At 65.1% G+C, this 234,192-nt stretch overlaps 18 protein-coding genes across 52 annotated transcripts; 10 read left to right on the top strand and 8 right to left on the bottom strand.

Moving 5' to 3' along the window:
* The first annotated feature begins 7,163 nt into the window (after positions 1 to 7,163).
* Matk (megakaryocyte-associated tyrosine kinase) lies at positions 7,164 to 14,178 on the top strand. Of its 8 annotated transcripts, none has more exons than XM_047530937.1 (14): positions 7,164 to 7,337; positions 9,143 to 9,358; positions 9,548 to 9,607; positions 9,932 to 10,045; positions 10,129 to 10,244; positions 10,328 to 10,547; positions 10,974 to 11,067; positions 11,872 to 11,937; positions 12,615 to 12,714; positions 12,782 to 12,857; positions 12,930 to 13,003; positions 13,108 to 13,303; positions 13,618 to 13,704; positions 13,772 to 14,178. In XM_047530937.1, the coding sequence occupies exons 1-14, from the start codon at positions 7,275 to 7,277 to the stop codon at positions 14,009 to 14,011; spliced, it is 1,722 nt and encodes a 573-aa protein (XP_047386893.1). In that variant the 5' UTR covers positions 7,164 to 7,274; the 3' UTR covers positions 14,012 to 14,178. The 8 variants fall into 8 exon arrangements, with proteins under 8 accessions (XP_047386893.1, XP_047386892.1, XP_047386894.1 ...); XM_047530936.1 differs by having other exon boundaries at positions 12,782 to 12,866; positions 13,772 to 14,177; XM_047530938.1 differs by lacking the exon at positions 9,143 to 9,358 and having other exon boundaries at positions 12,782 to 12,866; positions 13,772 to 14,176.
* Positions 14,179 to 14,342: 164 nt separating this feature from the next.
* Positions 14,343 to 18,809, top strand: Rax2 (retina and anterior neural fold homeobox 2). Its single transcript, XM_047530958.1, has 2 exons — positions 14,343 to 17,232; positions 17,658 to 18,809. Exons 1-2 carry the CDS (start codon positions 17,020 to 17,022, stop codon positions 17,994 to 17,996), a joined length of 552 nt encoding a protein of 183 aa, XP_047386914.1. The 5' UTR covers positions 14,343 to 17,019; the 3' UTR covers positions 17,997 to 18,809.
* A 28-nt stretch (positions 18,810 to 18,837) lies between these two features.
* On the bottom strand, positions 18,838 to 21,335 carry Mrpl54 (mitochondrial ribosomal protein L54). 3 transcript variants are annotated; one of them, XM_047530959.1, is made up of 3 exons: positions 21,176 to 21,335; positions 20,323 to 20,488; positions 18,838 to 20,212 (listed from the first exon to the last, which is right to left on the bottom strand). In XM_047530959.1, the coding sequence occupies exons 1-3, from the start codon at positions 21,291 to 21,293 to the stop codon at positions 20,080 to 20,082; spliced, it is 417 nt and encodes a 138-aa protein (XP_047386915.1). In that variant the 5' UTR covers positions 21,294 to 21,335; the 3' UTR covers positions 18,838 to 20,079. The 3 variants fall into 3 exon arrangements, with proteins under 3 accessions (XP_047386915.1, XP_047386917.1, XP_047386916.1); XM_047530961.1 differs by lacking the exon at positions 21,176 to 21,335 and adding an exon at positions 20,812 to 20,948; XM_047530960.1 differs by lacking the exon at positions 21,176 to 21,335 and adding an exon at positions 20,797 to 20,927.
* A 697-nt stretch (positions 21,336 to 22,032) lies between these two features.
* On the top strand, positions 22,033 to 27,750 carry Apba3 (amyloid beta precursor protein binding family A member 3). 3 transcript variants are annotated; one of them, XM_047530934.1, is made up of 11 exons: positions 22,033 to 22,171; positions 22,308 to 23,008; positions 23,097 to 23,136; positions 25,435 to 25,580; positions 25,657 to 25,743; positions 25,821 to 25,979; positions 26,501 to 26,680; positions 26,764 to 26,976; positions 27,164 to 27,248; positions 27,350 to 27,490; positions 27,565 to 27,750. In XM_047530934.1, exons 2-11 carry the CDS (start codon positions 22,433 to 22,435, stop codon positions 27,732 to 27,734), a joined length of 1,797 nt encoding a protein of 598 aa, XP_047386890.1. In that variant the 5' UTR covers positions 22,033 to 22,171; positions 22,308 to 22,432; the 3' UTR covers positions 27,735 to 27,750. The 3 variants fall into 3 exon arrangements, with proteins under 3 accessions (XP_047386890.1, XP_047386891.1, XP_047386889.1); XM_047530935.1 differs by having other exon boundaries at positions 27,164 to 27,283; XM_047530933.1 differs by having other exon boundaries at positions 26,764 to 27,248.
* Tjp3 (tight junction protein 3) lies at positions 27,720 to 43,253 on the bottom strand. 3 transcript variants are annotated; one of them, XM_047530918.1, is made up of 21 exons: positions 42,263 to 42,540; positions 38,880 to 38,936; positions 38,657 to 38,775; positions 38,203 to 38,305; positions 37,685 to 38,018; positions 37,410 to 37,513; positions 36,204 to 36,363; positions 35,875 to 35,989; positions 35,335 to 35,393; positions 35,069 to 35,135; positions 34,756 to 34,912; positions 34,022 to 34,130; positions 33,701 to 33,935; positions 33,155 to 33,366; positions 31,358 to 31,453; positions 30,670 to 30,740; positions 30,131 to 30,341; positions 29,921 to 30,049; positions 29,371 to 29,600; positions 28,333 to 28,379; positions 27,720 to 28,025 (listed from the first exon to the last, which is right to left on the bottom strand). In XM_047530918.1, the coding sequence occupies exons 1-21, from the start codon at positions 42,527 to 42,529 to the stop codon at positions 27,923 to 27,925; spliced, it is 2,985 nt and encodes a 994-aa protein (XP_047386874.1). In that variant the 5' UTR covers positions 42,530 to 42,540; the 3' UTR covers positions 27,720 to 27,922. The 3 variants fall into 3 exon arrangements, with proteins under 3 accessions (XP_047386874.1, XP_047386873.1, XP_047386872.1); XM_047530917.1 differs by lacking the exons at positions 27,720 to 28,025; positions 28,333 to 28,379; positions 42,263 to 42,540 and adding exons at positions 42,598 to 43,105; positions 43,191 to 43,253 and having other exon boundaries at positions 29,392 to 29,620; positions 29,949 to 30,049; XM_047530916.1 differs by lacking the exons at positions 27,720 to 28,025; positions 28,333 to 28,379 and having other exon boundaries at positions 29,392 to 29,620; positions 29,949 to 30,049; positions 42,263 to 42,539.
* Positions 43,254 to 53,681: 10,428 nt separating this feature from the next.
* On the top strand, positions 53,682 to 85,668 carry Pip5k1c (phosphatidylinositol-4-phosphate 5-kinase type 1 gamma). Of its 11 annotated transcripts, none has more exons than XM_047530925.1 (19): positions 53,682 to 53,856; positions 67,756 to 67,787; positions 69,105 to 69,197; positions 70,109 to 70,239; positions 70,990 to 71,107; positions 72,462 to 72,614; positions 73,392 to 73,691; positions 74,008 to 74,213; positions 75,122 to 75,205; positions 75,291 to 75,339; positions 76,644 to 76,728; positions 77,275 to 77,436; positions 77,882 to 78,020; positions 78,166 to 78,198; positions 78,499 to 78,600; positions 79,668 to 79,791; positions 80,701 to 80,778; positions 82,655 to 82,738; positions 83,003 to 85,668. In XM_047530925.1, the coding sequence occupies exons 1-19, from the start codon at positions 53,763 to 53,765 to the stop codon at positions 83,003 to 83,005; spliced, it is 2,070 nt and encodes a 689-aa protein (XP_047386881.1). In that variant the 5' UTR covers positions 53,682 to 53,762; the 3' UTR covers positions 83,006 to 85,668. The 11 variants fall into 11 exon arrangements, 9 of the variants coding, with proteins under 9 accessions (XP_047386881.1, XP_047386877.1, XP_047386883.1 ...); XM_047530921.1 differs by having other exon boundaries at positions 72,279 to 72,614; XM_047530927.1 differs by lacking the exon at positions 80,701 to 80,778.
* Positions 85,669 to 87,315: 1,647 nt separating this feature from the next.
* Cactin (cactin, spliceosome C complex subunit) lies at positions 87,316 to 98,113 on the top strand. The gene is made up of 10 exons (XM_047530928.1): positions 87,316 to 87,519; positions 89,746 to 90,217; positions 91,967 to 92,062; positions 92,423 to 92,568; positions 93,139 to 93,301; positions 93,373 to 93,487; positions 94,707 to 94,899; positions 95,529 to 95,651; positions 95,734 to 96,017; positions 96,142 to 98,113. Exons 1-10 carry the CDS (start codon positions 87,341 to 87,343, stop codon positions 96,630 to 96,632), a joined length of 2,262 nt encoding a protein of 753 aa, XP_047386884.1. The 5' UTR covers positions 87,316 to 87,340; the 3' UTR covers positions 96,633 to 98,113.
* Positions 98,114 to 101,285: 3,172 nt separating this feature from the next.
* On the top strand, positions 101,286 to 108,972 carry Tbxa2r (thromboxane A2 receptor). 2 transcript variants are annotated; one of them, XM_047530951.1, is made up of 4 exons: positions 101,286 to 101,503; positions 104,625 to 104,698; positions 104,802 to 105,654; positions 107,700 to 108,972. In XM_047530951.1, the coding sequence occupies exons 3-4, from the start codon at positions 104,869 to 104,871 to the stop codon at positions 107,943 to 107,945; spliced, it is 1,032 nt and encodes a 343-aa protein (XP_047386907.1). In that variant the 5' UTR covers positions 101,286 to 101,503; positions 104,625 to 104,698; positions 104,802 to 104,868; the 3' UTR covers positions 107,946 to 108,972. The 2 variants fall into 2 exon arrangements, with proteins under 2 accessions (XP_047386907.1, XP_047386908.1); XM_047530952.1 differs by lacking the exon at positions 101,286 to 101,503 and adding an exon at positions 102,557 to 102,898.
* A 2,451-nt stretch (positions 108,973 to 111,423) lies between these two features.
* On the bottom strand, positions 111,424 to 114,656 carry Gipc3 (GIPC PDZ domain containing family member 3). 3 transcript variants are annotated; one of them, XM_047530949.1, is made up of 6 exons: positions 114,416 to 114,656; positions 113,552 to 113,737; positions 113,235 to 113,415; positions 111,970 to 112,082; positions 111,691 to 111,772; positions 111,424 to 111,576 (listed from the first exon to the last, which is right to left on the bottom strand). In XM_047530949.1, the coding sequence occupies exons 1-6, from the start codon at positions 114,638 to 114,640 to the stop codon at positions 111,425 to 111,427; spliced, it is 939 nt and encodes a 312-aa protein (XP_047386905.1). In that variant the 5' UTR covers positions 114,641 to 114,656; the 3' UTR covers position 111,424. The 3 variants fall into 3 exon arrangements, with proteins under 3 accessions (XP_047386905.1, XP_047386904.1, XP_047386903.1); XM_047530948.1 differs by having other exon boundaries at positions 111,691 to 112,082; XM_047530947.1 differs by having other exon boundaries at positions 111,424 to 112,082.
* Positions 114,657 to 116,420: 1,764 nt separating this feature from the next.
* Positions 116,421 to 121,359, bottom strand: Hmg20b (high mobility group 20B). Of its 2 annotated transcripts, none has more exons than XM_047530953.1 (10): positions 121,285 to 121,359; positions 120,942 to 120,997; positions 120,528 to 120,636; positions 119,793 to 119,996; positions 119,079 to 119,199; positions 118,763 to 118,809; positions 118,527 to 118,599; positions 118,115 to 118,330; positions 117,277 to 117,409; positions 116,421 to 116,973 (listed from the first exon to the last, which is right to left on the bottom strand). In XM_047530953.1, the coding sequence occupies exons 2-10, from the start codon at positions 120,977 to 120,979 to the stop codon at positions 116,961 to 116,963; spliced, it is 954 nt and encodes a 317-aa protein (XP_047386909.1). In that variant the 5' UTR covers positions 120,980 to 120,997; positions 121,285 to 121,359; the 3' UTR covers positions 116,421 to 116,960. The 2 variants fall into 2 exon arrangements, with proteins under 2 accessions (XP_047386909.1, XP_047386910.1); XM_047530954.1 differs by having other exon boundaries at positions 121,307 to 121,352.
* A 7,765-nt stretch (positions 121,360 to 129,124) lies between these two features.
* Positions 129,125 to 137,478, top strand: Mfsd12 (major facilitator superfamily domain containing 12). Of its 4 annotated transcripts, none has more exons than XM_047530929.1 (10): positions 129,125 to 129,618; positions 133,271 to 133,481; positions 134,636 to 134,780; positions 134,854 to 135,036; positions 135,126 to 135,218; positions 135,293 to 135,385; positions 135,559 to 135,729; positions 135,806 to 135,895; positions 136,606 to 136,736; positions 136,845 to 137,478. In XM_047530929.1, exons 1-10 carry the CDS (start codon positions 129,321 to 129,323, stop codon positions 137,461 to 137,463), a joined length of 2,034 nt encoding a protein of 677 aa, XP_047386885.1. In that variant the 5' UTR covers positions 129,125 to 129,320; the 3' UTR covers positions 137,464 to 137,478. The 4 variants fall into 4 exon arrangements, with proteins under 4 accessions (XP_047386885.1, XP_047386887.1, XP_047386886.1 ...); XM_047530931.1 differs by having other exon boundaries at positions 135,801 to 135,895; positions 136,845 to 137,019; XM_047530930.1 differs by lacking the exon at positions 135,126 to 135,218.
* On the bottom strand, positions 136,040 to 140,233 carry Tektip1 (tektin bundle interacting protein 1). 2 transcript variants are annotated; one of them, XR_007105733.1, is made up of 5 exons: positions 139,654 to 140,233; positions 137,994 to 138,232; positions 137,780 to 137,905; positions 137,409 to 137,682; positions 136,040 to 136,508 (listed from the first exon to the last, which is right to left on the bottom strand). XR_007105733.1 is itself a non-coding variant. In XM_047530955.1 (4 exons), exons 1-4 carry the CDS (start codon positions 139,785 to 139,787, stop codon positions 137,504 to 137,506), a joined length of 678 nt encoding a protein of 225 aa, XP_047386911.1. In that variant the 5' UTR covers positions 139,788 to 140,233; the 3' UTR covers positions 136,040 to 137,503. The 2 variants fall into 2 exon arrangements, 1 of the variants encoding a protein (XP_047386911.1); XM_047530955.1 differs by having other exon boundaries at positions 136,040 to 137,682.
* A 1,269-nt stretch (positions 140,234 to 141,502) lies between these two features.
* Positions 141,503 to 159,377, bottom strand: Fzr1 (fizzy and cell division cycle 20 related 1). Of its 3 annotated transcripts, XM_047530945.1 has the most exons (15): positions 159,195 to 159,377; positions 156,808 to 156,887; positions 147,900 to 148,003; positions 147,410 to 147,535; positions 147,235 to 147,298; positions 147,021 to 147,148; positions 146,527 to 146,609; positions 145,979 to 146,162; positions 145,386 to 145,451; positions 144,570 to 144,672; positions 144,306 to 144,490; positions 143,865 to 144,098; positions 143,581 to 143,685; positions 142,633 to 142,725; positions 141,503 to 142,558 (listed from the first exon to the last, which is right to left on the bottom strand). In XM_047530945.1, the coding sequence occupies exons 3-15, from the start codon at positions 147,966 to 147,968 to the stop codon at positions 142,517 to 142,519; spliced, it is 1,482 nt and encodes a 493-aa protein (XP_047386901.1). In that variant the 5' UTR covers positions 147,969 to 148,003; positions 156,808 to 156,887; positions 159,195 to 159,377; the 3' UTR covers positions 141,503 to 142,516. The 3 variants fall into 3 exon arrangements, with proteins under 3 accessions (XP_047386901.1, XP_047386900.1, XP_047386902.1); XM_047530944.1 differs by lacking the exon at positions 156,808 to 156,887 and having other exon boundaries at positions 141,504 to 142,558; XM_047530946.1 differs by lacking the exons at positions 141,503 to 142,558; positions 142,633 to 142,725; positions 156,808 to 156,887 and adding an exon at positions 142,732 to 143,209.
* A 5,934-nt stretch (positions 159,378 to 165,311) lies between these two features.
* Positions 165,312 to 171,932, top strand: Dohh (deoxyhypusine hydroxylase). 2 transcript variants are annotated; one of them, XM_047532194.1, is made up of 5 exons: positions 165,312 to 165,401; positions 168,369 to 168,688; positions 169,396 to 169,472; positions 170,922 to 171,162; positions 171,354 to 171,932. In XM_047532194.1, exons 1-5 carry the CDS (start codon positions 165,346 to 165,348, stop codon positions 171,668 to 171,670), a joined length of 1,011 nt encoding a protein of 336 aa, XP_047388150.1. In that variant the 5' UTR covers positions 165,312 to 165,345; the 3' UTR covers positions 171,671 to 171,932. The 2 variants fall into 2 exon arrangements, with proteins under 2 accessions (XP_047388150.1, XP_047388151.1); XM_047532195.1 differs by lacking the exon at positions 165,312 to 165,401 and adding an exon at positions 165,522 to 165,652 and having other exon boundaries at positions 171,354 to 171,930.
* LOC124969302 (uncharacterized) lies at positions 169,173 to 176,737 on the bottom strand. Its single transcript, XM_047532196.1, has 3 exons — positions 176,304 to 176,737; positions 174,812 to 174,993; positions 169,173 to 169,993 (listed from the first exon to the last, which is right to left on the bottom strand). The coding sequence occupies exons 1-3, from the start codon at positions 176,633 to 176,635 to the stop codon at positions 169,875 to 169,877; spliced, it is 633 nt and encodes a 210-aa protein (XP_047388152.1). The 5' UTR covers positions 176,636 to 176,737; the 3' UTR covers positions 169,173 to 169,874.
* Smim44 (small integral membrane protein 44) lies at positions 172,121 to 178,539 on the top strand. Its single transcript, XM_047532197.1, has 7 exons — positions 172,121 to 172,495; positions 175,125 to 175,332; positions 175,463 to 176,921; positions 177,028 to 177,143; positions 177,485 to 177,596; positions 177,778 to 177,840; positions 178,094 to 178,539. The coding sequence occupies exons 1-3, from the start codon at positions 172,415 to 172,417 to the stop codon at positions 175,699 to 175,701; spliced, it is 528 nt and encodes a 175-aa protein (XP_047388153.1). The 5' UTR covers positions 172,121 to 172,414; the 3' UTR covers positions 175,702 to 176,921; positions 177,028 to 177,143; positions 177,485 to 177,596; positions 177,778 to 177,840; positions 178,094 to 178,539.
* Positions 177,080 to 178,211, top strand: Smim24 (small integral membrane protein 24). Its single transcript, XM_047531761.1, has 4 exons — positions 177,080 to 177,143; positions 177,485 to 177,596; positions 177,778 to 177,840; positions 178,094 to 178,211. Exons 1-4 carry the CDS (start codon positions 177,080 to 177,082, stop codon positions 178,209 to 178,211), a joined length of 357 nt encoding a protein of 118 aa, XP_047387717.1.
* Positions 178,540 to 181,357: 2,818 nt separating the features above from the next.
* On the bottom strand, positions 181,358 to 232,202 carry Nfic (nuclear factor I C). The gene is given in 13 exon segments (XM_047531970.1): positions 181,358 to 186,091; positions 189,131 to 189,216; positions 191,158 to 191,220; positions 191,223 to 191,310; positions 191,756 to 191,940; positions 193,600 to 193,725; positions 197,201 to 197,325; positions 197,706 to 197,829; positions 198,373 to 198,447; positions 201,253 to 201,324; positions 218,254 to 218,431; positions 218,433 to 218,786; positions 231,826 to 232,202. Coding segments are annotated over 13 exon segments (1,497 nt in total). The 5' UTR covers positions 231,829 to 232,202; the 3' UTR covers positions 181,358 to 186,073.
* Between the last annotated feature and the right edge of the window lie 1,990 nt (positions 232,203 to 234,192).

The following is a 234,192-nucleotide window of genomic DNA, read 5'->3' as shown; positions in this document are numbered from 1 at the left end:
CGCGGCGGCGGGCGTTGCTAGGAGACGCGGGTGAGTGTGGGCGGGGTGACGCCGGCGAGTGGGCGGGGCCGCGGCGCGACCCCGCGGGCGGCGGGGACCGTGGGGACGGCGGCCGGTGGGCTCCCTGCGCGAGGTCCCTGCAGAAAGGCGCGGCGCGCCCGGCCCCACAACGAGGCCCCAGGGGGGTCCTGAACCCACCCCCAGGACTGGGCCACTTGTGCCTGTGTGAGGGTGCTTGTGAGAGGCAGGGGCGGCAGGGCAGAGAGAGTGGCCTGGCCTGCCTTCCCGGGAGATCCCAGTCAGCCCACGCGGGGCGCGGGGCGCATCTCCGCGCGGCCTCGGGGGACGCGGGACCGCTCCTGCTCCCGGGTCGCCTCCTGGGTTCCATTCCTGCGGCCGAGCGGCCGCCTCGGGGAAGCAAGGGAAGCTTCCGCTGGGCAGGGAGCCAGAGGACCCCGGGAAGCGGTCCGGGACGCAGCTCCTGCTGGAGCGCGTCGCCCGCGTCTTGGAAACACGTGCTGGGAAGGAGACCCTGCACTCCTGCGCTCGCAGCAGCCGGGGAGGCAGCGCCGCGCCGCGCTGCGCACCGGCCGGCCACACTGGAGTGCTACGCAGCCTCAGGCCGGCGGCCTGCGCGCAGTGGGTGAGCCGGGCACCAGCAGACACACTGCAGGATCCACTCACAGGAGGCCCCTGGCCTCGCCAGGCCCTGGAGACAGGAAGCGCGTGGCAGGAGCCAGCCCCTGGGGAGAGGATGCAGCAGTGTTCAGCGGGGACAGTTTCAGTTTGGGAAGGTGAGGAAGCTCTGGAGTTGGACGCTGGGGACAGCCGCACAGCCCCGTGACTGTGCTTAAGGCCATTGAGCTGTGACTTAGGCATGGATAAGATGGCCCATTTTATATGTATTTTACCACAATTAAATTGTGCTTAAGATGTTGGGTTTTTCCTACATTAAAAAATTCGGGAAAATGGAAAAAGGAAACACATCAATCAATTGCTGAGAAACTCTCCTTCCCAGAGGCTTTCCTTCCTAAGTGCACCAGTGGTGACAGGCGGATCATCTTCCTCACTGGACCTGGTGACAGCTTTGAATTCTTGCCCAATTATCCTGCACTTGACGGGTCTACTGCATCTAACTTAATTCTTCTGATGACCTTATGAGAGGTCTCTTCTCCTAAGTGTGGTAAAAAACAAAATCCACCCATTCAACCATTTCAAAGTGTGCAACTTGGTGGCATTTGGGGCATTCACAATGTGGTGCAGCCGTCACCACTGTCTAGTTCTGGAACATTCCACCAACCCAAAAGGAAGCCTCATCCCCATGAGCACTCCAGCCCTCCCCGCCCTGCACCCATGATCCACTTCTTGTTCCTGGGTCCCCCTGTTCTGGACATCTCCTTTCACTGGATTGTGCACTGTGTCCTGTGTGTCTGGCTCTCACTGAGCACGAGGTCCTCAGGTCCATCCACGCTGCAGCTATGTCACCTCGCTCCTGACCTGGCCAAGGACACTCCAGGTGGATAAACCGAGCTGTGTCCACTGGTCCACTCATGGACACTGATAGGCTGGTTCCACCTTTGGGCTGCTGTGAGATGTGACTGGGGCGGCTTGGCACAGCACTGGACGAAGGTACCCTCACGTGCCCAGCTATCCCCTATGTCGGACATCCACATTGTTTTCAGGGTGTAAGTTACGCTGGACCAAACTCTGCTAGATTCCCAAGAAAAGGTCTGGGTGGACAGGCAGGGGTGTGTCGAGGGTTGGACCGTGTGCACGAAGCTGTTCCCGGAGAACCTTGCCAGCTCACTCCCTTCCTGGCTGAGGGCCTCTTTCCCGATCCTGGCCCTCCTGCACTTTCCCTCCCTGTTTAGCTGCCCAGGCTGGCCCCAAACTCCTGGGCTCCAGCAGTCCTCCTGCCTCAGCCTCCAGAGTAGCTGGGATGCCAGGCACGTGCACGCTGCTTGGTGTCTTCCATTTTAGAGATTCCTTGCCATGTCTGCGCACGAGTGTCCCAGGGGGTTTCCATCTTGATGTTTCCTGCCCTCAGCCCTCCGTCCCCACCTGTCCCCAGCACCAACTCGTGTCCTGGGTCAGCCCGTGCTGCCTCCCCATCCTTTAACCATCCCAAACACTACCCTCCCTGGGAATGCCAAAGATGAGCCAGCAAACGTCTCTGCACCCAGGGAGGACGGTTGCACCTCCGGGAAGCTCCCACCTTCCATCCTCCTGTAAAACCAGAGGAAGGCTGGCAGCTGCAGCCTCGCAGGCTGCTGGGAACTCAGCAGTGCCACGCACTTCCTAGTGCTGAGCGGAAAAGGTCAGGCGTAGAGACCCAGGCAGGCTGAAGGCGGGGAGGAGGGCCAGGAGCAAAAACAGGTGATCCGGTTGGAGGCCAGAGCTGGTCACAGCACCGGGCCATCATCCCTGCAGCTCGGGAGGCTGAGGCAGGAGGATGGCAAGTTCAAGGCCAGTCTTAGCTACTTAGCAAGGCCCTAAGCCACTCAGTGAGACCCTGTCTCTAAGTAAAATACAAAATAGGGCTGAGGTTGTGGCTCAGTGGTCGAGTGTCCCTGAGTTCAATCCCTAGTACCAAAAATAATTATAAAAAGAAATAAAGAGGAATAATTGAAAACCCTGAAAGAAGTCTTGGAAATGTAAAAGATCTGACACTCCAAATGTCAATAGGAGGCTGTGACTCGGCGGCTGAGCAGTGCCCCTCAGCACCACATACAAATAAAGGTGCTGTGTCCATCTACAACCAAAAATGTCTTTAAAAAAGGAAAAGGAAAAGGAATTGTCACTAGAAGTAGAATGAAAGAGGAAGAAGAGGTGGCAAGGTGTGAGGACGGGGACAGAAGTGCGGCCCTGGTCCCGGAAGGGCTCCAGGAAGAGGGCAGGCGCCTCGAGGAGACTCAGCCCAGGCGGCACCGTCTGCCAGTGCCCTGCACCAGCGACAGACTCACCAGGTGCAGCTCGCAGAGGTGCCAGGGAGGGAAAGAGACCCGCAGGTCCAGCAGGCCATATGCCTGCCCCCCGGCAGAAGCTGGAGGACACTGGGCAGGGGAGCAACACTGCCCATTGGCTGGAACCCTATCCTCTACGGCCATTCATCAGCCTTCTGGAAAACCAAAAGGTTACATGCTCCCAAGACAAAGGAGCCAACCAAGATGGGGAAGCTGGACCTGGGAAAGAGAGCTCCCGGGTGCCCAGGAAGACAGGGGCCAGGACTACAGCTGCAGGTGCAGAATGTCATTCTGCTGGGGAGGCCAGAAACCAGAGCAAGTCAGACACACAAAACCAAAGCAATGACTAACTCCAGGAAAATCGAAAAGCACGTCCTAGAAAGCGAGCGTTCCTAGTGTGTGGCTGCAGGGCGGTGTTTACACATGGTAGGATAAGCACAGAAAATTTGCTTAATGGGAGTGTGGTGGGTAACTCCCTGGGAAGCAGAGTGTCCCATAGAGCTAAATCTTGACCTTCAGGAACAGGGAATTAGTGGACAACACTCAGCTGATAAAAGACACATAAAAGACACTGTTTGGAAATGTGGGGGAAATGCCAGAGAAACACGGGTGACGAGGGCCCGATCCCTTGACCTCTCTTCCGTGAAGAGTCACTGCATGGCAGGACACATGACAAGTACCCCAAATTCAGACAGTGTCCACGAACAAGGTGCATTGGAACGCAGCCTCCCCGCTGGTCTCTGCTGGCTTCTGCCTGTAACAGCACTGCAGAGTGTGCTGACCCCGTTCGAGGCTGAGACTTGGGGACAGGGGCGGGGGTGAGACATCCTGGATAGGGCCTTCGGTGATGGCGGCTCCCTGCGCTTCCTCCTGAACCTTCAATCTTAGGTTCCCTGAGGGCCTGGACATGGCAGGCTCCAGGGAGAAGCCCAAGACTCCCCGAGCAGTGGGGTGTCCAGGGGGGCCATTCCGGCTTGGACAACAGGATGAGAAGACGAGCGGCTGAGAAGTAGCTGGCCCTGGGCAGAGCCACCAAGGACACAGGAGGCAGCTGAACCACACGTGCTAAGTCTCTGGGGCTGGGCGTGTGCAGCCGAGGGCCGAGGGTGCTGTGGGGTGTGCAGTGGGAAGCGGCTTCCTATGCCCCTGAGCAGTGGCTCCGGCTCCCACGCGTGGTTGGTGGAAACAATGCGTCCAGCTCCGTCTTCACCATGAGGAGGATGGGGCTCCGGGCGGAGAGCACCTTCCCCACCAGGGCACCCAAAGTGGTCACCCCAAAGGCCCTCAGTGAGCACCTGGAGAAAGGCCCGGCAGGCCTGGCGGGAAAGCAGACCAGGGGAGGCAAGTTCTTCCTGGAAAGCACCCGCACGCTTCCCTGGACCCGAGTCCCCGGGCGGGAGGAGAGCTAAATTTAAAGGCCTGCTAATTGGGGCAGTCTGATCTGGCTGCTCCGTTGACAGCGGCCGTGCGGCGGCTAGTGTGTGGTTCCGCGCCACCTCCCCTGTCCTGGGCTCCGTCTTCACACTGGGCACAAGGAGGCTGGCCTCGCTGGAGCTGGCACCCCTGCAGCACTTATGGGCTTAAAAAGTGATGCTCCGAGCGCCCGCCACCAGCTGCCCGCCCTGAGTTCACGACTGTACACGCCCTGCCCACCCCGCACTCGCCCTCGGGGAAGCACAGGGGGCCAGACAAGGAAGGAGAGCAGAGTGGGATGCCACGCTCAGGGCCACCGCTGCAGGGGACGTGAGGATGTCCCACAGGGCCTCAGAGCTTGGGTCTGGTCCTGAGGTGGGAGTGGGCAGCCTAACAGCTTGGCAGAAGAGGCGGCCAGAGTGCCTGCCTCCCTCCTCCTTAGCCTCTGGTGTTAAGACTACATTTCCCAACTTTCCATTCTCCAGGATGTGTGGCCTTGTTCCACCAGCTGGGATAAAGCAACAGATGGGTGATTTTCCAGGAGGAGTCCTTAAAAGGGAGGAAGTACTCCCTTCTCTACCCCTTCCTGCTTCCTGTTGACTGGGATGTAGATTTGATGACTGGAACTTGAGCAGCTATGTTAGATCAAGTGGCTGGAATTTGGGGTGGTCAGTCATACCTGTCATCCTAGCAACTCTGGAGGCTGAGGCAGGAGGATCCCAAGTTTGAGGCCAGCCTGGGCAACTAAGCAAGACCCTGCCTCCAAATGCAAAATAAAAAGAACCAGGGTGTAGCTCAATGGTAGAGCACTCCTGGGCTCAAGCCCCAGTGCCAAAAAAAAAAAAAGGAAAAGTGAAAATACGTGTGCGGACAACACACACAATCACAAGACGGCAGTAGTCCACGTCCCCGACACTGCCCAGAGTCACCTCCCTCCATAGTGATTATTTCTTTTTTTTTTTTTTTTTTTTTTTGGTGCTGGGGATCGAACACAGGGCCTTGTGCATGCAAGGCAAGCACTCTACCAACTGAGCTATCTCCCCAGCCCCATAGTGATTATTTCTGATTCAAGCAGCTATCGGACTGGGTCTCCATCCCGCAGCCAGCCCTGACCCGAGCGATGCTTCGGTGACCTGCCTGCCGCGGGGCTCCTGGGTTCGCGGCCACTGGTGGTTCCTGCCGCACAAGCAGAGCAGATTTGAATACAACCTGTGCCTGGCCTCCGGGAGGCCTGGAGTCCCACCAGGGGCGTCCACAGGACTGTTCTGGCCCCGGCCAGCTGCGTCCCACCTCTCTGGCACCACATCCTAAGGTGAGCTCAGGAGCCTGGAGAGTAGCAGGCTGCACCTGCGGGGGACACTCTGGGCAGCAGCCATGCGCAGAAGGGGGTGGAGGGTCGGGCTGCCTGGCAAGTGGCAGAAGCCCAGACCCCCGACTGAATGAGGGTAGATCTGCCGCCTTGCGGAGGGGAGGCCAAGGCACCCCTCTTTCTACCTGGTTGGACACTCACTGGACGCACATGACAGGCCATTCATCTTGACACCCCACTTCTGGTACCGGGTTTGGAACGAGGGACCCTTTGGCTGTAAGTGGCAGAAACATCCTGCTGAAGGGATAGAATGGAAACATCAGCTTCCTAAGCCAGGCGTGGCCTGCGCCCCAGGCCTGCCCCTCCTTCACAGGCCAGCTGACAGCCTGACCCCAAGGCCAGGGAGACACAGCCATGTCCAAGCCCCTGCCACTGGCAGAGGGACCAGGCATGTCCAGCCAGGGCCCTTCCTGAGCAGGCCCTCTCTGAGAAGGCTTCACAGAAACAGTGCCACGTGAGTTGGGCGCAGAGCACAGGCTCAGAGCTGCCACTGGGCAGGCAGGAAGGGCATTCCGAGCAGAGGGAACAGCCAGGGCAACGGTGGCCAGAGCGCAGCTGCTCAGTGGGAGGGGCAGATTGGGTGGTCCTCTCCTGGTGTCCCTCCTGGCTCCCCTCCACGCACCGCCAGGGATGCAGTGCACGTGGCCCTGGCTGCCCCCAGTCCTTCAGGGCTCTCCGGTGCCGCTGGCCACCAGGTATGGACTGCAGGGTCACCTGCCTGCACCAGGGCTCAGAATGTCTGACAGGGGCCAAGAGACCGTCACCAAGGATGCGAGTGGAGGACTGATAGACGGGAAGGCCAAGTCCCTCGAGTCCCTCAAGTCCCTCGACAGGGGCAGGAGGTGGTGTCCTGGGCTCTGGGGGCTGGAAGAGTCCATTCCTGGGCACCTCCCGGGGTGGGCAGCTCCCTCCCGGCTGAAGCTCCCTGTCCTGTGGTTCCGACCCGGGTCAACCAGGAGCGCTACTCTTGGGAGTCAGGCGCAGCTCGGGGCTGTGCCCACGCGGCCAGGGAGCTCTTGGAGATTTGGAGCTGAGCACCTTGATTCTTCGGACCATCGTCGCCACAAGGTTGCCTGGGGTCCTGGGAGGACTGCTGGTGCTTCTCCAACCCCGGGGTTGCTGGCTCCCAGCCGAAGACAGCCGTCCCTTCTCACCCTCTTCCTGTGTCCCTGGCATGTCACGGAGATTGTCACCACAGGGGCCTAGGGCATCTCCGCTGCCCCTCAAACAGCAGGTGCCCTGTGGGGCAGAAGGGAGGCCACCCTTGGCGTGGCGCGTGGTCGTGGCCAGCAGCAGAAGTGCGATTTCCTGGCACGGTTGGGTTTCCGCTGTGGTTATTGACAGTTCCATTTCAGGCCAGTGATGGGGGTTGCCATGTAGAGTGCTCTAGCCCTGTGGCCCTAGAATGACAGCAGCGGGGTGCCCAGCCCTTCACAGGACCCCACCCTGGGCCATCCCACAGCAGCCCCAAGAGCCATGGGTGCTAAGCCAGTGGATGCTGGGAGCCCAGTGTGGAGGCCCCTCTGCAGATGCCACTGCTGATAACTCAGGGCCACCAGAGAGCCGTGGCCCTCACCCTCCATGGTGCCTGGGTGAGTCTCACCAGAAGGAGCCTTCCGACCCATCCTGTGACTGGAGTCCACCGAGGTGGGTGGCAGGGGCGGGGGCCTCCATGCCGGGAGACTCTGCACTGAGCAGTTTCCTAGTCTCGCCACATGGCACCCCACGCCTGGGCCTCCTCACCTCTGGGCAAGGAGGTCAGACATGAGCAGAGTATGGGGAGCCTGGACACAGGCCTGTCCACAATGAGAGCAAACAGACCTGTGGCCCAGCCTGCCTGCAGGGGCAGAGCAGGGAGGCCCTGCAGGCGCCCCATCGGGCGCCCTCCCTTACAGAGTCTCCCAGTGCTTTCTCTGCTCGCCCCGATTTCCCCTGCATGATGCCGATGATGATGGCATTGCCCAAGCAGGTGGCGATTTTTAGGGCTTTTGTTTTTGTTTTCTGGCACCAGGCACAACAGCCCTCTGCTGTGGGTGCTTAAGTGAGACCGAGAGAGCTGAAACCGCAGGCTGGGAAGGGTCCTGGCGTCCTCTGGGCTCTGCGGCTTGCTTACCTCCCCAGATGGGCAGCTCATTATTCCCCCAACCCCTGAGCGCGTGCACGCGCGTGTAGCACCTGCTCTGCGCTCTGCGACCCCACTTCCCGGGGTGGGTGATGGCGCGTGCTCTTGGGCGCCAGGTCAGGACTCTTTGTGGATCCAGAGTGCGTCCTGGGACCCCGCTCTGTCCGCGCGGGAGGCGCAGGGGACCTGGAGGGCGCGGCGGGGAGGGGCCGGCGGCGGCGGCGGCGGCGGCGGCGCGCGAGCAGACCGCAGTGCGGCCGGCGCTAGGACCCGCGGGGGCTCCCGGGCCGCGGCGCCTCCCGCTACCCCCACTCCCTGGCCGTCCTTCCCCCCCAAAAAATGAGGAAACCGAATAACTTGCTCCAAGTCGTGCTGCCCGAGCCGCCCCGGGGTGCGCAGCGGGCTTGCGGGGGCCCTCCTGGCGGCGGGCGCGGGGCGCAGCCCGGGGACGCCCCCTGAGCAGGTGAGCGCGTCCGCGGTAATGGGCAGGAGATACCCCGCGGCGGGTGGGGACCCCACGGGCTCTGGGAGGGGGGCCCGGACTGCACAGGAGGGGCCGGTGTGCGCGCGAGTGCGCGCGTCCCGGCGCGAAGCGAGTACGTGGCTGGGGCGGAGGGTGGGCAGAGCGATCCCGGCGGGGCGCGGCGGGGCAGGTTTCTGGGTGCGGTGTGCGCAGCTACGAGCCCCGGGTGTGTATCGGCGCGTCCACGTGGAGGGCTGTGCGCGTGTGGCCGGGATGCGTGTGCCCGGCCCTGCGTGGAGCTCTGCGCGCCCGGGTGGCCCAGCGTCTGGCGCCCAGGTGTTGGTTGTGTGTGTGAGTTGGGGGCGGGGGACAGGTGCACAGTTCCCGGGGTCCGGTGTCTGTCCGTGGATACACACTCGTGCGCGAGTGTGCGCACCTGTCTCTATGCGGAGGGCCCGGTTCATTGGTCCCTGGGTCGGAGCCTGGGGCTGTCTGTGTGCCTGTTCATCAGTGTGCGCGGGAGCGGGGGCTGGAGGGCTTGGGAGGTGTGCTGGAGGAGCGGAATCCCCCACCCTCGACCTCCCTGATGCTCGACCACCTGCAGCAGGGGACATGGGAGAGGCAGCCGGCCCTCCAGCCTAGCCAGCAAGGAGGGGCTTTGGTGTGTCTGTCCTGGACTTGGGCAGGAGATCCAGCTTCTCCAGCAGGGCTGCAATGCCTGCCTCCGGCCCTGCTCCACCTCAGGGTCAAAGGTTCTTGGTAATGACCTTGACTCATCCCTGTTCCCCCTCCCTGCCCCTGCCCACTGCCAGAAAAGAGGAAGAACCAGGCGTGGTCAGGTGGCACCAAGCTCCCTACACATTGTGCTGGCTGCCGTCCTGAGACAGGCGGGTCCTCCCACACGGCCTGTGACCACGAGCTCTGCCTTTCCTGTGCCTCAGTTTCCCTTTGGGGAGATGGCAGGACGAGGCTCCATGGTCTCCAGGCTGGCATTTTATGGCTGTGACTCAACTAAGGAACCTCCCCGGGTAAAGATCACCTCCCCAAAGGGGACTGAGGGGCCAGCACCTGGGCCTGACCCCAGATGCCTGGAGGGGCTCTCTCTGCCTCCTGGCTGTCGCCCCCACCTGGCCTGGACTGCAAGTGACAGGGACAGGACCCTGGGGCCCCAGCCTGCCTGGAATCAGGACTCTGCCTTGACTCTGCCCCCTCCCCAGGTGAGCCCTCGCCTTCTTGGAGCCTGGCGCCCCCCACCCATCACAGTCAGGATGCCGACCGTGAGTATCCCAGCGTGGGTGCCTCTGTCCCCAGTCCTTCCTCAGCTGGTCCACACCCCTGCAGGAGGCCAGCACAGACCACAGCCACTGACCCCAGCTCCAGCATGCCTTCCCTGCCTTCTGTCCAGAGTCCCCTCTGTTGACTCCCAACATTTCTTAGCCCTCTCGCCCGCCCTCTCCTCCTCTGTCCCCGCCACCCTCTGGTTGTTTCCCTTGTCTGTCTCCCTGTCCCTCCCAATTTTCGTCTTCTCCCCTCCCCGTCCTCACTCTCTGGCTTCCCCATGCGCCCTCACGTCCTCCCCGCGCGCTCCGCCCCCTCCCCAGAGGCGCTGGGCCCCCGGCACTCAGTGTATCACCAAGTGCGAGCACACGCGCCCCAAGCCGGGGGAGCTGGCCTTCCGCAAGGGCGACGTGGTCACCATCCTGGAGGCCTGCCAGGTGAGTGCGGCGGGGGCCGTGTGCGCACGCGGGGCTTGGGGGTCCCTCGAGACCCAGCGCCCACCCTCGCCCCTCCCCCGCAGAACAAGAGCTGGTACCGCGCCAAGCACCACGCCAGCGGGCAGGAGGGGCTGCTGGCGGCCGGCGCGCTGCGGGAGCGCGAGGCCCTCTCGGCGGACCCCAAGCTCAGCCTCATGCCGTGAGTGCGCCGGCGGGCGGGCGGGCGGGCGGGGCGGATCCCGGCCGGCTGGGCCCCAGCGCGCTGCTCGGTCGCCTCCGCAGGTGGTTCCACGGGAAGATCTCGGGCCAGGAGGCGGTGCAGCAGCTGCAGCCGCCGGAGGACGGGCTGTTCCTGGTGCGCGAGTCGGCGCGGCACCCCGGCGACTACGTGCTGTGCGTGAGCTTCGGCCGCGACGTCATTCACTACCGCGTGCTGCACCGCGACGGCCACCTCACCATCGACGAGGCCGTGTGCTTCTGCAACCTCATGGACATGGTGGAGGTGCCTTGCCCCCAGAGGGCCCAGAGGGACCCAAGGGCCCCTCCCAGGTCTTGGCAGCTGGACAGACAAGGGACCTCCAAAGTGCCATCATCCCACATCCCCAGGAAGCTCCAAGGCCCCCATCCCATCCCTGGCGACTGGGATCCTCCTCAGTGCAGAGGTGGAGGGCTTATCCCCAAGGACCACCCACCCCATGGGTGGCGAGTCCCTGAGGACTGGGTGGCCTCTCTGGGGAGCCCGGGAACTTCCAAACGGAGATGTCAGTCCAGAGGATCTTCCAGAATCCACCGGACATCTTTTCCGGTTCTCATGCAATTGGCCAACTTTGGCATGGGACCCGAGCCCCTCCGGCCCCCGGCCCGGAGACCACCCCAGAAGGGGGCAGGACGCAGGGCCAGGCTCACGGCCCTCCCTGTGTTCCTGCAGCACTACAGCAAGGACAAGGGCGCCATCTGCACGAAGCTGGTGAGGCCCAAGCGGAAGCAGGGCACCAGGTCTGCGGAGGAGGAGCTGGCCAAGGGTAGGTGGGCACGGGCCTCCCCCTCTCTAGCCCCGGCGCAGGTCCGGGTGCCTCCCGGCATGTGCTCGAGCTGGTCGCTATGGCACTGAAGGTTCTTGGGTTGCCTGGGGCAGGCGTAGTGTGCCCACAGGGACAGATCAGCCCCACATGCAGTGGATTCCTGCGCCTGCTCATGCCACGTCACCTGAGCCAGACACCTGGCCTGAGCTCGTTCCCTCTGAGGCCGTTCCCTCCCGGCCCTGGCCACCCTCCACCCTGGAGCCTGAGTATCCTGTCTGCCCCTGGAAGCACTTGACTCTCCCAGGCTAAGGATGGACCCAGTACCGACCGGGAAGCGCCAGGGGTTGGGAGGAAGAGGAGGAGGCTGCAGCCCAGCTGCAGGGCAGGGCGCAAAGCAAAGGAGTCTTGGGAAGCCAGAGTCCTGGAAGATTCCAGAACGTTTATGGGTCTCCATGTTTATTGTATGTTTTGCCTTTATGTGTTCCTGGGTGGTCAGAGATAAAGGAAGGTGACGGGAAGCCCATGGGCATTTGGAGGGACAGAAAGGGTGGCCCCAGTCCCAAGACCGGAGGGTTTCCTGGCACTGCCTCTAAGCTCCAGGGCGAGTCCCGGCCAAGGCTGGGCGTACAGGTCCGAGCCTGATGGCTTTGCCAGCCACCCAGCTTAGGTCACTGGTCCCGAGCGTGGGGTTTCTTGGGCACTGTTGGGGAAGGTGGCTGCGGGAGTGTGTGTCCACGGCAGGGTGCTATGTGGACCCCACGGGAGGGTCCCGCCGAGCACCCCTGACCAGGCCTTCCCCTGCAGCTGGCTGGCTCCTGGAACTGCAGCACCTGACGCTGGGGGCGCAGATCGGAGAGGGAGAGTTTGGAGGTGAGTGGCCAGAGCTGGCAGTGGCGGGTGGGGTGAACCCAGGATGGGCACGTGCCTGAGCCTCCGCTTCCATCTGCCCTGCAGTAATGAACTCTGGCCGGGGAGCCCCAGGCCCCGCATCCTCCAGGCTGGCCTCGGGATGGAATGCCATGCCTGGAGGCCCTCTGGCCCAGGGCAGGGGTTCCCACCTCCTCTGAAAGGGTCCAGAGCCTGAGCATTTTTGGCTCTGTGGCCCGGTGGCCGCTGTCTAGGTCACCGAGCCCATGCTGTGGAACCCTGAGAGTCCACTGGACGGGGTGACGAGCCCATGCTGTCCGACAGTCTGCACCTTTGGTTGCGCGTTTTTGCTTGTTTTGTTTTTGGGGTTGTCTTCTGGTGCTGGGATGGAACCGGGGTCTCGCCCTGGCCAAGCGTGCCCTCTGCCACCGAGCCACCAGCCCTGTCCTCTTGGCATTTTTGAGCCCTTTGCAAACAAACATCCCTGAGCTTCGGGCCTCCAGCAGTCCAGAGGCCGGGCTTTGGCCCCAGGCGGTGCGTCTGAGATCCCGGCCTCCCTGGGTCCCTGGCCTGGGGTCTGGGCCTGCAGGGCGTGGGACTGGTTCCTGCAGCTGTGTCAGTGTGCCTGGGGGTCCCCATCGCTGGTGCTGTCCTGATCTCTGTCCCCACCCACGCCCCAGCCGTCCTGCAGGGTGAGTACCTGGGGCAGAAGGTGGCCGTGAAGAACATCAAGTGCGATGTGACAGCGCAGGCCTTCCTGGACGAGACCGCCGTCATGACGTGAGTCCCGGGCTGGGGCGGGCCCTGGGCGGGTCCGGCCGGCTCTCACGCCCCCACCCGCCCCCAGGAAGCTGCAGCACAAGAACCTGGTGCGGCTCCTGGGGGTGATCCTGCACCAGGGGCTCTACATCGTCATGGAGCACGTGAGCAAGGTGCGGCCCGGGCGCAGGGTGGGCGGGGCCGCGCGGCCGGAGCCGACCTCTCTCCACCCACAGGGCAACCTGGTGAACTTCCTGCGCACGCGCGGCCGGGCCCTGGTGCACGCCGCCCAGCTCCTGCAGTTCTCCCTGTGCGTGGGGCTCCTGGGGGGAGGTGGGCTCCAGGGTCCCGGGGAAACCGAGGCAGTGAGCTGGGAGGGCCCGGCCTTCTGAGGCTCTCGGGGTCCCTTCCCAGGCACGTGGCGGAGGGCATGGAGTACCTGGAGAGCAAGAAGCTGGTGCACCGAGATCTGGCTGCGCGCAACATCCTTGTTTCCGAGGACCTGGTGGCCAAGGTCAGTGACTTCGGCCTGGCCAAAGCCGAGCGGAAGGGGCTGGACTCCAGTCGGCTGCCTGTCAAGTGGACGGCGCCCGAGGCTCTCAAACATGGGGTGAGCCCCCTTCGGCACTGAGGGCTGCAGGTTCCTACAGAGTAGACTTGGCATCCCAGCTCTGCTGTGTGACCCTGGGCACAGCATGAGACCTCTCTGAACCTCCAGGGGAATGGCCTTCCAGTAAGCACCAGCTCGTAACCCTTCCTTTTAGCCCTGCCCTCTGCACAGTTTGCCCGCCTTTGAAGTGGGCATGGGCTCTGGGCTGAGGGGAGGAGTGTCAGGGCTCACCTGGATGGGGACCCTGCCGGAGGACTTCGAAGCGAGGCCGCGGCAGGAGCGCTGGCCTCCTCATTCTGCTTTTGGGCCCACAGAAGTTCTCCAGCAAGTCGGACGTCTGGAGTTTTGGGGTGCTGCTGTGGGAGGTCTTCTCATACGGACGGGCTCCATACCCCAAGATGGTGAGCAGGGCCTCCTGAGGACCGGGCACGGCCCCGCCGCCCGCGCTGATGTGCCCTTTGTCCTCAGTCGCTGAAGGAGGTGTCGGAGGCCGTGGAGAAGGGCTACCGCATGGAGCCCCCAGAGGGCTGCCCGGCGCCCGTGCACACCCTCATGGGCAGCTGCTGGGAGGCCGAGCCCGCCCGCCGGCCGCCCTTCCGCAAGGTGGCTGAGAAGCTGGCTCGGGAGCTGCGCAGTGCGGGCGCCTCAGCCACCGTGGGGGCACAGGACGCTGACGTGTCCACTCCACCCCGAAGCCAGGAGCCCTGACCCCAGCCAAGGGCCCCAGAGGACCGATGGAGCAGGGGTGCAGGGCAGGACACGGGCCAGGCCCAGGGAAGGCCAGGCCGGCGTGGGCAGGGCAGTGTGGACGCGCAGACCTGGGAAGCAGAGGACGGTGGCCTTCATAAAGACCAGATCCAAGGCCTGTGGCTGTCCGTGTGTCTGTGGCCCCGGCACCCTCCCCCCGGGGCCTCTCCTGGAGGCCTGGCCCGGGGACCCGCGTGGACCTCCCTGGTAGCCTTCGTGCCCCACTGAACCCACTGTCCCCCGCGTGGTGCCCCACTGATGGGGACCCGTGGATGCCACCTGGAGCACGCAGGGGCCCACTGCTGCCCATCCAGGTTCTCCTGCTGGGACCCACCTGCAGACCTCCGTGGGGACAGTGCCCCGGGACCTCGCGGCCTGGGGGCCACGGAGGTCCGCACGGGACGCAGCTCTCCCTGAGGGAGAGCCCAGCTCTAGGGTTCCTGGGAGAAGGCCGACAGCCTTCAGTCTCCTGTCCCCGGCCGCCGCCCACCCCAGTCCCAGCCCAGAAGAGGCTCTGCTGTGGCCTCACCCTCCTCTGAGAGGCTCGGGGAAGCCACCTTGCCCTTCTCCGTGTCTCCGGTTCCCGGGTGGGCACCGTGCTGGGAGCCCATCAGCCCCAGGGCACCAGGGCCCACAGTGCCGGCAGCTGGGCAGGTGCCAGAGCCGAGGCACACCGGCCTCTGCGTCCAGAGCCAGCCTCCCCACCCCGCCAGCAGCTCAGGCCTCTCCCAGTTCTGCCCCCACGACCACCAGACCCGTCACGAGGATGCCATTCATGTGAGCAAGAGGGACACGTCTGCCCCCCGCCCCCTCCCCCAGAGCACCCAGGGTGTGCAGGCCTCCTGGGCACAGGGCCCACAGCCCTGGTGTGACACTACCCTTGTGCAGGGCCTAGCCCCGTGCCTGGGCATGCACCTCTGAGGACCCTCCTGTTGCAGCCCGGCTGTGTGCCTGGGACAGTGGACCTCCAGGGTGCCAACTTGGGTGCTCACCTGGGGGGGCCTGGGCACACAGGCTAGTTGACCCCTGCTGGCTGTGCTGTCCCTCCCAGGGCCTCAGCAGCCTCTGCCATAAGCCAGGCTTTTCCCCAGAAGGTGTGAGGACCCTGAAGGCTCACACCAGTGAAGGAACAGTCGCCACAGGGCTGGCAAACAGCTGGTGCTCAATGTTGGCGCTCAGCTTTCTCAGTTGACTTTCCCATTCGCCAGTGATGAGGATTCTGCAGAGGTGGGGCAGGGCCGGCCCAGTTTCAGTTGCTATCATGGAATGCCTGAGACCAGGCCAGGTGTAAAGGAAAGAGGTTCATTGGGCTCTGGCCAGGACGTCCAAGGGCCCTCACCAGGGCCTTGGGCTGTGTGGAAGGCCCAGGGGGCACGTGCCCCACCTCTCCAGAGCAGAACCAGGTTCCAGCACAGGAGCTGCCGGGGGACACAGGACCACACAGGCTTGCCCCAGGACCCCAGCTGGCAGCGGCCAGAGGCTGCAGCCCGCCTCCCGTGCTCACCCAGCCCTGCCCCAGCTGAGTCCCACGTGGAGCTGTCCCAAGGTCAGGCTGGGCTCCTGCATGGCCCCTGAAGCCCTCCCCGCTCTGTGGCCACCAGCACCTGAGTAGTTTAGTGGGGAAATGGAAGGGCAGGAGGCTGGGAGGGCTGCCTAGCCAGCTGGAGGGCCCCGTCCCTTGCCGCCAGCCCCTAATCCGCCCTCTAAGCTGACAGTGTCCCCGCAGGCCCCTGGCCTTCCGGGCCACCCAGAGCAATGAGTCCACTGGGCCTGAGGACAGGCTGCCTGGGGCGCGGAGGTGCAGGGCAGCGACCCTTGTGCCCACTGCAGCTTTCCGATGGGGCAGCCCTGGCTCAGGCCCGGCCTCCCGCCCCTCGCCTCTGCAGCTGGACCCGTCGCCGCCGACTCCCGGTGTCCCTGTGGGCCCTTCCCCGCTCCCGCGCCCCCCTCCCTTGGAAGCCTGCGTGCCTCCCCTGGCACCTGCCCCTCACGGTGCTGGATCGGCCTCCCACCTCCCCCGTGTCCTGCTCCTCGTCCCTCCCAGGCCCCGCCAGGCCTCCAGGCTCTCCCTGCTGGGGCCGCACCGGCCTCCTGGTCTGCTGCCGTGCTCGCGTGGACGCCCCTTTGCTGTGGCCTCCTGTGGTGCCCAGCACTCTCCCTCGCCCGGCTCGCCTTCCTTCCCACGGGGCCTCCCTGGGGAGTTCTCTCCAGCCGCCACACTGACGGTCTGTTTCCACCACAACGCCACTTGTATGACATTCCTGTGTGTTCCTGGGACACAGTACGTGCTCAGGAAATGCTTCTCGCAGGAGTCAATGAGCATGAGGAATGGCGAACTTCTATTCATACCTCAAGACCTGGCCAAAATGCCCCTTAGTGCTGCCTGTCCAGAGGAGCCCACCACACCCCGCCCCCAGCTCGATTCCGCTCAGCTGACACCGGGACTCTGAAAGCCACCCTTGCTGGCCCCACCTGATAAAAATGGTGACAGCGGACACTCCCTGAGCAAAGCTGTCTGCTCTCTCCACCGAGACTCCATGGTGTGGGCCTTGGGTCCCCATTTTGCAGCCAGGGAAACTGAGCCTGGATGGGGAGCCAGGCCTGCAGGCTCAGGGCAACTGCGCCTGCAGGTGGGGCCGCCTCAGTTAATCGGCTCCAACTAATCCTCCCCTCCCCTGGGCTCAGCAGACGCCTGGGCCCGCTGGGCCGGTGGAGGGCGGCCAGGCCGTCAGGCGGCACAGGTGGAGGCCTGAGGCCAGTCTCCTCGAGGGTCCTCACACACAGAGACAGGGACAGAACTGGCACCAGGGAGAGGGCGCCAGGGAGGAGGCGCAGGAGCCAGACGCACCGCGAGGAGTGGGAGAGAAGCTGCGGAGAGAGGCCGGCCGGAGAAGACCCCGGCGGGCAGAGGCTCCCCTGCCTCTCCCTGGGGCAGGCCCTCCCACTGTCCTCCCCGCCAGGCGAGAAGCATGTTCCTGAGCCCGGGAGAGGGGCCGGGGACTGAGGGTGGGGGCCTGGGGCCAGGCGAGGAGGCCCCCAAGAAGCACCGGAGGAACCGCACGACCTTCACCACGTACCAGCTGCACCAGCTGGAGCGGGCCTTCGAGGCCTCGCACTACCCGGACGTGTACAGCCGCGAGGAGCTGGCGGCCAAGGTGCACCTGCCCGAGGTGCGCGTGCAGGTGAGGCCCCAGCCCAGCCGGGGGGCCGAGGGGAGAGGGGCTTCCTGCTCCTGGAGGCGGCCCGCGCCTCAAGGCGGGAGCAGGAATTTGCGGCTGGGAGGAGTGCGTGGAGGGAGGGGCCGCGGGAGCCTGCGAGCTGGGGGGCAGGGGCAGCACCCCAAAGGCCTCCAGTGCCAAGAGATGAGCCCGGACTCCCGGAGGCCAGGGGGGCACTGTGGCAAGGACCAGTGGAGGCAGGGTGGACTTGGGGCCGACCCCTGGGGCCGGGGGCAGGGACCCATCAACCCGGAATCCGGGGCCAGCACAGCACGGCCACGGGCGTCCTGGCGGGTGGTCGTGGGTCAGAGGGCTGCGAGTCCGCGAGGCGGGAGGGGGCCCGGGAGTGGGAGGCAGGGTCCGAGCTCACGCAGCCCCTCAACCTCCAGGTGTGGTTCCAGAACCGCAGGGCCAAGTGGCGCCGCCAGGAGCGCGTGGAGTCGGGCTCAGGAGCTGTGGCAGCCCCAAGGCTCCCTGAGGCCCCCGCACTGCCCCTCGCCCGCCCCCCTGCCCTGCCACTGCCCCTGGAGCCCTGGCTGGGCCCCGGGCCCCCGGCCGTGCCAGGCCTCCCCCGCATGCTGAGCTCAGCCCCGGGGCTGCAGGCCGCCCTGGGGCCCCACGCCTTCGCTCCCACCTTCGCTGATGGCCTCACGCTGGAGGAGGCGTCCCTGCGGCTGCTGGCCAAGGAGCACGCGCAGGCTCTGGACAGAGCCTGGCCACCTGCCTGAGACATGCCCGGTGACAGCAGCCAGTCAAGCCAGGCTGTCACCAGGGAGTAAGACCCACATGGACTGTGGGAACCCCTGCCCCGTCCTCCCTGTCCCCTCCCCACCTTGCAGCGAGGGCGGTACCCTCCTGCCCAGCCAGGGGCCCTGACCTGCCCCGTGGGCGTCCTGGGCCCTCTGTCCATGCGTCAGTGGGGCGGGGCTGAGCGCCAGGTTCCTGGGCCAGGGATCCTGGAGTGTTCGAGTCTGCACCCCTCAGCTGCCCAGCCCCCCAGAAATGACAAGTGACAGCACCAGCCTCTCCTGCGTGGCCCTGTCCCCTTTCGCCACATGCCCACCAATTGCTCTTCCCGCCACCAGTCCTGGGAGGCGGGCTCCACGGTCAGTCCCTCAACCGAGGAGGCCTGTAGACGGAGGCCCGCTGCCTGAGGTGCACGGCCAGCAGGGGTGGAGCTGGCGCTGGGGGGCAGCGGCCATGTCAGGGACACGCACGGCAAGGATGGCCGGTGCCCAGCTCCATGCAGGGGTAGTGGACATGCTGTGGCCCACACCACCCCCCAGAGCAGGTGGGGCTGCAGCACAGGGCAGCCAGGGAGCAGAGGCCCCAGGGTCGCAGCAGGGCTGGCTGCTGGTGCCCTGACCTGGCACACCCACCCCAACCCAGCCCCCCACTGGAGCCCGTGCCTCGTCCCGGACCCCCAGGCCAGCCCATGCAACCTGCTGGCCCTGCCCACCCACTCTCCGCCCCAGCGCTTCACCGTGTCCCAGCAGTGAAGCAGACATGGAATATTTTACAAAATAACAATAAAAACAAAACACAGCAGAGAACATTAGACAGCGTAAGTGCTGGAGAGAAACCAGGTGACTGTGGCATACGGCAACTTTAATGGGGTGATCTGGGCAGGAGGGGAGGAGCAGCCATGGAGTAATCCGGGAGAAAAGCACTCTGGGCATCGGGCAGACCTGTGCAAAGGCCCTGGGACAGGTGTCCTGGTGTCCTGAAGGCTCAGCAGGGGGCCCCTGTGGCTGGAGCAGTGGAAGGAGGGGTACGGGAAGTGGCCAGGCAGGCAGGCAGGGCCTGGTGTCCACTGTAACTTTGGCTTTTACTTAGAACCACCATAGGCTTGGACACAGGGCAGGCACAACCCTGAGAACCTGGGCACCGTCTGCCCAGCAGGGGCAGCGCCTGGTAATCTGCTCTGCAGTCTGCTAAGAGGATGAGGGCTCCCGCCTCCCTGGGACAGGGCAGTTAGTCGGAGGAGCTCTTGCAGGGTCAGCAACCAGAGGGACCTGGAGGGGACAGGCCCAGCCCAATGCACCCCCACCCACATACACACAGCGAGCACCTGAGGCCGGGCCCATGGTCCTGACCATCAATGGTTCTGGGTGGGGCAGGTTCTCCAAGAGGCCCCCACTGGCCCTAACTGGACACTGCCCCTACACCCCTGCAATCTGATGTGCTTGGGTCTGGCTCCTGGGTCCCCCCTCACAGCTGGGCTGGGTAACAGGATGCAGGAGCTGGGTTCCCCCCTGGGCTGCATATCAGGCTCATGATGCAGCTGGGGAGGGCCGAGAGGGAGGCTGAGCCCTGGGCTCCAGCAGGACAGAGCAGTGGAGGACCTGGAGCTAGAAGGGAGGACCAGGTCTCTGAGCCTAGCTGACTGGCCCTGGAAGTCCACCCCCAGTTCCACTCGATGAGTGGCGGTGTTGGCCGGGAAGCCTGGGGCTAGGCTGCCCTGAGTGCCACCCACTGGGAGGATAAAGAACGGGGACAGACAGAGCCACACATCTGGACCCCAAAGCCAGACAGCGAGCCTTGGACCTTTCTGTTCCTGACGCTCACTAAGGCTCTTCTGCCTCCAGAGGCTCAGGTCGAGGCTCAGTCGGGACCACCTCCCTGTCCACGTCCGGAGTTGAGACCGCTAGGCCAAGGTTAGGAAATCCAGCAGCCCGCTGAGGCTGGGGAAGCGGGAGGAGAAGCCCAGTTGGGGTGTGGGGGTGCTCCCGCCTGCCGGTGTCAGAGCGCACCGGGGGCCTGGGGCCTGGAGAAGCCTTCCTCCTGGAGCCTGGAGCCCCCAGCGCCCAGCTAGAACTTCCTGCTCCTGCTCAGTCGGTTGTGGCGCCAAATGTTGAGCTTCCGCAGCAGCCGCCAGTACTCCGGGGTCTCGGGGTCCAGCTCATCCAGCTTCTTTGGGGGGCCCACGTTCATCTGGAACAGCCTGGAGGGGGGGCGGGAATCAGGGCTGGCCCAGTCCCCAGGTGGTGACCATCAGGGCCCCGGGCTGGCCCCCCTGCACAGATGTCCTCAGCCTCGGCTGGGTCCACTCACCACTCAGGGTACTCGGCGTCCGGCTTCAGGGCCACATCCTGGCCTTCCTTGTAGATGTTGACGCCCATGGCGTGCGTGGTGAGCCGGACCGGGTCGGTACACACTTCCGGGTCCTTCAGGGCCTCGCTGACCACGCTGCCTTTCCCGCCTTTAACCCCCTTCATGACTGGGGGCGGAGGGGGAGTCATGTCAGCCCAGCTCCGCCCTCCAAGGCCCGCCTTCACTTCCTGTCCCCTCTTCGGGAGCTTCTAGCCCTGGCAGGACTCTTCTACCTCCAAATCATGGGGACCCAGCTAGCTGAGAACTCCCTCTGAGTTGTTCTGATTCCTGTTCATCTCACGGAGAAGGCCTCCCTCCACCGGCCTGACGCGTCTGTAATTCCTAACATTTGCCTACTTCCTCCTTTCAACACAGGAGATCAGGCAAGGCTACATCCAGGTAAAATTTAATAACTAAAGTAATAAAATTTAGTACTTAGAGGGGGCGCACATCGTTCTCGGATTCCCGGGGGCGGCTCGTCCAAGATCACACAGCTACTTGGAAGCATAAATAGAATGAGAACCTTAGCTCCCCGCTTCCTTCCAGCCTACCCGCGCCTGCGCATTGAAACACACCCGCTCCCGCACAAAATATTCTCGCGCTCCGCAGAGGTTCACGCCGACGCCTGCGCACTGGGCGCAGTCGCGCCCTGAGGCGTCCGCCGAGCGGCCAAACTGCGCCTGCGCACCCAGCCTGGCATCTGTTTTTGCACCTGCGCAGGAACTCTAGGCCCGCCTTCTCAACCAGCGCCTGCGCGCTACCGATTCCCCGTGTGTCCACCGTCTCCCTCTTGGTCCCTGTTACCCCGGCTCACTCGGTTTTTTGGCATAATCCCGAACCAAGAGTCTTCCAGGAGAGGCAGAGTCTAGGATCTCCCGGGTTTTCCAGCGGGCCCACGCACGAGAAGCCCCGAAGAGGCGTCGAGCCGCCATGACGTGTGACGAATGCTTGCACGTTTCCGGGAGACGTCAGCCGGCCTGCCCGAGGGGTACTTGGGAGTCGTAGGCCCCGGGTACTCCTGGGAAGTGTAGTCTTCCCAGCCTTGGGCATTACGTTTATTATTGTAGACGGTTCCAGTACGAGATGATATTCAGAGGACCTTTTACTAATTTCTTGCCGTTCTTCAGATACTTATTTATTTTAAATATCTCACCTTACATATTCCTGATTCAGTTCAATGAGCAATTATTTGAAAACCTAAAAGAAAGAAAAGTCAACGCTTTAAATATATTATTACTATATTCTAGACCTACTGCTAAATCCTTAACCTGCAATTAGGAGGTGGGTCCCACTATCGTGCTCGGGTAGGTAAAGTTCCTAGGCCGACCCCAAAGCCCGGGAGTGCCACGGTCTTCTTGCTGTGAGCCAAACCAGAAATGCTTCTTCAACAAGATTCTTCGCTGCGCCCAAAGTTCCAGAGACCACCTGTCACTCTTCTTCAGTATTTCCCAGCCCCACTTCTTGCCACGTGCCATCACAGCCATAAGAACCAAGCAGTGATGAGTAATCCCATTTTGCGGAAAAAGGGCCCGTGCTGGCTCTCTAAGAGCCTCGAGTCCGGAATTCGAACCCGTGACTCTACACCGCCGCAGCTCCAGCGCCTCCTTGTGGCGAGATGGGCCGGAAGGACTACATTTCCCAGCAGGCCCTTCGAGGTCGCGCATGCCCGGTGGGCGGGGCGTCGGCGGACAGATGAGCGAGCGTCCGGGCTGGGAGTCGGCGAGCGGCGGCTGGCAGGGTCATCCGGACATGTCGCGGCGGGCGCGGGGGCCCGGTGGCCGCGCGGGCGGGCTCGGCCTGGGTTCGGCAGGTGAGCGGGACGGGTGCTGGGTCCGAGTCCGCTGGGCCGGGGAGGCGCGGGCCGGGAGGAGCCCCGCGGCCTGCGGGCAGCGCTGGGCAGCCGGGGCGGCTGGCTGGTCGGTGAGAGCGGGGCGCGGCCCTTGCAGGCGCGGCGAGGACCACGTCGCGCGCGCGGTGGGAGCAGCACCCGTAGGAGCAGGCGCCCAGGAAGCCCCAGCTTCGAGTCCCTCTCTGAGCCGCAAGAAGACGCCGGCCTGAGCCCCAGTCGGCCATGGAGTACCTGGCGCCCCCGGGGCCCGGCTCAGAGCCTCCCGCCATGGACTTGGAGGAGCCCAAGGACACGCTGGTGCCCTCGGAGGACCTCACCCCTGAGGGGCAGTGGCACGCGGTGCCGGAAGCGCCCGGCAGCCTGAGTCGGATGGAACTCGAGGGGTCGAGCGTTCAGGACCTGGTGCAACAGTTTGAGGCTCTGCCCGGAGATCTGGCGGGCCTGCCCCGGGACAGCGCGCCCTGCCCTCTGCACATTGCCACTGGCCAGGGCCTGGCCCCGCAGGAGTCGGCCGACGCCCATGGACTCTTGTCGGCTGAGGCCGGCCGGGAAGACCTCCTCAGCCTTCTGCAGTGTGAGGGGCACTCGCCTTCTGAGCCGGGTCCCCAGGAGCCTCCAGAGCCTGCCCATCACCTGTTGCCGCCCCCTGAGGATGCAGATGGAGAGTCAGGGCCCCCCGAATGGGCAGAGGGCGCCTCTGCCGAGCAGGGCGGTAGTAGGAGCTCCAGCAGCTCCCCCGAGCCTTGGCTGGAGACCTCACCTCTGGTCACAGCTGAAGAGCCACCTGCCGGTGCCCAGGTAGTGCCTGCTCTGCCCTCCAGGTGTCCTCTACAGCCTGGACCCAAGCAGGGAGAATCAGCCCTGTTCCTCTTCTGTCTCCTTCCAGAGCCCCAAGACCCTGGCTTCATACCCTGCCCTCCAGGAGGGTGAGTGCCCTTCCCACCCTGTCCAGGGATTAGGGCTCCCGAGGTGGCATTGAGGTTTACCCGTAAGAATGAGGTTCTGCCGAAGCTCTTGGCATTTGGATTAGGTTCTGGATGGCCAGGGAACAGAGTCCAGAGAATGTTCTGGAGCGAGTAGGGGGTGGCAGGACAGGTGTTCTGGAGCGAGTAGGGGGTGGTAGGACAGGTGTGGCCTTGGTGGCAGAGAGTTCCAGAGTGAAGGCTGGCAAATGACCATCTGCAGGCTAATCTAGCCTGCTCTGTTCTCACAGGCCTCTCTCTTAGTATTTTGTTTTAGTTGTAGGTGGACACAATACCTTGATTTGATTTTTCTGTGGTGCTGAGATGGAACTCAGGCCGTTACGCATGCTAGGCAAGCGCTTCGCCGCTGAGCCCAGCCCAGCCTCACAGGTCTCTTGAGCCAGGATGGCGCTTGCATTTTTTTCTCCAATTCCTTTATTTTTCTTTGCTTATTTTTATGTGGTGCTGAGGATCAAACTCAGTGCCTCACACGTGTGAGGCGCGTGCTCCACCACTGAACCCCTACCCCAGCCTGGCTTTTGCATCTTTACATGGTTAAAAATTTGAAAGGAAATTGGTATTTCTCACAGGAAACTGACGTGTGATTCGGGTTTCAATGTTAATAAAGTTTTATTGAAACCTTGTCACACCTACTCACTCATCATCTGTGGCTGAGGTGGATGAGGACAAAGCCCAGGACAGTCATGTTCTGGGCAAGGACAGGTCAGTTTCTGGACAGACCATGTGGTGGTCCCAAGGACTGCCTTGCCTGGGGACAGCACAGTCACCCTGATGTGAATCCCCGAAGTCCTGTGGGTGTTTCTCAGCGAGCCCATCATTAAGCAGCATACGACTGTGGGTGCAAAAGATCTTCTGGCCCACAAAATGAAAATACTGTTTGATCCTTCACAGAAGAAACTTGCCAGTTTTATGTCCTAAAGGTGTGAGAAGAATCTGGCCATTTGGATGTTCTAGTGTTTTCCCCAAACCACCTTAAGATAGAAATCAAGTAGCAAGTTCTGTGGCAGAGGGGAGCTGGTTTGAGCCTGTTACTCTGAGAAGGTTCTAGGTTCTTGGGTGGGGCTTGCACTTGCCTAGGGGGTTCCAGGGCTTGGCATTCTGCCTCTGGTCCTAAACTCAAGGAGCCTGGGCTGGTGCAGGTGTTCTGGGTCAATGAGCAGAGCTGTCTGGTGCTGCTGGACTAGGAAGGTCCAGCACCCTGGAGGGAGCGACTTTATCTTCCCTCCTCTAGAACCCGGGCAGAGCTGCCCCCACGTGGGCCTGGGCCTGGGCCTGGGCTTCCAAAGAGCAGAGTCAGTGCTCCTAGAATCAGTGGCAGAGCTGTCAGGGTCTGGGCAGCTCCAAGAAATCTAGGACCGTGCAGGGCAGGGCTCTGTGGCTCTGGGCTGGGCTGGTTCTAGAACTGTCCACAATGCTCCTAGAGCAGGATTGTTTGTGGACTATTCATTCAATTCTGAGAACAGTGGTTCAGTGAGGTTGCAGACTCAAAGGGGCTTCCAGAGCCATAGGAAGACCTGCTCGACAGCCACGGTGGAGACTTCTAGAACCAGGGTCAGGACCTGGCTCAGTAGGGTGCTTGCCTGGCAGGAAGGAGCCCTGGGTGTGAGCCCAGTGCCACAAACAAAAGTTTCTGGAATCTTGGAGTGGGGCGATCTGACTCTGGAGTGCTGTTGGTTCGTGGAACCCCTGCTGCAATGAGGTCACCTAAACCTGCCAGGGAGTTCTGGAATTGTGGTTCAGGGCCTTCTGTCCCACACGGGCCCGTGTGAGTTCAGACGTGGACCGTCATCTCTGCCCCACCAAGGAGCAGAGTTGTCATGTGTCCTGGGCTGGCTGGAGGGGTCCTGAGCAATGGGGCAGAGAAGGCTCTGGCATTGGTTGGGAACTTCCCAACCAGAGCCGTGTTGGAAACGGGAGGAGGGCCATCAGGTCCAGGCTGAGAACAGGGTCCTGGACACAGTGTCCCAGAGTACTGTCTGGGTTGGATCTGGCTGCGGGCCTGGATCCACATGGGAGTGCTGGAGGGGTGGAGGACTGCTCTGGACTGAGCAGGTACTGGACCTGTGAGGGCCCAGCCTTCTGGAGGGTTTGGGGACTGTGGACGGGGCTTCCTGACTAGCAGGTGAGCCAGGGCAGAGGTCTGCTTGCAGACACTCAGGAACTGAGCCTGCCGAGAGCCCCAGGGGCAGGCAGGCCCCGGGCACTCCTGAGGGCCGACCCTGTCCCCACTGTTGCCCCCAGTACCTGGTCCCTGTGACCACGAGGACCTCATGGATGGTGTCATATTTGGGGCCAAATACTTGGGCTCCACCCAGCTGGTGTCGGAGCGGAACCCGCCCCCCAGCACGCGCATGGCCCAGGCCCAGGAGGCGATGGACCGTGTCAAGGTGAGGCCAGGCGGGTGCGCAGGGGCCCGGGCCTGTGGGTGGGTCCTGGGGGCCTCCATTCCTGCACTCCCCACAGGCCCCCGACGGGGAGACCCAGCCCATGGCGGAGGTGGACCTCTTCGTCTCCACCAAGAGGATCAAGGTCCTGGCTGCGGATTCCCAGGTACCGCGCAGGGCGGGCTGGGCCACGCGGGGTCAGGCCGCGAGCCGGTCCGCACTCCCCGCCCTCTGCCTCCGCAGGAGGCCCTGATGGACCACGCCCTGCAGACCATCTCCTACATCGCCGACATCGGCCAGGTGCTGGTGCTCATGGCGCGGCGGCGGCTGGCTCGGAGGTCGCCCCAGGACCGAGGCCGCCGCCTGTGCAAGATGACCTGCCACGTCTTCCACGCAGAGGACGTGAGCCCACACCGCGCCCCGGAGCAGGGACACAGGCCTCCCACGGCCCCGCCTACACAGCTGCCCCTGCGTCCCACGGCCCCGCCCTCCCGGGAAGCTTGGGACTCAGCCGACTGCTGCCTTCCGGCCTGGGCTCTGGAAGTGCAGGATTCAGCCTGAGAGCCACTGGCCCCTGGTCAGGGACCAGGGCTTAGCATCTTCCCTGGAGGACTGGGGAGGCTTCTTGAAGGAGTGGGGTTGGAGGGGGCTCTGTAGGTGACAGGTGTGTGTTGACCAAGCCCTGCCACGTGTGCCCACAGGTCTCCCTGCTGCCTCCACAGCTGAGGGCGGCTGGCTGTCCCCTTTCTCCCCTAGTTTCCCCAGGGTAGTGGCTGTCCCCAGCTCCTAAAGTCCCAGGGTGGTTGGCCATCTCCTGAGGATCCTGTCCTAGGGAGGGCCTGAAAGGCCTAGCTCTGAGGGTGTCAGGGACTTGGGCACTGAAGGGGACGGTGGGGCGCCCTGGGACACAGCACCTCCCGCAGGCCCAGCTCATCGCACGAGCCATCGGCCAGGCCTTCACTGTGGCCTACAGCCAGTTCCTGCAGGAGAGCGGCATTGACCCCAGCCAGGTGGGCACCGGGCCCAGCCAGGGGGCCAGCAGCCCCGGCCACCTCCACAACGGAGACCTGGACCACTTCTCCAACAGCGACAACTGCAGGGAGGTGAGCCCGCGCCGGCCGATGCCCGCTCCCTGCCCGCGGCAGCACGCCAAGCCGCCCTCCCCTTGCCGCCCTGTCCCCTCCAGGTGTGCATCGAGAAGCGCAGGGGCGAGGGCCTGGGCGTGGCGCTGGTGGAGTCGGGCTGGGGCTCCCTGCTGCCCACGGCCGTCATCGCCAACCTGCTGCACGGGGGCCCCGCCGAGCGCTCGGGCGCCCTCAGCATCGGCGACCGCCTCACCGCCATCAACGGGACCAGCCTGGTGGGGCTGCCCCTGGCCGCGTGCCAGGCGGCCGTGCGCGTGAGTTCCGGGGAGGCAGCGCCCCTGCATGGCAGGCCGCCCCCGCGGCCCAAGGGCCCCTCAGAACTGAGCCCGACCCTGCCCCTGCCCGTGCTCCCCACTTCACCGGCGGGCGGGCGGGCGAGGTCCCGGTACTGCGGCCGGCTGAGGGGCCCAGCCCCCGGTGAGGCCCACCCCCGCCCCGCAGGAGGTGAGGCCGCAGCCGTCGGTGAGGCTCAGCATCGTGCACTGCCCGCCCGTCACCACTGCCATCATCCGGAGGCCCCACGCGCGTGAGCAGCTGGGCTTCTGCGTGGAGGACGGCATTGTGAGGCCCGGCGCGGCGGGTGGGGGGCGGCCCGGTGGGCGTGGCCTGAGCGCCCTCTGCCCGCAGGTCTGCAGCCTCCTGCGCGGCGGCATCGCGGAGCGCGGGGGCGTGCGCGTCGGGCACCGCATCATCGAGATCAACGGGCAGAGCGTGGTGGCCACGCGGCACGAGCGCATCATCGAGCTGCTCACCGAGGCCCACAGCGAGGTGCGCGGCGGCAGGGCGGGACCCCGGCGGGGCCTGCGGCAAGGACCTGCCGTCAGCGTGTCCTGTCCCCCCAGGTGCACATCAAGACCATGCCGGCCGCCACCTACCGCCTGCTTACAGGCCAGGAGCAGCCGGTATACCTGTGAAGGTGACCCCCTCCGTGCCTTCGCCCTGGTGGCCCTCTGCAGCTGCCTGGGACCCCAAAGGATTTGTAGCTACGTTATTTTCTAATGTAAAAAATTAAAGGTTTATTGAATGGGCAGAGTTTTGGATCAGGATCTGTGGGGCCGAGAGAGGAAGGTGTGGCCCACCCTCTCACCCCCCGTCCTTCCCAGAAGTCACTAGGAACCAGAAAAATCCTGTTCGCCAGCTCCCGGGAGCCGGTTCCAGGTGCTGCAGGGGATCGGCTGTAGGGAGGAGGCGCCTGGGCGGTCACAGGTCTGTGGCCGGGCCCCAGTCGTAGCCGTCCTCGTCGGAGGAGTCCACATCTCGGGCTCTAGTGAACTTTTTCCGTAGGGCTTCCCGTTCGTATGTCCTGGGGACCAGGAAATGAGAGCAGGGACCTTGGGTGCCGAGGTGGCACACGCTTACCGGGGTTGCCGCTGCCTGGCACGTGCGTGCACGCTGGTCAGCACAGCTGCCGTTCCTGGGTAGGGCCTCCCAAACCCCGGCCCCCTCAGCCTCGGCCAGCTGACAGGGCTTGGGAAGACTCGGGCTCTGTCGTAGCCCCTAGGCCAGGTGCACCAAGATGCCAGAGCCTGGTGCGGGGTCTCCCTCAGCCCCCAAGGTTGGGTTGCAGGAGAAAGGTCGAGGGCCCCAGTCTGCAGCAAGGGGCCCCTTACCTCATGCTATCCTGTCGCCACTGGCCCTGGGGGCGACTGCTGTCCACCTTGAGGGAGAGAGAGAAAGCAGGGTTCAGACTAGTTCACAGAACGGGCTGACCTCTGCCCGGGCACCACAGTCCACCCTGATTCTAAGTGGGAAAATGTGTGGGGAGAGCCAAGGTCTGAGGGCCAGAGGAGAGCTGGGTTCCTCTGTCCAGCTGTGGGGGGGAGAGTGGTCATGGCTCAGAGGCGTTCATGTGTGAGGTGCTGGCCACAGCAGCAGCCCCTGAGCAGCTGCACAGGTTGGGCACTGCAAGACCCAGAGAGCACCTGCATAGTCTGACAGTTTTTCAGATTATGCAGCTGGAGGGTTGGAGGATGTGGCCCTGCTGAGAGGGAGTGCAGTAACATCCGTGGTGTTAGACATTGGGCCACCATGTGCCGAGGCTCGGACAGGGTCGCCACAGCCACCCTGCAGCCTCAGGAGCTGGTCTGTGCCCAGAGCTCCCATCAGCAGGGCTGTGAGCTTCAGAAACGGCTTCCTACCAACCAAGGTGGCTCTCGCGCTCCTCGCCCTCGCTGCCAAGCGACAACAGCGTAACAGCTGTTGACAGCATCTATCGAGTCACAGTCACGCAGCTCGGGAGGCGGAAGCAGGACCGCCCCAGGTTCAAAGCCAGCCTCGGCCACTGAGCAAGGCTGTCAGCAACCTAGCGAGACCCCGTCTCAAATTAGAAATAGAGAGGGTTGGGCATGACTCCAAGGTAGAGCCACCCGGGTTCGACCCCAGCACTGCAAAACAAAACGTTCACGCAGCCTAGGGGGCACCTGTAGCCCCGGCCCCTGGGGAGCTGAGGCCGGAGGATGGCTGAGCAGGACGAGACCCGCCTGGGCCACACGGGGCCCGCGGGCCGTGCTCAGATCCTGTGCACACCCACCCACACGGGGCCTGCGCGTCGTGGCTCCGTGTCCCCGAGTCCTGCGGCCACTCCTGTCCTTGCTCTAGAGAGTCACTAAGTGGCTTGACTACGCCTGGCCAGGACCGGCCCTGCTCACCTGGGAGCCCTGGTGAGCTGGGAGCCCCCCACAGTCCCTGGGGCTCAGGGGCTCGTCCAGCTGCACAGGCTCTGAGGACCGGGCCAGGGCCAGGGCCTGGGGCCCCTCGTCCAGGTCCGTGAGGGGCCCGCCCTCCCCGTCCGTGTCCTCGTAGTCGCTGTTTGCTCGGCTGTCACAGCTGAGGTCGGCGGCACTGTCGGCCAGGCTGAGGCCAGGCAGGTCCAGGTGGTCTTTCCGAGGGGCTGTCCAGCTGCAGGGGAGACAAGACCCCCACCCGGGCACAGCCTGAACCCAACCAGACCCCGCCCGGGCTGCCGCGCTGCGATTCCCGTCCCAAGCCAGGCGCAGCCGGACCCCCAACCTCCACTGACCTCAGGCGGAGGCCCGTGACGGCCGACCTCCGGCCCTCGGCCCACGCACGGGCCCCAGACCTGCGCCCGGACCCCGCCCAGCGGAGCCCCAGCTCGCTGCAGTCCAGGCACTAAGCCCAGGCCCTCCTGACCCCGCCACACCCTGACCCTGCGCCCCCGCACGGGACAGCGCCCGTGACCCTGCGCCTGCTGGGCTCGCCCCGGCACCTGGTCCTCGGCCGTCCAAATGGGCCGGGTCTGCTGCTCCTGGACGATGGCCTTGAGCTCCTGGTACCAGGAGTCACTTGTGCCATTCAGGGCGACGGTGGCTGTGGGCACAGGGTGTCGCTGTGGCTGCCATGCTCGGGTGGGGACCAGTGCCCCCCCTGGGCCCCCGGCGGCCCACCCACCCGTGAAGAGGTGGCCACTGTGCTTCCGCAGCTTCTGCGCCTGTGTGTACAGGCGGCGGGAACTGCGGCGGGAGGCAGGTGCCAGCCACTCGCGCAGGGCCTTGAGGGCCGCCCGGCTCTCCGGGGAGCAGAAGATCACGATGGGGTAGTACTGCACGTAGTTGAGGCGCTCGATGGCCGAGGGCGTCACATCCAGGAGCGCGTGCTTGTCCTGGGCAGGCTCACGGGGGTGGGCAGTGTGCAGAGAGAAGGACGCCCCAGAGAGAACAGAGATGAGGAGAGGAAAGCGGAGGGAGTCTGAGGTCAGAGTGGACCACGGCTCCTCACTCACAGCCCACAGTCCGGGTGGGGTTTGCACAGCTTGGTGGGCATCCAGAGCTCCTATCCGGCCTCTGCCCCAGGCTTGCTGCCATGGGACTCTGGCAGGTTTTCTCTCTCAGCCCCCACCTCAGTCTCCAAGATGGCGTGGTGACAGTGGCCCAGCCAGGTCTCCCTCCCCGGTCCATCCGCAGAAGGGCCTGGAGCAGGGCAGAACTCACTTTCTCGGCGATCACCCGCACGGTGTCCAGTTTGATGATCTTGCTGGGACTGTCGGTCCTGGACATGCTCTCTGGGGAGGGCAGGGCTGGCTGGCAGCTTCAGGAGTGACCCCTTGCCCCTGAGACCATCCTGCCCAGCGCCCCCTACTCAAAAAGCCATCATGGCCCCCACTACCCTTCAGGGAAAGCCAGTGCTGCACCAGGGGACCCCCGGCCTCCTGGCCTCCTGAGCAGGGCACTGGCCCTGGGCCCCTGCAGACGCAGACCTGGGCCTCGGGGACGAACATCCCACAAAACCTCGACCACTCTCAGTGCGTAAGTATTCCTGGCTCCTGGGTGGCGTGGGGTGAACTCAGTGGTTAGCGCTTGCCTCGCCTGAGCCCTGGTTCACCCCGGCACCGGCACGGGGCAAAGTCGTGGGCCAGACCCACCCCAAGAACGCAGGCAAGAACTGCCAACCCCAGGGCAGTGCGTGAAGGAGGGTTCGGAGGTCTACCTGGACAAACAGCCCCCCACCCGCCGCGCCGGGCCTCACAATGCCGTCCTCCACACAGAAGCCCAGCTGCTCACGTGCGTGGGCCTCCGGATGATGGCAGTGGTGACGTGGGCCTTGGAGGCACTGAGGGTCCGTTTGTCTAGTGTCCCCAGTGTTGTCCTGCCTCTCCCCCCTCAGGACCTGGCTTCTCACCTGCGATTTCAAACTGATCAGGCATGTCCGCTGTCAATTTCTGCATAGCTATGTCTGCCACGGGTCCCAGGATCACCACTGGGCGCTTGAAACTCGCTAAGGGGCAGAGACCAAAGACAATCAGGGTGCCATGTGTGGAAAGCCTCCCCTGCCCTGCACCACATCCAGCTGGGTCCCTGCTGCCCGGCTCGGACAACGTCTCCCAGTCTCCCTTGCCGCTAGGGATGACCAGGTGGTGAACTCTGACCAATGGGGTGCATGCAGAGCTGATGGGGGGCACAGGCCCCCTTCCTGGACCACATGGGGTGGAAAGCAAGATGGAGGCTGGGTGCAGCTTGCCAGTGCAGCGCTTGCCTAGCACGCACAAGTTCCTGGGTTCAGAGAAATCTGTCTTCTGTTTCTGCTGCTATTCTCTGATGTGTTACAGCTGCAGAGCATACCTAACCCAGGGGTCAGCAAACTAGGACCCAAGGGCCGCATCTGGCCCACTACTTGCTTTTGTAAATAAAGTTTTATTGGAATACAGCCATGTTCACTTGCTTATGCCCTGTCTGCACCTACCTCTGAGCAGGGTTCAACGTAATAGTTTCAGCAGAGACCATTGGGCCCAGAGAGCCTGAAATGGTGAACTAGCCCTCTTGCCACAGGAAACATCTGCCAGTCCCTGGCCTAACGGATGAGCCATTCACATGAAGAGAAGAGGTACGGAATTCGTCCTGGGGGAGAAGGGTGGCCTTCCCCTTGTCCTCCAGGATGATCTGCCTTATAAAGCTTGGTACAGGGGCTGGGGCTGAGTGGGCAGCCCCAGTGGGCATGTGGGAGGCCCTGGGTTCCATCCACAGCAATGCCAAAAAAAAAAAAAAAAAAGCTCACTACGTCCAGATTTCCACAGGATCAAGAGCTGGGAGAGCGGGAGGTGTGGCCTCGTGGTGGCCTCCTGTCTGGATGGCCACTGTGCCGGCCGAGGTCGCACTCGGGTGTCTCCAGAGGCCCACCCACACCGCCCAGAGCCAGCGCCATTCCTGTCTATGGCCTCACGCGGGGCAGCTGCACCCGACTTCTAATAAGCTCTCCTGAGCCTCGGGGAGCTCAGCCTTCTGCCTCCCCTGGGTCTCGGCGGGCAACCATTGTGCAGAGCTGCGTGGCCCCTGTTGCTTAAGATCGTGGTAAAACACCAAGGACATAAACACCACAGTTCCAACCTAAACGCAGGCTAACTGAGTACAATGCCCAACCACTCTCAGTTCCTCCACAGGGCCGTGGGGCCCTCACCTCCACCCAGTCTAGAGCATTCCATCCCCAAGGGACGCAGCTGGGCAGTGGGCACAGGGCCCTGGCTCCATCCCAGCACCTTGAAGAACCGCCTGTGTCCCTGTGTCGGTGCTGATGGGAAAGATACTTTGCATACAACACATTAAGTAAGTTGTTAGAATGATCTGCGACTCCTTCTTCCTTTTTAAGGCCACAGTGGTCCCTGGGTGCCCTTGCGGCTTTGGTTCCAGGACCCCACAGACACAGAGATCCGAGCCGCGAGTCCCTTCTATAAAATGCAGTGCTGTTTGCTTAGAGCTGCTGGGGCCTTTAGATCTCCTCCGGACCGTGGTTCCCCTAATGACAAGAGGCCCCGCGTCCAGGAGACGCGATGACCCGGGACCCTTTCCTGGGCGCATGCCCGGTTCTGCTGCCTTCAGAAACAGGTCCCACTCACTTTAAGGAACGCCCGCCCTGTTCCCTGGCCCTGCAGTGACCCCTGCGGCCTGCTCCGCGAGGGGCGGGGTCCCTACTCGCCCCGCCCACCTTCTCGCAGCGCCACGCGCTCGTAGGGCGGGTAGCGGCCCTGCCTGGTCAGGGCGGACAGGTCCTCGCGGCTGCGCTGAGTCGTCCTCTTGGCTCCTCGACGGAGACCCCGCAGCCGCCAGAACTCAGCGCGCGCGTTGGAGCCCCCGGAGGAGCCGGGCCCCAGGCCCACCGCCCGCTGCGCGGCCTCCAGGCTGGCCAGCTGCTCCGCCCTGGGGAGAGGGGACAGCCCTGAGCTGGACAGAGCCGGGCCCTGAGTCACCACGCCCTGATCCTCAGGACGGAGGCCACGGCCCCTCCCCGGACGTAAGGAGCTCTGAGGCGGGGCCAGGGGAGGCCCTGAGCTGGGGTCGCCCAGGGTCACCACAGGGTCTTCTTGAGGGGCTGGCTCTGGAGCTGGAGGAGGGACTGGGTGGCTGAGCCGCTCTGGCCCTGTCCCGGGAGGTGGGTTTCCTGGCCCAGCGACTCCGGGGTCCACCCTGGTTGCCAGGCAGTGGGGCCGCCCTCTCCAGCGGGAGGCAGGCTGGGCGGCGGGCGCGGACGCACCTGCTCTGGCTGGGGATGAGTCCCCGCTCCTGCTCCCGAAGGTCGCGGCCCATGCGCGCCGCCAGCCAGTGGCCTCCCCGGTGACCGGGCCCGGGGCCCGGGTAGAGCGTGTCCACCACGTGGAAGACGTCGCCCCGCGTGAAGCCCAGGCCCGAGGGCGGGCTGGGCTCCAGCTCGAAGTGCGTGCGGACATAGAAGGAGTCGCCCAGGCGGGACTGCACCATCTTCTGGAAGACTGGGGGCGGGGCGGGCGTCGGCAGCCGCGCAGGGCCAGGGACTCGCCGCCCCAGGGACCGGCCCGAGGGGCCCCGGTGGACTCACTGTCCTGCTTCCGCTGCATCAGCAGCTCCACGTCCTCGCCCGGTGGCAGCCCCAACAGAAACCCCACAGCCTCCTCGCGCGTCAGGCTCCGGAACGACGTGCCGTTCACCTGCCGGGAACGGGTGAGCCAGAACGAGGCCCCCAGCTGCCCTCGGGGACAGCGAGACCCACAGCCTCCAGTGCCCCTCCCCGGGGCTGGCCACCATGGAGACCGGGGACCTCAGCGCAGACAGCTGGGACAGGACCTGTGCTCAGTGCATGGAAAACCAGGTGACGGAGACACAGGTACAGGGCTCAAGGGAGTAGGGACGGCCGGACAGTGACCACACCTGTCAGCCCAGCCTCTTGGGAGGCTGAGGCAAGAGGATTTCAAGTTGGAAGCCAGCCTCAGCAACTTAGTGAGACCCTGGGCTGCCGTGGCACAGCAGTCAGCGCTGGCCCGGTGAGTGCAAGGCCCTGGGCTCCGCCATGGACGAGGACACAGTCAAGGACTTTGAGACAGGGCTGCCAACACGAGGCAGGTTCTGATGCCCACAGCCAGCATTGTGGCAGAGGTGGCAACTCGTGTGGGGCGGAGGTGCCACGGTGGAGACAGAGGGTCAGAGGGCACAGACGTGGCTCCCAGGTCAAGACGTGGATATGAGGGTGGCCCGGGCCACAGAGCAGGAGGCCTCCGGGCGCCTGGGGTGGACTAGGAGGATGCCTGGCGCCACCTGCAGGGAGGCCCCGGTCACCTGCAGGATCTGGTCTCCCTCCTGGATGTCCTGCCCGTCAGCGGGGCTGCCCGCCTGCACCCCCGACACAAAGATGCCCACGTCGTTGCCCCCGGCCAGCCTCAGCCCAATGCTCGCGCCCTTGGGGAAGCGGACCACCCGCGTGTCCGGGCTGTACCTGCAGGAGGCAGAGGGGTCGGGCCAGGGCGGACCGGAGGGACCCCCGCCCCCCGCCCCCTTCAGCCACTCGGGAGGAGGGGGCGGCGCCCTGGGCGGGGCAGTGGGCCGGGCAGTGGGCGGGGCAGTGGGCCGGGCTTGCCTCTGGGGCACACACCCGCGGTCCTCCAGGCTCTGGCCACTGGGCGCCCTGTGAACGTCACAGCTGCTCTCCCTGGGCGAGTCTGAAAGGGAACAGCCGGCCTCTGACCCCGCTGCCCAGATGGCCTCCTGGGTTGCCCCTGGGCGCCCACCTCTCGGGCACCAAACCCCCCTTCAGCTCGTGCCCACCTCCTCCTGCTCTGCCTGGCACAGCATCACTGGCTGGATCAGAAAATCCAGGGGAAGGTGCTCAGAGCCGCCAGCCGCCCGCCCTTCACTCACCTCCTTCTGAAAAGGTTCTGGAGTCCACCGACCTTTCCCGCCCAAGCTGGGGGCTCTCCCTGGAGGGGACCAGACTCGGGGTGAGTGGGGAAGAGGTAGGGGGCAATTTTATCTGTTATTTTTAAAAGGTTTTAGAGATGGGTGTGGCTCGTTGTATCATCAGCAGTGCCTGCTAGGTGCTGCGGACACCTGTGCGTCCCTGCAGCGCCAGCCGGCACTCGAGGCCCACAGGCCGGGGCTCTGGTTCAGCACGAGGCTACCACAGGACCAGGTCCCGAGGAGGAGACCACACCACCACGGCCCCGTGAGGGCCAGCGAGGGCGTCTGCAAGCGAGCACGGGACCACCACCCCCTCCACCGACCACGGCCTCGGGACCCTGAGCGGGGGACTCCGGCTGCCGCAGCCCCAGCAGCCGGTGGATGGCGGCCCGTGGCCCGCGCCCGTGCCACAGCAGGGCTGGACGCTCGGGACCCGCCCGCTCGGCTGCCCTCCTGGGAAATGCCGCGCCAGCGCCCCTCTCCTCCCGCCCAGGTACGCACACGGGGGAGGCGGCTGCGCTGGCCTCCGGGCTCTGCTGCCTGGGCCCCTGACGCGGTGGCGGTGGGACGTGAGATGGTGGCGCCTGTGACAACTCTGAGGTGAGGTCCGAGATGTCTGTGGGCGAGGAGCACCGTCAGCCAGGGTCACACCTGCCTGGCCAGCTTCCCCGGGGGACGCCGAGGCCCCAGACCAATGGGAGCCTCAGTTAGAAGACCCGTGTCCAGAGGCTGGAGCCTCCATGTGCTGTGTGGCCTCGGGCAGAATCCTGGCACTCTCTGAGCCGGCACCGGCGCCGGGCCCTGCCTGGGGCTGCCTGCTAGCTCCTCACCCTCCAGGACGGAGCTGTCGCTGTCACTGACGGCAGGAGGGATGTTCACCAGGAACTGCCCCTGATCCCTGAGCACCAGCAGAGTTAGCTTCCCTTCCGACTTCTCGATCAGCCGCCTGGTGTCGCTCAGGGACAGATTCTCACTGGACACTCCATTAATCTGAAAGGGACCAAGAAGGAAGAGCAGAAATGAGGAATTGAGAGGTGGGGACCCTAGTAAACAGAGCGTTTGGTGGGAAGGGGAGACTAGAAACACTCTCCAGGGGTTACTAGAAACAGACACTCCCTGGGACAAATGTTAGATTGAATTCTTTTTTTTTTGGTGCGGGGGGATTGAACCCAGGAACGCTCAACCACTGAGCCCCATCCCCAGCCCCAGCCTCCAGAGTCTCTGAGAGGACCGGTGTGTGCCACCATGCCTGGCTGAGAATTGGATTCTTGCTGCGGACGGAGCCGATGCAAAGAACAGACTGGCCGCAGAACTCTAGGAACGATTTCCTCTGAAGGGTGAGGAATACGAGGGGGAGACAAATAAATGGACCCTCCCCTCCTCCGCCTCGAGGAGCAGGTCTGACGTGATACGAGAAACATCTCAAACGGAAGCGGGAGTGGGACCTAATGATAGTAGAGCAGCCGTCCGAGGTGCTTGGACACAGTTCCTAGGAAGGGCCATGCGTTCCCGCCCTCACCAGGAACCCATCTGTCACCTTTTCCCTGGGGAGCATCTGTTTTCAGCCATCCTGGGGATTGTGAGTTTCTAGTGCCCCCATCAAGTTATCTACTGTCTGCCCCAAACCACTAGAAACAGACAACTCTAAGGAGACATCAGAAACAACCAGGGGAAGTGTTCGGACGTCCCACAGCCGGACCCGCTGGAAACAGCGAGGTGGGGCCGTTCTAAGTCCTGTCTCTGGGCCACTAGGCCCCCACCAGCTAGGGTGGTCCGAATTCAGCACTGCAGCCAGCTGGCCGCAGGATTCAGAGGCGCAGCACAGCTCCAGGGAACTGAATGTCCACCCCAAGGGGACACTAGAAACCACCTTTGGCTGTGCCTCTCACTAGCTGGGGGAGCAGTGCTTGATGCCCACCACCTCCAGCGACACAGAGGAAAATGGTGTGGGGACTGTCCGGGCCACCCCCCGAGTCACTCAGGGACACCGCCAACCCAGGCCCCGGTCTCGGCCCGCGAGGCAAGCCCAGGCTCACCTGTAAGACCAGGTCTCCTTCCTGTAGCCCGCGGTGCCGGGCGGCCAGGCCGGACTCCGCGATGTGCTTGATGAAGATCCGGCTGCCCAGCCGGACCCCGAACTCTGCGGGGAGGAGGGAGCTCAGGGCCCTGGACCGGCCCCCAGGCCCCAGCTGACCAGGCGTCCCCATGGGATGGCCTCAGGTCCTGGCGGTCAGGACGAGGATGCCCTGGGACAGTTGGGTGGCCCGCGCGGTGCGGTCCTTCCTGGGGACGCCGGGCGGCTGGTGCTCACCCTCGCCGCTCTTCCTCTTCACCAGGACGGATTTCAGGGGCCTCATCAGCACGTCCTGCCGTGGCAGCCGCTTAAAGCCGGACACCAGGGCCAGCCCGTGGGCCTCGGAGCCCCCACCCGGGCTCCTGTGCCCGCGGCGGCCAGCCCTGGCCCGGCGGGAACGCTCGCCCCCGGAGCGGCCAGAGCCACTGGACGAGTCGCCCTCATAGCCCTGGCCGTGGTCAGCCTCCTCCAGCCGCGGAGGCCCGTTCTCCTCATCCGAGCCCTGGTGCCCTGGGCCGAGGGCGCTGGACTTGGTGGCCGGCAGCTGGACTCTCCGGGGACGTTTCACCGTCTGTTAGGGTGTGGACAGGAGGGGTCAGCCGGTGTTGGGCCTCGAGGTGCTGGGGCACAGGGGCGTGGCTGGGTGTGGCCCTCGCCCACAGCTGCCCCGGCCGGGGCCACGAAGGACCCCAGAGGACGAAGAGCAGACAGTGCCTGCGGGCAGCCGGCACCCCGCCGCTGGCCAGGCCGCTCACCACGTTGGCCACCTTGGCGCAGGTCCTGAGGATCTGGATGACGAAGGTGGACGAGACGCTTTCCACGGAGACGCCGTTCACCATCACAATGTGGTCCCCCGTCCTGCGGGGACGCGACTCAGGGAAGGGCCTCCCGGGGACACCTGCCCTCCTGGCCCCAGCGACCTCCTCTGGCCACAGGCCAGGCGGAACCCAGGAGGGGCGCAGCGGCTGTCCGTCCTTCCTGCTCCCCTCCGGCCCTCCCTCCCTCCCCTCCGGCCTGGTCCCCACTTGGGCCCTGGCCTCTAGCAACACAGTGCCAGGAGCCTCCGGCCCCCGAAAGGTTCCCAGGACTCTGGTCCAGCAGGGCCTGGGGGCCACTGTGACCCCAAGAACCGCAGGAAGAGGACCGTGAGGCGGCTCTGCCTGGGCCACGCGGCCCCCTCGCCGCCCCTGCAGGTGCCCCGGTCCTCACAGCAGCCTGCCCTCGGCCGGCCCGCCAGGGACCACGTCAGACACGACCACAGCTCCCCCAGGCCCGCGGGGACGGTCCCGGCCTCCAGAGATGGCGATGCCGAAGCCTCGGTGGGGGTCCTGGAGGAGGAGGAGACCAGAAGGGCTTTGCCCTCGCCCAGGACGGGCTCCCACGTGGAGCTGGACAGAGCCGCCGGGCCTGGGCGCGGGCAGGGAGGGCTCACCTTGCAGAGTGTGGCCGTGTGCTGTTCCCAGATGGTCAGCTCCTCCATGCCTGCCACCTGGACAGAGGGGACAGGGAGGGTGGCGTCAGGCTCCTGTTCCGGCCTCCAGCTACCTCTCACAGGACCTCAGTTTTCCTACCTGGAAAATGGGTTTGCCTCGGTGGCCCTCCCTGGGGCTGCTTCTGGCCCCAGGGGACACCACGCCCCCATCATGGCCCACTGGCCACAGAGACCGACAGAGAGAGCCGCCTCCTCCAGGTCCCCAGCTCAGGCCTCACCTCCCCTTCCTGACTTCCCTGCAGCCCAAGTCCTCCCTGTGGTCCAGGAGGCCCTGCTGGACCTGGCCCGTCCCCTCCGCTCCTCCTGCCCCGGGGCCTCCCAGGGCTGTGCCTCCTCCTGGCGCCCCTCCTGAGTCCCTCACCTTCCGTCAGGGACAAGGTCTCTGCTCCCCTGGCCCTGACCACACTGTTGGGAACTGCGACCTTCGCCCGGGACACACCCCTGGTCACCGGGGGCGCTCCCCAGACTTCCGTCTCTGTTCGCGTCCACCTCTCGCTCTAGAATATCAGCCCGCAGGACAGAGCTGCCCATCTGTCCTGTTACGGCCAGCCCCGTCCTTCCTCACCCAGGCCGTGGCCGTCCCAGCAGCACTTGCTGATGGAGGAGCGAGTGAGGGCGGTGCTTCCCCGTGCCGTTAACGCCCTCCCCCAAGGGCCCCGCACCGTCTGCGCCCCGGGCGAGGAGACTGAGGCACAGAGAGGCAAGCTTGCTTGCCAAGACAACAGAGCAGGAGGACGAGTCAGGAGGTGTGTGGTCCCCACAGTGACAGGGGTTCACTGTGTTTGTACCAGGCCTGGAACCCGAGGCCTTGGCCACGGAGCCACATCCCAGCCCTGTTTTGTATTTTATTTAGAGATGGGGTCTCACTGATTCGCTTAGTGCCTCGCTGTTGCTGAGGCTGGCTTTGCACTTGAGATCCTCCTGCCTCAGCCTCCCCAGCCACTGGGATTACAGGTGTGCACCACTGCCCGGCTCCGACTGGGTCTCCCTAAATTGCTAAGGGCCTAAGTTGCTGAGGCAACTGGCCCTGAACCTGCGATCCTCCCGCCTCAGCCTCGCAACCGTATGCGCCACGGTGGTGTCGGTAGATTCTGTGATTTCCATGCCCTGAGCAGCTGGCAGTGGAAGCCGCCTGGCCTGCTCCGTGCAAACTCCTACGCACCCTTCACAACCCCACGCTGCCGCCTCTGCCCCGTAACGAGTCCTCCCCCCACACTGGACCGGCCTGATTGTGGCTCTGCGATGTCAGAATCTGGCCTTGTCTCCTCTGGGGGCTCTGGGACCGGGCGTTGTCCCCGCAGGACTGGCCCTGGGGAAGAAGTCTGGGAGGAAGCGGTGATGGATGGCGCAGGTGAGAGCCCAGCCTCCAGGCCCAGCCTCCCTGCTTGGCCTCAGAGTCCTCCAGGGAGGCCTGTTGCTGACTCCCCAAGGAGCCAGGCTGACACCACGCTGGCTCTGCCTCTGCAGGCTCTGCCCCTCCCACCTGAGCCCCCGTCTCAGGGCTGCTGTGCGGAGGAATGCACCCGGCCTCCAGCCACAGCACTGCATGCTTCCCTTGGACCGGTCATTTAACCCCCAGAGTGACCGCAGGAAGCCACCTGGCTACTATTCTATTTCACACAGAAAAAAAAGGTGGCCCAGAGAAGCTCAGGAACTTGCCCAGGATCGCACAGCACATGGGAACCCTGGCACCCTACCCTGGGTCCTTGCTTCTAACCAGCCCAGTGTGGCTGTCAGGGCTTTTTTTTTTTTTTTGGCTTCTGAACTTATTTTTCAAACACAGCCTCTCGGATGGGGGTGGAGCTCAGGGGCGGGGCCTGGGTAAGGTGCTCCAGGCCCTGGGTTCACCCGCTCTGCTAAACAACGGAACACACACAGATTCTATTTCCTGGCTTTACTTAAAAACAGCCCCAGGGAGCCAGGCCTTTGGGGGGCAGGTGGCCCAGGCTTGTCCCTGCTTGCTGGTGTGGCTGTCTCCCTGGACACCAGGCTTAGTCTAAACCCACCGGGCTCCCGTGCACCAGCCAAGCCCTGTGAGGCCCACCTCAGCTTGGCTCCGCTCCAGACCTGTGGCGGCTGTCCCCTGTGCCGAGGACACCCAGGACTTGAGGAGTCCCCTTGATCACCCAGCTGACTGCTCTCAGGGGGCCCCTGACCTGCCTCCCTGCTTCCGAATCGATTCCTATTCATGGCATCTAAACCCACCTGTCACTTGATCACCTGGTGGTAAGTTCTGTGAAGATAAGCACAAATCACTCCAGATGTGTAGTACCCAGGTGACCAGCCACCAGCTCCTCCCCTGACCCCTCCAATCAGCCCCCTGGCCTGATCCCGCAAACTCCTATTCACCCTTCACAACCCCACGCTGCTGCCTCTTCCCAGGAAATGAGTCCTCCACCTCTCCACACCCCCACCCGGCCCTCCCGACCAGCCTGATTGTGCAGCTCTGGGATGTCAGAATCTGGCCCTGTCTCCCCTACACGTTCCCCAGCCTGGGGACTCCAGGTGGGCAGGGCTGGGGGCTCTGGGACCAGCGTTGTCCCCACAGGAACCGGTGAAGGGTGGAAGGCCTCAGCAGGTGTGTGCTGAGTGCTGAGTGCCAAGCCCCTGCGCCCCGCCCCTCAAGGTGAGCTGCAGAGAGCGGTCCCGCCCCACGGGACAAACACCGGGAGGAGAGGCCCCGGCGCGCTCTCCCCCTCCCCGCCCCTCCGGGAACAATGGCAGGGGAGGGAGGCTGGGAGGCCGATGCCCCAGCTGCAGAGGGGACTGGGGCAGTTCCTCGCAGCCGGGAGGAGGTGGCGGCGGGAACTAGACCCGCCCGCGCCGGAGCCCGGCGCCTGGCGCTGCGCTGGGTTCACCCTGCAGGCGGGTGGACAGGAGCCGGGGCTGGGGCTCCGCTCGGGGGGAAGCCCCCGGGGCACGAGGCCTCCCCGCCGGCCGCTTTGCTGGTGCGCCCGCGGCTCGGCGCACAGTGGGCGCCCTGTGAGCGGCGGCGCGCTGGCCCGCAGCCCGGCCCCGCGCCAACGGCTCGCCGGGCACCTGCGGCCGCGGCGCGCTTGAAACACCTTCCCCGACCCTCCCCGTCCCCGCGCGCGTCCCCTTCCCAGACAGGCGCGGGGAGGGCGGGCGCTGACCGCCCCGAGGTTAGCAGCGCGGTGGGCCGGCAAGGCGGAACTCGAACCCAGACCGGCACCGCCAGCCTCGGGGCCTCCGTTCCCCCTGCCCTAGGTAGGTAGAGTGCTGGGGTCCTGGGTCCGACTCCAGAGCCCCCTCACCCGCACCCCAGCGATCGCCTCCCCCTCCGGTCCTCGCGGGCTACTCGCCTGGAATCTCACCGCCATGGTCCACCCTGGGGCTCGCCAGCACCCCGGCCCGCGGGGGGCCTGGAAACAGACAATCAGACCCCACGCCGGGGTAGGGGAGGAGGTTGGGCAGGGTCGCGGCGGAGTGGGGACCCCGCTGTCGCCCTCCTCGGCCCGCTCGGCGGCTCCCGGCTGCACCTGCCCCTCTTCCTCCTCCAGGTCCCAGGCCGGCCCCGCCCCGACCTGACACGCCTCCGGGAAGCCGCGAGGCGGTCTTGGCGCTCGCATCCCCCATCCCAGGTTCCAGGCCCAGGCGGAAGATCCGCGCCGGACTTTCCGCGCAGCCGAACACTCGCCTGCGGCTGGGGCTCGAGACCGGCCGGGCCAGGCTGAGAGAAAGAGCCGGCAGGGAGTGCGGCGCGCTCGGAACGGAGCCGGAATTTGGACGGTTTTTCCATCCGCGAAAGGGGCACTTTTAGAGGTTCATCTGGGAGACCTCCTGGATCAGGAGCTTGTGGAGGTCCAGAAACTCCTTGTTCTTCCGGGTCACCCCATCGCCAGGAGGCCGATCTCCAGGAGGTCTATGCCATTTCACGGGGGGAAACTGAGGCCCCAGAGGCCAGGTGCATGGCCTTCCTCCAGGGGCGCACGGCGGTCGCGGCCTCGCGGGTCCCCGCACACCCGCTGCTGGCCGCCCGCAGCGGCAGAGGGGCGCAGAGGAGGGGCGGGGGCGGCGCGGCAGGGAATTCAACAGGCTCGGGGAGTAAAGGTCGGTCTTCGCCAGCCCAGGCCGGGATTCGGAAGGTAGGAACGAGGAAGGACAGCGCGGCGCGGGAAAGCCTTCACCTGGAGGAAAGCGTCTACCTGCGGCGGAGGAAGGAAGTCACCCGGTGGGCGGAGCGGGCGGCGGCTGCGCCCACACGTTCCTGCTCCTTAAAAAGAAACGCACCTGAGCCCAGCTGTGCCCGTGCCCCGCCGCCCGCAAGGTCGCGGGAGCAGCTCTGCAGAAACCCTGCTTCGGGGTTGGGCGGTCCGACGCCAGGCCAGGCCGTGCGGAGGGCGGCAGAGCTGACTGCGGCCGCGGGAGGGCGCCGCAGCGAGGGTTTTGAAGGCTGGGCAAGAGTGCCCCACGGGGCAGAGCGCTTGCCCTGCCTGTAAGTCCAGCCACTCATGAGAATCGCGAGTTCAAGGCCAGCCCCAGGGAATTCAGTGAGACCAGTCTCGAAATATAATTTCAAAAGCGCTGGGGTGGCGGGGGTGTAGCTGAGTGGTAGATGTCTTGCCCAAACGTGCAAGGCCCAGTACCACGAACGAAAAACTTTGAAGGTCCCCAAAATGACTTCTCACCCTTTCCCTGAAAGTCTATCCAAAACACTAGTCCAAGGATCCTCAAGGACCCCCGCCCCCTACAATAAACCTTTCCCAAAGTGCCTTCTGAAGGCCCTCTTGGAACTTCAGGTCTGGGAGGGTTCAAATTCCGGCCTTTTCACCTGTTCGCTGGGTGACCTCAGTGAAGCACTGTCCCCTCTCTGTGCATCAGTTTTCACTTCTGTAATTGGGAGAAATAATGACTCCTACATCCGACATTTAGCAAATGTTACCAGTAAGGCCCAGAGATGGCTCACAGCTCCCTGGGTGCACAGCAAATGTCCTGCAGGCCCAAGCCCCACACTCGCTCAATGCAAAAAGCCCTTCGCCTGGGCTGGGGTGCAGCTCAGTGGCAGAGCACTTGCCTTGCATGTGGGCAGCACGGGGTTTGAGCCTCAGTATCACATAAAAATAAATAAACAAAATCGAGGCATTGTGTCCATCAACAATCAAAAATATGTTTTAAAGAAAAACACCTTCAACCAAAACTAGGGCTTGCTGAGCACCTACTGTATACCCATGGGCATCTCAGTCTTTCTCCCACGAAATCCAACCACTGGGGGCAGCACGACCAGGCAGAGGGAGCCCCAGGGCCCCTTAGCAGCTGGGTGAGTCTTAATGAGTCAGGGAAAGACATCAATTCCCGGCCACCCACGCGGGGCTCCAGGCTACAACTGCCCAGGAGTCACCATTTGGGTCTAGCAACATCCAGTTGGCAACAGACACTGGTGACAAGTCCTGTGTTCCCACCCCAGATGCCTCTGGACCTTAGCGCGGAGGCTGGGGAGTGGTGGCTGGCCTCCGCCTGCCCTCCCTGTGGGCGGCCGTGTGGCCAGCTGGTGGAGGGGCGATCCCGGTGGGCAGCGTGGGATGCAGTCCCGGCCCTGTGGCCCCAGAACCAGTGCCTCTTGCCAGGGAGGAGAGATTTGGTGCCTCAGGTTCTGGCGGAAAGGCGCTCCTGGCCGCGGGGGGACAGGCAGGGCTCTGCTCACTGCCCTGCAGTGCTGAGAAACAGTCCCATGTGTCCCTGCCCGAGGTACCGAGGTCCCACTCCAGCCCCTGACCGAGGAGGGTGACCGTCCAGGGCCAACGTCCTGCCACCAGAGGCGAGGCAGGGGCAGGGGGCCCCTGGGGACTGCTCGGATCACCTGTGAGGTCCCAGGTGAACGGCAGCTGGTGGGCTGGGGTCTGCTGGCGGAGGGAGGCTGTCCTGCCCCCATGCCGGGAGGTTGGGGCCACACCTGTGACCTACCCGGTCAGCTGGAAACCCAGGAAGGCCCTGAAGAGACAGCAGCCCCACAGGCACTGGCTCATGGCTGTAGCATTTATGAAGCCCCTGCTGTGTACACAGTGGCCAGCCACAGGGCTGCTGAGGGGGTCAAGCCTATGGTCCTCGGGGAGACAGACGCTGCGGAGAGTCTCAGGGGAAGGAAAGGCCCAGAATGGCGCTCTCGGCCATGCTGAGGAGGCCGTGCGGGAGACGCAGGGTGGCGGGAGGGACAGGGAGAGGATCCAGCCCCAGGCACCCTGGGGAGGGGGAGGCGCTCCCGGCAGAGGGCAAAGGCCCTGGCGTGTTGGGGGCACGGCGGGGCGCCCGTGGCTGGAGCAGAGGAGGGAGGCAGGGAGGGCGAGAGGCTGGGAGCCTCGGCAGGCGGCGGGCAGCGGGCTGCGGGCAGAGGGAGGGCCCAGGCGCTCACCCGCGCCCTCTGGTGGCGGCACGCAGCGCAGGCCGTGGGTGGGGGCGGCGCGGGGCCAGGGACCGCCTGACCGTCGCAGCCGACCAGGGACTCGGGGCCGCGGGAAGGCGGAGGTAACTGTCCTGTGTGGGACCCTTTGGGGGCAGGGACACAGCCAGGCTGGAGGGCGGCGTCCCTGAGGGACGTCCACCAGAGGGACCCACCGCCCGCCCGCAGCCCTCGCCCCAGGGTTGCACCGCAGGGCCCCGCAGGCCAGGTGGGCCGCACTGGTCATTTGGGTCTAGTGATCATTCTGCTGGGGGGCACTTTAAAATCAGGGAGCAAACGTTCCGGGGTCCCCCGCCCTGGCTCGCACTGCCGGCCACTCCCAGGGACGGGACGCCGTGAAGACCCAGGAGCGGGCTTCCCACACCACACCCCACCCCGGCCGTGGGCCCGCCTGTCCTTAGTGTCTGCCCTTCCCGAGACCCCAGTCCCACCCGGGCGGGATTTTATAGACTGTCCCTGGGGGGTGAGGGTCCCCGAGTCAGCCAGGGTCTCGAGGAAGGGCAGGTCCGGGAGCAGCGGGACCTGCCACCATGCTCAGGGGGACACCTGAGGGCCTGGGGCACCCTAGGGAGGAGGCGGGGGGTGGGGTGGGCAGAGCCTTCTAGAAGGCTGCCCGGGTCGCGCTGGGCTTCCTCTCCTGGGCCCCAGCAGGAAAAGGAGGTGAGGTAAGGCGCCCTGCGGCTGGAGGGGCGTCCCCACCCGGGAACGGTCCGCGCCGAGCCCCCGACCTGGGCAGCAGCTGGTGGAGGACCCCGAGCACTGGCCTCTGTCTTCCAGTCCCTACTCTCAGCCCCCGGGCTCCAACCAGCAGGTTCCCCAGGGCCTGCCTCGTCCTTATGTACCTCGGGGCCAAGCCTGACTCTGTCCCTAAAGGGCACTGCTCAGAATCTTAGATGGCTCTCCTACGGCTATGTGTTCAATTATGGAGCACCGACTGCATACCAAACCCCGTCCTGGCGCCAGGAATCCCCCAGGGGTGATGAGCACAGCCCTGCTGAGAGATGTTGAACAGAGGCCCCGGGGATGCACAGCCCTCAGAGGGCGCCAGCTCTGGGCCCCTCGAAGGTGACCTGTGCTTCTCCTTGCCTCCAAACTACTTTAGAACCTGGAAAATGGCCGCAAACCCCCGGCCAGTGGCACGTGATTTTTGGAGGTTCAAATGCAAATGACTTGCTGGACGCGGTGGCCACGCCTGTCGTGCCAGCAGCTCGGGAGACTGAGGCAGGAGGATCGCAAGTTCAAAGCCAGCCTCAGCACAAGCGAGGCACCGAGCGACTCAGTGGGGCCCCGTCTCTAAATGCAATACAAAACAGGGCTGGGAGGGGGCTCAGTGGCCCAGTCGCCTGGGTTCGATCCCGGTACCAAACAAACAAACAAAACCAGATGACTGTGTCCTGGGGAGACCTGATTATCACTGACGGCTCTTAACCAGGTTTGCTGTGCGTGGGCCCAGGTCACCCCTACTGGCAGCGTGTGTGCCATTCTCCTGGGATCAGTCTGGACACCTCGCTGGCTCCCTGTGGGTGAGAGACCCCATGCGCTCGAAGCCCCTGCCCGCTGCTGATCTGCCGAGGACCAGGACTTCAGCTTCCTGTGGACTGACGTCTTGATTCTGGAGCTGGGGCTGAACCCAGGGCCCCACGCCCCGAAGCTGCACCCAGCCCAACCCTGGACCTTCCAGAAAGGAAGCTGTCCCCTACGATCATGAGGTCAACGGCTTCGTGCTGGCGCTTGAGGGTGCCCCTCAGCCCACTAACCCTAACGCTAACCCTAACCCTAACCCTAACCCTGCGCGTCCATGCACTCCCATCTTAACCCTAACCCTTCCTTCCTCGTCCGTCTGATCAGCAGGAGGCACTGGTTCTACCAAAATCTTCCAGAATCTGCCGGCTTCTCCTGCCCTTCTGCCTCCACCTGGTCCCAGCTGTGGCCTCACTCAGAGCCTGTCCTCCCCATAGCAGCCACCAGAGGGCACTCAGGAGCACCTGACTCAGGTCCCTCCTCAGCCCTCATGGCCCCCACCTCCCTCTAGGTCAAAGCCAAGTCCTCCCTGTGGTCCCCAAGACCCTGCACCGCCTGTCCTGTACCCCCCTCTTGCCTCACCTCCCCTCTGCTCCAGCTGCAGGGGCTTCTCACTGTACCAACAAGATGCCAGGCTTCATCCTGCCCCAGGGCCTTTGCACAGCTGTGCCCTCTGCCTGAAGCACCCTCCCCAGGCATCAGTTTGGCCAACTCTTCAGGTTCTCCAAGTCTTTGCTCAAATGCCAGCTGTTCAGTGAGCACCCTCGTCTTTCTATTTGAAATTGCCGGGTGTGGTCAGCACTGGGGTGCTTGCTGAGCATGAGTGAAGACCTGGGTTCTAATTCCAGCTCCGCAAAAAAGGCAATAGAAGCCCCCTAACCCCTGACACAGTCTGTGGTGGGACTTATTTACTTGTTTTTCTTTCTGTCTTCTCCCCAAGTCAGGAGCCCCACGGAGCAGGGTCTTGGACCACTCACTGCTGCACCCAAAGAGCTGCCAACTATGCAGCTGGCATACAGTACGTGCTCAGTAAATGCCAGTTCACTCCCAGGCAGCCTGCCCTGCTGTGCCTCCACTGGCCTCAGCCATTCCAGAGGGTGTCGGGCTGCACCCTGAGCAAACACTGCTCCCTGGAGCCCTGCCAGACCGAGCAGCAGGACGGCAGCCCCACTCCCTGCCTGGACTTTCCCCGGACTCAGGGCCACGCGGAAGCACTGGGCCCGGCAGGCAGGACCTTTTCAAGATGTTGAGCATGGGGTGTTGGTTAGAGGACAGGGTCAGCCTCCAGACCATCCCCCTCTTCTGCATTTGGACTCTTGTCTACCTGACAATCCTACTTTACTGTGCAGCCTTGGGTTGGTGGCTGCCCTCTCTGAGCCTGGATTCATCTGTAAAATGGGGTATGGGATGGGGTAGTGGGACTGGCTTGGTGCTCTGCGTTTCGGTTGGGGTGGGAGGGTGCACTCTGAAGCCTGCGTGACCTGGCACCTACAACTCCTCGTTTGCTGCTCCAGGCAGCCACCATGAACTCGTCACCTGCAGGCAGGCCAACCAAGGCCCAGGGAGGAGAGGGGCTGAAACTGGAGCTCTGGAGCCCAGCGTGGGGCCCGGTGGCAGAGGTCCACAGGCCGGGGCTCCAGGCTCCCTGCAGCCCCTGGCCACAGTGCCCCAGGCGACCACCAGTGCCCAGCCGGCCCTGTGTCCCCGGCCGCAGTCGCGGCTCCTCCCAGCCCCAGAGGCCTCCTTGGGCCTGGACAGAGCCTGGGCTGCAATCGGACACTGGCCTCCCCGGGAAGCTATCTTTGTTCTCCCGTTTGGGAGCAAATGACCCAGAAAACACATCCCTGTCCCCTCCCACCTGGGGTCCTTCGCCTTCCCTCTCCCGGCTGCCCATCCATCCTGCGCTGTGCAGTGGGAGGTTTTGCCAGCAGTGAAGATCAGCGCCGGGTCCCTCAAAGTCCCCACCGTGGTCCCCAGGCAGGGTGGGGGCCGCCAGGTCCGGGCCTCTGGGCCTCCTAGGGAGTTCTGGGAGGGCCCGACCTGGTGGCCGCAGTGCTGCCCGGGGGCGGGCTCTGGGTCTGGGCAGGGGAGGGTCCCCTCACCGCCCCTGCCCCAGCACCACCCGGCCAACGACGACCCTTTCAAGGTCCCAGTGTCCTGGGCGGGCTGCCAGGGCGGGACGATCCTCAGGAACCGGTGTCGCGCCCTGGGGAGGGGAACCCACCTGGGCCGGTGGGCCTGTCGGCACAGTGTCGGGTCCGGCAGAGCAGAGTTGGGGCTGACCTGTCCGGCAGGCTGGGCAGACCCCGGAGGCGGCACGGCCGGGAGGGGACTCGAGCCTGGCTGCTCCGCCCGACCTGTCGCCGGACTGGTCCTCCCTGGTGGCGGCAGCCGGCGGGCAGGTCCCTCGCCAGGTGAGCCGCACAGCGTGTGGGCGAGGGAGGACCCAGCGGGCTGACTGGGCGTGTGCCTCTGTCGCAAGGGGCTCTCACGTGGGAGCCGCCGGCCTTAACCCCTGCTGGCCCGGGCGGCGACGTGGGCCGCGCGCGGCAGGAGTCGGAGAGCGGGGGACCCCGGCTCCCCGCGCGGGTCTGCGCTCTGCTCCCTGGGGCGCGGGTCCCGTGCGCCCCGCTTCCCGGGGCTTTAGGGAGAGCCGGCAGCGACGGCCACCCAGGCCAGACCTGCGCGGCGGCTCGTCTGAGAGCTGGGGAGAGGCCTGGGAGGAACTTGGGCAGCCCGACCGGAGCTCCGGAGCCCACGACGAGTCAACGTCTGCCTCTTGTCGCTTCGTTAAGAGGCGGTTTAGCCACTTGAGGTCGGTTTTCCTCGTAGTTCTTGCAGACGGCGCCAGAACAGGGCTTTACACAGAGCTTGGGAAGCGGGCGCGGGGGCCACGGCGCTGATCCCAGCGACTCGGGAGGCTGAGGCAGGAGGATCGCGAGTTCAAGGTCAGCCTCAGCAACTTAGCGAGACCCTGTCTCAAAATAAAAGAAGCTGGGCATGTAGCTCAGTGGTTAAGCACCCCTGGGTTCAATCCCCAGTACAGGAAACAAACACCATGAGCTTGGAGCCCAGCCTTCTGTCCTAATTGTTATTATTACTTGGTGTTTCAAATTTCTTCCACTACTTGTATTTATATAAAATATTATATACGTACTTATATAAAATATTATATATATTATATAATTGGCCCTGGGGGATGGAACCCAGGGCGCTCTACCACTGAGCTACATCCTCAGCTCTTTTTTTTTTTTTTTTTATTTTGAGACACGGCCTCAGTAAGTTGCTGAGGACTGGCCTGGAACTCGCCATCCTCCCTCCTGAGCCTCCTCAGCTGCTGGGTTGAGGACAGATGTGCACCACGTGCCTATGGAGATTATATATACACACATGTAAACATACCTCTCTATATCTATATGTATTCACCTGCTGTTTTACCAGTTTTTTTTTTTTTTTTTTTTCTTTTTTTTTTTTTTTGCGAGCTGGGGTGGAGCCCAGGGCCGCATGCGCGCTAGGCAAGCGCGGTTTCCTGTGCCGGCACGCAGGTCAGCCCGGTGTGCGTCACTCCGTAGGCGGCAGCCTTTGAACTTGCCTCCTGTCTCCTCGTCCGCTTGCTGGCCATCTTCAAGGCGGGCATTTTGTCTTGCTGAATCCTGGCATCCCCTGTGGTCCAGACAGTGCAGGGTACACAGTAGGTGCTTGATAAATTTGGGGGGCCGGATGGCGGATGGTCTGCAGGCATGTGGTGCGGGGCGGGGACTCACCTGTGCTGACGTCAGAGCCACCTGGCCACCAGGGGGCGCTGGAAACCAGGCCACCGGTTGCCGCCCGGCAGCCTCAGTTTTCCAACACCGCAAAATGGGACCGTGGGGCGGGGAGTGGAAATGAATGGCCGGGACCAAGAGCGCTGTCGCACAGGACCCCGCCCCCGCTCCCTGCCTGCCCCCGCTGTCCCTCCGCCCCGGCCAATTTCCTTCAAGTTCATTATTTTTATCAAAGGCACACACACGCATTTAAGGAGCGGAGCCGTCCCTGTGGTGGAGAATGTGGGGAGCTGACCCTGCCTCCCCGCAGCTCTCCCCCGGGGCCGCCTCAGCCTCTTGGACAGATTATTTTGACTTTTACTTCCGTGTCTCTAAATCATGCCTTTGATGCCACTTGTTGATTTTCCAGTTTTGCTTTTTTTTAAAAAGTTGCTTCCTTTTTATTATTGGCATCGAATCCACCCGCTGCCCTTCCTGAACTGCCAAGGCCAGCGGTCTCAAATCGCCCTGGCACATGCGTGGCCACGCGGCCTCATGGACTCAGACTGTCCCACCCCCCACCCACCGGCCTTGGGCTGCAGGTCTGGGGCGACCCTGGGGACCTGCGCCTGTGGCAGGCTCCAGGGGAGGCCAGGCTGCCTCCAGGGCCCACACTTAGGAGGCTGGACTAAGTATTCTCTCCCCACAGTTTGAAGGCAGGTCACTTGTATTCACGGCAGGTGGCCAAGGAACACTTCCTTCAGAAAACACTGGTGAGCGCGCACGCAGGATGCCAAGCGCACGGCTCCCCACTGCTAAGGGTGCGACTCGGGCCACCAGCTGTCACAGGGCAGTGTGGTGTCCCCATCACCCTCTCCAAAACTCTGTCCCTTCAACACTAACCCTGTCCCCTCCCAGCCCCTGGCTCCCACCAGGCTGATTCCTGTCTCGGTGGACCTGAGGACTCCAGGGGCCTCCTGAGGGTGGGCCCTGCATGTGTCCCTCTGGGCCTGACTGTTGTCACTGAGCACCTCCCAGTAGGTGTGAGGACGTCTTCCCTTTGCATGGCTGAGTGTGCAGGAGGCCCGCACCCTGTGGGCCCCTGACACCTGTGCCTGTCCCCTCTGGGTGGGCTCCCCTCTAGCTGGGCACAGCTAATGGGGAGTCCCTGGCCCTCCCGGGCCTGTTGGCCATCTCACCTCTCCCTCCTTTCTTGGTCTGCCTCCCTGTTCCCACAGACAGCTCTGCCCAGGGCTGAGGCCTAACGGCCACCTGCCCATCAGTCCATCCCTGGGCCCCACACAGTCCATCCTTATGGGCTTCCCACCGGCCCCTCCAGCTGCGGCGACAGAGCAGGCCCAGGCTTCTGGAATCGGGCCCCTGGGAGCAAATATCCCGGCTCCATTCCTCACCAGCAGGAGCCGCACCCGGCCCGCAGGGAGACGGGCGAAGAGTACAGCTTCTCACAGCAATGCTTACTGACCGCCGGACCTCAAGCTCGGCTCAGGGCTGCCCAGCAGAGCCACCAGGTGCTTCGGCAGCAAGACCTTGTCCCTGGTGCCAAGTGTGGGACCCCCCGGAGCACCATTCGCCTTGCCATTCTGAGCCTCTGGCAGGAACCTTTTCTCTCGAGTGGTGCTGAGATGGAACGAGGGCCTCGGGTGGGTGAGTAAGCCTCACCAGGAGTCCTGTCCCCGTCCCTGCGCAGGTGGCTAAACAGAAATGGAACCACAAAGAAACAACCCCTGGCTTTGGGAGACCTCCCACGCAGGCCCCCGAGCCTGGTTTTCGACGTCGCCACTCATGACTTACTATCCTCAACTAGAACATGGAGTTGGGGCACGTGGCATGCACCTGTGATCTCAGCCCCTCAGGAGGCCGTGGCAGGAGGACGTCAAGTTCCAGGCTGGCCTCAGCAGCTTAGCAAGACCCGGTCTCAAAATGAAGCATAAAAATGGCTGGGATGTGGCTCAGTGGTGGAGCACTTGCCCAGCAGGCGTGAGGCCTTGGGTTCCGACCCCAGGACCCAAAAAAAACCCAGAAAAAATGGTAGAATAGTCATACATATTAACATTCATGTCATGGCAACACACACTTTCGTTTCCTAAAGTTGATATTTACCATATTGTCTAATTTATATATTATACTTAATAAAATATAAGATTCTTAGCACATGACATTTATTGTTGATATTCATATGAATAATTAAAATTTATTATTTAGATATAGACATGGATCTAAACATTCAAGTATATATTCATATAGGTACACTGGTTTATATGTGCATATACTTCCATAACCCATGTAAATTCATATAAATATAAGTGAGTACCATTACATGAATAATGTACGTGTATTTATATGATATACAAATGTAATTATGTTTCCTTACATTTATATTACTCATATAGATACAATTATATAGTGTAAATGCATTATATGTCACATGTAAACATAATATATAAATATAAATATGCAAGTACTTTATATTTGTATCACTCATAAACATAAATCAAGCATGATATGAATAACGTAAATTCATTCCTTAATATGCAAATATAAACATAGGTAATTTATACTTCCATATTATTTTTATATTATTTATCCAATTACCAGCACTTATTCGTGTTCACAGTATGTAATTTATAGACTATCTCATGTACTTTACGAAATAGGAATATGACGTAATATAACTTCTTATTTATGTTCAGAGAAATAACATAAGACATTTACCATTGTTTCTCGTAACAGTACAATACGTGCTAATAAGAAGCAGAATGAAACGCCTGCAGGAACGGTGCGAAACGTAAGCGGCGGAACAATAACGCTGCTATCGGTTGCGAATGTTACCTGCGGCTCCGTGCACAGCGCTATCCGTGACCTACCCTGAAGACAACGCGCGGTTCTTCCAGCCCTGGGCGCGCGGGGGCGCTCGCGGCGCTTCCGGCCGGGGCCGCACGAGGCCCGCCTCCGAGCCCCGATTGGCGGTGCGCGCCATACGTCAGCTCCTGGCCCCGCCCCGGCTCCGCCCCCGCGCGCAGCGGCCCCTCCCTCCGCCCTGGGCCGGCGGCGCTTGTTGTTTAGCGGCGGCGGCCGAGCTCGGCTGCTGCCTCGGGCCTCGCCGCCGCCGGTCCGCACGCGGCCATGGAGCTGGAGGTGCCGGACGAGGCGGAGAGCGCCGAGGCGGGGGCCGTGCCCTCGGAGGCGGCCTGGTCGTCGGAGAGCGGGGCGGCGGCAGGTAACGGTGCGGCCGGCGGCGCCCCCCTCAGCGCGAATGGGCCAACCGGGTCCCCCCCGCCGCGGTGCAGTGGGCCCGCCCGGGCGCGGAGGGGCGCGGGGACCCGCGGCCGGCGCGCCGGAGCGTTCCACTCGCGGGCGCGCGCGGGGGGCGCCGGGACACCCCACGCCCTGCCCGGGGGATGCGCCGCGCGGGCCGCGAGGCTGCAGCGCCCCGCCCGTTCCGGGGTCCCTGGAGGGGACAGCCGGTGTAGGGGCGGGAGTGGGTGCGGGGCCCCGTCTGGGAGCCTGTGGGTGGAAGGAGCTCCCTTTGGAGGCGTGCGGGGAAGAGGGGTCCTCGCGCCTGGGGGGACCCGGGTCTGGGAAGCAGGGTGGGCGAGCTGCCTCCTGCTGTGTGCACGGGGTGGTCGACCTCCTCCGTCTTGTTGGGAGGGGCCGCTCTGGGTGTGTGGGATACTGGAGTACCCCCATTCTAGTGGGCGCCCTACCTCCAAGGCGCTTCAGGGCTGGGGGATGACATTGCCCCAGATGCAGCTTCTGGCCTGGAGCCACCAGTTTGGGCTGCCCACCTTGTGATTGTCACCTTTTGAGCCTTCCCCCTCAAGCAGTCACCCCTAGGGTCTTGAAGTGCTGTGACTGTTGGGGTGAGGGTGGGGTTTCTGCTTTGGGGCAGTCTCCTAGCTCTATGTCATCCCTCCTTCTGGAAGTCTCCAGACCTGGGTGCTGGTACAATGACTGTCCCTTCCCTTTCTGGGCCTCAGTTTACTTCCCTGTGAAACATGGGGTCTAAAGGGATTGTGTTTTAAGGTGTCTTCCGTGTCAGAGCAAGTGTAGTGGAGGAGACCTTGCTGCCCTGTCCCTGTCTCCCCCTGCCCCCAGGCCTGCTGCCCGCCAGTGGCCGCACCTGCTGTGCAGGGCATGGCTTCCTTGTCCTGTTCCCATATGCCTCCTGGCCTGCGTCTCGCTGGGTGGTGTGCAGAGCCCAGAGAACGGAAGGGTTCCTTCTCTGGCGAGGTCACAAGCTCCCAAATAGGAAGTCACCGGATTTGCAAAACCCTGCGCTTCCCGCAGGCAGCCCTTGCCGACAGCGGTGGTGGTGTCTGCAGACACCCACACGGTATCCGTCCTCCTGCTTCCACCGGCCTCCCGAAGCTTCCTTGGCAGGAAGGCGAGGTGATGCCGTGCTGCCTGGGAATTGGAAGCAGCTTCTAGAGACGGGAGAGCCAGGGAGAGGGCGAAACAGCCCCCACTGTGGGTCTGGAGGCTGCTGCCTGCTTCCTTCCCCACGGCCATCTGGAGCCGCCTGGTAGCTGACCCCATTTAGCCCCGTGAGCCACTCGCCTGCCTTCTTTGCTGTCACCTGGTGGCCCGGCCAGCACCAGGCGTGGTGGAGGCAGCGGGCCCCAGCGGGTCCCTTCTCAGCCCTCCCAACTTCTGCTGTCAGCCCTCTGCTTGGGCAGTTCAGGGACACGGTAGCCCCAGACCCAGTGGCCACGAGAAAGCCACACGGCAAATATTTGCCTTCTCAGCGTCTCCGTGATCCGACTGGGGACAGAGGGTCTAGATATGGGCAGGGGACTGGAAGATAAGGGAGTGGTGGCCTGCCCTCCCTGTCCGACCGGCCAGCCGGCTGGGGACGGATCTGCGCTGCTGCCCTGGGAACCACTTCTCCCACCTCGGTGTGGTGGAGTTTGGCCCGAGACTGCCCTCGTGCCTTCGCTGCTGCCCCTGAGCACACACAGCGAGCTCACCCACGAGCAGTCACCAGCAGCGGCTCTGCTCGCCCTCCGCCGGCTGCCTCCCGAGCAGGGCCTCTACCTCGGCACCGTGGCCTTTGGGGCTGGAAGAGTCCTCATTTTAAGGGCTGAACGGCGTCCCTGGCCTCCTCTGTGCTGGGGCGCCCTAGCCATGATGGCCAGGCGTGCAGACGCGGTGCAGCCTGCCCGGGCAGGGTCCCCCGTGAGGACCTCGTCGTGCTGTGTGACTCGGTACCGGTCCTGGGGGGAAGCCCAGAGCGGTCCTGCTGGGCACTGCTTCCAGCCCTGCCACTCTGCTGCTGTGTGACTGACCTGCGCCTGGGTCTCGGGGCGGGAAGTGGGGCGGCGCTGGGTCGGTCAGCATCCATTGCCGCCTGCCAAGGCCTCTGCCTGGGGGGCTTCATCCAGCCCCTGCCAGGCCTGTCCTAGTGGGTGGGCTGTGGGAAGCAGGGTCGCCAGCCTGTGCCTGGTGCTTGGTGTCTGGCGCTTGGTGTCCCAGCCGTGCACCGTCTGGGTCAAGGGCAGGCAGACTGAAGCGGCATTCCGAGGCTTCCCAGAAAGGCTGGGCACCCTGTCGCCTGCAGCACCTGGCTGGGGTGCCACCAGCAGGGTGATCCTGGCCAGTCTGATGGCAGGTGGAACGGTTCTCGCTGGTGCTTGGTCTGGTCAGTCTGGGGGCTCCTTGTTCCTGCGGCCTCGCCTGCGAAGGCCGCCGGGCTGGCCTGCGGCAGTGTCTGTGGCTGCCGGGCCCGTGGGGTTGTTGGGGGCACCTGGTTCATGGCAGGGCTCCCGGGAGGCTGGAGGCTTGGGGACACCCGCAGGGCCCACTGGGGGGCCTGAGCCGGGGTCTGGGTGTTCCTGAGCCCGTCTCCTGAGGCTGCAGAACAGTGGCCTCATTCCTTCCCCTGCCCCCGCCCACATCTAATCTGGAGGCAAATTATGTCAGCTGCGCCTTCAGAATCAAGCCCGAGCTACCCGCGTGCCCTGCGCCTCGGCCTCCCCCTGCCGCCCAGCATCTCTGCCTGTCTGGACCAGCGCTCGCTCCACTCCTGCCTCCCTGCCTCTTCCTCTGCTCCCACAGCTCATTCCAGAAGACCCGTTAAGAACTGGCTCAGGCCCTGCCCCCTCTGCCCACAGCCCTGCATGCTCCCACTCACTCAGGGTCAAAGGCCACGTCCTCCCCTCGACCCACAGAGCCCTGACGCCTCCCTGCTCCCACCACTGCAGCTCCTCACTGCTCCAACAACTCACCAGCTGGATCCTGCCCCAGGGCCTTCGCACAGGCTGCATCCTCTCCCTGGAATGTTCTTTTTCAGATCTGTCATTTGCATCCTTACATCCTTCAAGGTTCTGCTCACATCTCTCAGGCCTCCCGAGCCCTCCAGCCCCTCCCTGTGCCCCTTGTCACGCCCCTCCCACCCTGGCACTTGTCACCTCCCGACACAGTTGGCTTTGCAGCCGTTTTCTGACTGGCTCCTCTCCCTCTGGAGAGCTCCAGGGAGCTGGCTAGTGTGTCTGGCTCCCACGGTGTCCCTGGTTCTGGAGCAGACCAGCACCCACAGGTGGACTGTGACCAGGTGCACCAGGGCGGCCACTGGGAGGGTGGCAGGTGGGGAGGCCTGGCGGCCTGCGTGCGGCTCCCTCGGTACCTCCTCTGGGCCAGGGGAGGTTGGCGACCTGCCAGCGGCAGAGCCCAGGGTCCTGGCTGGCCTTGGGGGCAGAGGGCTTGCTGGCGGCCTTGGCCTCCCCTGGGAGTGTCCCCGGTGCTCACGCAGCGTCCTGTGCCAGCTGGTAGCGTGGGCTGGCGCCCTCGCCCAGCACCACCCCCTCGCACCGTGGTCGGGGAAGAGGAAGGCAGAGCGGCCGCTGTGGTGACGGTGGAGGTGGGTGGGCAGGGCAGGAGGCCGGGGCGTGAAGGAGAAGCGGCTGCCATGGCGTGCGTGTTGGCAGAGGGAGCAGCTATGCAAAGGCCCTGTGGTGGAACGAGTGCCACCGTGGGAGGGGAAGTCGGGGTGGCAGCAGCTAGCGGGCCCCGTGTGTGGACCAGCTCTGTTCTGGGGACAGTGAGTGGCCCTGGCAGAAGGCGCCACCTTGTGTCTTAGGTGCCTTCTCTGGTCACCTGGCAGGAAGGGGCTGCACTGGGCAGCAGGGCCCCAGGAGGGTTTGGGGCTGGGGCTGGGCTGTGGGGACTGAGGCCAGGGTGGGTGGGGCAGCTTTGTGGCGCCCTCTGGGCTGCACGCCTTGGGCTGTGGCCAGCCCCGTGCCTCTGAGCTGGCGACTTCCCTTTTTTCCTCTTAAAATGAGGTCAGGGGAGCCCTGAGGATCCCCGGGTGGGTTGGCTTGCAGTCAGCCCTCCAGAAGCTGCAGGACCTGGGCGTGCCCAGGTGGGGAGACCAGAGCTCTGGGCGGACTGGAGAGGCCAGGGAAGTGGCCCGAGTGGCTGGTAGTCAGATACACGAGGGCAGGATCTGAAGGAGACCAGGGCGCACGTCCCATGGAGGCACGGGGGGGTGCTCCAGGCAGAGCGTGGGCTGTGCAAAGGCCCTGGGGCAGGATGAGCAGCCGGAGCAGAGGGAGGATGGACGAGAGGAGGTGGGAAGCAGAGAGAGGGCAGGCAGGTCCTGCAGGGCCCTGTGGGCTGCCGGGAGGACTTGACTTTGACCCCGAGGAAGGCAGGAGACGTGGAGGGCTGTGGGCAGAGAGGGGGCCTGACTCAGGTGTCCTCTGGCTGCTGTAGGAGGACAGGCTGTGGGAGTGAGAACAGGAGAGGGCACTGGGGTGGAGGCCCCTACTGCTGGGGACAGCTTGGTGGTGGCCCATCCCTGGCCACCTGCAGCACCGTCTCCACGGCTGACCCTTGGGAAGCCAGCCCCGTATTGAAACAGGCCGGGCTTGGTTTTACTGGCCAGCAGGGTGGAGGCCTGAGACCTCCCGGGGCTCCGGGCAGGGCGGGCCAGGCCTGGCAGCCTTGCCCCGTGGGGTTGTTTCCCAGGCTCGGGCCGCTGGCCGGGGTGGGCCGGGTGCTGTGCGGGCTGTGGGATGGGTCCCCAGCCGTGGTCCTGCGCTGAGCTGCCCGCCCCGCCTGCTGTGCTGCTGCCGTTACTGCTGGTGACTCCTGCTGGCCTGAGTCAGCCTGGGCGGCTTCTGGCTCTGGTGCTGCCCATCTCCTGGGCTCGCGGCTGCGGGACGGCACCAGGGCTGCACTGTCCGATCTGGGGAGGACGGTCACCCGCGGGTCAGGGCCGGTGCCCCCTGCTTGTGGCTGAGCCGCTGGTCTTGTTTTAGGAGCTCTTTGGGTGCCACGGGCCTCTTATTCCCTGTGACGTCTCTGTGGCCATCGTCGGGGCCACGCGTGGCTGGCCGGAGCGGTCAGCCCTCCCTCTCACGGTTTCCCAGGGTTCTTCCCGGCCTGGAGTCGTGGCTCGAATTCTAGGAATCTGAGGTCTCCCTTCTACCCAGTGACACCTGTCCCTGGGGTGGCCCTGGGTCAGGTGCGGGGGCCGCACTGGCCAGGCTGCTGCGGAGGCTCTTGGCGTCTGGACTGGGTTCTGGACCGTTGGCCATGTGTCCCCTGGCTGCGTCCTCCTCCTTGGGTGGACGCCCTTCAGGTGTCGCGCTGCAGGGGACTCCGTGTGCGTGCCTGTGCGGAGTTCTTCTCTCCACGGCTGCGGTGGGGGCGGAGCCCTGAGCCTGACCCTTCACGCGGCGGGAGCAGTGGGCAGCTCCTGTGCACATGGCCACCTGGACTCGCCACAGCCAGTCACTCGAGGCTTTGTCCCGCCTGCGTGGGACTCCACGAGGCCCCTGGAGAGTCGGCCGCGCCTGACGGACGAGGGCCCTTCGGTTTCTTTTTTTGTTTTTTGGGGGGGTTTTGGTACCAGGGATTGAACTCGGGCGCTCGGCCACTGAGCCGCATCCTCAGCCTATTTGGCATTTTATTTAGAGACAGGGTCTCACTGAGCTGCTTAGCACCTCACTCTTGCTGAGGCTGGCTTTGCACTGGAGATCCTCCTGCCTCAGCCTCCCGAGCTGGGGTGAGAGGCGTGGCTGCCACACCCACGCAGCCACACCCTGCTCCTGGTGGTGCCGTTCTGCGGAGCTGGACGCTGAGTTAGGGTCGCTCCCCCTCACCCTGCCCAGGACACAGACCGCGGAGCTCGGGCTGCCTCAACATCGGGGTCACAGACGCAGAGTCCTCCCCTAGTGGGAAGGAGGCCGAGCCTCTGCCCTGGAGCCACCGTGCACCACCCGAGTGTGCACTGTAGTTGGGTTGTGCCCGGCTCCCGGCTTGGAGCCTGGAGTCCTGGACAGGCGGCCCTGCCTTTTTGTCCCTGGGGCAGGACCTCATGGCGATGGCCTCCTGTGGCCTGATGGCAGAACTGTGAGCCAGAGGGAGGGACCGCAGGGTGGGGCGGAGCCTGAGGGTCTGGGGCCAAGCCAGGATTTTGTGTGTGCGCTGGAGATTGAGCACAGGGACGCCTCTCCCCGGGCCACATCCCAGCCCTTTTTTATTTAGAGACAGGGCCTCACTGAGCTGCTGAGGCTGGCCTAGAGTTTGTGATCCTCCTGCCTCAGCCTCCTGAGAGGCTCTGGGTCGCCTCTGGGGAGCTGGCTCGTCCCCGCGGGAACGACACTGGCCCCTGTGAAGGGGGCTCCCAGACTAGTCCCTGCCCCTGCAGGCCGCACCTCTTCCGTCTCGAGCTCCTTCTCCGCGCTGGGGACGGAAGCGGGGCGCACGGAGCTCCACCCCTGAGCCGCAGCCCCAGGCCCCACTGCTGACGGGGGTGCATGGACCCTGGGGACACACTCAGCCTGTCCACACCGGGCACTGTCCAGGCTCGGGGTGAGGCAGTGAGCTCTCTGGGGACCTGCTCAGGTCACCTGGGAACAGGCTGCCGGCTCCCTGGGGCTCTGCGGGCCGTCCCTGTGGCCACCATGCTGCTCAGGAGCCTGGTGGCCTTCTGCCTGCCAGGCACTGCTGGACGGCCGCTGAGCCCCAGTGAGGACTGCTGGGAGTGCCCCATCCCACGGCCTACTCGAGGGGCACCTGCCTCTGCCCTGCCGAGGACAGAGGGCACGAGGGTGGCCATGTGCCAGGACCGGGGACCCCGTTCAGTTGTGCCTTTCCTGGGCCTGAGCCTCCCGCCTGGGCTTGGGTGGAGAGGCCAGGCTGGGAATGTACAGGTCCCCCAAGGCCCCAGAGTCTTCCTTTGCTCTCCGTTGACCATGAGGCTTCAGAAAGCAGTCCCGCGGCGTCGGGGTGCCTGGGCAGGGAGACACGTCTGTCCATCCGTCCTGCACGGGGGACGGGAGGGAGGTGCGACCCCGGCTGTCCCGTGACCGTCCCCCACGCTCCCCCGTCCCAGGCCACCGCCGTGGTCCTTCTGCCTCTGTTCCCGGGAGGGCAGCTGAGGCACAGGGAGGCATGGCCGCCCCGGCCTCGTCCCCGTCACGGCGTCCGGCCACCTGCACGCCCGTCCTGCTGGGCCTCTCCAGGCGCTGGAGGAGCACGGCGTCTGAGGGGCACCCAGGAAGCTGCCTCACGCCTGCCAGGAGCCCCCTGCAGGCCCCCGCTTGCCGCAGTGATGCCCAGGCACTGCCCTCCCAGGGCGCCTCCTGTGCCTGACAGCCTCCGGGTGGCCAGTGCTGGCGGGGCTCCCCCGTGGGCTGCTGGCTTTGGGTCGGAGCCCCCACTGCAGCCGCCCCGGGGGACCCGGCCTCCTTCCTTCACTCGCGGCCTCTCCTGCCTGTCGCCGCGTGGCTCCGCGGTGCAGCCTGGAGGCCAGCGGCTCTCCTGGGAGACCCGTCCCCCAGCGTCACCGGGTCCTGCTGGATCCCGAGCTTGTCCTATGCCCGTGGTGAGGGCCAGTCTGCTGCCCGGCAGGTGGAGACCCAGCCCCCACACTGCTTGCGGAGGACGCCGTCCTGCCCGGAGCCGGCTGGCCGCCGATGGGGAGGACCGGGCGGGGTCCTCTGCCCACTTTGCCGTCCCTCCTGTGTCGTCCCTGCTCAGCCAGGGCTGGCCACATGGTGGGTTCCTGAGCCAGGTGCTCCGCAGGACGCGGGTGGCCAGGCTCCCACGGGTCCTACGCAGCGAGCGGCGGACAGAGGCGGAACCCGGCCAGGTGCCCGTGTGACCGCTGAGCTAATGGTGGCCCCTTTCCGGGCATGTTTGCAGGGCAGGTTGGTCACCGCTGCCCAGTCGAGAGGCTCTGCCCGGTTCCGCGGCTGGCTGGCCGGTGGCTGTGCTTCAGTTGTGGGCCCCGCCTGCTGGCGTTGGGCAGCTCAGGTGGCCTCGACCTCTAGGTGGGGGGCACTCGCTGACAGCGTCCCTTCTGCCTCGTCTGATTGGCCGAGCGCCGGAGGCCACCCTGGGCAGCGGGGGTGGCAGGCGCTGCTTCCGCCCAGGCCTGGCTGGGGTGCCGGGGGCTGCGTCTCTGTCCCTCTGCTCCTGACGACCTCGCCGCAGTCCCCGGGCTGGCCCTCTTCCTCTTGAGGACACCGAGGCCTGGAGGGAGAAGTTCAGCCACTTGGTGGCCCGGTGGCCGCAGGCAGAGCCGCAGCTCCAGAGTGCCCAGCCTGTGTCCTTGGGGCCTCCCCTGGGTGGGGACGGGCCAGGACAGGCAGGGCAGCCTGGGCGCTGCAGAGCCTGGTCCCACAGACGTCCGTAGCAGCCCCAGCCCGGCCTCCGGGAGCTCCCAGGTGTGGGAGGGCAGCCCCACAGGTGGCCAGCAGAGGAGGTGGACTGCAGGCCCCACGGCCCAGACCAGGAGGGAGCTGGGATGGCCGAGGACCCAGAGAAGACGGCGGGGCAGGGGCCTGGGCTCTGCAGGCGCGAAGCCTTGAGGGGGGCTTGGAGTTGGGAGGTGCCTGGGCCCCTGCACGGTGGGCAGCAGTGGGCGGGGTGCAGGCAGCCAGGCGTCACAGTGATGTGGGGAGCCCTGGGGGCCACTGCTCCCCAGGCCCAGCAGCAGAGCAGGAGCAGTGGGCCGGAGCCCCTGCGTGTAGCCAGGAGGGAGCCACATCCAGGCTGAGCTGGCCTTTGGCTGAGGCTTCTTCCTCGAGGAGCCCCGCCTAGGGAGGGGGACAGGTGGCCAGGGACAGCGGGACCTCGAGGCCAACATGTGGGAGCACGTGGGCCTGGTCCATCTGGACGCTGGGCTCCCTCTGTGATGTGGGGGCAGCGGGCAGGCGTCCACCGCTTGCCAGACCCAGCAACACCAGGAGCAGCCGTTCTAGGGTCCAGAGGCCTCCTCTGTGTGCAGTGTCCCATGCGCCCAGTCCTGAGTGTCCAGCCGTGTCCAGGATCCCTCAGGCCCCAAGCAGCCATCTTGGTGGTGGACCCACTGTGCGCCTGAGCAGGTGCCAGCCCACCTCCTGGGAAGACCCCGCGCTCCCTGGCTGCAGACTGCCCGCCTCACCCTTCCCCTCCGCTCCGTCCCAGGCGTCTGCCTGGGTCCCCTCGCCTGCCGTCAGTGCGCTCCTACTGTGTGCCTGGCATGGGGCCGGGTTGTGGGGGCATAGCCACAGCAGGGCATCCCAAGTCTCTGGTCTCGTGGGAAAGAGCAAGACGCGAAACGGAGCCACCCCAGATGGTGCCGCACCCGCCACGAGGAAACAAGTGGCGCGGGGCGGCTGCCGCGGCCAGTGTGGCCACCATGGTGAGCATCGGGCAGAGGCCTGAGGCAGGAATGCCCCTCTCAGAGGCAGCGGCGGGCACCAGGGCCCCAGCCAGGTGGTGTCCGGTCTCCTGGGGCAGAACGAGTCCCCACAGCGCTGCAGAGCGTGGGGAGCGCCTGGCGTGGAGGTGGGAGGGCAGCGTCACCTGGGGAAGGACTCTTAGGGGACTCAGAACACGACGCGTCCACGCGCTGGACGTGGGCACCGCCTGGGGCACCTGCCCGTCTGGCTTTACCGTGCCCTCACTCCAGCGGTGTGCCGATGCCTCCCCAGGCGCCCCCGCCCTCCTTCACAGCACGGGCAGCGGCGGGCGCGCCGTCCTTACCGTGTTCCAGGAGTCAGCTGCCCCCGGAGGCCAGAGTCCAAGAGGCAGCAGAAATCAGACCCCGTCCTGCTCAGTGTCCCCAGGTGGGGACAGCAGCTGCTGGGGTCTTGGTGCCCCTCAAGCCTGGGGAATCTGACGGGTCCTCACTGATTGGAGAGGACCGTCCCAACTGGACAGATAAAAGCCAGCTAGAGTGACGCCAGCCGGGCCAGCGTGGACACGGCAGGTGTGGGTGCCAGGCGGCTGCCTGCCCTGGTCCTCCTGGCACCGTGGCACAGCCTCGGCGTGTCCCCTGTGCCACTTCAGGCCACCTTCTCCACTTCCTTCCGTGGCGATGCCTGGTCAGTGGGCTCCGTGGGCCTCCGGGGCCCGTCTCCTGCTTCCCCGTCCTCACTCCTCCTGCTCCTCTTACTGTCCGGCCAGCGCCTCCACCGCAGAGCCTCGTGGGCGCTCACCCGGGGTGGACGCTCCGCCTCCCCCGCCCTTTCCTCTTAGCTGTGGCCAGTTTTGTGGGTGGTGCTGGGGGCTGGACCTCGGGCGCCTAGACCAGCTCCTGCAGGAGGGCTGCGTCCCCGCCCTCCCGCGGTTCCTTGACTGCTCCTCAGCGCGGCGCGTGCTCCCGGGTGGCACCTGGGCCTTCTGTGTGCTGGGAGACCTCGGCCCGGGGCCGTGCCCCGCCTGGCTTTGTACCCGGGGTGCCTCCTGCGCTTAGGGCTGCTCTGGATCTGGAGGTCTCACCCGGGGCTCTGGGAAGCCCAGGTATTTCCAAAGTGGCCACGGTGAGAAGAGGCGATCAGGCCGGCCGTGACTGGACTGGGGGCCGCAGTGCCAGGCCAGCAGGCCGTGGTGGCGCCATCTCCAGGACTCGCGCTGAACCGCGGGGCCAGGGGCAGAGCCCGCTGGGCTGCCACCGCTGTGCGCCAGGATGGAGGCCGCCGGCGAGAGCGGGCCGTGGGAGGCGGGGACGTGAGGCCTCTCTGCCGGACTCCGGAGCCCGTCTGTGAGCAGGGAGGCAGGCCTGCCGGGGCTCCAGGCAGAGGGCGCAGCTGCCCAGAGGCCCGGGGAAGGACGGCCTGGCCTGCGGAGGCAGGGAGGAGCCTGGGGCTGGAGCAGAGGTGGCGGGGGTGGCGGAGCAGAGCCGCGGCCGTGCCCGAGGCACAGGGTCCTTCGGGGCAGAGGGCAGCGCTGGAGTGAGGCTGGCCGAGCGCTGGCCCCGGGCGGCAGGGCGTCCCCTTCTGCTCCCTTGCCCACCTCGCAGCCGCTCCATGTCGGCGCATCCCTGCCGCGCGATTGGAACACCCTCCCCGCAGCAGGGCCCTGGGGACCCGTGGCCCAGGGGTCAGCCCCCCACAGCGCCCAGCGACCCGGGTCAGCAGGCGCCCAGGGCCCAGCCCGCTGCTGTGCCTCCCGCGCGCGCCGCCTAGCTCTGCTCCCGCCTCTGCCTTCCCTCGGGCCCGGCCCCTCCACCCATCTGGACTCCGGTCCACCTGCCCAACTCACCCTGGCCCTGCTGACTCGGCAGCACCGCAGCCCCGGGGGCTGTGGTGGCCCCAGTTCAGCTGAGGCCCGTTGTGCCAAGAGGAAGGGACATGTGTCCGTCAGTCCATCAGCAAACACAGATGGGGCCACACCCAGCCAGGGGACCAGGAAGGGGCGGTGGGTCAGGCTGCTGGCGAGGGCAGAGCATGAACAGAGGGACTGGCAGGGACGAGGGCCAGGGCCAGGGCCAGGCAGTGGGTGCCCGGGAGGGTCAGGAACGCTGAGGCGGGAGGGCTCACGCTGCAGGCCCGTCAGCTCTGGGCCCGTGGGAGGGGCAGGCCCGTCCCCCTGGAGTGCGGGATGTCTCCTGCTGGACCCAAGGACACAGAGTGGGGGTGGCAGGGGTCCCCGCTGGACCCTGGTGGGAGCCGGGAGGAAGGGGACTGGGGCTCACCCAGGCCCTGGCCGCCGGGTGGCCACCCACAGCACAGCCCCGAGGTGGGCACCCGGCACAGCCGCCTCTGCTTCCCCTACGGCTATTTTTAGAACTTCATTTCCTCGAGCGCGTCGGTGCCGACTCAGGCTGGGTGGAGCCCCTCGGGATGGCGGCCACTCACCGGCGCCTGCCCAGGCCCTCGGCGCTCCTGCCCTGCCTTCCTGGGCGTGCCGCGCAGGGGCCAGAGCAGGGCCAGCAGCTCAGGAGGCAGCGACTGCTGGCCTGCCCTGGGGGTGCCCTCGTGGGCCGAGCTCCCGCCCAGGCCCCCAGCCTGGACTCTGCGCCCAGGACGCGCCCCCCGCGGGGCCTGCCGGCTCCCTCTCCTCCAGCCGGCCCGAGTGGCCCCACTCCTGGCTCTGGCCTGCCTGACAGTGCCCGGGGTGCCAGGGAGGTGCCCAGGCAGGAGTGGGCTCCCGGGGCCGCTGGGCCAGCTGACCGCAGCCTGGGGCTCAGGACAGCGGAAGCTCGTTCTCTTGGTTCCGGAGCCCAGAAGGCTGGCCCCACGGTGCTGCTGGAGCCGGGACCTGCCCAGGTCCCTCCCAGGGTCTGGCGGAGGCTTCGCGCCTGCTCCTTGGTGGCCGAGCGTCACCGTCCCTGCTCCGCCTTCTCGTGGCACCCGTCGCTTCCCCGTGGGGACGGTCATCCTGGGGGGCCAGGCCCATGCCACCGCACAGCCTCAGCCCGCGGGTCAGCCTCAGAGCCCGCTCCCAGACGGTCAGGTCCCGGGGCTCCCTGGGGACAGGCACTCAGGAGCCCTGGGTGCAGCCAGCTCTGCCCCCAGTGTCCCCCTCAGACCGTGCACACTGCGCTGGGTGGGTCTCTGTGCACCGACTGGCCGGGGACCCGCGCGTGCCGGAGCCGGAGGCTCTGCGGGGCCAGGCCCACCCATGAGGACCAGCAGGGCGGCCCTGGCCGCCTGCAGCCCCGGGCCTCTCCTCCTCCAGCGACCCTGGGAGGGCCAGTCCCTCCCGGCCTGCTTTAGAGGGGGGCCTCCTCGCCGGCGCTGCCCCTGCCCCCTCAGGCTGGACGGCTCCGTCCTCGCAGCCCCACCCAGAGCAGGGAGGGCCTGGGCCAAGCCACTCCTGGCGCCTGCAGCTCCTGGGCGGGCAGGCGGCGTGGCACCTGGGTCCAGCCGCCTCCTCAGATTCGTTGTCACCTCAGTGGGGCGAGCATGTGCTTGGTCCCCCGTGGCACCTGGGAGGGGCCGTGCCCACTTGGGACCCTGTCGGACGCCCTGGCCCCCCTGACCCCCAGTCTTCTCGTCTCTGAAGGCGAGTGAGGAGCCCACTCCCACGTCCTCAGGAGAGGCCAGGCTGGGCTGGGCTTGGGTGGCGCCTGCACACGCCAGGCCCTGGGTCCACCCACGGCGCTGCAGCACCCTGCTGGTGCCCAGGACGATGGCCACCTCCACCCTGGCTCTGGCAGGACGCTGCCCGTGGTTGGCACCAGTGGCCTCTCCTGCCCGAGGCCCCTCCCTGAGGCGCAGAGCTAGCCGGTGTCACCTCCTCGGAAGCGCCTCTCATCCGTCAGGCCCTCGGGCCAGGGGCTGCCAGGAGCCGGGCAGAGCTGGAGTCCCCTGGCCCCTCCTGTGCCCACCTGTCCCCACAGGGCAGAGGGCCATGGGTGCTCAGCCCGGGGTGCTGGCCAGTTCCCACTGACCACAGTCCCCAGCTGCTGCCGGCCCTGCCTGGCAGGGACGGTGCTCCTGTCTCCCGTCATTGGCTTCCCTGTGACGCTGGGCCTGGCGGGTGGGGTTTGACCCCGGGCCCCCCACACCCAGAGCCGCGTCCGGCCCACTCCTGGGTCCTGGGGCAGCCCCGAGGCCTGCGGTCTCCCGGCCTCTGCCACCTCTCGCTGCTCTGGGGCCCCGGCCAGGGCGGTGGTGGCGGGCGCCCCGGGCCCACCCCTCTCCCCAGTGCCACCCAGGCCGTGAGCGCTGGGCTGCTCAGGGCTGCTGGAGGCTGCGGGTGGTGATGGCGGGTAACCAGCGGGGCACCTGGGCTCCTGGCGACCGTGCGGGACGTCCGGGGAGGGCTCCTGGTGACCGTGTGGGACGTCCGGGGAGGGGTCCTGGCGACCGTGTGGGGCGTCCGGGGAGGGGTCCTGGCGACCGTGCGGGACGGGGGGGCCTCTGCAGGCTGAACCGTGTCCTTCTCCCCTCAGGCCTGACCCAGAAGAAGTCGGCCCCGTCAGAGGTGAGTCTCCAGAGGGGCGGGAGGACAGGGGGGCCGGCTGCTGTGGGTCCTGGGACAGCTTGCTGCCCCTCTCTGGACCCAAGTGCCATTGAGGGTTGGTGGGCAGAGCGAGCCCCGTGTGCCCCGCAGCCAGGAGTTGGGTCACATTTTACCGCGGGGTCGATAGGTGTCCCGGGGTCAGGAACAGGCGAGGGGAGGACCGTGTCCCCGCAGCTGGCCAGGCGGGGCTGCCAGGCTGGGCGGGGGCCGTGACAGGGCCTTGGGTCCACCTGAGCTGGGAGCTCGGGTCCAGGTGCTGCCAGTCCTCGGAGTCCTCCCCAGGCGGGCAGTGCTCCCCCCACCTGCCAACCCCTCGTCCCTCTGGGAGTCTCCCCAGGGTTCCTGGGCCACAGCCATCGTCCATCCAGCCCCCTTCATCCACGCTGCCTGTCCTAGCCTGGTGGCGGCACGTGGGGGGGTTGGTGCGGGTCAGTGTCCAGCGGGAGCGGAGCTCCTGGGCGGCTGTGAGGGGCGGGAGGCCCGGACCACTGGGGAGCAGCCTGCGTGGCCAGCCGCGTGAGCCCCCTGCCTCCAGCAAACCCAGGAGAGCGGGAAGGGCTTTTCCACCTGGCAGGGACCACAGCTGTGTGTCCACCTGGGTGCAGCCCTGGGCACCTCAGGACGGGGGCCACTAGGGAGGAGTGTCTCGCTGCAGCCCCAGCGCCCGGGGACTGGGTATCCGTCCCACAGCGCCCCCTGGTGGCCAGCAGGGGGCGTGCGCTGCTGCTTGCCGGGTCGAGGCCCAGGTCCTGAGGCCCAAGTCAGCTGGGCTCCCTGAGTGGCCAGGGTGGGTGCTGGTCCAAGGTCAGTGGCGGCCAGAGGGGCCAGGACCCAGCTCTGCCCATCATCCGGCCGGCTGTGTCTCAGGCCTCTCTGGGGTCCCCAAGGGGTCCGTAGCTCACGCCACCTGTCCTCCAGCCTGCAGCAGCCTGGTCCACTCCCCACCCAGGGCCTTCTCAAGAGGCACTGCCCCCGGACAGCAGCCGTCATGACGGGGCAGCTCCTGGCCTGCACGGTGGAGGCCGGGCAGTGTGGCCCAGGGCCCTCTCCCAGCCCACGAGGGTGGGCTGCCTGGCCTGGCAGCTCTCTGGAGTGAGCGCTGTGGCTGTCTGTGCTGGACACTGGCCCGGACAGCCGCCTGCCCTGCCTGCGGCCCACCACCTCCCCAGGCCCCAGCTGGCCTGGGCAGGGCCCCGCAGGTGCCGCCACTGGCCCTCTCCCAGGTTCCCAGGGCCCAGGCTCCTGGTCCTCTCGACTCCTCCTGTTTCTTCGTCCCAGGCCCTGTCAACGATGGGACAGCCCGGCCCTGGCCACGGGAAGAAGTTGGGTCATCGCGGCGTGGACGCGTCTGGAGAGACCACCTATAAGAAGGTTCCCTTTCTGCCCTCGGCGGCGGGCGGCTCGGGGCATGGGGTCAGGCGTGGACTGTGGCCTGAAGGCTGGAGGCTCGGGCAGGGTCCTGTGCGCGGTCCTGTCGGGTGACCTGCGGGCCCCAGGACGGGAGCGCTGGGACCAGTCGGGGCGCCAGGTCTGTGCCAGGGCTGCCCTGGGCTTGGAGTGCGGGTGAGCAGCAGGGAGGGGCGTGCCTTGGGCTGGCACGGGTGGCCCAGGGGACCCAGGCCTGCGGGCAGTGCTGCCCCTGCCGTCACGGAGCCCCAGAGGACAGGTGGCAGAGCCCAGGTCTGCAGATGGTGCAGCCGCCTCACTGTGGACCACGCCCCAGAAGCCGCCCCCGTGAGCGCAGTGGCTCATGCTGCCATCCCAGCGACTTGGGAGGCTGGGTCAGGAGGAGGATGGCAGGCCAGAGGCCAGCCTCGGCAGCTTCCAAGACCCTGTTTCAGAATCACAGGCCTGAGCCGGCTCCGTGGTGGAGCCCGCTGGTTCAAGTCCCAGCACTGCAGGAGAGCGGGGAGGGTGGGCTGGGCGTACCGCTGGGGGGCAGTGGTCAGCACCTGCCCCGCCACACGGGCCCCATCCCCATCCAGCACTGTAAAAGCAACAGGACCTCCTGGCAGTGGACTGAGCCCTGCGGGGCAGGGCAGCTGGGGCTCGGGCACTGGGGCTTCCAGGACCCAGCCAGAAACAGACTCTGGGGCTGTGGAGCCGGGCCGGGCCCTGCTGGCTGCGAGGCTGGTCCCCTCCCCTGCAGGGCCGTGGCTGGATGGACCCCACGCTGGGGGGCAGTTGTGCCAGGGGCTGGCCGCAGGCTGAGCCATGGAGCGTCCCGGGCTCGGGCTGTGGCCAGAAGCCCCTACCGGGGCCTGATGCCTGTGTCCCTGCAGACCACCTCGTCCACCCTGAAGGGGGCCATCCAGCTGGGCATCGGCTACACTGTGGGCAACCTCAGCTCCAAGCCGGAGCGCGACGTGCTCATGCAGGACTTCTACGTGGTGGAGAGCATCTTCTTCCCCAGGTGGGCGGCTGGACTCTCCTGCACGCGGTGCAGCCCCCCCCCCCAAGGACAGCAGCAGGCCTCTCCTGGCATCCAGGGCTCTGAGTCCCAGCCCTCCAGGAGTCAGCACTGGCTGTGCTGGGTCACTGGTCTAGACCGATTCTAAGAGAGGAGAAGCAGTGGTCAGGGGTGGCTCGGGTGGAGCCCTTGCCTGGCTCACCTGAGGCCCTGGGTCCATTCCCAGCACCACAAAAAGATCCAAGAAAAGGTGGAAGCTTGTTTCTCTCTCACCTAAAGATACCCATAGGCAATCCCTGGGGCTGGTCAGGTGGGTTCGTGGTGTTGGTTCCTTCTAGTTACTGTGCTTTGTCATCCTCCATGTGTGGCTTCTGTAACCAGCAGTCCCTTGGTGGCTGCCCAAGCTCCTGCCATCACGTCTGCATTCCGGCAGCAGGAGGGATGAGAGGAAAAGGGTCCACCAGTAAATAGTGTGTTCCCCTCATGTCTCATTGGCCGAGTAGAGTCACGTGGCCATGCCTCGCTGCAAGAGAGGGTGGGCAGTGTCGTCTTACCCTAGCAGCCACATACTCAGGAACGTGGTGGGCTCTGTGGCTAATGAGAGGAGGGGCGGGGCTGCCGGGAACGCCCGGGACTGGCCACAGTGCCTCTGTCCCAGCAGGAGCCCTGTGGACGGGTGGGACTGGGCGCTGGGACCAGGGGGAGGCACCCAGGAGCCGCCGTCCTCATGGAGCCCCGCGTCCTCCTCCACAGCGAAGGCAGCAACCTCACCCCCGCCCACCACTTCCAGGACTTCCGGTTCAAGACCTACGCGCCCGTCGCCTTCCGCTACTTCCGGGAGCTCTTCGGGATCCGGCCCGACGACTACTTGGTGAGTGAGCGGCAGCCTTGGGGCAGTGGGGTCAGGGCCCCGAGTCCACCCCCGGGAGCGTGCGCTCCTCGGCCCGCCTGGCGGCCCGGTCTCGTGGCCATGCCTGCGCCTCGTCAGCTGGCCGCAGGGTCGCAGGCCACGGACTCGGGCGGCGGGCAGAAGGCAGAGGGCCTGGGTGGCTCGTTCCCACCGCCCACCCTGCTCCGGCGCCCCGCTGGGTCCCACCCGTGGCAGAGCCTGTGGCTGGCCATTGGCTGGCCATCGGGTGGCCCTCTGCAGTCCTCCCCTGCGCTCCCGGGGTCTGGCTGAGGGGCTGCCGTGTGGCCCGCGGGCACTGCTGCCCTGGACCTGCTGAGGCCACGTGGGGCGCGTGGCCCACACAGCCGCTGGCCTCCCTCTGGTCAGGGAGCAGAGGCCGAGAGAGACCAGGGTCCCCAGGTCCATCCCACGGCTCCACGGCCCCCTGCAGCACATGGGGCCAGCCTTCCACTGGGCTCTGGGCTCTGGGCAGTGGTCAGGTGGCCCGGCAGCCCGTCCTGTGCCCCGCCCACCGCCCCGCCCACCAGCCTTCCCCTCCCCTGGACTCCGCCCAGCGCCCCTGCAAGCTCAGGAGTGCGGTGCGGAGAACCCAGCTGCGGAGCCTGGTCCCGGAGGCCGGGGTGTCGGGCTGTGGAGGGGCTCCAGCTCCCCTGTCGCCAGGGGCCAGCACAGACGGAGACGGGGGCACCGAGGCTCTGCTGGCACTCGGTAGAAGCAAGTTCCCTCAGCGCCAGGCGGCTGGGAGGGCCCTTCCTCGCCCGCCTCTGTCCAGGGGAGGCTACGGGGCCTGCACTGGGGGCCCTGGGCCCAGTGTGGCCTCTGCTTTCCGGGGGTTTTTGTGGCTCGTAGCTGTGGGTGAGGAGAGGACAGACAGATGGCCAAAGCCTCTCCCAGCCCTCCACACCCTCCCCTGTGTGTGGGGAAGGTGGACCGAGGACAGGAAGGTGCAGCAAGCGTCCGTGGGGTGCAGGGAGGGACGGGCCACACGGCTCCTGCTGTGGTACAGCTTCCGTCCCAGAGTTGCCTCGTGGCCCATTGTGGCTGCTGGGGCTGCAGCTCTCACCTCAGCGTCCCAGCGGGGAGGTAGGTAGGAGAGGACAGCAGCTGTGCCAGCCCTCTGTCCCCGTTTCAGCCCTCCCCGAAGCCCACGCCAGCTTCCGCTCGCGCCCCCTCGGGCAGCGCCGATGACCCCCCAGCCATAGGGGCACCCGGGAACGGGTCTCAGCCCCTGCCCCTCAGCCGCCTCCCTCGCCGCGAGGCGCGCGTCCCGGGCCGCCGGCGGTTTCGGCGAGGCCGGCGCTGCCCTGTCTTCCAGTACTCGCTGTGCAACGAGCCGCTCATCGAGCTGTCCAACCCGGGGGCCAGCGGCTCCCTGTTCTACGTCACCAGCGACGACGAGTTCATCATCAAGACCGTCATGCACAAGGAGGCCGAGTTCCTGCAGAAGCTGCTGCCCGGCTACTACATGGTGCGCCTGCCGCGTGCCCCGGTGGCGCCTGGCCAGGGGAGGGGGGACACTGGCAGCCCCGCCCGACCCCACGAGTCCTGTGCCCGGGCAGCAGCGTCGCTGGGCGACCCCCAGGGCTGAGCGGTGGTGACTCAGGCGGGGGGCGGGGACGGGCCGCCAGCTGGTGCCTCACAGCAGACCGGCTGCTTGGGTGGGCGCGGGTGGGCTCTGTCCACCTCTGGGCCCCGGGGAGGACGGGTGGGAGCAGAGCCCCACTGCTGGCTGCAGGCTGGCGGCCCCTCCCCTGCGGAGCCGGGAGGGAACCGGGGTCTGCGACTCAGTGTCCCTGCTGTACGCCGAGGGCGGAGCCTGGGCTCCCTCGCGGGGCCGCGGCGTGGTCTATAAAGGACCAGAGGACTTTACCTCCTGAGCCAGGCCTGGGAAGATGCGGGCAGCGGGAGGTGGTGGGCGCAGACCTGGCCCCGAGGTGGGAGGTGGGGCAGCGGGAGGCACCGGGCCGCAGACCCGGCCCCGAGGCGGGAGGCGGGGGCAGCGGGAGGCGGTGGGCCGCAGACCTGGCCCCGAGGCGGGAGGCGGGGGCAGCGGGAGGCGGTGGGCCGCAGACCTGGCCCCGAGGCGGGAGGCGGGGGCAGCGGGAGGCGGTGGGCCGCAGACCTGGCCCCGAGGTGGGAGGCGGGGCAGCGGGAGGCGGTGGGCCGCAGACCTGGCCCCGAGGCGGGAGGCGGGGCAGCGGGAGGCGGCAGGCCACGTGGTTCTGAGGCCGCCCTCGCCCCATAGAACCTGAACCAGAACCCGCGGACGCTGCTGCCCAAGTTCTACGGGCTGTACTGCGTGCAGTCGGGCGGCAAGAACATCCGCGTGGTGGTCATGAACAACGTGCTGCCGCGCGTGGTCAAGATGCACCTCAAGTTCGACCTCAAGGGCTCCACGCACAAGCGGCGGGCCAGCAGGAAGGAGAAGGAGAAGAGCGCGCCCACCTACAAGGACCTGGACTTCATGCAGGACATGCCTGAGGGGCTGCTGCTGGACGCCGACACCTTCAGCGCCCTGGTCAAGACGCTGCAGCGCGACTGCCTGGTGAGGCGCCCGTCCCCGCAGAGCCCGGGCCCCGTGTCGGGCAGTGGGCCCCCCACCAGGCAGGCGAGGCCCCTGGGGAGCCCGCGCTGCTGCCAGTGGAGAGCAGGGCCCTGCCCAGTCCTGGCGGCCTCACGGAGGCCGTGGCCTCGCTGACTCCCGGGCCCCCTCAGATGCAGCCTGGCCCTCGACCTGTCGGCGACCCTGCTCCGTAGGGGGGGCGCTCGCCCTGGGCCACGGGCAGGCTGCCACCTGGGCCCCGGGCACCCTCCAGGGCGGGCACAGGCGGGGCCAGCCACGTGCCGCGCGCCGTCCCCAGGTGCTGGAGAGCTTCAAGATCATGGACTACAGCCTGCTGCTGGGCGTGCACAACATCGACCAGCACGAGCGCGAGCGGCAGGCCCAGGGCGCACAGAGCGCCTCGGGCGAGAAGCGGCCCGTGGGCCAGAAGGCGCTCTACTCCACCGCCATGGAGTCCATCCAGGGCGGGGCCGCCCGCGGCGAGGCCATCGAGACCGACGACACGTAGGTGGCCGGTCCTCCCCGCGCCCCTCACGGGAGGGTGACCGTGGCACCGCACGTGGGCAGAGCGTCCCCAGACGCCTCCCAGTGCCATGGAACGTGGCGCCCGCCCCCCGCCCTGAGGGAGGTGACGCTCGGGCCCGGTAGTGGGTGGGCCGGGTGCCCCCTGGAGGGCGTGCCAGGCCCTGCAGGTGCCGCGCAGCCGCCCTGCCTCCGTCTCTGCACGCGAGGGTGGCTGCACACGTCCCAGACGCCACCCCAGGAGCGAGGTAGACCAGTCTGTGACCGCGTCGGGGGGAGCCTCGTCCCAGCAGCACCTGGGACTTTGCCTGACCACGGGAGGCCAGCCAGAGTGGCCACGTGTGCCCGGGTCCGCCCTGGGGCCCTGGAGGACACTGGTGCCCACTTCCTGCTCAGGAGAGGGCTGGGGCCAGGACCAGGGTGCCCCCCTGGCGGGCGCAGATGCCCTAGGTCCCCGGCTGTACCAGGGCATTGGAGGAACAGCCCTCCAGTGGAGGGGCCCCGTGGCGTAGGGGGCGCGGGCCTGGCACGGCCGTGCCCTGAGACGGTGGTCTTGGCATCCGTAGGGTCCTCGGGGCCAGCAGGGAGCAGGTGAGCTCAGCCCTGCCTGGTGTGCGCGACAGCCTGGGTCGGCCTGGGGCCTGGCTAACGGTGGCTCTGGGACAGCTCGCCCGCAGGACCTCACTAACTGCACCGCGTGGGCGTGGGCGTGGCCGCCTGTGACTAACGCGGGTGCGGGTGCGGGTGCCAGCCTGTGCCGGCTGGGCCCCGGGCAGCCCCGGCCTGGAGGAGGGGCAGGACTCGGGTCACCCAGTGGCCACAGGCTGGGTGCCGGGACCCTAGCTGCCCCCCGAAGCGGGTGGCCCCCCTGACTGCGCCCCTCCCCGCAGGATGGGCGGCATCCCGGCCGTGAACGGCCGCGGGGAGCGGCTGCTGCTGCACGTGGGCATCATCGACATCCTGCAGTCCTACAGGTGCGCCCGCCCGCGGGGCCCTGGGCGCCTGGGCGGCCCGGGCCTGGGCCTGGCCGGGCGCTGACCCACGGCCCCTGTCCCGCAGGTTCATCAAGAAGCTGGAGCACACCTGGAAGGCCCTGGTGCACGACGGGGTGCGTGCTCTGCCCGTCCCCCAGGCCCAGGCAGGGGCGGAGCCCCGGGGAGGGACCCTGGGCTCAGGCTGAGCGGGAAGGGCTCCTTGGGACAGCTGATCTGTAAGTCAGTGTCCACCTGTGAGGCGTGCGGCCACCCGTGAGCACCGTGGGTGAGGTGGCCAGATTCCCTTAATGCGAAGACTACGAGGACCACACGCCCGGGCCTGGGCCCCCCGGTCTGCCCCTCGGGCGCCGCTCCAGTCTCCTCTGAGGACTGAGGCCCACCACGGTCTTGGCTGGGTGGTGGGCTCTCCTTCCACAGCCCCGACACGGGCCAGTTCTGACCAGCGTGGCCATAGCCTGCGCAGGCAGCAGAAGCCTCCAGAATGTGTACCAAGAAGGTCAAGGTGGCAGGAGACCCTAGGGTTTCCGTGAGCCTCGTCCAGCTGGGCCCCCTGCCCATGGCAGGTCAAGCCTCCCCTCTGCTGCTGCTCCACACCCCTGGCACTGTCCTTGTACCAGGTCCGGGTGGACCACATCCTCACTGCAACCAGAGGAAGGGACGGGGCTGCGAGGGGCAGGTGTCACAGCGCTGGTCGTGCCGGGGGCCAGGATGTGACCCCATGCCACAGCTCAGCCAGGGAGGCTGGGAGGCCAGGTCGCATCACACCTCGGGGATCCTGGCCTTGACTGGGGAGCTGCTGGCCCGGGTGGGTGGAGGCAGGGGTGCTGCTTGTCACCCTGCAGGCCGCAGGATGGCCCCTGTCCAACCTAGACTCCTCAGACCCCCGAGTTTGAGAATGGTGCTGTGGCCGGGTGGAGGCAGGGCCTCTGCTGTAGGGCGCAGGCTCCCTGCCTGCTGGAAATCTACCACCTTGCTCTGGCCGTGGCCGCCTGGGGCCGGGACCCCCCGTCTGCCCAGAACCAAGGAGCTGTGCCATCTGCTGCTGGTCACGAGAGTGGCCAGAGACCCCGTGCGAGGAGGTCTGCCAGGAAAGCCTACGGGCAGAGCCGGCTGCAGGCGGAGCTCCGCCCGTGCCTGTCGTAGGTCTGCTGGTTTCCTGGATGTTCACTCGCGCCCTGGTGCACAAAGCGAAGACGCAGGTGTCCGTAGCGGGAAGACTTCCTTCCCGTTCCCTGCCACCCGGTGTCCAGCGGGAGCTGCTGCTGCCTGTCCCACGTCCCCTCTCTAGAAGCCACAGCACCATTTAAGCAGAAGGCGCCTCTGCCCCAACGTGGCGCCTGTCCAGGGCTGCCCTCACAGGGAGTGTCCACAGCAGCTCACCCAAACCCTAACCCCTTGGGCGCCCCTTCCCTTACAGGACACGGTGTCCGTCCACCGCCCCAGCTTCTATGCAGAACGCTTTTTCAAGTTCATGAGCAATACAGTCTTTCGGAAGAATTCCTGTGAGTTGCCTGAGCCCTGCTGGGTAGGAGGGACTCCAGAGGAGAAAAGAAGGCAGAGCACTGGGCTGGGTAGGGGGACAGGGAATCCAAGGCCCAGAGCACAGGGGCTGAGTCCCTTAACTGTGTTGCTGCTGTCCAGGTCACTGACCCAGAGAGGCTGAGAAACCCACCTAGGTCACACAGCGGGCAAGGGTGGAGAGCTGAGTTGCAGCGCCCCCGAGGCCCGTGGAGTCCACCTGACGGTGGGGGCTGCCGTAAAGTCCTGCTATCACTAGGTTGATCGCAGAAGCTGCTTCTGCTCTTTCTGGCCCCCACCCCAGGGGACAAACCTGGTACTGGGTCCCCAGGAGTGCGAGGGAAGCAGAGTGGGGTCAAGCAGGAGGTACCCAGCCTCCCTGGCACCTGTGGTGACCCTTCCCTGACCTGGAGGGACAGGCAGACAGGGGCAGGACAGTGGTGTGGCGTGGGCAGCTGATGCATACCGGGTGGACCTGGAGGGCGCTGCGCAGCGGGGCTCCCAGCACAGATGCCCGCCCTCCCTCGCAGCCCTGAAGTCCTCACCGTCCAAGAAGGGCCGAGGTGCCTTGCTGGCCGCCAAGCCCCTGGGGCCCACTGCTGCCTTCTCCGCCAGCCAGATCCCCAGCGAGCGCGAGGATGCCCAGTACGACCTGCGGGGCGCCCGCAGCTACCCCACGCTGGAGGACGAAGGTGACTGCCAGGGGAGCAGGGCCTCAGTTCAGCCAGCCCATGCTGGGGGTCGGGGGGCCTGGGAGCAAGAGCCGCATGGAGCACGGAGCGCAGAAGACGGGTCCCTGTCACCGGAAGGGACCAGGGATGTTGCCGGAGAAAGCACTGCATGGGTCGGCGCCTGATACTCCGGAGGGTCCTCCCCGCGGCCCCCACCCCAAGGGTTCCAGGCAGGACCGCGCTGGTGTGCGCAGGCGCGAGGGAGGCCCAGGGCCCCGCTGCCGCCGCCTGCCTCCCGCCTCCTGCCTCCTGCCTCCTGCGGGCGTATTCAGCACACTTGCCTCCACGGGCCAGGGCGGGACGGGAGGTGGGAGGTCGGAGGTCGGAGGTCGGGCGGGACGTGTGGCCTCATGGCCGCAGGGGTGTGGCAGCAGCTCCTTGAGGTGTCTAACGCCCCTCCATGCAGGCCGGCCCGACCTCCTGCCCTGCACGCCACCCTCATTTGAGGAGGCCACCACCGCCTCCATCGCCACAACCCTGTCGTCCACCTCCCTCTCCATCCCCGAGCGGTCCCCCTCGGAGTCCTCGGAGCAGCCTCGGTACAGGTGGGAGGGGCTTGTCGCCGTGGGGGCGGGGCAGTGGGCTGGTGGGAGGAGCATCCGGCGGGCTGGCGGGCTGCGCTGTGGTCTCCATCCTGGGCTCTCCTGGGCGGGACTTAGGCTCCCTTCACCTGCTGCGCTCTCTCCGCAGGCGGCGCACGCAGTCCTCCGGACAGGATGGCCGGTGAGACCCCAGCCCCTCCGTGGTGCCCCAGCTACCCCCTCCGACGCCAGCGATCTTTGCCCTCTGGTCTTGGCGCAGAGATTGAGTGCTCACACCTGCTGCCAGTGTGCTGATCCTCCACAGGAGCAGGGACTGCTGTGCCCCACACCTGCTGTGCCAAGGGCCCTGCTGGGCACCAGGGTCAGAGAGGAGCCAGGCTCAAGTCGGGACTCCCCATGGGCCAGCTCTTGGGTCCCTGGACCTGGAGTGACAGGGGTGCTCCTGGGTGGGGGGCCTGCCTCAGCTCCCCATTGCCTGCAGGCCCCAGCAGGAACCACACGTGGAAGAGGACCTGCAGGTCACGGTGCAGGCAGAGCCCACGTGCAGCGTGGAGGTGATGGTCCCCAAGGAGGAGGACACAGGGTGAGTGCAGGCCTCCCGCGGGAGGAGGGGCCAGTGGCCTGGCGTTTGTTTTCTTACTGGTTTAAGGAGAGTGACTTTATTTTAATTTTAATTTCTTCTTGGATGAGACACTCAGTCGCATGACTGTCCCCCCAGGGTACCCTCGGCGATGCCCAAGGGTGCCTGTGGTGCCCTGGCCTGCAGTGGTGGAGGCCAGGGAAACTGCTTGGCACCATGCAGGACCAGGACCCACCAGCGAGCAGTCTGGCCTCGGGTTCCACGCACCCAGAGTGCCCTGGATGAGAGCCTCTGAATATCTGAGGAGCTGAGGCTCTTTGTTTCCCTCTTATTGGCGTTTGTTTCTTCATTTATTGAGGGTCTTGGTTTTAGTCGCCTGGGGCAGGGCTGGGACGGCGCCCAGAGCCTCCCTTGCTGGACAGCTCTGCCCCAGCCGCCTGGCCTTGCTGTTCCGTCTCGAGACAGGCCTTGCGGGGTTGCTGAGGCCGGCCTCCTCCTGCCTTGGCTTTGCCGGCGCTACAGCAGCGCGGGCTCCTGGGTGCGTCCACACCCAGGTTTGCTCACACGCGAGTCTCTGCCACTCAGCCCTGGTGGGTTCCTGAACCTGGCGTGTGTGGTTGCAGGGACATCCTCACCGCAGACACAGAGAGTTCTTGGCGCTGTGGCTCCCAACACAGATGCCCAGTCATGGAGCCTCAGTGGGCACGGCCTTGCTGTCTCCCATCTGTGACTGGGGGCGGCAGTGGCACCACCGCACTGTGGGCCGACTCACCGGGGCTCCTGCCTGGGCCTGGCATGTGGCAAGAGGAGACAGCGGTCCCTGCCCTGCGGGGAGAGAGACTGAGGCTCAGAGAGGGCATGTGAACTCCCAGGGTGGCCAGGGGTGACTCCTGGCCAGCAGATCACCAGGCTCAGCAGCATCGCTGGGCATCTTGTGCTGCCCACGGGAGACGGAAGTGCCGGCAGTGTCGGTCGCCAGGGCCTTTTGCTCCTGAGGTCAGGGAGGGAGCGGGAGGACCTGGCTTAGGGCCAGGAGTGCGGGTGCGACCCAGGGCCGCCCGTGTCCCCAGGGTGGAGACCTCCTTGACCGGTGCATCTGCCACCACCGTGGAGGTGGAAACTGCCAGCCAGGCCTCGGAGCCCGCGAGCCAGGCCTCGGACGAGGAGGACACGCCCGCCACAGATATCTACTTCGTAAGTGCCCTGTAGGCGCAGCCCCAGCTCCTGGCGTCCCTCACTGCACACGCCCGTGTGTACGCGCTCTCACACTCTGAAGTGCACACGGCACTGTGCACCTCGCCCGGCACACTCGGTGCCCTCCTTCACGGGCACTGTCCTGCTACACACTGCTGCGGTCACGTCCACGTCTGCCTCCCTTCCTGCCTCACCTTCCGGGGGCGGCCCCGCCCAGGCTCGGCTCCATGGCTCTGGGCTGACCCCAGGCCCTGCTGGCCTCGTCCCCCTCCCCCAGCTGCGCGGTGATCTCTGGCCTCCTTGGACTCTCAACTTCGCTGGGCAGCCAGGGCAGCCCCGAGCCTTTTCCTCTGGGTGGTGGGCTAGGCCAGGTGGACTCTGGGGAGGCAGGAGAGCCCTGTGCGGCCCTCCAGGGCCAGGGGCCGGGCTGCCTGCCCTGGGAAGCTGAAACTTCCCTCCCCAAGCCAGGGGTTGCCCCCACCCCCACAGGTGGACACAGGTAGCGGGGCTGCAGTCCAGACCCCCCAGGTCCTGGGTTCTGGGGTCGCTGGCTCTAGCCCCACTTGGGGTCAGATGGCCCCAGCTGCAACAGGAAGGGCCAGAGACCCCCACCGCACCTCTCCCATCCGCTGGGGGACCGTCACCCGGGAGCCGGCTTCCTCGCTAGCACGCCTGCCTTACCTCTGTGCTGCGCCTGCTAGGGCCCGAGAATCCCCCATGGCCCTGGAAAAGGACGCGGGCTGGTCCGTGCGTGTCCTGGCCTGCTGGGGTCCTCCGGGGCGGCGTGCTGCCCACAGGGCCCGCCTCCCGCTTTGGCCGCTGCTTGCCCCGCCCCTCCGCCCGCCTGGCCTGCGGCCCCGCCTCACCTGTCCTCTCTTCCTCCTCCGCCCCGGCCAACGGCCCGAGCAGTTCACCGATGGGAGGTACTGGATTTACTCCCCCCGCCATCGCCGACTGCGGGCCGTGACGCCGAGCCCCTCGGGGACTGTAAGTGACCGCAGCCAGCCCCTGGGGAGAGGGGCCTCGCCCACCTTTGGGCAGCGGGGAGCTGCAGGTCCCTGGCCAGAAACACGGTGCCCAGCGGCCTTTTTTCCTCAGGACTTAGGAAAGTGACAAGGGGTTGAGCCAGCCAGGCTTGTCCCACAGGGCACTGAGCTGCGTGGCTCTTGACAGTGTTACTTAGTCCCAGATCAAGGCGGGCACTAAAGAGGACCACCCGTCCCTGGGCCTGTCCTACAGGTGGCAGCAGGGTCCACTTCAACCCCAGCCTGCTGCCACCCCACCCTAGCCCTCCTGGCACGTGGTGGGTGGAAACCTGTCACCACCCAGCCTCACCGGTCAGGGCCAGCCAGGGCAGACCCACCGAGGCGGCAGCCGGCCCCCGTGTGCCATCTCAGAGGTGCAGAGGCCAGCGCGCCCCAGAGGCCCGCCACAGCTCGAGGCTGTCAGGCCCCAGCCTCCACTGCGCGCTCTTGGCGAGACTGCCCGCCCCACGGCCCCCGGCCCAGCGGGCTGCACGGCCCCTCACGGCCGCAGGTGCAGACCCCAAGCGAGAGCGTCTGCTCTCCAGGCGGAGCCCTCTGGGCACTTGCCCTGCTCTCCAGTCCTGGGGTGCAGCCGAGCCAGCAGGCGTGCCGGGGACGTCACACCCCGAGTCAGCTGTGGGCCCCCGTCTCTGGAGGACAGGAGGCTGGCTGTGCTGCCTTTCCTGGAGCGTCCAGTTCTCAGCGTCCCTGTCCCAGGAGCAGCGTGGCCTGCAGGCCCCAGGGGCTGCCGCCTTTGGGACTTAGGTGGAGCCCCTCCCCCATCCCCCTGTGGCAGAACCCCAGCGGGTGCTGGTAGGGCCGTGGGCTCTGTGGCCAGCTCCTACCGTGACCACTGTGTGGGTCCCTGTGCCAGCTCCCCGGCCTTTGTGTTGCCACTCGAATTCCCCTGAGGCCGGAGGGCTCCTGCGCCCCCGGCCAGGCCGTCGTGTAGGGCTTGCTGCCCACAGTGCCCAGCAGCCTGGGCAGCTCACGTGGGAACGGATCTGGCAGCAACTGGAAATGAGTGGGCAGAGGTGCGGGGGCTTTCTTGGTGGAGGGTGCCTGGCAAGGCCCGGAGTGGTGGATGCCCCAGGGGCAGAGTGGGGCAGCACCAGAGTGCTGGGGCAGGGAGCAAGGACAGCTTGCTGCTGGCCTGTGCAGCCCAAGGGCAGCCCTGTGGGGCCCAGCTGAGGGACAGGGTGGGCGTGTGTTCCGGCCTGGGAGTCTGCCCAGGGAGGCCGGAGGAAGAAGAGGAGGCCCAAGAGCCCCTGGGGGCCAGAAGGCTTCTCAAGCAGGGAGCAGACCCAGGAGGGACAGGGATGGGCATCTCCCTCCTCCAGACCCCTCCCCAGACATAGCTGGGACAGGTGCAGTTGGGCCTGGCTCGCCGGGCCCTGGAAAGGCGCCCCTGGGCCTGGGACCACCAGCCTCCTAGGTGCTGCCACTGTCCAGGTCCCGACAGGCCTCTGGACGGTCCAGAGATAGGTCGGGCGCCCACACCACCCGGGACCGTCCATGAGGATGCCCTGGGGACCTGCTCCCTGGTGCCTGTGGCAGTGGGTGGGAGGCTGGAGAAGCCTCCTGGAGGACAGGCCAGCCGCACCTGGCACTCCCTGCTGTCCCCTGCCGCCTTGCACCGCTTCCTGCTGTCTGCGCTCTGTGCCCAGGGCCGCGGTGGGGCAGAAGCGCCGTCAGAGAGGGCAAGGGCCTCACCCTGTTGGCCCGGGGCCCGCCTCTTTTATTTTCTCCTGTTTCTTCTTCCTCGCCGCCTGTCTCGCGCCTCCTCGCACCCTGCTCTTCTTCTGCGCCCCTCCTGCACGCGCACCCGCCACCTGCAGCCCACGGACGAGAGGAGCTGGGTGTATTCCCCGCTTCACTATAGCGCGCAGGCGCACCCCGCCCCCGACGGCGGCAGCAACACAGTAAGTGGCCAGGCGGCCGCTGGCCCAGGCCCAGCCCAGAGGCTGAGAGGACGGCCGGCCAGGGAAGCAGGCGGGGCGGGAGGGTGCAGGCAGCCACTCTGCCTGGGTAAGTACCGGCCTGTCGGCCCGCAGCGGGCACCGCACCAGGCTGGCTCCTGGCACCAGGTGTGGTCAGGTGGGGTCAGGCTGCACAGGTGGCCCTTGGACGGGCTGGGGTCCGGGCCCAGCCCACAGCGCGCCTTCACCGCCGCCCCACTTTTGCAGTAATCTCTATGCAGCCCCCAACCTGGAGCCCAGCGCCCGCCGCCCCCAGAGGCGTCGTCTGCCCCCAAGGCCTGGAGCCCGGAGACCTGGCCCAACCTCATCCTCCTTCGTCCTCCCCCGGACGCTGATGGCCAAGCCCCTCCCTGCCCCATGGGGGCCTGGCGTCCACCACCGACCTGCACCCACGGGCCGGTGACCCTCCAGAGCGTCAAATCGTGTAGTATTTACTTTGCACAGAGAAGGAAGCACCTGTGCGCTTTTTTAGGAAAAAACAAAAAAGAAACAAAAAGCAGGAAGAGAAGAGACTCCACCCGCTACTCTGCGGCCCTCGCCCACCGCGCCCGCCTGTCTGCCAGGGACAGGCCTCCGCCACCCGGGACCTGGCCCAGCTGCCCGCAGAGCCCACACTCCCATCTCAGCCTGGCAGCCTGTGGAGGAGACTAATGGCTGAGAGTGCAAGGGCCACTGTCCAGAGGGTCCTGAGGCCGCCCCCTCCTCACCTGGGAGCAGGACCCCTTCCTCGGCATCACGCGCATCCTCAGCAGTGGCCTTGCACCTGTTTCCTGCCGCTAAGAGGGACAGCGGAGACCAGGCACCCAGCGCCAACGTCAGAGGCTGCAATTCAGACCTCGCACTCGGGTCCCCTACAGCTGCCCTGGTGGAGCCTGGGGCCGGGGACCTAGCTGTCCCTTCCTAGCACACTGTGCCAGAGGAGAGGACCCCCCGGGGAGACACCCCTTTCAAAGCCAAATGTCCGGCTTTGGGAGGAAAGGCGTCCAGGCCTCGGGCCACAGGTCCCAGAGCGGGAGTCCCGGTGAGGGGCCAGGCCGCAGTCAGGCCTGCTCGGCGGGTCAGGGCACGTCCACCCCAGCCGGGGGCTTCCCTCTTTCAGGGATGGCCGTGCATGCTTGCACTTGTCTCCTCCATCAGTGACAGCTGCTCCTAGCCACCATGGCCCCAGACCCTTCTGTGTCTGGACGGGTGGGTTGGAGCCGTCACTGTCCCCCGCAGGACCACTGGAGGGGTGTGTTGGGGTGGCAGGGCCTCAGTGGTGGAGGCAGAGGTGGGCCTGTGGCAAAAGCCACTCTGGCCTTTGTGGGGCAGGACATACAGGGACCAGTCCACCCAGGAACGTGGAAGGCCATCAAGCCCCATGCCACCTCACGCCGCCCTATCGGCCACTCAGGCCCTCCCGGTCTCCAGCCCACAGCAGTGGCAGGGGCCAGCCATCTCCCCACCTCCACCTAGAAGGCCCCTGGAGTCTCTTCGCCCAGGAAAGGGACCTCATGACCTCACAGGGGGCTGCTGCAGGGGCTCAGGCCCATCAGGAGGAGCTCATCTGGGGTCCCCAGCACCCTCCCTCCCTCCCTCTGGCCAAGAAGCGTCGGTTTAGATGCAGAAGCCTTGGCTGTTCACACACTTCCCCGTCTGCTGGCTCCGGTCAGTCCCTGCCCATTCTGTGGAAAGACACCCAGCAGGCACCTTGGGGACACAGGGCAGAGGTCAGAAGGGGCACCTAGCATCTGGATGACCAGCAGGCACAGCTGTGTTGTCACTGCACCTGGGTCCCCAGGGGCCTGGCACCAGGAACACGAATCTGCAGAGGTGGCCTGGAGCGGTGGGCACCACCCCTCATGCAGCCAGAACCGTCCAGGGCGGCTTGGCAAGGCAGGGAGTGGCCGGCGTAGCCCCTCCGGCCTGGGTGGTCACAGCCGGCCTATGCTGGTGGGGCCATGGCAGGAGAGACTCGGGATCTCGTGGACGCCACAGCAGTCACGTTTTTGTGCTAAGTGTCACAAAGAACCCTTGGAGACCCACGTTGTGTTGTGTTTTTTATGCCTTTTGGGGACTGTGAAGCAGATGTCAAAGTTCTCCTGACCTTGTCAAGAGACCATGTTTGCTTGTGATGTGGGGAATCGGGGTGAGGAAAGATCTGTTTATGTCGGGCAAACTCCTGGCCGTCCTCAGACCCCCACAAGGAAGGCGCTGGGCTCGCCCGCCATCTCTCCTCCCGTGGAAATCTGTAAATACTGTCATGATCCACTGCCCTCCCGGCCTGGCTCTCTGATGGCTGCTATTGCTCAGACCGTGGACAGTGTCCACATTACAACTGTATAAACTGTACTGTAAAAACCAAGAGGCATTTTCTCTGAGACTGACGAGGTGGAAACTCCCAGAGTCCCCTTGCGGCCTGTGTCCCTCCTAAGCCATCCCACCACATCCCGCCCCCCGCACCTGGCTCAGTGCAATACTCCTGTCCCCATGGGGTCCCACGCCATGGTACTCTCGCCACAGCCCCTCGGTCCCACCCCGGGATGAACATCCCCCACCTTTTCTCTGGTGGAGAAAACTGCGTCCCCTGTGCCCACCCCATCTCATTATTATGGCCAAGCCAATTCCAAAACGACGGCAAACCTTGTGTGTCTTAAGTATCACCGGGGGTTCCTCGTCCTCAGCCCCTGTGGTCTGGTGTGTGACAATCCAGAGCATGGCTTCCCACGGCACTGACGAGGAGGCCGTGTCCCTCCAACCCAGAGTGGTGGGCACCCCTGACAGTGCGACCACTGCTGGCCCCAGATAGCACTTGTATGAGCCCGGGCCCCCCACCCGGCCACTTCCCCTCTTTTTACGTTGAGGAGATCTCTAATAAATCGGGTATAAACATCGACTTGCCTCTGCCTGCTACTCTGGTTTCCCGTGATCTGGTTGGGAGTTGGAGGACTGCTGAACTGCAGTGGAAAGAAACCTTTGTGAAATTTGTAACAACAGTAAGACCCACCTGTTGTCCCACTGACTCCCGAGGCAGAGGCAGGAGGATCACTAGAGCCCAGGCGTTTGAGGCCAGCCTGGGCAACACAGTAAGACCCAGATACCTGAATGGGTATGACCTCTGCACTACAGTTCAGCTCAGAAAACATTTCAAAGCCTTCCCTCATCATTCACGAGTCCCAGCTCAAAGGACAGACCCCATCCCCAAAATCTTCATTCCTACCAGAGTTGATCCAAGGAAGTGAAGTAGGGACCTCTTTAGGAGGACAATATTTCTCTAAGTTAGAAACTGCACTGAAGGCAGACCCTGCCTGTAAGCAAGCCCTGGGAATGATGGACTTGGAAAGAGATGGACACTTGGGTCTCTAGCTGTCTTCCTTACTTCCAGTAATAGCATATAGTGCACAGGAGGCAGCTTGGGGTAGAATGTCTGCCCCATATGTAAGGCTGGTTCTGCAAACAACAAGAAGGCTGGCTCTCAGGAACCCATCTACGTGTCTTCAAAACAAGGTCAGGCCATCCTGACTTCCTCCACCCCATGGCCAGCAGGATCATTATCAGGAGCAAGAGGAGTGGCTTCTGGGTTTCCTTTGGAGGAGCAGAGCACACACAGCCAGCATTTATGGCCTGTCATGTTGTATCTGGAGATAGGCGTTTAAGAACAGTTAGCTTAAAACACTAAGTATCGGCGCCCTCCAAACAGGCACCCTGGCCAGCTGTGGGCAGACTGCTGGTGGGCAGCAGCCATGGGCTGAGGGAGCTGGGGCCTCCAGACCTGCCCCCTGCTGTCCCACACTCCCCGCTGACCCATGGAACTCCACCTAGGAGCTAGTCCTGGGCTTATCTCTCCCCAGGATCCAAACGACAGATCCCAATTCCACTCTACCTCACTGGGGTGAGGAGGGGTGTTAAATGCCTTTCCCTCTCCAAACCTGTTTCCCCATCTATAAAATGGGTTGATGGGCATTTCAGGAAGTCATTCAAGTTTTCAAGAAGCTTAACCTGAGAAATGCACAGCTGTTCACCGCCAGGTGGTGGAGCACGGTGGCAGACCGGCATCTAAGACTTGCTGCCTCCGGTTCTTCTGGAGCAATCTGGACTCCAACTGTCCGTCTTCCCTGTTCCCCGCCTTCCCGAAACCGTGCTCCCGGACACACCTTCTCCTGTGGCCACGCCCTCTCCTGTTCCACCTCCTAGGCTCCGCCCAACAGGCTCCACTTCCCCCTTGGACCCACCTCCCAAGACCTCGCTCCGTTCCTGGTTCGTCTTGGCTCCGCCCACAGTTCCCCAGGTCCCCTAAGGCGCGAGGACCCGCCCGGGACAGCCTACAGTACTGCCTGAAGGAGGAGTGCTCCGGCTCTGGAGACGACGGTCCAATCGGAGTCCGTCACGCGGACCGCATCCGCGGACAGGGAGGAGGCTCTGGGGTATGGGGTCCTTGCCGGCTGGAGACACCGGAGGGGCTGTTCTCTAAGCTCAGGCGCGACCTGGGCAGCCCCGCGCGCGACGAGGCCGAGGAAGGCCCCCGGAGGGGGCCGGCTCTTTGCGTCTGCGCCGCCGCCGCCGCCAATGGGTCGAGATACACGCTCGCGCTCGCGGTCCGTGGGGCGCAGGAGCCGAAGGCAGCGGAACCAGAGCGGAAGTCGGAGCCGGAGCAGAAGTCGGAGTGGGAGCCATGAGCGGCGAAGCCGGCGGCGCCGGGAGGACGAGCGACGGCGCAGGCGGAGGCGGCGGAGTCGGGAGCGCAGGTGGGACGGCCGTGGGCGGCGCAGGGGAGGCCAGTGTCCTCCACTTCGGGAGCTGGGAGACCCTCGACGTGTCAGGGCGGGCTTCCCGGAGAAGGGGCTGTCGGCACCCGGCAGGGCGGCCGCTGGTTAGAGGGGCCGCAGGGAGCGAGGCGCCGGGCAGCAGGAGGTGAGGCGGCGCGGTAGCAGGAGGCCGGGCGGTGCAGAGCCCGAGTGCGTGGAAGCTGGCCATTGTCGGGAGGGAGCCGGGGAGCCGGGGGAGGATATCGAGCGGGAAAGTGACAGCTACCTTTGGCTTTCGCAGGCAAGGACTGGGGACTTGGCAGGAGTGGCACCAGGGTGGGTGGTGCAGTTGTCCCCGGTAGACGGCCGTCCTGCTGGGAGGCATGGTGGAAAAGTGCGTGGAGTTGAGAGGGACTTTGGAAGTAGAGGTGGCAGCCCTTGCAAGTGCCAAGGGAGAAGGGCGATGGCAGGTAGTGGATCTCGGCTGACTCCCAGAGCCTAGTCTCAGCTTCCCCGGAGTCCACAGCCCTTTTCTCCTGGAGATGGGGCATTTGACCAGGCTCGCCTGAGTCCACCAGGCACAAGGAAAACAGGACAGTGACCCCCAGACCTGGGTCCCAGTACTGACTCAGTCCTAGGTGGCTGTGATGCTCAGGCCAGTCCTGCCCCTCTGTGGTCCCAGTTTGCCCATCTGTGTGCTCGAGTCTCCACAGGGTTTCTCCAGCTGTTGTCCATACCATAGCCAGAATGGTGTAGTAAAACACGCTTTCCCTTTGAGTCTGATAAATGGATTGTCACCCAGGAATTCTGGGAAGATACAAGTGGCAGGATAAAGAGAGAGATGACCTGGGGGTCAGCAAACTATAGCCTATGCACCAAGAATAGCTTCTACTTTTTTAAACGCCAAGAGAGGGAAAATCAAAAGTAGATGTGTAGTTCGTGACCCCTGAGGATCATATAAAGTTCACATCTTCGTGTCAAGAAGTAAAGCTTTGGGCTGGGGTTGTGGCTCAGTGAAAGAGTGCTTGCCTGGCATGTGTGAGTTCCTGGTCCAAGCCTCAGCACCGCATACAAATAAATAAAATAAAGGTCTGTTGACAAAAAATTATATACACTTAAAAAAAAGAAGTAGAGCTTTGATGGAACACAGCCATGTTGTGCCCTGTCCACAGCTGGGTCTGCGCCACAACAGCAGAGTTGAGTGCTCGTTCACAGTCTGTGTGGCAATCAAAACTGAAAACATTTACCATCCTGTCCCTTGCACTAAAAGTTTGCTGAGTCTGGTTGAAGTCCCAGGGTTTAAGTAAGACCCTGGTTTAAATGAACTTGAATTTAGCATTGGGTTAAGCATGGCAGTAAGTCTCGTCATCATCAGCTTGGTCTTTTTCTGTGTACTCTTTTCTGGTATCAGTCATTCACAGTGATTATCCGTCAGATATGTAATTAGAGTTGGTATCATTCATGATAACAAATCTGAATTTGCAGTCAGTATTCGAAATCCCCAAAATGGTTGGTTTTCAGAGTTTAGGTGTTTTGACATGAGCCGAAAAGGTAAAGTCTTTAAACAAAAAAGTGCTTGGTTGTGGTTTTCTGCCTTCAAAGACCCAGGACATTAAAGAAGTCACTCCAGTGACCTGTGCCTGGTGGACCCCTGATGTCCTTTAAATCAGTTTAAGCGTTGCTTACACCTGGAGGCCTACCCTGACACTTTGAACGAGGTCAGGGCCTCTGGTTCCTGCTCTTGCAGTCCAGCTCACGTCCCGCTGCCCTGACTGCCCCTCCTCAGCCACCCTGGCCTCCCGGCAGAGGACAGAACCTCCTTGCCGGTCTTTGAATATGCCAGACTTGTTCCTTCCTCAGGGCCTTTGCTTCTGCTGTTCTTCCTTCCTGGAATACCCTCCCCCCCATCCCCACATGTCCCCTTAGCTCCTCTCCACTTCCTGGAGGCCTCTGCTCCATGTCACCACCTCAGAGCGGCCCCCTGACTTGTCTGACCTGCAGCACCCCCAGTCACTAGTCTTTGTGACTTACCACAGCGGTGTGTGGAGTGTAGGGGTATGTGGTTTTCAGGGGGGCCCCGGGTAGCGAGCCCAAGAAGGCAGGAGTGTCAGGGTTTTGTTCCCTGCCGTGTCCTCAGAACTGGGGACAGTACCTCGCAGTCAGCATGCGCTTGATAAACATCTGAGCAGTAGGCACTAAGTGGGCCTTGACGGGCGCTCTCCTTAGGTCGGATTCAGAGGAAGAACGGTGGCCGCGACCGGGCAGGCAAAGCCGGAGCCCCGCTGCACCCCAGTGGTGCTCTCGGGATCGGTCCTCGCAGTCTGACTCTGGGGAGGAGCAGCTGCGGGGCTCATGGGCCCGCCGCAGGCGCCGGCGCTCTTGGTCCCCCAGCTCCTTAGCATCCAGTGCAGCGTCCCCGGGGCGTCCCCAGAGCCCTGGGGCGGCAGCGGCAGCGCTGAGCCAGCAGCAGAGCCTGCAGGAGCGGCTTCGGCTGCGGGAAGAGCGGAAGCAGCAGGAGGAACTGCTGAAGGCCTTTGAGACCCCCGAGGAGAAGCGCGCACGGCGGCTTGCCAAGAAGGAGGCCAAGGAGCGCAAGAAACGCGAGAAGATGGGCTGGGGCGAGGAGTACATGGGCTACACCAACACCGACAACCCTTTCGGCGACAACAACCTGCTGGGCACCTTCATCTGGAACAAGGTGAGCGACGCGGCTCGTGCCCCGCATGCTCCAGGCGCCTCCGCCTGCGCTCGGACAGAGCTGGAAGCTGGATTTGCTTTTTTGGTGCTTAGGATTGAAGCCACATGCCGAGTTGTGCTGTCCCACCGAGGTCCACTCAGCCCCCAAAAGACATTCTGTTTTAAGTGATCCGGTGCTGGTGTGGCGCTCAGGGCCTCGAATGCACTGAGCGTGCCTCAGCGTGACGAAGGTGGCACACACGTGCACCACGTACTCCTGCTTCCACCATGGAGACTGCAGCTGCTTCCACAGCCATGGGTGCTGTGGTTTGTCATTTTGTCCGCTGACCAGTTAGCCCTCAGCCCTGGGCACGAGGCCGACACCTGCAGCCGCTTTCTCACTGTGTGCTGCCAAAGGTGACTCCAGCAAGGGTCCCCCCTGCCTCTTTGGCCTCACATGCTCACCGGCAGACCCTTGGTGGCCCTTGGCCTGTGGCATCCCTCCAGCTGCTGCTCAGCTGTCACATGACGTCCCCATACCTGTGTCTTCACATGACCTTCTCTTTGCGTGCCTTTGTCCCGGGCATCTCTCCTGGGAAGACAGTCTCAGGGCCCAGCACGCCAGGCGGCCTTGGCTCAGCTCCCCAGTTCCTGTGCCATCTTCCACTGAGGCATGCCCACGGTCCCAGCACCCAGAGCAGCTCCCACCAGTGCAGAGACAGCGTACAGGGTACCGTCCCCGCCCAGGCCGAGCGTGGGGAGCAGCTGCGGCACACAGCTCGGGGCACCCCAGCCACTGGCACCGCCGCCCCTCTGCCATGTCTGCTGCCCCTCTGCTCTTCAGACCTCAGCTGACGCGTTCCCTCTCCAGAGAGGACGCGTTGGCCCTGCCCCTGTGCCTTTATCAGTATCAAGGAAGTGCTTCCAAACCCACCCGCCAGGTCCTGCCGCAGGCGCTGGGTGCGCAGCCGTGTCCCCACTGGCAGCTATGGAGGCAGGAGTGCTGTCACTGCCACCAGGGCTGCAGAGGGCCTGGAGTGACGTGGCCACTGAGGGCTCCAGAGCCGGACAGCCCCAGGGCATCTGGAAGCACGTTTTTCTGGGTCCCAGGGGGATTGAGCACCCTCACAGGTGTTGGGATCCTGGGTCGGGGGCAGTCACAACTGCTAGATGATGTCAGAGGGTTCAAGGTCATTGGACCAGAGCCAATTGTGTGCTAAGCCTGCACCCTCACGCCCTCTGTCAAAGGAGAGGGACATAAAGGAGAGGAGAACACTTGCTACGCACTGGTGCCCCTTGGGGTTTGAGTTGGAGAACCATTTACCTCCTTCTCCATGGTGACCCTGGCAAGGTCGCAGACTAAGTACCCTCGGTCCCTGTGCCACTGCCTCTGCCCTTGCCACATGTGGTCAGGAATCTTGACACACTGAGGCCTGGCCTCCATGGGGTCTCTGCAGCAGACTCTGTGAACCTGGTGAGGCCCCAGGACTGCCTGGGAGAGCTGCTTGCAGGGCCTCCTGCAGGGTGGGGTGGGGTCAGGACAGCACTTCAGTTCTGCTGCTGGTGGTGGCCCTGCTACTGTGTGCCACGTTGTATGGGTTGGCTTTGGGGACACACTGGGCATCAGATGCGCAGCCACAGGCAGGCACTCTTCTCTACAAAGGAGAGGCTTCAGCCAGTTAGTGCTCTTGAGGAGGTCAGGGCTCACCGGGAAGCTGAACAGCTCAGTGCAGGTGGCGACTGTGCTCAGTGGGTGTGAATGTTGTTCTAGGCTCTGGAGAAGAAGGGGATCAGCCACCTGGAGGAAAAGGAGCTGAAGGAGCGGAACAAGAGGATCCAGGAGGACAATCGGCTGGAGCTACAGAAGGTATGGGCACTCAGGGTTCGCCCCACCCAGTGTCAGGAGGGCTTCACTCTGCAGAGCCTGGAGGCTGACTCACCAGGTGTAAGACCCACAGGACTTGGTTAGTTTGTATGCGGAGTCCAGGGGCCTGGCTTCAGGCACAGCTGGATCCAGGTTTCTACTCTCCTCTGGACTTTACTTCCAGATGCTCTTTTGAGGTGGCCCTGATCACTCCCAGTTGCTAGGTATCCTGTAAAAAGGGGGGACATCTTGCCCCAGGGTCTTTCCAGCACCTCAGGACTCTGGAGCCATCTCCGTGTGCAGGGCAGGGGCCCATTGCGCAGCCACCCACGGCGGGCCTCTCACCTGGCATGCTGCCTGCAGGTGAAGCAGCTGCGACTGGAGCGGGAGCGAGAGAAGGCCATGCGCGAGCAGGAGCTGGAGCTGCTGCAGCGGGAGAAGGAGGCAGAGCACTTCAAGACCTGGGAGGAGCAGGAGGACAACTTCCACCTGCAGCAGGCCAAGCTGCGGTAGGCTGCTGTGCCCCACGCCACTGTCACAGGCTACACGCCTGCTTCCACCCGCACTCTCACACTGAGCCCACGAGGGCCGTTCCTCATCAGCATGACGGACATGGACAGCCGGGCTATGGCGGCGTGTCCAGGCCCAGGCCCGGCCCCTCCTTGCCATGCCGGTTGCTGGCAGCACTGGCCCCAGCGAGGGACTCCCTCCTGGTGACCTCAAGCTCTCCCCCCCTCCACTGGGGCTAGACCAAGTTCAGCTCCTGGAACATGTCCCTGTGGGTGCAGAGCTAAAGCCCAGTGGGAGGTGGTGCCCTCTGGTCCCCTGACCCGCCTTCACTTCAGGGCCACACAAGAGCCAGGTCCAGGGCAGCCCCAGAGGCCCTCGAGGCCTCCCTCCATCCGGCCTCTCGTCAGGGCATGCTCCCCGCCCTGCCTTGGCCAGCCTCTGCCTCCTGGCTGCTCCTGCTCCCCCTCCTCCGGGAAGCCTTCCCGGGAGTTCATCTCCTGCCCTGCACAGAGCAGGGCCTTCAGCAAGGAGAGGGCACCTGGCTCCAGTTCACGTCGCATACCCCACAGCTCCAAGATCCGCATCCGGGATGGGCGGGCGAAGCCCATCGACCTGCTGGCCAAGTACATCAGCGCCGAGGATGACGACCTGGCCGTGGAGATGCACGAACCCTACACCTTCCTCAATGGCCTCACGGTGGCCGACATGGAAGACCTGCTGGAGGACATCCAGGTACCGGGCCGCGCCCTGCCTGGCCGCCCCCTGCCCCGCCCTCCTGCCCTGACCACCCCCCTGCCCCCCAGGTGTACATGGAGCTGGAGCAAGGCAAGAACGCGGACTTCTGGCGGGACATGACCGTCATCACCGAGGACGAGATCGCCAAACTCCGCAAGCTGGAGGCCTCGGGCAAGGGCCCAGGTAACTGTGGGGCCAGTACTGCCCCAACGGGAGACCTGAGGGCCGGCCGGGCAGCTGCTGGAGTAGGTGGGAGCCACTCCAGGGCCTGGTACCCTGTGCAGCCTGCGCGGCCTTGTAGCCACTGGGGGGCAGAGGAGCTGCAGGCCCTGGTTCAGCTGCCTCTGCCTGACGCAGGCTGCCCGGGAGCCCAGGGCTGTCCAGACCAGTCCCGATCGTGCCTCCAGAGCCCCAGCCGTTGGCCTAGAGCCTCAGGCCCTCCTTAGCCTGTCCAGTCCCATGTGGCTCCTTGACCCTCTGCCACCAGCAGGGCTTGGAGAAGCCAGCCTTTCAGGCCGGGGTGGTCCTGTCCCGCCTCCCCCACCATGTGCCCACAGCAGCGGTGCACTGGCTCCCCAGCCCGGCACAGTGCCAGGCAAGCAATGCAGAGAGCCTGGCGGTGGTGCTGTTGCAGAGGTACCTTTGTCCTGGTGGGTGGGGCGGCCCTCATGAGGGGGTTCTCACGAGCACGAGTGGGGGTGGGTAGGCAGGTGGAGTGCGCAGATGCAGACAGCAGAGCCAGCCTGAGCCCAGGACCAAAGGAGGCTGGCTGTGAGGCCACTCTGCCCGGGGCTGCAGCGAGCGGCCTGATGGGCAGGTGGGGCCAGGCATGGGGCTTGGTCTTGGCAGCACCTTGCTTCTTTCTGGGACCTTAATCTGGCAAGGAGGGCCTTGTACCGGGCCCCATCCTGTGGTGATGGTCTCCAGACTCCATGCAGAAGAGGGGGCTTATTGGTCATGGGTGGCTCTCCCTGCCAGGGTGCATTGCCTTTCATAAGCCTGTTCGGGGGAACAAGGCACAGAGAGAATGAGCCACTTGCCCAGGGCCACACAGCTGGAACTGGCAAAGCCAAAGTGTGGCGTCTGGCTGCTGGGCCCCTCCTCCCAGCCTCCATGTGGTCCTGCAGGGTATGTTGGAGAAAGTCTATAAGCGGGGCCGTAGAGTACTCACTGAGGACCGGGACGCTGAGGTCCCCAAACCCAGTGTCACTCACCTGGGCAGGACCAGGAGCCACGGTCCAGCCTCCCCTACTAGCACTCAGAGGTCTCAGGGCCAGGCCCTCAACATCTCCCAACCCAGGTCCCTGTCTCTCTCCAGCCTTGTGCGGGGGCAGGGGGTGCTGCTGGGCCAAGGGCAGGGGGAGGGCTGGCCTGCTGAGCAGCGCAACCCCACCCTCCGCAGGGGAGCGCCGCGAGGGGGTCAACGCCTCGGTCAGCTCTGACGTGCAGTCGGTGTTCAAGGGGAAGACGTACAGCCAGCTGCAGGTCATCTTCCAGGGCATCGAGGGCAAGATCCGCGCCGGTGGCCCCAACCTGGACATGGGCTACTGGGAGAGCCTGCTGCAGCAGCTGCGAGCCCACATGGCCAGGGCCAGGTGAGCCTCGGCCTTTGCTTTCCTCTCAGGACCTTGCTGGGAACCCCTGCAGACCAGGGCCATGCAGGAAGGTGATACTGGGGCCACCAGCCTAGTGTCAGCTCCCCCCCACCCGGCCCAGATCTCCCTCTGCCCTTTAACAAGTACCTGAGTGGCTCCAGCCACCAGGCCTCACTGCCTGGAGTCAGGCGTCACAGGAAGCCCTGGGCTGCTGTCCCCGCCTGCCTGCACGGGCCCTGTCTCCCAGCCTCCGCAGCTGTGCACGAATTCCCCGCGTGCTTGGCTCGGTCTTGTAAACACAGCGTCTGGTCCCCGTGCCGCCTGCCACTGTTATTGTATAAATGCCTCCAAATTTGTCCTGATCAGTGTCCTGCTGGGCCCCCACTTTTGATCCGTCCCAGCCTTGGCCGTTTGGGTCATGTCCCCTTGTGCATGCCCTAGGATGTGGACTGTGTCCCCTGCCACCGGCTCCCATGGTTCACACGGTCCTGGTGGCCAAAAGCCTTGACTTGGGTTTGCTGTCCCTGGCTGGCCCCTCAGCTCCAGTTTCCTGGGGAAGGCAGGGTCGGAGTGGGTTTGAGGGCACAAGGGCAGGGCATGCCCTCAGCCCGGCTGCCGCCCTGTTGCAGGCTGCGGGAGCGCCACCAGGACGTGCTGCGGCAGAAGCTGTACAAGCTGAAGCAGGAGCAGGGCGTGGAGAGCGGGCCGCTGTTCCCCATTCTGAAGCAGGAGCCCCCGTCCCCCAGCCACAGGTAGGCGGCGGGCAGTGTGGCGGGCGGGCGGGTGCTGCGGGCAGCGCGGCGACTGCCTGGCCCACCGTTCCCTCCTGTGCAGCCTGGAGCCTGAGGAGCCGGACCCCACGCCGCCGGGGCCTTCTGTAGAGGCCGGGCCCGCCGAGTCGGAGGGCGACGCCGCAGCCCCGGCGGAGGGCGAGGCCGAGGGCGAGGCGGTGCTCATGGAGGAGGACCTGATCCAGCAGAGCCTGGACGACTACGACGCGGGCAGGTACAGCCCGCGCCTGCTCACAGCGCACGAGCTGCCGCTGGACGCGCACGTGCTGGAGCCCGATGAGGACCTGCAGCGCCTGCAGCTGTCGCGCCAGCAGCTTCAGGTCACAGGTGGGAGGCGGAAGCCGGGGGGGGCGGGGCCGGGGGCGGGGCCGCGGCCGCTGGGGCAGGGTGGGAGCCAGGGCGGGGCCGGGGGCGGGGCCGGGGGCGGGGCGCTGACGCAGCCCGCTCGCAGGAGACGCCAGCGAGAGCGCGGAGGACATCTTCTTCCGGCGGGCCAAGGAGGGCATGGGCCAGGACGAGGCGCAGTTCAGCGTGGAGATGCCGCTGACCGGCAGGGCCTACCTGTGGGCCGACAAGTACCGGCCGCGCAAGCCGCGCTTCTTCAACCGCGTGCACACGGGCTTCGAGTGGAACAAGTACAACCAGACGCACTACGACTTCGACAACCCGCCGCCCAAGATCGTGCAGGGCTACAAGTTCAACATCTTCTACCCCGACCTCATCGACAAGCGCTCCACGCCCGAGTACTTCCTGGAGGCCTGCGCCGACAACCGCGACTTCGCCATCCTGCGCTTCCACGCCGGGCCGCCCTACGAGGACATCGCCTTCAAGATCGTCAACCGCGAGTGGGAGTACTCCCACCGCCACGGCTTCCGCTGCCAGTTCGCCAACGGCATCTTCCAGCTCTGGTTCCACTTCAAGCGCTACCGCTACCGGCGGTGATGGCGGAGGCGGCCTGAGCAGCGGGCGCCATCTGGGGACCACCGCCGGCCCACATCTGCCTCAGGCTGGACCTTCCACCGGGCCTCCCTTCCCCCTTTGTGAAGTGGGGGTGGCCACAAAATCTGCCTCGGCTGAGGGGACAACAGGACAGGATGGCCAGCTGGTGTCCCCCCATGTCCAGAATCTACAGGAGCCCAGCAGCTGTCACTGAGCCTCCCTGGCCTGCAGGCTGAATGAGGCCCAGGCCGGCCTCCACCCTGGCAAGGTGCAGAGGGAACCAGCCTGCACCCAGCCACCTGCCTCCACCAGGAAACCATCCCTTGCCAGGGTCTCAGATGACTGCAGGGCAGGGCAGGGCAGGAGGAGAGGGGCCCAGATGTGGGGTGCCAGTGGTGGGAAGTGTGGGCCCAGGTCCAGCCCCCAGACTGTCACAGCACGTGATCAGCCCCGGGACAGGTTCCAGGGCCCGCCCAGATGGCAGCAGCGGAAGCTGGACCCTCACACACGTTCCAGAAGAGACCAGGCTCTGCAGCCAGGGCCCCAGCTCACCCTGTGAGCCACAGGGTCAGTTCCCCTACCCTAAGGACAGACGCATCGCCCACCAGTGTCCGTCTCAGCCAGGACCGCAGGCGGGTCAGGGGTGGCGAGGGCTTCCCCGGGTGCGCCCCAGGCCTGGTCCTCAGCCACGCAACCCCTCTTCTCAGGTGGCCACCTGGAGGGCCAGACGGGGTGGTGTGTCAGGCAGCCCAGAGGACCCATTCCAGCCCAGGACCTGCCCACCACCTGTTTGATCTGGAGATGATTTTTTGTTTTCTAAAAAGGTTTTTTTAGGTGGGGAAAAAAAATGTAGTTTGGTTTCTCTTGACACGGCCGGCTCCCGAGGGCACGAGCGGGTGAGCCAGCTCTGGGCTGGCAGAAGTGCGGCAGGTGGCATGGCCCTGCCCAGCATGTGCCATGGTGCAGCATCTCAACAGTCACAACCAAGGCCTTTCACACAGCCACAGCACACGAGGTAGCCGGCAGCCGCCCCGGGTGGAGTCACGTGGTCCCCAGGCCTCCTAACCCGCTTCCCAAGGTGGCGCACTGCCACTCTGCCACCAGGAAAGGAGTCAGGCTGCTCTCCCGGGCCAGGCTTCTCAGGAGGGGGAGAGGGAGGCCAGGCGGTGTCGAGGAGCTCCTGGCGTGGAAAGGCAGAGGCCAGGGATGCTGCCCTACACCTGGCGGCACCCAGGCCTGCCCTGGCATCCAGCTGCCCAGGCTGTGGAGCTGCAGTGCCTGTGGGCATCAGGGCCTGCTTCCCTCAGGACAGGGTACCTCCCCTAGCTTCAGCCTCGACTAGGAGCCTCTGATGGGTGGAGGGTGGCAAGTGCATCTGACCAGGGCAGATTAGACTTTCTTTTTTTTGTGGGGGTGGGGATTGAACTGGGGGACACTCAGCTACTGAGCTACATTCCAGCCCTATTTTGTATTTTATTTAGAAATGCGTTCTCCCTGAGTTGCTTAGGACTTCATTAAATTCCTGAGGCTGGCTTTGAACTCGAGATTCTCCTGCCTCAGCCTCCCGAGCACTGGAATGACAGATGTGGCCACCGAGCCCGCTTAGACCATGTTTCGTTAAAGGCTGGGGGTGGCTCGGCCTGGCCTGTGGCTGGAGCTCTGTGCCAGTGCTGCGCACACACCAAGGGCACCCTCTCCACACCAGACCTCGGATCTGACTGTCCCATGTGGGACTCGTGGCAGACGTCACTGGCGATCACAGTGGATCCCCAGCCTGAGAACTTGTGGGGAGCCTGGCGTGAAGGTGGCACTGGTGTCGTGGCCAGGCTGTTGGGCTCTGTGCCCGCCAGGGGCTGCGTGATGGTGCGCATGCCTCTTGTAGGGCCTGGCTTCTCTTGGTCATGCCTGTCTGCAGTCCAGGCAGGGCTTGGCCCCAGGACGTGGACATCTGCAGGCAGAGTGACCATGCAGTGCCGAGGAGGGAGCCCCTGGAGGGATGGGCTCCCGGGAGGATCGACCAAGGGAGAGGGTGGGGCCTGCCATGAGGGGCAGGGAGTAGGTGGGCTGCAGGCCAAGGAAGGAACTGGACCCTCCTGGGGCACTCGGAGCCATGGGAGGTGTGGCCCTCGTGGAGCGTTGGGAGACTTGGTGGCTGGAGGCCCTGCACCCACCCGGCCTCTTCCTTCCCTTGCTGTGTTGGAAGCTAAGAATAGCTGCCCCCTGCACGGCCCCCACCGGAAGCCTCGACCACAGGGGCACATCCTGAGTCCAGCCTCCGTTCCCACCACCAGGCCCCAGGCCACCTTGCCTCCTCCCACCCATGTCTCCTGTGTGCCTTCATATGGGTGGGGACCAAGCAAGGCTGAAAGGTTTCAGGAGGAGGACGCCCAGACAGCCAGGAAGTCAGGGCCCACGCAGCCAGGCATCCCCTCCCTCTGGCCTGCTCCCCGACCCCGTAGGCCACACACACCCTTACTCCCACCTGGCAGAGGCAGCAGGAGAAGAAAGTCAAAGCTGGGTGCTGTGGCCATGCCTGTCAGCCCAGCACTCAGGAGGCTGAGACAGGAGGATGGCAAATTGGAGGCCAGCCTGGGCAACTTAGTGAGACCCTGCCTCAAAATTCTAAGGAAAGGCTGGGTGCCTGCCTATCAAAGTGAGGCTGTGGGTTCAGCCCCAGCACTGAAAAAAATGTAGAAAGTCAAGTGTCCTCCGGCCCCTGTCCAGGCTGTTCCAGAAGGGACACTGGCCTTGTTATCTCAGAGCTGAGGACAGAGGAAGAGTGTGGAATGGCCTCGGTCCACCCTTCCTCAGCACTGCCTGAGCTCCGGCCCTCACCACCTCTTCTTTTTCTGGTACTGGGGGTTGGGTCCAAGGGTGCTTGACCACTGAACCACCTCCCCAGCCCTTTCTGGTTTTTATTTTGAGAGAGCTCGCCAAGTAGCTTAGGCTAAGTAGCTGAGGCTGGCTGGCCTCACACTTGTGCTCTGCCTCAGCCTCCCGAGGTGTGGGGGCTGCAGGTGAGCCCACGCCTGCGCATACCCACCTCCCTGTTGACCTGTTCCCTGAGGCTCCTGCTCCCTCCCCTTCAGAGTCACAGATCCCAAACCTGAGAGACGCCAGCCAGCCCACAAAGGCCCAGTCTCCCATGTCCTTTCCCCAGTGTCTGCCTGGCTCACCCCTCGGTTGCCCCAAGCCATGTCACTTCTTTGGCCCAGCCTTGTGTAGGGCTGGAGGGTCTGTGTCCAGCTCTTGGTTCAGCCTTGGGGATCCTGAAGGGCAGGCCCAGCTGGAGATCAGCATTGTCCCCTTGTAGTGAGGGAACCAGGGAGTGAGAGTGCGTGGGCAGTCGGGGCTGTACAGAGGAGGGGGCCTTGGAGCCAGGGCTTTGCCAGATGCATAGGAGTTGGCGGGAGAAGTTAGGGTTAAGTGACCCCGAGACTCGGACATCTGGAGGGATGCAGAGTGCGGCCGATCTGCAGGCCGGAAGAGCAGTGGGTGGGGAAGCAGGGAAGGGGCTTCCGGACCCTGAGGGAAGGGCAGGACTGGGCCAGGCGGGAGCCCATCCTAGGGGACGGGCGGAGCAGGGTCAAGGCCCGGCCAGCCATCCAGATCACGCCAGACCCTAACTCAGGGCCAAACTTTGTGTGTGCAAACTAAGGCCAAAGGGGCCCAAGTGCCCCTCCGGCCCCAGTCCTGCCCCTCACATGGCCTCAAAAGGTGATCCAGGCTGTGGAGCCCACCAGAGGCGCCCAGCACCTGGGCACGCTGGGCAGGGAGGACATGTAAAAGGCTGCCTCCCTCTGCCGGGAAGTCCCAGCACTGCTCCAGACTCCGCCCTCTCCAGTGCCACGCCCGCCCGGGCCTCCCCGCCTTCACATCCTGAGGGGGCTGGTGACAAGCCATCTGCCTGGGGAGTCCACCCCAGCCCCGTCTCGGCCTCCTGGCCTCTGCTTCTGGATCATTTCTACAGCGACAGCCTCCTTCCATCCTCCCCACCCTACCCTGGAGTCGGCCGGAAACAGCACCTCTCCCCCGCCGCAAGCGCTGGTTTCAGGCCACTCCCGCTGTCACCCAGCCCCCCGCGAAGGCCAGCACCCACCCTCGGGTCTCTTCTGCTCCTCTTCCCAACCTTCCTTAGCCAGCCTCTAGTTGGAGGGACAGGTCACCCTCCCCCAAGTGACTCTGCATCTTCCACATGCACCTCCACAGGGGCCTCGAACAGATCCTGCATTTTTTTTTTTTTTTTGGGTGCTGGGGATCGAACCCATGGCCTTGTGCTTCCAAGGCAAGCACTCTACCAACTGAGCTATCTCCCCAGCCCCTGATCCTGCATTTAGTAGGCACCGACCGTGCGTCAGATGCGAGCCCACCTGGTTAGCCAGCTTGGGACCCCCGTGCACCAGGTCTGAACCTCCAGGGGGCCAACCGGGCCCGCCCCGCCCCTTTCGGGCTCAGGGGCCACCCAGACCGCGAAAACCGTGGGAGCCCCGGGAGGGCCCCCAGAGAGGCCGGGGACCGGGTCCAGGTCCGAGGGGCACCCCTGCCCCTGCAGCCTGGGGTCCCACAGGAGCCCTGCCCCCGGGTGTCCCGGGCAGCGTGGAGGCCCCCAGCAACCCCTAGCCAGGGCCTGGGGGCGTGGCCACCGCAGGGCCGGGGCGGGGCTGGTGAGTCCCGAAGGGCAGACACAGACTGGGAGGCAGGACGCGAGAGCCGGAGCAGAGGCTGCGCAGCGGGGCTTGCACCCACCCGCCAGGGCCACCCGCATCCCCTCCTGGTCTGGACCGCCCAGGGCCTGCGCTGCGCGAGGCCGCCCTCACCCTGACTTGATCTCCCCGGGTTCCCAGGATCCCGCGCCGCCCACCCGCCCAAGTGAGGTCTGCGCTGGGCTGCGGGTTGGGGGTCTGCTGCGCCCGCCCAGCTGCAGGGGTGCCGGCCATGCCGGCGTGGAGGGACCTGGCGCCCCGGTGGGCGGGGAGCACTGCCGTGGTCCTGTCTCGGCCTGGGCTGGGAGGCAGGCATCCCAAGGCCACCGGCGCCAGCAGGACCGCCCAGCCTGGGGAGGGTGCCGGAGCTGCATGTGGCCCCCTGTGCATCTGTGTCCGCCTGTCCCTGTCAGGCGGCTGCTTGCCTTTGTGTTGTCCGTGTGTCTGCCTGTGAGCATGTCTGTCTGCCGAGCTGTGTGCCCTGCTGTGTGCTGTCCCCGCGGGGCCACCTGGGCACATGTGCCTTGGGGTGGTCACGGTGGCCCTCCCCTCCACCATGATCCATCAACCTGGAGGCTCCAGGAGCCCTGGCCTCCACCGGCCCCTCCTGCTGCGATGGGAACCCCACTGGGCAGGCGAAGTGACCCAGGCTCAGAGGAGGCCACGTGAGGGGGACCCAGCGAGGCACCCCCAAGCGTAACTGCTCTGGAAACACCGAGGGCCTCCATCCGGGCGGGGGGCCTCCTGCGGCACAAACAGGAAAGGTTCCCGGAAGCTGCTCTGTGGTGAGGGGAGGCGGGCAGGCTGGGGCTGGCAGGTGCCCTGGTGGGCGGTGTGCTGGGTCACACTGTGGGCACTCCATCAGAGTCCACATGGGGAGCTGGGCCGGGCCGGCCAGGTCTGCAGTTCCAAGCTACGTCCTGAGAGGTCAAGGTCACCACTCCTGCCTGGTGGCCCCGGGGCAGGAAGGGCATCAGGCTGGGCATCCAGCTGAGCCCTGGCGGTGATGGCGACAGGATGGGGCAGGGCAGCAGGCGCCAGCAGGCCTGTGCTGCCCCTCTGTCTCACAGGGGCAGAGCCCCGCGCTCGGCGTGGCAGGGAGGGGACCGAGGCTGGCCTGGCCCCTCTGGGAGCATCAGGGCTGGTCCAGGACTCAGGGCCAGGCCGAGGGCTGGGTGTGGACAGGGAGAGGGACGGACTGGGAGGTGGCGCTGGGGGGATGGGGCCGAGAGATGAGCCCCCGCCAGAGGAGGGGCCTGTGCTGGGAGCCAAACGCCGCATTCCTCAGGCTCGGCTCAGAGCCCAGCGGGAGCCAGGGCGCAGCGCCCGGCCTCGGGCCACCGAGGGAGCCCCCTTGCACCATGCGACCCTCGGGCCTGGCACCCCAAGGCGTGTCCGGACCGAGGACTCTGGGTCCGCCCTCCAGGGGGAGAAGGAGGCTGGCTCGATGGTGATTCCAGGAACCCGGGACCCTCTGGATCCCGGAGCTGGGGGCCCACTGGAATCCCAGAAGCCCGGATCCTGCGAGGCCCAACCTCCCTGCTCCGCATCCACGCCTCCCGCCAGGTACAGGGAGGGTGTTCCTCCAGGGCCGCTCAGTACGGCGGGTCCTCCACGGGATGGGCGCCCCCTGCTGCGCTTCCTGGCTGACGCAAGAGGCTATGGCAGGTGCCCCTGCTGGTCCACCCACCTGGGGGACTTGAGCACCTGAACCCAGGGCGGGACAGGGCGGGGGAACTAGAAACCACCATCTGCGGCCAGGGGACTTGCAACAGCTCTCAACCTCCCCAGGCCAAGGGCTTGGGGTCAGGGCTCTGCTCCCAGCCGCCCGCAGTGTGAGCCGGCTGGGGTGGCCGAGGGGCCCGGGAGGCACAGGAGGACTGGCACCACCCCAGGCTGGTGGAGGCTGACCCGGGCAGTGGTCGAGTCCTGGAACATTTGGAAACAGCCCTTGACAGCTGGAGGGGGCCGTCCCTGGGGACCCCAGCCCAGGAGTCCAAATCCGAGAGGCAGGAGCTTGTCCTGTGTGCAGCCCAGGGCTGCCTCTCTGTGGCCTCAGGGAGTCCTCCAGTTCTCGGCCTCCACTTCCCTCTGGGCAGAGGCCCTGGCTCTTGGCAGAGGGACATCCAGGGTGGCCGTCAGGAAGCTGGGTGATTTATGAGGCTCTGTAGGGAGGAGCCGAGCGGAGGCTGTGCTGTGGGGCCAGGAACGACCTCAGTTTGCAGGAAACCTGGCCCGGCGGCCCTCCCAGCCTGCAGGGGCGCCCTTCACAGGAAGGGAAACTGAGGCCCAAGCAGGATGGGAGGCCCAGGCAGGGAGAGGGCACTCGGGCTGGCCAGGGCTTGAGACGACTCTGCCGCCCACCCCATGAGTCTCAGGTCAGCTCCGGGCGCTGTGGCCTTGGAGGCGACGGGCCCGCGCAGCAGCTCCGCAGCCCACCAGTCGCCGTGCCCCTCACAGCTCCGCCCCGGGCAGTCCAGCCCTGGCTTCTCGGGGTGGTGGGCCAGTTGGTGCCTCTCTGAACTTTCTCGTCCTCTGTGGTATGTCCTCAGCAATCCGCTGAGTTTTTCTTTTTCTTTTCTCTCTCTCTCTCTCTTTATTTTTTGGTACCAGGGATTGAACCCCCAGGGTGCTTAACTGCTGAGCCACATCCCCAGCCCTTTTTTTTAAATTTGGAAACAGTCTCGCTAAGTTGCTGAGGCCGCCCTGGAATTTGCAATCCTCCTGCCTTGGCCTCCCAGCCACTGGCCTGCAGGGAGCTGACTTTTTAGCGCCTCGCTTCATGATCATCCACATCTGGCCTGATTTTGCTGTGCGGTGTCTGAGCGGCTGTGTGCTGGGCTCTCCCCTGGGCCCACCAGTGCCTGCTGCCCGCAGAGCCCATCCCTACAAAGGCGCTGGCTTTATTTCCCAAAATGGAATTGGAACTTCTGGGTTATTTTTTTATTATAAAAGTGAAGCCACGAAAATGGAAAAAAGCAATCACAGCATCCCGGGAGGGGCAGGACGTCAGCACGCCCTGTTCTCCAGGCTGGCCAGAGAGTGCCCGCGGGCCTCACCAGGAGCAGGACCTGCGGGGCGGAGCGGAGCCGCGCCCTGGCCCACGGCCAGCCGTCCTGAGCCTGGCGCGCTGGAGGCCGGTCGGAGCCGGCGGCTGGAGTCTGTGCTGGTCCCCTCAGGGCTCAGCCGTGGGAAGGATGTGAAGCTGAGGCTCCGGAACAGGAGCCACCAGCCTGGGGCTGCGGTGAGACCAGGGCTGGCCTTCCAACCCCGGCTCCTTGTCTTTCTCTAGGACCCAGAAAATCTCTCCCGGTGTCCCCTGAGGACAGGCCCCTGGTCTTCGCCCTCGAAGCCCCTGAGACTGCGGTAAGGGAGCTGGACCGTGGGCAGCCATAGCGCCCGTGGCGCAGAGCGGCGGGAGGGCAGGCTGGGCGCAGCGGCGGGCGAACGCAGCCTCTCTCCACCCCAGGTGCCCCTGCGCCGGTGCCAGCCCAGCCGCCACGCCTCGCCGGATGGGGTGGTGACCGTCCCGCACCATGTGGTCCAACAGCAGCGCCCTGGGGCCCTGCTTCCGGCCCACCAACACCACGCAGGAGGAGCGGCGTCTGGTGGCCTCGCCCTGGTTCGCTGCCTCCTTCTGTGTGGTGGGCCTGGCCTCCAACCTGCTGGCGCTGAGCGTGCTGGCCGGTGCCCGGCAGGGCAGCCCCTGCCCGCGGTCCTCCTTCCTGGCCCTCGTGGGCGGCCTGGTGCTCACGGACCTCCTGGGGCTGCTGATCACCGGCACCGTGGTGGTGGCCCAGCACGCCGCGCTCTTCGACTGGCGCGCCGTGGACCCCGGCTGCCGCCTCTGCCACTTCATGGGCGTGGCCATGGTCTTCTTCGGCCTGTGCCCGCTGCTGCTGGGCGCCGCCATGGCCTCCGAGCGCTACCTGGGCATCACCCGGCCCTTCTCGCGCCCAGCAGCCGCCTCGCAGCGCCGCGCCTGGGCCACGGTGGGCCTGGTGTGGGCGGCGGCACTGGCGCTGGGGCTGCTGCCCCTGCTGGGCCTGGGCCGCTACACCGTGCAGTACCCGGGCTCCTGGTGCTTCCTCACACTGGGCGCCCAGCCAGGGGACGTGGCCTTCGGCCTGCTGTTCGCGCTGCTGGGCGGCCTGTCGGTCGGACTGTCCTTCCTGCTCAACACCATCAGCGTGGCCACCCTGTGCCACGTCTACCATGGGCAGGAGCCCGCCCAGCAGCGCCCGCGGGACTGCGAGGTGGAGATGATGGTCCAGCTCCTGGGCATCATGGTGGTGGCCAGTATCTGCTGGACGCCACTGCTGGTGAGTGGGGGCCGGGCGGTGGGAGAGGCGCCCCTGGTAACTGGGCAGGGGGGCTCTTGGGCCCGAGACCAGGAGGGTTTCCAGGCTCCGGCTCAGGGCCTCCCAGAGGAAGGGCACCGGAGCCCCGGCCGGGAAGGAGGAGCAGGAGCTCCGCCAGGCAAACCCTGGAAGGCGTTCTAGGCAGAATCGTGCAAGACCCCTGTCCGGGTGCGACTTTGTGCCCGTGCCCGGGGCTGGCGGGGAGCCTGGCTGGTGTCAGGAGCTGCACAGGCTGCTCTTTGCTGAGCCGAGATCGGAGTCCTCTGGCTTCGCAGGGTAGCCAGCACCATTTCATTTCCACTGGAGTCAGAACAGGGTGAGCCAGCCACCCCGGGCCAGGGGCTCCATGGTGGACGCTTACCAGGTGCCTGTGAGCCTGAGGCCCTGGGGTCCACCCAGCACCACACAAGGCAGAGGACAGGAGGCCCACCTGTCGGTGTGTCTGCAAAGAAATCCGAGCATTTATTCACCTATTCCCTCAACAAACACCTGCCCGGCCCCTCGAGCCAGTGAGAGCACTGCAGACCCCGCAGAGAACAGAGCAAGGGACCCGGTGCTTCCCGGGTCTGCCCAGCAGGTGGACTCCTATACATCCTTTAGAACCTGCCTCCTGTGGCCGAGAATTCAATGCTTCCAGAGCCCGAAGACAGCTGGGCATGGAGGCCGAGGCAGGAGGATCTTCTGGGCAGCATCCAAAGGTCTGAGGATGTAGCTCAGTGTCAGAGCATCACGGAGTTCAATCCCAGTACCAGCAAAGGAAAGGGAAGAGGAGGAAGGGTGGGCCTGGAGACTGGGAGGCGGAGAGCAGGAGACCAGCAGACCGCAGGAGTGTGGGGCAGGAGCTCTCCAGGCGGAGGGTGCAGCCGGGCACAGGCCCGGGCACAGGAGCCTGGCGAGTTGGAGGCACAGTGAGGAGCCCATGTGGGGGAGCAGGGAAGGAGAGAGTGGGGGTGGAGCAGGTCCTGTAGGCTTGACCCCGGGGGAGGTGGGAGCCACGGAGGGCTCTAGGCAGCGGGGGAACCTGAGTCAGGTGCTTGCAGGCACCCTCTGGCTGCTGCGGGGAGGACAGGCTGGAGGGGCCCTGGTCTCAGACCCACCAGGGTCTGCTCTGTCCCCAGCTTCACCCAGCACACAGTAGGTACTTAGGAAATAATTCTAATGTAGCAATACATTTTAATAAAATACAAATTATTTTGACATACTATAAATTTTTTAGTTATAATTAATTGTAATTATACAAGACAATTATATTTATTTTCTTATTATAACTAATAGTTGCATTATTATGCAAGATCGTGATTACATAGTGCATGATACCTAATGTTAGGTAACTATATACCTAACAAATTATTATCATTAATAATTAAATTAATTAAATAATTATTATGTTACTTTAAAAAATCATGCTATATAATAACATTAAAACAGTCCTTATGTTTTTATAAGTGTAAACTTTATATTGAATGAAATGTGTTAAAATAATCAAGTATAAACTATTTAGCATGTAGAAATTCAACACATGTAAAATAATTTTTTCCTTTTTGGTGGGTGTGGTGGCTACACACCTGTAATCCTAGAGACTCAGGAGGCTGAGTCAGGAGGACTGCAAGTTCGAGGCCAGCCTCAGCTACTTAGCAAGAACCCAAGCAGTTTAGTGAGATCCTGACTCAAAAACTAAAATGGTCTGAGGGCATGGCTCCGCGGTTCAGTGCCTCTGGGTTCCATCCCCAGCACCACAAAAAAGCATGTGAAAGGTAAATGTTAATAAAATAGTGCCTGAAACCGGACAGGCAAGGTTGAGGCGGCAGCAGACTCCGCTGGGCTCTGCCTTTTGGCGGAGTTCAGTTGTGCCCAGAAGAGGGGCAGAAGCAGGTGCTCCTTGTGGACTCAGCAGCAGCAGCTCAGAGAGGTTGGGCAGTTCTCCCCAGGTGGCACAGCCAGGGGGCATTTCAGGGCCAAAGGGCCGCCTGGAGGCTTGCCGCCCGCTAATGCCCTGGCCCTCGCAGGTCTTCATCGCCCAGACGGTGCTGCAGGACCCGCCTGCCATGAACCCGGCGGGGCAGCTGTCCCGGGCCACCGAGCAGCGGCTGCTCATCTACCTGCGCGTGGCCACCTGGAACCAGATCCTGGACCCCTGGGTCTACATCCTGTTCCGCCGCGCCGTGCTGCGGCGCCTGCACCCGCGCCTCAGCGCCCGGCCCAGGTCGCTGTCCCTGCGGCCGCAGCCCGCCCGGGGGTCCAGGCTGCAGTAGGGCCTGCGCAGACCCGGGCCTGGCCCCCCGCGGACCCGTCCTCTCTCACCTGGAGCCGCCTCCCCGGAGCCCCACTCCCAGCCCCGACGAGGGAGGCGCGGGACGCTGCGCCCAGGACCTGCCGCGGCCGGGCGCTCCGGGGAACCCGCCCGCCAGGCTCTGCCTGGAAGCCGCCAGCGCCGTCGCCCCTTCTTGCCCAAATACACCTGCGGCCCCGCTCTAGTCCCTTCGCTTCCGGAAGCAGCGGCCTGGGCAGGGGAGGGTACGGGGTCCCGCCTCGCAGGGCGAGGGATGGAGGACCGGCTGCGCGCGCCTCATGGACGGAGCGTGCGTGCGCCCAGCCCTTTAAACCCAGCTGGCGGCTGGGGAGAAGGGAGGGAGGGGCGTCGGCGGGACGCTGACCGAAGCAGGCCCGCAGGTGCTCCGCAACCAGGCAGGGCGGCCTCCCGCCCAGGAAGAGCCCAGGAGCGCGCGGCACACAGCGGGCGCGCCGCAGGCCTCGGCCTGATGTCCGTCCATTCCCAGCCCCACAGTGACACAGGCGGCTGCAGGGCGCCAGGGGCCTTTATTGCCAGGAGCCCTGAGGTACCGAGGAGAGAGCGCCCGCCTTCCCGCCCCGCCTGGATCTGCTTACACCTCCCCGAAACCAGGGCCCTGAAACCCAAGCCCCTGTTTCCATCCTCCGCACCTGCTGGGAAATGAGGTCACCTGCCTCATCTGGGGGCCAGCTGGGAGGGACAGGAGCCAGGAAGATGTCATGGGCAAGCTACCAGTGGTGCGGGAGGGGCCCTGACTCCCTGAGCTTGGGGGAGGGGCACAGGGTGCCGGGACCCCAGGAGGTACCCCGGGGACAGGACTAGGAGTGGCAGATATGGTGGGTCGGGTCCCAACTGGGGCTTGGGGAAAAGGGCTGACTTCTAGGGGGCGAGGGAACTGGCGGCGGGCGGCAGGTGGGAGGTGGTGGCGCCCTGCTTGGGGCCAGGGCTGGCCTAGGTCCCTGTCCCAGATGGCGGGGCTGAGGTGCAAGCCCAAGGGCCTTGCAGGGGCTGGGGTTGGGGTTCTAGGGGATGGACCTGGGGGCTGGGCTGGGTCCGAGAGACCAGGCTGAGCACGGTTCACAGCCAGGGGCCTGTGGGTGGAGCCCGTTGCTGGAGCTCAGCTGGATGCTTGAGCTGGGCTGGGTTTTGGAGCAGCGCTGGCTCTCTGCGCTGGATCGGGGTCTGGAGCGGAGATGGCTCCGGAGGTGCTCTGGGTTTGCGAGCTGAACTGCATTCAGGGCCTGCACTGGGCTCCAGGGCTGGACAGAGGCTCCCAGCTGAGCTGAGTTCCAGAGCTGGGTGGAGTTCTGGTGCCAAGTTGAGTTCTGGAAACAGGCTGGGTTCTGGAACTGGAGTGGGGCTCAGAGCTGGACTGCATACTGGAACTTGTCTGTGTCCCTACGTCCAGCTGAGTGCCGGAGGTGGCCTGGGATGTCACCTTGAGCTGGGATCTGGCACGTGGCAGGGGTTCAGAACTGAGTGGAGGGCTGGGGGTGGGTGGAGCTTCCGGGCAGTGCTGTGGCCTAGAGCGAGGCCAGTCCCCAGAACAAGGCAGGGTCCTAGGGCCTGGCCCCAGGGCTGCACTGGACTGTGTCCCAGAACGGGACTGGACTCCAGCACTTAGCTGGGTTCTGGAACTCAGCTGGGTCTCAGCAGCTGACTGCATTTCAGAGTGGGCTGCGTTTTCAGAACCGGGTTGTGCTCCGGAGCTGAGCTGAGTTCTGGGGCTGGGCAGGTGGACTTCTGAGCTGGCTTGAGCTCTGGAGCTGGGCCAGGCCGTGCAGTCTGTCTGGGTCCCAGAGCTGGACTGTGCTTTGCAGGGAGAGCGGGGCTCGGCACATGGCCGAGTCCCAGAGCTGGCTTCAGGGGTGGGTGGCATTCCAGCACTGGAGATCGGCCTCATCAAAGCCAGCTGGGCTCCAGAGCCGGGCTCAGTCTCGGAGCTGGACTCATCGCCATAGCTGGACGTGGACTCAGGAGGGGGGCAGGTGCTCGGAAGCAAATGGGTTTTAGAGCAGAGTTGAGGTTGGGTTCTGGATTGGGCAACGGTGTGGACCTGGCTTTCTGAGCTGGTCTGAGTTCTTGGATGGGGTTTGGTCTGAGAGCTGACCTTGAACTCTGAGCTGACTTGAATTCTATGACTGGGTTTATTCTGGAGTCTTGCCTGGGTTCCAAAACTAAGTGGTGCTCCCAAGCTGGCCTGAGTGTCCAGGTAGGGCCGGGCCACAGAGACAGGTCGAGTTTTACAGCCAGGCTCAGTCTGAGAGCTCGACTGGGTTTCAGAACTGGGATTGATCTCCAAACTGAGCAGAATCTTAAAATCTGTCTGGGTTCCAGAACTTGGTCTGATGTCAGGGCTTGGCTGAATTCTAGAATTGGGCTCAATCTCAGAACTGGCCTGAGTTCTAGAACAGGGCTTGGTCTTGGAAATGAGCTGAGTTCTAGAGACAGGCTTGGTCTCAGAGCTGGCCTGAGTTCTAGAGCAGGGCTTGGTCTCAGAGTTCGACAGGGTTCTAGAATGGAGCTTGGCCTTGGTGCTGCTCTGAGTTCTAGAAAATGGTTTGTTTTCAGAGCTGAGCTGGGTTCTGGAGTCGGGCTTGATCTCAGAGCTGAGTTTGGTCTCAGAGCCTGTCTGGTATCTAGAGATGGATTCTAGCTCAGAACTGGCCTGAGGTCTAGGGCAAGATTTGGTCTCAGAGCTGAGCTGGGTTCTGGAGTCAGACTTGGTCTTGGTGCTGCTCTGAGTTCTAGGACATGGTTTGGTCTCAGAGTTGAGCTGGATTCTGGAGTCGGGCCTGGTCTCAGAGCTGAGTTTGGTCTCAGAGCCTGCCTGGTATCTAGAGGTGGATTCTAGCTCAAAGCTGGCCTGAGTTCTAGAGCAAGATTTGGTCTCAGAGCTGAGCCGGGTTCTGGAGCCAGGTTTGGTCTCAGAGCTGAGCTGGGTTCTGGAGTCGGGCTTGGTCTCAGAGCCTGTCTGGTATCTAGAGGTGGATTCTAGCTCAGAGCTGGCCTGAGTTCTAGAGCAAGATTTGGTCTCAGAGCTGAGCCGGGTTCTGGAGCCAGGTTTGGTCTCAGAGCTGAGCTGGGTTCTGGAGCCAGGTTTGGTCTCAGAGCTGAGCTGGGTTCTGGAGCCAGGTTTGGTCTCAGAGCTGAGCTGGGTTTTGGAGTTGGGCTTGGTCTCGGAGCCTGGCTGGTCACTAGAGGTGGATTCTAGCTCAGAGCTGGCCTGGGTTCTGGAGCACAGTTTGGCTTCAGAACTGGGTTGCATTCTAATGTGGGACTGGGTTGTGGAGCCGGGTTGGGACTCTGAGATGGACTGGGTTCTGGAGACGAACCTGGCCTCTGAGCTCTGTTGGGGTCTGGAGCAGGGCTGGACTGTGGGCACTGGCTGGGGCAGTGGGCTGGGCTCTGGGCTGGGGCTGCGTCCAGCCCTGGGGCAGACTAGCCACAAGCCTCCCTGGCCTCGCCGATGGCGGCCCACACCTCCACCACAAACTCGTCCGGGAAGGCAAACTCGCCCAAGACGGAGTCTAAGCAGCGCGCAAACTCCTGGACGCTGCCTGTCTTCTTGGACGTCTCCACCATGGTGGATGCTGTGGGCAACGTGGAGGGACGCGGGTGAGGGCGCTCCGGCCTGGCCTCTCCTGGGGCCCCACCTCCTCCCAGGGGCGCCCGCCCCCAGGCCCCCGCTTACCCTGGCCCCTTACCCAGCTCTGGGTCGCGAATGCCCATGTAGCTCTCCAGCAGGTCGTCCACCTTCCGAGAGGCCTCCTCCTCAAACTCGCTGGGCTGGGGCACAGGAGGGGAGGCGGGGGTGAGAACCGCCACCCAGCGACCCCCAGGGGCGAGCAGGCGGGACGCCCAGCACGGTGCCCCGGCTCTGGAACCGCCGCCCCTCCATCAGGACCTGCTTCACGGGCTGGAAACCGACGCCGGGAGGTGGACGGTGCTGGGCCCACAGCCCCGGAAGACCCTCCCACGCTCACCGCCTCCTCCACCGTGGCGGCACCCCCAGAGCGGAGCCGCAGGGTCTCCCTCCCGCTGGCCACTCGCGCTTCCACAGGACATTTGCTGCTCCTGCTCCTCTGGCCGATCATATCTGGAGGGGACACAGTGGGGGACAGGCCTGTGTTCCGGATGTGCAGAGCCCTGGGAGGCCACAGGCTGAGCCTCCCTAGAACCTTCTGGTCCCCCACCTTCCACGGGTGAGTCTTCAGAGACCCCATTCAAGGTTCCACTCTTCCTGCCTAAGACACGAAGCCACCAGGCCTCCGGGGCGAGCCACGTAGCAGACTGGACGGAGAACCACGTGCTCCTGCCTCGGCGGTTCCCCGAATCCCCCACTTCAAGTGACTCACTACAGGGGACCCTCCTGTGGCTGGCGGCTCCGTCTGCAAAAGCCCCCTCGGGGAGACTCGCTCTTCCTCGCAGGCCTGGCTCCCAGAGTTCAAGGCCCGAAACAAGACACTCTAAAACCTCGTGCGCCTGTCTCCTGGGTCCCTTGTGTGCGCCAAGGCACTTCTGGAGTCTCGCTCTAGAGCGGTGCTACCCAAGGGGCCCCCACGATGGGCCACGGGCAGCCCGTGTCCGTCCCCATCACTCCCTCCCTCCAGAGGTCCCGCCCTGAAAAGGAAGAGGCCAGCTGTGGAGGCCCCGGGGGAGATCCCGTCCCCAGGCACCCTGGCAAGGTCCAGGACACCTGTGACGGTCACCTGCTCCTGGCATGGCTCCTGGTCTGGAGCAGGTGGAGGTCAGGGATGTTGCTCAGCACCCTGCAGTGCCCGGGATGCCCCTCCAGAGAAGGGTCCAGCCCAGTGTCCACAGTGCCCAGGCTGAGAAGCCACATCCAGAGCAAGCTCGTCTCCTCCAGGGGCCAGTCACAGACTTCCCTGTCTAAAGTGCCATTCTAGGACATGCCACAGTGTCATGGGGCCACCTTCCAAGCTCCCGACTGGCCACAAGGTGGACCGAGACGCCTCCCTATCCGACCCCTCTGCCCAAGCTTTCCCCCACAACCCAGCCTCTGACCATCTAGAAAACCCCTACCCGTTGGGATGCAGGGCCAGGGGCTCTGCCACGTACAAGAGGCATCTAGAAACGTCCTTTGTGCCTATGGTGCTGGCGTGGCGCCAGGGCCCTGCACAACGCTGGGCAGGTGCTCGGCCACTGACCGTGTCCAGCCTACCCCCCACACTGCGCGGTCGCCAAGTGGCCCCTTTCCGGAGCCCCCGCCAGCCCAGGTGGCTCTCACCAAAGGCTCTCCTGGGCTGCACCAGGCGCAGGGTGAAGGGCTGGGACTTGGGCAGCTCCCGGAGCATCTTGGCCACCTCGTAGTGGCGGCAGCCGACAATGGAGTGGTCATTGATGGCCTCGATGCTGTCGCCCACACACACTGCCTCGATCCGGTTGATGATGCTGCCCTCCTTGATCCTCTGTGGGGACCCAAAGTCACTCTCAGGCAACCCGGCCACCTGCCTTGGGTCCCCAGAACCCACTTGGATCCAGAGGGGCAGTCACTCAAGTCAGATCCCCAAGCACCCAGGAAGTGACCGGCCCACCCCAGGGCACCTTGATGAAGGCATAGCCAGCCCCGTTGTCTGTGATGGTCAGTCCCAGGGCATCCTCTGTCTTGGTGACCTCGACCTCCTTGGTCTCACCCCGCACATGGGCAAAGATAAAGTCCTCCAGCCCTATCTGTCCACCCAGGAGCTTCTGCATGTCCACCTTGTGGCTGTTGAGGGTGCAGAATAAGATCTGTGGGAGAAGAGGGGACCCGAGTTCACCTCAGCCCATTCCCTCTGCACCACCCAGACGGTGCAAATCAACCACTCCGTGAGCGCAGAGCCAGAAGGGGAAAACCCAGGTCCAGAGGTGCAGAGCCCGCCTGTGGGAAGTGGCAGGGGCTGGGACCTGGGAATGGGGAGGCGGGGGAGAGGGAAGCTGCGGGGATCCCTCTCCCCCACCTCCCCCACCCCGACTACCATGTTATACCCTGTGGAGGTTTTTTAGGAGGATGGGAATTTCCTGGCGCCCTCTTGGGGCTTCAAAGTGCATGAACCTGGCTGGAAAGCACCCGCTCTGCACTTCCCACCTGTGAGAGGTCTGCCCAAAACCCAGGGCCACGGCGCCCAGGGACCACCCCCGGCGCCGCCCAGAAGGCAGGAATCCACTCCTAGCTGGCCCGCACGCAGAGCGGGTCCCTGGAGGACGTAGGAATTCCCAGTCCCAAGACCTACTAATCTTTTGCGCAGGAGTGCCAAGGGGTCCCTTGTGGCATGGTGGCATGGCACGCCCCGACCTCTGCCAGCTCCCACCATCCGGGGGGCCTGGGATCTAAGATTTCCTAGGAATCTGGGATCCGCGGTCTCCCGTCTAAGGTCCAGGCTCCCCTCTCGGCACGAGCACCTCGGGAGTGGGAACCGGGGCGCTCACCTCGGTGGGCGCGATTCCGAAGGCCTCTGCGATCTTGGCGTAGAGCTCGCGGACGTTGGTGAAGCCTTCGATCTTGCCGGTGGGGCTGCCGTGCGCCAGCTGCGTGCGGAAGACGAGGCGCGGGCGCACGCGGGGCGCGGCTGGGTGCTCTGCGGGCGAGGGCGGGGGCACAGGGGCGCGCGGGGTCTCAGCCCGCGGGGCCTCGCGGGCAGCAGCGCTCTCCATGGCCCGAGGAGCTCCTCCACCCACCCTGGCTGCCGCTGCAGCCTCCGGATCCACCGCTTCCTGCAGCCTCCCCTCCCCCTGTCCAGGGCGCGACAGCCGAGTCGCCCTGGTAAGGCGATCCGGGAACCAGAGCCTCCCGGGAAGGCGACACCGTGGGGTGGGGAGGGGAGCACGGGCCCCAGGTGTCCGGGCCCTGCCAGGGCCAGCAGCACCCTCCCTGGGGACATCTGGCGGTCCTCAGGGGCCTGAGCTGTGGACAAAGAAATAACAAGGATCACAAATAAGGTCCGGGACACTTGAGGTCCCCTAGCACTCATTCTCTGCTATGTGTGTTCATTTAATTCTTGCAACAACCTTAAGAGATGGGGAGGGACGTTATGCTGCTTTGCCCACAGCCCTCCATGACTCCTTTTGGGTCAAAGCTCAAGTCCTCCTGGGACCCAGGAGGCTCTGAAGGGCTCTCCGTCCCATCCCTGCCTCCTCCCTTTTCCTTCTCTCCACACCAGCTCCTGACTATGCCCCCAAAGTCAGGCTCATTCCTGCCCCAGGGCCTTTGCACAGCTGTGCCTTCTGCCTGGATGAACTTCCCCAGAGTTCTGCATGGTTCACTTCGGCACCTCTTTGTCTTTGACCAAAGGCTACCTGCTATTACCACCTCTGAATCTATCTTCCCTAACGTTGTCTCCTTAGCATTTAAAGGTAGCATTTGACACATTAGCTACTTCACTTTCTCACCTTGTGTCCTGTCTGTGTCCCTGTCTACAGGGTCAGCTCCAGGAGGGCATGACTTGGGTGTCCTTTATTCCCTTACTGCCTTGCTACACACAGTGGGTGCTCAGGCAGCCTTGGTGAGGGAGCTGCAAGGGACAAGGACACTAGCCCCAGAAGTCTGTAAAACCCCTGGGTTGTGGCACTGGAACCACCTGGGTGTCCATCAAAATTCGACAGGAGTGTTGGTTCATTAAACTGCTCCTGTCCTGTGGGTGGCATCCAGCCACGTGAACCAGGCGTTGGTGGGAAGAGGCAAGTTCCGGGAGGCTTTGGGCAGGGAGAGTTGCTGTAACTTAGAAAGCTGCCAAATGAAGCCAGGGAGGTGTCCTCGCCTACCATCCCAGTTACTCCAGAGGCCGAACCAGGAGGATCACACGTTGGAGGCCAGCCTGGGCCTCTCCCCCGAACCCCCACAGTGCTGGGGGTTGAATCCAGAGCCTCATGCAGGCTGGGCAGGCACCTGTCTCAGAACAAATTCAACAGGGCTGGGAATGTAACTCAGGGATAGAGTGCCCTGGCTGCCTCCCCAGGACCATGGCCACGCGATGCCAGCTGCGGGCGGGAGGGCCTGAGGACCTGGCTCAGTGTGGGGATCAGACAAAAGGGCAGTGTGGCTCCACTGACAGGAAATGCCTGAACCGAGACAGGAAGTCAGTCTGGCTGTCAGGCGCTGGGGGACTGGGGAGTGGCCGCTCACAGGGATGGGACTGCTTTCAGGTGGTAAGAACGTTCTGGAACTCAGTAGAAATGATGGTGGCCTAACACCGTGAATGTGCTCAACGCCAGGGAAGTGTCACTTTCAAGGGCTGAAACGGTAGCTGCTGTAGGGCAGCACACAGGAGCAGCTCACGACCCAGCCAGTGCCCGGGAGCCGCCTCTAAGTGCTGCACCCACACGCTGCCCTCAGGAGTGGAGGCGGGTGCATGATGTCCCCCGCTGGTGTCACGGGGGGCCCGTGTGTATCTCCTGGCTCAACCACACCCCAAAAAACTGCACACTCACAAGCCGGGAACGCAAACTCCCTGTGTTTATTTTAGAAGTCAGGACTGAGCCGTGGGAAAGGTCTGGCTCCACACGGGTCCCTCGACCAGACAAGGGGTCTGCACAGCCTTCCCCTGGGGTGCAGCAGGGATTCTGGGGTCCACCCATGTGCCTCCCTGCCTGTGGGGCACATCATGCCGCCCTTCAGGTGAGCAATTCTGGGGGTCCCACATTGTGCAGTGGGCGACTGTGCGGCCTCCAGCCGGGCGTGCAGCAGAGTCCTCCTGTGGTCCTGCAGTGTGACCTGCCCCAAGAGGCGACAGGCTCTCTAGGCCCTGCGCCCACGGGATTCTGGCTGCACCTACAGTGGCCGGTGCTTCCTCTGGGTTCAAGAAGCTGCAGATTGAAAGCTAAAGGGATACCGTAGAAATTTAATTTTAGGGGGGCTGGAGCCCCCAAGGTGCAGAATGGGGCCTAGCCCCTCAGGGTGGACCCCAGCCTCTCCTTCACTGGGGTGGGGAGAGAGTGGAGCCAGAGCTGCTGCTCTGCATTGGTGACGGCTGAGTCCTCACAGGTGCTCGCTGTAGGGAGAGAGGGGGGAGGCCGGCATCAGGCTGGGCGCCCACGTGGTCCAGCTCCTCCAAGCAGACACCAGTGCGGGTCCCAGCGTGCAGTCCAACTAACCTGTGCAGCTGGGACCTGTCCTGACGTTTGGGGGAAGCTGTGGACCCAAGTGGATCCCACCAGCAGCACTGACAAGGCACAGGCCACTCGGTGTCCCCAGGAGTGGACAATAGTGGACTACCCTACCAGCCCTCTGGTAGTCCCCAGGGACCTCACTGGCGGCTAAGTTGGGGACCAGGCCCCAGTACCCGGGCACACACCTGGCGACCTGGGCCAGGATCTCCTTGATGCGGACGATGAGCCTCTCGTGCTGGGCCGGGTCGCGTTCAATGGCACCATGTAGCCGGGCCATGTAGAAGTCCAGCGTGCCCAGTGTCGGCGTCTCGCCAGTGCCTGCAGAAGACCGGCAGGTGGTCAGCAGCCCCAGGGACTCATGAGGACTAGCTCCTTGGGGCCGAGGTTCCGGGGGTCTGCAGGAAGGGGTCACCAGCCATAACAGTGGGTCGGGTCGGGGTTGGGTCCTCAGGATATGGGCGGGGCCGGAGGCTGTCAAGGTCAGCTGTGGGCCGGAAGTTGGGCCGGCGGGGTCTTGGTGGGGATAGGGACCCGCGGTGGTGGGGGTCTGTAAGAGCCGAGGAGAGCCGAAGAGCGGGGTGCGGGGCTAGGGCAGGTGGGCACGGGGGACCTGCGGGAGGGCCAGTGGGACTAAGGAGTTGGGGTTTAGCGGGGACTGGAGGGATGGACGGGGTGGGCCTCAGGGTACGGGCTCACGGCTCAGTGGGGGAAGGGCTTGTGGTCAGAGGCGAAGAGCGACTGGGGTGGTCTAAGGGAGTGAGGGAAGGCCAAAGGCGCGGGGCTCCGTAGTCGGGGGCGGAGAGGGCGGAAGGGCTTTGGGTGACCAGGAAAGGAGGATGCGGTCAGAAGGGAAGAGGCAGGGAGGGTCAGCGGCCTGGGGGTCAGGCAGGGAGGCGGGTTCAGCGCAAACCCAGCTCAGGGCGTCGGGAGGGGGTCGGTCCGCGCTCCGGAGGTCAGGGGCGGGCGGGGCCAGCGGGGCGGGGCCCAGGAGGGGGCGGGCCCGGGGTCCGCGGCGCTCCGCACCCGGCACCGGCAGCGAGGCGAAGCTGGCGGTGAGCGCCTGGCGCACGGCCTGGAGCTGCTGCTGCAGCGCCAGCGTCCGCCTCTCCTCCAGCGCCAGCTCCTGCTCCAGGCGCTCGCGCGCGCTGCTCATGCTCTGCGTGTGTCTCTGCAGCACAGCATTCTGCTCCTCGAAGGCCACGTTCATCTTCCGCAGACGCCGCAGCTCCGCCTCCCGCGCTGCAGCCGGGAGCCGCGTTAGAGCCCCGCGCTTGCCCCGCACGCCCCGCTGCCCCGCCGCCGCTTGTCTCTGCCCCAGCTGTGCTACCCGCCCCACCTCAGCACCCAGGTTAGAGAAGGTGCCTAGACTTTTGAGGCGATCCCCCCGCTTCCCCTTTCTCCCACATCTACTGCGCTGGGACTCTTCAACGTTCACCTTTGTTTTGGTCCAAGAACTCTTCAGTGAAAATGGGAACATCGAAGGTGGAGAAGCCGTCACAGTCTCCACCCTGGGACAAAGGGCCAAGGTGGCAATTTGGAGGGAAGGGAGCCACACACCCTGGATGTTCCCTGAGACCGGGTGGGGCAGTCCGTTTAACATCCACCCGAGGGTCTAAAAACCTCCAGCGCTCTCCCCCGCCCCGTGCCTTGCTTTCCCAGGAGGAACATTACCTTGTGTCCATTCAAGAGTGTGTTCATGAGCCCGGAGCCAGAGTCCTCTGGTGGGGCAGGGAGGAGGGCAAGGTCAGCCTCCCAGCTCTCCGCCACTGGCTCTGCACATGCTGTCCGCCGCCTACTTGCCCCTCCCCTCCCCTCAGCCCTCTTTCATCCCGGTCAGGCTCCCCACGTGGGCCCCTTTGCAGCGCTGAGTGAACCCCATGCATGTGTAACCAGTTATGTCTCTTCTCTGCACGGAGGGGACCTTTGCCTGGACAGGGTCAGCACTACACAGAGCAGGCACCACACAACTGGACTCCAGCAGGCTCACCTTTCTTGATCTTCTTTTCTTGGATCTTCTCGGCGCACATCTTATAGGCCTCCGACTGCTGGTAGGCCCGCAGCTCCTTCATATACTGCTGCTTCTCCCGCTCAGCCTCATCCAGGTAACGCTGCAGGGTAGGGCAGCGTCCAAAGGCTCAGCCCAGCCCAGATGAGAGGCCTCCATGGCCAGGACTCTGCCTCCATCATCCAGATCTGTGGCCCTGACCCCCGCAACCTTCCAGAGTTCCCTATGCTACAGAAGGCTGCTGCCCAGGGCACCATAAGAGCCCCCACCTTGATGCCTCCCTCTCTCTGCATACCCCCTCCTCTAGGCTGCTAACGCCTGGACTGCGTCCAACTCTACGCCACACCGTGTCTGCCTGTTGAAATACCACTTTCAACAGGTGCAAACGGAATGTGGATTTGTTACATTTCTTCAATATTTTTGCAATTTTGAAATTAATTACCAGAATTTGAGACTTGCAAGATTTCGCCAAAAAATTTGGCCCCCATCTCAACATCTTTGGATATAACATTAAGTTTTAGATCTATTCTCCCCTGTTGCTAACTATTGCCAACTTGGGGGTGGGGTGGTCATGGATGCTCATTTTTCCAAGCGGGATATGAACCCTCCCACAACGCGATGCTTTGGGGGACGTGGTTGCAGAGGTTTCCGAGTGGGCTGGGGGATCAGCAGACGTAGCGCCCCTGCCGTCCCCACCTGCTTTTCTGCAGGCTGCAGCTTGCTCCATTCTGCGCCCAGCATCTTGGTGATCTCAGGAAAGGGCAGATCCGGGTGGCGCGTGCGGATCTGCTCCCTCCGCTCATTCAGGAAGCGCACGTAGCCTGTCACCGGTGCCTTGGGCCCATTCGGCAGAATCTTCTTTCGCTTCTTGCCCTTGGGCCAGCCCCGCTTTTTCACTGGCTGCAAAACCCGGCTGCGTTGTTGGGTGGGGCCCGGAGGACTGGGGCGGGACTCAGAGAGGGGGCGGAGACTGTGCGGGCGGGGCTAAATGATGGCAGGGCCTAGTAGTCCGAAAACTGGGAAGGGCTGGAGGCATGACCCGGTCAAGGATCAGGACCCGGGCGATTAGAGGAGTTCCCTGGCCAGATGAGGGTATCCGACTTACTAGGGAGGGGGCTGAGCCCAGGGATGTGCTTAGCTTGGGCCGTGGGCGTGGCTTCTTGGTGGGGAAGGCGAGGCCCAGAAAGAGGCGGGAAGTGGGCGGGGCCGTAAGCGTGGGCGGAGCTACCACTGGGCAGTGGGCGAGATCTGGGCTTAGAGCGGCACAGAGTCTGTTGGGGGCGTGGCATCTAACACCGGTGGGGTCTCTGCTTCCAGAAGAAATCGGGGCTGTGGGCGGAGGCACCAGGAATTCGAATCTGGTCTTGGGCGGGGCTTCAAGGCGGGGGCGGAGCCCGGAGGCCTCCGGGTTTTAGGGGGAAGGAGTCTCACCTCCTCCTCGTGGGACCCCTTCTCGCCGGCCCGCTGGCCCTCGCCGCGCTCCTGCTTGACGGCCACCACGAAGCCCCCGTGCTGGCCCGGAGCCTTGCCGCCCGCCGGCCTGGGACGAGAGGACAACAGGGTTACCCCCACCCAGGAGCCTTCTCTACCCGCCACGCTCACCCCGAGCGTTTTGAGACCACGGCGCCCGCGGAGTTGGCCAAGAGGGAGTCAGGATCAGGGGGTCGAGACTGCATCAACAGCGGGGAGAACCGGCAGTCCTGGGAGGAACTGGAGCCCAGGAGCGGGGTCACAGGCTGGAGTCTAGGGAGAAGCACGTGGGGATATTCGACCCGGGTGGGGGAGTCACGACCCTATGGGGCGGGAGTCCAGGAGCTCGCACGGGGCGGGGGGCGGCGCACTCACGCGGCGGCCGCGCTGGGCTGCTTGGGACCGTGGGACATGGCCGCTCCGGGCCGGACCTAGAACACAAGCAGGCAGAGGTGAGGGCCCTCGAGCCCCGGATGGCGGGGTCCCGCCCCCACCCAGACCAGGAGCCGCGAATGCCGGGCCCGGTGCGCCTGGGGGGGGCCGGATCCGGGGGCGGGGAAGTCCTCGAGGGCGGGCGCCCCAGGAATCCTTTGTTGGGCGATCGCCCCCCGGGAGGCCGGACCGGCTTCCCTCCAGCCCGGAAAGGGCCCCGCCCCGGCTCCGGGACCCCCGCGCCCCCGCCCCCTCTTAGGACCCCGAGTTCCGCGGCTGTTTTCACCTCCAAAGAAACTTTCCCGGACCTTTCGACTGCGGCGACGCTCCAACCAACCGCCCCGAGCCCGCCCCTGCCGGCTGCCCCGCCCCGCTCCGCCCTCGGCATGCTAATGACAGTAGTGGCGAGTGGCCCGATTGGGTGCTACATCCATCTGGGGCGTGACTATGCAGATGAAGGTCAGCGCGCCCGTGAGTGATTGGCCGAGTAGGCTGCGGAGCCGCGTGGGAGGTGGGGCGGGAAGACTGCGGGCGGTGCGTCAAGTTCGGCTGCGCTCGGCTGCGCTCGGGACCAATCGAGGGCTCCTGGAGGCCTCGCTGGGCGGAGCTTCTTAAAGGGCCAGTAGGCGCGGCACGGACTGCTCCTCCCAGCTTGAAGCGGAGACTCCCCGCCCCTGCCGGATCTGGGAGCTGAGGATCCAGGTTGGTCCCGCCTCAGTTGCCATGGGGACAGCGGCAGGTTGCTAGGGAAGAGGTTAAGGACCTGGGGGCATCGTGCAGTGTTAGGGCAAGGTGGACCTGTTCTTAGCATCCTGCAAAAGCTGGGGAGGGGGAGGGTTCGGTTTATTCACTTAACTAGAGTCCTTGGCACCTCGCCCAGTCTGGGGCTTCTGGGCGTGGGGATTGCTTTACTCCTAGAACCAAGGTTTTCCCTCCTGTGCAATAGGTTTTCTGCACCATGTCCGGGACCAAGAGACTGGACCTGGGGCTGGGCTGTGGCTCAGTGGTAGAGCGCTTCCTTCCTAACGTGTGAGGCTCTGGGTTCGATTCTCAGCACCACACATAAATAAATAAATAAAGGCCCATCAACAACTAAAAGAAAGGGGGGCGGGGGGGCTGGATCCGGGTCTGGGTCAGGGTGGGGATGGGGTCATAAGCTGGGCTGGGAGCATTCGGATACGGATAGTGGGAAAGCAAGCCTGCTGGGAGGGATATCCGGATACCCCACCATGGCCCATTAGACCCTAAACAAAACGCCCGCCCTCCCAGCCTCCTCTCCTCCCTCTCTTCCCCTCTCCCTCTCTGCTCCACGCTCCTCACTGTTTCTCATTTCATTCTTATTTTTTCCCATATCCTGGGCCTTTGCTGTTTTCTACTCCTGGAAAACCCTTGCCCCAGATATGTCCCTGACTCTCTCCTGGACCTCTTTCAGGTATTTGCTCAAATGTTTGCCTCTTCAGCAAGGGATTTCCAGGCCTGTAGTTCATCTCTTTTTCTCCCCGCTCCATATGCATGTTTGTGAAGCAGGATAGGTTTTTTTTGTTTTTGTTTTTTTTTTTAATATGTGGAGGGGCTGGGGGTGTATGTAGATCAGTTGGTAGAGTGCTTGCCTTGCATGCACAAGGCCCTGGGTTCAATTCCCAGCACCAGAAAAAAAAAAAAAAGTGTGTGGTGGTTTTTGCTTGCCTCATAAGCAAAAGGGCTGGGTTCAATCCCCAGCACCAAAAAAAAAAAAAAAAAAAAAAAAAAAAAAGGAGACATAAAGGAAGAACAAGAAAATAGAATTTTGATTTAAATTTCTTCATACCAGATCTGTCACTCCCCAAGCCAGTGTCTCTCCTAGGCCTGTCATTCCCAAATTTCTGGAAACCTGTAAATATTAAAGTTACTGTAACTTGACCAGCTTATGAAAATTACCTTGTGCACTGTTAACCCACCAACAGACTAAGAGAGAGAGATGACATTTTAAGACACCTGTAACTTGGGGGACTTTCCAGTGTTGTCTGCTGATGAGATAATGGAGACAGGCTGCTGAGAACAGCCAGCCCATGCGAACTAGCGTCCAGGCCCACCCTCCCCCGAATTTCCTTTAAGGAAGAGCCTGAAAACCTCCAGGGTGTCTCTCACTCTCAAGGTGGCCCGCAGGGCATGCCCTGCCCTCCTACATCAATCTCTGCCTCTACTGACAGGAGCTGAAGTTCCGAGTCACGCAGGTCAAGGACCCGGCTTGTCCTGAGTTTCCCCAGTCTCTGGGAATCGCTCAAGACCCTCTTCTGGTGACATCTCTTTCCCAGTGACGTTTCCTGTGTGTCACCTGCGTGCACTGGCACCGCCCGCAGCCCTGCCCCTGCCAGGTGCTCAGTGTGTATTGTTGAGTAACGCGGGGATGGATTTTGTACATCTCAGGGACCAGGCAGCCACTTTGAGGACAGCGTGGCAGTTCCTGGTAGGGCCAAATAAACATGAGGCGATCATTCCACCCCATCCTGCTGTCCTGCTGCTGGGCACAGACGCGAGAGAAAAGGAAGAGGTGTCCAAACACACACCTGCTGGGGGCCGGGGTGCAGCTCAGCTACCCATGCCAGGCCCTCCCTCGATTCCGCCCCCAGCACCAAAGCAACAACCAGAGTGCACACAAATGTCACCAGAAAGTGAAAGTGGCCAGCCAGTTATTTGAGGATGAACGAATAAGTGAAATGTGCCATATCCACACATATGACACAGCTACTGGGGAGGCTGAGGGAGGAGGATGGCAAGTTCAAGGCCAGTCTGGGTCATTTAGCGAGACCCTGTCTCAAAATAAAATAAAAAGGACTGGGATGTAGCTCAGGGGTCCAGCGCCCCTGGCCTCAATCCCCAGCACTACAAAAAACAACAAAACAAAACCCAAAGGAGCGCAGTGCTGATTCCTGCTGCAACAGGAGGAAGCCTGGCAGCTCCGCAGCGTGTGACTCCACTGGCAGGAAACGTCCGAATGGGAATCCAGAGTCAGGAAGTGGATTTGCGGGTGGAGGGCCTGGGGAGGGGTCGGGGTGCTGCTCAAGGGGACAGGGCTCTTTTGGAGGTGATGGGAATGTTCTAGAATTCAGCTGCGATGATGGTCGCGCGGCCCGGCCCCGCAGATGTACTGAAACCCGCCTGATCATGTGCTCAGCGGGCGCGACCGCGGCGTGTGAACTCAGCCCCAGTAAACCTGTTCTCACGGGCAGCCCGGGGCTGAAGAGGAGCTGGCCTGGAATCTGGACAGACCCGGGTTCCAGACTGCTCCGTTGCTCAACTGGCTGGGTCATCTCCCGCCTCCCTGTGGCTCTGCTGGGGGCGGGGGACAAGCCGGGCGAGACCCCGGCGGGACCGGGAAGACTCCCTCCACCAGCTCCAACCTGATCAGCAGGGCTCCGGTGGGCCCAGCTCTGCCCTCCAGCTCCCAGCGCACCTTGCTAGCCTTTCAGGGGGTCTTCCTGCGCATGGCCAAGAGACCAAGAGCCAGGCGTCTGTAATGTCGGTGATCCCAGCGGCTGGGAGGCTGCGGCAGGAGGGCAGCGAGTTCAAGGCCAGCCTCAGCAACGGACCGCTAGACAAGCAGGCGGCCACTGAGCTGCACCCCCCAGTGTGTTCCTCTGTGGGCGCCAAGCTCCAGGACGCCAGCAGCCCGGCCTCTGAGGGTGGCTCGTCCTGCGTCCCTTTCCTTCATTCCCTTTAATGAATCACTTGGAAATGTTTACAGTTGGGAGCCAGGAAGGGCAAACCAACTGTAGTCCTAGGACCGTGAGCACCACCAGGGTGGCTTAGCTGACACCTGCTCGGTTTTTTAAATTAGATTTTATTGTGCAAACAGTGCAGGAGGCTCCCAGTTCCACAGAGCGGCCCAGGCCACCTCGCTGTCCACGCCCAAAGGCAGCCCCTGAGGGTTCCTTCACGCACCTGGCCTGGGCTGGGGGCCGGTGGAGCTGGCTGAGCAGAGGGGAGGCCCGGGCTCCCTCCCCAGCAGCGGGTGGGGCCGCACAAGCCGCCCAGCGGCATCCATCTTCACGTGACGCTCGCCCTGTGTGCGTGCCTGCGTCCTCATTTCCTCTTTTTATGAGGACATCAGTCACACTGGATCAGGTCCCACCCTGATACCTCATCATAACTGATTCCATCTGCTTGGACCCTATTTCCAAATAAGGTCACTCTCTGAGGGCCGAAGGCTGGGACAGCAGCCTCTGAACGTGTGGGAGAGAGGGCCATGTGCGTCATGTGTGCCCCGGAGCCGGCTGCCAGCCCCCATGCCACGGGCACCCACCTGCTCCCCGCTGGACTCTTCCATGAGCTTCTCTAAGTTGGCACGGTGCTGTGCCTTTCATCCACGCGGGAGGCCCAGGCAGGAGACTGGCAAATCCCAGGCCAGCTGGAGCAGCTTAGAGAGACCCTGTCTCAAAATAAAAGGTGCCGGGGTGTGGCTCAGTGGCAGTGCCCCGGCTCCATCCCAGGGCCACAGGACAAAGCCCAAAGCCTTTCTTCTGGAAAGCCTCCGTGTGTCAGGCCAGGCCAGACCTCCCTCCCTCCCCGAGCCGCCCACGGAGACTCAGGTGACTTTGCCACTGTGCACTTCATGGCCCAGTGGGTGACCATCCTGACTCAAGTGTTCCTTTTGACCTTGCCCTTTGGAGCCCCTGGCCTGCTTTCTCAGGGAAAGTAGGAAGACATGAGATTGCGAGTTATGGCAGCTCCCGTTTCCAGATGCGTTTATCTCAGGGCTGGAAAGGAAGGCGGGCGCTCTGCCTGCTCCGCCTCTCCTGAGCCACGACCTTGGCCCTTCTTTTTACTCTGAGACAGGGCTCACCAAGTCGCCGAGGCTGGCCTCAAATATGCCATCCTCCTGCCTCAGCCTCTTGAGATGCTGGGGTTACAGGTGTGGCCACCTCGCCCGGATCCCTTTTAAATGTTTATGGACATTTGTTACCATGAGGTCTAACTGTTCTCCGCTATGTGAGAGGGACCAGGGTTCCCACAGGCATGGACACCCCAGTCTCCGCAGGCCGTTTAGCAGAGCAAGTCTAACAGGGTGTCGCTTCAACAGGTGTCGGCGTGCTGAGAAAGCAAATGGGATGCACAGGAACAACTGCCCCAAATGGCTCCTGGCCCTGCAGTGGAGTGGGGACGGGTCGGGTCTCAGACTCGGGAATTCTGGGCGGTGACGCAGCGCCTCAACCGTGTGGTTGGGTGATTGAAACCAGTGCCCCAGTTTCCCCTGTGATGTGGAGTGGCAGCTGGTCACCTTCCCGAGGCTGCTAGGGATTCAGAGACGCCGTTCGCATGCAGCTCAGGCCAGGGCCGCCTGCTCCAGCAGGGAGGTCCAGCGTCCAGCAAGAAGGAAGCCCAGCCAGGGTGCAGCTGATGCTGAGGCAGAGCGCGTGCCTGATGCTGGCCAGGTCTGGGTCCCCTCCCAACACTGCCCGGAAATTCACCAATTAAAATCACAAGTTCAAGGCCAGCCTGGGCAACTTAGGGTCCTGTTTCCCACAAGTGCTGGGCTGGGAAGCTGCCTGCTGGGGACCAGGAAGTCCCGCCACCCAGCACGCCTCTGCTCCTCGGCCACTCCCCACTTCCTGCAGAGGGAGACTGAGGCCTGGTGGGCTGCCTGAGGCCGCTTGCCTTTGATCTAGGCGTGCCTCCCACTCAGCTCTGTGGGGTTTCTGTGGAATCTCGGAAGCCCCTCCTCCCCATCACTGGGCCTGGGTCAGACAGGATCAAAGCTACCCCCCCACACCGTGAGGCTGGACTGAGGCCACCAGGATATCTCATCACTGGCCAGGGGAGGGGTGAAGCGGGACTGGCGTCCGGCGGGGCGGGGAGCTGGGATGCTTTGGGGACATCAAAGGCTGCCAGGATCTCTCCTGACCTCAGGCCTGTCTACCCCAGGGGCCCGGTATTCATCTCTCCTTCCTGGCATCCCTCCTCCTAGACAAGACCTTCTCTGATCTTGACCCCCAAATCTGACCCCTTCCTGGGGCACGTGTCCCCTTTACTGGTTTCCAAGAGTCTAAAATAAACTGTCCCCCCCACCCGGTTACCCTTTTATCTGACAGTTCCTGCTCCCCTGGCTAGGGATCAGATAGATATCCTGGTGGCCCCTGTCCAGCCTCAGGGTCAGGCGGGGGAGTCAGCCACAGAGGCGTCCATCCTGTCTGACCCAGGCCCAGGATGGGGGCGGATCCTTTCATAACCCTTCCATGGCTCCCCAGTGACGTGGCCTTCTTGGTCTGACTTCTCCGGCCCCCAGGGGAGCTGCATGGAGAGTCTAGGGTCAAGGCTGATCTGCTTCTGCTCTCCCCACAAAGTTAGGGCCAGGAAATATTAGCTGGCCCCCAAGAGCCCAGACGCACATAGGCACCCCCGCTGAATCTGCCCCCGAGGCTGCTGGGCTCTTGACCCAGGGAACACCGCTACCTGCTAGGCACGCATATTCAGCTGGCCCTCCCCTACTGGTGAACCAATCACTCAGAGACCCTGGAGGTCCCACAGAGCGGTCTGGATCCCAGATCTGCCTCCTGTCAGCTGCAGGGCCTCCTGCCAAGTGACTTGGGTTTGTGCCTCCTTTTCACATCCTTAAAGTGGGTACAAAGTGTCCAATCTCCTAGGAATGTTGTGGGTAACAAATTACGCGAAGCTTGCATTATTTCTAAAAGCCCCTTGCCAGAGAGGACAGAACTCCTGGTTGGCATCTCCCCCAGGAGCCATGGCTGCTCCTGTCTCCTCTGCCAGGTTGTCCCTCTGGGGCCTTCCCCTCCACCTTCCTTTTCAGAAAAGTGGGTGAGGTCTGCCCACATGGGCGTAGGGGTCATGGGCCTAGGGGTCATGGGTGTCAGGGTCACGGGTGTCGGGATCGTGCGTAGGGCCAGGGCTGTGCTCGGGCTGGCTGCCTGGACCTCTGGGTTGGAAGCAGGGAGTCGAGGTCACCCCACCTTTTTCTGCGTTTCTGGCCCTCTGCCTACAGTTCCTACCACTCAATCATTCCACTGACTCCTTTTCTTTTTTCTTTTTTCCGGTGGTGCTGAGGACCAGCTCCAGGACCTCTCCTGAGCTAGGCGAGCACTCCACCGCTGAGCCACACCTCGGCCTGGGACAGGCGTCCCTGGGACACTGCAGTGAATAGGACTGCCACAGTGGGAAGCAGGGCTGCGGAGGTGGGAGAGGATAGCTGGGTGCGATGGGGCAGCGCCGGGTGCAGACCTAGAGCAACGCCCGAGGGGGCTTCCCGGGTGCCAAAATTAAGAGCTGACGCTTCTGTGGCGTTTTGCATCCATGGTACCAATTCTAGAGCTGGAAGACAGAGGCCCTTGCGCCGCTTAAGGGACTAGGTGTGAACGTCAGGATTCTGACTCCAGAGTTTAAATTCTAAAATACCGCGGAAGGAGGCCTGGGGGCTAGAGGGAAGCACCCAACCCTGGGGGAACTGGCAACCGCTGGCGTTCAGTGACACATTCCTGGAAGGCCGGCAGAGGGGAGGCAGTGGGCCCCAGGCACCTGACTCCCTGCGGGCCCCTGACTCAGGCGCCCTTGAGCACCTGGCTTCCCCTGTCTAGGGCTGTTTCCCGCCCGCTCGTAAAATGGGAGGGAGACTAGCCTCCGCCACGTGGGGCGCTTGGCACAGTCAGCACTCATTAAATGCCAAGTGGTGTTGTAATGACGAGCCCCATTGTTATCCATAATAACTAATTAATTAGTACTAATATATCCTCTCCGCATCCCATTGGGTCTCTCAGGCCAGGAAGTCACCCTGCCCGGAGGCGGGCTCAGACTCCGTCCCCACCCACCTGCGTCCCCATCCCACCCTCACCTCCCCGGCCACCGTTAGGCCTCGTGAAGCCGCGGGCGGGCGTGGGTGGCTGGACCTCCAGGCGCGAGTCTGGGTGGGCGGAAGGGATGCGGGCTTCTCTACTTTACCCGCCACGAACCACGGTCCAGCTTCTCGCAAACCCCAAGAGTCCCCGCAAGGCGCTAGGACCGCGAAGGCACCCTATGGGGAGGCCCTGCCAAGCCCAGGGCCACGCCCCCTCCTTGGTTATTGGCTGGCCAGGCCCGGCGCGCGGTTTCGATTGGTGGAGGCGGCCGCCGCTCCCGGGATTTCCCCGCCGCCGCCCCGCCCCGCCCGGGTCGCCAGCTCCCGGCCCTCCGGCAGGGCTGCCGCAGACGCGATCTCCCGCGGCGCGGAGGACAGCCTGGCGCGGCCTCGCGCGGAGTGACCGGAACGCGGTGCGGGCCCGCGGCGGACCCGGACGGCCCCGCGGTCCCCTCTGCGCCGCGCAGCCAACCCGGGGTGACGTCCCCAGCGCCCGCGCCATGGGCCCGGGGCCCCCTGCGGCCGGAGCGGGGGCGCCCCCGCGACCGCTGTCCCTGGCCGCCCGGCTCAGCTACGCCGTGGGCCACTTCCTCAACGACCTGTGCGCGTCCATGTGGTTCACCTACCTGCTGCTCTACCTGCACTCGGTGCGCGCCTACAGCTCGCGCGGCGCGGGCCTGCTGCTGCTGCTCGGCCAGGTGGCCGACGGGCTGTGCACACCCCTGGTGGGCTACGAGGCCGACCGCGCCGCCGGCCGCTGCGCCCGCTACGGCCCGCGCAAGGCCTGGCACCTGGTCGGTAAGGCGCCCGCCCCGCCCGCCTCCCCGCCGCCCACCCTGCGCGGGGCTGCAGCTACCCTGTGTGGCCAGCCCGAGGCCGGCTGTTGCACTGCCCATCCACTGCCCCGTGGATGAGCCTCCTCCATCTGTCTGTCCCGTCACCCAGAAACCCTCTGTCTACTTATAACCCGGGTTTCCCCACTCTGTCCCATGCCTGAGCCCCACCCCACACCTGTGTGTACAGGCTCCCACTGTCTGCTGCCCTATGGACTGAGCCTCCTCCACCTGTCCCCCGCTGTCTGTGACCTGCATTCCTCCCCTCTGTAATTCTGTTCGGTGGCCTAAGCCCGCCCCCTATGTCCACCCCATCTCTGCCTGTCCCTGAGTCTGAGCCTCCTCCATCCGTCCCACTGCCCAGTATCCCTCTGGCTGCTGGATCCATGAGCTGCTTAACTGCCTTGTGTCCCCTCTGCCTGCCCATGGCCAACCTCCCTCATCCGGCTGCTTTTAGGCTGCCATCTGGCTTGCAGGCCCTTCATCTAACTCTTCCTGGGGCCCCGGAACTGTCTGTCGGGCCCAGGGGTCATGCGCACCCTCTCTGGACTGGGTCTGACTGCCCACCACCTCCCTGTCAGTCTGTCGGGTCCATCCTGACCTCTCTGATCAGGGAGACCATCTGGGAAGGTCACGCTGCCTAGACTCCCTCTGTCTGTCCCCTGAGCACCCCTGTCCAGCCCTGCCCCCATCTCCAGTGACCTGGTGCTTTAGGGAGTGAGGGGTGGTGCCCAGCCAGCCAAGAGCTGGGGACTGGGTGGGACTGGAGGGGCCAGGTCTGCCCTGTGCTTGCGCTGCTTCTGACCAGTGTGGGTTATCGAGGGGAGGGTGCCATGTGTCTGGCAGAGTTGCCAGATTAGAGGGCTCCGGGTGAGGGCGAGACGTGCCCGGGGGCAGGGTGCCGGGCGCTCCCTGATAAGACTAGCCTGCTGCCACCCCTCCTGCCCCACCTGCTGGGACCTGAGACCAGCCCCGAGGCTTTCTGTTGTTTGCCCTGGCAGAACTGCCAGCTGCATCCTGGCATTCAGACCTGCCAGGCATGTCAACAGGCAGGGCCAAGAACCCTGCCCACTCCTTGGAATTCTACTGGTGGGAAACCAGGAGGGGCGGGCTGGTGCCCCTTTGCCCTTGGGGGCAGTATTTGACTAGTGAGTGACATTTTTTGCAAGATGCAGCAGATCTCTGAGGGGCTTGTGGGCAGCCAGCATCGTGGTCATGGCCCGGGGGGCTGGATTTTCAGGTTTCACCGATGTCCAGGATGCCCATGTTCTTCCTGGGTCACCTGAGACTGGCCTCCTGGAACACAGGGACAGCAGCGTCATTCCTTTCCCGGGGCTGATGTGGGGCTTGGGTGCAGGGCCCAGTCCAGCCGCTTGAGCACGTAGCTGGGAAAATTCACTGACCCCACGGGTGAGGCTGTGCCTGGGTGCAGATGGCAGGAGCAGGGCTGGTGACCTGTGGCGGTTCCCTGGAGAGCATGCTGGGTGTGCAGAGGCCTTGAGGTGGCTGTTGCAGGCTGACCATGTGCCCGTCATAGGTGGGAGGGCCCAGCTGACCCTGGAGGAGGGTCTGAGGCCCCAGCAGAGGTGGGGGCTGGACAGGAACCTCTGTAGGTAAAGAACTGCCAGCTTGTGTCGCACAAAGTGGGCCTGGGGACAGGTGCCTTCCAGACAGCAAAACCTGCACCTTCCCCACTCAGAGTGGGCACACGGGAGACTGCCATGTTGGAGAGGAAGCCAGGCAACCTCCTGGTGCCTGATAAGGTGATGAGCATGGGTCATCCTGGCAATAGCGCCCACCTCTCCGTTTTACCCGAGTGGGTCTGGACTGTGGGGACAGGCTCCTTCCTTTCCTTAACAAGCTCCGCAGGATTTTCCTCAGACCTGGAGGACCCTGAGAGCCAGACCTGAATCCTCCTGTAGGCTGGGGCTTCAGTCAGAAAGCAGAGAGGACACTGGCCTTGGGGCTTAGCAGGGTGAATAGGAGCGTGGTCGGGGGGCAGCATTCCAAGCCAGGGAAGCAGCTGTGCAAAGGTGGGAACTGGCGTGGCTCTGGAGCTGCTGAGGCAGGAAGAGACTCAGGAAGAGCAGGGTTCTTGCTTTGCACCCTGACCCCATGCCCACCTGAGGTGTGGGCTGTCATGACCTCCATTTGTGGAGATGGAGGCCTGGAGACACTTGCCTCTGGCCTCCCAGCCAGGCGGCCTAGGCCGGCAGGGGTTAACCAGACAGGGCAGCCAGATGGAATCTGGCCGGGGAGGCACATTCTCTTGACTGAAGTCCACCCTTTGTGTCCTGCCCCCAGGGTGGCCTCCAGGCCCCCAGGAATGTGCCTGGTGCCCCTCCCGGCACCAGCTCCAGCAGAGTGGGTGTTCTGAGGAGCAGGGCGTCTGGTTTCACTTCCCAGCCCCCAGGCTGCAGGGGCGTCCAGGCTGGGAAGGGGAAGTGGGTCGCAGAGGAGAGGGGTGGGAGCCCCAGGCTGGGCAGGTGGCTGCAGGGTGCCGGCTCGGCCCCTCCCCTGGGCGTGGTGTGGCGCCTGACCCTTGGGGCTCTAGGTAGAGGCCCCTGTTGGTAAAGAGCCATCGGTGGCACGGGGTTTGTCCCAGCACTGAGGATGGAGCCTGGCAGTGCCCAGCTCCAGCCCGAGCTCTGTTATTGAGAAGGGGTCTCCTGTGTCACTAAGGCTGGCCTCCAACTTGCCATCCTCCTGCCTCGGCCTTCTGTAGCTGGGATGACAGACGTGCCCACATGGGGCCACCTCTCGGGAAGCCAGCAGGGTCCAGGTCCTCTGCTCAGTGCCAGGGATGCAGGAGGAGTGGAGAACTTTCTGTGCTCACCCTGCTGAAGCTCTGTGCAGGGGGAGCGGGGGGCAGACAAGACGCTGCAGACAGACAGGATCCCTGGGTGCGCTGACGGTATTAGGAAGAGAGAGTCGGGCTCTGCAGCAAATGTCCAGGGCCAGGAGGGGCCTGCTGGTGATGGGGCTGGTCAGGGAGGGCTTCCCTGCGGTGCTGACATTCAAGCTGAGACCAGGGGTGAAGAGGAGCTGGCTTTGCTAAGATGTGAGGGAAGTGCATGCAGACAGAGGCTGCAGCTGTGCAAAGGCCCTGGGGCAGGACACTGCTGGGGGCACAGGGAGGCAGGGAGTGGGTGGCGTGGCCCATGGGCACGGGAGCTTCCCATCCATTCTGAGGTACTTTTCTGAGCAGTAGGTCTCGGGAAGTGGTGGGCTATGCTCCGCTTTTCAGTGAGTCCTCAGGCTGTGATACCTCAGTGTCCCCAGGAGAGCCCTTATAGTTGATGGGGAAGCAGGGCCTTCCCAGAACCACCTGGGTCCTGCTGGGGGCCTGGAGGGTGCTGGGCGGGGGGGAGGGGTAGGGGCTTGGGCAGGGCCTCTGTTGTGGACAGCTCTCTGGGGCTCCCCGCGGGCCGGTGACCTGCTGCATGACCTCTTCAGCCTCTACCAGCGCCCCTTCCCATGACCAGGGATGCGGGCCCGCCCCTCCTTCCTCCCTGGCTACGGGGGCACTGCCTGGCGGATGGGGCCCCTGCTCAGTGCCCCCGCCTGCCTGTCCCTTGCGGCTGCCCTGCCTCCGGCCTGACGCGGCTCCCCCACAGGCACCGCCTGCGTGCTGCTGTCCTTCCCCTTCGTCTTCAGCCCCTGCCTGGGCTGCGGGCCCTCCACGCCCGAGTGGGCGGCCCTCCTCTACTACGGGCCCTTCATCGTGGTCTTCCAGTTCGGCTGGGCTGCCACGCAGATCGCCCACCTGAGCCTCATCCCGGAGCTGGTCACCAGTGACCCTGAGAAAGTGGAACTCACCGCCCTCAGGTACCTCGCAGGCCAGGCAAGCGGGCAGCCGGGCCGGTGCGGCTGGGCGGCGGGGGGTTAGGCCCTGGAACCCAGGTAGTGCGGCTGGAGGGCCACTGCCAGTCTCTCGTTCAGGTGGGGCCAGGACCTTGTCTAAGGCTGGGGTCCCCCTTCTGCGTGCATGGCCCTGTGGCCTTCTGCTGTCCTGCGGCCGTAGAGCTCATGGCGGCTGGGGCAGCTCTGATCTCGGGGCTGTAAGCCCGCTTTAGAAGGGTCACCCCATTAGGCCAGGCCCACCCAAGATAGCCTTCCTAAGGACCAAGTCACACCTGCAGGATTCCTTTATTCCGCTTCAGTGTGTCACCTACACCTGAGTGACACCCTGTTCTGGATTTACAGGGGAGGGGACTGGACAAAACAGGAACCACAAGCCATTGTTGCTCCCACATGGTGCATTTGGTGCCTGGCTTCCTCCCGACTAGCTACAGGCACTAGAGGATGCTATTCTGGAAGTGATAAGAGCATCTACTGAGTGCTTGCTGAGTGCTATAGGTCTTTGGGAATCTGGGAGGCGGGAACTGTGACATCTTCCACAGTCCAGAGGAAATGTCCCAAAGCCAGGCTGTCTTTTTGCTGTGCTGGGGACAAGCCCAGGGCCTCTGCAGCCTGGGCCAGGGCTGATGGGCTGAGCTGAACGGCAGTCCTGGGTGGGGCTTGCCCAGCATCTGCCCGCAGACCCCCCTCTGCACTGCCCTGGGCTCCTGCCGGCCCTTCCACTTCCCCACTGTGGCAAGTGCCAACGACAGGCATTGCCCAATGCCAGCGTCCCCAGGGCCCTGCGGGGCTGGGCCACTCTGGGCTGCTCAGCGTGGGGGCACATGGACTCTGCAGGTGGCATGGTGCCACTTTCAGCAAAGGAACCGAGTTGGGTCACAATCCAGAGGTGCCCTTCCAGCCTGGCCCCCAGTCTCCAGGCATGAGTGGCCCTGGTGGTTCCAGACCACAGTCCTCCTCCTGCAGTGTGGGGACACAGTTTGAGAGCCATCTTTAAGCAACTTGGTTTTCAGATTGGTGGCGGCCTCCCTGGTTCCGTGTGGGGCACGAGGGGCCGGCTGGGGGGCTGCGCCCCGCCCCGCGCTGAGGCCCCGCCCCGCGCTGAGGCCCCGCCCCCGCAGGTACGCCTTCACGGTGGTGGCCAACATCACCGTCTTTGGTGCCGCCTGGCTGCTGCTGCACCTGCAGGGCTCCTCGCGCTCGGGACCCGCTCAGGACGTCAGCGTGGGTGACCAGCTGGGGGTCCAGGACGTGCCGGTGTTCCGGGTGAGTGGGGCCGGCGGCCCCCGAGTCCCTGCGCCCCCGAGTGCTGCCACTGACCCTCCGGCTGCCTTCCCAGAACCTGTCCCTGATGGTGGTGGGCGTCGGCGCCGTCTTCTCGCTGCTGTTCCACCTGGGCACCCGGGAGGGGCGCCGGCCGCGGGGCGAGGAGCCCGACGAGCACAGCCCGCTGGTGGCCCCGCCGCGCCCGCCGCCCCTGCTGCTCTGGAAGCACTGGCTCCGGGAGCCCGCCTTCTACCAGGTGGGTGGGCCTCCCGGCCGCCAGCGCGGGCGCGGGCCAGGAGCAGGGGCCCTGGCTGAGCCCCGGCTGTCCCTCTGGTCTGCCCTCAGGTGGGCGTGCTGTACATGACCACGAGGCTCATTGTGAACCTGTCCCAGACCTACATGGCCATGTACCTCACCCACGCCCTCCACCTGCCCAAGGTGAGCGGCGGGTGAGCGGCGGGCGGGCTGGGGCCGCGTGAGCCTCGTCTGAAGCCGCTGCCACTGCCCCGCAGAAGTTCATCGCGACCATCCCCCTGGTGATGTACCTCAGTGGGTTCCTCTCCTCCTTCCTCATGAAGCCCCTCAACAAGCGCATCGGGCGGAACGTGAGTGGGCGGCCCGCGAGGGGCGGGTGGCAGTCGCGCGGGCGGGCCGGGAGCGCTGGCCGCTGGCTTCTCCGCGCGTCCTCGGCCCCGGGGTCTGTCCTCGCCTTAAAGGACTGGCGTTTGGGGGCCGCTCGGTGGCGAGCGGGTGCCAGAGCGTGGCTGGCCTCCTGCAGCCGACCTACTTCGCCGGCCTCCTGGTGGTCCTGGTCTTCGCGGCCTGGGTGGCGCTGGCGGACGTGCTGGGCGTGGCCGTGTACGTGGCGGCCGCGCTGCTGGGCGCAGGCTGTGCCACCATCCTGGTCACCTCTCTGGCCATGACGGCCGACCTGATTGGCCCCCACACGGTAGGTCTGCTGGGCGTCGGGGAGGGGCGCTGAGCCCACAGGCCTGGCGCTGACCCCTGTCTGTCCCCCAGCACAGCGGGGCCTTCGTGTACGGCGCCATGAGCTTCTCAGACAAGGTGGCCAACGGGCTGGCAGTCATGGTCGTGCAGAGCCTGCACCCCTGCCCGTGAGTGTCCCCTAGGGCCTGAGGCCATCCCTGCTGGGTTAGGGCCCACAGGGAGCCGCGGGCGCGCTCCGTGGCAGTCCCTCTGGCTGTCCATGCTGCCTGCTGTGACTGCGGCGTGCAGGTGGGGCAGCCCGGCCGCAGGGTCGGGGTCAGGGGACTCAGGCTGCAGACGCAGGTTCCAGAGGCAGATGGTTCTGGGGTGGCACGGGCAGCACTTGGGAGCCTTGGCGGCCGGCCAGCCCATCAGGAAACTGCAGACGTGGACGTGGGTTGAGGCCGGGCTGGGTGCAGTGAGCTGGCCTGTGGAGGCCTGGCCCTCAGGACAGGGCCTTTCTAGCTTCCCGAGGACCTGGAGGGTGCCCGGTTCTGGGCCAGTGAGGAGGCACAGCTGCGCAAAGGCCCTGGGCAGGGCTGAGGGGCGTGATGGAGGCGCAGTGAGGTGTCCGGCTGGAGCGGACGGCGAGGCGGGGAGGAGGCAGGCAGAGGGGCTCCCAGGCAGGTGGTGCAGGACCCGCGGGCTGCAGGGAGGACCTGAGCTTTGACCCAGAGGGAGGTGGGAGACGGAGGGCTGCGGGCAGAGGAGGGGCCTGAGTCAGGTGCCCTCTGGTGGCTGCTGTGGGGAGGACAGGCTGTGAGTGAGGGCGGGAGCTGGCACCCCAGTGGCCTCAGGGCGTGGCCTCAGGTGTCCTCCCGGCCTTCTGTCCCGACAGGTCGGAGCTCTGCTGCACGGCTTGTGTGGGCTTCTACCACTGGGTGATGGTGGCTGTGACTGGCGGCGTGGGCGTGGTGGCCACCCTGGCTCTGTGCAGCCTGGTCATGTGGCCCATCCACCTTCGGAGCCGTGAGTCACCTCCCCTCCTCCACCGGGCACAGCCAGCCAGTGGGAGGAGGGGGCTGCGGGGCAGTGGGGGGGCCTCCTCCTTATGCCACCCTCACCCCTTCCTTCCAGGGGACCCTGGAGAGCGGCCCTGACCGTCCCCGGCCTCCTGCAGCCGTGCCAAGGGACCACTGCACCCCCCCAGGCGCCTCAGGCCTCCGGGAAGCCCCACCGCCCTGGCTTCCTGGCTCCCCATCTGGCCCTGCCTGGCGGCGTGGGCAGGACGGACGACCCAGGGCTCAGCCCTGCTGGGGAGGGGACGGTGTGCCGACAACCAGGGGCCTGCCCCAGCCCTCCCCCCTCCCAGCCCTATGGACCATGTGGCTGCCCTGCCTCTGGGGGTGGCAGCGAGGGTCCCACAGGGGTGCCCAGCCCAGTGTGCTCCTCACTTCCGTCCTGGGAGTCTCTGAGTTTGCTTGGTGCCCTGATCCTACTAGGAGACCAGGCCCTGGGGGCGTGGGACAGCCTGGTGTGGTGGCCGCTGTGCTGCCCCTGGGGCTCGGGGACCCACTGGGGTGTGAATAAAGAGCTTCCACAGGGTGCGGCTCCTGTTTCATGGGGACGGACAGGGACCCAGGGAGCTGACGTGGGAGGGGGTAGCCGTGTGCCACGCCCGCTGGTGGGTCCTCCGGTCACCTGCGCCTGGTGGCTGCGGCCCCAAGCGTGGGCAGACCCCCCTGGGCGGAGCTGAGAGGTGGTGGACGGGCAGCGGCTGGGCAGAGCGAGCTTTATCAGAAGGTGGGCGTGAGGGCGGGCGCGGCCTGCTGGCCGGTGGCGGCGCAGTAGGGGTCCAGGTCCCACCGCCGGTAGTCCTGCGTGGTGTAGCGCGGGCGCTGGGGCACCGACAGCTGCGGCACGTAGTCTGTGGCGGGCGAGGGCGGCTCCGCCTTGAAGCGGTTCCTGTGGACCACTGCAGGCCGCGGACGGGTCAGCGCGCGTCCCCAGCATCCCTGCCCGCTGCTGCCCAGGCTCCCGGACCTCCCGGTCGGGTGGGCGCGCCCACTCACCATAGTCCTTGCCCCGCATGGGCCTGTCCCTCCACTGCGCGCTCCCCCACCGCGCGCTGGGGCTGCGGTACTGCGCGGGCGTGCAGGGGTCGAACCAGGCGGTCTCCCGCAGGCGCTGCGTGTCGGCTGCGGGGGAGGAGGTCGTTGGCGCCCCGCCCCCGCGGGCTGGCCTGGCCACCCGGGCAGGGCGGGGGGCGGGGCGGGGGGCGCTCACCCGGGGGCAGGCTCCGCTCCCGGTGGCCGTAGCATCGGTGCCAGCGGGAGTAAGCCTCGCGGTGCGGGCTGTCCTGGGCCCGGGGCAGGGTGTACCAGGCCTCCCGGGGGTCCGCGTTGGTCAGCCCCGTGTACCACGCCTGGCCTGCTGCGTCGCGTCCCATGGGCGAGTACTTCCAGCGCGTGGCCTGCTGGATGGCTGGTGTCCAGCGGGGCCCCTCCAGGGACTGGTAGTCATCGCTGAGGACCGGGAGCAGAGCCTGAGCCTGTGGCCGCGCCCGCGCAGCCTGCCTTCTTGGCAGCGGGTGTTGGGGCCCCAGTGCCATGTCTGCCCTTCAGCCCTGGGCTCTGGCCCCAGGTGTCAGAGGGGGGAGGCTGCGGCTGCACCAGCGGGAGACCCTTCCACTCCTTTGGCCTGTGAGCTTTTCTGGCCGGGGAGGGTGGGGAGAACGCGAGGGCTGTGGCCGCTGCTGGGGAACTGATGTCCTTGTCCAGCTGCCAGGACCCACGGGTTTCTTCCTCCAGGGCCCCTGGCCTGGAGGTGCTCAGGTGGGGTGAAGGAGGGTGGGGGTCAAGCACGTGGCCCAGGGAGGACATGGTGGTCCCAGGATGGTAAGTGATGCAGCTGCTCAGGGAGTGCCTGCCGGGGAGGCCTCTGCACCTGTCCTGGGCCAGGACAGGGAGGGCGGGCTTCCCCAGGAGGCTGCGTGCAGCATATGCAAAGGCCCTGGGCGGCAGGCAATGAGTGAGGGACAGATCAGGCACAGAGCCTGCGGCGGAGAGGAGTGGAGACGTGCTGCTGGTGTGCGAAGCCACGCCTGGCAAGGCTCTTCCCACTACACCAAGGCTGCCAGCCGTCCAGGGCCGAGTGCCGCCTGGCACCAGGCCTGGGCTCATCTGGGCCCTGAAGGAGAGCAGTGCAAAGCAACAGCACGGGGAGCCTCTCCCCTCCCAGACCCGCCGCTGCCTTGGCAGCGTCCTCGGCCGGGCTCTGGCAGGCAGGGTGCGCACCCCTCCACGCAGAGGCTCCTGGTTCATGGGCCTTCCCTCCTTTCTGAGCTCCTTTCTTCCCTTGGAGGAGGAGCACAAAGCTCCCTCCTGCCCATTCTTTTGCACAGCTGTGTACTTTTCCTTCTTGGTTCATCCGCATCATCAGCAGACACGACTGGGTGGAGGAGCGTCTGCCCTTCACGTCCACCTGGAGCCTCAGAAAGCAACCTTATTTGCAAGAGGATTTGAGTAGATGCAATCCATTAAGATGCGGTCACTCTGCGGGTGGGCCTGTTCCGGTGCTGTGTTCTTTAAAGACGCGTTTGACACCGGCAGGGAGAAGGCGCCTGGAGGCGGCCGTGGCCTGCCAGGGCCACCGGGAGCTGCAGAGAGGTGGACGGCCCCCGAGCCTCTGGAGGGGCTGCCTGCCCCGGGACCCTGATCTGGAGTTTGCCCCCAGAACCAAGACTGTTGTTGTTCGGGCCCTGGGGGGCGGTGGTCCCAGCCGGGCCAGGCCCAGCACCTGCACCCCAGTTCCCACACCGCCGCTGCAGGAAGAGGTGGCGTCGGGGAGCTGCCGGGTGGCTCGAGGGCGAGGGTGTCCACAGCATGGCCGATGACACTGGACAGAAGAGAAAGGCCAGGCCGTGTCGGGGTGGGACAGGGCTCACCTGTGCAGAGGGGGCGGGAAGTCGACCTCAAGGGTGCCCAGGGGGACGTAGGGCCGGGCGGCCTCCTGCCTCAGGGTCTGCATGTCTGCCTCTGTGTCCCTGCAGGTTCCCGCCAAGAAGGCCTCTGGGGCCATTGTTGACAGCGACAAAGGTCACCTGGCAACAGGGCGGGGCCGGCCCTGGTCCCACCCTGGCCCTTCCTCCCTCTGCAGCCTGGGGAGGCCTTCAGTGCCCGCAGTTGGTGTCCTAGCCTGGGACAGCACGGGAGTCACCTTTGCGTGGTGCGTGGGGCCAGGAGGTCCCCAGCCCCTGGGTCTACCTGGACGCGGCCGTTGCCCGAGTCCCCACAGGGGACAGGCCCTGGGCCCCGGGGCCTGTCATGCTATAGCCGGTGGCACACCCGGAGCAGGAGCGCAGGTGCCCGCGTGCTCAGCGGGCTCCGTGGGGACCAAGGGACACGCAGCATGGTCCATGCACGGGTTTGAGTGTCCCTTGGCCACAAGCAAGAGCGAGGTGACACGCTGCAGTGTCGAGGGACCTGAGGACCTCGTGCTCAGTGAGACCCAAACACAAGCGTCCAGGAAAGGTCCAGGACGGGAGTCCAGAGACAGACGTGGACTCGTGCCGGACTGGGAGCGGGGAGCCTGCGCATGGGCCGGGTGGGTTCCGGAGTCGGTGGGGGTGGCCGTAAGCGGAGTGGCTTGTTCACTTTACGTCAGTGTAGTCCACGTTTATTTCACCCTGAGCAGAAGTGTAAACAAGCACAACGAAACCCGGAATCTGCCCACCGTGGCACCCTGCCCTGGCCAAGCCCGTCACTGCCCCCAGACGGCCTCCAGCAGCAGCCCAGGCTGTGGCCTCCCTGGGAGACCCTGCCCCATCCCCCGGCCCCGCTGAGCTGGCGGTGCACAGGCCGCCCCCAGGGCTCCCTTCACCAGGAGGCAGCTCGCCTCGCCCTCCGTCCCATCCGTGGGACAGCTGAGCGTAGGCTTCTCGTGACCTTGCTCATCCTCGAACCTGCCCACTGGACAGCTGGAGGGAGGGTCAGTGTTCCCTTCTGTCCTTCCTGGGTCTGGGATAGGGCCTCATCTGGAGGGAAGGGCATGGCCGGGCCCTTGACCAGCCTCCCTACAGTCCTCCGGCCCAGGCCTCCTTTTCCCATGCACTGGCCCACCAGCCTGTTCTCTGCCCCGCAAGGCACCACGGGTCACTCCCTGCGTCCCAGGAGGCTCCTCCTGGGCCCAGCCCTTGCCTCCCCACAGGGCCTGTCCACTCTCCCCTGCATCCTTCCCTTCCACCATGACAGCTCAGCTCCAGACCTCCCGCCCCGAGCTCCCTCCTTCAGTGCCAGGCCTCGCCCCTCCTTCTGGGGTCCTCCCGTCCCTCCAGCCCCCTGGTCCCTCCCCTCTGTGGGACCCTCCCTCAGTGGCAGCAGCACAGGGGACCTGGCGCCATAGGATTGCGCCTGGGGCTTGCCCTGGGCGGGAGCTGCTGCACTGTCCCTCGCGTCCCTGAGGGGGGCCAACAGAGGTGCTCCCTTGGCTCTGGACAGGCCTGGGGGCCCCCACCCAGCCAGGCCCCCCGCCAGTCCCCCCTGGGAGGAGGACAATGGTGCCGTCCCAGGGCCCCTCCCACAGGCACCCCGCCTGAATGCCGGAAGCCGCAGGCTGGTGCTACCTGGGCCCCGCGAGGTCCTGCAGAGGCCTCCGCGGCCAACCAGGGCACCTGCTCCAGGCTGGGGAGCAAGGTTGGGGGACACGGGGCTTGTTTTCTTAATTAAAAAAAAACAACAAAAATAAGATGCTGGCCAATCAGAATGCACGCTTCAATGTACACAGCCGGCCCGCGGGCGGAGGCCTCGCTTCCGGCAGAGGCCGCCCCGTCCACCTGCACAGCTCTGGACTGCGCGACGGGACACAGATGAGGGCAGAGTCACAGGTACATATACACATGCACACGGCCGCGGGCTCCAGACCTGGGGCACTCCACCCCGCGTGGCCTGGCTGTGCCCGCGCCACCCACGCCCCGGTTCACGAGGGGACAGGGCAGCTGCGCAGGCCCAACCACGCCCATCCTGCGGGCTCCCCGGCTGGGGCGATGGACGCAGGACGTCAGGGAAGCCCAGGGTGCCTCCGGAGGGGCCCGGGCGCCCGTCTCCTGTTCTCGCCAGCCTTCCTGAGGCAGGCGGCCAGCAGCAGGGCCAGGAGCAGGGGAGGTGCCACCTGGCAGGACGCCCACGCCCAGCAGGCACAGCAGCATTCAAGTCTCGCCGGCAAAGGGGACAGGAGGAAGCAGGCGCAGGTGTGCGGGCGGTCCGTGCGCAAGTCCCCGTGGTGTCCTCCAGGACGCGCCGGGCCTGCTCCCTCAGGGTGCTCCCGTGGCGCCTGCCGCTCCAGCGGCACCGAGCCACTGCTGGGCGGCCACAGAAGCGGCTGTGAAGACGCTGCTGCCCAGGGCTCCTCTGGCCAGGCCGCGCCGCGCGGTTCCGGCTGGGCGCGGGGTCTCGGGCCTCCTGCCTGGCTGCCCCTTGGCCGGCTGACGCAGCAGGCAGTGTGCGGGGGGCACGTGCTTCCAGGAGAACATGCAGCCCAGCGAGGCGAGGACACAAGCAGGCAGGTCCCAGCGGCGTCCATCCCGCTCTGAGCGCCGACGGGCTGCACTGGGTCTCGGCCGCCGCGAGGGTGCTGGCCCCGGTCCCCGCCCCAAATACTGGTGGACATGGTTCACAATCAGGCGTTTAATCAGACTCTCCAGGCCCAGCTCCCGCCCTCCCGCTGCGTCCTCTGGGCTGTGTGCGGGCGGCAGGTCCATGCGAGTGGAGGAGCAGGGTCTGCCCTGCAGGAGGCTGGCGCCCTGCGCGGCTCTACCGGATCCGGGTGAAGAGGTTGAGCACAGACACGGACTCCTGCGGACACGGGCCGTGAGCCGAGCCACCCCCTGGGCTGGGGCTGGCAGGGCTCGGCCCACCACCCGCCTTACCTTGGTCGAGCGGGTTTTGCTGAAGACATTCCAGAACCTCAGGGTCTCGTCTCCAGCACCAGTGACGATGGCCTCCCCGTCAGGGGACATTGCCTGTGCAGAGGACAGAAACCCTCCATGTCCTCGGGTCTCTGCAGGCAGCCCGGGACAGAGTTGGGGCACAAGGCTGGGGAGCAGGTGTGGGCAGCCAGATGCCATCAGAGCCACAGGGGCAGAGCCTGACCTCAGAGGCCAGGAGGGAGGGCAAGGGCCAGGGCCACGCAGGGCAGGAGCAGGGCAGAGCATGGAGACCAAAGGACGGTCGAATGAGCGCCCAGGAGCCAAGGGGCACAGACGTGCACAGGCGGACACGCTGCGGGCAGCACTGTGCCACGCGGCACTGCCAGGGGCCGGGCTCGCACATGCTGAAGCTAGCGCTCTACCCACGAGCTACACCCCAGCCCAGCACGAAAACATGTTTGCTGGAAAGAACTTGCAGAGGCCCGGTGCAATGGCCACGCCTGTCATCCCAGCTACTCGGGAGGCTGAGGCAGGAGGATCACAAGTTCGAGGTCAGCCTGGGCAACTTAGCGAGGCCCTGTCTCAAAATAAGATAAAAAGGCCTGGGCTGTAGCTCAGGGGTGGAGCGCTTGCCTGGCACATGTGAGGCCCTGGGGTCCAGCCCAGCACTGCAGAAACAGCCAGGGTATCTGGAGGGAGCTGCCCCTGCCCTCTGCCCTCTGCGGCTACAAGCAAAGGGCTCTCCTGTCACACCCTGGGTTATCTGAGGTGGACGCTAACTGTCCTTGGCTTGTTTCTTGTGTGACATGACACACGTAAAGAGACGGCGCTGGGCAGGAGGGAGGGTGGGGGAGGCACTCTCAGCAAGGATGACCTGCCACCAGAGCAAGCCTGGCCCCGCAGTCTCCTCCCCGTGTCTGGCAGAGGCCCCTGGCCAGACGCACTCACCAGGTAGAGGACGCGGTAGGAGTGCCCAGTGAGCTTGGCCACCTGGGTCAGGGACGGGTACTTCCACACGAGGATCTGGTTCTGGGAGTAGCCGTGGGTGCTCACCTAGGGGAGGGCTTGGTGGGTCAGGACGCAGCAGCTGTTTCTGTGCCCAGGGTGGAGGTGTGCTGGAGGACTGGCCTCCCGGTCGCCCCAGGGCGTGGGGTCACAGAGGGCCGGGCAGGAGCAGGCCAGTGTGCTCAGGGACGCCAGGCTTCCCCCCCCCACAGAGGCGGCCCACTCACCAGCTCGTTGGCGTGCTTGGACCAGGCCAGGTTGCACACCTGGGAGCCCGTGTCGATGCACTGCAGCGGCTGCCCCGTGAGCGTGTTCCAGAAGCGGATGCAGCGGTCGGCCGTGCCCCCGCCCGAAGCCAGCAGGCCGTGCTGGTGTGGGGACCAGGCGATGGCCTTCACAGCTGCCAGGTGCTCCGTGTACTGCTGCACGGGACTCAAGCTCGAGTGGTTCCAGACTAGCAGCTGGAGGGCAGTGGCCGTGAGCCTGGGCGCAGGTCCCCATGGCCAGCCCCAGGGAGGAGGTGGCACCTGTGCCCTGGGGCCCGGCCCTCCCTCGGGAACTGGCAGGGCACACCCTAGTCACCCTGCTGTCCCAGCAGGGCTCGCGCAGCAGCAGGGGAGGAGCGGGCGTGGCGTGAAGGTGGGCTGGGCGGCGGCCCCCGTGCCTACCTTGTTGTCGTTGCCCCCAGAGGCGAGTAGCTGGTGGTCCGTGGACCACTTGAGTCCGCACACCTCCTGCCGGTGACCTTGCAGCCGCCGCTCCGACTGCAGGGGTGGAGTGCGGATGTCCCGCTGCAGGATCATGCGGTCCCGGCTCCCGGAGGACAGCTGGTCAGCGTTCCAGGCCAGGGCCCCTGGAGCAGCAGAGGGTGGGGGCTCAGCCTGGCCTGGAAGCCTGACCCAAGGGCAAGGGCAGGGGGCCCGGCTCCTCACCCACGCGTGCCGTGTGGCCTTCCAGCATGGACAGCTTCTTCCCCGCAGCAGCGTCCCAGATCTGCACAAAGCCCTTGTGTGTCCCAACGGCCACCAAGTTCCCCTGGGAGCAATGGCAGGGCAGAGGGCAGTGTCAGGCCCTGGCCTGGGGACAGGCAGCCAGCCCGCCCTGGTCGCCTGGCTCTCCTCTGCCCATGGGCTTGGGATGGTGCCTCCAAATCATCCCGACAGGAGCGATCAGGAGGCGGCGGAGGAGCCCCTGGGGTGCTGGGGTAGAGGGCCTGCAGGGCTGCAGGGGCTCAGGGCGTCAGGGCCCAGCCAGTGTGCTGGGGACAGGCAGCTGCAACATGGGCACAGTTCACACAGAAAGAAGCCCACTCGGCTTCTGAGCCGGGTTCCACGGTGCGTGTGAGGGCGGGCTGGCAAGGCCACGGGCTCCGCCGCCCGTCTTGGGTCCATTCAGGATGCATGGGGCCACTGCCAGGGCTCCCAGACTAAGGGCAGCGGGCAGGCGAGGCCCAGGTTCCCAGAGTGGCGAAAGCTAGGCGGAGGCCAGGCGGAGGCCGGCTGTTCCTGAACACCAGCAGGGACTCCCACGGAGCTGGGCGCTCTTCCTGCCCTGCCTGCCCCTCCAGGGCAGGGGCGTGTGGCCAGTCCAGGGCGTGGCTGCTGCCACGCTCTGGGGGGACTAAAAGCGGTCCCAGGGCGGCGTTCCTCTCTGCCACTGTCCACCAGGAGCGTGCCCAGGTCAGGACGGCCAGGGGTGCACCCCAGGGCGACACACGGGTTCTCCAGGGAGGTGGGTCCTGGACTCACCCGCTCAGACCAGCCCACGGAGGTCACAGAGTCCCCTTCCACGGAGAGGTCGCAGAGCCGCGTCACCTGGGGACAGCACCTTAGTGTGAGATCATGGTCCTCACAGCCAGGGTCTATGGGGCACCAGAGCAGGCCCTGAGCACAGGGGAGGACCCAGGCCAGCACGGGGACAAGTGACGGCTGGGCAGGAGCAGCCCAGGGCTGGGGCAAGGGGCCTGCTGCCACGAGGCCGTGCAGGCCGCGGGGCGAGGCACAGCACGCCAGGGTGGGCACGGGTGCCCTGTGCTCAGCCCTCCTCCGCCCTGTACGCTGGTCTGGCCCCGAACCCTCCGGTCTTGAGCCCATGACTGCCAACCAAGGAGGTTGGCTCCATGCAGCCCGGCAGGTGCGTGGGGCACTCTGGCAAAGAGGAGTCCTCTCTTGCTGCCGCCAAGGCGGGGACTCTCCCGCACTGCGGCCACCAGCCACAGCCTGGGGACAGGGCAGTGCCGTGCCTGTCCAGCTGCTCTGCCCAGGGAGAGGCCGCAAGGACCCTCCCCAGAGGCCCCGCAGCACTGGTACCAGGCGGGCCGGCCTGTGCCCACAGGGCCCACCTGGCTGGTGCACGCGCTCCACAGGTACACACAGGTGCCCAGCCCCACGCTGAGCACGTTCAGGGACGACCAGTCCACCAGGTTCAAGTAGAAGTCGTCCTGCAGCTCAGGAGCATCCAGGACCTTGAAGGGGATTTTGGAGATCTTGCGGGTGGGTTTCCGCGGAGACCGGAGTAACTTCTGACTGGAGACGGTGAGACGGGGATTTGGCATCAGGCGGCCAGTGCCCTCTGACAGCACAAGTCACTGACGGCGCCTCCGCCAGCCTTGGGCCTGCTGCCAGCTGGGTCCACACCCCTCACGTCCACCGTGCTCCCATCCCTGGGACCTGTGGCTGAGGAGGCCCTGCACCCACAGGTGTTTCCGCCCTGGGGATGCCTTCCCCGCTTCCCCGCTGCCCCAGGTTGTGCCCAAGGACGCGGGGCTATGTGTGTGCACAGCGAGGGGCTGCTGGGTCCCCTCTGGGGTGCTGGTGCCCCAGGCCGGCCCCTCCTGGGAAGCCTCCTAGGCCCAGAGGGACGCCACCACTCAAGGGGACGAGGACTCACCTTTTGTTGCTGACGGGAGACAAGGAGTACGGGGACACGTCGTTGCCATCGTCCGGGCTCGAGCGCTTGGTGCTGAGGGAATACTGGGGGTGGGGGCATCAGGGCTCAAGAACCCCCTCAACGCCTGGCACCCCTCGGCTGGGGACACCAAGGCATGCACCATGGCCACCAGGGAGCGGCCCTGTCTGACCCTGCCTGCAGGCCCCCACCCGGGACAACACAGGAGGGGCTCTGGGGGGCACTCCTGCAGAGGGCCACAGGGTCCCTTCAGCCCGCACGTGCTCAGGAGGTGATCAGCAAACAGCCCGGCCTGGCCCAGGCGGCCCCCGTCTCCGGTATCTGGGGCGCACTTGGGGCTGGGGTAGGGGAGCAACCGGGCGTGGCCAGACCCCGCCCCGCCCCCCCGCTTGCTGGGCGCTCAGCCTCGCTGCACCAGAGGCCCCGGAACCTGGCCGGCGGTGCATCGCCAGGCAGAGCCGGCGTCCCCAGCTCACCGTGAAGAGGCCCTTCTTCTCCGGCGTGGAGGGCTGCAGCCTGCGGTCTTCGGTCTGCGGGTCCTGCACCTTCTCGATGCCCGCTCCCAGCAGCTCGTTCTTCAGCAGGGCTGAGTAGGCCAGGCCGTCTGCGGGTACGGCACACACTGAGCCCAGGGTGGGCGGACGCGGGGGCGGGGCTCGGGCGGGGGCGGGGCTCGGGCGGGGACCCTACCTTTGCCGCTGTCCGAGGTGGCGTCTTTGGCTTTGCGGTTCTGGCTGGGAGACTTGTCGTTCTCCTGCAGGGAGGGGTTGGAGGAGGTCGTGTGCAGCCACCCACTGGTCCTGGCAGGACAGGGCTCGGGCGGAGGCTGCTGGACCTGGGCCCTCCCCGCCCCAGGGCCACTCACGTTGATCCTGTGGAAGTTCACGCTCCAGTTGGCCCCGGCACGTGAGGGGATGAAGCGGTCCCCGTGCTTGCTGGGGGAGGACACCGGGGAGCTGGCGGGTGTCAGGGTGCGTCGCATCTCTGAGACCTGGAAGATGCGGGTGGACGCTGCTTTAGCCAGAGCCCCAGGAGCCCCAGGCCAGCCTCTCCCACCACGGCCTCTGTGCGTGAACCCGAGGGTTGGGTGAAGCGTCTGGTCAGCCGACGTGCTGGAACCTGCTGGTGGGGCCCAGGTCTGCAGGCGCTGGGCTGGCCCGAGACCCAGGCAGAGCGACAGAGGAAGCGGTCTCAGAGCAGGCCTCTGCCAGGCCCGGGGGGCGCGGGCACCGGGGCACTCGGGTCACACCAGGCCACCTGCCAAGGCAGCACAATACCAGGGTGGCCAGCAGCCACCACAGAGGGGCCTGGGGAAGGATGCGCTGGGGGCCCCGTGGGTGGCAGGCAGGACTCACACAAGGCATCGTGTTCTCGTTCTGGATGACGATCTGACGGAGCAGCCGCCGCTCATAGTCCTGGTCCATGGTGGGGCAGGGCAGGGCCTGCCAGCTGAGTCAGCCTGAAGCAGGAGGGCAGAAGGTCAGGGTCAGCAGCCGGCAGGGTCACGACAGGAGTGGCCAAGTGTCCGGTGTCAGCAGAGCTGGCTCCTACAACTCGGGCTCTGGGAAGGGACAGAAGGCTCCTCTCGGGCTGCTCCACAGGGGCGTTCGCTGTGACAGGGCGCACGTAGGCCCCTCCGTCCACCTGCAGACCCTCTGACCCACCTACTGCCCTAGGGCACGTCCGCACCCTTGGTCCCTGCCTGACTGGAGGTCTCCACCCAGGAGCTGGCAGGATGCGGGTGACGCAGCGAGGACCTGCCCTGAGCACGGTGGCCTTGGTGAGCTGCACACGCCACGGGGACCGTAAGCCTCGCCTGCACAGGTGCGAGTGTGCGTGTGGGCTGCAGGGAGCTTTGCTTCTCTTTGCATGGAGTTTGCCAAGAACAAGCACGCAGGGTCCAGGCCAGGCTGAGCGGGCAGTGGCTCAGGGATGCCCACATGTGGCCGTCACACCAGCTGCCACACCCTGCAGGGGTCCTGTGCGCTCTGCCAGTCCAGGGAGACCTCGGAGGGGCAACATGCAGGCTGAGGCCTGCGGGTCACTGGCAAGAAGAACCCTCTCGAGGGAGTGGGGTGCAGCCCAGGGCAGGTCGGGCATGGCCTCCGTCTTTGTGAACCAAGTTTCATGGGTGCCAGCCACACCCCCCATGTTGAGCATTCGCCATGCTTCTGCCCTGCGTGGTGGCCGGGAGAGGCGTCTGCACAGGTACCAGTAGAAGTGCGTGGCGTCCAGGCTGCCCCTGCTCCCTGGCCTGCTCTGCCCCCCAGAACCCTGGCCTCTGCGGCCTGGCCCTGCCACTTGGGCTGCTCGGCCTGCAGCCCTGAGCCTCCGCCTGGTGCCACAGTTGGCAACAGAGTATGGGAAAAGCAAAAAAGCAAAGTCCCTTTCAAGAACCAAAAGCTCTAAAGTACAAATCCCTAGCTGGGTGCAGTGGCCATGCCTGTCATCCCAGCTGCTCAGGAGGCTGAGGCAGGAGGATCACGAGTTCAAAGCCAGCCTCAGCAACGGCAAGGCCCTAAGCAACTTAGTGAGACCCCATCTCAAAATAAAACACAAAACAGGGCTGGGATGTGGCTCAGTGGTCGAGCGCCCCTGGGTTTGATCCCTCCAGGAACGGCATGGTGACGCCTGCAGGTGGCTTCAGAAGCCGTGGTGGGAGGCCGAGCTCACCACCGTGCCGTGCCCACGCGCACATTCACTACTGCCAGCCGTCAGGTCCACCTCCAGAACGCCCCCACCCTTCCTGAACCGGAAGCTGTCCCGGACATTGCTGCCCGCCCGCCCCACCGCCTCAGACAGGTGAGCGGGGACCACAGCAGGGGAGGAGGTGGGTCCCCAAGGAGACCTGCACACAAGACGGGGTCCAGTCCACGTGGAGCATCACTGGGCCATGAGCAGGAGACCTGATGTGCGCTGTGACATCGTGCTCAGGGAGATGAGCCAGCCCCAAAAGGCCAGTGCCAGGCGACTCTGTCACAGGGTCCCCAGGCCCACCAGATCCTGAGGCAGGCAGGCGAGGGTGCAGACTCCTGAGGAAGACCGCGCGGCCGTGCCACCCAGGGCGGGCCCAGGACGCGGGCGTGAGGTGGAAATAGATCTGCCCCGCTCCATTCCCCACGGCCCCACTGGCCTCTGACAAGTTCTGGGGCCACAGTCAGAGATGGTATGAATCAGGTGAGCGACCCTGGACCCCGAGCTCCTCAGTGGACATGGTGATAGGGCGGCAGAGCGGACCAGGTCCCACCCGCCCGTGACAAGTGGCCAGCATCCATCTCGTGGCCCTCAGTATGGGGCCGCCCTCCTGCAGAGGGGTCTTGGAGCACCAAGACCAAGCAGGCAGCACAGAACGGGGCTCCTGCTTGGCTTGCCCCTGGCGGGAGGAGGGCTGCCAGGCTGCAGGCCCGGCCCTCCCATCCCAGCTAAGCCTCCTGAAGCAGCTGCCACCTCCTGGTGACCACTGCCCACCCCTCCCACCTGCCCTGGAGAAGTCCCCAGCATCCTCCTGTGGCTCGACGCAGTAAATGGCTTTCCATGCACTGGGGCCACAGAGCAGCTGGCAGGGGTGGCTCCTCGCCCTTCCAAGTCTCCCCTCTCCAGAGGATGCGCCCCCCAACTCCCTGAAGGCCTGGGCACACACACAGGACACATGGCTGCCCGTGTGCCGGGTCCTGGTGGACACCTAATGGGAGACAGTGTCCTGACCCTGGAACCTGGCCACCTTTGGAGTTAGACAAATGAGCCCAGAGGAGCACCCCGAGGGGCCACCAGAGAGGAGCACCCCGAGGGGCCACCAGAGAGGAGCACCCCCTGAGGGGCCACCAGAGGAGCACCCCGAGGGGCCACCAGAGAGGAGCACCCCCCGAGGGGCCACCAGAGAGGAGCACCCCCCGAGGGGCCACCACAGAGGAGCACCCCGAGGGGCCACCACAGAGGAGCACCCCGAGGGGCCACCACAGAGGAGCACCCCAAGGGGCCACCACTGCCTGCTCCAGAGGCTCCTCCTGACTGCTGGGGGCTCGCCCAGTTCCGCTGCTCTGCTGCCCCACTAAGGCTGGGGACAACCCCGGGCACCGAGCTAACCAGCAGGAGCTGACCCAACCGTTCACAGGGCCTACGCAGCTGGAGGCCGCAGAGGACCCTCCGGTCCCCACTGGTGCTCAGGCACGCTGTGAATCTGCAGGCCCACAGGTGCTCATGGAGGGAAGCTGGGAGCAGATGCCACCCTGCACAACTTTTTAATTGGGTGAGGGTAGCCATACCTATAACCGCAGTGGCTCGGGAGGCTGAGGCAGGAGGATCACAAACTCAAAGCCAGCCTCAGCCACTGACCTGAGAGGCTCTAAACAACTCAGCAGACCCTGTCTCTAAATAAAATACTGAAAAAGAAAGGCGAGGGTGTGAATGAGTGGTGACATGCCTCTGGGTTCAAACCCCGCGCCAAAACCCAACACACATTTATAGGTCTTTTTATTTCTTTTTTTGGGGGGCTGGGAATTGAACCTGGGGCCTCGTACATGCTGAGGACATGCTAAGCCATGCTTCGCCAGGGAGTCACACCTGGGGCCCAGATGCCACCTTCTAAAGCAGCGCTGCCTCAGGGAAGCCACTCTGGGGCGGGGGCTCCTGGGCATGTCCAGTAGAAGCCCCGCTCAGTCAAGGCCAGCACGAGGGCACATCAGCCCACGGGCAGTGAGGACGGCTGGGAGCCAACTCTTCACGAGCAGGGTCCACCCCTGACCAGAGCGAGGCAGCGGCCCCAACACCGCATGAGAGCCGGGCACACACGCCACAGGCAGGCAGCACCGTCAGCTGTGCGGCTCGAGGGGCCTGAGGAGCCCAGGGGCACTGCTGCACGTGGCTGCCGAGGTCAGCGCCACTGCCTCCTCGGGTTCAGGGCTACCAGCCCCACAGCCACGCGTGCCCCCTCACACAGCAAGCGACGGGGTGACAGGACTAAGGACCACGCTGGGCCACCACAGGGTCCCCCAGGAGGTGGGCTCATAAGGGTCTGAGTCAGAGAGACGCGCTGGAAGATGAGGGGCAGCGAGTGGGGCTGTGGGGCCTCAGAGCTGGGGGGCTGCAGACGCCCCAGGCTCAGCGTGGCCGGGCCGCGCCGCACCCCAGGAGGACTCTGGACCTGGGGGAGCTGCCGCAGAAGCCGCAGGGGCTGCGTCCTCGGAGGCCCCAGTTCACCTGCACCACAGGGAGGAGGAAAGGCGGAAGCCCTAAGAGGAAGGGCCAGGGACTCGCTGGTGGAGAAGGAAATGTCTGCGAGGCAAGACACACCATTTCATTTAAGGGAACAAAGACAGCTCGGGCGTGGCTCGGGGCGGAACGCTGTCCACGAGAGCAAGGCCCTGGTTCCACCCCAGCCAAACCAGGAAAAGGCCACCCTCAGGGAGGAGAGCAAGCTGGCACAGGGTCTGAGCAGACCCTTCTCAGAAAGGACGCCTGTGCTCCCGCACGCTGCGGAGCCACCAAGCCCGAGCATCTTGCCCCTGCAGACGGGCAGACGGGCAGGGCACCCGTGCTGGTCCGCGGGGAGCTGCGCACAAGCTGGCAGGAGCTCAGAGTCGGTGCTTCTGAGAGGACGATTTGGCAACTGCCTGCAAAATGTAAAAGTGCACATCCCTCTGAGCGCTCGCAGGCAGCCCCGACTTCTAAGAACTCAGCAGGGGCTGCGCACATGCAGGAGCGCTGCTGCTGGCGCGGCTCTGCAGACGCCAAGCCAGGTGGGAAGGACCTGCTGTCTGTGCAGCTGGAGGAGGTCCGGTCTGGGGAGGGGGACGAGGCGGGTCAGAGGAAGGAAGTCCCAGTTAACCTGCCGCCACTTTTACTTCCTGTGTTTGGAGTCACGTGGACGCGTCAGCTGTTCAAAACCCAAACCATCCCCTCCGCCGGGCAGGCAAGGGCACTAGACCGTGCCCCAGCGCGTTCTTACTCTGGCTGCGTGGCGGAAGTTTCACAGTGAAACGTTGGTGGGGCGCAGATCCGAATGTGCTACTGTGAATGAGCCATCATTGTGCCTCCAAACCATGTGGGCTCCACGGGGTCAGGGGACTCAGAGCAAACAGAGCCCACCCAGAGCCAGATGGGCCTCAGCTGAGCCTCAGCCAGGCCTGCAGAGTCCCTCAGGGCCAGCCTGCAGGGCGCCCCCAGGGAGGCTCCTGCCTGAGAGATGGTGTGCGGGGCCAGGACCCTCAGCTGCTGGTCAGGGTCACCGTGGGTTAAAGGGAGGTTCTGCTCTCAGCAGAGTCCCCCAGAATGGAGACAGGGACCCCTGCTGCCACTGCCATGCACAAGCCTTCCACTTCCAAGCTTCCGGCTGCTCCTCTGGGAACACAGCACGACTGGGTGAAGAGCGGCCGGGGTCCCGCCCAGCTGGGCCTCACGCGAGGCTGACCTGTGCCAGGCTTCCACTCCCTGGCAGGGTGCCGTCCCACTCATAGTGGGGACGCACAGGCCCCCTCCTGCTGTCCAGCTCTGGGCGCTCTGAGCTCCTGTTCCTGTGCTCCTGCTCCTTCTCACCAGGAATTCAGCAAAGGCAGTTCCATGTCACTGTACCCAGGAGTTCTGGCCCTGGCCACTCTGCCCCAGGGGATGCCAGCAGTGTCCAGGAAGGCTTGTGGTCGTCACCACTGGGGGGGTACAGTGCCCCTGGCATGGAGCAGGTGGAGGCCAGGATGCCCCACTGCAGAGAATGAGACAGGTGTCCACAGGGCTGCAGGCGAGCCCTTGCTCCAGGGCCAGGCAAGGGGGTGAATCTGCATGCATGAGACCACTGGAGTGAGCAGGCTGGCCTTTAAGCCAGCAAGGCCCAAGTGGCCAGAGGGCAGCCCTGTGCCCTACCTGTGTCCCTCTTCAGCTAAAGCCGGTGTGGTCCCAGAGAGTGCTCTCTTGAGTGAGAAAGGGGCAGGGTACCAGCTTTCGGTGCCAGGTTTCCAGGCCATGCCCCCGTGTGGGCAGGAGCCACTGAAGCTCGCCACGGGACAGAAGCTGCAGGGAGCCACCTTGAGGCTCAATCTGAGGCTCCCAGGGTCAGCACGTGCGTAGGGTGGTCTGCAGCATGACCAGGGCCTGGCCTCCTCTCTGGCCCCGGGCAGCCCTGGGGACCTCTCCCAGAGTCCTCACCGGCCAGCACACCATCCCCAGGAACAGAGCAGTCTGGCTCAGAGGCCCTTGGCCAAATTTTGACTCCTTCCAGTCCTGCTTATCTTGAAAAACTGGTCCCTACTGTTTTCATACTCTGAAGCTCTTCAAGGAACAAAAGAAAGGCCGGCTGCTGTGATGAGACTGCGACCCGCTGAGCAGGCTGACTGTGGGCTGGCCAGGACTGCCCCGGCCACGGTGGAGGCCAGCACCCTCATGGCACTGTGGACGCCGGGCAGTTCTCAGGTGGGACTCTGGGCATGCAGGGTGTGCAGTGGCGACCCTGGGCTCTGCCACTCCAAGCCAGGGGCTCCTCCAGGAGTGACGACCACACATCCCCAGACATCACCCCGTGTCTCCTGGGGGCAGAATCATCCCTGCATAAGGACGACTCTGGCCTCAGGAGCAGCAGCTGACCGACAAGTACGTGCAGACTGGCACTGGCCAGCCCAGGGAGCCCCCAACCAGCCCCCTGGGTGCCTGTGTGGCCCAGGCCCTGCCCCAGCCACCCACAGACCAGCCCCCCATGTGCAGACAGGCCCAGCGCCACCCTGCGCGGGGAGGGGACGGCAGCAGGCACGGCGAGGGAGGAGCCAGGTCCTGAACTGGCAGTCTGGCCCCTGCACCCATGCTCTGGACCCCAGACAAGGCTGCTCTGAGGCTGAGATGCCCAGAACTCCACAGAGAAGAGAACAGTGGGGCTCTCTGCAGTCTGGCTCAGCTGGAGCTGTCCAATGAAGGACCAAGGTGACAATGGCCAAGGGCAGCATCTTGGGGGCAAAGTGCTGCTGTCTAGGGCACCCATATGCAAGAACCAGGAGGCCAGCATGGTCCCAGGCATCCCCAGACTTCCATGCCACTCTGGGCCAGCTGCCTCCTCCCAGGGGGGTAAGAGGTCCAACTCCGGTCGTCTACGGGGCTGGGGGAGAGGCTCCAGAGAAAAGAGTCACAGCACGGAGCGTCCAGTTTCCCGTGCACACCCAGGGGGGTCTCATTTGGCCTGTTCACCTGCCTCCCAGAGTCGCTGCACAAAATACATCACCATTACCACCACCTTGTCCCCACTAATCTGTTCCTGCCACCCCCTCAGGTCTCTCAGTTTCACAATGATCAGAAGCAGCTATGCAAGCAACCTAGAACATTCCCTCAAGCCCAGGGCCCTGCCGTATCCCATGCCAGCCAGCCCTAGCCAGCAAACCTCCAGGGCACGGGAACCACCTTGTAACCCTCCTGCCCCTCCCTCCCTCCCTCCCTCCAGCGAATCACAAGCCCTGGTGACATTCTAGAGGGAAAGAGCCTGGGCTATGGACAGCCAGCCCTGGCTTTGAGTCACCTCAACCCTTACAGGCCACAAGGCTTTGGGCACCTCTTGGGACCTCAATCTCTTCATCTCAGGTAGAGGTGCAGCTGTGAGACAGGGCACAGAGTTTGTGAAGCAGTCAGCTGCAAGCCTGACCCAGGGGTGCCCAGGAAGCAAGTGGCCAGTCCCACAAGCTCAATGACAGGCACATGACAAGTCCCCAGACAGCCTGTTTCCTGCTCCTCTATCTGCGCAGTACAGGCAGGCTGTGGCAGGCAGGTACCCTGGAGGCTATCCTACCATCCAGTGACCTCTTCCCATGCTAGGGAGAAAGCCAAGAACTGAGAGCAACAGGGCTCCCCAGTGGGGAACGGTCACATGGCTGATGACATGGGGAGGTGACTGGATCAGAACGCAGCCCCAGCCGCACACCGAGAACTCCAAAGGCCGGGGCCCCCAGTCGGGGATGAGAATAGCCAGGGGCCCTTTAGCCCTCAGTGCAGTCAAGACATGGCCCAAAGGCCCGGCACGCAAAGGGGCTGCACCCCACCCCGGGCTCCGACGGGAATCCTAAGAAGCAAGTCACTCCCGGGGAGGCGGTGCCCAGGCCTGAGCCACCCCCAGCACCCACTCATTCGCGAGCACATGTTTATCCCTCCAGCCCTGCCTCAGTGAGAATTCCAGGCTCTACAAAGCTGTCATCATGGCTCTGAGGTTCAGAGGCTGAGAATCCCACCCCATTGTTCCTGGCCAGCAGGGTGCTCCCACCTCCAGTGCCCCCCAACAGAAATGCCGCTCCAACTCAGGAAGACCTGGGCTTCTGTCCGTGGCCCCCTTGCATCACCCAGCACCCAGCCAGTCTGCCTTGGTGACATGGGGTCTGCAGCAGCCCACATAAGGCAAACAGTCCCTGCTGCAGCAGCTCAGAGCATCAGAAATTCTGCCTTGGCTAGGGCCACTGCAGTGCCCACCCACAGGTCCAAGGAAGGGCCTCAGGGGAGTAGCCTGGGGTGCTCAAGTGGCCTTTCCACCCCAGCGTGGCAAGGGCAGGGGCTGCTCTGTAATGGGCTGTCCTGGGCACTGCAGGTGAGCAGCAGCATCCCTGCCTCTACCCACTCCATTCCAGGACACTCCAGTCCTGACAGCCACCAGGTCCTCAGGCACTGTCCAGTGTCCACTGGTGTAGCATCACCAAGGTGGGGAGGCCTGGGAACAACAGGCGTATCCACTCACAGAGAGGCAGATGCAGAGCACGCTCCACCTGCACCTAGAGCGTCAGTCAGCCACAGGCAGAAGTGAGGCTCTAACACTCTGCAGCGCGGATGGGCCTTGAGGGCACTGCGCCGTGAGGACCAGATGCACAGGGACACACCATGTGACTCCCTTGGTAGGTGAGTCCAGAGACAGGAAAGGGATCTGTGGGTTCCGGGGGCCAGGGTGGGAACGGGGTGATTGCTCGTGGGACAGGCCTCTTTGGGGTGATGGTTCTAGAAGTGGACAGCGGAGACGGCTACCCAACTTGGCAAACAAACAGAACCTGAACCATGCTTTCCTACTGTCACTGGTGTGGCGTGACACCTGTGTGCACACCACTGTGATCAGAAACCCAAAAGATGGATGGAATTCTAAAACAAGGGAAGAGAAGGGAACTGAAGGATGAGCAGGTCAGGCAGGGATCAGGGCACGGGCTCACTCCCAGAGCCTGGGCGCAGCGCATGCACAGACTGCCAGGGGTGCCGATGAAGCCCGGCAGGAGAGGCAAGTGGGTCTCCTCCTCCCACAGGTGAGGTCGGTGGGGCAGGAATGTTCACCTGGGGGCTTTGGTTCTGGGCTTGCCCCGGCCCTCACCACAGCACACACTGGACAGGCATCCGGGTCGCCAGGGCGGGCTCTGCAGGGCAAAAGGGAGGTGTGGGCAGAACAGTGACGGGCAGAGCTGGTGAGCAGGAGGTGACTAGGGGCCACAGGGAGCTGTTGGGGACACAAAAGAGGGGAAGCCACATGCTCCCTGTGACCCCTCCAGCAGGGGCCTGCTTACACCCAGCATGTGCTTGGGAGCAGCAGCCTCTTCAGGACACAGACCCACTGGGGACAGGGTGGAGACCAGACAGTCATAGTGAGCGCCACAGGCTCAGTCTGGGCTCCCTGTGGGGCTGCCCCCAGTTCTGTGGGCATGGTGTTGGGTCGTTCTTGGGGGTGCAGAGTCCTGGGCACTGCAGGGTGCTGAGCAGAGTCCCCAGCTTCCACCCACTTTGTGCCAGGGTCCCTCCAGTTGGAACAACCACAGATGCCTTCCTGAACTGGCCCAGCTCTAGAGGAAGGCAGGCAAGGGCCCTGTGAAGTGTTCAGTTCCCCACATCCAAGTCCCTGTACCAGGAGCCCCCAGGATCAGCCGGCCAAACAGAGTGACTCTGGATATTCATCCCTCTCAACCAACCCCATTCTAGGCCCCCCAAGCCTGGATGTGCCCTATACACAAAACCCAACCCACCAGGAACCCCAAGGACTAGTAAACAGTGTGACATTTCCTGCTGAATAGAGAAAGCAGCTCGAGCATCGACACAGACCCCTTCAGAAGTCCTACTAGGCTTTTCCATCTCCTCCAGGGCCCTCCTGTCTACACCCCGATCAATCACTACCCCACCAGGGCAGAGTCCCAGGTTTCACTGGGGCAACAGTCACAGGAGCCACCGGCCAGCACACACTGCTGAGACATCACCACCAGCAAAGCAGGCATCCTGGGAGCAGGACTGAAGACCACAGCTCTGTTCTCTGGGGCAGCCTGGGCCTCACAAAATCCCCTGCAGCCCAGCTGCGCCCCACACAGTGCCCGGTACCCCTGTGAGAGCCCAGCACTGCCAAAACAGACGGCACCCTTCGCCCTTGACATGCGCCTAGTGGTTCATGAGAAATTCTGCGTGACTAATGGCCTTGGATGCATTCTGGAAGCACCCTGCACCATTTCGGACACGGTCCTCAGGAGACATGGGTCAGGAGCTCCCAGGGGGGCACATCCAGCCACCATCAGAGATGCTGCCCAACCTCCTCACTTCACAGTCCTTCCTTCAGGACCTGGTCCTGGGTGGCACTGTGGGCTCGGCCTGAATGACTTTTCATTAGGTAAATCACCCACATCCAAAGTTTGGTGAGAAGGTTGGGGGAGCGGCCTCCCCAGCAGGAGGATGAGGTCATCAGTGGCCTGGGGTTGGGGGATCTGCTTCCCAATCAGAGAAGTGCCCGGATTCAGGGCACGAATTTTGGGTGGAGAAAACAGGGAAAAACCAAAACAGGTTTAGGCACCTGCACATAGGTGGGTCTCAGGCTTTGGGTCAGGAACAGGTCTAGAAAGGGGGTGTTCATAGGCTTTAGTAGGGGAAATGGCTCGGGGTGGGGGGCAGACAATACACGCAGGTGGTCAGAGGTGGCCAGGAGGGATGGGGGTTCAGATGGGAAGCTGGGCAGAGATAGGCTGTCTCTGGTTTTGGTAGGGTCACTCTGAAGTGGGAAAGCCGAGTGTTGAGGGAATCACTGACACTGGCTGCAGGGCTAGCAGGGTGGGAGAAGAGAAATCTGAGGGGTCCGGTGGGATGGGGACATGTAAGCACTCAAACTTTGTCCCCTGGGCAATTTTGTGTCCCTGTAGAGGACAGGGTCCAGCACCCGAGTCGGGTCGTTTCCGGGTGCCCGGGACTCATACCGTATTTTATTGCGGGGAAGGAGTCACAGCAGGCTCGGCCAGCCGGGCAGTGTAAACGTGGGAAGCGACAGGGCTGGGAGGGTCGGAAGGTGCAGGGCCGGGACTGACAAGCCAGAGAAGCGGCCGGGCAGGGGCGTGGGGCTGCTGCTGGAGAGGCTGGGGAGGTGGACGGGACCCCGGGCACTGGGGGTGGCGCTGAGCCTGACACTTGGGGCGGACGGCGGGCGCTGCCTGCGGGGCAGCAATGTCCCGGCAGCAGGTGCCGAGCGGGGGGGCGCGCAGGGCAGAGCGGCGGCGCTCGGACTGGGGCTGGGACGGGCGGTGGGGATGCTGAGGTCACCCGCCCGGGCACCTGGGGCGCGGACCAGGGGCTGGAGGCTCCTGCAGGGGCCCGGGCTGCGGAGGGGTGGCGGCCCGGCGGTCGGCTACGTTCGGGGGTCGCGGTCGACACCGCCGCCGCCTGGGGCCTGGGGGGCGGGTCCCCCCACCCGGCCGCCTCACCTGGCTCGCTCCCGTCGCCCGCTGGCTCCCGCCGGCCCCGCCTCTCCCGGCGCCGTGCCGCACCCGCCTCCGGCCCCCGCAGCTCCGCCAGGCCCGGCCGCGGCCGCCGCTGACGGGTTCCCGGGCTCCGCGGTGCCTAATATGGCGGCGCTCGCTGCTCCGCGGCCTCCCGGCTCCCTCCCTCCGCCGCGCGCGCCCGCCCCGCCGCGCGCGCCCCCGCCCCGCCGCCACGCCCCCACGCTGGCGCGCTGCGTGCCATCGCCCCGCCCCGCCCCGCCCCCGCCCCGCCCACTCCGGGAGGCTGCGCCTGCGCGCGTGGAGCATCTCGGGAGGACGTGACGTCTCTCGCTATTCGAATCAATACAGGAAGCGAGGCGCCACGCGTTGCCAAGGGCAACCGCGGCCGGAAGGGGCGGGCGAAGAGCTGAGGCTGCGCAGAGAATGGGGAAATGGCTCTGCTCGGTGGAGGGCGTGGCTCCTGTTAGAATACGGTGTAGGTATTGGACCCCCGAGGAGTGGACCCCGAAATGGTAGACCAGAGGCAGGCTCGTACCTCAGTGAGGCAGCCACGACGCGTAATAAGGCAGAGGGAACCCAACACCAAGAAACTCCACTGCTGGGACCGTCATTCAGCAAACGCTTGGCTCCCACGGTGCTCCTCCCAGCCCTCATCAAACAGCAGAACGAGCCCGATGGAGACCCCTGGCCAACAAAACAAACAACAAAAGCATTTTTTAAAAGATCCCTGCCCCAAAATTGGCAAAGGCTGGACCTGGGGTGTGGGTCAGTGTGGAGCCCTTGCTTCAGACCCTAGATTCCATCCCCAGCACCGCATGAAAATGCAGGACTGGAGGCAAGGATCTGAATAGACATTTCTCCAAAGAGGAGATGCAAATGAACGATAGGTGCATGTAAAGATGTCAGCATCCTCAGTCATTGGGGAAATGCAGATCAAAGCCGCGTTGAGATACTAGTTCATGCCCACCAGACTGGCTTTGATTCAAAACAAAACAAATCAGAATAGTCGAAAAAGGAAAGCAAATGAATGTTGGCAAGGATGTGTAGAAATAGAAACCCTCCTACACTGCTGGCGAGGTTGTAAAATGGTGCAGCCAATGTAGAAAACACTTTGGCAGTTCCTCAAAAAGTTAAATATAGAAATACCACGTGACCCAGTAATGATGCTCCTAGGTATCTACTGAAGAGAAATAAACACACATCCACTCCAGCCAGTACTTGGCCACGCCTGTACTTCGGAGGCTGAATCAGGAGAATCCCAAGTTCAAGACCAACCTGGGCAACTTAGTAAGACCCTGTCTCAAAAATTTAAAATGGGTGAGGCACAGGGTTCAAGTCCAAGCACTGCACAAAACAAACTCCTACACAAATGTTCATGGCAGCCTCTTCATGGTAGTTGACATGTGTAAACAAGCCAGACATCCTTCAACTGGTGAATGGATAATAGCCCATGCAGACAATGGCATATTAAGTGTGTGTGCATGGGTGTGGGGTCTCCTGGGATGTGGGAGTCCCTCCTGCCATGCCCTGACACTCCCTGCAAACATGACATTTGGGTGGAGACCTGCAAGAAGAGTGGACATCACAATACCTAGTTTCTCCTTTTGCCCCTTTGGTATGAAGTGATGTGTACTATATAAATACCTGATTTCCAGGAGCTCTGCAGCTATCATAGGGTCCTGAGCAGGGCCATTCAGCATATGTGACATGATCCATCTAGGAATTTTAAATTTTCTAGTAGCCACATGTAAAAGAAAAATTCTGGCAGAATTCATTTTAATTAAGTACTATTTTATTAAAATAGTTTTGTTTCAACATGTAATCAAACTCAACCACTACTAATGGGGTATTTTATGTAATTTTTCTCAAACTCAGTCTTGCGATTCAGTGTGTGTCGGTCATTTACATCCCATCTCCACTGAGATGCTAATTTTGATCAGAAATCCTTCATCTCTTTTTACATTTTTAGCAGGAAAAAATAGATTTGCATTTCCCAGGTATTTCAAAAGGCTTAAAAGTTTTCCAGCTTTATTCCCTTTTCATTTAAATTGCTTAGATTTTGAAAATTACAAATTCAGTTCCAGAGTGGCACCAGCTAGTTAGGGGCCACCATCTGGCTGGTGAAGATGTAAAATATATCTTCCATCACAGACAGTTCTGGGATGGTCTGAGGATCGGAACAGGTGGGCTGGGGGCTGGGGTGTGGCTTAACTGTACAGCCTGCACTTAAGTGAGCACAAGTGTCACCAGAGAAGAGGTGTCCCGGGAGGAGGGTGGAGTTCCTGGAGAAAGCAGGGAACTGGATTCAGGCTCAACGGGGTCCCTGGCTCATGTGACAGAAAAGAATTTCAGCACGTGCCAGTCACAGGAATGGGGAGGCTTGTCGGAAGCAGACAACCCTCCAGGGAGAATGTGGCCATCTCCAGGGGGAGATACTAGCTTTGAGGTTCCCGGCTCTTCTCCAAAGAACACTTGGGGAGGGGTGGGGACAGGAAGGTGTCATTCTGAGGACCCTGAGGCTGACATGGTCTCTGTTATCTGATCCATAGATAGTACTAGAAAGTCCCCTAAATTATAGATTTCTTAAAACGTCCTCTCTACCTCTTCTGCTTGCTAGGGCTGATCAGCAGTGCGCAGATAAGAGTGACGGATTTCCCAGGAATCCGGGTGACAGGCCTGGAAAGGCACGTTCTGACTGACAGCCCTATTCCTGGTCCTGCCTTCAGGTCTCTGCCTGTTTTTTTTTTTTTTTTTTTTCCCTAGTTGTTGATGGACCCTTATTTAATTAATTTATTTGTATGTGGTGCTGAGCATCGAATCCAGTGCCTCACATGTGCCAGGCAAGTGCTCCACCACTGAGCTATGACCCCAGCCTTCACCTGTTTTTTTCCTTCTCATTTATTCTGTCCTATCTCAAAAGGACCTGGGTTCCATCCCCAGCACCAAAAAGGGGAAAAAAAAAAAAAATGTTGCGCAGAGCAGCTTGTTAGTGACCATCTTTCCCTCCTGACCAGACCTGATTTCTCTTTCCTCAGACCCAGTACCAGGCTCAAGAAAGGTGTTCCCAGTAGTGAGGGCTTGCTGCCATGCCAGGGTATCAACACTCCAGCACCTATTTAAAGAAATCGGTCATGTGCAGAGGTTGCAGGCGTGCAGCCACAAGCCGAGGACCCCCAAGGGTTGCCAGCTACCACCAGAAGCTGGAAGGAGCCGAAGGACAAGGACCCCCACCCCCACCCCCAGTGCTAGGAGCGAGGCTGGCCCTGCCAACTCCTCTCAGGGACTTGTGGCTGCCAGGACCCTGCTGCATTAGCCGTGGTGAAGCAGATGCCCATTAACGGCAACTTCCTGATAACTTGTTTTTCTGTAGCATCTGAAACAGCCCCTTTGGAAATTAAAGCTCCAAGATTTTTTTAACTTCTAAACTACCTCTTACTGAGAATGAAAACTTTCAGACTACCAAGAAACCAGGACTAACGGGCTCTCTGGCTAGCCGAATCTGTTCTGATCCTCTTCTCTTACAAAGGATTCCCTTGTCCCTGGAGTTTTTGGAAACTGGTGATTTGAGGCAAAAATAAGTCTCCTCTATCTTCGTTCAAAGCAGGTTTTGAGTAAGTCAACTTTCCTGCTGGTTCAATGGCCTTCCCTTGTGGTACAAGGCCTGGCCTCTGCCCCTCCCACCCCAAAAGTGACGTGGAAGCAGACAGGAGACACAGGTGCCTGTGCTTCTTTGGTATCAATTACACACAGGCCTGTCTGCAGGGTCCAGATGCCAAGGTCTCAGACTTACACAAGCCTTGTTTTGGGGTGTGGCTTCTGATAACTGTTTCCTGTGCCCCTGGTCTATCTTCTCCTGCAGAGCATCCTGGGGGCCGTCACACCTGGCACCCAGCCCACAGCCCACGGCCTTCCGGAAGCACTCTGTAAACATCATCCTGAGCCACAACGGATCTGAGGTGTGGCCCCAGGTGGTTATCTGGAGTCTACTTTGACACAGGGAGGCAGCACAACCCTGAGAACGCCGGGATGTTGGTCGGTTTCATGAGGCCAGAAACTGGATCCTTCTGCAGCTTGTGTCCAGGGACTGTGCCTGGTACACAGGGATTCCTGCTGATCATGAACTGACGTTTTCTTAAAACAGCAGTTGGCCTGTCTTGTGACTGCACACTCTGCTTTGCCCTGTGCTATGGTTTCACGAATTGCCCGTGGGTTTGTTTACTCTTTAGAATACGCAGATGCACATATGTGTTTATGCCTACATGTATATATGGGTTTCTTGCATGCCAGGCAAGCACTCTACCACTGGGCGATACCCCCAGACCCTGGCCCTGCGCTCCCTATATATTTTAACTTGCAATACTGGGGATCAAACCTAGGGCCTTTCATATGATAGACAAGTGCTCTATCATTGAGTTTACACCCCCAGCCTGGCCCTTTTTATTTTATTTTTATTGTGATTATCCTTTCATTTTTATGTGGTGCTGAGGATTGAACCCAGGGCCTTACACATGGTAGGCAGGCCCTCTACCACAGAGCCCCCCTTTTATTTTTGAGACAGGGTCTTGCTCAGTTGCCTGGCTGACCAAGAGCTTGCCATCCTCTTGCCTCACCCTCCCTCCCCAAGTAGCTGGGAATTACAGGTGTGTGCCAACATACTTGGCTCCCTGCCCACATTTTTATTGTTGTTATTAATATTTTTTGGTACTGGGTATTGAACCTTGGGTGCTTAACCCCTGAGCCACATCCCCAGCCCTTTTATTTCTAAAATTTTATTTTTTATTTTGCAGGATCTTGCAAAGTTACTTAGGGCCTCACTAAGTTATTGAGACCGGCCTCCAACTTCCCATCCTCCTACCTCAGCCTCCTGAGTCGCTAGGATCACAGGCATTCCCTACCATGTCTGGCTCCTGCCCACATTTTAAAAAGGAAAGATTGTGTTTGAAATCTTTGCTGTCTGGCTTCTTAAAAAGCATTTGCTGGGCCAGGTGCAGTGGTACAAGCTTGTAGTCCCAGGAACTAGGGAGTCAGGGCCAGAAGATTTCCAAATTCGAGGCCAGTCTGAGCAATTTAGTGAGGTGGGGTGTGGTTCAATGGTAGAGCACTTGCTTAACATGTGTGAGGCCCTGGATAGCATTTCCAGAACTGTAAAAATAACAAAAAAGTGAAAAAATGATCAAAGAGAGCAAATTCTGATTGTTTCAAAGGGAGGGTGCAGAGGTTGGTTTAATTGCTGCTCCATCCTTCCAGTTACTCATGTCAAATACCCTGTCCATTACATATAAAGGCATCTTTGAAAATACTTTTCTAATTTTATGACTTTCAATAAACAAGCAAAAAGAAAAAAGCCCTGTCCTCATCACTGGACTCCCCCCCCCCGCGCGCGCGCGCACACACACACACACACACACACACACACACACACACACTGAGGCGCTGGGGGTGAACCTGAACCTAGGGCCCTGCACATGCCAGGCAAGTGCTCCACCACGGAGCTGAACCCCAGCCTTTGCAGGATTCTCTCTCTCAAATTCCAGATCCATTCGCTTGTGTTCCAACTTCCAAATTAATCCAGAATGTGAGTACTTCGGTCTCCCTACTTTCTCGTTTGCCTCCCCAGCAAAGGAACCGTTTACACTCAAGTCGGGCGCCTGCGCGGGACGCCCCGGAGGTGGCTGATCTTATAGGGTCTGGGTCCCGCTGCCGGGACTGCCTCCAGCCTTTCAGCCTTTTATCTGACTCTGCCTTTCAGGGCAGCCCTGGAACGCCCGCGCCGGGACCTGGCCGCCCTGCCTCCGGCTGCACCCCGGGGGCTGCAGATCTTTCACCACCTCGTTCTGCACCTCCGCCTTGTGTTCCGTCTCCCTCAGACGACAGCGGTGTGCGCTTTCGAACGGCGAAGGCGGCAGGCTGGTCCAAGGCGCCCGCGCACTAGTTATTAAACCAACGAATGAATGAACGACCGATCACCTCCTCTTTTTTATCCCTCTCTTCCCTACGGGGGCTCCGGCCTCCGATCATTGGTCACGCCCCCGGGTCTGGCCACGCCCCCGAGGCGCTGCGCATGCTCCTTCGCCAGCCGGCCTCCGCGCCGCGCGGAATCGGCGCGAACCATTTCCACTCGCGTCGTGGGGGGATGCCGGAGGGACTCTTCCAGAGTGAGGGCGGAAGTTGCCCGTCCCTTCCCCTGAGGTATGTCCCTGGTCTGTTGCTGCGGTGCGGGTTTCCATTTTGGCACCGGTGCTGGCTGGGGCTTCCGCTGCGCACGGAAACCGTTGGCCGGTCCCCCCGCGGCGGCGTTGGCACCGTCCGGCTTGTCACGTGGGCGGGAAGATGGCGGCGCCCAGGGTGCGCTGCGAGCGTCGCGGCTGTTGAAGCCGTCGTGGGAGGTCCCCTCGGGTGTGGCGTCTCGGAGCTCGTCCGGGTGGCGGCGGCGGAGCACGGTGCGGGGCCGGGTCTGGCGCGTGGGCCCGAGGGGCCTCCGGGGTTCGTGGGCAGGGTGGCTGGAGGGGTCTCGCCCTGGGGTCCCGAGTCCAGCGAGCTGGTCCCCCTGGTCTTGGGGATCCCGTACATCCGGAGGCCCCTGCAGCAACCCCTTTCTCCGGCTTGGGGGACCCTGGGCGGCTCCCGTCCCGGAGCACCCACTGGGAAGCTCTCGAGAAGTCGTCCCTGTGGAGCCGGTCCTTTCGGGGGTGGGATGTCTTGTCCCCGCTCTTTCTGTTGGAGGGTGTGATTCCTGCATCCCTTTATTAATATATCTTGTCTGTGTCTAAGGCCTTGGTGGGGGCAAGCGGATTCTTAGATTCTGCCTGGATTAGGGACCAATCCCCTGACCCCCACCATCCAGGAAAAATAATCCTAAGGTATGAATTTCAGGACTTCCCTTGCCCTGAGCATAGAGGAGGGACCTGGGCTCCCTGGGAAGGATTCATTAACTCCCTGTAACTTATCAAGGGCTACGTAGTGGCGGGTTTGCCTTTTTAAACAGGGTGGTCAGAGAAGGCCTCCGCCAGAGGGTAATGTCTGAGCAGAGATTCGAAGGAAATCAAGACTTGTGAGCTGTTTCAGGTGGAGACACTCAGCCCCTGGGTGTGTGACTGGAGCTGCACAACCTCTCCTCTCCGTCCCTCACTTTCTTCTGTAGTGGCAACTTAAACTTCCTGGGGAGCAGAAGAAGCCTTTCTGAGGTGTCTCCAGGGAGGCCCTGCAGACTGGAATTCAGAAGCCCTGAGTTTCTGCTTTTAGGCAGGTGCTGCTCATCCATGTAGATAGAACGAGGAGTCAGGTCTCAAAGCCCCTAGTGTCTTGCTAGCTCCTGCTCCTGCCTTTTGTGGTCTCTGATGCCTCTTCCTCAAGGTGTGACCATCCTTTGATGGCACCTGTCCTAGGTAGCTGTGCCTCCCTCATTATGCCCAGGCAGCCCTACTGACGCCGCTGGAAACCACAGAGGGCTGCAGGCATGCCACTGCCTGCTTGCTGTGCCTGTCAAGCACCTGCTAGGTTTTCCACTGGTCTGGAGGGCAGAGGAGTCCACCCTCCCAACTGTCGCTTCATCCTTTTTTACCTTTTGTTTTGTTCGTTTTTGTGACAGTTTTGAAGGTTTTGAAGATAGAACCCGTGTTGCTCTACCATTGAGCTGCGTCACCTGCTCCATTAACTTTCTATCTTGAGACAGGGTCTTGCTAAGTTGTCCAGCTGGACCTTGAACTTGTGTCCTGCCTCAGCCTCTTGGATAACTGGGGTTACAGTTGTGACTGCCACAACCAAAAGTAGTGTCATTTCATCTTAATTTGCCCATGCAGCAGAGCACTTGTGATTTAGAGACCAACTCTGGACCATACTGCCTGGGTACATGGTGCACGCCATCATCCCAGCTGCTTGGGAGGTGAGGTAGGAGGATGGCAAGTTCCAGGCCAGCCTGGGCAAGCGAGTGAGCTCTTGTCTCAAAAGAAAAAGGGATTGGGGATGTAGCTCAATGCAGAGTACCTGGGTCCGAACCCCAGTACCGAACAACAGCCACTACAACAAAAAACCCAGCTGTGCACCCTGTCCCCAGGCAAATAAAGCTGTTTCCTCACCTGCAAGATGGAAACAAGTCTAGTACCCACCCCATGGAGCCCTGGTGAGGATCAAACAAGCTAATGAACATGAAGGGCTTATCAGAGAGCCTGGCACATGGTAAAGGCTGTGTGAATGTCAGCCACTACGCTTGTTTTCATCAAGGACCTACTGTGCACGCCCTGGTGCTAAGTGCTGGGAATACTCTGGTGACCAAGAAAGTGTCAGTCCCTGTCTTCAGAGTTCTGGTGAGGGATAAGGCTGACCACAAGCCAACATCCAGTACAACGTTTGAAGGAAAATGGGGCAGGGCAGAGGCGGAAGGACAGCATCGTAGGCTGATGGAGGAAGGCTTCGCTGAGGAGTGACGTTGAGGTGCAGGAAAGAGGATGAGCTCCGGTTCCAGGAGCCAGGGGCCTCGGGGTGCCCTCAAGCTCCGGTACTCTGCCCGGGTGGTCGCGGTGAGATAGGCTGGGACCGCACCCACTGCTCCCATCTGCCCTCATGTGGCTGCTGCTGCTGGAGACTTGGCTCCTGGCCACAGTCCCTGACCCAGCCGCATACTTCACAGCGTGGCCGCAGACTGCCCCTGCAGCTGCTATGCCCTTGGTGCTCCAGCCGGTCCCGTTCAGAGGAGAGGGACTGTCAGGTCTGAGCATGACTACCAGGAACTGGGGACCATGGGGGCCATCCTGAGGACCAGCCACCACAGGCCCTGGGGCTGCTGAGTAGAGAACAGACCCATGGGGGTCCTGACTGTTATAAGGGAGAGGTGGCCCAGAGAGGGAAAGTAATTTCTGGAAGGCTGCATAGCAAGTAGGCAGGTCAGAGCTGGGCTCTCAATCAAGAACCTTGGCTGGTCAGCAGCTAAGAAGCTCCCCAGCCACTCAGGAGACTGAAGCAGGAGGATCACAAGTTCAAGTCCAGCCTGGGCAACTTAGAGACTGTCTCAGAGTAAAAGAGTGAAAAGGGCTGAGGCTGTGGTTCGGTGGCAGAGTGCTCCTGGGTTCGACATCTCTAGTGTCCCCCAAAGAGCCCCTGCAAGGGCCTGAGGATCGAGTGGCGGGGCGCCTCTGACCTGTGCCCCTGTTCCTGCTCTAGGTTCTGGCTTCCCTGGGCTTCCAGGTCCCGTCAGCAGGCAAGCATCATGGTGACAGAGCAAGAGGTGGAGGCCATCGGGCAGACGCTGGTGGACCCCAGGCAGCCCCTGCAGGCCCGCTTCCGGGCGCTCTTCACGCTCCGGGGACTGGGCGGCCCGGGGGCCATCGCCTGGATCAGCCAGGCCTTTGCCGACGATTCCGCCCTGCTCAAGCATGAGCTGGCGTACTGCCTGGGCCAGATGCAGGACCCCCGCGCCATCCCTGTGCTCCGGGACGTGCTGCGGGACACCCGCCAGGAGCCCATGGTGCGGCACGAGGCAGGTGAGAGCCAGGTGCCCCTCCGGCCACCTTGCTGGCTCAGCTCACACGGCCTGGCAGGCCAGGGCCAGTGTGCTCAGCTTTGCGTGTGGGACTGACCCCTGCAGGGACGGAGGAGCCCCCCTGCCCTCTGGGTCCAGGAGTCCTATTCCGCCAGGCGCCAAGGTGCAGGCCTGTCGTCCCCACAGTCGGGAGGCTGAGGCAGGAGACAGCCAGTTCAAGTTCAGCCTCAGGAACCTCGCGGGCCCTAAAAAGCAGCTTTGCTGTGCAGCAGTGGGGCAGGGCACAGATTGCCGCCTGGCAGTGCGGCAGCCTCCCCTGCAGGACGCACCTCCAGCCTCCCCTGGGAACCTAGAGGGAACGCCGTCGGTGCTGAGCACGCCTGCCGTCTTCCTCCCGCTGCCGTCTGCGCCCCCGCCGCAGGGGCTTGGCCTTTGCAGCCCCACAGGCTCCAGGGAGGTCTCCCTGCCCCACGCGCTCCTGTCCCGTGTGTCTGGTGTCCAGGTGTGGTGACACGTCTCCACCTAGGGCAGCGACTGGGCTGGGGTCTGCTGCGCCTCTGCAGGAGCAGGCTCTGCGGGAGGGCTGACCACACTGGCTGTCCTGGCCACCCTGGGACCACCTCACAGCGGAGCTGCTGTGGCTGTCGACGCGCCCGGGAGGCAGCGTGGCCTTTGCCAACCAGCTAACATGAGTCTGCTGCTTCTCAGGGGAGGCTCTGGGGGCCATTGGGAGCCCCGAAGTCCTGGAACTCCTGAAGCAGTACTCCACTGACCCCGTGGTCGAGGTAAGGCCCCTGAGCAGCCGTGCCCAGTGCTTCCCCAGCTCTGGCCTCCAGGCACCTGCTGTCCAAGGATGCTGCGGGGAGGGCAGCAGCCAGGCCTGAGGCCACAGAACCACCCCACTCTGCAGTCCTCCTGGATCCTCCCCCGTGTCCAGCCGGCCCAAGACCCCCTGCTCTCTCCTCTGCCACCCTGCCTGGCCCACTGGACCTTGAGGGTCTCGCTGCCCTTTTCCACGTCTCTTCTGTTTTTTGGGGGGTGATACCAGGGATTGAACCCAGGGGCACGCGACCACTGAGCCACGGCCCCAGCTCTTTTTATATTTTATTTAGAGATGATGTCTCTCTGAGTCGCTTAGCACCTCACCAAGTTGCCGAGGCTGGCTTTGAACTCTCCATCCTCCTGCCTCAGCCTCCCAAACACTGGGTTGACAGGCGTGGCCACCGTGCCGGGCTCTTCTCTTGTTTCGGAGGTCGCGGTTTACTGAGCTCGTTCACGGCTTTCGCTGCGTGCTCCTGAGTGGTCGCTGTTTGTGCAGAGGTGTGAGCAGTCATTTCCCCTCCTCCCTCGGCCTGTATCTGCTCTCTGGACTCTCCTGTCACTGGGTCACATACCTCGGTCCTCAGGTTCGTCCACACTGCAGCTGTCGCCTCGCTCCGCCCAGTGGGTGGACAGACCTGCTTTTTTTTTAGGTTCTCCTCTTTTTTTTTGGTACCAGGGATTGAACCCAGGGGTGCTCTACCTCTGAGCCACACCCCAGTCTTTTTTTATTACTTTTCTATTTTGAGACAGGGTCTGCCTAAGTTGCTTAGAGCCTCCCTCACTAAGTTGCTGAGGTTGGCCTTGAACTTGGCGATCCTCCTGAGCTGCAGGGATTACGGGGTGGCCACTGTGCTGGCCGGACCTGTTTGTATCACTTCATCCTGGATGAACACGGGCGGCCTCCACATTTTGCCCGTCAGGAACCATCCTGCTGCGGCCTGTGAGCACTCAGCTCTGAGTTCTCCTGGATCTGCCGTTCTGACCTGCTTCCCACGCCCCTCTCTTAGCAGCTGGGGAGGGTCCACACGCGACAGAAGCCTGGGATGTCCCGCGCTTAGAGCACTCCCGCCTGGCCGCCTCTAGGCAGAACCCGGGTCAGTGCAGCCCGCAGGCCCTGCACACTGGCTCTGCCCTCCACCTGGCCCTCCCCACAGGCCCTGCCGCAGGGCCTTTGCGATGACTGTTGCCACGCCTGCTCTCCCTGACTCCCACTCTCACCTGCTTCAGGCCTCTGCCTTGAGGTCATCTCATGGAGGAGATCTTCCCCATCCCTCTGTCCAGTCACTTCGTTGCCCTAACACATCCGTCCCTGCTGGCAAGCCTAAGAGGGCAGGGATAGGGTGTCATGGCCTCTGCATGTCCCTAGCCTCAGCCCCAGGACGGGAGGCATCTGTGTGCCCCTCCCCCTGCAGGTGGCGGAGACGTGCCAACTGGCTGTGCAGCGGCTGGAGTGGCTGCAGCAGCAGAGTGGGCAGCCTGCAGTGGCGGGGCCCTACCTCTCCGTGGACCCGGCCCCGCCTGCGGAGGAGCGCGATGTGGGGCAGCTGCGGAGGGCGCTGCTGGACGAGACCCTGCCGCTGTTCGACCGCTACCGCGCCATGTTTGCCCTGCGCAATGCCGGTGGCGAGGAGGCTGCGCTGGCGTTGGCCGAGGGTGAGGAGGGCCCCTGGGGTTGGGCAGCTCCCGGGGTTACGCCTGTCATCCCGGCTCCTTGGAGCTGAGGCTGGGGGATCCCAGGGTGCAGGCCGGGCAGGGCGTCCAGAGCAGAGCAAGGGCTGGGCGCGCTCCTGCCGTGGCGGGTCCGCCCCGCCCCGGGTGCCGCCCTGACCGCCCGCCCCCCGCAGGCCTGCGCTGCGGCAGCGCCCTCTTCCGCCACGAGGTGGGCTACGTGCTGGGCCAGCTGCAGCACGAAGCGGCCGTGCCCCAGCTGGCGGCCGCCCTGGCCCGCACGACCGAGAGCCCCATGGTGCGGCACGAGTGCGCCGAGGCCCTGGGCGCCATCGCCCGGCCCGCCTGCCTGGCTGCGCTGCAGGCGCACGCGGCCGACCCCGAGCGTGTGGTGCGGGAGAGCTGCGAGGTGGCCCTGGACCTGTACGAGCACGAGCGCGGGCCGGCCTTCCAGTACGCGGACGGCCTGGAGCGGCTGCGCCCGCCGCCCTGACGGCCTGGAGGGCCCGCCCCCGCCGCCCTCCGTCCCCCGCCCAGCCGGGCGCCGCAGCCCCTTCTCCCCCGACTGGCGGCTTCCCGGTTGTGGGCAGGTCTGGTTTCCTCCCCTCTCCCGCGGTCCCTCCCTCGGCGGTCTGGGGCACCCCAGCCCCAGCGCAGGCTGTGCCGTGGGGGTCCGGGAAGGGGTTTGGGACGGGGCTCGGGAGGGATCACGGGTGGCTCCAGCTTCACTAGCAGTGGGCATTGGGGTCCAGGGCCCTGATCTCGGCCGCGTGGTGCGGGAGGTGGTTCCGGGTGGGCCGGGCTGGGGCGCAGGATCCAGGTGCTGTGCTGCTGCGGAAAGATTAAATTATTTTGCCCAACAGTGGCTCCCTCTAGTGTGTTGGGTGGGCTGCTGGGAGCACTGTGCTGTCCAGTCCTTGGGACCATCTGCTCCCTCCAGGGGCCCCAGGGAAGCGCCTGCAGCCTGTCCTGTCCTCACGGCCCACTCCTGTCAGGCCCGGAAGTGGTCCAGGGGTGGTTCAGAGCCTGCTGGCGCCCAGCCTGCTCCCGGGTCCTCTGCGGGGCAGCCCTTCCAGCCCAGGACAGGTCTGCCTCCTGTGTCCCCAAAGCCACAAACCAAACGGCTGTCAGAAAATCGCAACGCAAGTGGCACCTCCTCGGGGACAGTGTCCCAAGCCCTGGCCTCCGCCCTGCAGACCCCGCCCCGTGCTGCTGCCAGCCTCTGCCAGCCCAGGGCATGCGTCAGCGCAGTGCGAACACAGCAGCTGGGCGCCCACAGCCACCCGCACCCGCCTGCCCCGGCCGCCCATGGCCGAAGGTGCGCCCAGCGAGGACGCTCTGGCTCCTCCAGACTTGGGGCCTAAAACAGGGTTGGGTTGTGTCCCCCCAAAGATGTGCCCAAGTCCTGACCCCCAGTGCCTGTGAGTGTGGCCTCATTTGGAAGTAGGGCTTTGTAGGAGTTATCAAGACTCAAGATGCGATCCTCCCAGATTTGGGGTGGGCCACATCCAGTGACCAGTCCTTATTGGAGACAGAAAAGGGTCAGGCACAGTGGCCACACCTGTAATCCCTGCTACACTGGAGGCTGAGGCAGGAGGATGGCAAGTTCAAGGCCAGCCTGGGCAACTTGGTGGACCCTGTCTCAAAAAAAAAAAAAAAAACACAGAAACTGTTGTGGGGTGTCCGGGAGGAGCAGGTGCTGCCTGGCAGGTGCTGGGCCCTGGGTTCCACCCCAGGGCAGAGGGGGCAGCAGGGAGATGCCCATGGTGGGTGCTGCTGCCCAGCTGCACGGGAGGCCGAGAAGAGGATTGTGTGAGTCCTGGAGTTTTGAGGCAGCTGGGTGACGTGGTGAGACCGTCTCAAAACAGCGCACCCAAGATGGCGGGGCAGGCCCTGGGTGGCTCAGCCTCTGCCTCTGCACCCCTCCCGACGGGCTTCCCCTTGGCCCGCTCACGGGGCACCTGGGGGCAGGGAGGCACACCACAGAGGTCTGGACAGCAGGGTCCCAAGCGCCCCACAGGGGGGAGGGTGCAGGACAGGGTGGGTCCTCAGCCCCTCAGGTCCCCCACCTGCTCAGCCCTCCAGCACCCGCAGCCCAGCTCAGCTGCCCCAGTGCCCACCTGCGGAGCCTCTGCACGGCCCCAGCAGCGCCCTCTCAGCTGGCACCCACCCGATCCCCCTCCAGACCACAGGGGGCCACCTAGTCTCCATCTTCCCTGGCAGCCTGACCTGGCAGGTCCCTCCTGGGAACGCCGTCTGCATGCAGCCTCCCAGCCCTGGCACCCTGTCTCCTGGCCCCTGCCCGCCCCTCCCAGGGGCTCCAGCCCTGGCACAGACCCGACCCCAGCTGCCCGAGGTCTCACTGGACGCCCAGGAGGCCTAACTCAGCAGAGGCCCCACTTGCCTGCGCCCTGGCTCTCGCTCTGTGCGCATAAGCCCCTGCACCCCGTGAGGTATTGTGCGTTGCTTCGTGTCGGGGGCTCCACCTCCGAGCCACCCCAGCGCACCCCAGCCTCTTGAAACACTTTCACTGAGACAGGGTCCTCCCAGGTGCCCGGGCTGGCCTTCCCCTTGCATTTTACCGAACCCATTTCACAGAGAAGCCCCAGAATCCAGGACAGCCGAGGCCTGAGGCTGTGGACAGCTGGCATCTGACCCTAGGTCTTCTCTGGCAGCCCATGTGGCCTTGTCCTGGCCTGTGTCACTCCCAAGGAGTGTCCCCCTCAGGGAGTGGAGACCATCATTCCCGGGCTCGACCTGGGAGCATCAGGTTTGGATTGATGACCTTGTCTCCCATCCAGAGCAGCCTGGCTGCCTGTACCCTGGTCCCTGGTTCTACCTGAGCCCCCACTCGGTCCTCCCCACAGACGCCACCAGAGGGCGCCCGTGAGCACCAGAGGCAGGCCCCCCGGCCAGCCCTCCACAGCACCCACCTGCCTGCGGCTCAAAACCCAGTGGCCCACAGGACCCGCACACCCTGCCCTGCCCCTTCCCTGCCTCCCTCCTCTGTCCAGCCACACGGACGGCTGTGCCACCACCTCCCCAGGGCCTTGCACAGGCTGTGCCGAGTGCTGCTGTTCCTAGTGCTCCGGGCCGGCTCCTCTCCTCCTGGAGATCTCTGCTCCAGTGACACTTCTTACCGGAGGCCGTGGCTTCCTCTTTTCCCCCGGAGGGGTGGTTGAGCCCAGAGGCACTTTACCCCTGAGCTGCACCCCAACCCTTCTTAAATGTGATTTTGAATCAGGGTCTAAGTGAGTTTCTGAGGCCGGCCTCATGCCTTTGATCCTCCTGCCTCAGCCTCCAGAGCAGCTGGGATGACAGTCGTGGCTTGGCGACTCCTTTCCCTGCCCCACCCTCTACCCGAATGTGCCAGTTATTAAAGAGTTACGCTTCATCTCCCTGCAGCACAGAGACAGACCTCTCGGAGGCAGGGACTCTGTCTGCCATGTTCGCTATCCTAGAACCTAAAGAAGTGCTTGGCCACTGGGTGCAGGGGCCACGCCTGACATACAGCTATTTGGGAGGCTGAGGCAGGAGGATGGCAAATTTGAGGCCAGCTTGGGCAAGTTAGTGAGACCCTGCCTCAAAATGAAGTTTGCAAGGGCTGTGGGTGCAGCTGAGTGTCAGCACCTACCTGGCGCTAGGAGCCCTGGGTTCCATTCCCAGCACTGCAAAAACAAGAGTGTCCACAGTAGGTGTCCAATAAATGTCAGCTCAACAGACCAGCTGCAGGCCAGCCACAAGAAAGCCTGGGCCGGTGTTCTCAGGAGGCTCGGCAAGTGCCAGGGCCCTGGGGCAGGGCACTGCGTGGGAGCGCTGTGGGAGGAAGCAGTTTTGCTGTGATTACTGCAGGCGGATGGAGGCCCCGAGGAGCCACCACAATCCTCTTAGTTCAAAGCCCCTTAATACTCCCGCCGCGTGGGTCACCTCCGGCTTCCCTGCTCCAGGCGGCCGCCATGCCGGGGCTGGCAGACGAGGAGCCGGAGGACTGGAGCGCCGCCCCCCCCATGTACGAGGAGTACCGGCCACCCCCCCTGGACACCATCCGCCTGCCCAGGCACGGGCTGTACCTGCTGATAGCGGCCATGCTGGTGCTGGCCGTGGCCTACGCCATCGTTGGGCACCTCATCAAAGACCTGGCCCATGACCTGGCCGGTGAGCGCTGCCCACTGCAAGGCCGGCCTGGGTAGGGCTGGCCAGGGAGGGGGCGTCCAGGGCCTGTCCGGGGCCAGGGAGGGGGCGCAGGGTGGGGCCAGGAGGTCCCTCACCAGCGTCCCTGCTGCAGACTGGGCATTTGGCCCGAAGCCCGGCCAGGAGCAGGCGCCTCGCCCAGAGCGGGCCAACAGCGTGGCCGGTGAGGAGCTGGAGGAGCTGGATCTGCAGCTGGCCCTGGCCTGGAGGGAAGAGGAGGACGCCGGTGGCGCTGGAGAGGGCGTCCCCTCGGAAGCCCCTGCCCGAGACCCCCATCTTCCCTCCGGCGCCTTCAGGGACCCTCCGGCCCGGAGCCCCTGGAAGCTGGAATGAGCGGGCCCTGGACCCGGCGGCAGCCCCTGGGACCTGGCGTGCGGGACCCGTGGTCCCCAGAGCCGTCCTGCACTGACCCGCCCCAACCCTGGGAGGGGGCCCCCTTTCTGGGCTGGAGGGCTCCGCGGCTGGACGCTGGCCATTGCCGTCCATCCTGCCCCCCAGAGCCCGACCCCACTGGGCCTCAAGCAGGCTGCCCGCCGTCTGTAGTGAAGAGCAGCGAGCCTCTGAGATTAAAGCGTGCTCAGCCCTCTGCTAGCGCCTGGACTGCTGAGTGGCCCTGCCCTGCCTGGGAACGTTGACCCTCTGCCTGGACAGGTCCCACGCGGGGCCAGTGAGCCCCATCCCCCTCGCACCCGTCCCCGCCTCAGTCCCCGGCCTGGTTGCCTGGGGCTCCTGGTGTCCAGATTCGACTGTGCGCCCCGGAGGGCGGCGCTGGGGCCTCCTTCCCTGGGATGGGGCACACAGCAGGAGCTTCATGTGTGCCTGCAGGGCAGCATGGAGCGGCCCCACGGCTGGTCCTGGGGCTGCGTGTCTGGGCTCCGTCTTAGCTCTGCCCAGAGGTCATGGTCAGAATCCCTGTGTATGCAGTAGGTACTCACACGTTGTGTCGAGGGCTTTGGGCCTTCTTGCACGTGCCGGGGCCGTGGCTGCTGGGGTGGGTGCCCCTCTGCCCGGGCAGGGCTTGCTGTCTAATCAGCCTGAGGACCAAGGCCAAGGCCGCCAGCGCCCGGGTGGGGCTCTGACTCACCTGCCCGTGTCCCCGTCCCACAGCCAGCCCAGCACCCAGACCTGGTGGTGGACGGAGGCCCTGCGGCCCATGGGCTGCCCCAGGCTGGTCGGTGCTGGCTGCCCCTCCGTCCCCTCTGGCTGTGACCGCACGGGGCTGCTCTGGGCTCTGTATCTCGGGCCACCAGAAGGAAATGGGCATCATGTGTCGGACCACCAGTGGGGGCCCGGCGTGCGCTGGCCAGACCTGGGGCCGAGGTCCCGGGCCAGTGGGGTGCCAGGGCCTCAGCAGCCCCACAGGGCGTGGGCAGCGGGCAGAGGGGGCGGCCCCAGGGCGGGGCGCGGGGAGGGCCGCTCCCGGGTTAATGTCACACCGGGTCCAGAGTCTGCCCGGGGGCGTGGGCAGGAGCCAGCTGGGTGCCAGGCGCCAGGCCTCGGCCAGACCGGCTGCCGTCACCGCGGGGCTCCGGGTCCCGCAGCTGCCGCCGTCTGTAAGTGAAGAGCCCGAGGCCTCTGAGGAAAGCGAGCCCTGCCCGCGGCCGGCCCTGCCCGCGGCCGGCCCTGCCTGGGCGCCTTAACCCTCTGCCTGCTGGACAGGTCGCGACGCAGGGCCAGTGACAGACCTGGTTGCGCTGCCGGCTTGTGGGCGATGAGGGCCCTGGGGACACTGGTCGTGCTGAGCACCTGGCTCCTCTCGCCCGCCCGGGCCCAGGGTAGGCGCCCGCGCGGCTCTGGGCAGGATCGTGGGCCCGCTGGGGGCGGGGACGGGCGGCCGTGGCGCGGGACTGAAAGGGAGGCCTTGGGGAGGGCCCAGCCCGCGGAGCCCCCGCCTGTCCCCAGGCCTCCCCTCCCCGCCCCACCTGGCCCCCTGCGGCCCCCCAAGTCCCTCTTTGGGCCCCTCCCACTGGGTCCCCCCGAGGCCCCTCCTCCTCAGGGAGCCCACCTGCCCAGCGCTGCCCTCCTTGCAGCCCAGTCTTGGGGGCAGCCCCCTGCAAGGCCCCCCAGTGCCCCGACCTTCCTGTCCCCTTGCGCGCCTGACCTGCCTCCCCGACAGCCGCGGAGCGGCACCTGAAGCCCTGGCTGGTGGGCCTGGCGGCCGTGGTGGGCTTCCTGTTCCTGGTCTTCCTGCTCATGCTGGCCAACCGCGTCTGGTGCTCCAAGGCCAGGTGGGCCTTCCCCTCGGCCACCCCCGCTGCCCGGCCCGGGGCCCTGCCCAGGACAGCCCCGTCCCCAGGCCACTTCGTTTCCCTGCCCCTGCTGGGACGGGGCTGGCACCTCCGCCCTTACCAGACCCTGGAGGGCCGCCCCACCAGCCCCAGCCTCACCGCCCTGCCTTCACCTCGGCAGAGCTGAGGACGAGGAGGCCACCTTGAGGATGGAGCCCAGCGTGCAGCAGGACGAGAGCCCCAGGTAGGCCTGTGTGGACGCTGGGCGTCGGGGGTCTCGTGGGTGGACGCCGTGAGCCACGTTCCCGCCCCAGGGCCTCTGCGCCTACCCTGGCCGGGACACCTCGCAGGTGGGCGAGCTGTGGCTCTGGCTCTGTGGCGTGGCGCCTGCAGCTGCCTGGCCAGCCGCAGTGGACCACGCGACACCCCAGCGCCCCGAGCGTGGGCCCGGCAGAGGCCGGTCCTTACTGTCCTCTGTGGCCTTGGCATCCCCACAGTAAGGGACGCAAGAGGGAGAAGAAAGGGAAGGAGAGAGAGGCCGAGGAGGGAGGAGAGCGCAACCTGGCGCTGGAGCTGGAGGAGCGGGAGCCGGGAGCCAGGAGGACGGCGCTCTGAGCAGCCCCTGCGGCCGCACCGGGAGACCCGCAGGATGCCACGGGAGTCGGCGCCCTGTCCCCGAGGGAAGGGGGCGGGGACCACCGCCTCCCGAGGTCGCTCTGGTGTGGGCCGGCCCGTCTGCGCTGCCCGGGCATTCCCGCACTGCGGGGCGCCCCGGCCCGGGGACGCTGCCCCTCCCCACGGTCTCACGGCTCCACGTGTCTCTGCCCACTGCCTGGTTTCTTTTCCCTTCGCCTAATGTCTGTTGGCCAGAACTTGCCCCTTCCCACAGGCTTGGGGTCTCTGGGGCCCCCGGGCCTGCAATAAACAGCCGACAGGAACCCTCCAAGGGCCTCTGAGGTCTCGGCGCCCCGGAGGGGAGTGGCCTGGGCGGGTGTGGAAGCTGGCGCCCAGCCGGTGCCCAGATGCCCCGGGCGGATTAAGCACTGCGGTGTGGTCTTGGCTTTGCGGCCTGAGCCCTGGACTTTGAGCCCCACGGCGTCCCCTGGGAAGTCCTCGCTCCCTCCCCACCCTGGTCTGGGGGCACGTGACCGCTTCCGAGAGCCAGTCTCCGGCTGCAGTGCCCCAGATGTGCTGGCTGGGCCTGGCACCTCTGCCTCAGCGTCCGCCCGCGCCCCTCGCCTTTCAGCTGTCTGGCAAGGCGCCCCTGAGCCGCACCTCCAGCCCTTTTAGTTTTACTCTGAGGCGGGGCCTCGCTCAGTTGCGCAGGCTGGCCTGGAACTTGTGATCCTCCTGCCTCAGCCTCCCAGGTGGCGCCTGAGAAAGCCCAGCACTGAGACTCCAGCTCAGTCGGGTGGCAGGATGCATGAGTGTCCAGCCCCGTGCTGGGACTTCTGTCTGAGGACAGTCCAGGACCGTCCACCAGAGGGCCCAGCACCCCAGGGCAACAGCAGCGGCCCCTGGTGCGGGGGGCTTCCCGCTCTCCTGCATCAGCAGCTCACCAGTCCCAGTTAACAGAAAGACGGATGTTTCCGGAACAGGTCTCCCTGGCTGCCCCAGAGATGAGGGTGCCTGCAGGTTCTGCCCAAGGTCAAGCCTAGAGCTGCGTGTCCTAGAGGGCTGTGGGTAGGGCAGTCTTCCATGTTCCTCTGCAATGCTGCGTGGCCCTGGGAAGGTGGCTCAGCCTCTCTGAACCTCTAGTTGGCTCCTTCTCTCCGATGCAGAGCAGAGTTCTGACCACCCCAGTCTCGAGGCTCTGCTGAAGCTTGAAGTTCACAAGGCTGAAGGAGCCATTGAGGGGCCCACTGCCCAGGGAAGCGAGGCCCCTCTGCCGGCCCTGGAGAGCTGGAGGTCGGGGTAGATGTCAGGGAGCCGGGGTGCTTGGGCCCCTCCAGCCCCTCCCTCGGGAGCAGTGGCCACACCCCACCCTGGGGACGCCCTGGGCAGCAGCAAGGAGAGAGGACCCGGGTAGCTGACCCTGGAAGGCCTCAATCGAGACCCCCTACTCAGTCGGGGTCTTCAAGCTGCGGGACCCAGGGCTGCGGTGAGGCCTCGGTGGGGGTGGGAGGCCACCCCGGCCTTCCACTTGGCATGGTGAGGACACTGCAGGTGGGCTCCTCCTCTCGGGGCCCTGCCCCTTCCTGCCCAGCGGAGCCCTCTGGGGGGACCTGGCCTCTCGGAGCCCTACAGAGGCTGCCAGCACCCTGGTCTGGGGCTCACCACCCCAGCCACTCGCTCCGCCTGTCCTCTGTTCCCACCCGTCTGTTCACTGTCCTCCCCTCCACCCGCCTGCTGGCGCATCTCTGCCCCTCACCCACACCGCCTGAGACCCAGGGAGCCTGAGGAGCTGGAGGCCAGGAGGAGGCTCAGCTCCCGCTGGGAGGCTCAGACGGGACTCGGATGCCCCAGGTGCAGGGTTCCTGGCCGTGGGGCCGGCAGGAGGCCTGGACCCCTGCAGAGCTTTATCTGGGTCCTTCTGATCTGGCAGCGTAAAGGGGAGGCAGAGGAGGCTGAGGGAAGCAGGGGAGAGGGCCCCGGGCCTCCAGGTCCTGCCTCCACTCTGCCCCAGCTACCCCTGCAGGAAGGAGCCCCGGCAGCGGTGGGAGCTTTGCCCACCCATCCTGGGCTCTTGTGGGGGTCCTGGGAGGCTTGCCCAGGCCCCAAGAACACCTGCTGCCCCCACACCTGGACTGCACGGCCTCCGTCTCCCTGGCCCTAGCCTTGAGGGGACCCAGGCTGGAAGGTCAGGGCACACAGACAGGGCTGATCCCGAGTGGCCGGCCTGCACAGGGGGCCGAGGCTGGGGGCTTGCAATGCCAGCCAGGGGTGTGCTGGGCAGGTGGGAAGACCTTCCTACAGCAGCAAGTCACAGAACTGAACCACAGTCCCCTTGGGTCCCACCTGGTCAAAGCCCAAGTCCTCCCTGTGGCCCATAGGTCCCTACACGAACTGCCCTGTCCCCTTCCTGCCTCCCTCCTCCTCACATCTCCACTCCAGTCACGCAGGCTCCTCCCTGTGGCCCCAGCGCCAGGCCCATCCTGCCCCAGGGCCTTTGCATGGCTGTGCCCTCTGCCAGGAGCTGTCTAGATGCTTCCTCGTGAGGCCCCTCCCCTTGCTTCCCCGACTCCCCAGCACAGTGCTCCTCTTTCCATTGCCACCCTTGCTCCTGACGTGAGGGAGGCTGAGCCCCAGGGAGGCCGCTCTGGATGTCCTCCTCCCTGCTGTGTCCTCTGGAAGCACGGTTGAGTGGCAGGGACCTGCCAGGAGAAGGCAGGCAGGAGGTACCTCGGGAACTGGCGCAGAGAGGAGGGACTTCCTGGAGTGGCCTGGAGTTCCCGGAGGCGGGGAGCTCGAGGCTGTGGGCGGGGCGTGGGGCGAGCTGCCAGCGAGCTGCAGGTGTGCAGGGCTGGAGGGAGGCACGGCCCGCAGCCCGTGGGCCACCATCGGGGGCAGGGCTCCTGTGGGCGCTGGGGACGTGGGGGTCAGACCATTCTCGGTGGCATCCTGGGCCCTGCGGGGTGCTGAGCAGCGTCCCCACCCTGGTGGTGACGGCCACCAGTGCCCAGACCTCGTGCAGGGGGAAGACTTGCCCCCACCTCCAGCTCACGGTGCCCCAGGTCCCCCCGCTGAGCGCAGAAAGAGGCCCCGGCAGCCAGGAGAGTGGAAGCAGAGCTTGTTTAATTTTTATACATGTTCGTTCGTTCTTTTTTTTTTTTTTTTGCCTTTTATTGAATCTTTTGGGGACCCCCTTTTTTTTTTGCATAGGGAAACAAACAAATAACAACAGCCAGAGTCACTTCCTGTAAATGGTACTTAGGTAGCGCGTCCGCAAAACCAGAAAGACCGCGTGAGTTACAAGGTCACGACCGGGCACAAGCCCGCCCCGCCGGGCACCCTGTCTCTGGCCCACTCGCTGGGGAGGGACCGGACAGCGGCGGCCACAGGCTGGGCGGCCTCCGCGTGGCTCGGGGGTGGGCCACAAGCAGAAAGCGAGAAACACTACTATCCTGGTGTGTGAGTAAATACGAAGCAAAACCGAAAACTCAAAACCTCAGGAAGATGGAGGGGCAGAACCCCACCCCAAAACCTAAAGGGGGAGGGGAGGGGAGAGGGAGCGAGACACGGAGGGAAACATCTCTCCCTGCTCCCCGCTGCCCTGGCTGCTGCCCGTCCTTCCCTCAGATCCCTGCTTGTCCAGGCGCTGGGTGGGCAGGGAGCAGGGGCTGGGCTGGGCCCCGGCTCTCAGAGGGGCTTTGGCTTCTGGCTGGGGTTCAGGCTGGGAGAAGGGGGCATGCATGCATGTGGGGAGTGGGCTTTGGGGGTCCCTGTCTGGAGGGGCCCCGCCCAGCCAGGCGGTGGGTGGGTGGGAGGCTTCCTCCCTCCCCGCCTGCCCCTCCTGGCCCGCGTCTGAGGCCTGTGGCCGGGCAGGGGGCCGCCGGGGGTGGGGAGGGGCCCCAAAGCCGCAGCAGCAGACCGTGAGGCACTGCTGCGGAGTCGGATTTGGTATGGTGGGCAAGGTCATGCTGGCGCGGCTTTGGGGCTGCCTCTGCCCGGCCGCCCCCACACCCTGCCCTCTGCCTTGCGAGCTCAGGACAGTGGGACGCAGAGCGGTTTAGGGGGAGCCTCAGGACGTGGACGCTGGATGGGGGCAGCAGGGCAGGGAGGGCCTGGCTGGGGACGAGCAGCATGGAGCCCCAGCCAGCGCGCGGGGCCCAGCACCTGGGGAGCCGGGCCGGAGCCGGGAGGGGCTCGCGCCCATCCTCCCCAGACCCTGAAGGCTGCTGGTGGCCCCAGGACCCTGTCTTTTGGTGGACATCATCGGGCAGCCATGGTGTGGCAGGGGGTGCGTGAAGGTCCCTAGCTGGGGGACAGTGTGGTGGCAGAGGCTGGCTGGCACTGACTTCCTGGGAGCTGCGGCCCAGGAGTGGCCCTTTGGCCCCAAGTCCTCCCTGTTTCATGGGAACTGATTGTCCAGCCTGGGGCTCGAGGCCCCGCAGGCCTCTCCCGAACCCATGGGGCCAGGTGGCTCCCTCCCACCCAGGCCCTCCTGGCAGTGCGAGGGCCCTGCCCGAGGACAGGGGTGGGGCCACGGGCATGCACTAGGGGCTCCCTCTCCTTCCCCAGCATGAGCGGGACCCCAGGGCCAGGCTGAGGCTGTCTGGGTGTGGCCAGCGGGCTGGGCGTCTCCCCGGGGGTGGGTGACGGTGGGCTGGGAGAGGACCCGTCTGGAAAGATGCCCGTTTCCCAGAGAAGCCTCACCAGGGCGGAGGCACCCGCCCCAGGACGGCCCGCTGCCCAGCATGGACCCACCTGCCACCCTCACCAGGGCCTAAGCCCAGGACGCAGGTGGGCCGCGCCCCTGGCCACCTTTCTGGGTGCGTGATGCTGGCTGCGGGGAAGACAGTGGTCCTGGGGACTGTGCCACCCCTTCCTCTGCCACTGCAGCTCCGTTTCCTGGGTGACACTGAGGAGGGACACAACTAAAGGCCAGAGCCAGTCATGCCAACGCGTGAGCCTGGAAGCGGTGGCTGAGGGCAGGGTCCTGGCCAGGTTGGCGCTCGCCCTGTGCCCTGCGGGCATGGGCATCCTGAGGGCAAGACCCTGGGGATCCTCTGCCTGGTGGCCCCTGCAGGATGCTGGGATGGGCAGCAGCAGGGGGGCCCAAGTCAGAGACTCCTGCCCGCGGACTGCCCACTGACCACCTGCTATCGTCTCAGCTTTGGTCAAGTAGAGCGAAAGGCTGGGATTAAAGAAAGAACAGGAAACTCAAATCGAGGACAAGACAACAGCCGGTGACCCCCTGGGCCAAGGCCATGACTCGGTGCCCTGGGTGGGCGGCGTGCCAGGCCTGGCTGAGGACAGACAGATATTGCATATACGGGTTTGTCTTCTCGCCATCCGCCGCGCCTCCTGCTCACGGCTGGAAGACAGAACGGGGGCCGGGTGTCACCCGAGGCTGGTCCTTTGGTGAGAAGGACGGGGTGCCGTGGGGGAGAGGGGTGCCCTGGGATGGGGCGGCGGCCTGTACCCAGGGCAGGTCTGAGGTCTGTCCTCTGGGCAGGGACTCCGGCGACCCCGCTGGAGATGGGCGTGGGCAAGGTGGCAGAGGGGAGCACCAGGGAGCCCGGGTGCCCTGGAGCCGAGGAGCCGGCCGGGCAGCGGGGCGAGCGTCGGAGGTCCACTCCCGCTTGCTTCAGGGCGCTTTTCTTCTTTGAAAAAAAACTGTTTTTCTTCTTTTTTTTTTTTTACAAACAAAACTACATCCCCTTGGACTGCTTCATTCCACGTCCCGCTGCTGAGCTACGCGTGCATACATGCAGCTGTGCGCTGATACTGTTGAAGTAATACTTATTCTCAAAGGCAAGGCACATCATGTGGTAGAAAATTTCGTGCAAATTAGGAAACATGGAATTTTTTAAAGGATTTTTTGTCTTTTGCAAGAGGGGGCGGGAGGCGGAGGGGAGACAGAGCCAGTATATCTGCCATGCAGGCCCGCCGAGGGCGGGGCCGGGAGCCGCCGCGGGATCCTAAGCACCATGCAAAGTCAGGTACAGAGTTGGTTCTGTGGCCCGGCCAGGGGCCGGGGGGGTGGGCCGTGTCCCCCAGGGCGGCCCCCCTCCCCCACCCCGGCTGAGAAGCTTCCAGATGCCCCTGCTTTCCCGGAGAGCAGCCCACGCTTTGGTCCCCAAATGGTCACCCAGTGGAGGGGCCCTGAGGACGGACGGACAGACAGCGGGACCAAGGGTTGGAGGCTGAGGATGGCGGCCCCTCTGGGTGCAGGGCTGAGAGGAGCCTGTGGAAGCGTCTTTCTCCTTATAACCAGCGGGTTCGCCAAGGCCCTGGGGCCAGTTTGGGAGGAGAGTCCAGAACGGGGAGAGTGAGGCGGGTGGGGCAGCGGGGTGGACGGGCCTGAGGCCCTGCCCTGGATGATGGCTTTGGCCCGGGACGGTGGGGTCGGTGGCGGTGGCTGTTCCCCGGAGCCAGGCGAGATGGGTGTCAGTTGGGGTGCGCGGGCCGGAAGGGGTCCTCGAGTTGGGGCTCCGTGGCCCCAAACAGCCAGCACCACCTTCTGAGCCCCCAGGACGGCGACCGGGGAGGGGAGGGTGCGACGGGCCGGGCGCGGCTCCCAGGCCCCCGCTTAGTGTTTTTGGAGCAGCTCAACGGAAACGCGTAGCAGATGGGGGGCCCCTGAGGCTGCGGCGGCCGACCTCCCGCCAGAACCCTCCCGTCAGGTCCGGGTGGCCCTGCCTTCTGCCCAGCAGCCTGCTCTCCTTCCGGGCAGCGGCTGCCTCCCCTCGCGGGACGTGAAAGTGCAAAGGGTCCCCTGGGCGGAGGCGCCCGGAGGGCTGGTCCAGGTGTAAGGCACTGGCGGGGGCGGGCGGGATGCCCGGGGACGCCCAGCGCCACCCCCGGGGTCCCATCTCTCTAGCTCTGGGGGCACAGCAATGAGGGGCCCGAGTGGAGTGGCAGGGAGGGGAGGGTGGGAGCCCGGCCACGCTGTCCCAGCTGGACAAGGGGCGGCCGGTGGGGATCAGGCACTTGAACCACTCTCGCCTCCGCCTCCGGGTGGGGAGGTTCCGCGGCCCCTCCACCGAGGCTCGGCTCCCCGCCCGCCCTCAGTCCTCGGAAGGTGCGCGTCCGGGCGGGGCTCCTCGGTGCCAGGCCGGGCGGGCGAGGCCGGGTGGACAGGGGGTCTAATTGCATAGAGACTTCTCCTCCCGAGGGCCACAGACCCAGTGCCAGCACGACAGGGCCAGGACGTCCTCCGGGCGCTGGGGAGGGCGCGGCCAGCCTGCAGGGCCCTCCTGGGCTCCCGAGAGCCGGCGTGGCGTCCTTCCCTGGTGAGGGCCAGCGTGGGGTCCCTGCCACGTCCAGGACCCCCCAGACCCCCTCTTCTGCCTCCCCTGGCCCCCTCGACGTCTCTGCGGTCCGAGGCTGGGGTCCTTGCCGACCCCTTCCCCACCAGCACCTGCCTCCCCGTGTTGGCAAACGCCGTCCACGGAGGGGGCTGGCCATGTCCCCACACTGGCAGCGGTGGCTCTGCTGGGCGTCCTGCCCGTCTGCCGCCCTGGCCACAGGCGCCAGGTTGTGCTCACCTGGTCTCTGGGCAGCGCCGGGGCCACAGGGCAGCGGGTGGGCAGCGGCAGCTGTCCCTCTGGAGCAGCAGGCGGGAAGGAGATGAATAACTTAGGAAGACCCGGCGCCTCGGCCGCCTCCGTCTGGGGTGCGGGCTTTCCTTGTCTTTTCCGGTTGCTCTTGTTCTCCTCTCTCTTCCTCCCGGGTCTGTTTGTCTTTCGGCCAGGCTGGGAGTGGCCGGGGGATGACCTTGCTCGCTCTGGTTTTCCACCGAGGAGAGGGCGGGGGCCGCGGTGCTGCCCCTGGGATTCCCAGGACGGTGGAGGACAGGCAGGAGGCCTCTGTTATCCCAGGTACCAGGACTGAGGGGCCGGAGGGGAGAGAGGGTCAGCTCGCCCGGCCTCGCCCGCCCTCGCCACGCCCGCCCTCCGACCCTGCAGCCTGCGCCGCGGGGCCTCGTCAACAGCACCCACCTGCCAGAAAAAGTCCCAAACAAGGCAGCCTTCTTAGCACCAGGGCCCTGTGACCCCGCCGTGCCCGGGCAGCAGCCCGGGCAGGGGTACGGTCACTCTCTGCCGCCAGGACAGGCAGGGCTGGAGGGAAGCAGCCCGTTTACAGCCTCAGCCGGCGGGGTCCTGCCTCGGGCGAGGGGCGCGAGGGGAGGGTGTGGCTCCACCTGGTCCCGCCTCCAGGGCAGAGGCCTGTCTCGGGCACCTGCCCAGCCCAGGCACAGGACCCCCAACCCCTGTCCACACTGGCTGGACCATCACTTCCTGTTCAATGACTGCGGATCGCTACGCGGAGGGCTCTTCCCTACCCCTGTCCATCAGTGGAGAGCGGGGCCCAGGCTAGTCAGGTGGCCTGCCCAGGGGAACCAGGTGAAGGTGGCCAAGCAGGGACTCAGGCTGCAGGGCCAACCGCTTGGCCCGACTGTGTCCAGGCCTCACTGTCCTGGACAGATGCTCCCAGGTCTCCCACCCCTCAGCAGCACTCTGAGGGGGCCAGCTGCAAGGAGCCCGGGCAGTGGGCGCCTGTGAGGGGACAGCCAGTCCAGTGCCCACAGAGCAGCAGCGGCAGCAGAGCCCAGCCCCGGAGCAGGGCGTCTCCCTCCTCTCCCACTGAGGCTGGGGCCGCGGTGCCTGTGAACTGACAGTCCCTGCACCCCGCCCTCCAGCCAAGTTCAAGTTCATCTTGGCCATTACCTCATGTCTGGTTTCCGCTGGCAACCAGACAGGCTGGGGCGTGACCCTCGGGTGGACAGCCTCCCTCATCTCCGCCTCCCCAGGGCGCCTGCCTGGCTCCAGCCCCGAGTGGGGGCAGCTGACTCGCCTCTGCACCCCCGCTCGGCAGCCAGCTGTGGGCGCAGCGTCCACACCCCGGAACAGGGCTCTACAGTCCCCCGGTGGCAGCGGGCAGCTCAGGGCGGCCCACAGGAAAGACGTGGGGTGGAGGGAGTGGCAGGCAGTGACGTCAGGGCGGAGAGGCAGCCTCCAGGAGGAGCCGGCAGCCCTCCCAGCCTGGCATCCCTGCAGGTCTCCCAGTGACGGCCACCTGCCCTCAGTGCCCCAGAGCCTGTTCCGCACCCCCCTGGCGGGGCCCTCACTCCGAGTCCTTCCAGGGCTCCCCACTGCTCCGGGCAAGCCCGCGCCCACCTCCCAGCCAGGCGGGCACTGGAGGCTCCTCGGTCAAGGTGTGTCCCCGCACACCCCGTGCTGACCGCCTCCCCACTCGCCCTCTTCTGCCAACCGTGCTGGGTCCTGCCAGCCCTGTCCCACCCTCTCCAGGTCCTGAGGGTCCGGCTGGCAGGGGGAGTGTGGGGTGGTGGGTTCCCCCAACCCCTGTCTCAGGTGGGCATGGCTGGAGCCAGCTCAGCCTTTTGAGGTGAAGCTGCCTGAGGCAGAGTCGGGTCAGAAAGTGGCCTGGAACGGAGAGGCTGACTGTGGAGGCCAGACCGCAGGGAGGACGAAGAGGCAGGGCCTCCCCCCAACCTTATTAGCTCTGATTTCTGAAGCAACTGGGACACCCACGGCCTCCTATGGGTAGGGTGCCAGGATGGTGCAGAAAGGAAATGCCTGGCTCCCCAGCACTGGGCACAGGGGTATGGCCACCCACGGGACCCCTCTCTTTGGGCAGGAGGGTGTGCGGGGAAGCCCTGCCCTTTGTCCTTCAAAGGCTCTCTGGGAGGTGCTCAAGGTCAGAGGAAGAGACAGAGGTTCGGAGTGTGTGAGGCAGAGCCGGGACCCCCAGGAACCCTCCGAGCCCTAGCATGCTGGTCTCCTGCCCGAAGTCCCTGCTTCCTCTCCAGCTAGTTCTGTAGAAAAGAGAGGGAGGCGCGTGGGGGCTGGAAGGAGCAGGCACTGCCCTGGCCAGAGGCTCCTGGCCATGCAGCGAAGGCAGGGGTGTGTCCTCCCTCCACACTCTGGCCCCTCTGGGCCTCCAGGAGCAACTGGGACAGTCACACAGGGTCCCAGGTGACCTGGGTACAGCAGGATGTTCCTGTCCTCAGCTGGGGTCTCAACTCTGGTGGCCTCCTCCCTGCCCCTGCCTGGGCCTCTGTCATAAAAACCAGGTGGCTGGGGTGTGGACACTGAGGTCTGTGCGTGGCCAGTTCTGCAGAGCAGAGAGGCCCGGGCCTCCGAGCCTCAGGGCTGCAGCCACCACTACCCTCTCTGTTCCAGATCCTGCGGCCCGACCAGCACTGGGGAGCACAGCCTCCGAGTCCAGCCTGCACAGACAGCAGACCAGGACCGACAGGGGGGCAGGGGCTGAGGCCAGGCTGGGGGGACCCTGGGCAGGCCACGTGCTCCTCACTGTCCTGAGGACACTGAGGCTCTGAGGACAGCTCTGCCCTGCCTGACCCTGAGCCCGTCCTGCAAGCAAGCCCCTCCCCGGCCCCTCGCTGGCTCTATCGCCTGCCAGACCCAGTAGGGGCTGGGAGCTGTGCTGGGGGCCGCCCACGCCCCTCACCAATGCCCCGGCGTCCAATCCCTCCCCTCCCCGGCCAGGAGCACGGGAGACGCGGAGGCTGGGGCGCAAGGCTCGGGGCGACGGCTGTGTGACCCTGGGCAAATCCCCGGCCTCTCTGGGCTTCAGTTTCCCCTCTACAAATGGGCCCCTCGTCTCTGTCTCCGGGGCGGGAGATGCACTAGGAAGCAGTGGGCAGGGTTGGGGCCGCTTCATGTCCCTGGCCGTGGTGTGCCCTCAGAGGCCAAGGCCAGGGACATCCAGCCCTGCCCGGTGTCCCAAGAAGCCAGCAGCGGGCTCGAGGCCCTGGTGGGCTGTGGGCGGCCGGCCCCTGCGCCAAGTGAGGACCACGGGCCCAGCATGTCTGCCTCTCCCTGACCCCCCCGGCCGGCCCCCGGCCCTGCCCCCGACCCCACAGCCGGCCTCGTGGCCCCTACCTGTGCCTGATAAATGCCCGCAGGATCCCTTGGTCCTAATCCCACAAAGGAACGGTTTGCAGGGGACGTGTCGGGCGCAGAGTAGGCTGCGGGGAGGAGAGAGACCAAGAGCCCGTTAGCGAGGGGCACCGAGAGGGGGCTGCCTGGGACCAGGGCCAGGCCCAGAGAGGGTGTCCGCTGCCCAGGGTCACACAGCCGGCCCTTTGCACCCAGCTCCCGTGGCCTCCGAGCCGCTGCCCTTCCTGGCTGACCGGAGCATTCAGAGAAGCCGGGGGTCCTGACTTGAGGGGCCCCCAGGGGTCCTGGCCAAGGCTGCCAAGGTGGAGAGGGGCGGCAGAGGACGAGATCCATCGTCCACACGCCACCACGAACTACTCAGGGTGCTCCGCTCTGCGCTCAGCCCGCACTGACGGGCCGGGGCCGCGAGTTATCGAGACGTCTTATTTATTGACCGTCCCCTACGGAGCGCGGGGCTGTGTCTCCAGCCACCATCTGCGTTTTACTCTCCCTGGTTCACTGTCAGCGCAAGTAACCCAGGGCCCACGGCTGCTGCGGGCGGGGCGGGAGCGCACGAGCTTCAGGAACGGAGGCAGGGAGGCCAGGGGAAGGCTGCCTGGAGGCCCGGCTGGGAGGTCTGGTGCAGGGAGGGGGGGGGCCCTGTGCGTCCACATCTGTGAAGCGGCGGCTGCATGCTGGGCACTGGGCACCTCCAGCTTTGGACCGTCTTCTGCTGCGCTGGGGTGGACACGGGGCTCATGCCCGCTGACCGCACTCACCCTGAACCGCAGCCCATCCTGAGCGCAGTCCCCGGCCCTCCCAGCCCTCCAGCAAACGCCACGACCACCCTTTCGCCTGCGGAACTGGGGGTGCACCAAGCCTCCTTCTGACCCGGGTCGACAGTCCCCGCTGCCCTGCCTGTTAGGCACCGTGACTGACCCATGTGGCAGAAAAGACTGAGGCCCAGAGAGGGGGAGCATCTGCCTGAGGTCACGCGGGGCACGAGCTGCGAGGGAGGCTTTGGAATAAAGGCTGGCCTGGGGCCCAGCACGCTGCAGCCTGGGGCTCAGAGAAGGCCTGTCCCCGTGGGCACGCCCTGCGTGGGGAGGAGGGCAGGCTGTGGGCGCTGGCCGCGGTGCGGGGGCTTTGCTAGTCTCCCGTCACGAGGAATCGGGAGCAAAGACTCGCATGTTTAAAGGACGGGAGGGGCAGCTGGGCGCAGTGGCCACACCGTTACTCCAGCGCTCGGAGGCTGAGGCAGGAGGCTGAGGCAGGAGGATCTCAAGTTCCAAGCCAGCCTCAGCAGCCTGGAGGGTGCTGAGCAGCTCAGTGAGACCCTGACTCTAACGAAGCACAAAAGACAGGAGAGCGGATGGAGGGCCAGCTCCCCAGGTCACGCCTGGCCTCAGTGGAGACGGGGCACTGGGGCCTGGAAGGACGTGGACCTGTCTGGCCGGTGCTGGTGGCCGGGGGAGGCTGTGCTGGAGCCACTGAGGACGGGCGAGCCCAGGACGGGGGCCAGTGGCTCCCAGCTGCAGCAGCTCCAGCCACCAGCTGTCCTCCGAGCTCAGGAAGGCCAGCAGGAGGGGCTTCTGGGGTCACCTGGGCAGGCGGGGACAGTCTGTCTCGGGGGAGGCCCAGCCAGCCACCTGGAGGGACAGGGCCCCAGTGTCCACGCTCCCACCAGAAGTCGGGGTCTGGAGTCTGAGGTGAAGCCTGGTTTCAAGCAGCAGCTGTCGTTTCCCACAGAGGACGTGGGGGACGCCGGGGGCTGGGGACACGGGTGGGCTCGTTCCCACAGAGGATGTGGGGGACGCCGGGGGCTGGGGACACGGGTGAGGCTGTGTCGGCTGCCAGGAGCCCCCTGAGCACAGCGGGTTTCCAGAGGCCAGCTGGGCAAGGGGCCCCGGGCCACCGGCGAGGGAAGCAGACCTGACTGGCCGGGGGCCGAGGCTCCGTGCCCGTGGCCAGCGCTAGCTGGGCTCCGCGGGGCAGCGGGGCAAGGGCGGGCGCCGCTCCCAGGAGCTTACTAGGGCAGGTGAGCGGAGCGGCTCCTCCCGCGGAGGTGGCGCCGGGTTTGGTGGCCGGGGGAGTGCCGACCGCGGCAGGCCCAGGGGCAGTGGCACCAGCATCTGCGAGGGAAGGCAGTGGCTGGACAGCATGAGCTGACCACTTCCATTTAACTGGGGGGACAGAGACACTGGGTTAGGGGCTGGGCCCCCCTCTGCGGGCCCTCCCGGGGCCGACGGCCTAGCCCTGTCCACGGCCAGGCCGGGTGGTGGCCAGGGGCCGGAGCTGAGGCCAGGGGAGCCTCCGGGGACACTGCGCACCGCAGCGCTGTCCTGTGCACGCTGCCCTCTCCGAGCCACCCGCATGGACTTGCTGCCCTGCTGTCCCAGCTTCCTGGGACGCGGTAGGCGTGACCTGGCCCGAGGACCCCTGCTGCGAGCCGCCAGGAACCTGGGCCCACTGGCCGCTGCCCCACGGGCTCCTGCACAGTCGGCCGCCCCCTGCGGACCGTCCCCACGGATGCGCGGTCACAGCACGGATTCCGCACCCGCCTGCCGAAGCTCGCGAACAGAGGCCGAGCGGTCCAGGGCCCAGAGCCAGGTCGCCGGCCCCACTCACCGGTCCGGGTTGCTGGCTGGCTGGGTCGCAGGCCAGCGAGACGAGATCTTTGAGGGGGTCCTGCGGGTTGAGATGAGGCGGGTAGCGGATGGCCGTGTGCGGGAAGTAGGTGGAGGCCGTCTGCGGCAGGATGGACGTCGTGGGGAAGTGCAGGGCCGAGGACGGGTGTGGACTCCGGGCGATCCCTGTGGACACCGGCAGGCGCGTCACGCCCCGGGCGGCTCTGTGGCTGTGGGTGGCCCACGCCGCCTCTGGGACAGCTGATGATGACGGTGACAAGGACGGCCACGCGGCCGAGCCAGGCGGCGCTACCCTCAGGCCAGGCCCGGGCGCGTCCTCAAGCCACAGACCCCCCGGGGACCCCAGAGGCGCCTCGGCTCGCCCCACTTTCCTTGCAGGGCTGGGACGGAACCAGGTCCTCGTGCTGCCAGCAAGCGCTCGGCCACTGAGCTGCGCCCTCTTTTTTATTTTGAGACACAGTGTCGCTAAGTCGCTGAGGCTGGCCTTCAACTTGCCATCCTCCTGCCTCAGTCTCCTGAGCAACTAGGATGACGGGCATGGCCACTGTATCCAGCTCCCCTCTTTTCAAAGCAGAGGATGTCGGGGTGGCCGCACAGCAAGCAGGTGGTCAACCTGGGATTTGGGCCCAGGACACCTGGTCCCTTGCCCGCCTCTGCCTCGGGCCTTGGCGAGGTCTTTCTGGAAAAGGCCAGAAGAGGCTCTCGTTCAACACAGAAGCACGGCGGGCCCGCGTCTGCGGCTGACCTGAGCCTCGGCCACCCTCGAGGGGCGGACTCAGAAGACTTGCTGGACGGCGTGGCACCAGCCGCGCGCTTGGCACTTACATCTGGAGACGGCCCGGGTCTGTGGGCTGAGCAGGCTCCACACAGGCCAGCGCAGGGCCCGGGGACCACCCTGGGCAGTGTGTGGCGGGCACGGCGTGGTGGTCTCAGGTGGGCGGCGTCCCCTGTCCTGGGACACTGCCGCCTCTCCCAGCCCCGCGCTGCGGGTTCCCATCCTCCTGACTCCCCGTCCTGCACCCTGCCTGTCCCCGCTCCTGTCCCGGTGGCCGAGGACGCTCCGCGTGGCACCGACTTCTCTGGACAGTTCGGGGGGCAGTGTCCTGCCTGTGGCAGGCTGGGCCCCTGGCTGTGTCCTGGGGCTGCCTGCACCACAGCCCAGCCTGGAAGCTGACCGTGCGAAGGTGGCGCTGGCCCCCTGCCAGCCACACCCGAGGGGAGTGGGCGGCCCAGGGCCTGGCCGGCCCGTCCCTGCTGACCGTGTGGGTCCGGCCTGTGCCGGCCTCCTCGCGTGCCGGGAGCACCAGAGGACCGTGCGAGGCTCCTGAGGCAACTAGACGGCTGGGTCATGTGTCACCCCACTGGCTGGCCAGGAAGTTGGGCCAGGCGCAGTGACCGGCCACTGACCCATGCTGCTGGGTGTCGCGACCCTCTGTGACCCCTCTCCTCAGGATGGTGTGTGGGGCTGCGGGCGGCCTGGGCTTGGCCCGACCTCTTGGGGCCCTGAGGAGGCGGCTCGCAGCTGCCCACAGTGCCCGGGCCGGGCGGCAGCTCCCAATTCTGCCCATCAGCCAGCGTGTCCGGGGGTCCAGGGGGCACAGTGGGGGGTGAGCCCCAGGCTGTCCTACAGGCACGAAGCCTGAGCACACCTCTTGGCAGAGCTGGAACCCAGCCCTGGGCACTCTTCACCACTTCTACGTTGGTCTGGCTGGAAGGCTACAGCAACAGGACTCCTGGTCAGACCTCTAGTGGGACTTCCCGGGCAGTGATGGGCCTGAGCAGAGGGTCCAGCCACCCCTCCCTACCCGGGTGCAAGACACTCACCGCTGTGCACAGCGATGACGGGCCGGTGGTGCTGGGTGAAGCTGGAGAGACGGGGCGAGTCCTGGGGGGATGGGCTGTTGAAAGGCGACTTGTCCATCTCGGTCTTCTTCACCGGGGACGAGATGCCTGTGGGGGCAGGGGCTCCATGAAGGCCCAGGGCGTCCCCGAGGGCCAGCACCGCGGGGGAGCGGGGTCGCCCGTCTCCTGCAGGCCAGGGCTGGAGCAGGGCAGGGGGGGCGTGGGCCGCAAGGCCAGCAGGCAGGCGAGCTGGATGGCCAACGGGCAGTGCCCAGGACGCCCCCCAAAGTACAGTGTCCAGAGCCTGCCCCTCTGCACAGGACGCAGAAGCCTACCGGGGTGGATGGCGTGGACAGGGCGGCTCCCTCCCCACCCAGCCTGGGAGGGTGGCGGGCAGCGCCTGGGCCAGGGTCCCAGCGGGTCTGGCAGGGGCTCGGGGCAGAGCCAGGGCAGGGCCTGCGGGCGGATGCCTGGCTCGTCTCTGCTGCTGTGTGTGTCCCCACTGCCCTGAGTGGCCGCCACATGGCGGTGCCCTGGAGCGGGTCACAGGGCCTGGGGGTGGCAGACACCGTGCCCAGTGCGGCCCGCCCAGTGGCCACCGGCAGGATGGGCCACCCAGGAGGCCTCCCTCTGGGCAGCACCAGGGCCGCCAGCCCAGGGCGACTGCGAGCAGGGCCAGCAGTACGAGGTCGGTCAGTGCTCAGGGACCCCCAGGACAGCGGCCCTGCCCGCGGGCTCCAGGAGGACGAGGCGCCGTCAACAGCACGTCAGGTGCCCCGACCAGGCAGCTGCCCGAGCAGCAGAGCGGCAGGTCCCATGGGCCTGGACAGCACCGGCCACTCCACAGACCCCACTGAGGCCCTTGGTCCAGACACCCTGGGTGGACACAAGGCCATGGGCTCCCCCGTGTGCTGGACACTCACGTGCTGGTGTCCCCAACTTGGCACCACGTCCCTCACTGAAGGAGGCCCCCACTCTGCCCACGCAGGCCCTGGCCGCCGGGATCCTGCTCCTCCGCAGGGTCCAGGACACAGGCAGGCAGGTTGGTCCCCTGAGGACAACCGGCGTCCAGAGTCCCAATGCGGCACTGACCCCTGCCCCGCGTGGCCAGGGCACCTGGTGCCAGCTGGTTCCCTGGGTGTGTCCTGGGCACTGCAGGTGCTGACCAGGGGCTCCAGGCCTGGCGCTCCCCAGCGGTGACGCCACCATGTCCCTGGGCATGGCCCCAGGTCCCCGGGGATAGCACCCGGGCAGCTCTGCCGCTCGCTCTCCCCTCCTCCCCGGCTTCCTGTCTAGACGGCCCCCAGGCCGTGCCTCGCCAGGGCCGGTAAGTCGAGTAGCTGGCTCTGCTCGGCTGGCTCTGTGCCCCAGTGGCCACACGCTCCCAACTGGAGGGCGGCGGGGTGGCCACAGCCCAGCCTCTCAGGCCCGTGGCCCTGCCCGCCCCCTCCTGGCCACCTGGGATGGTCACCTGGCTGGGAGGCGGGATTCCCACAGCGCCCTGTGGCCTCCTGAGGCACGAGGCCCACGGGGGACGCGGGCAGGCCCGCCCTCTCCTCGGCCCCTGCCGTCCTTGGACGGGCAGCAGAGCCCGTGGGGGCCCAAGAGCCTTGCCCCCTCCCGGCCTCTGGCCTCGGGGCACGACTTTTACCAGGGCTCCACTTCCCGCTGTGGGACGGTGACGGCACGAGCAGGCTCCTGTCCACTGCAGTGCCCCACCTCGGGGTGCAGGCCTCGGCCCCGCGTCCACCAGGACCCACCTCACAGGGTGTTTCTGGGGGCGGGTACCCCAGGCAAGTGGCACGGCATGCTGCAGGTGCCCGGAAAGGAGCTGGCCAGGTGGCCTGGGTCCCCGCAGGGCGGAGCTCTCCCTCCCGGGCCTGCGCCCTGCGTCCTGTGACAGAGCCCAGCGGGCACACGAGTGCCCACGGCAAGACCGCACTCCCGCACCTCTGGCAGCTAAGGAAGGCCGTGTGCAGCCTCCCGGGCACAGAGAGTGACAGAAGAGGTGAAGTGCCGTTTCTGAAAAGAACAGGTGGGTTTTTTGTACTGGGGATTGAACCCGGGTGCCCGACCACTAAACTACACCCCCAGGCCTTTTTAGTTTTTGACAGGGTCCTGCCAAGTTGCTGAGGCTGGCCTCGAACTTGTGATCCTCCTGTCTCAACCTCCTAAGTCACTGGGCTTACAGTCATGACCACCACACCACGAGGTGGGAACGAGAAGGACACTTCACGGAGCAGCAGGCAGGAGCCTGAGTCCGACATCGAAGCTGCCCGGGTGCGCTAACAGCTGGACGTTTACCTGTGAGGGAAACGTACTGTCCTTCGGGTTGGCCGTCTCCTACAAGTGAACTTGAGCTTACTGCACATGGGGCCTTTATGGAGACACACCGGACAGACAGGATCCCGTGGACATTGAGCCACAGAGACACTGTGACCCACAAATCAGAACCTAGTGAACAGAGACGGGGCTCCTTGGGGTTGGACTGCTTTGGTAGTCCACACCTTGAAAGGAGGACCCTCGGGGTCCCAAACGTCCAACAAGATGCACTGGAGACCGGAGATGGGGACTCCAGGAAGACACTGCAAGCACAGACCCTCTGCTTCCCGGCTTCCCACGGCCAGATGGCTGCTTCGCAACATCCTACCACATCTTCCTCCCAACTCTTCCCAAGAAGCACCTTCCCGCACGCCCACCTCGGAAACAGCACCACGGCTGCCTAAGCTCCTGTCCAGGGGCACGCAGCCCCAGGCTGAGCAGTGGCAGGGCTGGGATTCCAACCCCTTCCCTCCCGCGTCAGGAGGATCTGGAGTTCAGGCCTGAGACCACCGTGGAGTGGGCATGAATGAGCTGAGAATCTGAGGGATGCCAGGCTCGCCCTCCTCCGGGTCACGCCAGCCTCCAAGTCAGAGGCCAGGCCGCTAGAATCGTAACGCAAAAGGGACTCTAGATGAGGCCAGCGGAGGCAGGGACCCCAAAGAAGAGATCTTGGAGGAGACCAAGTGACCCCAAGGAGCTGCAAACTCTATAACAGGAGTCCCAGAGAAAGATGCCCTGGAGAGGATCCTAGGAAGCCACCGAGCACAAGGCGCGCCCCTGGGAAGGACGTCGCGGGACTGGAGGCCCTGTGAGAGACGGCGGGCTCCGAGGGCACTGGAGTCCTGCGGAGCAACCCCACGGAGGGCCAGGGAGAAGGGATCCTTGCATCACAGGACCCTCTGGCCGGGAAAGGAGAAACCCTGCGGCCGAGCGCGGGAGGAAGCGCCCAGTGGGTCAGCATCTCGCCAGTTGGGTCTCAAGGGCCCCAAAGACGCGGATCTCTGCAGGCAGGGCGCCGGGGAGGCCGGCGAGCGACAGACCCGGTCCTTCCGGGACAGAGCGGAACCAACCAGCTATGGGAACACGTGAGCCCGGATTTACTTCCAAAGCGCGCAGCCGGCGCGACCACAACTCCCAGGAGGCTCCGCGGCCCCAGGCCGACTTCTTTCCCTGGCGTCCGCGCAGTGCCTGCCGGAACGTGTAGTCCCTGCCGCCGTAACCCCAACCGGAAGGCCAGCTCCGGCCCCGCCGTTGGCCCTACCTCCTTCCATGTCCTCCGTCCAGTTGCGGCTGCTACTCGTAGGAGAGCTAGGCGAAGTGTAGTAGTCGCCGCCGGGGCTTGTGTCCACGTCCTCCTCCATCGAGCCCGATTTGTGCCGCTTACTCCTAAGGGGCGAGGGAAAGGGAGGCCGGTTACCATGGAGACGCAGGGAGGCAGTGGGCGGAGCTACCGCGAGGCCTCACGGGACCTGCGGCCTGCGCCTGGGCCCCGTTAACACCTGCTGCGGGGGTGGGACGCCTGGGCCGCAGGGCGCAGAGCGGAGCCCAAGCGGCCTGCCGGGCGGATCGAACGCCCCTCTACAGCCGGGAAACCGGCACACCACGCAGCTAGCGCAGTCACGCCGCGTCTCGGGAAGGACCTGTGCCTGGGCCCTGGGGCCGTGGGCTGGCCCGGGGGGCTGTCGGGAGGGTGGGTTTGGTCTCTGCGGCCAGGTGAAGTGTGGGTCAGGCATTGCAGGGCGAGCGGCCCCCAGCTGGGCACGTACCCGCTGGAGGAGGTGCTGGGCAGCGTCCTTCTCATGCCGGTGCTGGCAGGATTCAGGTCGTACGCCAAGTGCCCCTGCAGCTCTCCCAGGGAGAAGTTAGGTCCTGTGCCGGTCACGACGGGTGCTGCCCAGGGCGACAGAAAGGAGATGAGGGAGGGAACCATCTGCCCTGGGGGGCATCCCTTCCCCAACTGGTCTGGTTCTTAATTCGGCCAGAATCTGCCTTGTATGGATCAGAAAACCGCAGCCATGGAGAGAGGCCAGGTCCGCGGATCTGACCGGGAGCTTCCTGACCAGTGTTAAGCCCCTGGGTTGGGATCAAAATTGGTGTGTCCAGCAGGTCCACAGGGAAGGCCAGGGGGCGGCTGGGGCCCTCTGGGGTCTCCTGGGATAGGGAGGAGGGGGAGGATGGGTGTTGGGTGGAACCTTCTTTAGCGCCTCTTCTTAGCATTGGGGTCCAGGTGTGGGAAGAGGGCCTGACATTACGACCTTGGGCTCTGGGAAGGACATGGCCACCTCCCATCCTGGGAGTCTTTGAGTGGGTGATGGGGGTATCTGGAGAGGATGAGGTGGGGTAGGGCGAGGGTCCCTTCTCTCTGAGCCCCTCTGAGTCCTGACGTCCCCTCCCCTCTCCAGGTCCCAGCTCAGGGCCAATGGGGACACTCACTCCGGGACACCTGGATGAGCTCGGTGACACTGAACACGCCAGAAGTGACAAAGCTCTCCTGGAAGTCAGTTGTGTCTGTAATAGGGAGATGGTGGAGGTCAGCAGGCAGCTGGATGAGCAGGGCCCGTCCCCCTCCTCTACCCCCGACTGCCCAGGCTCTGGGGCTGGCCTGAGCCTGGCAGCCTTGCAGCAGGGGATGGCCAGAAATGTGCAGCCTTGTCCAGCCGGGGTCCACACAAGGCCGCTCTCCTTGGTCTGGAGCCCATGTGCACTGGCAGGCTACACTGGCCAGTGGAGGCCAGACTCCCTGGGTGGGTGATCACGGGCAGGTCACACCCTGACCCCAAACCTCCACGTCCCGGTTCTCAAAGGCGGAGATGGTGAGGGCTCTCCTGGGGGGTCACAGTGAAGCACGGATCAGCCCTGGCCTGCCTGCCCCTCACTGCCCGCTGCCACGCTCTCCTGGCAGGAGGGTGCCTTGTCCTGGCCCTGCAGTGTGCCTGGCACCTGGACCAGAGCTCGGCACCCAGCAGGGGCAGGTGGGATGGGAGCAGCTGGCCACGTGGGACTCGCTGGTGTGGGGTTAAAGGTAACGGACGCGTGTTCACAGCTGCGTGGTTCCCCATGGCAGAGCTGGAAACAACCTGGCGTCCATGGATGGAGGAGTGGACACATGTGGCCCATCCACCATGGAGTGTCCTCGGCCAGGGCAGGAGCAGGGTGACAGAGCTGCAGCATGGATGGACCTGAGGACCTTGTGCTCAGTGACAGCCAGACACATGAGGCCACAGTGTGTGACCTAATGATGGGAGAGTCCCGGACAGGAGTCCAGAGATGGGACCTGGACCTGCGGGTGAGGCTGGGGAGGGTGGGGTTGTGTTCAGGGTGAGGAGAAGGTTCTGGACCAGGTCGGGATGCTGGTGGCATGGGCTGTGGAGGTGCTTATTGCCATCGACTGCTTAAACACGCTCGGGGACACGTCATGCTGCATTATACCCCAAGGACTAGGGATGAGGCCCACCCTGCAGAGGCTGGGTGCCCGAGGTGCCGAGGCCGGAAGGGCAGGGCCAGCCAGGGCTCAGCGGGCAGTCGGCGCAGACGGCACGGTGCAGGTGGGAGAGGGTCGAACTCCGCTGAGTGCAAGTGCTAGGCACATGCTGGCCACCCACCCTGTAGCCAGCTGCTGGGATCAGGACGAGTTCCAACACCACGTTCCGCTACCTCCCAGGGCCACCATGTTCCAGGCCCCAGGAACAGCCTGTGCCAGGTCCCCGGGTTGGCACACACTTGGAAAGGGGGACACCAGCCGCGTGGAGCAGGAGGATCCAGGGAGGGGACGGGAGTGAGGTGGGACTGCCAGAGCACTTGGCTCCGGAGGCGGTGGGCACAGTTCCTCTCCCGGCCCCCAGGGGGCAGCAGGGCTGCGGGGAGCTGATGACAGTGCCCAGCGTCCAGCCGTCCAAGACCCAGGCCCTGGCACCTCGGGATCCAGGCGCCAGGTCACGATCATCTTGCATGCCAGCTGTCCATCATTCACTATGTGCCTGGGGCCCTGCCGGGAGTCTCAGGGACACGTCTCAGGGAGGACAGGGCGGTGGCCCCTGAGTGTCCAGGGGAAGTGGCTATAGCCGTTTCCTGCTGACCCAGCTGGCTGGCCAGTGTCAGTGCACCCCGCCCTCCCCACCCGGGTTTCCTGTTTGTGCAGCGCCGTCCAGCTCCAGCTCCGGGGGACTCCCTGGCGGGCTGGGAGGACAAGATTTCCTCCGCCAGACGCCCAGGGTCCCCATGGGACCCGGCCAAGCGCCACTGCCGCCGCCTCTCTGAACATCTGGCTTGTAGGGAGGCCCAGGAGGATGAGCCGCCAGCCAGGGAGGTGTGGCCAGGGCCTGAGAACCTCCTGGACCCTGCGCGGCCTGCCTGGGCCGGCGGGGATGCCCAGGCAGCTTCCTGCCGTCCACTCCTGGCTCCTCCTCCCCTTAGTGTCCCTCTATGTCATCCCTCACCCTCTCCTTTCTCCAAATACTTACTGAGCACCTACTGTGTACCAGGCCCTATTCTAGACATGGGGGTGTGAATGTGCTCGAGACAGATGGCACCATGCTGGGTGCGGTGGCCAGCTCGTGATCCCAGGGACCAACCAGCAGGAGGATGGAGGCTAAGCCCGGCCTGGGCACCTCAGTGAGGCCAAGGGCTGGGGTGTGGCTTGGCGCTCACACCCCCTGGGCTCCAGGGTCAGGGGCCCTGGGCATCGGTGCAGGGAGATCAGGCACAACTGCCGCTTCAGCAGGAGATGGGCACAGGGCTGTGGCCAGGTGTGGCCAGGGGCTGCTTGAGCTGAAGGCACCCAGGGAGGGCTTCCCTGAGAGGGCCTGGGGACATCTGGAAGTGGGCAGCTAGCTGCCCAGGTAGCAGGCACAGGAGGGGCTGGTGAGTCGGAGGCAGAGGGAGGAGCCCACGGGGCAGCAGGGACGGGGAGTGGGAGCCAGGAGGTCCTGGCCCAGGGGCTCACAGGAGCCTCTGCCACAGGACAGCCCATGAGCCCTGCTGGGCCCTGCAGCCTCTTCCTGCTCTTCAGGGTCCCCGCTGCCCACCCCTGGGGGAGCCGGCTTCTCCCACTGGCCTAACGCGGTCCCTGGGGCTGCAGGGCGTTCCCAGGCTCCCTTGGCGCGGCCCCTGAGTGGGCTGAGCTGTGGCCCCAGCCCCAGCTCCTCGGGTGCCCTGGCGGCCGCTCCCTCCTGCAGCCCCTGCGTGCCCAGCTGTGAGATGGAGCAACAGGGGCTCCAGTCTGGGCCCTGCTGAGGCCAGGGAGTCCCCGCGGGAGGCGCCTGGAGGAAGGCGGGGGAGTCGAGCCCTCAGCTGCCGCCACGGCGCCCAACTCACCCAGCGTGATGGGCTTGCTGTCCTCCTGGTCGGAGCCCATCCCTGCCCGGGGACTGCCGCTCTGCTCCGAGTCTGCAAAGAGAGGAGGAGGAGGAGTTGGTGGCAGCGGGGACCTCCAGCCCCGGAGGCGCTGCAGTGTCCACCCCGATGCCCCGCCCTAGATTGGGCTGGTCCAGAATGTGTTGAGGCCTGGGGTCTCGCCTGGGGCCCTGTCTTGCTGACCCTGGAGGGTCATGACATCTGGCCAGGAGCCCTGCAGGCACCAGCCAGGCCCTCAGGCCCAGTGTGCACTGCAGGAGTGAGGCCCGGGGCTCTGCAGATGCCCAGCTCTGCTGTGACTCCGCCCTCTGTGAACCTACTCCTGTCCTGTTGTCCTACCCGTTTTACAGATGGGGAGGCTAAGGGCAGTGGTCTCTTTCCTCAGCCTCTGTCCCTGTGGTCCTGGATCTAGAGGTCTTGAGTTCTCCTCGGGGTTCCCAGAGAGGGCTGAAGCGTGGCCCTCTGTGGCTGCGATGCCCCCACCTGCCTTCCTGGCCTGGGGACTCCCTTCACCTGGCTTCTCTTTCCTCTTATCTAAAAATAATCGGCCCCTTGGCGGATATGGGAGACGTCACGGAGGCTGAGGCCCGTGCCGTGGCTGTGCCGTGGCCGAGTGGCTGGGTGGGGAGGGGTTCGAGGGCGCAGCCAGGCAGCACCCCCTCCCAGGCCGCGAGGGAGAAGGCAGGAGCTGCTGTGAGGCCGGAGGGAGGACCAGCCCCAGGACCGTGGCTGGGCAGCCCCAGACAAGCCGCTCAGCTGTCCTGAGCCTGGGTCCCGCTCTCCCCGGATCAGAAGGCTACCAGAGGCCATGGGGTCAGCACAGGCGGAGAGTCGGGACAGGCCTCTGGCGGCTATTTTTTGGCCTTGGGATGGCCGTGGACACGGTCACCATTGCCCCTGGGGAGGCTCCGGTGTGTCAGGGTGGCTCCAACTTGGCACTCTCCTGTGCCTGCGGTGGAGGAAGACGCCGCCCGTGGCTCCATGGGTTTGTGGCGTGCAGCGCCTGTGGGCTGCCAGGCCGGAGGTGCCCAGGTCCAGGGGCGCACAGGGCTCTGAGAGGGTGGAGTGGCCTCCCGGCTGTGTCACCACTGGGCAAGGTGGGTTGGTCAGTGGCCAGCAGGAGTGTGTCCTGGGCCGCCAGCTGCCTCAGAGCTGACCAGTCCTGCTTGGACCTCCTGGAGGCCGGGTACAGGCAGCCACGCCGTTGGGCATACGACCTCTTCCAGCTCAGGTGGGCGTCCAGCGGCTGCTCCCCAGCTTTCCGGACCCCTCAGCGCGCAGTGCGTAGCGCGCAGCGCAGGCCACGCCCACTCCGGCCCCGCCTCCGGGCGCAGCCCCCGTAGCACCTTCTGGGCCGCACCTGGGGCGCCTCATTCCAGACCCCGATTTAATAAGGGGGACCCGAGGGCCGTGTGACCAAGCGCCGGGCAGCGGCTAGCACATAGGGACACCTCCCTGGGGGTCTGCGTGGAGGTGACTGCATCTCTGCCTCGTGTCCCCTGTCGGACCTTGGAGCAGACTCACCAGCCTCGGTCTCCCCCTCTGCCGGTGGCAACAGCACAACCTCTCCAGGGCCCTTGGGTTGCCAAGCCCAGGAGTGACAAGCCACGGGGCTGCCCACGGGGCCCTGCAGCGGGTGAGGGTGTGGGCAGCAGGCTTGCTCCGGGGTCTGACGGGAGCCTGTCCCTGGCCAGCAGGCAGCCTCCTCACATCCGGCCGCAGAGCAGCGAGCTCCGGCCTACAGCGCTGGCGGGGCCTCCGGAGGGACGGGAGCAGCGGTAGGAGTGGCCGTGAGCTTTGGTTCCCCTGGGCCTGTTCTGGCCACTCGCTGCTGACCACTCCTGGCCCGTTTTACTTTCCTTGGCGGCAGGGTCTGTGCTGCCCAGGCTGGCCTGGACCCACAGTGTCCTGCAGGGCTGCAGGAGGTGGCCACTGCCCTGGCCCTACTCTTGCCCTGGCCTTGGGGAAGCGCCCAGTGGCCCCCTGGAATGTGGGGCCCAGGGTCGGCCCAGCAAGCTCCTTCCTCGTGGTTCTCGGAGCTTCTTTTTAAACGAGGTTTCCAGATCACCCGACGCGGTGACTTCGCCAGCTCCTCCCGGTCTTCACGAAACCGCCCGCACGTCGCGTCCCGTCTCAGCCGCTGCTGAGCTGCTGGGGCACGGAGCGCAGCGCAGCTTGGCCGTCCCCACCGCCTGCCGGGCCCCTCGTGTCCCCAGGCGAAGCTCACGCCCCTCCCAGCCCAGTTGCCACCACGCTGCTTCCCGTCTCCGTGGCTCTGAGACCCCAAGGACCTCCTGTGTGTGGACCCGGTGGCCCTGTGTCCTCACGTTGCTGAGCGCCGTGTCCTCAGGTCTGTCCACACGGTGGTGGGGTCAGGGTCCCCCGTCTTCCACCATCCCGTCCTCACCCCTCTGGGAAGCTGGACGGTTCCTCTGCCACTTGCTGACCACCGTCCATTGCTGGGCTCCTGGGAATCCCCACGTCCAGGCTGTCCACTGTGGGCACAGGTGACTGGCCACAGGTGACGTCTCACATTTAAATTAGTTAAACCGACATGAAGTTGAAAGTTCAGCTCGCCAGTGAAACTGGCCAGGTTGCAGGAGCCACAGGACAGTTCTGCTGAGCCACGTCCGTGGACAGTGGGGGAAGCGCAGAGAACTCACCCCACCACAGAGACCAGCCTAGAGTGGACCCTCCACGGGCCCGAACAGATGCCAAGCGAACGGGGGCAGGTCTGGCTAGTGTCCTGGCCCAGCTGCCCGAGCCCCGTGGGCGGCCCACGTCCCGAGGAGCCGGATCAGGGCTCCGTGGTCCCTCCAGAGGGGGGTGGAACTCATGGCAGGAGCTGAGGGAGGAGCAGGTGCCCGAGACCCCGGGTCAGGGCTGGGCACGAGCCCCGTGGGAGCCCAGGCGGCTTGGAATCAGGCGGGTGTGGAGTCGGGTCAGAAGCAAGGCAGCGGCGCGGGCTCCTGTTCCGTGGCCGTGAGCCGACGCAGGTCTTTTCCGCTTTCGAAGGCGGCACAAAAAGGAGGACCAAGCAGCACAACCGCAAGCAGCCTGTCTAAAGGCCACGTGGCCCTTCACTGAGAAAGCTTGCTAACCGCTGGCTGTGTGTCCTTGGGCGAGTATTTAATGTCTCTGAGCTGTTTTGGGGGTTGAACAGCCTCAGCCTCAGCTCTTCCTGGACTGCTCAGGATGGACGGCTGAGGACTTCCCAATGCCACACGCGGGGGACAGCAGTCACCCCAGTGGGCAGGTGCCACTCCCTCCTGGCACATTCAGTAGGCGAGTAGGTGCAAACGGGTCTAGAGGGCCCCACGATGGGGCGCGGGCGGCGAGGGGCCAGCACGGCCTGGGGAGGGCCGAGCAGCGCGAGCCCCGGGGGTCGGGTGGCCCGGCCACCAACGCCTCGTGCGCAGCTCCCCGGCCAGCGGGCCGCAGCCCCAGCACCGTGGATGCGCTGACCTCTGGGACGGACGGGACCGTCGCGCTACAGGGGGCACCTGGCAGAGCGCCAGCGGGCGGCGTGGGCCTGGGTCCACTGGGCCCAGGGGGGATCTTGGTGCCTTCACCCCGGGCACCGCCCGTCTGCTGTCTGGTGATTCCGGGCATTTGGACCCCGGCGGGCACCCACCACAAAACCCCCTCCTGCCGGCCACGTGGCCGACTGGCGCGGGGCCCCAGGTGGGCAGGGAGGCCCTTTGAGCTGCCCGCCAGGACCTGGCAGTGGGCGCCCCCGGGCTGCTGCCCACAGGTGGACACACTGGGGGCACCCGGCCCAGGCCGCTGAGGGCAGCGAAGGGTGTCGGCTGGCTGAGCTCCGGATGCTGAGCTGTGCGCTGGGCACTGACCCTTCTCATGCCCTAGGACGGTTCTTGGTGAGGCCAACAGTCCCTGACTACCCAGAGAGGGTAAGCCAGCTACCGGGGTCACACAGCAAGGCGGGCGGCGGTAGGCAGCCCCACGTCGTCGCAGCTCTTCCGCACAGACCCAGGACGCTGCGCCGGGCGTGGGCTCGCTGGCCAGTGCTGACCTGAAGGCTCCTGCCCGTCGTCTCTGCGGCCCGGCTCCGACCCGGCGCTCCGAGACCTTCTCTCCTTTGCTTGCTTGGTCTCTCAGCCGGGGTCTGGCTTTGCCGCCCGCTGGCCTGACTTCCTGGGCACGGGGACCCTCCTGCCTCAGCCGCCCGAGGGGCCGGGCCACAGGCAGCCCACCATTCCTGGCTCGGTCCCAGCAGGAAAAGACAGACACGTCCTCCTGCTGTGGGCAAAAGCGGGACCCAGGCCCCTGCTGTGGACGGCAGGGTGGGGTTTCCTGGGGGGCCCAGAGGGTAAAGGTGCCGTCCAGGCCTTGGGGCCTTGGGCGTCCCTGGCGTGGCTCAGGGGGACGGCGGGCGGGACTTCTCAGGGCCTTTCGAACATGCTGGGACTCATTTTCCTGGTGCCCAGGATGGACCGCAGGGCCCGGCGCACACCTGAGCCCCGGCTCCGCCACCCACCACAGCCAGCCCGCACTAGGGACCCGGAGGGTGGCAGGGCCCCATGTCCTCAGACCAGGGTGGCCTTCCCGCCTGTGGCCCGGCCTGGCCCCGCCGCTTCCCCGCCTGCCCAGTGAGTGTCCTCGGCCGACCTACTTCGTGGGCCTCCGCTGTGCTCAGAGGGTTTCGGAGACGGAGGGCGATCGTGGTGTGGGCAGCACTTCCGCCTCCAGGGATCCAAGAGCACCGTCCTGCCGGGGCCTGCTGCCCTCCAGGTTCCGCCTCCCTCAAAGGGGACCACAGCCCGAGTCCTCCCCGCAGCCACAGGGCCCTCGGGACCTGCCCGCCCCGGCTCTGCTCCAGCCACACAGGCTCTCCTGCCCCAGGGCCTTTGCACGGCTGTGCCCTCCGCCTGGGACACCTTTGGTCCGGATGCCCACAGGGCTCCCTCTTCCCCTGATGCCTCAGACCTCTCAGAGACCACGCCTGGCGCGTCCCTAACCACGCTCAGCTCGTGCAGTGACCCTGGTGCTGTTTCAGTGACACCCTCTGCTGGCCGGGGCCAGTTCTTGCTGCCCAGGTCCACGCAGCGTTCATGTGCAGCCGGGGACGTCACCACCCCCTGCAGCTTGCTCAACAAGCACATGACCGCGGCCACAGCAGCCGTGTGAACCGGCCGTCCACAGAGTGTACAAACTGTTCTTTCCTGTCCGTGGCCCAGAGCCCAAATTTGGTGTGTCCCAGTTCAGGACAAAGGGCCGCCATGGTGGCCAGGGGCCCCACCCTTCCTCTGCCCAGGACAACACCCTGCGTGCTGGGGACAACACTTCCGCTCTCGGCAGCTGGGCCACCAGCATGCAGCCCCTGCTTCCACCTGACAGGTGTTCACTGACCCACTACCTGCCAAGCGGCAGGACCCCGGGGGTGGAGGAAGGGGCTCGGGGACGGAGGCAGCTTCACCTGTGTGGTGGCCCAGGATGCAACTGGGCAAGGCGTCAGGCAGGAGCCCGAGGCCTGGGGGAGCCGCAAGCGCAAAGGCCCTGGGGCAGGAGGTGTTTGAGGAGCAGAGACCCTGCGGCTAGAACGGCCTGAAGGAGAGGCCAGGCGGCCGGCAGGACCCGAGCGGAGAGGAGACTGTCCCAGTCTGTGTTTCCAAGCGTCTCCGGGCGCCAGGAGGGCGGGGTCGGAGCCTGTTGGTCGGGTGCAAAATGGAACAGCCGCTGTCAGCAACAGAGAGCCGGGCGCAGAGTCGGCCCCCGACCTGCCTGCCCACGGCTGCCAACGAGTGGACACGGCTCCAGTGTCCACAGATGGCAAAGGGACATCCAGCGGGGGCCACCCACTCCTGGAGGTCACTTGGCCAGGAGGAGCGAGGGGACACGGTGCCGGGGACGTGAGCAGACGCAGTCCGCCCAGGAGGCCCCGGTCTCGGAGTCACGGGGCGCAGTGGGCGGGAGCCAGAGGGAAGGGTCCGGCCTGGGCACTGGACACGCGCTGCAGGGCTGGTGGGTGGCGAGCGCGGGCCCGGCTGCGCCGGCCTTGGGCAGGGCAGCTCCGTCTGCAGCACGTGAAGGCTGAGCCCGGAGGCTGCGGGGAGGCCGCGACGCCGACTTAGAGCTGGCGCATCCCGGCCTGGAGCCGCGGTTTCCAGCCGCGGCCGCTCGGAGAGCTGGCCCCGATTATTTTCCGACCTTTGCCGCGTCCAAAAGTGGCTGGCTCTGCCGCTGCCACGTCCGCCCGCGGGGCCGGAGAGAGGCAAAGCCAGGCCCCGGAGTCTGGGCTGCGCGTCGCCCGCGGCCGGCCTCCCCGCCGGGGCTGCAGCCTCCTCCCCTGCTCCCTCTCAGGAAGACGAGGCGTCCTCCCCGGCTCCGGCTCCCGCGCCCTGGCCCTGCTCCAAGCCTCAGCCCGGCTCCCAGCGCCGACCGAGTCTGGAGCTATAAATAGTATGCGACTCTCCTTAGGGTCAACGGCCGTGGTCCCTCCTCTGCCCACCTGCCCTGGGTCAGAGCCCAGGCCCTCCCTGTGGCCACAGGGCCCCGCAGGGTGGGAGCTGCCCTGCCCTCTCCCTGCCTCCAGCCTCTCTGCTGCAGCTACACAGCCTCTGCCTGTGCCTCCCCCTGCCCGGCTCCCGCTGCCCCAGGGCCTTTGCATGGCTGTGCCCTCTGCCTGGGGCACCCTCCTCGCACATTCCCACCAGGATCTCTCCACTGACTCAAGCCTCCGTCAGACCCGGGTTCGTGTCCGCGGCTGCCCGCCAGGCTCAGCCACTCAGGGGCCTGTGTTCCTCAGAGAGCCAGGGCACAGGGTACCTGCTGGGCAGACCCTGGGCCTCCCGACTCCCCTTCACAACCAGAGCGTAACAACCTGGGATTCCTTGATTCAGTGCCTCTTGAGCACCTACTGTGTACCCTGTCCCGGGTGCTGTGGACACAGCAGTGAAGAGAACAGAGGCAAACGCCAACCCCATGGGCTCACATCCCGAGGACCAGCGATGGCGCCACAGCGTGACAGCTGCAGGCTAGACTGGAGTGGACTTCCCTGGTGGTGTGTCTGCCCCTCCTGCAGGCGCTGGGCCACATGTCCCCAGGCCCAGCGCAGGGAGCAGTGCTGTGTGACCACAAGAGAAGAGCGTTCCCCCTCTGAGCCGCCATGTCCAGTAGAGCATGTGAGCTCCACCCAGCCCTTCTCCAAAGGGAGAGGCAAGAGCTCGGCCGTCCAAGGCATCCAGGGCCCGGGACATGTGGGAGGCCTGGGCGGGAGGGGGCAGGTGTCCTCCAGGGCGCTGGCCTCGGCCGGGCCTCCCGGTGTGGCCTCCCCGGCTCCTGGAGTCTGCACCACAGTTTCCAGCTCCCTCTGCCCGGCGCCTGGGCCGCGGCCAACCTGCTCGGGAATCACTTTCAAAGCGTCCCTGCTCCCGGCCTGGCTCCGCTCCCTCCGGGGCTGGCCGCGGGCCTGCGGGGACCCTGGGCACCGCGGCTGGCGGGTCTGGGTGGAGGCCACCGCCTCCCGCCTGGCCCCGGGTGGCCTGGGGACCCCAGGGCCGCTGCTGCAGGCCGCTCAGGGCCTCGGCCCGCTCCAGGCTACAGGCCGGGGCTCGTCCCAGCCCTGAGCGTGGAGGCCGGGCCTCCTCCTGACATCCCCGCCCAGCGGCCATTTTGTTCCAGATGCTTCTCGGGCGGGCAGCCATCTTGTGCGCCCGGGAGGGGCCCGGGCGTGGGCTCCCTTCCTGGGCCGGGCGGGACACCACGGAGGTGGCTGTGCCCGGGCTCCAGGCCCCATGGCCTCCCTGCCAGGTGCCGGCGGCCCCCGGGGTGAGCAGGTGGTGGGCAGGAGGCAGCCGGGCCACGTCCCCATCACCCGTCCCGGTGCCAGCGCAGCCCCGTGGTGCCGCTCGGCACAAACTTGGGGTGGCGCAGGGTGACCCTGGGGTCAAGCACACCCACAGGGCCTGGCCAGGCTCCCGGCCTCCATGTCAACGTGTCCCGAGGGCGGGCTGACCGCTGTCCCCCGCCCACCCCTTCCCGGCGCCCGAGGAAGCCCCTGCACCCAGGAGCCTGGAGGGGCGGCCTGCTCCTTCCCTGGGGCCCCGGGCAGAGCTGGGCACACAGTCGGTGCTCACTGAGTGCTTGCCCCGCTGGCACTCATAGATGCTTGTAGACATGACACACGCGGTGGCCGCTGAGACCGGCCAGATGCACAGGCAGGCTCGGGTGGAGGAGGCTGGGTGGAGGAGGCCGGGCGGAGGAGGCCGGGCGCCCTGGGGAGGCCGGGCCACACAGTGCGGGACGCACGCTACCCTCCCTCCTCCTTCCCGCTCCACCAAGGCCGCGTCCCTCAGGAAGTCGCTGGCCGCCCTGGCCCTGCACCTCGGGGGGCAGCGGCACCCACGCGCCACGGAGCTCGGAGGCCGGCTCCCTGTGAGCGGCCGGGCAGGCGCCCCTGAGGTCTCCGGGCCTCCAGTCCAGCTGCTGACCCCACCAGGTCCTGACCCAGGGCTCCTGGCCGCGGCCTCGCCCGCCCTGCCTGTGCAGGCCCAGGAGGAGGCAGGACCCGCGGGACCAGCGGCCAGCCACCGTGGTCAGCAGCAGCCCCCCGAGCCCCCGGCTCCTCTGCTCCGCCAGGCTGCCCTGAGTGCCAGCTGCACCCCGCGGCCCCCAGAGCCCCAGCTCCCACTGGTGCCCGCAGTCTGCCATCCGGGCAGAAGCCAGGGGCCCCGTGACGCTGAGCTGAGCCCCTCCTTTCCCAGGCACCACCTCCCTGTGCAGCCAAGCCTGCTGCCCACAAGGCCCTGGACCTCCCGCCCTGGCCCCTCTCTGCCCTGTCCTCTCCCCTGGCTTCGGCCACAGGGCTCCTTGCTGAGCCTCCACCACGCCAGGCCTGGGCCTGCCCCAGGGCCTTTGCATGGCTGCGCCCCCTGCCTGGCAGGCACAGCCGCCCCTGGCTCCTCAGTGCTGGCTCCTCCTCCCCCCCGGGCAGGCCTCCTGTCCTCCTCCAGAGGGCCCTGCGCTCCTCCCTGACCACCTCGCTGCCTTGCTGGCCACTCACTGACACGAACATCACGTCTCCATCGTTCGCCCCCCTGGACTGCCCCACCGGGGCGTCCCCGAAGCTGGAGCCGTGCCCGCACACAGTTGGCACTTATCACGCGCCTTCCGCAACCCCGAGGCCGAGCCTCTCAGCCAGGGCAGGGCACTGAGGCTCGGCAGCGCAGCACCTGCTGTGGCCACGTGGGCGGCATCGCCCAGCCCTGCCCAGCCCGGGGCCTGGCGCCCACCGGTGGACACTGCCACGGGGAGGAGTGGGCAGCAGCTGCGGTCAACCATGCCACACAGCGGGGACAGCGGTGGCCCGGCCGGCAGGGCTGCACGCGGGCCGGGAGGGTCCAGGACCAGGCCCCTTTAAGAGGCTGCCTGGCCGCCGGCTGGCCCGCCTCCCTTATGTAAGTGGCCGCTGCCCTCGGGTGACCCGCTTACATAAGGAGGCGAGGACGGGCCTGTCCATCCGGCGGCAACCTGTCCCGGGCTGTCTGCGGCCGGGCTCACCTTCTGCACTCGTGCCCGGGGGACGCCGCGGCCCCCGGGCAGCTCCCCAGGCAGGACGAGCGGGGTCCCCGGCCCGTGGGTGGACGGGCCGACGCTCCCATTGCTCTGCAGGTGAAACCAAGGCCCAGAGAGGGCAGGCAAGCGGCCCGGAGCTGCAGAGTCCCCCGTGGCCTTGGCCACTCTGGGCCCCCTTGTGAAGCGGGCCTCCAGCAGGGCCTCCTCAGCGGGGCCTGGTACGCAGTCAGTGCTCAATAAGTGCCCGGCGGTGGCAGTACCCAGCCACACCAGGCTGCTCCAGCCCTCTGCCCCCAGGACCCGGCCTGGCAGCTGTGCGGCCAGAGCAGGCACGAGGCGCTCGGCTCCGCGGTGAGCCCAGGGTGCCCACTGTGTGCACGTCACGGCCCTGAGCCTCCCCAGCTGCCCAGCGAGCCCGCAGGGGACCCCCACCCAGGTGGGAAACCGAGGAACCCAAGCCCCACGTCCCTCCTCCAGGCAGCCTCCCCGTCCGTGTCCACCCCACAGGGCTGGGCGCTGGGCACCGCACGGCCCCCTCCTCCTTCGTGGTGGGCACTGGCCCTTTAAGGCAGCACACTGCTTTGGTGTGTCCCAGGGTGACCCCAAGGGGAGGGTGTGGCCAGGAACAAGGGGCCCATTCAGCTGCCCAGGCCACCTCCGGGCAGCCCACGGGCGGGGTGGGGGGCAGGAAGGCTGGCAAGGCCGGGAGGCTGGGGTGAGGAGACCGGGAGCAGCTGGCACAGAGGCCGAGGCCCAGGCAGACGGTGCCACTGGCCCCGCCGCACTTGCCGCCGGGCCCGGGTCAGGCAGGTCAAGGGTTGCGGCTGCCCCAGGCAGGCTGCAGCCCCAAGGTGCCCCTTGATCCAGCCGGGCCTGCTGCCTGTCGCCTGCACCAAAGTCCTCGAGGCCTGAAGGTGGGAACCTGGGACGCTCTGGGGAGTTCTCTGATGCCCCCAAACCCCCTTCTCCTGGGCAGCGGGCCCTGGAGTCTCCCCGACCTGGATCTGAATCCTGACCTCCTCTTAGCTGTGCAACCCTGGACCGCTGACTTTGCCTCTCTGGGCCCGGTTCCCTCATCATTAAAGGCAGTGCGTGCTAATTCCAGCCTCAGCAGGTCCCTGCGAGGGTCAAATGAGACCAGGATGAGCGAGAGGGGCCAGGCGCTGCCCGGGCCAGCCCCCCAGTGACAACCACGGCACATCCCCCATCTCCACACCCTGCCTCCCGCGGGGTGTGCGGGCTGTGGGCGAGCAGCTGCCGGTGGCCTCGTGGGAAGTCCTCCCACGGATCTGCCCGCCAGGAGGAAGCCGGCATCCGAGAGCACACGGTCAGGAAGAGGCCGCAGGCTGGCCCCAGCCCGCGGTGGGGCGCCACGGACCACGGAGGCCTCCGCTTCCCGAGTCCCCGCCCAAGGACAGCTCAGCTGGGGCGCCAGGTTCCCACAGCCCCTCACCCTGCCCGGCCCCAGCAGGACGGAGGGACAGGGAGGAGCTGGGTCTGCCCTGCCCTGCGGGTCGCCCGCTCCTGGGCAGCGTCCTCCTCCGACCCGCACCTTCTGGGTCGGCCAGAGTCCCAGCGACCCAGGGCCTGTCCCGGGCGTGCGGAAGCCCCATCCCAGGGACCCGGATACAGACCTGCCCTCGGGCTCCCCAGAGCCGACCTGGGCACCCAAGCTCCACTTCCAAGGTCCCTAGAGCTCACAGCGTCTGCCCACGGTGCCCACCGGGCTGCCACTGACCTATGTGGACGGGGCAGCTCGAGGGCAGCCCTTCCGAATGAGGTGTGCGTGGGACCCCAGCCACAAGGCTGCCCGGGTGCCCTGGCCTGGCCAAGACGTCCCAGGGCGTGGGCCCCGGAAGGCCAGGGTCTGTCCCGCAGGACCTGGGACTCCAGAGCCCCCTCCCCGCCCGGCCCAGCCCTGTCCCTCTGCCTGGTGCCCCTCCCAGTCTGCTGGGGACAGCCAGGGCTTCCACGGGGCCCCTGGGCGGCCACCTGTCCCCCTCTGGGGCCCGGTTCCCCACCTGGATACAACACCGTGTCCCCAAGTGCCCCTCCTCTGCCCCTCTTGGCTTCTGACCCACCTCTGACTTCCTGCCACACCCGGGGAAGGGCCAGGGGCTGGCCGGGCAGCTGGCAGAGGGGACGGAGATGTCCCCAGCCGCCCTCAGCCGCCCCCGTCCCCCGGCAGCCAGGCACGGGGCCAGAGTGCCAACTGCAGCCCGGCCAGCCGGCATGGCGGCCACAGGTGCAGAGCCTCCCTGCCCAGTCCTGCCGCTGCCCAGAGGCCAAGCCCCGCCCGGGGGACACGGCTGCCCAGGGCTGCCCTGGAGCCTCTGCGGCCACTTCTCAGTGCAGACCAGCCGCACAGGGTCCGCTCACCAGGGAGCCCCGCCTTCGAGCACTGGGCCGGCGAAGGCTCCTTGCTGCCCACTTCTGCTCCTTCTGCTGCTGCGGACACGGAGACCAGAGGCGCACAGGCACTTGCCTGAGGTGGCACAGCAGGCCAGCAGGCAGAGCTGGGAGCCGAACGGCAGCGGTGACGCTAAGAATCGTGCCGCCGCTCCTGCGGTACCCGGTTCCGGCACGTCACCGCAGAGGGCACGTCGCGGACCACCAGCCCGTGCGATGTCACGCCGTCACTATCAGCATTGTTAGCGAACTACAGTTTTTAAACCGGGGCAAAATGCAAACAGAATAGGGTTCCACCGCCTTCGGCCAGCGTGGGGTGCTGGTGTGGGGCCGCCCACAGGCCGGCGGGCACGGCACTGGGCACCGGCCCCTCACCTGCCCACTGCAGCCCTGTCCCGGGCTTCTTGAGGCAGGAGGCAGGACAGGGCAAGCCGGGCAGCCCGAGCCGCGTCCCTAAAAATACACCCTCAGCTGGCGTCTGGACCCTGTGCCCGCAGCCACCTTCCCTGCACAGGTGGCCGCTGTCCACCTGGCTGCCAGCTGGAGGTGCCAGGAGCCCACACACCTGCCACCAGACACCTGGTTGCCAGCGACGGCCGCTCCAGGGTCACCCGAGTCCGTCTCCTCACTGGGGTGGGACGGTGGAGAGCGGGGTGCTCAGGGTGGAGCCTCCCCTCCTGCTCCAGGGGTGAGGGCGTCCAGGAAGGAACGTGCACTTATTGAGTGCCTCAGGTGTGCTTCCCAGGGCGCTCGCTCCATCCTTGCTGCAGCGGGCACAGCTCCTACTGCCCACTTTACGGACAGTGAAACTGAGACCCCGGGACCAGAGGACGGGGCCCTCCTCCTGCCACAGGAGCCCGGAGCCTGGGCCGCGCCTCAGGGTGACTGGTCCCGAGGCTGGTCACCCGGGGCTGGTCACCCGAGGCTGGTCACCCGGGGCTGGTCACCCGGGGCTGGTCACCCGAGGCACTCAGTTGGTCCTCTTGCTCACTAACTCATCCACCACACACTGATCGGCCGAGCGCCGTGCAGAATGTGGATTCGCTGGACGGCCTCAGAGTTTTTAAATCTGGTTTTCAGAACAGGGAGTTCAGTCCTTTTCTAAAGGACCCCTGGGGGCTCACTAGAGCTTTGCCTGCAGGAACTGTGTGGCCTCAGGCAAGTGGCTGACCCTCTCTGGGCCTCTGCTTCCTTATCTGAACATGGGAGGAGGTCAGAGTCCCTTCTCCCAGGACGGTGGAGAGATTTAAAGCAGCCAAAACGCGCAGCGAGGGCTGGGTGGGGCTCAGCGGCAGCGCGCCCGCCTGCCACCAGCAGAGCTCCGGGTTCATCCCCAACATGGCAAAGAAGAAAAGAGGAAGGAGCAGCAGCAGCAGCAGCGGGCCTGGGCCTGGCCGCAGTGGGCACTGGGGACATGGCCGCTGCCCTCACCGCTGCCGGCCTTGCTGCCTGGCCGTGCCATCCAGGCAGGCTCCGGGCAGCCCAGCCCCTCCAGCAGCCTCGGGCTTCCCGGCCAGCCCACAGCGCCACGGCGGGCGACGGCTGCGGGAGGTTGGCACCGTGTGAGGCGGGAACGGGAGGCCGGCCCATGGCGGCGTCAGCAGATGGGCACCATCTGGGCTGGCAGCTGCTGGAGCGGGCGGGCCTGGCAGCCCCTCCCCCGCCCTGGCAGAGCGCCCGCCCGCGCTTCGGGTTTCTCGGGCTGCCAGAGGGGGCGGGGAGGCCCGGCTGGGCGGCGGGCCCTGGGCAGCGGCTTCCCTCTGTGCCCTGGTTCCTCAGACTCCCCACAGGCAAGGCAGAGCAGAGCTGGGCGCCCAGGGAAGCCGCACCCGGGCCCTGCCCCTGCCACAGCCTGAGAGCAGGCCCACTTCGGCTGCCTCAGGACCTTTGCATGGCTGCATCCAGCTCCCCTCTAGTCCCTGCTGGCTCCCTCCCTTCCTTCGGGCCTCACGTCAGGGTCACCCCTCCTGGGAGGCCTTCCCCAGCATGCAGCCTGGGCGCAGCCTCCCTGCCTGGTTCTCCTGTCCTTACTCCACGCCACTTCTGTCTTCCTGCTCATTTACGTTGGTTTCTCGCCCAACCGCTCGGCTCACTCTCAGAAGCACGCTGCGTGCGGGCGGCCCTCAGTGCCCCATGGTGGCTCTCGTCACCCCATCAGGCTGCCCCGGGCACACACATGTCCAGTCCTGGGAATGAGGCCCGTGGCCACTGGGGTACCAGCTGGACGCCCTGGGCTCCTGACTGCCACTAGCCATGCCCAGGGGACCTTCTCATGGTTGTCCCCACACAATCTCCAGCAGGGAGGCCCTGAGATTCCCCAGTGGGGTGCGGCCCTGTGTCCACCTGACGCCCCTGGAGAGGTGGGGCCTCCGCATCCGAGCTCGGAGTCCCTCCCGGTCTCTGTGTATCTGTCCTCTCTCGCTCTGTGGGCTCCAAGGCCCCATCCACCCCGTGCCTTGCGTCTGATGACAGAGGCGGGGTCTCCCCTCAGCATGTGGCAGGTGCCCAGCACCCCGCGCCCCTGCAGAGGCCAGTGGGCTCCCCCCACTCCCACCTCCCTGTTAGCCTCAGGGTCACAGCCACCCCCAGGACCAAGGGAAGCCAGGCCCCACACTCTGGCCGGAGCTGGGACCCCTGCAGCCCTGGGGGAAGGGAGGTGATGGACAGTCCCCTGTCATCAGGTGGACAGCTGCTGGGACTCCAGACAGTTAAGCTGGCCCAGCAGGAAGATGGGGTCCTGGCGCAGAGGCAGAGGACTGGGGTCAGTGTGGGGTCCTGCAAGGCAGCCTAGGCCTGGGGGCCAGAGCCAGCCCAGCCAGGAGAGGGCCACACCACGCTGGCCACAGGCCCACCTCTGGCTCCACCGCCTACCGCCGCCCCCTGGAGGGCGGAGCACAGGGTGGCTCCTCGTGGCCTGGCTCCTGCCCTGTGGGCATGGGACCCTGGCTGCCAGCCGGCTTCAGCCTCCCTCTCCGCCTCTGTACAATGGGCGCAAGGAGAGTCCGGCAAGGACAGGGCGCAGGAGCCGTGGGACATGCCTGCGGCCGGCGCAGGAGCTTCCCCGGGGTGGGCTCTGCAGGCCGAGGGGCTGCCCAGGGACGGACCTGGAGGAGCAAGACCACGGTCCCCGACGGCAAAGGGCACCGTGACCACGGCCGGCAGGCCCCGCCCTTACCCGCAGCCTGTCCTCGGCCACGTGAGGCGCCAGTGTCCACCTGGGCACCAGCGTCCCTCTGGCCTCTGTCTCAGAGAGGGTGGGAGGCTGCCCCAGCTCACCCGGCCCGCAGGCAGCTGAGCTGGGGGGTCCAGGCCCCTGGCCCCTGTTGAGTCGGGGCATGCAGGACGGGCAGGCAGTGGGTGAGCTGGCCAGGGGTCCCCTGGAGGTGACGGGGGCGGCTGGGAGCGAGGGAGGGCACAGCCTTGACCATCCGCAGCCCTCAGGGGCAGAGACTGACCAGACTGGCCAGCGAGGCATGGGCGCTGGATGAGGTGTCTGGAGAGGCAGGCAGGCCTGGCCTGTTGGCCGAGCTGCGGGTGGGGGGCCTGCAGGGTGGGGGAGGCGCCCAGAGATGTGCTGACCGTGCAGAAAACTCGCTTCAAAATTTTATCAGCGCAGCGCAGAGGAGGAGGGGGCGGGGCGGGCGGGATGGATGTGGTGGGAGACCAGGACCCGCATGGTAATGAGCAGGCAGCCCAAGGCCGCCCCTGCCCCTGCCCACCACAGCTGGTCACCTTGAACGGCTCTCTGCTTCTGCACCCCCACTCCAGCCCTGGAGAATTTGTTGCTAACTACTGGGGGGAGGCTGGGCAGAGGCTACGGTTGAGATCGAGGACTCAGGTCACCAGGGAGCCCTGTCCTGGTCTCTCCACTGTACGCCTGGCCACTGGACACCCCCCTTGTCCACCACTGCCTCAACAGAGCTGGGCAGCTCTGCTGTCACGTGGAGGAGGAAAGTGAGGCTGGAACAGAGGCAGGTCACACAGCCGGGAGGCCAGGCTACACCTGGAACCCGGTGGGTCTAGCTGGCAGGCGCTCAGCCACAGGCCTGCGGTGCCACGGTGGGGCACGTGCCCCCAGGCACACCTGACCGTCAGGCAGCCCCGCCCCTGCGTGCCCCAGCCTGGCCACCCGAGGAGTCTCCGCTGACCCCCACTGACCCCTCCAGATAGGCCAGTGCTCAAACTGCCATGCCCATGATCTTGGGGAATTTCCTGCAGCGTCACTGAGCTAGGGACCCAGATGAGCTCCATTTTACAGACGGGAAACTGAGGCTCATAGCCAGGAAGCGGCAGGACCCTGCCCGCCACAGGGTCTGGCGTGCACACCCCACCTGCAACCCCTGCCCAGGCTGCCTGCCCGCCTGGGTGCCCGGCATGCATGCGCCTGGCCATCACACAGACGCTCGGCCACACCTCTTCTCCGGAAGCTGCCATGGATGTCCCTGCAAACCATGACGCCTCAGGGTTGGGCATCTGCCCGCAGAGCCAACCAACACCACCTGGGAGGGCTGGCGTGGGCACACTCGGGACACAGAGCCCTCACTCAGCCAAAGCCCCCTGGTGCCCAGCTGCCCTCTCAGCCGGGATGGTGACCCTGGCCACTGGGGCAGCCTGAGAGATAACCAGGGGCCACAACAGCAAGCCCAGGATCTGGCCTTCCCCAGAGGCCCAAGATGGCCTTGCCACCTCCACGCCTGTCTGACCCTCCAGGACAGAGCCATGGGAGACCTTCGACTGCCACCTCTGGGTTGTGGCAGTGACTCTGCCTCCCCGCTCAGACTTTCCTGCGCCACATCTCCCCCCAGGCCCCCAGGGCCCCCGTCCGATCCCTCGACCCAGTGTGGGCGGCCTCCTCTCGGACTCGCTGTCCACTCTCCCGCTGGAGGCCTCGCCGGGTCTGCCTCCGCTCTCAGACTCTACAGCCCCCTGGCCCCTTGGCCCCCTGGAGCCCCCGGCGCAAGCCGCCCCGCCCCGGCTCCCGCAGGGCGCCCGGTCTGCGCAGGCGCCGTGGCCGCTCACCTCGCTCGCGCACGAAGTAGGCCAGGTAGAGGTCGAGCTCCTTCACCGCCACGCCGATGTGGTGCGGCTGCACGCAGAGCACCGGGTGGCCGCACTGCGCCGCCTTCACCAGGCGCTCGCCGTCCGTGCTCTCCAACGGGATGCCCTTGAACAGGATGACCATGACCAGGTCCAGCCGCCCACACCTTGTCGGCCTGGCGCAGGCAGTCGATGCGCCGCATCTTGCCCTTCTGGTCGGGGTTGGAGAGCACGCAGCCCGGCGCCTTCTTGCCGGTGATGGCCAGCACGAAGTCCTCGCGGCACTCGGGCCGGATGTCCTTGCGCAGCTTGGCCAGCAGCCGCGACGCCCACTTCTGCTTCACCTCGGCCTTCTCGCCCAGCAGCTCGTCCTTCACCGCGCGCTCCTCGTCCTTGGACATGCGCTTCTCGTGCTTCTTGAAGTACTTGCGCTTCCGCGCCTGCAGGTTGAACCAGGTGTAGGCGAAGGCGCGGACGTGCGGCAGCAGCGCCTCGATGAACGGGTGGAACTCATCCTGCGGGGAGAGGCCACAGGTCAGCCGGCGGAGCCCGCGGGACGGCACCTACCCGAGGGCCGAGCCGCGGGCCCGTCGGCGGGCCACGCGCCCCCACGAACGAGATGCCCGCCACGGACGTGGCCACGCCCAGGGAGCCTGATTTACCGCAGTCCCGGCCCTCCGCGCTGGGCCGCAGCCTGCGAGCCCCTGCCCCAGACCGTGAGCGTCTGGGTCCTCAGATGCCTGGAGCAGGGCCTAGCAAACAGCAGTGCTCGCTGAGCCGGGAAGACCAGGCTCGGGCCTCGTCTCAGGCCACTGCTGGGCAGGGAGCGCCGGCGGCGCGCGGGGATTTGAGGGCTGCCTCTGCAGCTCTGGCATCGAGAACTCCGGCGGGGAGCCCGCATGCGCACACAGCCCCGCACAGGCAAGGGCATGAGGGGTCGGGAGGGCGCTGGTCCCTGCCCAGCCCCAGCCAGGGGCCAGGAGGACTCAGGCCCATAGAGGCCAGGAATCCAGACGCAGCCCGCTAGTCCCCTGGGGCGATCAGGAGGGGAGATCCCTGGCAGGGCCTCTACTTCTCCCGACCCTCCTTCCATGAACCCACTGTGCAGACGAGGGAACGGAGGCCAGAGAGGCGGGAGCTGAGCCATCCAGGCTCCGAGTTGGGGAGAGGGACCTGGGCGCGGCCCCTCTACCTCTCTCCCTGGAAGACCCAGCCCAGAGATGCAAAAGCAGAAGCCATGGCTTGTGCCCACTGCCCCATCCACCCAGTCCCAGGGGACGGTTAGCCAGCCAAGATGCCCAGCATGCAGCTGAGCAAGGGTCAGCCACGGGGGACTGCACCTGCAGCCCCAGCCCCTGTGGGCCCTCTGAGAGCACCCAGGGCCGTGGGGGCTCGAGGTCACGACACCACTGTTCAGAGTCCAGTGAAGGCCGGGCCTGGTCCTCGCCTTGCAGTGGGAGCCCAGGCAGGAAGAAGAGGCAGAGGAGCCGCTTCCTCCCGTCCAGCGCCTCCGCAGGAGTACGAGCCCCGCTGTGCTCCGGGCCCACAGCATGGTCAAGGTGCTGCCCACTCTTAACCTGCGGCTGCTCTCATTATTTTCGTTGCCTCTGACCTCCCAGGAGGCAGGGAAAGCCCAGAGCTCTGCTGCCCGCGGCCTGATGGGGAGACGCAGCCCAGAGAGGGCGGGAGCCGGGAGCCAGGGCTTGCTTCCTGGGGGGCTGCGCCTGTCCCACCTGCAGGCCCACTGGGAGTCCCAGCTCCTCTGGGACCACCCTGGCTGCAGGGTGCCGGAGGGAGTGGGACGTCAGATTTCGTCTATCACCAAGGCTCCCAAAATAGCCTCCCGCCTGGTGAGACCAGGGCGGGGCAGGACGGGCTTGGCTGGTGCCAGCTCAGCTCCCCTCTCCAACGTCCCCAGAAGTGAGTCACCATGACAGCTGTGGCCAGGACTGGACCTTCGGGCCCTTTCCCACTGCCCCTCCTCCCCCACGCTGACCAGCTGAGGCCAAGGGAGGATGGCACCACCCACCCTGTCCCGCCTCTCGGGGTTTTCCCGAGTCTGGATGCCAGGAGACATCTGAGACCCAGAGATGGGGAGCTTTTTGTCCAGGGTCACACAGCTGGTCAGCAGAGCCGGGACCAGAGCCCAGGCCATCTGGCCAGAGAAGAGGTGGGGGATGGGTGGAGGCACAGGTCACTGCCTGTGGAGGGGCCCAGGTGAGCGGAGGCCGGGACAGCGGCACGCAGGCGGCCCGACAAGCGGTGCAGGAGGGCGCGGTCCTGTCCCTGGACCCCCTTTCTGGAGCCCCCTCCCCTGGGCTCCTCCTCCCCGGGGCCCGCCCAGCTCCTGCCCCTCCACCCTCCTGGGAGAGGTGCCAGGGAGGCGGGCAGGGGTGGGGGCCCACGTCACAGTGACCCCAGCTGGTCAGGGAGGCAGGAAGACAAACAGCCTGTAACTGGGTCAGGGACCTGCTTGCCCGATGCTCCCTCTCTGCCCATGTGGGAGGTCAGACCAGGTGAGGGGCAGGGCCAGTCACCCTCTTGGTCCCCAGAGACCTACAACAACTGGGGCCTCGTCCCTAGCCCCGTGGACGCCCTTACAGGCTGAGGCGCAGGGGACAGCAGGTGGGCCGAGGGGCCTCCCACGGGCAGCCCTGCTCCCACTCCCCAGGGCTCTCCACGCCCGGACCCATGGACCTGGGTCTCAGCCCAGCTTGGGACCCTCCTCTCCAGCCGGGGCCCAAGCCCAGGGAAGGAGGCTGTGGCCCAGGAGCCAGGTCCCCTCGATGGGCCTCTTTCATCCTGACAGCCGGAGGAGGGGCCGCAGCTGGGGTGCAGGGGTGCTGCCCTGCTCCGGAACTCGGGAGGCAAGGTGGCCCAGGCAGGGACGGGCCTCTCCCAGAAACTGGGACTTCGCTGGCATCGCAGGGCAGCAGGCCGGCGGGAGGCTCGGTCTCCGACCTTGGTGCCCTGTGTGAGCCCTCCCACACCCCTGTGCACCCGAAGCCTTGCCCCGCGTCCTCCCTGGACGGTGTCTCGGGTCGCAGACTGCACCACGGCAGGCTTCCTGTTCACACCCGGGCCCGACAGCGCCACGGTCAGAGTCTGTGACCTTGGATGATCCTTCCCTCAAGCTCAGCGCGTCAGAGCTCATGACAGTGGACCCTAGGAACTGAGTGGGCACCTACTGTGTGCCCTCCCATGTGGTGCTGGGGCACGATGTGCTCGGGCTCAGCGGGATCCTGGTGGGGCGGGGTGGATGCTCAGCACCTGACGGGTGTGCCGCGACCTCAGGCGAGCAGAGACAACAAGGCCTCTGAAGAGGCCAGGGCAGGGAGTCCAGGGGCGGGTAGGTGGGACCCAGGAGGTCTTCTGCAGAAGGGGACACCGGAATGAAGACCTGAACCATGGCAATCCAGGTTAAGGGTTTCAGGTGGAGAAAGCCCATGCAAAGGCCCTGGGGCCTGACTGAGCCTGGAGGCAGCAGGGGACCTGGGTGGCTAGAGCAGGGGGAGAAGGAAAGGTGGAGGGGCAGGTGGTTGTTTAGGGCCCTGGGGGGCAACAGGAAAGAGTCTGGGTGAGTCCACAGAGGGAGACCCCTGCCAAAGCAGCTCTGGATCTCCCCCACCCACCTCTGAACCGCAGTGTCCCTGGAGGAGGATGAGGCTGAGCCTCCGCGTTGTCAGTTCTGGAATGAGGCTCACACCACCCAGTCAAGAGACCAAGGCGGTCAGTGTGAAGTCACCCCCAATGTCACACAAGCCACCGGGAGCACAGCAGGGAACCCCAGACCCACTCCTGGGCCCCCTGAGCACACAGTGTGGCCCCTCGGCTGGGTCTCCAGCCACACGGGCTGACCCGTCACCCCTCTGCACATCCAGTTCATGGCTGTGTCCACCTGGGTCTGACGAAGGGCTGGGAGGGGAGACCGGGGTGTCTGGGGGTCACCCTGCCTCTCTCCCCAGGCCCAAGCTTGGGTCATGCTCAGCAGAGGGACAGAGCGCAGTGGCAGAGGGGCAGGGAAGGTGCTGAATGGGGGAGCACGTGACGACTGTTAGTCCAGCAACGGCCGCAGGGCTGCAGCTCTTATGTGGCACCTGCTGGGTGCCAGGCACCGTCCTGGGAGGGACCTGAGCAAAGTACCTCGTGTTCCACTCGACGTGGGTGAAACAGGCTCAGGAAGGCCAGAGTCCCTGCTCTCGACCAGCAGGTCTGTCCTTCATTCAGGAGGCATTTATTGAACACCTACTGTGTGCCAGGCCCTGCACCAAACACTCAAGTGTCCAAGCTCCCTGAGCCCTCGGGCTGCCCTGGAGTGGAGGCCCAGGGCCACCTTCACCAGCTGGACGGCGATGAATCAGTCTGGGGCCCTTGGGGCTGAGGTCATGTCCCCAGAGTTGCAGAACTGGGGACAAGGACAACTGGATTCCAAGCATCCTGAGCAAGACCTCCACGTGCACCTGAAGGACACCCTGGGTCTGTGTCCGGCGCCCCCGTCGGGGCCGTGCCCTGCGTGCCAGGGCTGCGCACGCGTGGGTGCGTGGTGTGGGGGGGTGGGCTGTGCACTCTCAGCTGCGGGGTCTGCGTCTCGGGGTGGGGGTGACGCACACCGGGTGCTGCTGGGCCAGAGGGGGGCTGGGACGTGGTGGTGTTTCCCATCTATTTAGTGCAAGACAGGGAGGGAGGCGGCCCTGGCAGGAAGAGGGAGCGGGAGGGAGCGGGAGGCGGGAGAGAACGCTGACTCGCCAGAATCTCAGCTTCGTGATTTACAGGGCGCCTGGCCCTGGCTCCCGCAGAGGGCGGGGAGGCAGAGGGAGACACAGACAGGGAGACCGAGAGGCTGTGATGTCGAGGAGGGAGGCGGCCTCTGTGGGCCTGGGGGGCACAGAGGGAGCCCCCACCTGCCCAGGCCAAACAGCCCCCAATCCTGGCCCCACCACCGTGCTGTGCCACCCTGGGCAGGCCCTGACTTCTCTGAGTCTTGGTCCCTCCCCCAGCTCCGAGGTGCTGGGGTTCCTGGGCCCTGCAGGAGACCCCGATGCCCCTCCAGAACCCTCCCTGGGCTGGACCACTGCCTCCTGCCTCCCCACCCCACCTGCCACTCAGGACGAGGGGCCCCTTCACGGAAGGCCTACTAACCCGCCGGCGGGGCTCTCTCCAGCCTCAGTTTCCACGCTGGAGAAATGGCCGTGGAAAGAGGGAGGCCAAGAGGCGTGAGGGAGAGCGAGGGCGGGAGAACAAATGAGGGAGGGACTGGCCGGAGGTGGCCCAGGCCCAGCAGGGCCGGGGAATCCTCGAGCTGGGCAGGGCAGCCAACAGGGATTTGGCCCCAAACCGGAGTAACTAACGTGGAGGTGGCGGCGGCGGGCGGGAGGCCACCTTCCCGCCAGCAGGATTTATGGAAATAACGGCTCCGCAGTTCCTCTTAAGAGTAAAAGTGAAAAGGCGTTTGAGTCACCGCGGAGACCGGGACGGGCTCCCAGAATCCTCCTGGGCTGCCCGCTGCAGCCCCACTCCCCCCGCAGGCGGCAGGCACGGTGGCACAGCGCGGGCTGGCACCAGGCACTGCCCCCGCCCCCCGCAGGCCTGGGCTCCCCAGAAGGATCCGGGTCGGATGGGCTAAAAGGGAGCTATTTTCGGTTGGGCTCAGGTTGTGAAATTAGCCATGTAAGAGACCCAAAGAGAGACAGGGCGGGCAGAGACGCAGACAGGAGGGGAGAGGAGACAGGAGAGATGGAGAGAGACCACAGGAGAGACGTGGGAACAGGTTAAGCCCGGGAAGCCAGAGAGCCAGGCGGGGCCCTGCTGAGTCCCCACGGAGCCGCAGGCGGATAGGCTGAGCCGCTCCAGGGAGCCAGCGCTGCACCAGAACTGCAGAGACCCAGAACGGCCCAGCCTCCTCCTCAGGGCAGGGGGCTGACAAGGGCGGAATCGCAGGGGAGCCCCTGAGTGGGGACAGCCCTGGCCTGGCATCTCTGTCCTCTGTGTCCCCATCTCTGCCTCCTGCACTCAGACCTGGCTCTTTCTGAGCCCCTGGACTGTTAGGTTTTCACCCAGAGCCCCCTGGCCGACCTGCATCCTGCTCCTGGGGAAACTGAGGCCACGTCAGCACAGCCAGTTCTCTGAGGCAAAGCCAGGCTACGCCCCCTCTCCCCCCGGCAGCAGCGGGACGCAGCCCTGTCCCTGGACCAGCTGGACGGGGAATTCCATGGCTGCGGGCCCCGGAACGGCCTCCCCTGGCTGGCCCTCCAGCCACCGCCAGCCATAAACTAGGGAGGGCAGGCAGAGGGTGGGAGGCCAGGCACCACGACAAGCACAGAGGCTTCAAAGCCTGCCCAAGGTCACACAGCAGGCCCAACTGAAACCCTCCCTCGTTGGGGAGCGTCCAGGAGACACCTGCTCCAGCAGCCCTCCTCTCCAAAAGCTGCTCAGGCGAAAGAGGGGCAGGGGCTCATCCAAGGTCACCAGAGATCACAGGAGGTCCAAGGGCCCCTCCCCATTTCCCACCTTCCCTGTGGAGTCGCCTCAGTGGCAGCTGGAGGGTCAGTGAGAAGCGGCACCCTGAATGGGCCCTCCAGAAGCATGCACGGGGACCCTGGGCCTGGACCCTCCAGGAGCAGAGACAGGGCTTCCACACACTCCCCGCAGGCTCCCGCCCTGCGGCCCTCCAGACTGGGCTGCTCTCCTGCACCTGCCTTAGTCTCATGTCACCTTGGGGAAACTGAGGCCTGAACTCTGTTGGCCTAAAACCGCACAGCAAAATTGGAGGGGCGGGTTACTGAGCTGGAAAGCACGGGTCCTGGGGAGCTGGGAAGGCAGTGGGGGGGGGGGCAGAGTCCCCTGGCAGTGGCCTGGGACAGGCCCGGGGCAGTCTGGGAGTGCGGCCAGGGGTGAGAAGCTAAGGGAGGGGCAGGGGCAGGTGCCGGGCTGGCGAGGGCGCACAGCGCCGCAGTGCCCGGGCCAGACCCTGACGCCCGGCCTCCCTGCTGCTCCCAGCCGCTCCGCTCTGGCAGCTCAATAATTCAGAATCGATGCGGCGAAAATACCGGGAGGGTGCTGGGGGTGGGGCAGCGGGGCCGGCCGGGACGTACAGAGCACCCTCCCCGCCCCCGCGCTCCAACTTCGGCGCCCCCTCCCCCTCCGCGCACAACGTGGGCCAATAATGGGGGGAAAGGCGCCCGAGGGCTGCGGTGGCGGGTCACCACCTGGGCCGGGGGAGGACGGGAGCACGCAGAACTGGGGAGGCCCCGCGTCCAGCTGGGACCCCTGGATTCCTCCCGTGGGCAGCCGGGGCTCCCCCTCCCGACCCGCCGAGTGCGGGGGAGCGCGCCCCAGCGGAGTGCGGGAGGACCAGGCTGCAGCCCCAGCCCGGCGTCCAGGAGCGCCGGAGGTCTGGAGCGGGTGGGGGCGGGCGAGGCGGGAGTCCCGGGTAGGGGTCCAGGGTGGGGGTCTCCGGCCCACTGGATCCTCCGACCCTCCACCGGACCCGGGCCCCGTGGAGGGTGCACCCGGGCCGGCGGCGGGAGGGACGCGCGCCTTTTTCGACCCGCCGCCTCGCTTCCAAACTCCCGAGCCGGGCCGCGGGGGGCGCGGGGCCGGGGGCGCGGGCTGGGGGCGCGTACCTGGGTTCAGGCAGAGCGGGGACGAATACATCCCGGGCGCGGCGGGAGGCGCAGGGCGGCCGGAAGCGGGCGCGCGGAACTTACTGAGTCATTTTTCCAGCCCCCCCGCGGCGCTCGCTCGCCGCCTCCCGCGGCCGCTCCCTCCTCCCTCCGCTCCCTCTCTCCAGCGCCGCCTCCCCGGTTCCTCTGTCCGTCTCTCTTCCTTTCCTGCCCCCCTCCGCTCCCTGTCTCTGTCCCTCCTCCCTCTGGCAGCCTCTCATCTCCCTCCCCCCCAATTTCTCTCTCCTCCCACCGCGAACCTCCCACTTCTCCACATCCAACTTTCAAAGAAACGAGGGAAAAAGAGCGCGAGCGAGGAAGACCCCCCCACGTCCCACGAGCCCCCAGCCTTGCCAGAATCACCAGTCCCCCACCCGGGAATGGGACCGCTGCCCGGGACCCACCGACCCCGACCGCAGCGGGTCCCCTGGGGCTGCCCACCCGGTCCAGCGGGAAGGTCGGGCCGGGGGTGGTGGACCCCAGGGGGCAGAGGTGGATGCGTACCCCCGCCCGTCCCGAGCTGGCCGGGGAAGTTGCAGGAAACGAGCCAAGGCGGGCGGGGGGGGGGGAGGGAAAGAACGAAGAAGTGACCGTGCGCAGAGGCCGGCGGGAGCGCGCCTTTCGCCTTAAAGATGTACGACTGTACGGACACACCGCAGGGCGCCCGGCGGGGGGTTCCCAGGACACCCGCTCTCCCTCCTGCCCCCAAGATCCAGACACGGGCTGCAGTTTCGGGGCTGGAGAGGCTTGGAAACGACGCCCCCCATCTTTTGGCCAGAGAGCCTCCACTACAGAGGGACCTCCAGGAATCTGTTCCCGCTCAGCCAGTGCCAAAGGGGCGGGGGCAACTGGCCGCGCCCGTGTTGCTCCGCAGACCCAGAATGAAGGTGTCCAGGCAGGACTTCAGCTTGCCAGATGAACCCTCAAAGCCTCAAACCCGCCCCCGCCCCCGTGTCCAGCCCCACCAGAGAGCCCATTTCACAGCCTGAGAAAATAAGGCACAGTGAGCATGGCTTGGAAGCAGGCCACCTGGCCCCAGAACCCACATTCTTAGAGCGATGCTGCTCTCCCTCTGCAACAGAGGCACAGGCCTCATCCCCAGAGGGCGCCCCCAGGGTGCCTAAGGCCAGCTGGCCTCCCCAGGCTCCTATCCTCCCAGCCTGGTCAGAGGCTCCTGCATCTCTCACTTCACCTCAGATATCCTCCCACCGCAGGGCTAAGAGTGCCCACCCCCTGGTGCGTCTGCATAAGAACAGCAGCACAACAGAGCCTTGACCTTTGTCAGAAGCCCACCTTGGAAAGCCTGGCCCATCTGACCCATCTCAGCGTGCCCCAGGTTCTCCCAGCCCGGGGCCAGGCAGGGTGCCTGCAGCCGTGTTCTCCTGTGGCAGCGACGAGGCTCAGGGTTGGGGCTGCTGGGTGGAAGGTGGCAGGAACCCACAGCCCCTTCCCTCTTCGAACAGTGCTTAGCACATCCTGAGCGCTCCATAGGTTTTTTTAACTTACTGTGCAGTTGAAGGGGGGGCCCTTAAAACCCCAAGGTGATGGGGATCCAAGTGGGCAACCTAAGGCAGTATTTTTATTAAAACACGCCACAGACGCAAACAGGGTAAGCCTCAGATGCACAGTCCCTGAAACGCTGAAGTCAGCCCCAGAACACCTCCCCGCTCCCCGCGCCTCGCCCCAGCTTCACCCTGGCAGTTTAGGCTCCTTTAGGCAGGAGGGCTCCTCCTGAAGGTAAGGCTTGGGGCGCACAGACGGCCCTTTTGAAGCCTCGGCCTCCTCATCTGTGAAGGGCAATGATGGCGGCCACACCTCGGGCAGCGGACAGCGGGGCAGCGGGGCTGGCTGCAGTCCAGGCAACGTGACGGAGGAGGTGCGAACACTCCTGGTGGTGGGGTGGGGGCAGGTGCAGAGGCCCCTGCCACGTTCCCAGCCTGCCCGCTGCCTGCACTAGGTATGATGTAGGGCGCCTGGGCTGGGTCTCCTCCGGCCAGCAGCCTAACTCCTCCTGCCTTAGTTTCCCCCTCTGTGAAATGGGTGATGACAGTTCCCACCCCTCTGGCTGTGGGTAAATCAGCGAATGCCCAGTCCATGGTTACAGCAAGTGCCCAGCCTGTGGTGGTTTAAGAAAGCAGTTGGCTGATTTGGACGTGTGTGGAGGACAGGAGGGGACACATGATTTACCTCGGTGTGGCTCCTTTGTTGAAAACGAAAATGCCCCTCGCCCCTGGACCTTCCTGTAATTGTCCCAGATACAGGTGCACAAAGAAGGACTCCCCCAACCCTAATGCTAGTGTGCCAGTCATTGGGGCACTGCCTCCATGCCCACCTCCGCGGGACGGGCCTGGTGATTCTGGCATAGGTACCGGCCAGAATACTATGCAGCTGGATAAAGAGCTGGGCTCCTCAGTGGGCCACCTGGCGGAGGCAAGAAGCAAGTCAGAGCATCATGCTGTGAACATCTGGGGGGCATTCTGGGTGCTGTAGGGCATGGAGCAGTATCCCTGGCCGCCGCCCATGCCACGAGCACCTCTCCTCCAGCTGGACATCAGAAATGTCCCCAGACGTTGCCAAATGCACTCTAGAGCAGAACCAACCCTGGTGAGACCCAGTGGTGCAGACCAGCAAGGAAACTCAAAAACCTCCTTGCGAACTTTTAACAGAATGCACGAACTTTTAACAGAATGCACGCGTAGCCCTATGACAACACACAGTACCCTTTATGAGAACGCAAATGTATCCTTGGTGTAACTGCCAGGGAACTTAGGAGAGCGCGCATGGGGCTTGGGGTTGTCCTCGACTTGCAGTGCCGGGTGGAAGACAGCCTGGCTCTAGGGGAGTGGTCGCCACCAGCGCACCCCAGGCCCACGGGGGTCCTGCTGCCGTGCGCAACTGCTCAGACTGAGCTGGGGTGGCAGCTGGTCTCACTCTTGGGGCTAAAAACACAAAGCTCTGCAGTTTTACTTTGGATACTTCTTATCCTCTTCAGACATTCCAAGGGCTCGTGTAATTAAGAAACAAACTAAATGCTAGACAGCAGAGGGCCAGTCAGAGCAGCTCAAGAGAGGCCCACGGGACCCTTGCAGCGGTCCCACAGGGCGGTGCCCACCAGGCATGCACCTGCTGACCATGCCACCTCTCCCCTACCCTTGCAGGGGGGTCCCTGGGGGATCCATCTTACAGATGAGAAACAGGCTCTAGGAGCAAATGTTAGGGTCTCGCCTCTCGGGTCAGGAGAGAGAACGCTGGGGCGGATGCTGGGCTGCTACACATGCACACAACAGCAGAGACAAACACTCACACAGGCTGATCCAGACACTGTCACACCGAGACACAGACTAGACCAGCAGACCCACACACTAAAGGCAACTCTCCAGACCTGGCCTCAAATACCACCCTGAGCAGAGCAGAGTCGCAGGCTCCCCCAGACCCAGGCAGGACACAGGCACACACGACAACCTACAACTCCACAACATGACTCTTCTTAACCCTGCCCCCAAAGTGCACCACAACCTGACGCAGGGAGACCGGGTCAGTCACAGGCCACACGACCACACATCCTACCAGGTGGAAGCCCCATGGTGTTCACACAGGCACAGGGCCAGAGACACGCCAACACACACACACACCCACTCTGCTCCTCACTCAGGACTATCCCACTAACTCCTCCTGGGCTGTGCAAGGGACACCAGGGACAGGGGCAGGAGTGGAGGGTGCTGCGCCCACGTGTGTCCATCTCCCTGTGTGAACTTGAGTGTGTGTACCTGCATGTATGCAGCTTTGCGCACGCGCACGGGGCGGGCAGCCGCTGCCTGGCTCTGAATGTGCCTCCATACGTGTGCACGGGGGCAGGTGAAGCCCAGGGAAGAGCTCGCGGCAGACCTGGGTGTGTCTGACCGCAGGAGCCCATGGGACAGTGGGGCGGGGGCGAGACCCTGAGTGCAGGGGAGTGGGCGTGGGACCCTGCTGTGTGTGTGTGTATGTGTGTGTGTGTGTGTGTGTGTGATTGTGGGGCTACTTTTCTCCCCTTCCCAAACAGTCCCCAATGGGATGGGGTTTCAAAGAAAAAAAGCTGAGGCTCTGGCCTGGCCTTGAGGCTTTTATATTTAGAAAATTATATAAAACGCGCTGGGTGGGGGGGGGGTGCGGCGTGGCTTCCCCGGGCGAGGGCAAGAACTCAGCCCCGCTCTGCTTCCTCTGGTCCACCCAGGGAAAGTGCTGGAGGCAGGCGTGGGGGCGGGTCCTGGCGCCACTCGGGTCTCCCCCAGCACAGGGCTAAGGGGTCTGCTTGGTCACCCCCTGGGTCTGTCCTAGCCCCAGCCTCTGCAACCGCCCTGCCCCCAGGGACCTCCACAAGCCGCAGAGGGAGGAGGAACCCCCACCGCCCCCGCCCCCTCGGGGCAGGTCCCCGCGCACGCGCAGCCCCTGGGTGATCGCGTCCCGGCGCCACCTCGCGCCCGAACCTCAAGCCGGGACCACTTTGGGCCCAGCGGATGGGGGAACCCTGAGGCTGGGGGAACTGAAGGGGTCGGACCGGGTGAGATGAGGGAAAGCGCTTTGCAAAGGCAGAGGAAGAGCATGCCGCCGCCCCCAGCAGCCCTGGATGCAGGAAAAAAGGAACGGGCGGGGGGGGGGGGGGCTATCCCCAGGGACACTCAGCGCCGGAGTCACACGTACACAGCGACACCCTACTGTCCCCTGGGACGCAGCTACTCGACAGTTTCCCACTCACCCACAATACTCTCACCCCACAACCGCCACACACATGGGGACACCCCACGGTCACACGCCACGGTCACCCAGGGACACATGGCCCCAGGAACACACACAGTTTCACAAGACCGTCCCGCTGGGACGCCCGGCACAGTCGCTGAGTTACCCAGACGCACAAGCTGTCCCGTAGCCACACAAAGCTCTGACACACACACACGGAACACATAACACACGTGGATACGCACACATGGATGCATAACGCAGAGAACCCGACGCGTCGCGACCCGAGGACCCACGGACAGGTACCGGACCACTCAGCCGCACAGACCGCGGACGCTCCCACGGATTCATGGGCTGACGGGTTCGGGAACCTAGGAGCCCCCCAAACACCCCTCCGAGATACGGATGCTACAGAGCCCGCGGACAGAACACCGGGACCCCCAAGTGCAGTCACTGCCGCTCCCGGCCTGGGGCGCTCCTGGCGAAGACCTAAGGATCCCCCGGGGCTGGGACCCCACGCGCGCCGCAGAGGGACACGGGTCAGCAGGGGGCGGGGTCCGGGCGGCGCGAGGGCAGGCCCGGCGGCTGGCCCTGCGCGGCGCCGAGCGCGGCCGCCCGCCGGGCTCCAAGTTCAAGGCGCCCGGCAGCGGCCGCGGCGCGCTCTCCGCCCCTCTCCGCAGCGGCCATTTTCCGCTAGCTGGCGCGCCTCGCTCGCCCGGGCCGGGGCACCCCGCTGGGGCCGCCGCGACCCCCGGCCCGCACGGCCAGGACCGGCGCCCCCTCCTCCGCCTTGGCTCCCCCGCCCGCTGCGCGCCTGAGGGTCGCGCACCAGGGCCGCGCCCTCCGCCTCGGGTCTGGCCGGGGAGGGGGCGAGGGACCGGCGGGGGGGCCTTCTCCCCGGAGCCCCGCCCTCCCCGCCAACTCCGCGGCGCCCGCGAAGGGCCCCCCACTTGGGGTCCCCCGCTGCGCCCCGCGCGCCAGCTCCGCCCCCTGCGGGGGGGATCGGCGGGCGGGGGTCCGGCGGCGACGGGCAAGCGGGGAGGGGGTCCCCGCATCGAGACCCTCCTCCGGGCGGCCCCTGCCTCCTGCCCCCCCAGACCTTGCAACTTTCGCCCGGAGCCCACGCACCACCCCAAAAAGTCCCCGGGCGAAAACGAAAGTGGGGGCGGCGACGTACCATGGCGCTGCTGCGAGGAGGCGAGGCCGGCGCCGGAGCGAGCGCGCTCGGTCCCCGGCGAGGGGGGGCCGGAGGCGGCGGGAGGAGGCGGCGAGGGAGGGCGCGCGGGGGAGGGCGCGAGCGCGCGAGGGAGGGGGCGCGCCGCGCCCGCCCCCCCGGCCCGCAGGACCCTCCCCTCGGCCCGCCCTCCCCCCGGTCCCGCGCGCGGCCCGCGCTCAGGCTGCTCCCCGCGCCGGCTCTGGCTGCGGCGTCTGGTAATGTGGCTGCATCCCCCGCTCGGCCGGGCCAGCGCACAGGGAGGCCCAGCAAGCGGCCGCGGCGGCGGGTCGCGGGGCCCCGGCCCGGTTCGCTGCGGAGAGAGGATCCACCTTCGCCGCGGCGCGCGCGCGCTCGCGGGCACACACACACACACACACACACACACACACTCGCAGGAGACTCGGGGATACACGCGGCCGGCCTCCTTGACTCCGACACGGATACACACCGCGCTCAAGGCGCCTGAAGTGTGTTACGGACACAGCCTGGGGTGTCACCCGGACACGCGGGGACCCCGGCTCACAGCCGGCGGGATGTCGCGGACACGCACCTCCTACAGGCTGCCACACACACAGACGCACGCCCCCAGGCTGCGGGTTGTCACCTAGGGACTCACAGACCGACAGTCACCGACAGACAGACCTAGACTTGACCCACACACCGACCCCCTAGACCCCTCCCCCAGCTGCCCTGCCCTGGAGCGCAGGTGTCCCGGATACACAGTTACACACAGGCACGGCGGGGACAGACGGGGACACAGACAGACTGGGACACCAAGGGCGACAGACCTGGAGGCGGGGGTCCCCTGGGGGTCCCGCAGGGGCTCCAGGCGGGGGCGGGGAGCGAGCGCCGAGGCCCTGTAGGTGTAGGGGGGAGCGGGGCCCCCTCCCCCGTCAGGATTAATGGCGTAGCCTCCGCAGCGGGGGAGGGGCCGGGCCGAGGCGGGTCAGCACCCCCGCCCCTGCCGCGCGGGCCGCGGCGGGCTGGGAAGCGCTGCCGCAGCGCCCCCCCAAGCGCTCTCCTGCAGTCCCCCCTCCTCTGGCAGCCGCAGAGTAAGCGCCGCCCCCTCCCCCCAGCTCTGCGTCTGGCGCATTTGGCGAGGAGCGTGGGGGCTTGCTCCCGCCGGGAGAGTTGGAGAGGTGGCTTCTGTTGTCGCCCTTCCGTCTGCCTTTCCCCTGCCTTCCTACGACCCCAGTAGTTTACCCCCAGGGCTCCGGTTTCAGGGACCCTTTGTGGAAGCAGCCCCTGCTCTCCCTGTCGGGACCCTAGGGCGAGGGTGCGGACGGGCTGCTCCCCGCGAGGAGGACCAGGCCCCGGACAGCCCGGCTGCGGCTATGCGCAGTTGGGGGACTCCTGGAAGTTGATCCTTGGTTCGGCCTGGGCTGCTGGCACCTTGGGGGCTGGGCGCTTTGGGGCGAATGCGCTGACCACAGCTCTGCCTACCCAGTAGTTGCTCAATAAGTATCGGCCACGTGGTCAATAGCCATCCATCCAGGAAGCTTGGCTGGCAGCACTCTTCAGATGCTGAGGTTTTCGCATTCCACTTAGACATGCTGTCCCCCTTCTCCCAAAGGAATGAATGAGGCTCAGAGAGGTGAATTCACATCCCTGGGGTCAACCCAAAAACCAGGAACCCGAGGACCCTCACCCTGACTTCTCCAGGTTCCTTGCCCGGGACTGGTGACGGGTGTCAGGCAGAGGCCCGCTCTGCCCACCATTGAGGAAGGCCCTGGTGAGGTTGAAGGGTCAGTCCCTGGAGACCCCCTTCCACCACTGTCTCTAATCTGCCTCTGCCAATCCCCAGCTGGAATTTGTCCCTCCCCTGCCTCTGGAACTTAGTACCTGGAAGAGAAGAGAGAGCAGAGGGAGGGTGGATGGTTAGGGGCAGGGATTGGGGTCCATGTAGCAGTAATGGGGACCCAGGGCAGCTGCCCCCACCTCCGCCTTCTCCATGAGGACACTGTGAGCCTGCCAGGGCAGCCTTGCGTGCTTCCTGAGCTCACTCATTTACACTTCACGGGGGCACTCGGACGTGGGTGCAGGTGCCTGCATACCCATTTCACAGGCGTGGGACTGGGTCTCAGAGAGGGTTAGGCACTTGGCCAAGGTCAGCTAGCAGGGATGTGGTGGTGATAGGGAGCACAGAATCCTAGCATCTGTGGGATCTAAATAGGCTTTGACCCCCCCGAAGCATCAGGTCCTGGTTTCCTCTTGCTCAGGTCTCTTCACCTGCTCCTGTCCTCTCCCGTCGTATGATACACAGCAGAGGAAACCAAGCCACGCTTTCAACACTTGACTGGAACTTCCCCTCCACCCGGAATCCAGGTT

The sequence above is a fragment of the Sciurus carolinensis genome, chromosome 17 (genome assembly GCF_902686445.1).
Source record: "Sciurus carolinensis chromosome 17, mSciCar1.2, whole genome shotgun sequence".
Classification (NCBI taxonomy): Eukaryota; Metazoa; Chordata; class Mammalia; order Rodentia; family Sciuridae; genus Sciurus; species Sciurus carolinensis.
The sequence above is the reverse complement of the archived record's forward strand: the minus strand, read 5'-3'. Positions and strand labels throughout refer to the sequence as shown.

Bases quoted from the DNA above. Each gene is read 5' to 3' on its own strand.
- Matk (XM_047530936.1), top strand. From the start codon at position 7,275: ATGCCACTGCTGATAACTCAGGGCCACCAGAGAGCCGTGGCCCTCACC. The intron at 10,548-10,973 runs GTGCCTTGCCCC...GTGTTCCTGCAG, and splicing joins ACCTCATGGACATGGTGGAG to CACTACAGCAAGGACAAGGG. The intron at 12,715-12,781 runs GTGAGTCCCGGG...ACCCGCCCCCAG, and splicing joins GACGAGACCGCCGTCATGAC to GAAGCTGCAGCACAAGAACC.
- Rax2 (XM_047530958.1), top strand. From the start codon at position 17,020: ATGTTCCTGAGCCCGGGAGAGGGGCCGGGGACTGAGGGTGGGGGCCTG. The intron at 17,233-17,657 runs GTGAGGCCCCAG...CTCAACCTCCAG, and splicing joins TGCCCGAGGTGCGCGTGCAG to GTGTGGTTCCAGAACCGCAG.
- Mrpl54 (XM_047530959.1), bottom strand. From the start codon at position 21,293: ATGGCGGCTCGACGCCTCTTCGGGGCTTCTCGTGCGTGGGCCCGCTGG. The intron at 20,489-21,175 runs GTGAGCCGGGGT...CTCCGCCCCCAG, and splicing joins GGATTATGCCAAAAAACCGA to TCATGAAGGGGGTTAAAGGC. The intron at 20,213-20,322 runs GTGAGTGGACCC...CCCCCCCTCCAG, and splicing joins GACGCCGAGTACCCTGAGTG to GCTGTTCCAGATGAACGTGG.
- Apba3 (XM_047530933.1), top strand. From the start codon at position 22,433: ATGGAGTACCTGGCGCCCCCGGGGCCCGGCTCAGAGCCTCCCGCCATG. The intron at 25,744-25,820 runs GTACCGCGCAGG...CTGCCTCCGCAG, and splicing joins TCCTGGCTGCGGATTCCCAG to GAGGCCCTGATGGACCACGC. The intron at 27,249-27,349 runs GTGAGCAGCTGG...CTCTGCCCGCAG, and splicing joins CATCCGGAGGCCCCACGCGC to GTCTGCAGCCTCCTGCGCGG.
- Tjp3 (XM_047530918.1), bottom strand. From the start codon at position 42,529: ATGCGAGCGCCAAGACCGCCTCGCGGCTTCCCGGAGGCGTGTCAGGTC. The intron at 31,454-33,154 runs GTGGGCGGGGCG...TCTGCCCCTTAG, and splicing joins GCGCGTGGCGCTGCGAGAAG to CGAGTTTCAAGCGCCCAGTG. The intron at 30,741-31,357 runs GTGAGAAGCCAG...TGCCCTCCCCAG, and splicing joins TGATCAGTTTGAAATCGCAG to AGAGCATGTCCAGGACCGAC.
- Pip5k1c (XM_047530919.1), top strand. From the start codon at position 53,763: ATGGAGCTGGAGGTGCCGGACGAGGCGGAGAGCGCCGAGGCGGGGGCC. The intron at 72,615-73,391 runs GTGCGCCTGCCG...CTCGCCCCATAG, and splicing joins TGCTGCCCGGCTACTACATG to AACCTGAACCAGAACCCGCG. The intron at 77,437-77,881 runs GTGACTGCCAGG...CCCTCCATGCAG, and splicing joins CCCCACGCTGGAGGACGAAG to GCCGGCCCGACCTCCTGCCC.
- Cactin (XM_047530928.1), top strand. From the start codon at position 87,341: ATGGGTCGAGATACACGCTCGCGCTCGCGGTCCGTGGGGCGCAGGAGC. The intron at 93,488-94,706 runs GTAACTGTGGGG...CACCCTCCGCAG, and splicing joins GGCCTCGGGCAAGGGCCCAG to GGGAGCGCCGCGAGGGGGTC. The intron at 94,900-95,528 runs GTGAGCCTCGGC...GCCCTGTTGCAG, and splicing joins GCCCACATGGCCAGGGCCAG to GCTGCGGGAGCGCCACCAGG.
- Tbxa2r (XM_047530951.1), top strand. From the start codon at position 104,869: ATGTGGTCCAACAGCAGCGCCCTGGGGCCCTGCTTCCGGCCCACCAAC. The intron at 105,655-107,699 runs GTGAGTGGGGGC...TGGCCCTCGCAG, and splicing joins TCTGCTGGACGCCACTGCTG to GTCTTCATCGCCCAGACGGT.
- Gipc3 (XM_047530947.1), bottom strand. From the start codon at position 114,640: ATGGAGAGCGCTGCTGCCCGCGAGGCCCCGCGGGCTGAGACCCCGCGC. The intron at 113,738-114,415 runs GTGAGCGCCCCG...CTTCTCCCACAG, and splicing joins TCGGAATCGCGCCCACCGAG to ATCTTATTCTGCACCCTCAA. The intron at 113,416-113,551 runs GTGCCCTGGGGT...GGGTCCCCACAG, and splicing joins CTGGCTATGCCTTCATCAAG to AGGATCAAGGAGGGCAGCAT.
- Hmg20b (XM_047530953.1), bottom strand. From the start codon at position 120,979: ATGTCCCACGGTCCCAAGCAGCCCAGCGCGGCCGCCGC. The intron at 118,600-118,762 runs GTAATGTTCCTC...CCTTTGTCCCAG, and splicing joins CACTCTTGAATGGACACAAG to GGTGGAGACTGTGACGGCTT. The intron at 118,331-118,526 runs GTGAACGTTGAA...TCCCGGCTGCAG, and splicing joins GTTCTTGGACCAAAACAAAG to CGCGGGAGGCGGAGCTGCGG.
- Mfsd12 (XM_047530929.1), top strand. From the start codon at position 129,321: ATGGGCCCGGGGCCCCCTGCGGCCGGAGCGGGGGCGCCCCCGCGACCG. The intron at 135,219-135,292 runs GTGAGCGGCGGG...ACTGCCCCGCAG, and splicing joins ACGCCCTCCACCTGCCCAAG to AAGTTCATCGCGACCATCCC. The intron at 135,730-135,805 runs GTAGGTCTGCTG...CCCCCAGCACAG, and splicing joins ACCTGATTGGCCCCCACACG to CGGGGCCTTCGTGTACGGCG.
- Tektip1 (XM_047530955.1), bottom strand. From the start codon at position 139,787: ATGGCCCCAGAGGCCTTCTTGGCGGGAACCTGCAGGGACACAGAGGCA. The intron at 137,906-137,993 runs GTGAGCGCCCCC...CCTCCCCCGCAG, and splicing joins GGAGCGGAGCCTGCCCCCGG to CCGACACGCAGCGCCTGCGG. The intron at 137,683-137,779 runs GTGAGTGGGCGC...CGCGGCCTGCAG, and splicing joins CATGCGGGGCAAGGACTATG to TGGTCCACAGGAACCGCTTC.
- Fzr1 (XM_047530945.1), bottom strand. From the start codon at position 147,968: ATGGACCAGGACTATGAGCGGCGGCTGCTCCGTCAGATCGTCATCCAG. The intron at 144,491-144,569 runs GTGAGGAGCCGG...CTGCTGCTCCAG, and splicing joins AGGCCACACGGCACGCGTGG to GGGCCCTGGCCTGGAACGCT. The intron at 142,726-143,580 runs GTGAGTGCGTCT...TCCTCTGCACAG, and splicing joins CCTACCGCGTCCTCTACCTG to GCAATGTCCCCTGACGGGGA.
- Dohh (XM_047532194.1), top strand. From the start codon at position 165,346: ATGCCGGAGGGACTCTTCCAGAGTGAGGGCGGAAGTTGCCCGTCCCTT. The intron at 165,402-168,368 runs GTATGTCCCTGG...TTCCTGCTCTAG, and splicing joins TGCCCGTCCCTTCCCCTGAG to GTTCTGGCTTCCCTGGGCTT. The intron at 169,473-170,921 runs GTAAGGCCCCTG...CTCCCCCTGCAG, and splicing joins CCACTGACCCCGTGGTCGAG to GTGGCGGAGACGTGCCAACT.
- Smim44 (XM_047532197.1), top strand. From the start codon at position 172,415: ATGCGTCAGCGCAGTGCGAACACAGCAGCTGGGCGCCCACAGCCACCC. The intron at 172,496-175,124 runs GTGCGCCCAGCG...TCCCTGCTCCAG, and splicing joins CCGGCCGCCCATGGCCGAAG to GCGGCCGCCATGCCGGGGCT. The intron at 175,333-175,462 runs GTGAGCGCTGCC...TCCCTGCTGCAG, and splicing joins CCTGGCCCATGACCTGGCCG to ACTGGGCATTTGGCCCGAAG.
- LOC124969302 (XM_047532196.1), bottom strand. From the start codon at position 176,635: ATGATGCCCATTTCCTTCTGGTGGCCCGAGATACAGAGCCCAGAGCAG. The intron at 174,994-176,303 runs GTGAGTACCTAC...TTCCTCCCACAG, and splicing joins CAAAGCCCTCGACACAACGT to CGCTCCCACGCAGTGCCCTG. The intron at 169,994-174,811 runs GTAGGTGCTGAC...CTGCACAAACAG, and splicing joins CCCAGGGCTCCTAGCGCCAG to CGACCACTCAGGAGCACGCA.
- Smim24 (XM_047531761.1), top strand. From the start codon at position 177,080: ATGAGGGCCCTGGGGACACTGGTCGTGCTGAGCACCTGGCTCCTCTCG. The intron at 177,597-177,777 runs GTGGGCCTTCCC...TCACCTCGGCAG, and splicing joins GTCTGGTGCTCCAAGGCCAG to AGCTGAGGACGAGGAGGCCA. The intron at 177,841-178,093 runs GTAGGCCTGTGT...GCATCCCCACAG, and splicing joins CAGCAGGACGAGAGCCCCAG to TAAGGGACGCAAGAGGGAGA.